This window comes from Lissotriton helveticus, chromosome 10 (assembly GCF_964261635.1).
Source record: "Lissotriton helveticus chromosome 10, aLisHel1.1, whole genome shotgun sequence".
Taxonomy (NCBI): domain Eukaryota; kingdom Metazoa; phylum Chordata; class Amphibia; order Caudata; family Salamandridae; genus Lissotriton; species Lissotriton helveticus.
This window is the reverse complement of record NC_136071.1, coordinates 1180615100-1180903457: the sequence shown is the minus strand read 5'-3', so window position 1 is coordinate 1180903457 and position 288358 is coordinate 1180615100. Positions and strand designations below refer to the sequence as shown.

Here is a 288358-nt window from a genome sequence, read left to right as displayed (position 1 = left end):
AGTCAGTGGTGCAGAAAGAGGCAAAAGATGTGCAGAAAGAAACAACAGAGGTGCCATAAGAGGCAAGAAAGTTGCAGAAACAGGCAAGAAAGGTGCTGAAGAGGGATCAGAGGTGCAGAAAGAGGTAAGAGGGATATAGAAATTAGCAAGAGAAGTACAGAAAGTAGCAAGAGCAGTGCAGAAAGAACTAACAGAGTTACAAAAAGATGCAAGGGGGTGCAGCTAGAGGTAGGAGAAGTATACAAAGAGGCACAAGAGGTACAGAAAGGGGCAGATGGGGTACAAAAAAAGGAAGAGAAGTAAGGAAAGAAGCAACAGAGGTGCTGAAAGAGGCTTGAAAGTTGCAGAAAGAAGCAAGAGAAGTGCAGAAAGAAGAAACAGATGTATAGAAAGAGGCACAGACATGAAAGGTGCAGAAAGAGGGAACAGGGGTGCATAAAGACTGGAGACAAGAAGCAAGAGGTGCAGAAAGATGCAAGAGAGGAGCAGAAACAAGCAAGAGGAGTAAAGAAAGTGGTAAGAGAATTGCTGAAACAAACAGCAGAGGTATAGAAAGAAGCAAGAGAAGTGCAGAAAGAGGCAAGTGAGGTGCAGAAAAAAGCAAGAGCAGTGCAGAATGAACCAACAGAGGTGTAAAAAGAGGCAAGAGGGGTACAGAAAGAGGTAGGAGAGGTACACTGAGAGACAAGAGAGGTACTGAAAGAGGCAGGAGGGGTGCAGAAATAAGCAAGAGGGGTACAGTAAGAGGCAAGAGAACTGCTAAAAGAAGCAACAGAAGTGTAGAAAGAAGCAAGAGAAGTGCAGAAAGAGGCAAGTGAGGTACAGAAAGAAGCAAAAGCAGTGCAGAAAGAACCAACAGAGGTGTAAAAAGAGGCAGGAGGGGTGCAGAAAAAGGTAGAAAAGGTGCACAAAGAGAGGTACAAAAAGCGGCAGCAAGGGTGCAGAAAGAAGGAATAGAAGTGCAGACTGAGGCAAGAGAATTTCTGAAAGGAGCAACAGACAAGCAAAAAGAGGCAAGAGGGGTACAGAAAAAGATAGAAGAGGTGCACAAAGAGGTGAGAGAGGTACATAAAGAGGCAGGAGGGGTGCCGAAAGAAGGAAGAAAAGTGTAAAAAGAAGCGACTGAGGTACAAAAAGAAGCGAGGGAGGTGCGGAAACAGACAGGGAAGGTGTCAAAAACAGAACAGGGGTACAGAAAGAGGCAAGAGAGGTGCAGAAAGAGAAAAGAGGGATGCAGAAAGAGGCAAGAGGGGTGCCGAAATAAGCAAGTGGGGTACAGAAAGAGGCAACAGAGGTACAGAAAGATACAAGAGAGGTGCAGAAACATGCAATAGTAGTGCTGATGGTTACACGTTACAAGTTCTTTAGTAAGGTTCGGGGATTTTTATTAGATTATATCCAAATAAACTGTAAATTTTGGAATATGATGATTGATTTTAAAATAATAACTCGATTAGATAGTGACCGCCATGCCCTATCATTAGATTTAAAACCTATGAACCCGGCCAATGTGTCCCCCACAACTTCAATTGACCCGAGGTTGTCTATCTCGAACTGTAGGAGGAAAGTTTGGTGGACCGACTTCCTTCACTCACAGGAGAGAATGAGTAGTCTCTATCATGCGCTTATTCCTGTGTTTGAAGAGATGCCTGTCATGAATGTGTATTCTAGAGATGCTGTTGACTTGGAAGTGGTGGAGACCAACTATGCTAAGCTAAGAGAAGTCGCACTGTCTTTTTTTTTTCCTAATAAAACCACAAGACCCTCTAGGCCACCTTCACACCCATGGTACAACAGTTCCTGTCGTAAGGACAAAAGGTCACTAATAGCCTCAATTAAAGCCAACAACCCCGTGCTAATCAAAAACACAAGGAAGGCTTATAAATCAGCAGTGAGAGAAGCCAAACAAAGGTGGGAAAGGGAAACCTGGGATTCGTTGAAAATAGCTCTCGGTGAGAGAGATATGAGGATGTTCTGGGGCATTGTAATTACAGGATCATCTACCCCGAAAGTGGCAGTTGAACCGAACCTGGATGAAGAAGTGTGGCGGGAGCATTTCGAATCCCTCTATGCGGAAGAAAAAAGATCTGAGCGAGACCCTTCGGTCAGTTGCCAGGTGGGAGTAGTCTCCCCTGAAAGCACTGGGATATGCACTCCCTACCATGATAATGACCCACTTATAAGTATAAGTGCAAGGGAAATCGAGACCGCACTGACAAAAATAGCACCGGGTAAAGCCCCAGGTCTGGACAAGATCCCAGGGGACCTATATAGGAGCGAGGTATCAATATGGACCCCCTACTTCTGTGTCCTCTTTAATGCTATACTGGCAGGCATGAAGATACCCTCTAGTTGGCTGGGAGCGGAGATTATTCCCATCTTCAAAAAAGGTTCCCCACTCTTTCCAACCAACTATAGACCAATTAGCTTAATAGACATACTACAAAAAATCTTTGCAAGAGTATTGCTAGCCAGGCTACAAACCTGGATGGAGGAAAACGAGGTATTATCTTGTCTTCAGGCTGGATTCAGGGAAAAGCTCTCGACCCTGGACCAAGTCTTAAGACTACAGCTACTATATTGGAAAACTGTCAGCTTAGAGTGGGGCACTTTATACCTAATATTTGTAGACCTAAGGTCGGCATTCGATCTGGTGCCGCGGGAATAACTTTGGTCAGTCCTTAGAGAAATGGGTGTCCCGGTATATCTAGTCGAACTACTTAGGGGGCTTCATCAAGATAATTTTGCCCAAATAAGACATGGCAGAGAAGGAAAACTCACCGCCCCATAGCAATTAAACGTGGTGTACGCCAGGGCTGTGTCCTGGCACCCACGCTCTTTAGCCTCTACATTAACGGGCTGATCAATGCCTTGCAAACAGCAAAAGACCTAGATGCCCCTAAATTGGCCTCCCGCCGAATATCAGCAATGATGTTTGCCAATGACACTCTGCTAATTTCAAAATCACCCATGGGGATCCAAAGGGTTTTAGATAGATTTGAACTTTTCTGTAAGAACAGTGGCCTAGAAATAAACTTACAGAAAACCAAATTTATGGCGTTCAACAGTCCCAAAAGTACACGCCTAAACCCTGTTCTAAATGGTAAACCCTTGGAGAGAGTTACATCATTTGTCTACTTAGGCATCACCATAACTGACAATATGGATTGGGGGGCCATATTAATAATTCAACACTTAAACTAGCCCAATCCACAGGGGGAATCATGAAGGTATTTAGCAGGTCTGATAAGAGAGCAGTTAGCCCGGCATTAGAAATATATAAGATACAAGCACGATGTGGAGCCATATATGGTGCCGAGTTATGGGGCCATTCTAAATCTGACACCTTGGTAAAGGTGGAAAACCAATACCTTAGACAACTTTTCAGGCTACCTATAAGAACCCCATTGGTCCCGCTGCGTCTGGATGTGGGAGTGGTGGCAATCTCAGACGTGTGAGGTCTGAAACCGCTAATGTATTGGCGGCGTCTGTGGACCACCCCTGAACTCATAGCGTACAGAGTGGAACTAAGGGAAGGTATGTTTCTCCCGGTCACCGCAAAAATCCCCTGGTTTGTTTATATTAAACTTACCTTAACCAATATGGGGTTGGGTGACTGGTGGTCCGAACTTGCCTGAGCCTGCCACGAAATGGCAAGGAAAGAGCTGAAGTTTCGATATCAGGAACTTAGAATGGCTCAACTCAGCTCCAGCCCCAAAACTGGCAATCTAACTTTAGCTTTCTTAGAAATAAAAGAGAAACCTTGTTTTGAGGCAGTTTTAGACCTTATTATACCTGTGGAGGCTAGGAAGCTCTTTCTACAATTTAGGTATGGGGTCTTACCGCTCCACTGTTTTACAGCTCAATGGAGAAATCCAACCATGATTCACTGCTCCGCATGTGATTTTCCTGAGGAAACGGTGTTACATGTTTTCTTTACTTGTCCTGGCTACTGAAAAGCCAGGAAACGGTGGCTAGCCTAGATTTGTAGGAATATAGGTAGCAGATATTATCTGGATGCCTTTCGGATACTGATGTCAGATCTCAGTATTCCGATCGTCTTCTCGGTAGCAGGATTTTTGTTCTCTATGTGGAACACTAGAAGGGCTCTTTTGAAACTCGCCAGGGAGGTAGATGATCCCCTAGGGAATAATGTTATCTTATAAACTGTATATGCAGCCGTGATTAAGGGTTGTGTCATTGGCCCATGGAATGGTGCTGTTTTAAGAGTTTTTTAAACTAGAACATTTATTTATGTATTTATTTATTGCACTATGCACTAAGCACTTTTTGAAATATATTGTGCAATCACCTTTTGATAAAAAATGTAAGATACTTCATCATGCTTCGATGTAGCAGGGGGGACAATTTTTATTCTTAGTATTCTGTGCCTGTTCCTATGAAATGTTTTTATAATTTTGCTCTATTTCTGTATATTTTACTTTATGTTTTATGAATGTGTGCTTTCAAGTCTGTTCTGGCCGAAATAAAGTTTTTTCTGAACTGAATAGTAGTGCAGAAAGAGGCAAGAGAATTGCTGAAAGAAGCAACAGAGGTGTGGAAAGAAGCAAGAGAAGTGCAGAAAGAGGCAGGTAAGGTGCAGAAAGAAGCAACAGAGGTACAGACAGAGGCAACAGAGGTACGGTACAGAAAGACATGAGAGGTACAGAAATAAGCTAAAGAGGTACAGACAGAGGCAACAGAGGTACAGAAAGACACAAGAGGTACAGAGACAAGCACGAGAAGTGAAGAAAGAGGCAAGTAAAGTGTAGAAAGAAGCAAGGGCAATGCAGAAAGAGCTAACACAGGTGCAAAAAAAGGCAAGAAGGGTGTAGAAAAAGGTGGGAGGGGTGCACAAAGAGGCAAGAGAGGTACAGAAAGATGCAAGAGAGGTGTAGAAACAAGCAAGAGTAGTGCGGAATAAGATAAGAAAATTGCTGAAACAAGCAACAGAGGTGTAGAAAGAAGCAATAGAAGTACAGAAAGAGGCTAGTAAAGTGCAGAAAGAAGTAACATAGGTACAGTAAGAGACAACAGAGGTGCAGAAAGACTCAGGAGAGGTGCAGAATCAAGCAAGAGAAGTTCAGAAAGAGGCAAGAGGATTGCTGTAAAAAGCAATAGAGGTGTGGAAAGAAGCAAGAGAAGTGCAGAAAGAGGCAAGTAAGGTGCAGAGAAAAGCAACAGAGGTACAGAAAGAGGCAACGCAGGTGCAGAAAGATGTAAAAGAGATACAGAAACAAGCAAGAGAAGTACAGAACGAGGCAAGTAAGGTACAGAAAGAAGCAAAAGAGGTACAGAAAGAGGCAACGAGGGGCAGAAAGACGCAAGAGAGGTGCAGAAACAAGCAAGAAGAGTGCAGCAAGAGGCAAGTGAGGTACAGAAACAAGCAAGAGCAGTGTAGAAAGAACCAATAGAGGTGCAAAAAAAGGGAAGAGGGGTGCAGAAAAAGGTAGGAGGTGTGCACAAAGAGGCAAAAAAGGTACAGAAAGAGGAAATAGAAGTACAGAAAGAAGCAACCGAGGTGCAGAAAGAAGCAACAGAGGTATAGAAAGGAGCAAGAGAGGTGCAAAAAGAAACAATAGAAGTGCAGAAACAAGGAATAGATGTGCAGAAAGAGGCTAGATGAGTGCAGAAAGAAAGAAGAGGGGAGCAAAAAGAGCCATAAGGGGTGCAGAAGCAAGAGAGGTGCAGAAAGAGGGGTGAAGAAAGGCAAGAGGGGTACACACAGAAGCAAGCTGGGTACAGAAAGTGGCAACATAGGTGTAGAAAGAAGCAAGGGAAGTGCAGAAAGAAGCAACAGAGGTGCAGAAAGAGGTAAGAGGGAAACAGAAAGAGGCAAGAAAATTACAGAAAGAAGCAAAAGAGGTGCAGAAAGAGGCAAGAGAACTGTTGAAAAAGGCTAGAGAGGTGCAGGAAGAAGCAAGACAGGTACACAAAGAGGCAAAAGGGTAAAAAAAGGGCAAGAGGGGTGCAGAAAGAAGCAAGAGAAGTGCAGAAAGAAGCAATGGAGGTGCTAAAAGAGGCAAGAGGAGTACAAAAATAAGACACAGGGGTGCAGAAAGAAGCTAGAGAAGTGCCAAAAGAAGCAACAGGGGTGCTGAAAGAAGCAACAGGAGTGCAAAAAGAAGCAGCAGTGGTGCAGAAAGAAGCAAGAGAAGTACATAAAGAAGTAATAGAGATGCAGAAAGGGGGAAATGGGGTGGAGAAAGAGGCATGAGGGAAACAGAAAGAAATAAGATTGGTGCAGAAAGAAGGAACAGAGGTGCAGAAAGAGGAAACAGGGGTGCAGAAAGAGGGAACACGTGTGCAGAAAGAGGCAAGAGGGGTGGAGAAAGAAACAAGAGAGGTACAGAAAGAAGCAACAGATGTGGAGAAATAGGAAAGTGGGATGGAGAAAGAAGAAAGAGGGGTGCAGAAAGAAGCAATAGCAGTGCAGAAAGAGGCAAGAGAAGTTCAGAAAAAGAAACAAAGGTAGAGAAAGAAGCAACGGAAATACAGAAAGAGGCAAAAGAGGTGCAGAAAGAAGCAAGAGTGGCTTGCACACCATTAGTACCAATTTAACACCCACATTTAGCAATAAGTAATAGGTGACCATTCTAGGTTTACAAAGTAACACGTGTCGCTGCATCTTTGGCAACGTTTGATCCATTTGAGCTAGAAATAAGGCTTTTCTTTGTTCAAATCTGCAGATTAAGCACCAGATGATGAATTATGTGGCTAATGCGGAAAATGTATAATTGTGCAAATGTTGATGTCGCCAAACAGTTGCATAATTCCAGTGGCCCTGCTCATACTTCCGACTAGGTCCAGAAGTGCTCCTCAGAGATTCCTTCTTTTTTGTTTGATTGAGTTCATAGTTAAGCTTCTATGGAAATGAGGAAGACTAATCCTGAGGTTATAACTCCACAACACAGACTACAATACCACATAATTACTCTCCATAACGAATGAATGAATGAATGAAATATTTTTGTAAAGTGCGCAATACCCGAAGGTGTCTTAGAACTAGGCAGATCAAGGATGGAAAGGGACGGAGGCCAAAATAAGTCTGCAAACACTTGCTCTAAGCCAGAGAAAACAGCCAGGTCTTTAGCTGCTTTCTGAACAGCTGCAGGCTGTGTTGGAAATGGAGGGCCAGAGGGAGGGAATTCCATAACTTTCCCCCCTGGAATGTCTATGTTCTACTGCCCCATTTTGCTCAATTGATTCCGGGAATCTGAACCTTGTGCTCTGTGCTAGATCTAAGCATTCTACTGGGCATGTACCATGTAAATAACTCCTGAAAATAGAAGGCGCCTGATCACAGGAAAAATGTTTATCGACAGAGGAGGCAAGATGGCGCCCGCAGCAGCGGACGTGTGAGTCGTGCGCTATTGCCTGCAAGCGACTCTGCTGGCTAGCTGCTACAATGTTGCAAGATTAAGGAACTCAGAGCTACAAAGTATTGCCGCTTGTTGTGAAGATTCTTGAAACATTTTACCGTCTTCTGCGAGGCCGCGAGGCTGATTTTCTCGGCTGGATTCGGCAGGCTCTCTGGTCTCTCCATTGTAGCTGTGCTTGTGGGCGCACCCTGAGTCGGGTGCTTGAACGCCGAAGGAACGCCAAGGAGGTGCCGAAGGAGTGCCTAGGAGGACGGGGCCGATTCGTGCTGAAGGGTTCCTGCTGGAAATTACTGGGGAGCTTAGCATTGGGATTGAAAACAAGAGAGCGAAATCATGCCCCCCAAGTGTGGACAATACGCGGGATACCGCTCAGGAAGCGGGAAGCGCTGGTATCGGATTAACTGCTGGTCCGACTACTGAAGTGAACGCAGGAGCCGTGCCCGATGGCTTAGAGGTGAGAGCTGGCAGCGCTTTGAATGATAAAACTCCAGACTGTGCAGCTATTAAGGGAAAGGAGGGAGTAGACGCAAAGAAAATACCGGCAATATTTTCGGTCACTAAGGAAAATTGGTGTGGGAAACAACAGCTCCTCCCACTCCCCCTTTACGGTTAAATGTTTCAAATGATGTATCGGCTGTTTCGGCTGGACTAGCGTGAGCAGGAGCAAGGAGGCAGAGGTAGCGGCAACAATACAAAATGAAGTATTCATTCAAGGAATCACTGGAGATTTGACAGAGCCTGGTGAAAAGGGGTTGGATGTGCAAGCCAGTGATAGCAATGCCTCAAAATTTTGTGGGAATCAGGGGATGGAGCGAGCAGAATGGGGGTATAATATTTTTGGCAATATTTTTGGCAAATGTAGAGGGTGTAGAGGCCAATACAACTGGTGAAGATGGTGCAACTGGTGGCCAGATACAGGATGCCGAGTCTGGGGACTATTATTCTCTATCTGAACAATCAATGTCGTCTTGTGAGGATCTTATACGTCATAATGCGGCACAAATGAGTGTTAATGAAGGTAGTGACCATAGTAGTCTACTATTGGAGGAAACAGGAGAAGAAAGTGAAGGAAAAATGGCCACAGTTTGCAAGAAGCTAGAGTTGACATTGGTGGATGGGGGCGGCAAACCAGATGTTGCTGGCCAAACACAATCACAGCAACTCGCTGAGAAGGAGATCTCTCTTTCACTAATTTTTCAGTCTATAATGTCTCTTCACACTGAAACGAAGGAATAGAGTCAGAGAATGCAAAACATCTGCAGAAAGTTACAGAATTCAGTCTGAAGGATGTCGAAGTCTCATGCGGACTTTATCTCCCGATTTAACGAGGCTGAAACTCGAATTTCTAATTTGGAGGATGATTTAGCCCAGCAAAAAACTGTGACTGCCTCTTCTCAAGCAGTTAGGGATGATACAGCTTGGAAAATGGCGGATATTGAGAACCTGGCACGGAGGAACAATTTCCGCATATTCCAGAGGGGAAGGAAGGGCAGGATCCTCAACGCTACATGGTGGAATTATTTAAAAAGGCTTTTCTAGAACTTTCCAAATGGGTTCTGGAAAAGTGAAATTGAAAGAGCGCATCAATTCCCCTTTACTAGACGTACTCCCGCTGGTAGTGAGTCATCAAATGAAAAGCCTAGGGCCTTCCTTATCTCACTTAATAGGTTTTTGGCACGCAAAGAGGTGTTTCAGCTAGCCCGTCCCTATAAAGAAAGATCTGGGGGTTATTTTGAATTTTTTGTACAACCTGATTTCTGCAGATTTACAGTTGAACTTTGGTGGCAACTGCGTGATATGATTACTCAATTTCAGGCTAAAGGTGTTCAGTCTTATTTGTTGAACCCTGCCAAATTGAAAGTGTCTATAAAGATCGCACACACTTTTTCACCAATGAGGGCTCTGCTATAGAGTTCCTGAACTCTATTTAAGTGTAGATTCAAGTAAAGCTCATGGATGTAACAGAGGATTATGTTGTGTAACACAGGGGAATGGGGATGTGTGTATATTGGTATAGAAGAACTTAGTTTCTTTTTCTTTCTTTTTGAAATGACACACATGAGTATGAATAGCTGCTGAGTCGCGGGGGGTAGCAAGGGTGTTTACGCTTGGCTGCATCTACAGGACCATAAGTCCTAAAGCCTCGTTTCAGGGTGAGGTGAGGGGGTTGGGATGGGAGGGAGGGTGAAGGGCCAGTGTCACAAGGGTAGGGAAAAAAAGGATAAAAATTCCACCGTTGTTCAAGAAACCAATAAAGAGGATTTTTTGCAAGTACAGGAATATTGGGAAATGTATGGTTTAAGTTGGTACTATAAGATATTATTGATAGGAAGGCTAACTGACTACCATCATGGCAGCTAAGGGGGTATAAATATGCACTTGGAATGTCTCTGGATTAAATAATTGGAGTAAAAGAAATCGTGTTACAGCAGAATTATGCAATACTCAGCCTGATGTTGTGTGTCTCCAAGAGACGCACATACCCTGGATGCAAAGGGCAGTTTTAGAAACTTTAGGATATACACTTTTAGTGGCTTCACAACAATCATCTATGATTAGAGGAGTGGTAATATTAGTCAAAGATAATAAGAATACAATGGGTCGTTGTCTAGCGAATAAAGATGGTAGATGGGCTATTGCAGAATGTAGCTTTGGGGGGACTAAGTATACCCTATGTGTTATATATGGATCCAGTCTGGATGATGCTTCCATCTTTGAAGAGTTAAATGTTGAATTAGCATTATGGGAGGCACCGCTGATTTTATGTGGGGATATAAATATCAATCTAACAAATTTAGATCTACAGAAAGGACCCCGGGGATACCATGGGCGCAAACCACGAGTGTTTAAAGCCCTGTATAATCTTGTAAATGATCATGGATTGATTGACGCATTGAGTGATTTAAATTCGATAGACCCGGGGTTTACTTATTACTCTTATACTCACAAAACATTTGCACGCTTAGATTATTTTTTTATATCTGCCTCTTTAAGGGGGGATGTCGCAATTCAGATTTTCCCGAGGATCACTCCCCAATTATATTGACACTAAGTGTTACTACTCAGCATTCGCCAATAAAGACATTTTCATTTGATCGGAAACTCTGTCTAAATGAGAATTTGAAAGACCATATGTCTCGGTGGATTAGTGAGTTCATCATTAATAATAGAGATTCGGTTCATTATGCATCATTTGGGACTCATTTAAGGCATGCTTCAGAGGTGAAGTGTTAAACTTTGTATTTCAACATAATCGAAAGAAAAAGACAGAGATACAGGATCTGTATGTAAAACTTAAGAATGCTGAGGTTAAGCTAATTCTAGGGGTTAGAGCTAGGGCAGCTAACATGCAAGAGCTAGAAGAAGCTACTGACCTGGTAAAGGTTAAAATACAAGGGATCTGGAATACTGAAAATGCCCGTAGATATTTGGAAAATAAAAAACAAATGCTTGAATATAGGGAAGCTGTGGGCCGCTGTCTGGCTTGACGATTACGAAGGAAGGCAGCTATGGGGTGGATTAAAGCTTTGAATGACAGGGATGGGGTATTTTGTCAGGAACCTAAAGGGATTTTATCTATTTTGCCTCAATTTTATTCAAAGTTATATACCTGACAGGAACAAGATTACAGTTGTTTCACCAATCTACTTGAAGGGGTTTCGACACATCTAGATCCCAGTGATAAGGTACTATTGAACGAGCCTATCTCAATGGAAGAAATAGAAGCTGCCATGAACAGTTTGGCTATGAGAAAGGCTGCCGGGCCTGATAGTTTACCCAAAGAGATTTATAAACTTTTTAAAAATTTGATTAAAAGTGATATGTTGAAAACATTTAGGGCCACACAGGAGGGGCACGCCCCTAAATCCGGGCCAGAGGCCACTATAGTAGTGTTCAATAAAAAAGGGTAAAGGTCCGGAATTGGTCGGCTCATACCAGCCAATATCATTATTAAACTGTGATAGTAAAATTTACTCCAAGATATTAGCCATTCGCATGCCTAGAGTAGTCAGCTCTTCGGTCTCACAGACCCAACATGGTTTTATTACAGGACGGAATACAACATCGCATATTAATAAGGTAGTGACATTGTTTGACATTGCGCATGTCGAAAAGCGCGATCTGGGTCTAATTTTATTAGACGCAGAAAAAGCGTTTGACCATGTAGAGTGGGCACACCTGTGGGAGCTAATGCGACATTTGCGGTTTGGTCAACGCTTCCTCACAGCCCTTCAGGTTTTGTACACTTCACCAGTCGCTAATGTTTCTGCCATGGGAATATCATCAGAGACAGTGAATATCACATGGGGTACTCGACAAGGGTGCCCCTGTTCACCATTGTTGTTTGTATTGTACATCAATCCATTCATTGAACAATTGGCTACTAATGCTTTGATTAAACCTTTTATGCTATATAATATCCCATATTCGGTATTCACATATGCAGATGATGTATCAATTGCTACCTTGGATCCTTACTTGGCACTTCAAGATATGGAACGGTTGGCTAGAATATTCGGTCAATCATCAGGATATAAATTAAACGCAGCTAAAACGCAAGTGCTAATTTCAGAAACAGTCATTATGGATGACGTCCGAATTGAAAAAGAAGTGACATATTTAGGCATTAAAATCCAATCATCTATGCAGGAAATAGCAGATGTCAATTGGGCTACGTTAGTACACAACACTCAGGATTCATTAGATAAATGGTCACGACTTCCTCTCACAGTAATTGGCAGAAGCAATCTCATTAAGATGAACGTGTTAGCTAAAGTACTATATTTGCTTAGAGCGGTACCATTAGAATTTACTACGCTTTTACTGCAACATTTACAGTCTAAATGTTATAAATGTGTATGGGCACCGGACAAACCAAGAAGGGCTATGCGTTTCTTGACCATACCAATTGAACATGGGGGATTAACAATTCCTTGCTTTGCTTTGTATTTTTATACATGTTTTTTGTTAAGAATGCGGATACTCTTGACTGGAGAAGATACAGATAATAATGCGGAGGCCCCCTCAATTTTTCAAATGCTGTTAGGACCAGTGGTACGACAATGTCTATTTAAAGAAATAGATGGACGTTACTTTAAGTGGACAAGGTTTAAGGTGCTAATAGTCGCTTTCAATATTTGGAGAAAATACGAAAATTAAGTCAAATGGGAACATTATCCTGGGATACCCCTACTAATGCTTCATAACTTTTACCTTCCATTTTTTGGGATGGTGTAGCTATTGGGTGGCGGGCCAGAGGCATTGTTCAATTGGCAGATTTTGTAGGTACAGATGGCTCTTTACTATCCTTTGCGGATATGTCTCGATTGTCTAATTTGCCTAAGTCACAATTCTTTAAATATTTGCAAATTCAAGACTTTATGTTACGGAAAAGGACTACTTTGTCTCCCAATCTAGTGGTAAAGGCCGCTCAATGACAAGCTTAAATAGGGGAGGTGTATCAGTTACTACTATTATACAGGAAAGATGATTTAGAGATACAGGCAGGTAAATGGTCTGAATCTCTGGGGGTTGACAATTTATCAGTGAAAGACTCTATTTTAATGTCATGGGAATCATTAATTTCTGCCACTTTGCGAGTACAATGTTATAAAAACGTTTTTTAATTTCTATTATACTCCGGCACGTATGTCTAAATGGGGAATGGGACAAGATGGAAAATGTTTTCGATGTGGGGGTGATCATTCTGATATGTTACATATTTTTTTTAGTTGTGGGCATCTCGCACATTTTATTGGTAATATAGAAAAGTTTCTAAGTAGAATTATTGGAACGCCAATTGTTATTACTTCCACAATTATGCTTTCGGGCTTGGGCCCACAATTAGAGAAGGGTGCCCCACTGTTCAAACATTGATATTTGATTTTCATTGCTATGACTGTAGCAAGGTTGTGCATTGCCACAGACTGGCTTCAGCCTGTAGCTCCCTCTTTTGTGTGCTGGAGGACAAAGAAGTAAAATTTGTTCAATTTGGAATTTTGTTTGTATTCTGTTAAAGGGGTGAAGAAACGAAAAATTGGCATTGGAATATGGGGATTATTTGCCGAACATATGTGAGTTTAAAGTGATTCTTTGGATGTTTTATTGGTTTGTTGTTAATATACTGTGGAATAATAAAAATAAATTAAAAAAAGGAAATAGAGGGGGCCAATACCGTGATGCGCCTTGAGCATTAGGCACAATGTTTTAAAAGAAATTCTCCACTCTACTGCTAGCCAGATGCGACATCGGTTTAAACTTGGGGATGTTCAGGAGGGTTCTGGCCACTGCATTTTGAAGAGACTGAAATTTTTGTTATCAGGTATTTCGAGGTACCGAGATACAGCACATTGCAGTAGTCTAGCTTCAACCCAATGAGGGCCAACATTACAGCCTTCTGGAAATCTGTTGGAATAAAAGGGAGGATTTCTTTTAGAATCCATAACAAAAATTAGCCCCCAGACGTCACTGCATTAATCTGACCATTGAAGCATAGCTTGGTAACAAAGATGACTCCCAGATTTTTGTCCTTCAGATCTAGCTTAGGTAGTTCCCCCAACTCCTGGGGCCACCAAGATGCTTTGCAGAAGGAGGTTTAATTCCCAAAAAGCAGTACCTCCATCTTCCCAGAGTTTAATTTAAGACAGTTCTTCATCCTACCTGCGGCTGTGGTCATACAGCTGCTGAAGTTGTTGGCATCATTTTCAAAATGAGATGATACAGACACCACAATCTGCGTGTCATCAGCGTAAGATAGCACGGTCAAACCAAAACTCATGATAAGCTTTACCAGAGGGTAACATACATATTGAAAAGCGTGGGTCTGAGCGCTGAGCCCTGTGGCACCCCACTGTTGCCTGCTTTCAAGAAAAGAGCTCAGCAGCGATAGTGCAGTGTTCCTAAAGTCCAAAGAGTGGAGGTGTTCCCTAAGAAGCACACGGTAGACCGTGCCAAAAGCGACAGAGAGATCGAGTAAGATTAATGCCGCTCTGCCCCGTTTGTCCACCCTCACTCTAATTTTCTCCGATGCGGCCACCAGTATGGACTCAGTGCAGTGGTTGGCTCTGAAACCATGCTGTGCTGGATCCAACAATTGATGGGCATCCAAAAAGGTCAACATTTATGCGTTCATGGCCTTCTCTAACACCTTAGCCAGGAACGGGAGTCGCCGGATAGGTCTATAGCTGTCCACCGACTTAGGGTCCAGAGAGTGGTTCATCACTAGCAGAAGAATAGAGGCCTTTTTCTAAATGTCAGGCTATAGCCCAGAGCTCAGTACTTTGTTCAGAAGATCTTTAAGTGGTCCTGCCACCTGATTAGCCAATTTGTTGATGATCAATGGGGGACAGGGGCCAGAGGGACCCCCAGACTTAATATAGCTCATAACTCTGATAGTTTTATCCAGCGTGAGGAGAAAAAACTCATCAAAAGAGGGAGAGACTTCCTGAACAATAACTTAGCTTGAGACCGAAGCCTCTTCCGAATTGCAAATGAAGTCAGTGCTGGGAGGCTGCTGAGAAAATGCCTGAACGATGGGATTGACCTTCTAAGAATTCCGCAAGATTACAGCAGAAGGCTTAGTCTCTCTCAAAGGAGTTGTTATCGCTCCAGTTTGACAGATCTTTAACCGTTATAAAAAGTTCCCTGGAGGAGTTTCCTGCTATTCTAATTTTCCCTGAGAACATTTTTGTCTTTTCTGCTTTAATAAACTCTTTGCACTCTACAAGGATCTTTTTATACCTAGCTTTTTTTCCGGGGGAGCAATCTACTCTCGAGAGATGCTCTTCCTGCCTGCTTTCAATGTTGGAGAACTAAGGAGAGGAAGGATTTTTCCTTTGGCTTTTTAATGTTCTCACAGGAACTATTTTGCCAACGTCATCAGGAAGCGCTGGACACCTGGAAACCATTTGTTTTCAGGCGTCCAGGCAAGGAGGTGGTGAGTTTTGGGCTCCGGTGGGGCCGGGTGGCAGATAAGGTCACATGGAGGCATCGGGGAGAGGAAAGAGTGTTTCCTCTCCCCTAATGTCTCAATGTAGGGCATTCCTGCTGCACAATCGTGCACCACGTCGCGATCATACACCAGGAATGCCCCCACTAGACAAGGGATTTTTTGTATGAAAAGGAAGCAACCCTTTGGGCAAGGTTCGCTTACTTAAGGGGCAATAATGTTTTTAGACTTTTGTGCCCCTCCCCCTGGAGACAGGTCGCCCCAAAGTTTTAGGCGTTTCTGGCCTCAGGGGGGGGAGAGGGGGACAGAAAAACCCACTAGAGCCAGGGATATATAAAATAATAAAACGGAAGTGACCCCTTGGGCAAGGATTGCTTCCAGGGGCCATATTTGTTTTTTATGTGTATTCTGCCCCTCCAGGGGCAGATCAGCTGGTTTGTTTGACCTTTCTGAATACCCCACTAGACACCAGGGAGGTCTTTATTTATTTAAAAGCAGAGACCCCTTGAGAAAGGGTCCCTTACTTAGGGGGCACATTTTTAAGATTTTTCTGCCCCTCCTGGGATCAGATCGCCTGCGTTTCTGGCTTGGGGGGGGCAGAAAAGCCCACTAGAGCCAGGGATATTTAAAAAAGAAAATGGAAGTGGCCAGGAGGCATATTTTTTTAAATGGGTATTCTCCACCACTGGAGGCAGATCGGCCCGTTTATTTGGACATTCGGCACCCGGGGGGGGGGGCGGGAGAATACCCCACTAGACAACAGGGTTGTTCTTTAAAATGTAAATGGAATCGACTCCTTGGGCAAGATTTGCTACCAAGGGGGCATTTTTTTTCTATATGTGTATTCTGCCCCCCAGATTGCCTCATTTTAAACCCCACTAGACACTAGGAACTAATTTTAAAATTAAAATGGAAGTGATCCCCTTGGGCAAGGGGCACATTTTTTATATGTGTATTCTGCCCCCCCTGGGGGAAGATCTGACTGTTTGTTTGGCCTTCTGTCCCGGGGGGGCAGAAAACCACACTAGGCACCAGGGATTTTGTTTTGTGTGTCATGGAGGTTGCTTCCAAGGGGGCAAAATTTGCTTCATCTTTGTTCTACCCCTCCTATGGACATATCAGCCCCTTTTTTTGCCTTTCTGCCCTAGGCAGGAGGGGGGAGGCAGAAAACCCTACTAGGCACTAGGGATGTCTTTATTTTGCTGTTTTTTGCGCCACCTGGAGGACAGATCAGCCTGCCGACAACCTCAGCCAATCCCTTGGGCAAGATCACCCACCATTTTCTCAGCTCTATTTGAAGGCCCATCTGGCAGATTGACTATTTGGGTAGTGACTTAGCATGTTATAATGTTCGTTGGTTTTTTGTGAATTTGCATTAGTAATGCTTTATTTCTCCCTTTTTGTTCTAGGTCAATGCTTTTGCTCTTTAGACTGTTCCAGGTTGCGGTTTGTTACTGGTGGTTCTGCTGTTTGTGTAGTTGCATATGTTTGGTAAGAGACTTTTTTTTGTACAGTGTAAATGAGTTTCATTTCTTTTTTTTATTTTTTATTTTTTATCATGAGGTCATTATAATAAACCAATAGGTTATAAGTAATAAGTAATTATACAACAACTTAATGTCCAAAAAAGGGATAAAATATGAATGCCATCCTTTAACATAATTGCAAAAACAACAAGTGATGGACTGAATGTGGATCAATGTCACACACTCCCCCAGTCAAAAGATCTGGGCCCAAATCCATCGTTTTTTTGCACTCCACACCACCCTGGGTTAGACAATGGCGATATGCAAATCAGCTCTGACCCTGTTGCCCCATGGGAACAGTCCAGTCCGAACTACAAAAGCCATGTCCTTCCCAGAACGGAATCAAGCATCCGAGGACCGGACCGGTTTCGAGGTAACACCTCTCTTCAGCCCGGCTAGCTTGACTCCAAGTGGTGTGGAGTGCCTGGGACCCACGTCTGGGCATCCCCAGCGCACTTAGGGCGTCAATTGCAAAAACAACAAGTGATGGACTGAATGTGGATCAATGTCACACACTCCCCCAGTCAAAAGATCTGGGCCCAAATCCATCGTTTTTTTACAATCCTTTAACATAATAACATTATAATACAAAATAAGACAAATCTTTACATAAATGTTTCCTAGATTTTTTCCATTTTGCGAAGTGATTGAATCACCCTAGTTTTAGCAAGTGCAAACTCCATATTATATATTTCTTTAACCAGACCCCACCATTCCATCACTGCCAGTAGGCTTCGTGAGATCCAAGCCGGGGATATAGTTAATCTAGTGCAAGCCCGTAAAATAATTATTAAGTCCTTCTGGTTAAAGTCTCTGCTCTGTCCACCCAGTAGTACATCTAATACTGTGAGAAAAATAAGTCTACCCAATTTTTGGGACATCATTTTAGCCACCCCCTGCCAGAACTCTCCCAATATTGGGCAAGAAAAAAGCATATGCTGCAGATCAGCGGCAACCAGATCTCTTTTCGGACATCTGGTCAGATCACTAGTAAACTTATTAATGTCCATTTGGATATTCGTTCAGGAGTGTAATATAAGAAGCAGTAGTCTCAAATTATGAGAGTGCACCACTTTGCAGATACCACTAAGTGCAGACGAGATAGTGTTAGCAGATATGTTAGTCCCCATTTTCTGACTCCATCGTGCTGCTATTCTCCCACAATCACTTTCCTTATAAGAATTAAAACTTTTGTATCCAATGCTAATCAAGGTGTGACGGGGCGGGTGCTCACCCTGACGGCCCCCGGGAGGAACACGATAACTGTGACTGGTGGTCGGCCGTCCCGTTGACCCCCCTTTCTGTTTCTGCTGCACAGCCAATCACATCCGACCAGGAGAAGTGGCCCCGTGCAAAGCCGATGGAATGGTGGAGGGCCGATGTGGATAGTGAACGCGGCCCCTTTAATATCCCCGGCGTGGAAGATGAGACTCCGCCCCCCTGGGATGTCAGCGAGCCAAAAGGAGGAGGACCCCGGAAGACGACGGACGGCATTTCCCGAGGAGGTGAAGGAGAGAGGTACGGGAACGCGAAAGCCGAATCCGAGCTCGGAGAAAAGGAGACGTGGCAGAGCCCAGCGGAGGACGACAAGCCAGGAGGCCACCGGTTGGGTGCTTCGCCCCGCCACGCTCCCGCGGGAGGGGCGTGGCTTACAAAAGTACGGGGCAAGGTGGCGGGCTGGGTTTCTCGTAGTCAGCAACCCTCTGAGTGATGTAAAAAGTGTATAGTCTCTTGCTCCCTTTCCCTCACGAGCACTGCAGGCACTTGCCCAAGAGAGAAGCGCACTGGTAACACTTGGTGTCCCTCACTTACCCGGTCCCTAACAAACTCCGGTGAGGAACGTCAGACTGACTCCCTGCTTTCTTCTTTCCTTTTTTTGGAGTACACAAATGACCTGAGGGGCGGACCTCGGCCCAGACGACATCGTGGGAACCCCCAGCCTGGAGGACCCTCGTCCACAGCGTGGTAGAAGCACCCTGGAACTCCCCACCTTCCCTAAGGGCGTCAGGACGGAGCCCGACGAGTTTGCATGGATTAGACTGTCCAATAGACGGAGAAAAGCTCATTTAAAAATAAAGCCTTCCTTGAAATCACTTTTATCTGGGTCAGAGTCGCTCCCTTCCCCACCTCCTGTGCCCGATCCCGTACAACTGGTGTCAGAAGTGGGATTGCCATCACAGCCCATCTGTGCAACCGAGATGGACGCCCTCATCCAACACTTGGTAAAGGGACAGGAGAAATTAGAATGGGCAGTGGAACGACAGATCACCACAGCCCAAGCCGACCGCGACCTCTTTATGAACACTATTTCCGCCCAGTTGGACAGTCTGCAGAAAAACCTGGTGCCTCCTCCAAGCACCGTACCAGTAGAGAGCAGGGTACATGTCCCCAACCCGTCAGGAATCGCATTGCAGAAGTATATTCAAGGGGAAGACCCCGATGCCTTCCTCATGAACTTCGAGAGGGCCGCCAGGGCGTTGGGATGGCCTGAGGAGAAGTGGCAGTTCTTTCTGGCCCCGTTGTTGACCGGCGAAGCGCAATTCGCCTACCAGGTGGCCAACCCTGTAGGGAACGCCCCCTACCCGCTGATCAAAAACGTGATTCTGGACCATTTAGGGCTGGACTCTGAAGAATATAGGGTCCATTTTAGGAAGGAGAAAGGGACCCCGGGAGAAAATCCAAAGACCCTTTTCTTCCGATTGAAAATGATGGCAGATAAGTGGTTGAAACCCGAGGCCTGTACAAAAGACGATATCCTGGCAAAGATATATCTGGAGCAGTTCATGGAGGCCCTTCCCTATGGGTTTCATAGATGGTTGAGACAACACTCCGGTATCACCGTGGAACAAGCCATCCAGATGGCTGCGGATTATGCGAGGGCTCAACCCCGCGGGTGGGAGCCAGAGAAGTTCGCCAAGGGCCAACCCCCTATCAAAATGGAGAAAAAGACAAAGCCGCAAATGGAACCCGTAAGAACCAGACCGATGAGGATGGAACCACCTATGTCTAGGGGGCCTCAATGCTTCGAATGCGGGGAATGGGGTCACATAGCCCGTTTGTGTCCCCGCAAGCGCCCTCCCGAGGAACCCATGGAGATTGGCTATCTGCCTAAGACCATTTTTTACTCAGCAGAAACCGGAACTTCATTTTACGTGAGTATGAGGATAAATGAACATAAGGTGAAAGCTCTTCTGGATTCAGGCTGCAGACAGTCTGTAGTCCAGAAACGCCTAGTGCTCCCATCTCAGTATGTCCCTGATTAGGGAACAGGTACTTTTCTTTGCCCATGCCCACCTAAGGGCTGGCCACGCCGGCAAGGAGAAAACGACGGAGAGCATACTGCGTCACTTCTATTGGCCGGGGGTGTATAAAGATGTGCAGGACTATTGCCGGACATGTGAAATCTGCCAGCGCAAGAACACCCATAGACCCCCAGCTGCCCCTCTCCAACCGATGCCTATCGTAGGTACCCCCTTTGAGAGAGTGGGTATGGATTTAATAGGACCTCTGCCTAAGACCTCGAAAGGACACCAGTACGCTCTCGTAATAGTCGACTATGCCACCAGGTTCATAGAGGCTTTTCCCCTAAGAGCCCCTACCACCGCAAACGTGGCCGAAAAGTTCGTCGAATTATTCACGCGGGTTGGATTTCCCAAAGAGGTCCTGACAGACCAAGGTACGCCTTTCACCTCCCGTATGATGAAAGAGGTCTGTAAAACACTGAACATCCACCACTTGAAGACGTCCGTCTATCACCCTCAAACCGACGGACTGGTTGAGCGGTATAACCAGACCCTAAAGTTAACCCTTAAAAAGATGTTAGCCACCGAGGGACAGGCATGGGACCGCCTGCTGCCCCTCGCGTTATATGTCCTTAGGGCTCAAAAACAGAGCAGCCTGGGATGTTCTTCGTTTGAACTCCTCTACGGAAGAGTCCCCCGGTCTCTGTTAGAAATCACCAAGGAGACCTGGGAGACACAAGAAGCCCAAGAGCAGAAATCCCTCCTGGAATACACTCTACACTTACGCTCCAAGCTGGGAAAACTAAGAGGCCTGGAACACACGAATCTAGAACATCAACGACACAGGCAGAAGAGGTATTACGACAGAGGGACGAGAATGAGACGCCTCAGAGTCGGGGACTGGGCCTTGCTTCTGCTACCATCGGTTACCTACAAGAACGAATGGGTCGGTCCTTACGAGGTCATGGAGACAATCGGGAACACCACATACCGACTTCGAATCTCGGCCAACAAAACACAATCGTATCACATCAATCTGCTAAAGAAATGGATTGGCCCCGTTCCGAGGAGCACCCACCTGGTGCTCCCCACCAGGACGGAGGAAGCCTCCACCTTAGATCGGCTGGTCATCAACCCTGAACTATCTGGTAAGATGCAAAAGGAGCTACAGAGCGTCCTGCAACCCCTGTCACGAATCTTTTCGGATGTCCCCGGGAAAACGTCTCTGGTAGAACACTGCATCGAAACCCCAGCAGGAAGAATTGTGAAACAACGGCCCTTTCGGATACCAGCCGCCAGAAGAGAGGCAGTAAAGAGAGAGGTGAGGGACATGTTGCAACTAGGTGTAATACGCCCGTCCAAGAGTAACTGGGCTTCGCCTATTGTGATGATCCCGAAGCCGGACGGCTCGAAGAGGTTTTGTATGGATTTTAGAGCCCTGAACGCCATCTCCACATTCGATGCCTATCCTATACCCAGGGTTGACGAACTGGTGGAAAAACTAGGGGACGCGGTTTTCATCACCACCCTGGATTTGACGAAAGGATACTGGCAGGTGCCCCTCCGTGAAGAAGACCGAAAGAAAACCGCCTTCATCACCGACGAGGGGTTGTACGAGTTTAATGTCCTTCCGTTCGGTTTACACGGGGCCCCTGCCACCTTTCAACGTCTGATGAATCAGGTGTTACAACCCTTTCCATCATTCAGTTCGGCCTACTTGGACGACATCGTCATTTACAGCAAGACGTGGGCAGACCATATACAGCACCTAAGGATCATCCTAACGGCGCTACAAAAAGCTGGGCTGCACATAAACTCCAAGAAATCCTGTGTCGCCTTCAATACGGTCCGGTACTTGGGTTATGTCCTAGGAGGAGGCACAATAGCCCCACAAGCCGAGAAGGTGAAGGCCATTCAGGACACGGGCTTTCCAACAAACAAACGCGAGTTGCGTGCCTTCTTGGGTCTGATAGGCTATTATCGCAGATTCCTGCCCAACTTCGCCGAGGTTGCCTCACCCCTTACCGACCTCCTCCGAAAAGATATCAGACAGAAGGAAATACTGCACCCCTCTAAGGAAGCCCGGGAAGCCTTCACTACCCTGAAAACAGCCATAACTACGGCTCCTGTGCTAGAATCCCCCGACTTCACTAAAAAGTTCATACTAGCCACTGACGCCTCGGACGTAGGGTTAGGGGCTGTACTTTCACAGGTGGGCAAAGACGGGGTAGAGCACCCCATCCTATTTACCAGCCGTAAACTGTACCCCCGGGAGTGCCGGTATTCCACCGTAGAACGCGAGTGCCTAGCGCTCAAGTGGGCTATTGACAAACTGCACTACTATCTGGAAGGGAGGACCTTCATACTTCAGACTGATCACGCCCCTTTGAAATGGATGTACAGAAACAGAACACTCAATGCTAGAGTACTCAGGTGGTTCCTCTCCCTGCAGCCCTATTCCTTTGTGGTGCAACATAAAAAGGGCTCTGACAATGGGAGCGCGGACTACCTGTCCAGGGTCTTCCTTCTCCCCGATCGGGAGAGTCCAGGTGGGGAGGGGTGTGACGGGGCGGGTGCTCACCCTGACGGCCCCCGGGAGGAACACGATAACTGTGACTGGTGGTCGGCCGTCCCGTTGACCCCCCTTTCTGTTTCTGCTGCACAGCCAATCACATCCGACCAGGAGAAGTGGCCCCGTGCAACCCCGATGGAATGGTGGAGGGCCGATGTGGATACTGAACGCAGCCCCTTTAAGATCCCCGGTGTGGAAGACGAGACTCCGCCCCCCTGGGACGTCAGCGAGCCAAAAGGAGGAGGACCCCGGAAGACGACGGACGGCGTTTCCCGAGGAGGTGAAGGAGAGAGGTACGAGAACGCGAAAGCCGAATCCGAGCGCGGAGAAAAGAAGACGTGGCAGAGCCCAGCGGAGGACGACAAGCCAGGAGGCCACCGGTTGGGTGCTTTGCCCCACCACGCTCCCGTGGGAGGGGCATGGCTTACAAAGGTACGGGGCAAGGTGGCGGGCTGGGTTTCTCGTAGTCAGCAACCCTCTGAGTGATGTAAAAAGTGTATAGTCTCTTGCTCCCTTTCCCTCACGAGCACTGCAGGCACTTGCCCAAGAGAGAAGCGCACTGGTAACACTTGGTGTCCCTCACTTACCCGGTCCCTAACAAACTCCGGTGAGGAACGTCAGACTGACTCCCTGCTTTCTTCTTTCCTTTTTTTGGAGTACACAAACGACCTGAGGGGCGGACCTCGGCCCAGACGACATCGTGGGAACCTCCAGCCTGGAGGACCCTCGTCCACAGCGTGGTAGAAGCACCCTGGAACTCCCCACCTTCCCTAAGGGCGTCAGGACGGAGCCCGACGAGTTTGCACAGCTTAGACTGTCCAATAGATGGAGAAAAGCTTATTTAAAAATAAAGCCTTCCTTGAAATCACTTTTATCTGAGTCGCTCCCTTCCCCACCTCCTGTGCCCGATCCCGTACACAAGGATTTATTCTCAGTCTAATAAATGCAATCCCATATGTTAGAGTCTAGTACTGCTGTGAGCGTCATACTTTGTATAAAATAGTCACGAATCTTGCAATACTTCAATCGCATGTTCTCTGATAAATTATAAATGAGCTTCAGTCTGTCAAATGTTAAAAACCCATTGGAGAGAGGAGCCACGTGCCCATACAAGATGGCCGCGTGAGCCTGTAGCTCCGTGAGACCTGCGCCTTGCCTACAATATCCTGCAGATATCCTGAGGCGCCGAAGTTGGAAACGTTCGGCGGAAGGGTAGTGGACCGTGCCGGACCAACTCCGGGCTCTGGAGGTAGGAAGGAGCCTGAGTTGTTGATTTGGGCGATTTGGGCCTTGGTCCGCTGTGAAACCAGGGGACATGAGTGGGCGCAGTGGCCTGCCTGAAGTTGAACAACACCGGGCGGGCGGGCGGGCCGGAAGTTGCCGGTCGAGGCGTGACATTGGAGTGTGGACTGATCTGTGTGGCTACCTTGCCTGCCGCGGACCTGAGGCCAGTGCCTCTGAGTGACGGAGAGTAGTATCCGGCTGTCGTGGTCGTCGGGGGGGAGGAGTCCCGTGCTGATTGCAGGCCTAAGATGGCGGCCCGGTCTGAGGGCGAGAGACAGCCTGCCAGAACGACCAAGGGTTCCCGGGCGGTGCAATCCAACAAGCTGGACCGATACATGCTGCCTAAAGGCTCGCCCACTGGATCGGCCTGAGCGCTGGAGGGGGGCAGAGAGTCATCGGACCCTGTATCGGAGCCTACTCTACAAGACGTAATGTCCGCCATTGATGGCCTTAAGACTTCCTTGGGGCAGCAAATGATGGCCCTGGATCATAAGTTAGATACAGTGAACATTGAAGTCAACTTGATCCGGGCCGATCTCACTAAGACTAGTGAGAAGGTCAAATCGCTGGACATAAAGACCACAAGTTTGACGGACGATGTGTCACATTTGCAACCGGAAGCCCGGGACCTTAAGACATCCTGTGCCCTGTGGCACCGTAAGTTGGATGACTATGAAGGACAGGCCCGGAGGAATAATGTACGCATTATTGGAGTTCTGGAGCAGGCGGAAGGATTAACCCCTGATCTCTTTGTGGAGGACATTATTCTGAAACACCTGAAACCGAAAGGGTTGGGGAAGTTCTTCGCCGTGGAACGCGCTCACAGGATTCTGGGAGGAAGGCCGAGGCCGGGGGCCACGCCGCGCCTAATGATAGCGAGAGTGCTCAGCTTCAGAGATAGGGATGCTATCCTGCAGGCCTCCAGGACTGAGGGTCCGCTGCGGTATGAGAATTCCACCCTGAACTTTTCCCCGGACTTCACTCAGGCAGTTCAGCGGCAGAGACAGAGCTTTCTTGGGGTCAAGCAGCGGCTCAGAGAATGAGGACTGAAATATGCTATGCTGTACTCGGCCAAGTTGCGGATTGAGACCGAGGAGAAGGTCTGATTTTTTGATGACCCGGCGATTGCTTCGGACTGGCTGGACAGTTGCTGCCCTTTGGGGGGCTCCCCAGGGAGAAGGAGGAGACGATGGCCAGGATACTCAGCAGCAAGAATGTTAACTGTTTGACTATGTTGCCCTGGTGGATCGGCTGATGAGGAACACTGTATGTGCGGCGGAACTGTCCCTTCGGACTTAGTGTCGCACTAGGTGCAAGAAATGACTGGGATGGGCGAGGGCGAGTTCAGGGGCTCTGTATTCCTCCTATAATCTTTATTTAGATAGTAGGTTAGTTAGACCATGGGGCGACAGGCACACTGCGAGTTGGGGGTTGGCGGATGCCGAGTGCAGGGGTGCAGGGTGGGGGTGGAGGGAAGGGGTTATTTAGTGAATGTAGTCTTGTTTTTGTGTTGTTCATTTTCATGTCAGGTAATCACGATGTGGTAAGGTGTGTGGGATCCAGATCGGATGGCCCAGGGTTGTATAGGATCGGGGATGAAAGTGCTGAGTTGGAATGTGAATGGTTTAGGCAATAACATCAAGAGAGGGATGGTCAGCCAGCTCATCAGGAGGCACTCCCCGGATGTGGTGTTGCTACAAGAGACGTGCCTGGTGGGTAATAAATGTATGGTCCTCCATAAGGGGAGATATAAATTGGTGGCGCATGTTGGATTCACCTCAGGTTCCAGGGGGGTTGGGATCTTGATCAAAAACTCCTTCCCTTTCACTGTTCAGGCTACGTGGTTGGATCAGAGGGGCAGATATGCGGGAGTCTCGGGGCTGGTGGAGGGTAATACTGTCACTTTCTTGTCAATTTCTGTCCCTCCCACCCTTCAGTCGTACACATTTCGAGATCTGGGAACTATCTTCCTTACTTTACCCCTGGGCAGCTTAGTCTTGGGGGGGATTTTCACGCATGTGTCGGCTGCTCACAGTAGCCTGTCGCGGTTGGATTATCTCCTGCTGCCGGTGGACATGGCTCCTATGGTTCGGGAGGTGAAGTACCTTGCTAGGGGGATTTCCGATCACTCCTTGTTATGGATATAGCTTGCTCCCTGCGGGCCCGCTGCAGGTACTGTTGCCCCGCTTAGTGCTTGGCAGTTTAAGGATCCTGCCATCAGGAAGGAAGTGCTCCGAATGTCTGATCGCTACTTCCTGGGGAATGTAGGTTCCGTTGACTCGGCCCAGTCTCTCTGGGAAGCGTATAATACGGTGGCGAGGGGGGAAGTTCTTTCCTTGGTGGCTGGGAAAGAGAAGCGTAATCAGGCCGAGGTGACGCGGAAAGAGGCGGAGGTCTTACGCCTAGAGGAAAGACTGGCGGTGTCACACACGGCTGAAGAGATCCACCACTTGAGACTCCGGCAGGAGGAATACAAAGGCCTGGTGCGAGATCGAGCTATTGCGCACAACAACGCTGTCCAGGGTCGTATATATGAGCATAGCGACAAGGCAGGTAAACTTATTGCGTGGCTTGAGCAAGGAGAAAGAGCCTCCAGGGTGGTGCCGGAGGTGGAAGGGTCGGGTCGCAAACGATTACTGATCCGCAGGCGGTGGCAGATGAGTTTTCCCCGTACTATGACAAGGTTTATGCTGTTGGAAGTGAATATTCTGAGGCTGAAAACAGCGATATGATCAGAGACATTATCATGCCGAGTCTGTCGGAGGAGGACAGGAAGCATCTTGACTCCCCCGTTTCGGATGATGAAGTGGTGCAGGCTATAAGGCAACTAAAATCGGGCAAGGCGTCGGGCCCCAACGGGATACCGGTCGAACTCTATAAATTGAATGCCAACCGTATTGCCCCGTATATTCAAGCTATGTTTTTGGAGAGTAAGGAGGAGGGCTGACTTCCCTATGACCAGCGAGTGGCGACCATAGTTGTGATTCATAAAGAGGGTAAACCTAGGACAAAATGCTCATCTTATAGGCCTATTTCACTGCTCAATGCGGAGCCTCAGATTCTGGCGAAACTACTTGCCACCCTACTGGTCAAGGTGATCACGTCATTGATTCACCCGGATCAATCCGGTTTTATGCCGCGTCGTAATATGGCGCTGAACCTGCGACCGCTTCACAGAGTCCTTGGGGGCTCTTCAAAGATACATGAGCCAACAGTGGTGGTGTCACTGGATGCCACAAAGGCGTTTGATAGGGTAGAATGGCTATATTTATTTAAGTGTTGGCAAAATTGGGCTTCGGACAAGAGTTTATCAGCTGGGTACGATTGCTGTATGCTGCTCCTCTGGCTAGAGTAGTGGGTAATAGCCGTAGATCCAGTGATTTTTCCCTGAAAAGGGGTACGAGGCAGGGATGCCCGTTGTCCCTGCTGCTTTTTGCGATTGCCATGGAACCCCTGGCGGCCTGGGTCCGATGATATAGGACAATAAGAGGGTTAAGATGGACGCCTGAGTGGGAAGATAAGATCTCACTCTATGCGGATGATGTTTTGCTCTATCTTACCAATCCCAAGGACTCCCTGCGTAATTTTTTGAATGTGCTTGATATTTTTAGTAGGTACTCGGGTCTGGCCATAAAATGGGCTAAGTCTGTCCTCTTTGTCCTGGTCGGTGATCCGCCAGTGGTCCCGCGAACATGTCCAATTCAGATAGAGACGGTGGGCTTTAAAAACCTGGGTATTTACATCACTCTGGATCCGCGGCTGCACTTTATGAAAAATCTCGCTTTCCCATTGAACAGATGCAGGAAATACGTGGAACGTTGGAAGGCCCTTCCGCGTCCATGCTCGGTCGAGCCACTCTATTCAAAATGATGGCCCTTCCCCGGTTCTTATATGCTCTTCAGAATACAATGGACCCTGTGCTGGCCTCCTATTTTAAAGAGATAGAGACTCTTCAGAGGCGCCTCCTGTGGGACGCGTTTGTGAAGCTAACTCTCCCGTGGTACGACGGCGGGATTGGTCTCCCAGATCTGCGGAGATATTATTGGGCTTCGCAGTTGGCTGCCATCAACCATATTATCTATGGGCCCCCCGGCGACCCAGTATTCGCCATGGAGCAGGGTCAAGCACTGGGTTCAATGTTGGACAGAGCTCTATATCCCAAGCTGGGGATGTTTGCGTTAACTGGCCCGACGGCGCATGCGCTCCAAGTCTGGCATGAGGCTAATAGATGTTTAGGGTGGGATGGTAGGCTTACGTTGGCTACCCCCTTTTGGAACTCAGAGAAATTGGGTAATCTATGGAAAACTAAGGGGTTCGACAAATGGGACACTATTGGTATCACTTACATAAAAGATGTCTGGGGGAAGGGGGGGCTACTTCCATTCGAGTCTCTGCAAAAGACATACAGTTTGCATAATAATGAGCGTTTCGGGTATTTACAAGTGAGGCACGCTCTTGCTACCCATGTGAACAACGATTTGGCTCTTCCTCAGTCCTCTCTCCTTGAAGATCGAGTGCTTGACGGCTACCTCCCCGAGAAAACTGTTTCCCTGATCTACAAGAAGTTGGTTAATAATATGGAGAATCCACTGGGGCGCATCAGAGCCCAGTGGTGTATGGACGGATTGGAACTGGATGATGAGGACTGGATGGAGGCGGTCTCTTCTCCTAAGGTTGTCGCTATTCAGATGAGGCGTTGACTTCTACAATTAAAGATTCTGCACAGGTCATACATCACAGGGCCTCGATTGGTGTTGATGGGTCGGGGAGAGAGTGGGGATTGCAGAGTGTGGGGAATCCGGTACTCTGATCCATATAATATGGCATTGTGTGATGATACAAACATACTGGAACAAGATCCATGAGGTGTTGAAAGATGTTTTGGGAGCTGAGATATTACCGGAAGCCCGGCGGTGCCTGCTGAATGTTTGGGAGCCTACAGACCTGAATGTGTAAAAAAAAAAACAATGGAATTGCATAAGTCCCCTAAACTTTCAATACCCAAATTAGCCCATTGTTTCCCACCCCCATCGTGAAAACTTCCTGGAAGAGTTGGATTATCCCATAAGGGAAATTTGGGGTGATAGATCGAAATTTTATATTTATTGAGAATAGACCGCCAACTAAACACAATATCTCGTGCAGTCTTAAATTTGACTCGTTTGTAGTAATTGGGGTCATTCTTTCTATATAGAAAAATCTTAGATTCTTCTCCTAACATAAATACATAATAAAAGAGATTATTGCCAAAGCCAAGGAATGCTGACCAAAAATATAATTTAAAATCTGGGAAATCAAGACCTGCTTGAATAAATGGAAGTTTCAGTAATTCAATTGTACGACACGCTTTCTTATATCCCCTAGTAAAACTACTAAATATACCATCTAGGCGTTTGAAAAATGAGTTATTAATATGCATAAGAATGGGCCGAACCAGATAAAGAAATTTAGGAAGGATCTCTCTTTCAATAGTATTTAATAATTTAATTTAGCTATCTCTTCTGGTTTGACAGAAATTTTAACCCCCAAGTATGTAGCAGTATTACAGACTCCTTGTATCAAGATCAATGGTTTATAGTTCACCACTACATGGGTTTTATTCGTGTTCAATCTATAGCCCCAAATCTTCTTGCTTCTAAGATTATCCCTTTCATAGCTTCTCCTGCATCCACTGAATAGACAGCAATATCATCTGCATATACCGTTATTTTAAGAGAGTTTAAACCTGAAACAAAAGGGATTATGCATGATTAATCTTGTACAGAAACTAAAAATGGCTCCATAGAGAAAGCAAATAATAAAGGTGACAGGGGGCATCCTTGGTGAGTGCCCCTTAATATAGAAAATATCGTCGATTGCAGCCCTGCGTAACTGATTTTTGTACTGGGATGGTCATACAAACATTGTATCCACTGTAAAATCTGTCCTTAGATCCCAAATATTTGTAATGTAGTCCAGCGATAGTTCCACCCCACCGGGTCGAATGTTTTCTCGACATCTAACAGTAGCATACCAAGTGGGGTTGATTTAATCCTGGCCACATGAAACGCTACCATAGCAGTATTTACGTGGCTCGCAGTGTCCCTCCCTAAAATAAATCCATGCTGTTGGGGAGACACCAGGTCAGGCATTATCGGTGCAAGGCGAGTTGCAAGTATTTTGGCAAATATTTTTGCATCGGTGTTAAGAGATATGGGTCTATAAGACACGCACTCATCCGCTGGTTTATTAAAAAAAAAAATTTAATTCAATCTGCGTGATGTTCCATGACCTAGGAGCTTTCCCCCCAGACCCAATATGTCCACCTACCATGCTAAATAAAGGGCCTAGTTCATCAATCCATTCTTTATACAATTCCGGGGGGATTGAATCCTCTCCGGCTGCCTTCCCCGATGCTAAGGCAGACACTGCTAGTTCAATTTCAGCCAGTGTAATATCACCAACTAGCTTATCTGATTGTTCAGCCTAAATATGATTCAGAAGGGTGGACTGCAGGTATGTGTGAATATCGTCAGATGACGGTTGATTCTCTGGAGTATATAAATCCCTATAATATTTAGCAAATTGTTCAAGTATCTGCGGGAATTTTTGTAGATCGCATTATTAGGTCCTTTAATGACCTTGATTAAAGGTTTTGCCTTTTCGTCTGCCTCTTTGTGTGCTAGTAGTTTCCCTATTTTCTCACCTCCCTCATACTGAGATAGGTTATATTTGTTCAATTTAGTAATACCTTTTTCTCTAAGTGTATTTTTTAAAGCGTATTTTAGATCAAGTAAAGAGTACCCCAGAACTTCTGCGTTCGTTGAGCGGTGTAAGAGTGCTTCAGCCAACTGTTTTTCTACTAAAAGTAGGTTAGCAATAGTTTTATCTGTCTCTTTTTTCCGTTCAAAATTCTGTCTCACTATAAACTGTTGTGTTAAGCCCCTAATACGTGCTTTACAAGCGTCCCAAACCACAGTATGTGAAGCTGACCCAATATTAATTTCCAAAAATTCCTTTAAGTGTGTCTTAAGTTTTACCATAACATCCAAATTTGAAAATACATTTCTAGGGAATGAAAACGGCCAAGGTCTCTGCTTACCTGTCTTAATTTTAAAAGTAAGGAGGATTGGGTTATGGTCGGATGTGACCCTTGGGGAGATCTCCATATAACTTGACTCCAAAATGCTGTCTAATACCCAGGCCATATGCGAATGTGAGCAGAGTGTATGCACAGCTGAGTAAAAAGTATAGCCAGTTACATCCAGATATAACACCCACCAAGCATCTTTTATATCATGTATTTGTCCTAATTCTCTAACTGCAGCTCGCGTTTTGCGCATCCTCTGAAATGCCCCTCGTCTGGTGGTATCAATATCATAGCTCATGATGCAATTAAAATCCCCCATTACTAACCGCTATCCCTCCCAACCCAACAATTCCATATTAACCCTATTAAAGACAGTAGGATGATCCATAATAGATCCATACAAGATGCAAAGTGTATATTTGATACGTTGAACCTTTATCTGAGCTATAGCCCATCTACCATTTTTATCTGAATATGTCTTACTAATCTCAGCTTTAAATTGTTTATGTTTCAAAATTACAACCCCTCGAGTTGAAGTATTTAAGTCTGAACAAATGACTACGTCATAGCCTAACTGACCTAGCAGACTCCGGTCATTATAAAAGATATGAGTTTCCGAAAGTAAGCAAAATGCAGATTGTACATCCTTAATTCTTCAAAGACCAACCTTCGTTTATTTCTACTGTTTAGTCCTGCAACATTCCAAGCTAAACATCTCATTCGATCCATTCTAATAGTCTCATATTTCCCCCTTCTGCCTTATTCATTAACAAAAAAGTAGTTTTGCCATTGATATTCTCGAAATACAATTCTCTCATGATATTTTTTTTCTAATTTACCCCCTCCCATACCTTGCCCCATCCTCAACCATCTCCCCCCCCACCCTTCCCACCCTCTTTTTCCATAGAGGAGGACTCCTCTGTCTACCCAGCTGCCGTTAGTCTGGGCAGCCATAAAGAGCCACAGCCATGGTGATCACCCCCCACACAATTCCAAAAGTCTTAACTACATTAGATAGCACTGCATTCGACCCTTGATCCCATTCCTAGGAGAGAAGAAAAAGGAAGAGGAGATTCAGCCAAAATAAAGAAAAAAATGAAAAACAAAAGAAGAGAAGAGAGACAAGGAAATTAATATCCAAAGAGGTTCACCATCCTCCCTCAATACATCTATAGACACTCAACAATGTTATAATATTTGATCATTGTCCAATTACTAATGAGAGTCATTTATTTTGCTACTTCTCCAGTAGTTTCTCCGTGCCACTTAATCAGCATCTTCTCAGCTTCCTTCTCACCATAAAGAAATATGTATGGTCCTTCTTAAGTACATTAAGCCGTGCTGGTTCCTGTAAGAAAGCTTGTCCTCCAAGGGCCTTAATTCGGTGTATATATTGACACAGTTTCCAGCATTTTCCAAAGTAGTTTTACTTAAATCCGACCTAACAAAAAAAGTTACAGATTCCGTTGAAACTGGAGCTTTCAGTGACACCGCTTGTCTCAGCAAAAAGTTTTCCAAGTAAATCAGGAAGGGGCAAGGATATTGGTTTCCCTTATTTCTCTGCACAAGCAGTAGTCTATGGGCCCTTTGTACCAGTGAGTCCCAATCCCAATCAGATAGATCAGGAAATGCCTTTTGTAATAATTGAACCATGTACGCTTTTGGATCTCCCCCTCCGCCCCTTCTGGGATACCAAAACAGTTGACGATTTTGTTGCAGCTGCTGATTTTCCATATCTTCTAGCTTAGCTTACATGGTTGTAATCTGGTTTTCATGTCTTTTTGCAAGATCCTCCGTGCGAGCAGACAGTTCTTCAGTACCCAGAACCCTTTGTTCCAATTCTGACATCTCCTGCGTCAACCCACCTAGTTTGCCTGCAATCTCCAGTAGTGAGTGTTGTACTCTGCCATTATCTTCCCGCATCTGTACATAATGCTGTTGCGCCTCAAGTCTTTGCTCATTAAGCATCTGCAATATTAGACCGAATGACACATCCTCCTTACTGGGCCCAATCTCCTGAGAAGCCAATAGTATCTTATCCAGGCTTTCTACTGTATAAGCTGAGTGAAGAGCGGGAGAAGAAGCTGATGATGTAAGTGTTGAGCCATACCCACTTTGAGATATCGAGTATTGGTGTTGTAGATGAATGGCCTTTCATAAGATCCCCCTCAGTGGGGCTAGCACCTGAGAGCCGTAGTGCCATCGTCTTGACACCTCCCTTTGCCTGCATCCACTTCCATAATGGGCTATTATCAGCAATAGATTTCCCTCTAGTGATTACAGTGCTTTGCCCCCAGGCCGCTTTTTTGTTTTATTCTTAGGCTTCACTCTTCCTTTCTTGTTCCCAGAGCCTTTATCTGTACTTTTGACTGTGCTCTTGGGAGTTCTGGTTGCTGTCTCCTCTAAGTCCTCAAACTCCTCATCGGAGCCCAAGTCTTCCCCCAAAGCTGTATCAGTAGCCATGTAGCCATGTTATCTATGGCAGCACACATCTTTGACCCTAGTTCTGCCACTGCATCAGCGTTGACATTGCTTGAATGTGTCCAGAGAGCTGACACGTCCAAATTATCTGGAAGGCCGGAATGATTCAGTATAGTAGTGATATTATTCGTATCAATCGTGACAGTCGGCTCTTTATCTCCTACTGCAGTTAGTAATGGTATCTCGTTATCATTCATTACCACCAAACTTCCATCCAGAGTCTCCGCTGCCTCTTCCGTGTCTGTTTCTGTATCTGCCACCGCCGTATTACTAATAATGCTAAGGCCCCCTGGAATAACTATGTTACAATGCGTAGGTATTGTAGTTGTTACAGATGACGCCACCGTTACTTTGTTGCAATTGTTTTACCTCTCCTTCTCTTGCCGCATTTTGTTGCTCAAACACTCAGTCTGAGACGCTTTCGATAATTGTGGCACTTGGGTTGTCGATTTACTAATAGTCTGGCCTGCTTTCTCTGATGCTATAGGCATGTCACTGACAGCTTTGCTCGCTTCAACACTCACCACATTCTTACCCTTGCGAGTGGATCTCAGCGAGTTTCATTCCTGAGCATGAATGTGTTTTTTGCAAATGGTGCAATCATAGCAGTATGTTTGGCTTCTGTTGTTTGAGTGTCATAAACGTTCTGCATTTGTGCTCGATGTGTATTTTGTTGTCGTGTGAGTAATTTGTTTTTTTTCTTTCTAGTGGGATATCGTTGTTTCTGCAGAGTAGGTGCTGGTGAGTGTAGCTGTCTCTTGCAAGGGAATTGTATAGTTTTGAGTATATAGATATTTGTGATAAAGGCACACATTTTGTTTTTACCTACTTATTTTGCACAGTGTTGGTTGTTGTTGACTTGTTTGTGCAGTCTATTTTCTTAGTAAGGATAATGTCAATCCGCAGGATTACTGCTCAGCAGGTAGTTGGTATGCTATTTGAGTCTTCCTCTGACCTTGGTTTGGAGACTGACTCTGCATCTGAGGCAGAGGAGGGAGGGAAAAATTCAGACAGTGAGTTTTCTCTCCAAATGAAGCTACTTTCAGTGCAGATGAAGCTACTCTTGGTGCGGATAAAGTAGCTGTTTAAGAGGGGAACATTGATGTGCCGATAGTGCAGCAAGAGGCATCTGAGCTACAGCCTGAGGCTGCAAGGCTTCCAGTTGGAAGTGATGACCTCTGGGTTGCGAGATTAGAGTACACGCGAGACAGAAAAAATACATCTGTTTTGAAAAACTGCCCTCACTGACAACCAGAAGTGTGTGACATGCTTCATCATCGGGTCTGCTTACAAAATGCCCTGGTGTAGCCACACTCAGGGCGGAGCATAAGGGAAGGGGTAAAAAATAAAAAAGAGAGATCACAAGACACAACACAAATACAAATATAACAAACACAGCGATAGAACAGTGAATATCACCCTGTGACTGGGAATGGTGATACGACAAAGTGCAGTTGATGGGAAAGTGCTCTAAAACTGGTTAGAGTCTATTGGCGAAAAGGTATGCTGAAGGAGACTCGTACGTACTGCCCCAAGTGTCCTTCTGAACCCTGGGCTGTGTGTGCCTGCTTGTTTTAGAATGTACCACACGCAAAATAATTTTTGGAAGCATCCTTGAGTGGTAAAGTGAACTGCCTAGTCTCTATTGTTTTATATATTTCGTTCAGTTTCAAGGTTGGCATTTGTGCAATGTATTTAGTTTCATATTTTGTGTTAGTAGATTTGTATCTATTTGCAATTTGTTTGTGTAATAAAATCCTAAATGTGATGGCGGTGTGTGTAGGCTGGCACTTTGCTGGTGGTGTGCCTGGACTGGCGCTTGGCTGGCAGTTTGTGTGGGCTGGCTTTGGCTGGCGGTGCGTGTAGACTGGTGATTGGCTGGCGGTGTGGGTGGACTTGCACTTGGCTGGCGGTGTGTGTGGACTGGCGCTTGGCTGGCGGGGTGCGAAGACTGGTGCTTGGATGGCGGTGTGTGAGTAGTGACTTGCAGTTGGTCACTGAACACACTGCTAGCCAAACGCCACTCAACACAATCCCTGAGCTGGTGTGGTTGCTGTGTGAGGAGTGTGGGGGTGTGAAAGTGATGTGCCTTTGAATGGCATTGTCTGTTGGTGTGTGTGTTGTAATGTGCTGGGCCCCCAGCTGGCGGTGTGAATGAGTTTGTAAATGTCACACGTATGAAATGTTTATGAACAGCCTGTAAAGAGGTTGGTGCCTTGTCATGGCTTTACAGCTCACAAACTGTGAGTCAATGGTTCAGTTTCTCCTCCATTCAATTAGTAACAGTTCATTTCATTTTTGTGAAATCTCTTGTTAATACAACTGTATATACTGAACCATCACTCACCCTCGTGCCAAATCCTACCAGTATGTATGTGTGCTTGAGGAATAGGTGGTTGTGCAGAAATATTTGTATTTTCTGTCTTTTCTGTCTTACTCTCATTTTTATCGGGAGACCTGGAGGAACCTTGGGTGGTAGGAAATTTGTGGATCCATGCAGATTCCAGAACTTTCCCACACCAAACTTTTAGTAAAAACGTATTTTTTCAGCTAAATTTGAGGTTTGCAGGGGATTCTGGGTAGGTAAACTTCGGGGGACACATGCAAGTCGTACCTCGCTGGAATGACCCGGGTGTCTAGTTTTCAGAAAAGTGTGGGTTTGGTAGGTTTCCCTAGATGGCCGACTAGCCTGGGGCCAAAAACTCATGAGACCCCTTGCAAAACCAGGTTGTTTTGAGATAGGTAATTTTGATGTTGCCTCAATAGGTTTTGAGCCCTTGCCTGTTGCGGGTACTTGACCCACCCACACAAGTGAGCTACCATTTTTCTTGTAACACTTTGGGGAATGTGGGGTGCATTGAATTTTGTGTATCCACGCAGACACACCACAGAAATGTGAGGAAAATATGTTTTTGGACACTTTTTTCAGTTTGCAAGGAATTTCGGGTAACAGAACCTGGTGAGAGCCAGTCAAGTCACCCCATCTTAAATTTCCCTGGGTGTCTAGTTTTTAGAAATGTATAGGTTTGCTAGGTTTCCCTAGGTGTCAACAGAGCTGGGGTTCAAAACCTACAGCTAGGCACTTTGCAAATAAAGGGTAATTTTTCACTGTGAAAATGTGGTGTGCCTACGTTGCACCGTTTCCTGTTGCGGGCACCAGGCCTACCCACACAAGTGAGGTACCATTTTTCTTGGAAGATTTTAGGGAACCCAAGGTAGTTGGAATTTTGTGGATCCATGCAGATTCCAGAACTTTCCACCACAGAAATGTGATGAAAATGTGTTTTTTTGTAAATTTTTTATGTTTGCAAGGGATTTTGGGTAACAGAACCTGGTGCGAGCCAGTCAAGTCACTCCATCCTGGATTTCCCTGGGTGTCTAGGTTTAAAACATGTATAGTTCTGCTAGGTTTCCCTAGTTGCCAGCAGAGCTAGGGTTAAAAAATCTACAGCTAGGCACTTTGCAAAAAAAGGGTCATTTTTCACTGTGACAATGTGGTGTGTCCACATTGCGTTTTGCGCTGTTTCCTGTTGCGGTCACTAGGCCTCCTCACACAAGTGAGGTACCATTTTTTTCAGAACAATTTGGGGAATGTGGTGTGGGTAGACTTTTGTAGATCCACTCAGATTCCAGACCTTTCCACCACTGAAATGTGAGGAAAATGTGTTGTTTAGTAAATTGTTTAGGTTTGCAAGGGATTCTGGGTAACAGAACCTGGTGGGAGCCAGTCAAGTCACCCCATCCTGGATTTCTCTGGGTATCTAATTTTCAAAAATGTATAGGTTTGCTAGGTTTCTGTATGTGCCGACAGAGCTAGGGTTCAAAACTCATAGCTAGGTACTTTGCAAAAAAAGGGTAATTTGGTGTGTCCACGTTGCATTTTTGTGCCATTTCCTGTCACGGGCACCAGGCCTACCCACACAAGTGAGGTACCATTTGTCTCAGAAACTAGTATACTAGTAATTATCAATAAGCAAGCAATGTGACTTACCACCACCCATCTCTGTGCCGCTGGGAGTCCCTCTTCAACCGCCACCTTGTCTGCCCCACCAGCGCTGCTGCTGGCCCTGGCACTGGTAGCATGTGTGGCTATAAAAACAATTACACGTTTTAAATGCCAGATACTCCTCCCCTTATTATTATTTTTTAAATAAAATACAACTACAATATTTCACTACAGTTCATTTGCAGTATCTTCTATCAGAAATATCACATTGGGCATTTTGATGGTTGGCAATATTTGAAAAATCAAGCAATAAATCCAACCAAAAACTTTTCGTTATGGAGCAGCAGATGTTAGACCTGGCATCCTTGGCGTGGTTCCCCCTATCTTTTTGCCACTACCTCCTGTATTTTTGATGCTGTGCTGGATTTCATTTTTGCTGGTTTAAATGCTTTCAACACTCTGCCACTGCTGATCAGTGTCAGAGTGTAAGTGCTCCCTGGGTAAATTGATATTGTAATTGAATATACTGGATTGGCATATTTCTATCACCAAGAAGTCCCTAGTAAAGTGCACTGAGTGTGCCAGGGCTGGTGATGTCAAATGCTACTAGTGGGCCTGCAGCACTGATTGTGCCACCCACATGAGTAGCCCTAAAATGGTGTCTCAGGCCTGTCACCGCAGTGCCTGTCTGCAGTCTGTGAACTGCCATGTCCTCCTGGTCAGTGTCCCCACTGACCGGGCCTAACCCTTCCCTTTCTGTGCACATTGGTCACCCCTATGGAAGGCCCAAGGTACCCCCTTGGGCAGGATGCAGTGTATGTGAAAGGTAGAGCATGTACTGGTGCAGTTGCTCTGGTAGTGAATTACAGCCATTTTCGTGTTTCACTGCTGCAAGGCTATCTTGCTCCATAGGCTATCATGGGGGATGCTGGCTACAGTGGCTACCAGCATATCTTCCCATAGGAACAAGATAGGACATAAAAATCTGGTAACCCTGAACTCAGAATTTAATAACACATCTTTTAGGAAATGTTGTTTTTAAATCCTGTGTTTGAGAAGAGCACTTTTAGAAAGTGGCTGTTCTCTTGTCTGACCTTTCTGTGTGCCTTGGCCTGTTTGTGAATTGACTGTCTGGTTGTAGAGTGACAGGGGCTGGGGATTCCCCAGGAGGCTGGCTGGGTCATCCCTAGGCTGAATGACTGCATTTGCAACTTGAGTGGTGGGAGGAGATAGCACTTGGGCCTGAATAGGGCTGTGCCTGCCTTCCACAATGCTGGTTCCACCTCCGGCTGGGCAGCTGACAACCCTGCCCCTCACTCTGAAAGGAAAGGAGAAGCCTGGAAAACAAAGTGCTCAAGGAATACCCAGAACTGGTTCAGACTGGGCTCAGGGCCCACTTGCACAAAGAGAACAAATACTTTTAGGGGTATATGTACAGGACCCCTGACAACAGAAAATTAGATCATCCTGGAATCAAGAAGGAACCTCTGCCAAGGAGAAAGCTGAAACTGAAGAAGGAAGACTGTCCTGCTGTTGCTCTGCTGGACTGACCTGCTGTTGCTTTGCTGTCAAGGAGAGGGGAAGGACTTTGCTTGGTGCTGTGTCCCCTTGCTTGAAGGAATCTCCAAGGGCCTGAGAGAGAACTGGCTCCCTGTTATGAAGTCCCAGGAACAAAAGGACTTCACCCCCAGCTTCCCTGAACTCTACTGAGAGAGTTCTGTTCTTCCTGGAGTGTGTGGCCCATGTGTGGTGCCTCTGGAAGTTGTATCTGTGTTGGGGAGACGGAAATCAAGCTTTTAAAGACTTTGCTACAGAAAATGTATCGCAATCCCGGCCAAACAAGAAAATTCCCGGCGCTACGAAGACCGAGATCGTCGCAGCGCCTGTCGCCGCTGCCCAAAGATGTTGCACCCTTCGTTAGCGGGAAGATTTCCGCCACTGCGAACATCATCGCAGAGCCTGCTGCTGCTGGGTGAGATCACCGCATCACGTCACTGCGAGAATCGTCACAGAGCCAAAGCATCGAGGAGCTGCCTAAGGAAAATCGCCGCTGGACCTCGCATCATCGCCCCGGAGATCGTCGCAACACCCGAGAATCATCGCATCGTGCATTTGCGGGAGAAAACTTCCTACAGAACCTACGCACCGGAATCCATACAAGCGGTCTTCCTCCCCATACAGACCATCAGTGGGGCTGTCGCTAACGCCTCCCCAGGTCTCAGGAACAACGCATCCTTGTTTTTCACCGCTACAGCGTCTGTGCTTGGAACTTTTTATGGATAACAAAGGTACTGTGACTAAAACATGATACAAATTAGGATAATTTTATCGCTAACCTTAAGAACATTAAGAACTCATTTGCAACCATATTCTTAAACTGTGTGTGTTGGATTTTTGTTGTTTTGGTCTTGTGTAGTTTAGATTAAATACCTTTATTTTTCTAAACTGTTGTGGGGTCAGTTTGTGGTTTTTTCACTGTGTTACTGTGAGTGTTGGTACAAATACTTTCCACATTACTTTTGAATAAGCCTGACTGCTTGTGCCAAGCTACCAAGGGGGTGAGCAGAGGTTATCTAAAGAGTGTTTCCTCCTTACCCTGACTAGAAGCAAGGGTCCCTATTTGGACAGTGGTACCTACCTCTGCCAACTAGAGACCCCCAGTTCTAACAGCAGAGCTATGATGACTCTGAGTCATTGAAGCGCAAAGCAGTGGTAGAATAATTTGTCAATAAAATACATTTGGTCTTGGTTGGCAAATGCAATGGGACCTTCCTCATTTTAGTTTCCAACCATGCTGCACTTTCATCAAAACTGTTGATATACTACTACATTATAAATGAATGATAAAACATACACAACATTGTGGGGGTCAACCCATGACCTTGTTCATGCTCTTGTTTTCCTGTTTAGCATAAGTAAGAAAGAGAAAGCCTCTTCAACAAACATGCATGAGATAGTTTACTTAGGCATGCAATCTTCACAGCAAAGTAGCTGTCCTAAAATCAGTTCTCTTAGTCTTACAGTACCAGTCTACAAGATATAAGGGAAGAGGCAAATCTTACTGACAAAAGATGATTCTAAATGTTGAGCGGTAAAAAGGGAAATGATAATAATATTGACAGGAGGATTTACTGGGGCCAGCAGATCTGCTGGTAGTAGTGGTGGCAGTGGAACTTCTACCTGCTGTGGCACTGGTGTTGGCACCAGAGCTCCCTGACCCTCCTTAATGCAGCTAGCCCTCTTCTTACCCCTGGATGCATTTGTAAGAAATAAAGAAGATAATATAAAAAAGATTAGTGGTATAGTTAATAATCTCCCCAAACATATTTTCTAAGGCAAAGGCAAACATTGTACTTTTCTAAATCAGATTGCCTATAGTACTAGTATCGAGTTGGCCTAGTCCTAATTTCCTCAACCTCAGCCCTAGTCCAAATTTCCTAAACCTAGACTTCATTTTGGAACTACTAATGCACTACAACAAATGATCTTTGCTTCTCATTCATTTTTCAATGCATAGATGCATACTACACATTACTGGAATATTGCTTGAAACTGTACAAAATACATAAAGATAGGCACTGAGAATGTAAACTCGCTAATATTGCTATTACTACCACTATCTTAGTGACAGGACAGAGGAGTCTGCATTACTGCTTTAATAATGAGCCCAAGCAAGCATCAACAAGCACAATTAGGTAGCACTTAGCACCTGGCTGGATCACATAATGCTTGTAACATAAACTTAACCTACCTATGAGTGTGAGTAGCATGCTATTAAGAAGAAATATTAGCATTAAATATTAGCAAGAACACCACAAATAAATAATTATTCATGAGCCCTGCAACTTCGATGCCTAGCAGGTCGTGCAGGTCTTGCTTCCTGTCCAGGATATCGGTCCATCAGTGCGCCAACTCCTCTTGGTTGCGCTGGACCCCAGAGCTCCGGTGCACCCCCTCTCCCATAGCAGTGAACGCTCTCACAAGCCGTACCTAGTGCCAGGATGCAGCCTTCTGTCAGCATGGAGCAGAGATGGCATCACACGTAAAAAGCAAATGCTGCCACCTCCGCCTATCAAAAAACGATACCTCTTAGCAGCACCGATGACTCCAAGGTGTGCTGCTAGCACTGACGCCATTGCTCCCTCTTTCACCCTGCTCTGCCTTAGTGCTGGGTGGTCAAAATGAAAGACTTAAAGGGAAAACCAGGAAAAGTACAAAAAAACATAAAATGACTAAAACGTAAAATACACAAACACAAAAACACACTGATAACATGAAGGAAAATGAGGATTGGATTTGTCAGATAGGGGGAGGATTTAAAAGATTACGGGTGGATTAAAATGCATCATGCATGGAACAGAAAACAAAATGGCCACACCCATGCAAACCGTGTGGTGCCGTTCATGTGCAGTTTCCCTGGGAAGAATGTGTGACATGCTACTGACTGTCAAAAAAGGAGCACAAAAGGGCACATCCAGCAGCTCTGCTCCTCCGCGGAATATCTCAGAGTATTTCAGACGCTCCACAGAATTACATGTAGCTGAACATCATCAGAAGTCAAAATACATCTGTTAATAGTTTTTTTTTGTTGTTTGGCATCAACCACCCTTAATTGAACCTCCCTGAGTGAACAGTCTTGTTTCTGGTTACCCGGGAATGAAAAACAAATGTAACATGATTCCTCCTGCATCGTGGTACCTGCTGTGTTGGAGAGGTGACTTCAGTGGACATTGGAATTGAATATATATATGTGACCAAGAGCCCGTGAGCTCGAAACGCGTCGTTTGTTTATGCCCAAATAAACAACTTTCAAAGTACCTGATGGTGTGGCTTGTCATCCTTGTTTGGAACGAGAGGATTCTGTGGATATATATATATATATATATATATATATATATATATATATTGCAGTATTTCATCCAAGAAAACAATCCAGCAAGATGAATTGCGGACCCAAAGTTCTTTGCGCCAAATGCATTTATTTTAGAGCACCCTGCATCGCCGCTATATATATATATATATATATATATATATATATATATATGTATATATATATATATATATATATATATATATATTCACTGAAAAAAACATAGGTTTCACACTCGTTATAGTTAGGAATTAGCATTTTAAAAACCTTTGAAATTCACTGAAAAAACCATAGGTTTCACACCAGTAATAGTCAGCTGAACATTTTACTCATACAAAACCATTGAAATTCCCACGTTATAGTTAGTTGGACTCACTATAACTCGCGCGCCCGCAATCCACTGCTGATGATGTCACATATTACATCATTCATGACATGGTCAGTAACATCACTGATGACATCACTGATGACATCTCAAATGACATTTTTTACGCTGTTTTTCCCCGTGGTGCGCTCAGGGTGCGCGTACCGGAGCGCGCACCTGGGAGCGCATCCAGCGCTTACCCCACGAAAATTAAAAACAAAAAAGTTTTTTTGCCCTTCAGGGTCCATCTAGGCCCCCTCAGTAAACCTAGGGGGTCAGGGGGTGTCTACTCTGCCCCCTTTTAATTATATCCCCCTTTCTTTTTTCACCTCTTGTGTCTCAATTCTACCGAGACACAAGATGGCGGACTCTCCGGACTGTTTAGAATGTTGACAGACACCCGACAGCCAATCAGCTTTCCGCTCGCGCACTCCCGTAGAGCGCCGGGTGTGTTCCCCGGTACGCGAACCGGTGAGCGGACGGAGCGCGCCTATAGTTATATATGTATTTTTGAAGTTAATTTTTTAAAAAAACACACTGTAGCAATTTTCAGCAAATATAGCAAAGGCACATCTGCGTACCAGTCCCTACAATTTTGCCAAGTTTGGCGCAATTCCGTTCAGCGGTTCGGGCTGTAGACTTGTCAGACCGTCCTATGGAAATTAACATGGGGAAAACACCTTTTTTCTCAGCCCCACTTCACGGATCCCCCCGAAACTTTCAGGGAAGGAGCGCAGCGGAGCTGGCCAAAATTGTGGAAAATTACACACAAATTCCTCTACCGGCACCAGAGTTATTCCCAATAAAATGTTGCGGATTTCCTATGGTAGCCAATCCTAACTATAACTACCTACTGGCGACCGCCAGTAGGTAATATACATATATATATATATATATATATATTCACTGAAAAAAACATAGGTTATAGACCATATATCGTTAGGAATTAGCATTTAAAAAACCTTATTTTACTCACACAAAACCATTGAAATTCCATATATAGTTAGTTGCACTAACTATATATCGCGCACCCGCAATCCACTGCTGATGATGTCACATATTACATCATTCATGACATGGTCAGTGACATCACTGATGACATCACTGATGACATCTCAAATGACATCACTGATGACATCACTGATGACATCTCATTTGACATCAATGACCACATCACTGATGATATCATTCATGTGACAATACAATGCATCTCCTCACATTTTAATATAACCTCTGTTTCACCCAGTGTTAAATACAGAATATAATTTTTGAAACCATTGACACACCAATACTAGTTACTACATACGCACTCACTGATTCCTACGTCTACACACACCTTCACTCATTCACCCATACAATCATTCATACATACAATCACTCATCTTTACAACACTATCATATGCACTCATACACCTATACAGACACTCACAGTCTGCCACTCATCCATGGAGTTACTCACACACCTAGTCAGTCCTGTAAAGAATCAATGACACTTCCATTTTCTTGTCTATACAGTTAAACATAGAGCACCTTACATTTTCAAACATATACTAACACATACTTACCTTGTTATACAATCATTGATACAAGTACACATTGATCTGCACAGAGTCACACACCTCCCAGCCAGCCACACACACACTCAGTCTCCCATACAAATACTTGGACAATCAATCAGTAACCCATATAGTTAATCATATAGCTACTGATCAACACATGCAGCAGTTTACAGAACAACAGACATAATGATGCACAAATTAAGACACTTTAGTCACTAACCCATGCACTCAGTGAGACACATTTAATCACTCACTCATACATTCAGTCATGCACCTACTAAATCCTTTGTCCAGACACTTATACTTCCACTCATTCTTCAATATGTAAGACACATTTTAACTTTACAGAAACATACAGTCACTGGATGTTGTCATCAGTGATGTCATCAGTGATGTCATTTGAGATGTCATCAGTGATGTCATCAGTGATGTCACTGACCATGTCATGAATGATGTAATATGTGACATCATCAGCAGTGGATTGCGGGTGCGCGATATATAGTTAGTGCAACTAACTATATATGGAATTTCAATGGTTTTGTGTGAGTAAAATAAGGTTTTTTAAATGCTAATTCCTAACGATATATGGTCTATAACCTATGGTTTTTTCAGTGAATTTTCAAGGTTTTGTAAATGCTAATTCCTAACTATATATGGTCTATAACCTATGGTTTTTTCAGTGAATTTTCAAGGTTTTGTAAATGCTAATTCCTAACTATATATGGTCTATAACCTATGGTTTTTTCAGTGAATTTCAATGGTTTTTTAATAGCAAATATCATAAGCTGTCGAATGTCAAGTACGTGGTAAGTAAAAACATTTTCGTGTTTATGCACACTGATCTGCTTTGAATGCTGCCCCCCACCCCTCATTTCTATTAGGAGTACTCTCTCTTTGCAGATAGTGAAGGGTAGTTAACGCAGGCCTTTGCCCCCGTTGTAATCCGTCGTGCCTGCTTCTCTCTCCATTTGATTGATTGTTCTCTTTGGTTCATTCTCTATTTACAAACAAGCACAGAGTCGCAATACTCTGTTTAGTCTTTGCAGATAGCGAAAAATCGTGTAAAAAAACAAAAGGAATCGAGCAAAATCAGTAGGCCACTAATGGGATCTCTTTTTGACCTCGCTAAAATAGAAACATAAGGAACAACCTGTTGAAAATAGCAATGTGTATGTACATAAGCGGCGTTCATTTGTGTTCACAGTACCCCTTGTTGATTGTTTGAATCGAGCATTGAATTGTTCGAAGTTGGTTCTCTTAAGGATCTTCTCTGCCTGCAAACGAGGAAGAATAGGAATATTCTCTCTCCCTTTGCAGATAGTGAAGGGTAGGTAATGCAAGCCTTTAACACGTCGTACCTATTTCATTCCTCATTGATTGATTGATTGTCCGAACATTGACTGTTTGGGAATTAGTTCTTTTTGGAGGTATTCCCTGTTTGCAAATAAACGTAGGAAAATCTTTGCAAGTAGTGAAAGGGTACGTAATGCGGACCTTTCTCCCCCGTTGTAATCTGTCATGCCTATCTACTCCCCACTGATTGATGCACCTGTTTCACCCGGACCATTTACTAGAGATAGGTCATCTGGCCCGACCAGAGAGCACCCCTAGTGAAAAGGACATATGCAATAATAACGAAGTGATCACTGTATCCTGTTAACAGAAACTTTAGCATGAAACAACCTGGAAAGAAAAGAATAGGAAAACGAAAATCAGTAGGCCACTGATGAACTTTTTATTAAATAACAAACAAAGAAACGATAACAATACGTAATGATGAAACCTATTATAGTCCTAGAAACAAGAAACGTTAGAAGTAAGCCCGTAATAAGAAACCTGAAAACATCGCCCCTCACTGCCCCAAAACGTGTCTGTCCCACCGCCTGCCATGGCCAAATAACGGCAAACTGGGAAAGATAGAAGTCAGCAGACATCCGCCCCATTCTAGAAACTTCCAAAGGGCAACAGGTTTTCGGCTACGCCCAGCCGGAAGCAACACATATAAGGCGGGTCCTGCTGCCACGCCTCGGCCAGGAGATCATCACGTAGGGTGTAGCCGGAGGAGAGGCCGAGGCCAGCGGGACCCGGCCAGGGGGATTGACAACACTGGAGAGTTTCAGGGGGGGGAATGTCCGTGTCCTCGACCCTCCCCTCTCTCTCCCAGTCTGGCCGCGGTGGCCCTTGAGAGTTGCAGGTTGTCCCTCCACACTCTCTCCCGGTCCGGCCACCAACGGCCGGGGGCTGGGGCCGACGGGATCCGGCTGCAGCCGATGAGCCAAGGAACCCGTTCATGGGGCCAGAGCAAAGGGCGTCCGGCCGCCATCCACCGGAGGTCCGGCCCAAAGACGGACGGGACATTTCTTCTTTCTTGAATAATTGCTGCAACAACCCTGGGGGGGGGATGTCTTGCACATGCCTCCGACCCCCCCCCCTCTCGTCCTCATCGCCTGGTCCGGCCATAACAAATCTCAAGCGAGACGCCGTGGGGTGCACTGGGAGGGAGAGACGGTGCGAACAGGCCTCTCCCGCCTCCCCAGGTGGAGGCTTCCCAGCTGCACCCTCAGCGCTCCAGGCGCCCGGAAAAGGGTTCTTCCACTGTGGCGATGCTGCAACGTCTCGCCCGGCAGGGTGGAGCCCGTCCGCTCATTTGACCCCGCGATCGCCAGTAGCTACCGAACTCTCAAAATGGCGGTCGACCTGGCAAGAGCGGGCCCAGCATAAAGAAATGGCCCGGTCACTGGTTGACTCCACCACCGTAGTCCTCCACGACCTTGAAGATTCTAGAGGAGCTGCGGGAGTCCCCGACCCCCGCAGACACCCCCGATGGGGAATGACTGCCATGATCGCCCGTGGAGTGACGAAACTGTAGCCGCGGGACGTCGGCGCTCCCATGCTGGCGCCAGCCTCAGTTTGAATGACTAGAATCCTGCAGACCTCAGTTCCGGTGAAAGCACAGTGTGACCCGGTAGGAAAAATTGTTGCACCCCCTCCCCTTTTTGACTGATGGTTCAAACCACCGATCCTTTCCTTTGCCCTTTTAACGGAACTTTGGACTGCCTCCCCCCCCCCGCGGCGCCCCACGCCGTTATTTGCTGGGCGGCAACTTACTAGACATCACCTTCGTGACATCCAGATTTCAGCGCGTTCTGCTGCCTTGGAACTATTCGCACAACAGACCGCTACTGACAACCCACCCCCCGGGACGCCCCACGCCGGATACCCAAATCAGTGCGGCACCCAGGCAACATCTTCTGAATTTTCATAATTTGAAAGAACTAGTAACATGTCCTCATCAGGAATTTCCTCTTCAATCATCTCATCAGGAATTTCCTCATGAAAAGTCTACAATGATGATTCTTGTAACTCTATGGTCTCCAAACATTCGATAAATTCGCCATCAAGACATTGATCAAAAAAATCATTCAAGTCATCTCCTCCTTGTGAGAATATTTCATTATTGGTGCTGTCAATTTCAATAAATGTAGTGGATAATTCAAAAGAAATTGCCACGGTCTCTTCGTTGTTTAAATGTTTTTACTGTTTTTGTTTTGTTGTATATATTTATAAGTTATTAAAGTTTTATATTCCTACTACTTTGTTGGAGTGCTAAATATTTTTAATGTGACACATAATTGTAAAAACTTTGATGTACAAAGAGTCATCCCTGGAATCTTCCGCTTCAGGCTCGGTCCCCTCCCCAATCACAATACAGGATGGTTTTCAGATAGTATGAACACGTGTGGTGTGACGGATCTCATCGGGTGTGGGCCTTGATCTACTATAACTCCTTTGAAGAGGGGTGATTCTTTACAGCTGGGGCCATAAACTACATCTGCAGGGCTAGCTGATAGCCTAGGACCGGCCTGGACAATCGGACACAGAGGAAGAGGAGTGTCAGAGGGTGCGGTAGTGAATAGGGCCAAAGGGAGGTGTCGGGCGGGCACAGAGTGTGATTCTCAGGGAAGAGCAGCGCAGATGGGGGGAGGTTTATTGCCCATGCATAAGACAGAGAGCGGGGGTGAGCAGTGCCTGGGGAAGATGCTTGCGAGGGTGGGGAGCTATGCTACGAATCGACAGCGTGCAGAGAGTGGGTCTGGTCAAGGCATCTAAAATGGCTGCCGTGCACAACAAAAGTGTGGCATTTCAAAAAAGGCAAGATGGCGCAGACAATGTTTTTCAACACTTCCTCATTTCCTTCGAATCGAACGTTAACAGACGTTGGTGCATATTGCCAAAGTTAAGCGATATTTATCGCTAACGATGCTTAGCAACGAATTTTTTACCGCTAAGCATCGTCAGAAATTATCGAAGATAAACCTTGCTATTATCAAGGTTTATCGCAAATGCGATAAAAAACTGCCGCAATGCATGAATTTCGCTAAAAAGTCAGCGATATTCATGCATTACCGAGCTAATGCTCTTAGCCATGTTATCCACCTCCCATTGGATAACACGGCTAAGAACTGCTCAGGGCAGGTGTTAGTTTTTGGAGATATTCACGCTTAGCGCGAATATCTCCAAAAGTTGGTAATAGGAGATAGATATCTTGCATGTTGTAATGCAAGTTATTGTGGTATATGGAACTCATACCATAATCTCTCAGGAAAGCAGAAACTGATCCTTTTGGGACCTCCTGAGAAGGCCCAGGGGGTGAGGGGTACTCTACTTTGCCCCCTTTTCACGTTCCAAACTATTTTATTTTACTCTCTTCTGTAATAACACAAAATGGCAGCGATAAGATGCATCAGAGACAGACAGTGAGAGAAAGGAGGCCGGAGATGAAGAAGAGATGTCAAATACACATTGGAGATAATATAGTGGGAGAAGGGAAGTAAATATGAGTAAACTTACCATGTAACATAAAAATGTTGCACTCTATACTATAAGTCTCATTTTATACTACAATCACTTCGCTACAACCTCATAAATTAAAAATAAAAATGAATAATGTCTCAAACAATTTTTGTATTTCTAAATATAAATTTATTCTTCTGAATTTTTAAAATTTGAAAGAACTAGTAACATGTCCTCATCAGGAATTTCCTCTTCAATCATCTCATCTGGAATCTCCTCATGAAAAGTCTGCAATGATGATTCTTGTAACTCTATGGTCTCCAAACATTCGATAAATTCGCCATCAAGAGATTGATCAAAAAAATCATTCAAGTCATCTCCTCCATGTGAGAATATTTCATTATTGGTGCTGTCAATTTCAATAAATGTAGTGGATAATTCAAAAGAAATTGCCACGGTCTCTTCATTGTGAGCCATTTTATTTTGAAATTGCTTGCTGTAAATTGCAGAAAAAAATAATCACTTTCATTTATCGTTTTTAGTAATACATAATATAAAACTAACTTTATCAAGTATTTAGTATAACAGAAGGACTGTAAATAAATAACAGAAAACATTTTTCAAATTATCTTAAAGTGTACAACATAGTTCCCCTTACAAATTAACAACTGACCTTTTTAAAAGTAGGAGAAGTGTTAGTACTGTGTAAACCAAACACCAGAAATTGAGCACCAAAAATTCCTCACAAATGTACCTCAGACAGTAGTATCACAAAATGGCTGTGGTTTCCTCTCATTTTAGATATATACATAACCAATTAACTTTCATCACACACAAATACAAAACCAAAGTAACATTTTAATTGGTTCTAAATTTCAACACTTTCAAATGTGTTTTCCCCATGCAATTTTCCATAGGACATTTAGATACGTCTACAGCCTGAATGGCTGAACGGAATTACACCAAACTTGGCAAAATGGTACATCAAACCTAAGAGGTCAGGGAGGATCTACTATGCCCCCTTATGGTCATTTGCCCCTTCGCTTTGGCCTCCTCTTGTCTCTCGATCCTACCGAGAGACAAGATGGCGGCCGCTACGGACTGTTTGGAATGTTTACAGACGCCGGAGAACCAATCACCTTCGCAAAGCTCCGTAACGCGAAAAGTACGCGAAGCGGAGCGCTGTTACAGATATATATCTTTTTTTGAACGTTAATTTCTCAAAATCCACTGGAGCACATATATTGAAACCTAGCAAAGGCACATCGGGCTACCAGTCCCTAATATTTTGCCAAGTTTCGTGCAAATCCATTCAGCCGTTCGATTATTATTATTATTTATTTTTTTTGCCCCGCGGGGCCCTTTTAAAACCTCCACATCAAACCTAGGGGGTCAGCGAGGATCTACTATGCCCCCTTATGGTCATTTGCCCCTTCGCTTTGGCCTCCTCTTGTCTCTCGATCCTACCGAGAGACAAGATGGCGGCCGCTACGGACTGTTTGGAATGTTTACAGACGCCGGAGAACCAATCAGCTTCGCTTCACAAAGCTCCGTACCGCGAAAAGTACGCGAACTGGAACGCTGCCCGGTCCGCTGTTACAGATATATATCTTTTTTTGAACGTTAATTTCTCAAAATCCACTGGAGCACATATATTGAGACCTAGCAAAGGCACATCGGGCTACCAGTCCCTACAATTTTGCCAAGTTTCGTGCAAATCCATTCAGCCGTTCGGGCTAAAAGTGAGGCCAACCGCCCTATGGAAAACTCAATGTTAAAAACACGTTTTGGGACCCCCCTTTTTTCTCGGCCCCCCCTTGACGAACCTCCCCAAATTTCCAGGGGCTGCTCAGAAACAAAATGTTCCATTTTCCTGAAAATTTCAGCCAATTCCGTCCACAAACGCCAAAGTTATTAGACATAGAATTTTCAAAAATCCCATAGAGAAAAAATCCTAACTATATATACCTACTGGCGACCGCCAGTAGGTAATATATATATATATATATATATATATATATCAGTCATGTCAAATGAGATGTCATCAGTGATGTCATTTGAGATGTCATCAGTGATGTCATCAGTGATGTCACTGACCATGTCATGAATGATGTAATATGTGACATCATCAGCAGTGGATTGCGGGACCACCAAGTGCAAAACATTTTTTTTTTAAATCGCGGGGTACGCGCACGGTACGCGTACCCTATGCGTAAGGTGCGCGTACTCCGCGATTTTTTTTCTTTTTTTTGCCCTTGCGGGTCCTTTTGGGTGCCAAAAGAGGCAACAGATCTGCAGAAAGAGTTTAAGAGAAGTACATAAAAAGAATGAAATGTGCAGAAAAAAGCAACAGAAATGCAGAAAGAGGCCAGAGAAGCAGAGGGAAGCAAGAGTGGCTTGCACTCCATTAGTACCAATTTAACACCCACATTTACCAATAAGTAACAGGTGACCATTCTAGCTTTGCAAAGGGCCTTCCACCATGCTGTAACACTTGCTGCAGCATTTGGGGTAAGGGTTGAGCCCTTTGAGCTGGAAACAAGGCTTGTTTTGTTCAAATCTGCAGATTAGGGTGCAGATGATGAATTATGTGGCTAATGCAGAAAATGTATAATTGTGCAAAATTCGGTGCAGCCAAACAGTCACATAATTCCAGTGGCCCTGCTCATTCCTCTGACAAGGTCCACAAGTGCTCCTCAGTGATTCCATCTTTTTTTTGTCTCACTGAGTTCATAGTTAAGCTTCAATGGAAACGAGGAAGACTAAACAAGAGGTTACCACTCCACAACACAGACCTCCATACCACATCATTACTCTCCATAACACATAATCCTACTCTACACAATTCTTATACACTAAATACCAAATACTTTCTATCTACATATTTCACTGCTCAGCATACCACATAATTCCACAACACACAACGTAAATCCACTCCACTCCAAAAAACATTAGTTAAAAACTTTTGCATTTACAATGCCAATAACTCTAATTCTCGCAAATGTGAAACCTATTACATTGCAAACACTTCTTTAACGAGTAGTCTCATTTGCAGAGTGGTGGAGAAAGGGTGCTGGGCCACCGACCAGCTCTCAGGAATTCCACTGCGTAAGACTTACAGGAGGTACTAGAAGGGCTTATTGGCCCCCAAAGTCCCCCAGGAGTAAATTGAACTTCATCACCCATCCTGTAGTCTGCCAAGAGGTGCGTTTGCAGAGTGGCGGAGAATGGGCGGTATGGCCTCCGAAGACATTATAGCAATCCTACTGTGTGGGATTTACTGGAGGTAGCAAGAGGGGTAGTTGGCCCTCAAGAACATCTTGGGGGCCAACCACCCCTCCTATTACCTACAGTAAGTCCCACACAGCAGGATTGCTAAATTCTCAGAGCAGGCCACGCCCCCTTTGCCCACCACTTTACAAACGTGCTCCCTGGTGTGCTCTCGGATGGGGATTGAAGTCCCCTTTGCGACTGGGGTCCTTTAGGGGCTAATGAGCCTACCTCCTACAACTAGTACACCCCACACAGTGGGATAACTGAGAGTTAGACAAAGGCCATTCCCCTTTTATCCACCATTCAGCAAATTTGCCCCCTGGTGCGTTGTAAGATGGGGCATTAAGTCGCCTTGAAAACGGAGGTTCCCTGGGGGCCAACTAGCCCAACAGGGAGCTCCAGTAAGCGTCACACAGCTGGATTGCAGAGAGGTGGTCCGAGGCCATGCCCCCTTCGTACACCACTATGCAAACGCTCCTCTTGGCGCACTGCTGCTCGGGGGACAAAGTCCACTTGTGTCCTGTGGTCCTCATGACACAAGTGGACTGTGGTGTGAAAAGGGGAGTGGCCTCGGCCAAATCAGTGTTTTCTATGGCAGGGCAGGAGGTGTGCTCCCGCCCTGCCATAGCAACAGGCACCCCAGGACATTTCAGGAGCTGGCTCCTGGGGGGATGGTCCATAGGGCAATCAAGGGCTCCAGGAGGGGGGCCACGCTGTTCCCCTCCTTCCATTTACATAGCACTGGGGAGGTGGTATTCCCTGGGCCAGGGGTCCGTAACGGTGGTCCCTAGGGCAGTGTTGGGGGGCTTGAGTCCCCCCACACTAATTATTTACAAAGCCCCAGGGAGGTGGTGGACTCCAGGGCTTGGGGGGCCCGCAGGGCCCACCACTCTAATTTTAAGAAAGCCCCAGGGAGGTGGCAGTCCCTGGGTCTTGGGGTGCACGCGAGGCCCCCAACCCTTATTTCATTATGCCCCAGGGAAGTTGCGGTCCCCTGGGCTGCGGGTGCCACATGTCCCACATACATCATAAATGAAGCCCACAGGAAGTGGTGGTCCCCAGTGCTGCGGGGGCACCCACGGGCCCCCGCAACATAAATTGGCATGCCCCCGGACCAGGCCCACCCGGGGGTTTAAATTCAATGAATCGCAGGAGCCCGCACTTTGTTTTTTTATTTTAATTTGTCCTCGCACCGAACGGTAATTTGGCCGATTTGAAAAAAAAGTTTGTTTTGGCCCTGGGTGTCATTGTGGGACCCCATAACCAGGCCTAGTTTGTACCATGTCCCCTTTTCTTGTTTTTCACCTTTTTTCACTCTTTTCTTGTGATTTGGTTACTGAGTCACAAGATGGCAGCAGTTCGGGCTGTAGCTTTGTCTAAATTTCCTATGAAAATGAACATGGAGAAAACGTGCTTTGAGGCCCCCATTTTTTCTCAGGCCTTGCTTGACAAATCGTCCCAAAACTTTCAAGACTGGAGCTGACCGGAGTGCCCCGTTAGTTTTGAAAATTATGCAAAGATTTGTCCAACGGCGCAAACATTATTGGCAAATCAAAAAACGCTTTTCCTATGGAAACTAGGTCCTAACTATAACTACCTACTGGTGACCGCCAGTACGTTGTATAATGGGGGGTCCAAAAATGTGAGTTTCCCATGCAATTTCCCATAGAGATTTTTGAAAATGACTACAGCCTGAACTGTTGGACAAATTGATGCCAACATTGGCAGAGAGGGGGCTGTTGGTCCAGAAAGAGCCCTTTAAAGGTCTCGCCTATGCAGCACGTATGTGTTGGTAGGAGACCTTTGGCCATTGTTCAGCTCTTTTTCGAGGCACACACTCGTGCTTGTGGCAGTATCCACCTTGTGGGAGCGAGCAGGTATGCGCCACAAGCACGAGTTTGTGCTTCGAAAAAGGGCAGACTGCTCTCCCCAGTACAAGCGCGCGCACCACTCGTGGTCTCACCTCCTGCTCCCCCTCTCTCTCACAATGAACTTTCACGGCGGCGCGGGGCCACACTTGTATTTCAGTGCTTGTTCTTGCTTTCTGTCTCCCCTTCTCGCTTTTACTTTCCAGCACCCTACTTCTTTCTTTCTTTCTTTCTTACTCGTTGCCTTTTCTTTCTTATACTCTGTAATGCTCTCTTTCCCCTCCAGCCAATGCCTTACTACAATTGTGAAAGCTTTCCAGGAAACAGTAGCCAGATGGATCGTTGTCGGTGCTAATGTGACCCTATGATTTATTTCTGAGGTTTCTTGGAACAGTTTAGTTTCAACAGTATATTTAAAGCCTTGCCGCTTTTGTCTGTTTGCTTAGATGATTTATATATGACTACTGTGCCACCAGACCACTTTAAAAAAAGCCCTGCAGCACTGAAAATATATATAAATTAAGCCTGGGCGTAGTTCGTGAAGTAGCTCTATGCTTAGTGCGCTGTTCATGATGATTGCACAGTACCGGATGCTTGTCCGCACTGTGCAATCATTGACAACAGCATCTTGCACAGTGCGAGCTGTCTTTTACTGTAGAGCGGCAGATTTCTCAACGCGGACTGGTGGTTTCTCATCGTGAGCGGTCGCGAGCATACGCGACCACTCGCTATGGGAAACCTGACTCCCCCGCGTTGTGAATCTCGCCGGGAGGTTTATTTTCCACGCTCGCGATCGGCAACTTGATGTTGCTGATCGCGAACGAGGAAAAAGTCTCGCCGGGATGTCATTTTGCTTGATTGCAGTCGCCAACTTGACGTTGAGGAACATGAGCAAGCAAAAAATTACCGCTGCACTACGCTATGTGTGTTTGCACTGTGCTACGTGCAGTTTGCGTAGTACGAAGTAGCGAAAACTTCGCAAACTACGCGAGCATGGTGTAGTGCTTTGCCCAGGGTTAATATAAATACGAAAATGTTTAGTGAAATTCAGAAGGTATAGACAGTCACAATGAACACAGCAGACAGTGTGCCTCGTTGGGTGCATGAGAAGGTTACGCTTTCTGGGATAAGATCCTCTTTCAGAGATTCTTATCAGGTGAAAGCAGAGAAACATCACAAGGCCCTTCCGCTTCTGGTTGGCACTCATATTCCAGAGCTAACGGCTGCATTGCATGGGCCCCGACACTACTCAGACCTATGCTGAACTCACGCTGTGCTCTTGGACTGATGCTTGTAAGACAGCTCGGTAATTAGAACGCTCGCCACTGACATCAGCGGTCAACCGAATGGCATGATTTGGAATCCCGGTGAGTCCAACTCAGCCTGCATCCTTCTCTGAGAGACAAACGGAGTGCCTTAACACTGGATAATAATAAGAAGTTTGGTTTATGATTTGAAATATTTGTTTTAAGGGTTGAGCCAACTGCCATAATAGGACAAATATTTACTTATGGTTAGGTATGTAGATGTTAGTACAGCACATTGCGAATGAAGGCCACTTCTGAGCGTGGGGTTGAGTCCCACATGCTCTTAGGTGACCCCAAAGTTCAAAATCCTCATTGTTCATGAGCTCGTCATGAACAATGGGAATTTAGGTCATGCAGCGCAGAGGAGGAATTGCCTTAGCACTAATGTGATTAAGCCATTGACCAGTTCCTCAATCTTATGATAATACCCTTCACATCAGTCTCATCCCTGACTCTCTCACCAGCCCTCCCCATTATATATCCCTCTTCTTTTGACCACTCATACCCTACTAATGATTCCACATACTTTTAGCATCCACAACCCACCTTCCGAAGTGAAAACCTCCTTGGTTTACTCTTGATTACATAAATCGAATTTGTGACTAAATGGTGTAACATTTGGATCACTGACTAAATATCGACAACAACAATATAGAATGAACAGAATATCAACACTAAAATGTCGAAGGTCAGACTATCAACTCCCTATCTACAAAGGTAAGTCCAAAAATATTGAAGACAAAATATCGTTGTTTAAAATGTAAGTTGTAAAAAATATCAATTTTTTAAAATATATTAAACATAATATTAACTTAATTAAATAATCAATATAATTCAATAAAACATACTTAAAATGAATTTTAAAAAAACTAAAATTAATAAATAATGTATGTAATCTCTAAAAATTAATTTACATCAGCGTTGGATAGCGGTAGGGTAAAATTTACAATTCCCACTCCAGTGAGTGCAACAGTAGGGAAAGTTTTGGATAGCGGGAGAGTAAAAATTACTAATCCCACTCCAGAGAGTGCAACAGTAGGGAAAGCGTTGGATAGCGTAGGGGTAAAAATTACTATTCCCACTTCAGAGAGTGCAACAGTAGGGAAAGCGTTGGATAGCGTAGGGGTAAATATTACTATTCCCACTCCAGTGAGTGTAACAGTAGGGAAAGCGTTGGATAGCGTAGGGGTAAATATTACTATTCCCACTCCAGTGAGTGAAACAGTAGGGAAAGCGTTGGATAGCGTAGGGGTAAAAATTACTATTCCCACTTCAGAGAGTGCAACAGTAGGGAAAGTGCTGGATAGAGTAGGGGTAGAAATTACTATTCCCACTCCTGTGAGTGCAACAGTAGGGAAAGCATTGGATAGCGTAGGGGTAAAACTTACCATTCCCACTCCAGAGAGTGCAACAGTAGGGAAATTGTTGGATAGCGTAGGCGTAAACATTACTATTCCCACTCCAGTGAGTGCAACAGTAGGGAAAGAAATGATTTAATTTTTAAATAAAAATAAATTAATTAGCAATACCAATAAAAAATGTTATTAAAAGTAATTACCAATTACATAATATTTAATAATTAATTATTTATAAATACCAGTACATAATATTTATTAAAAATTAATTACCTATTAAGAATTAATTAACAACCAATTAATTTTCAATACCAAAAATGTAATAAGTAATAACAAAATTACCAATTAATTAACAAAAAATTAACTATCAACACACAAAAATAATTTCAATACCTACTTAATTAGAATTAAATTACTTCGGACCCTATTCCCCTATAAACCCACAACCTGCTCCGAATAATAAAAATAGAATTAACATAATTATCAATTAATCAATTAATAAATATTAATGACCAATTAATAAAACTGAATTACCAATTAATAATTAATTAACAATACATTAATTATCAATACCATTAAATAAAAATAAATATTTACTTAATTACAATTAAATTACTTCCCACCCTATTCCCCTATAAACCCACAACCCGCTACATAACTAAAAGGCTAAATTAATTTAAAATTATTAATAATTCCTAAAAACGAATATCTAATTTACTATAATTAAATTAATTCCCACCCTATTCCCCTTTAAACCCATAACCCGCTACAGAATTAAACTACGCAAAAATTAAATAACATAAAACTCATTCCTTAAAAAAAATAAACATACATTACAAAAATAATATACACTTTTAACACATACTAACATACAAACACTTAAAAAATGTATATTATTAAAAATTAAATATATTTTAATGTCTATATTATGTACTTCGTTATTTTGACAGTCGAAATTACTTACCTGCATTTTGATATTATTAACCAATATATTAAGTCCATTCGATATTATGTCCATTCTATATTTTGAATTCGATATCCTGTCTATTCTATATTGTTTACGATATTGTTCCTAGTTACCGCAACATTTTGACAGTACTTCTTTTTATTGTTGCAACAGTGCTATGAGTCTGCTTTGAATTCCCACTAGCCTATCCTCACCTTTACTTTCTCCCCCTTGCTCAGGACTTTGGATCACACTGGCTATTCATGCCCTCCAGGCATTAATACATTTGAAATGGATAGCGGAAATCTTACACCATGAGATACCTTTCATTAAGCTGACCTTTGCTTCCCCCTCAGTGAAACCTTGATTTACCTTAATCTCCTCCCCCAAATCACACCACAAGAAAAAACAAGCATTGGCATAACCAATAGGTCTCGCCTTTGGGACTGTATAAGTGTTTAGCCATGCAACAGTTGATATGGTTGCTCCAAGGATATTATGCTGCACAACTAAATACTTATAAGGTCCCAAAGGTGAGACGTATTGGCTATGTCAATGCGTGTTTTGAGTTGATGAAAAACTTTTCAGTAGTTGCGGAGCTATAAAAGAAACAAGAAATATAAATATCTAGGGATGTGGACCCTCCACGGATCTCCCAGGGTGGATCGGCGAAGTCACACGCTACAATGACTGGCTGACCTCATCAACTTGACTGGAAGGATGTGATCACCATTTTAAGGATCAGGAAACCATCCCCGGGACCCACAAGGTTTTACAAAGCAATTAAATGAGTCAGGGTTGAGGTACCCTGATCCCATGGGTGCATTAGAGAGTGTGAGAGGAACCTATGTTGGGTGTGAAATTGAGTTACAATTATTTGTTTTTACTTCAGGAATCTGCCGATCCCTTCGAGGCTTAGAATAGCCCTCCGAGTAAACTTGCGATGGATTTGTGAATCTTAACATACTTTCTGACCCACTCAGACACCGATATGTGTTCTCTCACACCCATATACTGACCCAGCCAGGCAGTCATGCACTCACTCACAGACCTACACAGGCATTTACTCACCCACTCACAGACCCATGCTGTCTCTCTCAGTCCAACTCACAGACCCACATAGGTGCTCACACACCCACTGACAGGCCCACACAGACACTCACAACCTACTAACAGACCTACTCAGACACTTTAACACCCGCTCTCAGCCCCCTCTCAGGTACTCACAGACCCACTCAGATAGTTTCACATCCTCTCACAGACCCGTTCAGACACTGAGGCATCCAGTCACAGGCCCACTCAGACACTTACACACCCACTCACAGAACTATTTAGACACTGACTCACACACCCACACAGATACTCACAAGCCCACTGCCATACCCATTCAGAGACTCTGGCACCCACTCACAGAGCCATTGAGACACCCCTGCACCCACTCACAAACCCACTCAGACACCCTCACACCCACTCATAGATCCACTCAGACACTCACACACCGACTGTAAGACCCACTCAGATATTTTCACACCTACTCACAGCCCCACACAAACACTCACAGACCGATTCTCACAGTCACACAATGACTCACAGATCCATGTACTCACTCACACACTCCCACAGTCTGACATTGACACTCACACACCCACTAACAGACACATAGTGCCACTCACACACCCACCCACAGACCTACAGTACCACTCACTACCCACTTACAAACCCATACAACCACTCACACAGCAACTCATATATCCATGTTACCACTAACACAACCATTGACACACCCAGTTACACACTCACACAACCGCTCACCAACCTATCTAGTCTGGCAAACCTACTCACATACCCTCACAGCCAGCCAAACACCTAGGGCCGGATGTAGGTCGGTCGGTAACGGCCGAAAATCGGTATTTTCGGCCGTTACCGACCGAGATTCACAAAATGGTATGTAGGTCCAGGTATTTTACAGATTCGGAAAATTTACCGAATCTGTAAAATACCGAATCGGTATTTTTTACCGATTCGGTAACAATGAGATGTAGGTGGGACTCTTCTGAGTCCCACAAGCCTTACAGAATCGGTATTTTACCATGAAATCCAACTTCATGGTAAAAAAACGATTCCGGTGTGCATGCACATGTGTGCATGCACACCTGTGCCATATGACAGGAAGGGCAGGTATGCCTGCCACATGGCCCCCGAATCTTTTTTGGGGGTGCTAGAGGGTGTCAAAGTGACACCCCCTGCACCCTTGTCAAAATCGGTATTTACCGATTCTGTAAATACCGACCGGTAATGCCCCATTCATTCCTATGGGCTTCAAAGCCCATAGGAATGAATGGGACATTACCGGTCGGTATTTACAGAATCGGTAAATACCGATTTTTACCGATTCGGTAGCAGGAACATCTGGATGTTCCTACATCTCAACCCCTTAGATTTACCGATTTTTAATTACCGAATCGGTATGATTCGGTAATTTAAAATCGGTAAATCTATTTTACCTACATCGGGGCCCTACTTCCTTACCCTGTTACCCTGTTACACACTCACAAACTGACTCAGTGACCTATAGTATGACTCACACGACCAGTTAGAGATCCATACACCCTCTTAAACGCCCACTCCCACAACATCAAAACCACTGACTCATGGACCTATGGAGGCACTCCAACACTCACTTACCTACCCATGTAGTCAGTTATATGCCTACTGTATTCAATGTGTTATTGTTTTACATAAGTAGGTTTGGTTAAGGAAACCTGGTTTTTGTTATGTGTTGAATGTGTTCTGGTTTGGGATCTGTGTTGCTCAAAACGCTTAATTATGACCCATAATACACACTATGACCATTTTGGAGGGTAGTAGGAGTAGCACAGAATGGAAGGATGCAGTAGAATGAGGCTGTTTTGAGGATGAGTTAGTAGGATATATAAGAACATATTTGATTGAATGGCAAAGATGTGCATGGAACTAAAATTAGGTGGTAATTTGGAGAAAAAAGTAACTAGATCTGTGATTGGTTTTGAAAAAAATATTTAAATATGTTGTTAGGGATATGCTTGAAATTGCAACCAGTCAAACACACCTGCTATAGTTTAATTTGAAGCTAGTATGCTGCTTACAGAAAGTAATGTGCTCTTTTGACCTATTGGTAGGTAGAGAGTGCTGGTAATATGGTCACAAAGCTAAAAGAATATGGGGAGGGGTAGAAAAATGAGTGCACTTTGAAACTCAAAAAGGGGAGGGGTGAAAGCATTGGTAATTATGGAGTATTTGGCTTTAAATTGAGTAGTTTTTAAAAAGAAAAATTAAATACAAAAGCGTAAATAGTAGATTGCGAAAAGCTTTTATGGGCTTCCGCATGGATCCGGAGGTCCACCCTGAATTACACGAGGGACCGCATTGAGCGGTGCGGTGGATCAGCGGATTTGTGGAAAAAATATCTAATTAGGCTTCTTCCCAGGAAGCATGGAAAAGGTTAAACAATACTGACCATTTAGGAATGATATAAGTAAAAAAGGAAGCATGTGATTTGTTAACTGAGGAGTATATGTAAGAGCACATGTGAAAGGTAGCCATTTTAGCTGCTTTTGACTTGAGAGTGGAGGATCTTTGTCATATCAATGACTACAGATTTCAAAAGAAAACAAATGTTAACAGAAATAACGTTTGAGACCCCCAAAAAACTTGTATAGGTATGTTAATTAGTTTGTACTATAAATAAAAAGGCTTTTCAGATCAAATATTGTGGTATAAGTAAGAAGAAAGAAAATGTGTAGCTTCTAGACACTATACTTGAAAGCAAAACAGAAGTTACCTTAGATGAGAGCATTAACTAAAAAATAGGGGAAGTAGGGAAGGACAAAGAGGAATTTATATGCTGAAAATATAGTAATATAATTAAGCCAGTATGAATTAATGTGTTTGCAACCAGATGTGGGTGTTTGCCTACAGTAAGTAATTTAATAGAAAGTAATGTTCACCCTCATACACAGCCAGGCAGGCACTTACACACCCAGTTACAATCTCATGAAAGCAATAATGTACCCACCACTTATAAAGCTAGACAGTGACTGCCACACTCAGTCATACATCCATAAACTCATTCACACACTCATTTACTCACCTATACTTTCACTCATCTAATTATTGACATACTCATACAGGTACTGGCACACCCACTCACACACCTGTACATGCATACATGTGCCCAGCTCTCAATCAGTTATACATGCACTTACACACCCATACAACAAGTCATCTACTAATACACCTACTCGCATAGCTATTTACACAACCATAGAGCTACTCACACACCCAGTGAGAGAGCAACAGAGGCACTTACACATACATTCAGATACCTACACAGCACTTATATATCGAGCAGTAACCAAGATAGTTGCACACACAATTGCATACCCTAAAATTCACTAATACAGCTAGTAAGCAATCCATACAGCCACTTACATACACATTTACAGATCCATACTGTTACTAAGAGAGACAGTCATATAGCAACATAGTTACATACACATCCAGTGACACAGCCACAGAGGGTCTAATGGAGTAATTAGGATATGTACTCAAGTACTGATACCCCTGGTCACCCATTCAAACAAGTAACTCTTTAAACATGTCTGAGGTGTGCTACTGTTGAACTTATGTGTGCAGTATACAGGTCATATTGACTTAGCATTGAAAACCCTTTGCCAAGCCATAAACTTCCCTTCTAGTACATCTAAGTCACCATAAGGTAGACAGAATATGGAATTAGATTTATACTCAATGAGATCTGAGCAAGTTAGTTATATGCACATTAGTATGTGTATGCTATTATTAAGCTGAATGCATACTACATAACCAATAAAATGTATATAAATGTGATTTGTGAGGCAAGCTAGGCAGGCCTGTGGTGTGAACCTCGAAATTGAGTGGTCTGCTTTCTTCACATTTGTGTTTGTTCTGTGGAAAACAACACAAATGCAATTTTTAAAATGATTAGTGTACGGTGGTACTTTGTACTAACGTTTCAGATAATCATCAGGAGTTGTACTGGACCTATCTGCAGGACATCTTTCCAGGGCCAGACTGGGAACGCAAATTAGCCTTGGCAATGGAGTCAGACTGGCTGTGCCTGAGCTGGTGGGAGACACTGCTGCTGCTTTATGTATAGGGGGCTGATATTGAAACACTGCTGCAAAACCATCCCCCATACCAAAACCGACCCCCCACCCTTCCGGCCCAGCAGGAAAACGCCTGGTGCCCGCTATGGCCAATCAAACCCTGAATTCTGTGCACCTGTGCCCCACACAAATCAATTCAGCAAAGCAAGGAGAAGATTAAGAACAGTAAACATGAGCTTAATTAATTTTTTTGTTACTAAAAACTATAGAAAAGAACAATAAGCCCATGCCTGTCTTCCATGACAGGCAAGCTACGCTCCTTCTAAAAATAGAAATAACCAGATATCCGCAACAAAACTATAATTGACACTCATAACACCGCATCATAATTCTGGAGTGACAGACTCAACCAGTGTAACAGATTCATATGCAAAGGTTTGCCCACTGAATATCGTTTCAACATTATCAATGGAACAGATTATCTAAAATAAAATACAGACAGTCAAGAGTTTCTATGCAGAGGTCTGTATCTATGTACCTGTGCGGTAACTATCTTTAAAGTGCATAGATGTGGAATAAGGAATAGTAAATCTGTACTTCTGTCTGTGCACTTACCTTTTCATGTTTCTCCTTCAATGTTTTGTCCTTGAAAATATTTTACCGCAATATTGTTGGAGTAGATATTCAGTAGTACAATCACATGTATAGAGCGATATTGCAACTCTTGGAGCCAGAATACTCACCATTGTTTGACACAGCATCCTCGCTGTGTCAGTTTGCATCCTCGTTGTGTCAGTTTGCATCCTCTCTGTGTCAGTTTGCATCCTCGCTGTGTCAGTTTGCATCCTCGCTGTGTCAGTTTGCATCCTCACTGTGTCAGTTTGCATCCTCGCTGTGTCAGTTTGCATCCTCGCTGTGTCAGTTTGCATCCTCTCTGTGTCAGTTTGCATCCTCGCTGTGTCAGTTTGCATCCTCGTTGTGTCAGTTTGCATCCTCGTTGTGTCAGTTTGCATCCTCGCTGTGTCAGTTTGCATCCTCCCTGTGTCAGTTTGCATCCTCACTGTGTCAGTTTGCATCCTCACTGGGTCAGTTTGCATCCTCGCTGTGTCAGTTTGCATCCTCGCTGTGTCAGTTTGCATCCTCGCTGTGTCAGTTTGCATCCTCGCTGTGTCAGTTTGCATCCTCGCTGTGTCAGTTTGCATCCTCGCTGTGTCAATTTGCATCCTCGCTGTGTCAGTTTGCATCCTCGCTGTGTCAGTTTGCATCCTCGCTGTGTCAGAGTTTGCATCCTCGCTGTGTCAGTTTGCATCCTCACTGTGTCACTTTGCATCCTCGCTGTGTCAGTTTGCATCCTCGTTGTGTCAGTTTGCATCCTCTCTGTGTCAGTTTGCATCCTCGCTGTGTCAGTTTGCATCCTCGCTGTGTCAGTTTGCATCCTCACTGTGTCAGTTTGCATCCTCACTGTGTCAGTTTGCATCCTCGCTGGGTCAGTTTGCATCCTCGCTGTGTCAGTTTGCATCCTCGCTGTGTCAGTTTGCATCCTCACTGGGTCAGTTTGCATCCTCGCTGTGTCAGTTTGCATCCTCGCTGTGTCAGTTTGCATCCTCGCTGTGTCAGTTTGCATCCTCGCTGTGTCAGTTTGCATCCTCGCTGTGTCAGTTTGCATCCTCGCTGTGTCAGTTTGCATCCTCACTGTGTCAGTTTGCATCCTCGCTGTGTCAGTTTGCATCCTCACTCGCTCTGTCAGTTTGCATCCTCGCTGTGTCTTTTTGCATCCCCAGTCTGTGAGTTTTCACTTCCAGTATGAGAGAATGCAACTCCTCTCTATTGTGCCAACTGCATCATCAAACTGCAAGATTTTACCCAGTAGGTTGAAGTGTGCTAAACTCCACCCCAGCAGGTGAAATTGCAGTCTCGGTCGGCGAGAATGAATGCTAGTGTGTGCACGTTCACATCCAGCATGGAACTGTACCCGAGTGTTTGTGGTTTTATCCCTTGAAATGATACTGCAACCTTGGTGTGTGAAAGTGCACTGTCAGTGAGTCAAACTGCACCTGAGTGTGAGACTGCACCTCAGAGTGTGAAACAAAAACACTCTCAGAGAGTGAGAGGGAGTTCCAATGTTGCAGACTTATACTCTGAGTGAGACTGTACCCTGGGGTGTCAGTTTGCACCTCTCTGCATGGGACTGAACCACATTTAAGATTACAACACCCTTAGTGAGTGAGACTGAACACTTAGGGCCTGAATTACAAACTGCACTCTTGGGTAAGTTTTTACTTTTGTGTATGTTTGATACTTCGCGCCCTCCACCCATCGAACAAAGCGAGGCCCGAAGTACAAACAGCTCAGGGTAACCCTTTTATATTACACGCCAGCACCTTCTGTACAGAGGAGACCATTTTTTTAACATTATTTTTATTGGGATTTTTACAGACATTTAATACATTCCAGATACGTGTATCTCGTTGTGTGTACAGGGTATGGTATTGATTGCCTGGGTTACATAGGCTCGGCTTATCTGCCGCACCAATGTTGCTTGTTTTCCTAATAAAAGCATCCCACGATATTCACCCATCTGAACCCCTGCGAGTCACTGGCAAGTGGAAGTCAGTGAGCACATTAGACAAGCGACTGCCACACTGACAAAAAACAACCAACAACTGGAAAGTACCACCTGTGCTCCTGGAAGTAATCCCAGGCAGACAGGGAGGAAGTGGCCGAGGCCAGGAAGGTTTGGAGGGCGGGGCCGGCGACAATGTGAAAATAACGAAAACAAGAAGATAAAGGCAACCTCCCACCTATACTCATACAAAGGTAACAGCCCCCAAATAACATATCATTGAATACGCTCTGTATTGCATAAAGAACATAATACATATCAATCATATCAATCATAAAATTAATTAAAAAAATTAGATAATTATTAATTATTACCTAATTAACTGCCCACCCTATCCCACTACAAATGCAAGAACTCGACTCTATGAACTACTATTAATTATTAGATCAAACATTCTAAATCACTCAAAATTACAAGCTACATTTTAAAAACAAATGATAACATTTATATAAACAACTCAGAAAATTATTATATCATTAAAAGATGATATTTTAACTACAATATTAGTGAAAACCATATTAAAAACATTGATAATAGTTAAAAGTGTATTACTTACCTCAAAAACAATATTATTAACTCAATATGTTGTCCAAACACTAATAGGTTTATAGATAGATAGATAGATAGATAGATAGATAGATAGATAGATAGATAGATAGATAGACAGACAGACAGACAGATAGATAGATAGATAGATAGACAGACAGACAGACAGACATACAGACAGACAGACAGACAGACAGACAGACAGACAGACAGACAGACAGATAGATAGATAGATAGACAGACAGACAGACAGACAGACAGACAGACAGACAGACAGACAGACAGACAGACAGACAGATAGACAGACAGACAGACAGACAGACAGATAGACAGACAGACAGACAGATAGATAGACAGACAGACAGACAGACAGACAGATAGATAGATAGATAGATAGATAGATAGACAGATAGATAGATAGATAGATAGATAGATAGATAGATAGATCTCTCAATCATTAGCATTCTGCATGTGCGTCAAAGTACCATGATGTGTTGTTTGCTCAACACATTGAAAAACATGCATTGTAAAGGCATGCATGCTAATTTCTGAAAGTCAGGACAGAGTTGCGAGAATGGCTGTATGATAACTTTTATGGAAAGAGAGTGTTGAATTCTTACCTGGCATTATATTACAGTTGTCTGCAATAGAGCACACATATGGTAGGTCAGAGCACAGAGATGAGAGGACAGGCTGGTTCCCATGCTACCATTTTGTAAATGTTCCCCTACGGTGCATGGCTCCTCTCCCAATCCATTACCAGTCCCTGACCTCCTGGCACAAGGCTTCCTTCCACACTTCAGAGTGAAAGGATTAAGACTCTGAAGCTGTGAGTAGTGTTCACACCAAACGTTCCTCTGCAGTGGGTGTCTCCTTCTCAATACAGTTCTTTTTACTCTTCAGTGTTGGCTGCACACTTGAGGTTGGTGGTGGTTCCTGATGGCTGCAGGGGCATGCAATCTAAAGGGTAAAAAGAGGGCCTTGGGAGTGAGCTGTGCGTATGCGGTTTGAAGTGAACTAGGGAGAGGTGTGTGTGGTTTAGGTCATGTGTACAGTATTTGCCTGTTCTCTTCCATTCAAGGTCCTTCCTACCAAGATGGCTGAGGTCTCTGCCTAAAAGACTGCACATAAAAGATGATCATGGAGTTTGTTTTCATTCGATTTCAGTGCAAAATACTATTTGAGTAGGCTCCACCCACTCATTCAGCAGCTGCTCTTCTGCTAATGTGGGGGAGAATTCTCCCACTGCATTTTGAGCAGTGGATACAAGAAAAAGAAAATGATAATAACATTAATATCATTTTATTTTTCCGGTTTACGGGGCTGGCAAGACTTGGCTGTGTCACAGTCAGCAAGGGGAGGAGTGGTGGGCACTTAAGTGGGCATGACTGCTTGGCCAGCCATTTGGCCCGGCCAAATAGCTATGCTCAATTTGCGTGTTCCCCACCTGGCTGTAATGCAGAAACTGGGGAGGTACATGGACACTGCCTGTTCCACTGCCTGTTTGAGTGCTGAACGACGGCACTCAGACCAATCACAACTCTGCATTGCTGGAGAGCCTGTTTGTGCTTCCTGCTTCAAGCAAAATCAGAAGAGGACGACGCGAGGCAGCGATCTGGGAACAAGTCTAGTCATTTTTTTAAATTTATTTTTCTGTACACCTGTGCTACTTGGTGGAAGCCGCCAATTCACTCATTCCAAGGGCTGGAGAATGAAAGTCTACAGCTAAGTGAAAATCTGCACTTGAACATCCTGAATAGAAATAATAGGATTGTTACACCTAGGTGCAGGAGTGAATAAGCACATGAGTGATACACATGCATTGTTACCTTGTGAATTAGGCCCATTCTGTAATATTTACATGAAGCTTTGACTTGGCACCCTTTTGGGGCTCTGTCCGCCAACGTGCATTGGAGAACATGCCAGTGATGTTAACCACCAGGAAGATGGAATGAACTGGAATGGCCTCTCACTGGAACAGGTCATCTCACCTTTACATTGCTGCTTGATCCTGAATCATAGTTGGTAGCTTCCAGAGCACCTCATGCAAAAGATCTTTTGATTTGGCTGGTAGATATATCTTTGCTTTACAATTTTATTATTCAAAGAAAGGACTGCCTGATTGACATTACGCTTACAGGTAACTGCACCTCTTCTTCAGGCATATAATGCTTTTGCATGCAGAAAGCACTGCAGGGTCCCAGACAGAAAATGCGCCCTTCTCCCAGTGGCATATGATTCATATTCTTCCTTTGGTCCTAATGCACATGGTGCAGACTTTACTCATGAGGGACAAAGAGCTTCTGTCTGGTTTATTCCTGGAACTTGTTCAGGAATTGGTGAACGCTCCAACTGCCCGAAGGAGGGAGTGATTAACCATCCGCAGGCTCTTAATGTTTATTGTCAAGCAGGGGATCCTTTCTTCAACAACTAATAAAGGTTCTTGCTCCACCTAAGCTAAAAACCTCTACACTTGCCCTTCTCCTTGCCAAGCCTGGCTCTGGAAACAGAAACCTGGCTGGTGTCCCTCAGATCTCCATGCTAGCTTCAAGGTAGGCTTCTTTAAACAGCATGCCTTATGTCTCCATCCAATAAATATAACTACAAATTTCCAGTCCTCAAACAAATCCTCTATTTTCCATCCAAGCTAAGATCGTGTTTAAAATCACTTACAACTCTGCTCTCATGATCAGTCAAGGTTTTTTTTAACATATGTGGACTGTATACGTCGCCACTGCTGATATTAAGATCTCTCAGGAGCTGAGCCTAAACTGTGTGGTTGCTGCTGCGTCCCTCTGGATACACTCCCACTGCAAACTATTACCTGTACCAAGTCCGCAAACACTAAGGAAATAAGAATGATTGAATCTCACCTTGTCTGGTTGGACCTGAACAACCGCGCCAACCAATAAAACTGGTTGATTTCCCAGAACACGATTGTGCTAACTTTCCCTTGTTGCTCTGTTTCCCTGTCAGGAATGTTCACTAAGGTTTTACTTTCTCACAGGTAATAAAAAGTACAGTATTTCCTCATGGTACATTAGCATTATATAGAACTGTTAAATGCATATACAATGAATGCATACATGTCTTCAGAAATAGGTGAGGTAAGGAGAAGAGAGGGCAGTGAGTAATTGAGGGAGGTCAGAGGATAATAGGACTTTAAAGTTGAAGGAAGGAGAGTAAGTGATAAAGAGAGCCAGAGGATATAATGATCAAAATAGTGTAGAGGGGAGTGTGTGAGTGTCTAGTAATGAAGTCCAACAGGCAAGCTGTAGTTTAAGTAGATTTATTGAACTAAGTTACATGTAGAAGAGTTTTAGTGTAGCATCCCCACCAGGAGCAGCCTACCTGCTGCTCAGCCCATTCTCCAACTATCACACTTCACCTTACAGGCACCCTACATTCCAATACGCATGATCACTCCAACATTCAATGCAGCACACAACACATTCACACTGGCTGAGCAAGTAGAGAGATAATGGCAGGACATTCACAAGAACAGGACACTATATATCCCCCTGTCATATATAACAGAAGTATAAATGTGAGGAACACAAATGCCGCTGAAAACCAGAAAGAAAATATAACAATGAGAACCAAGAAAAGGAATAAATGAGAGGAACACAAATGCAGCTGAAAAGATGCAATGAGGTGAACAAAAAGGATAGAGCGGAAAGATAGGTGGAAGTAAATGAAGAGGAAGCAATAGTGGGTTTGTATCCCATCCTCTTCACTAAAATATGTAGTAATGAATCCAACAGGCAAGATGAAGTTTAAGTAGATTTATTGAAGCAAGTTACATGTAGAAGAGTTCTAGTGTAGCGGCCCCACCAGGAGCAGCCTGCCTGCTGCTCAGCCCATTCTCCAACTGTCACACTTCACCTTAGAGGGACCCAACATTCCAATACGCACCATCACTCCAACATTCCATGCAGCACACAACACAGTCACACCATCTGAGCCGTTAGAGAGATAATGGCAGGACATTCACAAGAACAGGATACTACAGAGTGTTTGCTTTGTAAGAGCTTTCTGGCAGAACTTGGAATGTGGGATTAGTTTGCGTTCTTGGTTCTGGTTTACTTGTAAACATTCTTGTGAAGTCAGTTATGCTTCAACTGGCTGAGGGAGAGCTGCATTCCTGTTGTAAGGACTACTACTTGTAAAATAAACAGTTCTACTTACTTCATCATTGTGGTGCTGTTATTACAGGCTACAAGAGTGAGATGGGGAGGCGAGAATAACATATGATAATAGGTGTGGAGAGTGAGTGAAAGAGGGAGTGGAGGGTAACATGAGATGAGAGTGTAGCGGGTAAAGTGAGCGTTACAAGAAGGGGATGCAAACATGAGCTAAAAGATGGTGGAAGAGAGTGAGTGACAGAGGGAGCAGAGGATAACACAAACTAAAAGGTGTAGGGAGTAGAGTGAGTGATAGAGGGATGAAATGATAACAATAGCTAAATGATCTGGAGTTGAGAGTGAGTGATAGAGGGAGCAGAGGGTAACATGATCTAAGAGTGTAGAGGGGAGAGTGAGTGATAACAGGAGGGAAGGCAAATATGAGCTGAAAGATGGTGGAGGAGAGTGAGTGAGGAGGTGAGAGGATAATATAAGTTAAGTGATGTAGAGGTGAGAATGAGTGATAGAGGTGATGAGAAGATAACATGAACTAAAATGTGTAGGGACAAGAGTGAGTGATAAGGTGAGTGAGAAGATTACACAAGCTATAAGGTGTAGAGGAGAGTGAGTGATAATGTGAGTAAGAAGATACCATGAGCTAAATGGTATAAATGAGAGTGAGTGACAGAGGGGGTAAGAAGATACCACAAGCTAAACGGTGTAGAGGGGGGTGATTGATATGGGGATAAGAGGTTAGCAGGAATTAAAAGGCGTAGGGAGAAGAGTGAGTGATAAAGTGAGCAAGAAGAAAGTGTGTGGCAGAGATGGTGGGAGGGTAACATGAACTAAGATATGTAGGGACAAGAGTGGGTGATAAGGTGAGCGAGAAGATAACACAAGCAAAAAGGTGTAGAGAAGAGGGTGGGTGATTGAGGGAGCAGAGGGTAACGTGCTAAAAGATGTAGAGAGGAAAGTGAGTGATCTGGTAAGCGTAAAGATAACTCAAGCAATAATGTGTAGGGACAAGAGTGAGTGATAAGGTGAGTGAGAAGAGAGTGTGTGGCGGAGATGGTGGGAGGATAACATGAACTAAAATGTGTAGGGACAAGAGTGAGTGATAAGGTGAGTGAGACGATAACACAAGCTATCGGGTGTACAGAGGAGAGTGATGATGTGAGTGAGAAGATAACAATAGCTAAAAGGTGTAGAGAGGAGAGTGGGCGATAGAGATGGTAAGAGGACAGCATAAACTAAAGTGTGTAGGGAGGAAAGTGAGTGATAAGGTGAGCAAGAAGATAACACAAGCTATAAGGTGTGGAGGAGAGTGAGTGATAGAGTAGGTGCGAGCATAACAGAGGCAAGTAAAAAGAGTAATTTAAAAAGACAGGTTCCAAGGGGGCATTTTCAATCACAGGGAGGTGGGTGTCTATGTGTCTATCTGGTGGTACGTACACCCATCCTTTATAAAAACAGATTTGATCGTTTTCTGGATTGTTCATGAAAACTTTTAATATATTGCCCCACTTCACTGATCCCTCAGAAGAATGTAGTTTTTGTAACTTATTATTCATCTGGAATTCAAACACACAAAGCCTCTTTCAGAGCGATGCTCTGGGCACAGAGACCCGTATAAGCAATAAGAACACATCAGTCTGAGATACAATACATACGTGAATGAGTCAAGGAAGACAGGTTTGTGGTGAAAGTTAGGAATTGGACCGTTACTCTCATCTCCAAACTGCATGATTGCCCCCAGGATCAGGGTCCCATCTCTTCTTGATGTCCTTTCTTCTGTTATTTCTAAGACACAGCTGTGGTTTAGTGTTTTCCCTGCTTCACCTGGATCAATAAACGTTATAAGCAGCACTGGAGTCAGTGAGATCAAATATAACTCACTGAGCACCAACAGGATCCGACTGGACATTGTTGTTCAACAGGTCTTCTAAAAAATAAACTGTAGTCTGACTAAAAAATCACCTTATCGTTCAGCCAGTAATCAAACAACTACCTGAGGGCAGGAAGCACCAATTCACAGTGGCAAAGTTATATTAAAAGTCTCAAAACTTGAAAATGCTGTTTCACTCTGATTTGTTCCTTCTTGGTTGTGTCTTGTGGCTTGGTCTGAAATTAATATTAGAATTTGCAGACTGTGACTCTGGTGCCTGTTTATAAAGGGGTTCAGTGCTATCTTACCCCCACCCCCAATCCACTCACTCTAAATGCACATGAACTCTTATGGACTTTTGTGTTTTGATTTAATAGGTACTTGTTTGGTTGTTCAGTCTCTTAGCGGTAACAAATTACAGGAGAAGAATAACAAGACATTGCATGTTTATTACTAAATGACGGGTCATCATTCCCTCCTCCTCATCATGTCCTGAAGGGCTCTTGTGGACGCAGGTGGAGCTCGAGTGGCTACAAGGATGATCATTCTAAATGTGGAAGTCTCAGGAGGATCCAGGCAAGAACACAGATTCACAACACCTACAAGGGTTGTTGTTTGCAAGACAGAGATACTGAAGTAAGATAAAACGTGGAATATAACTATATACATATGAAATTCACTGAAAAAAACAGAGGTTTTAGGGAAAGTTATAGTTAGTTGGACATTTCACTCATACAAAACCAGAGAAATTCCCCCGTTATAGTTAGTTCAGCTAACTATAACTCGCGCCCCCGCAATGCACTACTGATGACGTCACATATTACATCACTCATGACATGGTCAGTGACTTCACTGATGACACCACTGATGACATCTCAAATGACATCACTGATGACATCATCCAGTGACTGTGTGTTTCTGTAAAGTTTAAATATGTTTAATATATAGAGGGAAAGGCACATTGAAGAATGATTGGGTGTATAAATGTCTGAATGGATGATTTAGTAGGTGCGTGACTGACTCTATAAGTGAGTGATTAAACGTATCTTACTGAATGCATGGGTTAACGACTAAACTTTGTGAATGTCTGTATCAGTCTGTCTGTTGGTATGTATGCAGCTGCTTTTGTTTGTGAATAGCTACATGAGTGACCATATACGTTATTGATTGTCTGAGTATCTGTATGGGTGCCTGAGTGTTTGCGTGGGAGGGGTGTGTGTGACTCTGTGTATAGATGTGTGAGTGGGTGATTCATTGGGTGCATGGTTTCAAGAGTGCATCTGTGATGGACTGTATGGGTGGGTGAGTGTGTGTATGGGTGTGTTAGTGAGTGAATGTATATCTCAGTGGTACATGTGTGAGTAACTACATATGTGAAAGGCAGTATATATGTGTGTTGGAGTATATGAATGGCTATAAGTGAGAGTGTGTGATTGTGAGAGTGGCTGTTTGGATGAGTGTGTGCATGTGTCAGTGATTGTACAAGAGTGCAAGAATGTGCCAGTATTTGAGCTGGTGTGTGTATAACTGTATAGGTGAGTAAATGGGAGTGTGATTAATTATATGCATGACTGACTAGGTGTGTGAGTACCTCTATCGAAGAGTGGCGGTGTGTGAGTGTCTATTTAGGTGTATGAGTGCCTATGATAGTTCTGTACTGAGTGACCATAAGTATGAGTGACTGTGCGGGTGAGTGAGTGGATGTGTGTGTAAACCTTAGAATCAGTGAGTGGGTATGTAGTTATTGGTGTTGGAGTGTCTATGGTTTTGAGAATGGCAGTCTGTAATTTAGAGTGGGTGTATCAAAGGTTATATTAGGTTGTGAGAAGATGCATCAAATTATCACATGGATGATGTCATCAGTGATGTCATTTGAGATGTCATCAGTGATGTCATTAGTGATGTCATTGACCATGTCATGAGTGATGTAATATGTGACATCATCAGCAGTGCATTGTGGGGGCACGAGTTATAGTTAGCTGAACTAACTATAACTGGGAATTTCTCTGGTTTTGTATGAATGAAATGGCCAACTAACTATAACTTTCCTTAAAACCTATGTTTTTTTAGGTGAATTTCTAAGGTTTTTCAAATGCTAATTTCTAATTATAACGTGCCTGAAACCTATGGTGCTTTCAGTGAATTTCAAAGGTGTGTTAAATGCTAATTGATGACTATAACATGCCTGAAACCTATTTTTTTAAAGTGAATTTCAAAGGTTATTTAAATGTTAGTTTCTAACTATGCCTACAGAGGTAGGACATGTGAAGAAAGAAGAAAAAATGCACAGAAAGAACCAAAAGAAATTCTGAGAGAAGAAACAGAAGTCCACAAAGATGAAGAAAAGTGCAGAAAGAAGCACGACATGTGCAGAAAGAACCTACAGAAGAGCAGAAAGAGGCCTTGTTGCAAAATCATCCGGTGCCCACAACTTTTTCAGACGGGTACTGGTGGTAACTGACTCTGACTAACTAGGCCTAGAGCCACTGCTATGCTAAAAGACACTTAGAATACAGTGAAAATACCTACATACACTAGGGAATACTATACGTTGGGGTACCCTTGTGATTAGCATGACCTCCTCTGTAAGGCCCTAGTAGATAATAGGGCAGGGGGATACATGTCACCTCAGGCCCCACCCACTCCCTTCACCACTGTGCAAACGCGCCCGTGGCGCGTTTTAAGTTGGGAGATAAAGTGCCCTTGAATCCTGAGAGTCCCTCGGGGCCAACTAGTCCACGAGGTACCACCAGTAAGCGCCACAGAGCTACGTTGCAGAGAGGTGTAAAAAGGTGCGTGCCTGGACCACCTCTGCAAAACATCCCTGTGGTGCTTACTGGAAGTACCCCCTGTATTGAAGTGGAATTAATTCCCCAACTTAAAGCACACCACAGGGCGCATTTTCAGACTGCTGCTCGGAGGGGGCTGGGCCTCTGGCATGTTCCTGAGATTTTTAAAATTATCTTTTTTTGAAAGGGGGGCTGTGTGTCCCCCTTCTTTTTACTTTTTTGGGCCTTGGGGACCCCATCCCCCAGGGCCTGAACCCCATTAAAAAAAAATATATATATAAATATATATTAACAGGAAGGAGGCAGCGTGGGCCACCCCCCGAGGCCAATTACAGGCCCTGGGGACCCCATCCCTAGGGGCATGGGCACATTGTTTATATTATTATGGAGGGGGCTGCATGGCCCACCTACTCAGGCCATTTACGGCCCCGTGGACCCCATCCCCTAGGGCCGGCCTTTGTGTGATCATTTTTTTTAAAATTATTATTGGGGAGGGGGCTGCATGGCCCCCCTCCCTGGCCACTTCTGGCCCCAGGGGCCTAGCCACCTCGCTGGGGACCGTGGGGGGAGCGCCAATTCCCCCACGGTCCCTGCCAGCTTCCCGCATCCTGTGGGAGCCGGCATTGCATTTCCACATGGGGAGCTGCAGACATGCAGCTCCCCGTGTGGAAAAGCAATGTGGTTTGGATTTTTGAAGCGAACGCAGGTTTCCTGCTCTCTCTTCCAAAACCCAAACCACTGTTTGCTATGGCAGGGAGGGAGCCGCAAGGGTCCCGCCCTGCCATAGTAAACTGCAGTGTCCCGGGGGTGGCCACCCCGCGACACTGCAGGGGCCGGACCTGGGGGGTGGCGGTCCCCAAGGCCATCACTGGCTCCTGGAGGGGGACCGCACAGCCCCCTTCCCATCACATGCAGAGCCCCTGGGAGGGGGTGGTCCCCAGTGCCGGGGCTCCATCACAGACCCCCAAATTAGCATATTAGTGCCCTGGGGAAGTGGCGGTCCCGGGGCATGTGGGGGGCTTGAGCCCCCACACAGGTTTAATTATTTATTTTAAAAACCCCAGGGGTGCCTAGGGCAGCGGGGGGCCTTGTGCCCCCCTGCAAATCATTAACAAAAGCCCAGAGTGGCGGTCCCTGGGGCTGGGTGCTGCGTGCCCCCCAATACTATGTAATCAAGCGGTCCCTGGGGCAGTGTGAGGGGATTGGGGGCCCCCACGCTTTTATTTCACTGCCCCAAGGACCTGGCCCTAGCAGGGGCTAAATAGTAACGAAGCACAGGGAAGTGGCAGTCCCCAGGGCGTGTGGGGGGGCTTGATCCCCCCACACCAGTTTAATTATTTATTTTAAAAGCCCTGGGGTGGCGGTTCCTGGAGCAGTGGGGGGCCATGTGCTCCCTGCAAATCATTACCAAAAGCCCCGGGGGTGGTGGTCCCTTAGGCTTGGGGGGCAATTGAGGCACCCCACACATTTTAAAATTAGCCCCGGTGGTGGCTGTCCCCGGGGCTGGGGGCTGCGTGCCCGCCCGCTACTATGTAATCAAGCGGTCGCCAGGGCAGTGTGGGGGATTGGAGGCCCCCACACTTCTTTTTTACTGCCCCCGGGACCTGGCCCACCCAGGGGCTAAATAGTAACAAAGCGCGGGAGTCCGCAGTTCGTTTTTTTTATATTCGTGGCAGGATCCAAAGATACTCTGTGGATTTTGCCAATTTAAAAAAAAATGCTTTTTTTGGACCTGGAGGTCCTTGTGGGACCCCCTGAGCAGGCCTAGCGGGTCAGGGTGTTTCTACCCTGCCCCCTTTTCTTGTTTTACGCCTTTGTTTCCCTGTTTTCTTGTGCCTCGGTTACCGAGGCACAAGATGGCTGCCAACACTTCCTGGTTTGGAGTGTTGACAGCCAATTAGAATATAGGTCGTGGTCTGGAGGGTTCGCGGATCCTCTGGGCCTCTAAATATTGAAACTTTTATTTTTTGATTTTCTCAGCAACTACTGAATGGATTTACACCATTTAAGAAATTCTTTCTTTAGACAAGGGCTACCTTAATGCCAAATTTGGTGTAATTCCGATCAACAGTTCGAGCTGTAGCTGTGTCTAAAGTTTCCTATGGGAAATGCATTTTTCAACCTCTATTTTTTGAATTTCTCATGTACTACTGAACGTATTTACACCATTTAACAAAAAGAGTTCTTTCTGAAACAAGGGCTACCTTTTAGCCAAATTTGGTGTAAGTTCGCTCAGCAGTTCAGGCTGTAGCCGTGTCTAAAGTTTCCTATGGGAATTAACATGGAGGAAACACGTTTTATGACCCCCAATTTTTTTTTCTCTGCCCCAGTTTGCCGAATCACCCCGAAACTTCCAAGATAGGAACGGACCGGAGTGGTCCATAAGTTTTGAAAAGTTCATGTAGATTCGCCAACCGGTGCCAAAGTTATTGGGAAAAGAAAAAATGCTTTTTGAATAGAAACAAGGTCCTAACTATAACTACCTACTGGCGACCGCCAGTTGATAACGTGATCTCCATTTGGCAGGACAATAGTATCTGGGTCCATCGGGTACTGACCATCCCTGCGTCAGATTCATAGCTTCACTCAGCATACAATAGCCAAACAATGCCAATGGAGGAAGAGGTCAGTAGATGCAGTGACTGACATCTTATCAAAGGTGTTCCTTTCACTGTTGTAGTCAATGAAGCACTTAGGGTTTCATTTATGGGAAATCAATCACAATACTTTATTTAGTGTTTTGTCCGGCTGAATGTCCCATAGCAAAGTCCACAACTGGATCCCTGATAATACTAGGGTTATCCCACACTTCAACATCATTCCAACTTGCAATGTTAAGGACTCCCTAATCATACAGGGTGAACCCACTTGGATTACTAACTGGGGTTGGTGCTGCGTCAAGTCACTCTGTGCACTACAGCTCCAAACAGCAGGTTCCCCCACAGGACCAGTGTAATAACTGCATGTTGCATGTACCCCACCCTGATCCAATGACTGTGTCTATGTTCTGCAAGGTCTATACAACTGTGCGTAGTATTGTGTCATTGTGCTGCACAAACCATGTGACAAACAACAAATGGCATAGCAACGTCTTCCCTTAGTATATTTTCCAGGCGCAGTGGGAGTTGTTGGCTGTGCAGAAGTGGCATGACATCTCCCTGGCAGACTCCACATCTGTGTCCCAATCACAGCCGCAGGCATTCCCTGAATGTGCCAGCTGTATAGACTGGCAGGGTTTATTCCAAAAATGTGTAAGTGATCAGCATAATAGCGTCATCTTTCTTTCCTCTGCAATTACAGTACAGCCTACCTAGGAAATTGGGCAGTGGCTCTGGAATAATTTCCAGAGCTGGGGGGCGAGCAGGAAAAGGGGGTCTCCCGTCAATGTTACATCAATAAAGTAATAGGGATTGTGAAACATCAAATCGTCCCACAATGGCCAAGTGAAGAAAAAGAGCCACGCCCATTCAGCAGGAGAAATGGCAACAGATGTGTAGTTTACTGAGACAACCACAGCGCACAACAATAATGTGTGGAAATCAATTTTCAGCAGATGTTTATTATTTGCACATCACTATGTAAAGTCTCTTGATATGTTTTTATCCTATCTTGATGTCCATCAAACTACAGAATTAGAAACAAATGTGCTTCATTTGTGCTTTCCTAACTACTGGCATGTTTCAGTCAGTCAGTCAAATCCACTTTATTTGGTTAATAAAAACCATAAAAGTACACCACATAAACAACATACAACCCCATTGCATAAGAATCATAATTTAAATAATCTTAGGCACCATAAAATTAAAATTCAATTGATATACGTCTACGCAAAGGTATCTTTATAAGTTCTCTAAAACAAAGAGAACAATCATGCCTAACAGTAATTTTCCTTCATTCATGTCCTAAAATTATACACCACATTTAATAAGGGCAAACATTAAAAACATCATTTAACCTAATGCGAAAAAAACTGCAGCATTTCTAAGCATGGCGGGTCTTCTTTTCCTCTCCCTGACAGCAGCTACTAAAAAGCTAGCAATGTAAAAAATCTCCCAGGTATCACTTAGCATCTGAAAGTACATCAATGCTGGCCGTACCTGTGTAAAACCTTTTCCCTTTAGTATTGGCAATAAAAACTTTCTACGAATGTCATAAAAATGATCACAGAACCTAATAAAGTGCATACCCCCAGATTCATCATTGTCATGTTTTGCGAGTCCTTAATAACGATTTTTAAGTAATTGCTAATAAAGACTCGCAAAACGTGATTCATGTAGAAATTGCAATATTTTTTGCGATTTCTACTGCTTCCTCATTAGTGATTCGCTAATTGCTAATCGCAAATAAGGAATGGCTTTCCCATTCATTCCTATGGGCCTAAAGGCCCATAGGAATGAATGGGGAGTCATTCCATATTTGCGATTAGCAATTAGCGAATCACTAATAAGGAAGCAATTTCAAGGGTGCCTGTAGCACCCCTGAAATGGTAATGTACACTGGTGTTGCGCACACAAAGGACATGTGTGTGCTATTTGCTATTTACCACCTAGTTAGACTTCACCGTAAATAGCGGCCCCAGATTGCGAATTCGCAATCTTAAAATGGTTCATGAATTGCATTTAAGGAATCGCAAATTGAGATTCCTTAAATGCAATTAATCGCTGTAAGAACTGGGACCACCCGTTCTCCGGGGGGTAGCATGGCTCGAGCAGGAAGGCAGCCAGGGGCTTACGTGTAAAGCAGCCACTTAACACACTCATCCAATGAAACACACTGTGGCGCAATAATGGAGACCACACCAGTAGTTGTATTTGAAAAATCAAGATCTTTTATATAGGCTTTCAATTAGAGCAATGCATTGGTAATTTCATTAGCTTTTCAGGTGAGCATTTCATTAAACAGTTGCAGTAGACTTTTCATAAAAATAATAACCAGCTCATCTAAGCAATGAAGCATTAACTAACCCCGCCTGTCGCATCAGTCTCTTTGACAGGCAAAGGGGTAATTGTATAAACCTGGAGGATCCTACAAGAAGCGACTATATTATTGCGTGTAAGTAACACATCAGACCTCTCATGGACGCTCTTCCTAGAAAGTAATAAAACATATCAGCAAGTATTTATCAGTCTAACAAGGAACTTCAAAGAACACAGCCTTTAGTCAGCAACTGCAAGCCTTTCTTCCTGTGAATACAGATTGGTTTGTGACCCAGATCAGATCATCAGAATATTGTGGAAGTCCACCTCGGCAAGAAAATTCAGTACAGTGAAGTGACTCTCCCTCTCATTAACAGGCTTGTCAATATGGTACACATTGAACATATCAGGCTTGTAAATATGGTGCACGTTGAACATATCAGACTTGTAAATATGGTGCACTACGATCTAATGAGGAAAGTGTCTGACCCTCCAGCCTCCAAATACTTGAGGCACATTCAAAAGGGGGCCAAAAGGGCACAGTCACAGTTAACCCCGGGGGAGGGGCGACCTCGGGCCTCACTCGGCCTACCACCCTCCTCCCCAGGGGGTTACCTCTCTGCTTCGGCCCTCCGGGGCCCTTGCGTAGGCTGGAGTCGGCCGGAGAAGCTTCCGCCGGTTGGGGGACCTCTCGCGTCCTGACGCGGTGCCAAACGCTGCAACAGCGCACCGGCGCCAGGGGCGAGAAACACACACTGCGGCACCAAGCGGAGGGACGTTTCCAGCTTCGGGCCCCCTCCGCGATGAATCGCGGCCTGTTCCGGGTGCTGGCCTTGAAAGAAGGGCTGGATCGTGGCAGCCAATGGCTGCGCGGTGTGGCGGGCGGCGTGGCCGATGACGAGGCCGGAGTTCCCCCGTCACGTGCTGCAGGTAGGGGAAGGCCTCAGGCCTAGCGGCCTGGTGATTACGTTGCGGCGGCCCTCTCCTGACACCGGGGGCCGCCGAGGGGAGATCAATGGCGCGCCCCTTCACCGGAGCGCCGGGGCAGACGAAGGAGGATACTTCCCGGCCCAGCGCGGCCTCTCAGGGTTTCGGGCGGCCCTCTCCTGGCATACGGGGGCCGCCGAGGGGGGATACACACTCCCTCTGAGGAGATTCCACGACGCCCCGGGAGGGCACGGACAGCTCCGGGCCGTGGCGGTGAGTTGGCCTGGCAATTAGCGCTTCTTGGCACAGCGCTCGGGGACAGCAGGTGAGCGCTTGGGGCCAACGCAGCGCCTCGCAGGCAGGATGTTCCCTTAGGGGAAAAACGCCTTGGAATTCCAGTGCCTCACAGGGGACTTCAGCGCTAGAGTCACGAGGGCACAGTTAGCTCAGGGCAGGCAAGATGGGAGCAAATAACAGCGCTTGTCATACAGTTCAGTCAGGGGGAGACAGGTAGGCCCAGTTGTAGGCAGGGGATGCGCAGGGCAGCACAGTCCAGTACCTGGTCTCAGGAAATAGTTTTCTTGGCGCTTGGATGGTTCTGCGCCCTTAGTTGCTTGTTTCTTGAAGTGGAAGAGGGGGGGGGGGGTGATGAGTTGAAGGCTTGAAGAATTTCTCCTCATTCACTGCAGATGGGCCCTGGGGTTCCCTACCACTGGGCCAGATCAGGGGGCTAGCTTTGGACACCTCACCCAGCTTAAGAGGCAGCACCTAGATCCTGTCACTCCCAGTAGCATAGGTTCCTCACTAGGCCCTCCCGCCTAAAATTCCTGCGTGGGTTCCCCAGGTCCGTGATGCCCCAACTGACTAGAAAAAGTTCCCTCCCTTGCTTATATATGCCCAAGTCAGGTGACCACTCTCTAAGGCGGGAAAAGTCAGGTACGCCTTTCTTCTGGAAGGTTCCAGGAGCTTCCCCACTCTAACTATGGACAGGGGCTGGGTGGCTGGTGTTGCAACATTGTATGGGGACCCAGCCTGCTCCTGGCAACTAGGGTGCTACACTAAAAAGACCACGCTGCAGTAGCAGGGGCCGGTGGCAACCATGTTGGAAGTAGAGAGCACCTGCACCCTAACACAGATTAGCTATGAAAAGGTGCCCGAAGACCTAAGGGCCAACAAAAAGTAGGTGGAAAAAAATAAGGCAAGGGCAAAAAATCACGGGGAAAGACCACCCTAGGGCTGACAGGTCTAACATGCGTCCCCCCCAGCTGAAAGTGGGGAGAGCTACCCAACCTCTAGGGAGTTCTCGTCACTAAGGCGGAAAAACTGGGAGAGACCGTCAGCATTGGCGTGGTCAGCTCCGGGCCGATGTTCCACCCTAAAGTCCATCCCCTTAGCAACCTGGGATTTTCGCCTCTCATCTGCATGAGCCAGCGAAGGGGTCAGTAGTCGGTTTGAACCAGGAAGTGAGAGCCAAAGAGGTATGGCCTCAACTTCTTCAAAGCCCAGACCACAGCAAAGGCTTCTCGCTCGATGGTACTCCATCGCTGTTCCCGAGGGAGGAGTCTTCGGGAGATGAAGGCCACAGGTTGGTCTTGGCCATCATCATTGAGTTGCGACAGCACGGCGCCTACGCCATGCTCTGAGGCATCTGTCTGCATGATGAATCCTTTTTGGAAGACCGGAGTGGCCAGCACCGGAGCGGTGCACATCGCGCGCTTCAGTGTTTCAAATGCCTCCTGGCAAGCAGCCGACCAGATCACCTAGCGTGGCTGCTTTTTGGACGTCAACTCGGTCAAGGGGGCCACGATGGTGCCATATCCCTTGACGAATCTGCGGTAATAGCCAGTGAGGCCGAGGAAAGCTCGGACCTCAGTCTGAGTTTTGGGGGGCTCCCAGGCCATGATGGTCTCAATTTTGGCCTGGAGGGGTTGCACCTTACCTCCGCCCACCAAATATCCCGGGTACACGACAGAGCCCTGTCCAATCTGGCATTTGCTAGCTTTGATGGTCAAGCCAGCACGTTGTAACGCCCGCAGCACCTCCTAGAGAGGCTGCAGATGGTCCTCCCAGGTGCTACTGAAGACAGCTATGTCATCCAGGTACGCCGCTGAGAAGGACTCCAGACCAGATAATACCTGGTTTACCAACCGCTGGAAGGTGGCCGGAGCATTCTTGAGCCCGAAGGGCATCACTCGAAATTGGAAGTGGCCCTCGGGGGTGGAGAACGCTGTCTTCTCCTTCGCTCCATCGGCCATGGCAATTTGCCAGTATCCTGATGTCAAATCGATGGTGCTGAGGTACTTGGCTGCTCCCAGCCGGTCAATCAGCTCGTCTGCCCGTGGTATCGGGTGTTGTGACCCTAAGGAGGTAGGTCCTTATCAGTGGTTGAGACTAGACCTTATAGTTAATCAAAAACACCAAAATGTCCCAACCACAATTACTTCAAATCAACTTAAAGGAATGGAAAAATATTCATTCAATCCAAACCAGGCAAATTCTTTTATTGCCAGTTACTTTATAATTTATCGACAATTTTTTAAAATTGTAATAGCAGAAAACAAACACTGTACATGAAATATTTGGACACTTTTTGTACAAAAATCACAAACAAGTATTAATCAAATGAACTAACATCAAAACATTCCACAGAAAATACAAAAAATTATACCAAAAAAACACAAATGCATATATAGACAACAATAAATTAATATTCTGATGTGGGTGGAACTTTGCCAAATAAATGACGAAAAAATACAAATCACTGGACTACTGAGTCCTAGTTGTTATTTCATAATCAGATTGTGTTCCACCAAACACAAATGCCGACGCGTTTTGAGGCCAGGACTATTGTCCCTGGTCTCTCATCAGGGCTTTAAATCTTTATATCTGTAGGATGTAAAGAAAAAAGCTAATTACTGAACTTGCACTATATGATTGCCTCTCCTGGTGTCTCAAATAAATGTTTATTTACCATCTATACATACCAGGTGTGGTTTATATGGCGGGGGCGTCGTGTTCCTAAAGAATCTGAGACACGAGGGGTTTATTTTAAAGGGGGTACCTAATGAAAACAAACGAAAGCGCGTGTAACTATGGCGCAGCCTATCAAGGTCTAAATTATTCAAACAAACTGTAAACGAGGAGACTGACCTTCACTCTGCCGTCTCGAGGCTGAACTTTAAGAGGATTGTGACCATGTGCCGGTTATTCTGTTAAGAAAACATGTTTGGATTATAAATCAGTGGTGCTGCAAGAAACACTTGTCGTATTTGAAAAGAGGACGCACAAGGGCGCCTACCTTTTTTTTAAACTTCAATGGCCCGTAAATTGTCGAAAATCTCTCAGCTCACCCGGACCTAACGGGGTGAAAAGACGGCAAAATCTAATCAACTTCTTGCCGACTTAGAACGTGGTTGCACAAGCAACAAACGGGAGGAATAAAACACGAAGCCTCTTACCATTTGTCTCCGTGCCGTCTGAGAACCCGATTACTCTCCCAATGATTCAAAGATGGCCGGCAGGCGGCTCGTCATTGATTATAATGACTATAGAACCAGTGCATTATGGACTTCGAAGTTTTGTGGACATTGGCGGGCCATTTGTTATTCAGTGCAAATTTTTAAGTGTCGTGTGGCTCAACATTTGAAGCACTACATGTCACATACAGAATAAAAATGTTGAATAATTATTTTAAGACAAACAACAAAAATTGTTTAGAAATTTCTTGTCTACCCACAAACCCTCAAGGTGTCTTAAAGAATGTGAGGAACAAGGCACTTAGACCACCCACGGAAGCAACGTGAATCACCAAATCCCTCACTAAAAATGTAGTCTTACAGGCGTGCTATCTCAGACAGGTTATTTAATCCCGTCTGGGCCCTATTGAATTTTAAAATTAAGTATGCTTCTTTCCGAAGCAAAACATGATCCACGTCTTGAAGATTCTTTTTGGAATTTACTACATGCAGCACAGACCATCTAAAGTCCTGCTCAGTGTGGCCCCTTTTTAGGAAGTGTTCCGCCATGGGAGCCACTGTCACTTTCTTTTTAATTCTAGAACGATGTTGACTGATTCGGTGGTTGACCTGTTGGTTCGTCTTCCCAACATAGATCTTTGGACAGGGGCACTGTATCACATATACTACATTTTTTGTACGACAATTAGAAAATTTGTTGTGCTACCATTTGGTCCCCTGGTGAATAAATTCTTTACCCTCAATTGTGTTGGGACAAGCGACACAATTTCCACACTTGTGGTGACCCTCGATAGGTTTGAGTTTCCACTAAGCCACCAAATCACTTCTTGGTTTCTGTATGGCAACATCAGCTCGAACCAACTGTTGGCCAATACTTCGGTTCTTTCTGTATGCAAAAATGGGCCTGGGAAAAGGACAATCAAGCCCTTCCAAAAGGTGCCAGTTTTTGAGTACAGCTTGCCTAAGTTTGTGTGTGTCAGGGCAAAATGTCGTGACACACACAAGTCTGTCCAGTGTGGTGCGTTTCTTGACTTGCAATAAGCATTCTCGAGGTGTATATTTTGCTCTCTTAAAGGAATACTTAAGTGCTTTTTACTATACCCCCTTTGGCGCATGTCAGAACAGAAATGCTGACCGTGTTTTTCATAATCATTCATTTCAGAACAATTACGTCGAATGCGAAGTAATTGGCCAAAAGGCAAATTTGCTTTAAGGTTTCTCGGGTGGGCACTATTGTGGAGTAGAATAGTGTTCCTATCAGTTGCTTTTTTGAAAAGGGATACTTTAAGTTGTCCTTGAGCACACATGAGCTCTACATCCAAAAATGTCATGCGGTTAGTGCTATGTTCGATGGAAAACTGTATGTCGCTATGTCTGGAATTAAGCCAGGTATGGAACATCAATAATTTGGTCTGGCTCCCCTGCCACAGGAGCCAGACGTCATCAATGTACCTATACCACTGTTTGATGTGGTCCTTAAAAGGGTTGTTCACCTCCACGAATTTTTCTTCGTACTGTGCCATAAAGAGGACTGCCATTTCTGGGGCGTAAGGACACCCCATGGCAGTCCCCTTGATCTGCATGAAGAACTCACCATTGAAGGTGAAGTAGTTCTTCTTCAACGCTATTGTCGCCAATTCTAGAATGAACGACGTAGGTACCCGGTGCGGTCTTGGTCTTTGTCGAGGTAAATCTCCATGACCTCCAGAGCCTCTTCCTGAGGAATCTGGGTGTAAAGGGACGTAACGTCCATGGTGACCATTATTTGACATTGTGCATCAAATGGAGTACCTTCAACTTTAAGAAGGAAGTCTGTCGTATCCCTAAGGTATGATCTTTTTTTTTTTTTATCCTCATATTGGGAAAATTTTGTATGTATGGAAAATCAGGTCTCTGCCTCTGTACTTTTGTACCGTCACTGCCCCTAGGTCTATCTTGGTTGGGGAGTTTCCCTTGTTTTGCTGTATCAGAGGAGCCCTTTTAAGCCATTTACATTTTGACATTTCTGTTGTTTGGAGGGGAGGAGCTAGCCACCTTGGCTACTCTATGAGTATTGTGCTCATCAACCAGAAAATGTTTTCGCTTTAATTATGGGACCGTATGTTCTATCCTTGCATTAGAGGTCAGGTAGTTTTCCATGATTTCCCAGTATTTAAATCTCTTATTAACTTTCCCTCTTCTATCTAGTCTGTTTATCTTAATGGCTGAATTTATCCATTCTGCATGTGTTGGAGGTGTAAACCCAATCCACTTAATACATACCTCCCTCCTTGCTATCACCATTAATACAAAAAGTAAATTCGCTTCACTTACTGTTAGTTCATGCCCTTCCCCTGAACTGTCAATCCCAAAAAGAATAAGACTTGTACTTACATTTAGTTGCCTTTGAAAGATCGAGCTTAGAGTCTTACCAACTTCTTCCCAAAACGTTTCCAGGAGTGGGCAACTCCAAAACATGTGGACATTGTCTGCTCTCTCTTCTCCACACTTTGGGCATTTTTTTACTCCTGCATTTTTAAATTTGGAGAGTTTTTTTGATGTCCAATATGCCCTGTGAAGCGTGTAAAGATGATTTCTTTTCAAGGCTGCTGATTTTAGTGTTGACCAACATTTCTTTAAAGACTGTTCCCATATTCTGGTTAGGTTTATCATAGGCAGGTCTCTTCCCCAAATTTGTTCTTCAGTCTGAGTGTTTTCATCTCCTGCCATTATAAAGGTCCAGTACCACTTTGCAATTTCCTTGTTTATGGGTAAGATTTTTATCATTTCTTTTTCAAGATTTTTACTGTCTTTATCGTATACCGGGATTGTTTTTGCCCAGCTGTTTAGTTGGTAATACTTGAATTTTGAAATTGTCCCGTTGGAAATTGTGTGTGATTTTTCAGCTTGTTTCAGAGGGTTAGCCATTGCGTATTTTAAGCAATCCGGGGTTCCAGGTGAGTCCCATATCGGTGCCATTGAGCTATAATAGGGCACGTTTAGAATTTTTCTAATTTGAAGCCATAATTTAGCTGCCTCCTTTAGTATCTTTAGTTAGATTTTTTTTAAAGTATTTTTGGTGTCCAAATTTGAACAGAAAATGATCCCCAGTTTCTGTCATTGCCTGTAAATATTCTGGGTAGTATTGATGAATTTTTAAAAGTGTTCGCATGTTTTTGAAGTGGAATGCCCTATGATATTCCGTAAGATCTGATAAGTGGGCTGGTAAGTGAATTAAGTTTGTTACACTTTCAACTAAACTTCTATCTACCAAGAAGTACTCTATTCTTGACCTATGTCCCAATTTTTTGTTGTGTAATGTGTAGGGCTGACTTTTGTCTCCTTTATCCTTCCATATATCTGTCAGATCTAAGTCTGTTTTATATATCCCAATCCATTCCCTCATTTTCGGTAGGTTGTATTGCCTTCCTGGGGGGGACCTGTCTACTTTAGGATCTATTATGAGATTGAAATCTCCTCCTAGGATTATCGGGGTGGTGGTAGATAACAGGTGTGTGTATAAGTTTTGGAGGGGCTCAGGGTCGTCATGGTTAGGGCCGTAGTAACCTGCTATTGTGTATGAGTTGTTTTCCGTTTTTACTTTAGCTATTGCCCACCTACCCTTACTGTCGACTTCCGAGGATTCCATAGTTGCTTTTAGTGATTTTTTGATGATAATGGCTACTCCTTTGATGTTACACCTTTGATTTGTACAAACATACAAATCTATCCATCTTAGATTTTCCATTGCCTGATCCCATTCTTCTTTTAGAAGATGCGTCTCTTGTAATATAATGATTTCACTTTCCGTTGTCCTAATGTATTCTAGGATTTTATTCATTCTGCTTTTTGTCCTCATGCCATTTACATTCCAGCATAGTATTTTGATTTTTTTACTAATTTCTCCCATTTATCCTGTTTGTTGTTAGTGTATTTTGAATACAAATACTCAATGTTTCAGTAGGGGCTTCGACTTTCCGTTCATTCCATTTTTTCCAATGTTTGAGGATTGTTTTTTTTGTTTTTTTCCCCATTTTGCTCCCCACCCATTTTTTATTTCTTGACTTTTTTTTGTTTTTTTGTTTTTGTGCTCTACCCTTACCCTCCCTGGGGAAGCCTCCTTTTTCTTTTCTTGGGGTTTTCATCTTAACCCCTTTATAGCTCATAGACTCTTGGCTTGAGTGTGATGTGTGTTTTTTTTAACTTATTGCGCTCTACACCGTTTGGTTTGATTCTGTGGTTTCTTGTACATGTTTTTCTCTTATTGAAAATTCCATTTTGAGAATTTTATTAACTAGCGGGATCTTCCATCCGAATTTTATCTCTCATAAGCTCAAGTAGAGTTTTCACTTCTTCAGGATCTCTGATATTCCTCATTTTATTGCGCCACATAATTCTTAAAGAGGGTGGAAATTGGGGAGGAGCCAAGCTCGCGTCCGAGATGGCCGCGTTTTAGCTCGGCTCCATTCGCCTGCCTGTTTTTATCGTCTATGCTGCTGTTATCCTGCCCCGGGAAGTCCTCTTTGCTATGCTGTAGTGCTAAGACACCTTGCAGGCACTCACCTTTTGCTCTGGTTGTCCTTGGGTGCCGTGGATCCTGCACGTCGCTCCCGCTCGCTTCGGGGCCTCCGGAGCGGGCTGGCCTGGATCTTCTCGGCGGCGCCCGGCCGGGGCGGAGCGCGCTGGTTGGCCCTTGATGGCGCTGTGGACGCGGTCGTAGAGGCCGTTGTGCGTAAAGGCCGGCTGTGACTTGCTGGCCGGCTCCGGTGGGCCGGCGGCCTTGGGTGGAGGCGCTGCCTTCCGTTGACGGGGCTGACCGTACATTCGGCTTGCTCCCCCTTTGTTCTCCGGTCCGGCCATTTTGATTTCCTCCGCCCGGACTCGGAGAACGGGACCGGCGGCACTGGGGAGCCGGCGATCCCCCCTCTTCTGGTGGCCCCCCTTCCTGCTCGGGAGCGCCCTGCTGCTGGTCGGCTGGTCTTCATTTGCCTCGCTGCTGCCCGGACAGGGGTTGACGGACGCCGCGGCCCCGCCGGGCTTCCAAGATGGCGGCCGACCCTGAATGTCTCAGCCGGGCCTGGACGAGCGCTGGAGGCCCGCCGCATGGCCGGGTGCCGGATACTGTAAAGGTTTTCCTACACTTAAGGATATCCTGGACGCCCTACACTCCTGGCGAGCTTCGGTGGCCGCACCCATTGTCACTCTGGAGGTGGATCCTCTCTTCGGGCCGTTCGGGCCCCCTGAACTGGGTGCGGCTTCGTCGCCGTTGCAGGGTGCTGCTGGAACTATCCTGGGAAGCATGGGCCCGGCGACGGCTGCGTCTGTGGGTGTGCTGAGTTCCGTTGCCCTTCATCGTCCTGTGCCATCTTCGGCGCCACTGGTCCGGGGGCCGGATCCCTTCTGGACTGGACTCGATGGTTCTTTCTGCCTCTCTTCGAATCGAAGGGCCGACCCTGGCTCCTGTGCCGGCCCCGCTGAGTCGGCTCTTCTCGAACTGTCCCTGAAACTGTGCCTGCATTGCGTGAGATGTTCTTTGACTTTTCCGGATCATCCGGGTTTTACTCCACGTATCTTATTGGGACTGCCGTTTGTTCTCCCTGTTCTTTGCCTTCTGTTCTTCGTGGTCTGGTTCTTAGTGAATCAGACGTCTACAACTTTGGACAAACAAGGACAGGGCTGAGACGAACTTGCCTCTGTGTGCGGTAGTCTTGTACTGGTTGGATGATCGGCATGTAACGGTATGACTATGTGTGAATTTGTGATGCTCCTGGAGTGTATCCTGATACTTTTTTGACTTCCCGAGGGCTCTGCCTTTTTCTCAGGCGGGTGGGTGCTGATAATTCTGTTCCTTGGCCCTCTCCCGTGCGTTTTCTTCCCTTTTCCCTTTCCCTTCCCCCCCCTTTTTTTGTCTTAGGTTTCCGTCTTGCCTTTGCTCTTCTATATTTCGGGTTCTAATTAGGGCGACAGGCACGCTGCTGGGGGGTAGGCCATAGCCTTCTGCAGGGGTGCAGGGTGGGCTTGCGGGGTGGGTGGGGGGGTCTGTCACTTTGGGGGGTCTTTTTCCCCCCCTTTTTTCTCCCCTTTTTTTGTTCTATGGCTCTTAAGTATTCTCTTTTTCGGGGCTCCGTCTCGTCATGTGTCCCCCTGGGGTGTTTCTGACGCACTGGCCTGCCAGTCTTATTATGATCATGGCTCACTGCGTGTTCTGTCACTGATCTTCAATTTATGCCGTGTACCGGTTTATGTTTTCCTGCTTCGTCGCCGGGGGCGCATGTTTGAGGAGGAGTCCCTTTCTTTTTCTTTTTTCTTCCTTCCCCTCCCTCTTTCGTGGGGGTTTCCTTCCTTTTATTGGGGTGTGTACCGTATTGATTGACACGACATGCTCTTTTTTCACATCTGTTTGTTAAGTCTGGTTGTAGCTGTGGTGGGTGGGCGCTGGACGGCGAGCGCCATTGCCTCTCCTTGTGGTACTTCCGTTGGGATTGTATTTACCGATACGTTTAGTTCTTGTTGGATTTATCCTGTACTTTCTATGATCACCTGTTCGCGGCTCGCCACGGCCCCTCCCCTTTTGCTTGACTCACTGCCCGTCATGATCCTGTACTCCCCGTTCCCATAATAGAAAATCAACCTTCACATATCCTGTCCATGCTGGTTGCTCTACGGCTTTTGGCCTATATCTCCTGTGTTCTTGTTGTCATATCCTGTGGCTACTTTTATACTGCTGATTATGCTCCTGCTATGTGGTGGCCAGCCCGCTGGGTTGTAGGCCCGTATTTGTGAGCACTTTCTGTACAATAAAGGTTTAAAAAAAAAAAAAAAAAAAAAAGAGGGTGGAAATTTCATTTGCACTGTGGCACCCAATGATTGTAGTTCCGGCATGAATTTCCCCAGTTCCCATTGCCTGTCTTGTGAAGCTTTTGACATGTCGGACCTGATTCTGAAGGACCACGAGCCTTTATTAAAGCTACCTTTTTTCAGGGCCTCACCAAGAATTTTCTCCTTTAACGTATAGGTTTTGAAGTTAACAAGTATTTTCCTAGGGGTTTTTCTTTCCTTGTTTTTTTCCGAAAGGATCTCTATGAACTCTTTGCATGTCTTCCTTTAATTGCTCTATGTCAATCCAGGGAAAATGTTCCACTAAAAGTTCTGCAATAAACTTCTTGATATCAGATCCTTCTTCGTTCTCTGGTTCATTTAGGATTAGGATATTGTTTTTCCTGACTTGATTTTCAAGCGATTCCAACTTCTCGCTCAAATTTTTCCCCTCCTGTTTTAATGCACTTAGCTCTTTCCGATTGCTTTCCACTTTTTTGTTCAGGATAGTTACTTCCCCTTCCACAGCTGCCACTCTTGGTCCTAGAGCCTTTAGTTTACCGTCCAACTTCTCGCATACCTCTTGAATTTTGTCTTGCTTGGTCTCTGATATGGTAAATTTATCTCTCATCTCGGTCCAAATTCTCTCCAGGAACTCATTCGTCTGATTTTTAGGACTTGTTTTTTCAACCTCTTGTGTCTTCTGTATAGTTTCTTCGCTCCTCTCCATACCTTCATTATTTTCATTATTTTCATCCTGAAGGTCCATTGTTGCGGCTGCTTCTGCCATTTCTTGAGGTATAGGAAAATTTGCTAGTTCCTCTGTAAGTTGCGTGTGCATATGTCTTTTGTCTCTTATATATTTTGGTGCTTCTCTGTTGATATTTAGCTTCTCATGAAGCTTTTTAGGGCTGTCAGATTGGAACGAGAGCGTAGTTACTAATGTGGGGAGCTGATTGTTTTGTATTAATGCAAATTCAGAGGTTTCTGATAGGGGGTCAAGTTGACTCGTCTTGTTTGCTACCGTGTGTGACTGCTGTTGTTTTTGGACTTTAAAAAAGGTTCTTAAAGAAGGGGTAAATTTGAGTTTACTTTTCAATGCTAGGCCGTTTTTTTCTTCAGTGGTTTGCTTCCCACTTTCAGTGCTATTTTTGGTGGTCTCTTGGGGCGTCTTTCTGGTCTTTTTTGTTTTTCTTTTCTTTACTTCTCTTGGAGTGATGTTTTTTGGGTACTGCTCCTGTTTAAGGAAGCTTCTGTTTCTGGGACTGTAGCAAGATACTACGTCTAGAGACCTCCCATCTCTTTCTCTTTCTCTTTCTCTTTCTGCACCCTTTTTATTACCTGTTCCTGGAACCCCCAAGCCCTTGTGTATGATGATCAAATCCTTATTTTGTACAGCTTCTTTCCTTTCGTCAGGCCCTTCTTCCCCACCCTTCTCACCCTCCTCCTCCTCTCCTTTTCCCAGTGTCACGCTCATGTGTTTCAGTGCGAGGTAATTCTCCTCCTTATCTGCGCTGTGGGTGGTAGAAAAGTCTGCAATATACTTCCTCGCATTAAAGGGAATATCATACTTTGGAGCTGAGGCTTTCCAGCTTGCGTTGCCTCCTCTGTATACCTCGCATACAGGCGAACCCGGTTTCGGCTTTTCCCTGCTGCTTATGCCCCGGAACTGGAAGCCGAGCCTCCCGGAAACCTTCCTGCAGGACGCGCTTGCTTTTCTCACCGCCGTCCAAACTCCTGTGTGATCCGTGTTACCGTGCGTCAAGCTCTGCATTTGGGGAATTCCAGACTCCCTCCGTGGCGGGGGTGCATCGGAGACCAGGTAAACAGTCATTCCCTTAGCCGCTCGGAGACGTTTCTTGTGTCGTTTTACACCGTTACTATCTGTTGTTCTACGCTCCCTGGCGAGAATACCGAAGACGATTCCGATGCTGCCACTGTCACTTTGTCGGTGTTACTTACTCCCCCATAGGCGCTAAAGGGTCTCTAGGCTTACCACTTCTTACTGTCTCTCATTCCGATAATTTTCCGGTGTAGATTGGCGCGTTTTCCTGTGTCCTCAAGCGGAGTCTCGGAGCTCTCCGACCGGGTGTCCTACCCGGCCGCCATCTTCCCCCCCGACTCGCAAACCATTCTCTCCCCCCCGACTCGCAAACCATTCTCCCTAAGGTATGATCTTATTTCTCTTATGAAGGGTTTTAAGAAGAAATCCACGTACTGTGCAATTGGTTCTAAACAAGAGTCGCAACCCGAAACTATCGGGCGTCCCGGTGGTTCATGCAGGCTCTTGTGAATCTTCGGAAGAAGATAAAGGACCGGAGTCCTGGGGAATTTTTTTATCAAATAGTCATGTTCTTTTTACCCAAAAAACCAATTTGTTTGCCAAGTTCCAAAACTTGGGAAATTAATCCCTTGATCTGCTTAACCGGATCTTCTGGAAGTGCACGGTACCAAGTGGTATTTCTGATGTGTTTCTCACCTTCTGATAAATACATAGGTCGAGGCCAGATAACTACCGCCCGCCTTTATCTGCTTGTTTTATTACAATAGACGGGTCGTCTTTCAGGGATCTTATTGCCTCATGTTGTTGTTGGCTAATATTTTGATGGGTATAGCTTTTACACTTTTCTAGTTTACTGATACAGGATAGCAGAACTTGCTCAAACGCTATGACCTGTTTTGGAATGTTGTTATATGGTATAAAGTTGGACTTATTTCGTAGGCCTGTCGGCTCATTATTTTCGATTGTTGGTGTATTCGAAAAAAGGCTTTAAGCCTTACTTTCCGACAGAACTCCATAGCTTCCATTTTGAGCTTAGAATAGTCTGTTCTCAAACTAGGAACAAATTTGAGACCTAGATCTAGAACTGCCTTTTCATCAGCAGAAAGTTGTCTAGATGACAAATTGACAACTGTACTAGGGCCGCCTATGATTTGTAGTGACTGCTTCGTGTTCTCATTTCCCATGGTACCTTGTATCTGGGTTTGGATTGTTTGCCCTGTTCTAAAAAAGACACACCCTTCTTTTTATTTCTATTGTCAGCGCCTGATGAATCCGACGACGACGTACTTGAAAAGGTTGTGAACCTAGTTCTGGATCTCCCTTGGAAATTGGACAGAGCCTGTCGTGAATCTGACTGCAAGTAGTATTCGTCTCGCAAAAAGGGATAGACTTGATCTATTTTAAAAGCCTTAATATCCCTTTCGTATTTGTTGGTTTTATCATTAATCGTGTAATCTTTAAATGCTTGTATCTCTTTTTCGATCTTTTCTAAGAGTGACTTGGCGTCCGTGACCACCTGGCTGGTCTCTAAGGCCTTGATTAATTCCTCAATTTCTTCTTCCTCTTTTTTACATAACCTCTGTGCAGTTTCTATGGTGTGGACCATAAGGTCCCGACTGCACTTAGTATTAATGAAACCTAAGCCTTTCCTATATTCTTGATCTTCAGTAAAAATAACGGGAATATTCTTAACCTGGAGGCCCCAAGGGATTGTGCCTCTCTTCAGGTGCTTCAGGAGAAAATATCCGTGTAATTCAGTTCTCACGTGCTTCTTGCGTAGTCGGATTAATTTGTCAGACTCGTTTTGTTGCTTGGCACTAGTGCTAAGCGAAACTGTTGAGAAAGGAGAAGAGGCAATCAAGTTCTGTATATGACTTTCAGTGAAAGACAAAGGGTCCGATTCCGATCCGGTAAAATGCGCTCCGAATCGTCGTACGGAGCGTTTTTTCCCCCGTACGAATCGTACCCGTAAACGTCCCGTACGTACGACGAAGTACGATCCGTACCAGGAGCCGAACTCCGTACGAGTCGTACAGGACTCCGTACGAATCAAATCTCCGTACGAGTCTCACTCGGAACCCGCTGTACGCGACATCACTACGGTTCGCGGCTGGTTTTTACGACCCAGCAAGTACGATTTGTGTCGGGTACGCACCGTACGACCCTTTTCCTACGGGAGCTGAAAACAGTCGTAAACGCAGAGTTCGCGCCGAAAAAGGTACGGAACGCCCTCCCCCGTGTACGGCACGTACCCCCCATGATCGCAGGGGTACGCGCCGTACCCCTGTGATCATGCGGGGTATGTGCCGTACACCCAGCGTACATGGGGTACGCATCGTACCCCATGTACGGTGGGTGTACGGCACGTACCCCATGTACGCTGGGTGTACGGCACGTACCCCGCATGATCGCAGGGGTACGGCGTAGGGTGTGTAGGTGATCGTGCGCTTTTCCATACGAATCGACGTGTACCGTACGAATCGCGTCCTGGTCGGCCGATCGGGATCGGAATCGTCCGGTCGTACGGTGTCCGTACGAGTCGTACGGAAACGGCTCCGGATACGATTCGTACGGACGGGGATTTTACCAGATCGGAATCGACCCCAAAGTGTCTTTTTCTGCCATAACTGAGAGAGACCCTGAAAGATCTCTCTACCTCTTAATTGTATGTATACTGAAAGGACTTCTTCTAATGTCCTATTCCTCTCGCGGGTGAAAACCCGCTATAACGTTGTGACCCTAAGGAGGTAGGTCCTTATCAGTGGTTGAGACTAGACCTTATAGTTAATCAAAAACACCAAAATTATTCCCAACCACAATTACTTCAAATCAGCTTAAAGTAATGGAAAAATATTCATTCAATCCAAACCAGGCAAATTCTTTTATTGCCAGTTACTTTATAATTTATCGACAATTTTTTAAAATTGTAATAGCAGAAAACAAACACTGTACATGAAATATTTGGACACTTTTTGTACAAAAATCACAAACAAGTATTAATCAAATGAACCAACATCAAAACATTCCACAGAAAATACAAAAAATTATACCAAAAAAACACAAATGCATATATAGACAACAATAAATGAATATTCTGATGTGCGTGGAACTTTGCCAGATAAATGACGAGAAAATACAAATCACTGGACTACTGAGTCCTAGTTGTTATTTCATAATCAGATTGTGTTCCACCAAACACAAATGCCGACGCGTTTCGAGGCCAGGACTATTGTCCTTGGTCTCTCATCAGGGCTTTAATTCTTTATATCTGTAGGAAGTAAAGTAAAAAACTTATTACTGAACTTGCACTATATGATTGCCTTTCCTGGTCTCTCAAATAAATGTTTATTTACCATCTATACATACCAGGTGTGGTTATGTGGCAGGGGCGTCGTGTTCCTAAAGAATCTGAGACACCGAGGGGTTTGTTTTAAAGGGGGTACCTAATGAAAACAAACGAGTGAGCATCTGTCTTGGTGGCAGAGTTCAACCCCTGATAATCCACACAGAACTGAAGTTCTGGGGTGGCGCCCGGTGGAGCCGCTTTCGGCACCAGAACAACCAGACTAGCCCACGGGCTGCTGGAGGGTTCGATTACTCCCAGCTCCAGCATCTTGGTCACCTCACCCCGGATGCTGTTCTTTACTTTGTCGGACAGCCGGTAAGACTTGGTTTTCACTGGCGGACTGTCTCCTGTGTCCACATCATGGGTACACAGATGGGTAATTCCAGGCGTGAGGGAGAACAACGAGGCGTGCTGCTCCAAAACCTGGCGGCAGTCCCTCTGTTGTTCTGGGGTCAAGGATGGGGAGAGGACAACTCCTTCCACTGAACCATTCCTTCTCCTGAGCCGCTTGAAGGTCAGGAAGAGGCTCACTTTCCTCCTCCTCGTTTCCATCCGTCACCATGAGGAGAGCAAGCTCTGATCGCTCATGATGAGGCTTCAGGCTGTTGACGTGGAGCACCCGGTGGGGTTGTCGGGGGGTCTTCAAGTCCACGACGTAGGTGGTCTGGCCTCTTCGCTCCACAATCTCGTACGGACCAGTCCACCAGTCCTGTAGGGCACTAAGCTCCCCAGGCTCCATGACCCACACCTTCTGTCCAGCGTCCAACTCTTCCGTCTGAGCGTTGCGGTCATACCATTCCTTCATGACGGCTTGGCTAGCCTCCAGATTGTCTGAGGCTTCCTTCCACAGCTTGGCCATCTGACTGCGGAATGCCAGCATGTAGCTGACAACATCAGAGGGAAGCTTCTTCGAAGTCTTCTCCCACCCCTCTTTGACCAGACTGAGGGGTCCCCTAACGGGATGGCCATAGAGCAGTTTGAAGGGGCTGAACCCGACTCCCTTCTGGGGTACCTCGCGGTAACAGCAAGCAAGGGAGGAGGATGTCCCATTTCCACCTCAGGTCTTTTGGCAGACTCCGGATCATCCCCTTCAAGGTCTTGTTGAAGCGCTCTACGAGCCCGTTAGTCTGGGGGTGGTAAGGAGTGGAGAACCGATAGGGCACTCCGCACTCCTTCCACATGGCCTGCATGTAGGCCGACATGAAATTTGTGCCCCTGTCCGACACCAAGACCTTGGGGAATCCCACTCGGGTAAATATCCCCATCAGGGCCCGCGCCACCACAGGTGCAGTAACGGTTCTCAGAGGGATGGCCTCCGGGTACCGAGTGGCGTGGTCCACCAATACCAAAATGAACCGCTGTCCCGCAGAGGTCGGAGGGTCCAATGGCCCAACGATGTCAACACCGACCCTCTCGAAAGGGGTCCCGACTACTGGGAGTGGTTCCAATGGGGCCTTCAACTTGGTCCCAGTCTTGCCACTGGCCTGACAAGTCTTGCAGGTCTTGCAATAGGTGTCAGAGGCAACTCTCATCCTAGGCCAATAAAAATGTGGGACTAGCCTCGCAAAGGTCTTGTCCTGGCCCAGGTGTCCAGCTAGAGGTATCTCATGCGCCTGTTCCATCATCAAGGCCCGGTAACACTGGGGGACCACTAAGGCCCTCGAGGACCCATGCACTGGAACCCTTGGCTCACTGTACAGGAGGCCATCCTCCCAATACACGTGATAGCCGCCGGTCTCCTTGTTCGACGCTTGGGCTTCGGCCTGTCGCCGCATGCCTTTTGCGCCCGACAGAATTCCTCCCGGGTAGGACCTCCTTCCACATGCCACCCGGCAAGGGTCGGCAAATCCCCCACGGGAACGACGTTCACCTCCACGGACTCCGGGGTTACCTCCGCGGGCTCCCCATCCATCACACGGGTTGTGTCCTCCACAACACTCTCCTCTGGACCGACAGTGGGTTGGGTCGTTGTTTCAGGCTCCAACCCGGGTTGAGCTTCTTGCCGGGCAGTCATGGACCGCGTGACTACGCACGTCCACCCTGGTAATCCCAGCATCTCAGTGTGGGCCTTAATCTCCACTTCCTTCCAGGCTGTATGTTCGAGGTCATTACCGAGCAGACAGTCTACAGGCAAGGCAGGGCTGATCGCAACTCTCAACGGGCCTGACACTCATTCAAAGGGAACTTGAGCCACGGGATAGTAGCTCATTCTGCCGTCAGCCAACACGGCCGGATGGTACACATCAGGAACAACCTGCTCAGGGGACACCAGCCGCCTCACTACAGTGGTCATGCTGGCTCCTGTGTCCCTCAGAGCGTCCACCTCCTCCCCATTGACCTTCACCCTCTGCTGGTACTTAGCAGTATTCGATGGTAAGGGCGTCACTGGGACCATCTATTTATCCCCGAGTGAAACCAGGGTCAGGCCTGTCCACTCCCCTTCCCTATTTAGGGGCAGCTCCAACCCAAGCGCTATACTAGCCACCCCAGGACTCTTGCCACCAGTGGGGGCTTGGGGTCGTTTGCAACACTGGGGGCCTCCCTTGTAGTGCCCGACCTCTCCGCACTCATAGCACCGGACCACTTTTGGCTGCTGACTTTTGTCAGGGTAAGTGGGTTTTGGGGAACGGTTCTGAGGTGGGGTACCTACTCCTTTCCCAAACTGTCTAGTTTGTGGGCCTCGTGAGAACTCTGTTCTTTTATCTCCCCCCTCCTTCTTCTGAGGGGCGCCCTGTCCACCCTTCGGGCCATCTCCCCCGGGGCCTTGGTGTGACACCCGGGTGCTAATCCAAATATCCGCCTCCTCCGCGAGCTCACGGGAATCAGTAAGCTTGCGGTCCACCAAATGTTGGCGCAACTCCGGAAAACTCTTATCCAAGAGGTGCTCTCTCAAAAAAAGGTTATACAGACCCTCAAAATCTCGCACCTCGCTGCCACGCACCCAACAATGCAGAGCCTTTCGGGCATACTCAAAAAAATCCACCAAATTCTGCGTGGACAGCTTATGGCTGCCACGAAACCTCTGGCGATACCTTTCAGGGGTGAGGCCAAAATGTTTGATAAGCGCCTCCTTCATGGGGGAATACCTAAACTGGTCCTCCTTCTCCAAATACAGGAGTGAGTCCCTGACATCAGGAGGTATATACCAGTACAAACCACCTCCCCAGTGTTTCTCAGGCACCCCATGGGCAGTCAAGACCACTTCATACGCCTCCAACCACCTGGCAATGTCATCCCCCTTGGTGTAACTCGCTATCACCTCCTTGGGTAACCAGAATCTGGGCTCCTGATGAGCTCCTGGTACGCTGCCACCATTAGGACTCCCTGGCGCACTCAACTGCAATGCTTGCAGCTCCATTTCCTTGAGCTGCAGCTCGTGCGCCAACTTCCTTTCCTCCAATGCTAATTTTTCTCTCTCCAAAGCAAACTGTTTATCTTCCCTTTCTCTCTCCTTCTCGTGCTCTAACTTGGCAAGCTCCCACTTCAATCGCCTCTCCTCCCTCCTGTCCTCGTACTCCTGCGGTGACACACTCTCCCTAGATACACTGCTCCCTGCCCCGGAACGTCTTCCTGGTAATATATTGTCTGACATGTCAATATTGAGCAGGCCTGGGTCTTCCTGAGTGTCCACCTCCCCGTGTGTGACCTGTTCCCCATCCTTTATTTCCTCTGGGTGGGCCCTTACCCATGCCCTTAAGGCGGTACGGAGCTCTTCTTTTACAGCTCTCGTCCCCACAGGCACCCCCATCCCCTGACAAAACTCCCTTAACTGCACTGTCGTGTACCTATCAAGGTCAGCCAGCTGGAACTCCATTCTGTCAGGTGAGGACCTAGATAACCTGGAAGAAAAATTCTAGGACGTAGGCAACAATACTGGTTCAACACACTTTGTTGCAGGCTAGACAGTGGTGAGCAATTGGGTTTGCTTGAAGCACGATAGGTGTCCAATTAATTGCAGCGCACTCTGTCCCAGTGGAGGGTGTTAGGTAGCTACAGGTCCTGGATCCCACCGCTCGCCACCAATGTAAGAACTGGGACCACCAGTTCCCCGGGGGGTAGCATGGCTCGAGCAGGAAGGCAGCCAGGGGCTTACGTGTAAAGCAGCCACTTAACACACTCATCCAATGAAACACACTGTGGCGCAATAATGGAGACCACACCAGTAGTTGTATTTGAAAAATCAAGATCTTTTATATAGGCTTTCAATTAGAGCAATGCATTGGTAAATTCATTATCTTTTGAGGTGAGCATTTCATTAAACAGTTGCAGTAGACTTTTCATTAAAATAATAACCAGCTCATCTAAGCAATGAAGCATTAACTAACCCCGCCTGTCGCATCAGACTCTTTGACAGGCAAAGGGGTAATTGTATAAACCTGGAGGATCCTACAAGAAGCGACTATATTATTGCGTGTAAGTAACACATCAGACCTCTCATGGACGCTCTTCCTAGAAAGTAATAAAACATATCAGCAAGTATTTATCAGTCTAACAAGGAACTTCAAAGAAGACAGCCTTTAGTCAGCAACTGCAAGCCTTTCTTCCTGTGAATACAGATTGGTTTGCGACCCAGATCAGATCATCAGAATATTGTGGAAGTCCACCTCTGCAAGAAAATTCAGTACAGTGAAGTGACTCTCCCTCTCATTAACAGGCTTGTCAATATGGTACACTTTGAACATATCAGGCTTGTAAATATGGTGCACGTTGAACATATCAGACTTGTAAATATGGTGCACTACGATCTAATGAGGAAAGTGTCTGACCCTCCAGCCTCCAAATACTTGAGGCACATTCAAAAGGGGGCCAACAGGGCCCAGTCACAGTTAACCCCGGGGGAGGGGCGACCTCGGGCCTCACTCGGCCTACCGCCCTCCTCCCCAGGGGGTTACCTCTCTGCTTCGGCCCTCCGGGGCCCTTGCGTAGGCTGGAGTCGCCGGGAGAAGCTTCTGCCGGTTGGGGGACCTCTCGCGGCCTGACGCGGTGCCAAACGCTGCTACAGCGCACCGGCGCCAGTGGCGATAAACACACACTGCGGGACCAAGCGGAGGGGCATTTCCAGCTTCGGGCCCCCTCCGCGATGAATCGCGGCCTGTTCCGGGTGCTGGCCTTGCAAGAAGGGCTGGATTGTGGCAGCCAATGGCTGCGCGGCGTGGCGGGGGCGTGGCCCATCATGAGGCCGGAGTTCCCCCGTCACGTGCTGCAGGTAGGGGAAGGCCTCAGGCCTAGCGGCCTAGTGATTACGTTGCGGTGGCCCTCTCCTGACACCGGGGGCCGCCGAGGGGAGATCAATGGCGCGCCCCTTCACCGGAGCGCCGGGGCAGACAAAGGAGATTACTTCCCGGCCCAGCGCGGCCTCTCAGGGTTTCCGGCGGCCCTGTCCTGGCATACGGGGGCCGCCGAGGGAGGATACACGCTCCCTCTGAGGAGATCCATGAGGCCCCAGGAGGGCGCGGACAGCCCCGGGTCGTGGCGGTGAGTTGGCCTGGCAATTAGCGCTTCTGGGCACAGCGCTCGGGGACAGCAGGTGAGCGCTTGAGGCCAACGCAGCGCCTCGCAGGCAGGATGTTCCCTGAGGGGAAAACGCCTTGGAATTCCAGTGCCTCACAGGGGACTTCAGCGCGGATGTATGACATCACAACGCATACTTTCACAACGCATGCCATTACGACGCAACTTTTACAACGCATACCATTACAACGCATAGTGCTTTGGGGCGCTGGATAGTGAATAGTTTAATTTACTATTCCAACTCCAGTCCGCGTGGATAGTAGGGAAGGTGTTGGATAGTAAATTAAACCTATTCCCTATCCTAGAGCGCCCCCAGCGCAATGCGCTGTAATGGTATGCGTTGTAAAAGTTGCGTCGTAATGGCACTGGGTAGTAAAAGTTGCGTTGTAAAGGTTATCTCCCCTTCAGCGCTAGAGTCACGAGGGCACAGTTAGCTCAGGGCAGGCAGGATGGGAGCAAATAATAGCGCTTGTCATACAGTTCAGTCAGGGGGAGACAGGCAGGGGATGCGCAGGGCAGCACAGTCCAGTACCTGGTCTCAGGAAATAGTTTTCTTGGCGCTTGGATGGTTCTGCGCCCTTAGTTGCTTGTTTCTTGAAGTGGAAGGGGGGGGGGGATGAGTTGAAGGCTTTGTGGTAAATAAATAAATTACCGGTACTATTTTTCTATGCATTAAAGGAAAAAGGATAGCTCAATAAATGAGAGGCAGAGTCCGTGGTATCTGAGTCATACGGGCTTTAATTAAGTGTCTCGAGCCAATGGACATCGGGTTCCATCACCTGCTAAGGTTCAGGAAGGGGCAATCTCGACATTTCATTAACATCATACAATATATATAGTAAAACCGTACAGTTGCATTGAATACAGTAGGCGTAACAAGTGAAAAAGGAAAGATAAGAACATATGGGCGTGAAAAGAAGGCGTGCACAGGGCGTGCATGGAGGTGTGTGATGTAGACGTCACAGCAGTGTCATAAGTGGGTGGACACATGGAGGGGGTTTCATGGGCAGCTGGAACCTTTAACCTACTGGTGCGCGCAAAACTAGTCATGACGTATAACTGGGGAGAGCTGGGGGGGCGCTGACTTCTAGCACTAGTAGAGGAGACTAAAGTCTGGGATGTCAGAACGACCTGTACCTATAGCGTATCTGATATCTTGTGTTTGGAGTACATGTTGCTTGATTCTAAAAGTCATCAGGGCAAAGGCTGCTTGTCACTAAAGGCTAGTGTATGCATATATTTCTTCATGTATTGCGTGAACTATGGATCTTCTATGGATACTAATTCAGTAAATCACTTGCATGGAGACAGAAAGACTAGACTGTAGATGGATATGTTTATGCTGTTTGTTAGCTAGGAATGTGAAGCCGGGGAGCTGAACAGATAACTGTAGGCATAACATATTCTTGGCAGGCAGGCCAGGCCGAACCGGGCACCCCGTTGCTTGGCAGGAAGTAAGGAAAGGGTCAAGGATGCGGGCAGGGCTGCATCTCTCGGAGTGGTTCAGGAGGCTTGAGGCCTGGATCTCGTGTCCGGGCCCTGCAGAGCCTTAGAAACGGGTGCATCTCAATGATTTAACGTGCACAATGTAAAGACGTTGGCAACATAGGCCTAAAAGCCTAATTCACGTTGCTTTCACGGAGGACTGGATAACTGACATACTAACGTTGGACGCAACTGTAAATGCGTCTTTATTATCGGCCATGGAGAGGAAAATGCATAGAAATCATGCACATATATTACATGATGGGGAACACGTAGGGACACATAGCAAGGCAAAATTAAATTTTCCTCAGCTTGAATAATTTCTCCTCAGTCACTGCAGATGGGCCCTGGGGTTCCCTACCACTGGGCCAGATCAGGGGGATAGCTTTGGACACCTCACCCAGCTTAAGAGGCAGCACCTAGATCCTGTCACTCCCAGTAGCATAGGTTCCTCACTAGGCCCTCCCGCCTAAAACTCCTGCGTGGGTTCCCCAGGTCAGTGATGCCCCAACTCACTAGAAAAAGTTCCCTCCCTTGCTTATATATGCCCAGGTCAGGTGACCACTCTCTGAGGCGGGAAAAGTCAGGTCCGCCTTTCTTCTGGAAGGTTCCAGGAGCTTCCCCACTCTAACTATGGACAGGGGCTGGGTGGCTGGTGTTGCAACATTGTATGGGGACCCAGCCTGCTCCTGGCAACTAGGGTGCTACACTACAAAGACCACGCTGCAGTAGCAGGGGCCAGTGGCAGCCATGTTGGAAGTAGAGAGCACCTGCACCCTAACACAGATTAGCTATGAAAAGGTGCCCGAAGACCTAAGGGCCAACAAAAAGTAGGTGGAAAAAATAAGGCAAGGGAAAAAAATCACGGGGAAAGACCACCCTAGGGCTGACAGGTCTAGCAATCGCAATTTAGCGATTTGTAGAATTGAGATTTTTGCATTTGGGAGGATGAATCCCAAATGCAAAAATAGCGCTCGCAAAGGGCCAGATTCCCAGAATCTGGCCCTTTGCGAGCCGATTTTGCTTTCATGAATCTGGCTGATAGTGTCTTGTGTTGAAAAATGTTTGCATGAGCAAGGGCCTAGACCTTTCACCATGCTCCAACCCTACTGTTCAGCCAATATACAGTGCAAAAGCTTAAAACGGAATCTAGTTAAAAGTAAGCAATGGTATGGCTTTGTTACAACTTTCAAGAATGGTTCTGTTGATGGTGAATTTTTTAACAAAAGGTAAGCTTGTACCGTGGGTTTCATTAACTCTTTTGCCTCTCTCTCAAGGTACATCATATTTAAAAAATGTTTCTTGACCCATGATCGATTGTCTTTCCTAACGTTGTCTGGATTATCAAAGAGATCATGAAGTCCTAATTTCTTTGTGATCTTCTTTACATACTGTAACCACAAGATGCAACTAGTTCTATCTAAGGCTAAGTGATCACAAGCGATCTCTCTGTTCATCAACCATTCAGGGCTTGTCCATATTGTTATCTAATATATAAGGGGAGCCAGACCTATCAGGTCAGATACAAAGCCGGAGCCTAATTCTTGGGGAATAATGTATGAGGGAGTGGATTGCGGGACGAACAGCATGTTCCTGAAAAATGTGTTTTCCACTATTTGTAGATCCTCTACCGGATTATAGCCCCAAATAGCAGACCCATAGTAAGCAATGGCAATGCATTATGATCTATAAATGTGAAGCATGGCTTAAATTGGCTTGGCCTGAGCCTCTGTGCAAAACCAAGGAGGGCTACTGTAGATCTTGACATTGCCTTCTTTTTTGCTTTAGTTGCAGCACCCAAGAGCCCTTTTCATCGAACAAGACCCTAAATATGTAAATGAAGTCACCCTTTTTAATTCAGATCCTTGGCAGTGAAATGTTTTAAGCCTTTTAGGTCTCTGACCAATCACCAAAGTGTTTAATTTAGAGATAATAACATTTAAGTCCAAGTATCCCAGGAAGTCTGCAAAGGAATCCAGGAGTCTCTGAAGCCCCACTGCTGTGCGGGCTAATAGGACCGCATCATCTGTGTATAATAGCGCCGGGATTAACCATGCCCCCACTCGGGGTATATCTTGACATACCATGCACAATGATGTCTCCAGCTTGTTAATATATAGGGTGAAAAGAAGGTGAGCTAAAATACAGCCCTGTCTGAAGCCCCTTCCAATACGAAAGTGCTCAGTGTAATTACCCCTCTGATCAAATATCACCCTAGCATGGAGATCCCTATGCAGGTCTGCCAGAAAGTTAACTATACAGCGGTCCATGCCCATATCTATTAATAATACCCATAGTTTTGATTTGTTAACTCGATCAAAAGCGGAGGCCAGGTCCATAAAGGCCAGATACAATGTCCCGGTCTCGGCCGCTGTATTTTTCCCAGCTATCAATTGCAGGTTTAGGCACTGGTTAGCTGTCTTCAAGCCAAACCGTTAACTTGCTGAGAATTACTCTTCCCCCCACTTTCACCGCGGAATCTATCTGGTATATTGGCCTATAACAGTGCGGGTCATCTCTCTGGCCCTTTTTCAATACCGGGATTATAGTGGATTGGGACCAAGACCATGGGAACCTGTACTGAGTGAAACCATTAAAATCATTTGTTAAAATTGTTGCCTAAAATGTTACCTTCATTTTATATAGATCACCTGGACACCGTCCAGACCTGGAGCCTTATTACTAGACATTTGCCTAATTGGCAACCCAACTTCTTCCTCATTAAAAACTAAATTATGTGAACCCTCACTTTGGGAGGAAAAAATAGTAGGAGTTCCCAAGTCTACCTGCTCATCATAGATGAGTTTAAAGTGAGTGTACCATTGATCTTTCATAATATTGCATTCCAACGGGGAATAGCAAATGCCAGAGAAAAAGGGTTTGTTCACTATCTCCCAGAACCTGGCGCCGTTCTTAAGAACATCCACCGAAAGTAAATCACTCCAGGCTACATGTTTAATTTAGTTTTTATAGGTTTCTAGAGCACCCTTATAAGTCTTTCTTAATGCAGCTATAAGGGGTTTATCTTGTGGCACTTTCTTTAGGGCAATGAGGAGATTTTGTTGGGCTTCGGTGCATTTGTGATCAAACCATTTCTCACCTACAACCCTATGTGTTATGTTATGTTATGTTAAGTGTTTTTTAAAGCGCGCAGCTGCCCCAGCAAAGAGGCGACCCGGCGCGGGCAAATCTAAATGGTACAAGATCCGATGAGAGCTAGCCAAACAAAATCCAGAAGACTATGTTGAAGGGAAAAGGAGGGTTTTAATTGCTTTCCTAAAAACTAGTACGTCCTCCATTCCACAGATATGGGCCGGCAAGGAGTTCCATAGCTTAGCTGCCATGAACCGAAAAGACCGACCCCCAATACGGCAAAGTTTAATCCGTGGTACAATCACCAGGTGTTGTCCCAGCGAGCGCAGGTTACGGTGAGGAACATATGGGGTCAGAAGGGTACATAGAAGTTCCGGGCTCCCAGATTTAAAGATCTTAAACACCAGACACAGAGCTTTGAACTGAATCCGGGCATAAATCGGAAGCCAATGTAACCCTTTGATCGTAGCTCTGACTGAACATCGGCGGGGAAGTCCCACCAAAATCCTAGCTGCCGAATTTTGGACTCGTTGGAGTCGTTGAATCTCGGATTTATTGGCCCCCAAGAATAGCACACTAGCATAGTCCAATCGAGATAAAATAGTGGATTGGACAATGAGCTGTCGTACTGTTGGTTCAAAGAACTTCAGGAGAGGATTGAGGCCTCTTAGCAAGCCCATACATGTGGCAGCCACTCGCTTAGTGTGGGTCTGAAAGCAAAGCGAGGAGTCCATCCAAACTCCCAAGTTCTTAACCAAGGTCTTAGGCCTTGGCATAGTCCCTAAGGATGCCGGCCACCAATGCTCATTCCAAAGGGCGGTGTTTTTCCCCACCAGTAGGACCCCAGTTTTGCTCGCATTAAGCTGAAGACAGTTATCTGCCATCCATTGGGCCACTGCTGCCATCCCGTCTCTGAACCTAGTGGCCGATGTAGATGGCCCTTCAGCTAGGGTGATCACAAGCTGGGTATCGTCAGCATATGATACCATCGTTAGGTCCCAGTTCTTTGCCACAGCCGACAATGGCTGGACATAAAGATTGAACAGAGACGGGCTTAATGCAGAGCCTTGAGGAACCCCTTGGCCTATAGAATGGGATTGGAATAGGAACGGCGGGGCCGATACCAGGAAAGATCTATCCCTCAGAAATGACCTGAACCATTCTAAGGCAGTTCCGGTAATCCCTATTGCCTCAAGGCGATGTAAAAGAATGTCATGCAACACCGTATCAAAGGCAGCGTTGAGATCCAGCAGGATCAGCGCTGCACTCTGACCGGCATCTAAGATCACCTGCAGATGTTCAGACGTGGCTAGCAGGGCAGATTCGGTACTATGGCCTGGTCTAAAGCCATTTTGGGATGGGTCCAGAATATTATGAAGGCTCATGTATTGAGATAGAACATTATTTTCATGGGCCTCGGCAATCTTCGCCACCCACGGGAGGAGAGAAATAGGTCTAAAATTCTCTGGTTTTAAAGGGTCCAACGTGGGTTTCTTAATGATAGGGGAGACCCAAGCCACATAGCCTAATAAGGTCTTCGCTAGACATCTCCGGGATTAAAGCTAATGTGGGGCCATCAGCCTTTTCCCCATCAGGGATAGATGAAGTTTGGGGATGCTGCGGAAACGATTGATACATTTTTTGTACTTTTTCAATGAAAAGGGTAGCAGGTTCCTCGCACTGCTGTGCAGATGTTATAATGGTAGAGGTGGCTCGCTCACTCTTAAGTTCATTTACAATATTAAAAATACATTTAGTGGGATTAGAGCTGTTTTTAATTTCCTCTGCGTAAAATGCAGCACGTGCAAAACAAATAGCTTCATGGTACAGCTTTATTTTAGTCAGGTATATTTTTTTGTCTCCGCCACTGTACTCCCTTCTCCATACACGCTCTGCCCTCTTACATTCCTTCCTCAGGGCTCTCAATGACTCGCTATACCATGGGCTTGAGTTAGACGTACGCCCCTTTGTCCATTTGGCCGGAATGAGAGTGTCCAAGCCTCCCAAAATACAGTCACAAAAGGCAGTGTAGGCCAACTCAGGATTAACCAGATTTATTATGGGAAAAGCGCCCAGGGCGGCATGTAGGTCTTCTGATTTAAGTTTATGCCAGGGCCTCTTTAGGACCAGGCTCTCCTTATTTGGCCTAAAAGGCTCAATGATGTCCAGCTTAATTTCAATTACATAATGATCTGTCCATCCCATGGGCTTAGGCGGGGTTATACTCACAGCCGGAATATTCGAAAAGACCGGATCTAGTATATGGCTGGCAATATGAGTAGCCTCTGGTATTAGTTGTTCCAGCTGTAGGGCTGCCAGATCCGCCAACAGATTATAAATGGTCGAGTCTTGGGTTTGGTCAAAATGGAGGTTCAAGTCTCCCAGAATCGAGAAATTAGCGGATCCCACCACCAAGGAACTGACTATCTCTAATAGAGCCTCGATAAACTTAGCCACCGGCCCTGGGGGACGGTAAACATACAGTCCTGATAGGGTGAAATGTGCACTTATTTCAATCCTAAAACGCGCACATTCACACCCCCAAATGTCTTCCCTAGTAAAGGAGCAGGGGTACTGAGCTTTATAAATTATGGCTATGCCACCGCCCCTGGAGTCCCTATTAATGGTGTTATTCAGGTACCAGTAGGAAGGGTAAGGCTGAGAATTCCAGATTGTTGTCCCGCAGCCATGTTTCACAAATAAAGAGAACATCTGGCAGTTCCTCAGTAAGAAGCGACTGCACCTCCATATGGTGCTTAACAAGAGACCTAACATTTAGTTGGTATACCTTGAGCAGCATTTGCTGACCTCCTCTTCTTTCATGTCCCACCCGGCAATGTGCTGGGGTAGAGAAGCCACACATCCTGCAAATCAAGCCTGTCTCACCTAGCTGTGTTAGAGGGGCCCCGCAGCTCCCAGCGCTTCGATTTAAAGCAATAGGCGTCTCTTTATCGTAGCACATGAATTCTGGTCGTGCTAGGCCAGGGATCCTGGCGAAAGGTGATGTCTTGGTGAGGACGGGCGCATATATAGGAGCAGGAAGAGGTCGGGAGTCTGCAACAACTATACCGCCACCCCACAATCCTCCTAAGATGGCGCCCGCATCAGTCGCCGGTCAGCACCTAATCGGCTGCACGGGATCGCGGTGGCACTGTGGGTGAGGAAAAGCACAGCGCGTAGTGCGGAAGGTGCTCGAGATCAATAAGTGAGTTTTAAAATCGAAACACTTTTAAAATAAAGGACACCCAATTTTCCCGGCAGAGCCTCAGGAAAGTAACATAAAATATTCACAGATTTTAGAGCAGACAGCTTAAAGATAATAGCACGCCTACCTTTCCAGGCTGAGCATCAGGAAAGTGCCAAAGAAGATCTGATGAGCGCGCGTAGTCCAGTGCTGTTTAAATGTCCCAGAGGGCGGGAGTCTGCAAAACCTATACCGCCACCCCACAATCCTCCTAAGATGGCGCCCGCGTCAGTCCCCGGTCAGCACCTAATCGGCTGCATGGGATCGCGGTGGCACTGTGGGTGAGGATAAGCACAGCGCGTAGTGCGGAAGGTGCTCGAGATCAATAAGTGAGCTTTAAAATTGAAACACTTTTAAAATAAAGCACACCCAACTTTCCCGGCAGAGCCTCAGGAAAGCAACATAAAATATTCACAGATTTTAGAGCAGACAGCTTAAAGATAATAGCACGCCTAACTTTCCCGGCTGAGCCTCAGGAAAGTGCCAAAGAAGATCTGATGAGCGCGCATAGTCCAGTGCTGTTTAAATGTCCCAGAGGGCGGGAGTCTGCAACAACTATACCGCCACACCACAATCCTCCTAAGATGGCGCCCGTGTCAGTCCCCGGTCAGCACCTATTCGGCTGCACGGGATCGTGGTGGCACTGTGGGTGAGGACAAGCACAGCGCGTAGTGCGGAAGGTGCTCGAGATCAATAAGTGAGTTTTAAAATCAAAACACTTTTAAAATAAAGCACACCCAACTTTCCCGGCAGAGCCTCAGGAAAGCAACATATAATATTCACAGATTTTAGAGCAGACAGCTTAAAGATAATAGCACGCCTAACTTTCACGGCTGAGCCTCAGGAAAGTGCCAAAGAAGATCTGATGAGCGCGCGTAGTCCAGCGCTGTTTAAATGTCCCTGAGGGCGGGAGTCTGCAACAACTATACCGCCACCCCACAATCCTCCTAAGATGGCGCCCGCGTCAGTCCCGGGTCAGCACCTAATCGTCTGCACGGGATCGCGGTGGCACTGTGGGTGAGGAAAAGCACAGCGCGTAGTGCGGAAGGTGCTCGAGATCAATAAGTGAGTTTTAAAACCAAAACACTTTTAAAATAAAGCACACCCAACTTTCCCGGCAGAACCTCAGGAAAGCAACATAAAATATTCACAGATTTTAGAGCAGACAGCTTAAAGATAATAGCACGTCTAACTTTCCCGGCTGAGCCTCAGGAAAGTGCCAAAGAATATCTGATGAAGATTCTACTCTTGAGTATAAAACCCTTTGCCATCCTTGCACAGACCTCTTGAATGCTGTGATAGTTTCTGCCCTGACTTAAAATGGTCAAGACAGACCCCAGATCCTCATTTGCATTAACACAAAGGTCTTGAAAGTAGAGGTCTGGGACTACTTTGCACCATTTCAACCTGCGGCCCTGGTCAGTAAGCTTTAAGCAATTTTCAGTCAGAGCCACCCCAGATTTATTATTTAGACTGGTGCCGCCACCCAGTGTAAGGTAGATGGGATTATGATCGCTAAGGTGAGACCAGAGAGCATTATACGAAACCACTTGAGGTAACAGGCCTGGGGAAATAAAAATATAATCAATTACAGAATCCTGACCTCTTGCCTTGAAGGTAGGGATCCTAGGCTCTCCTAACTTTATGCTGGGTTGTACAAAGTCGAGATAAACCAATAGGTCCTTAAGATATCCCCCTTGCTGCGTGTCCTCAAAATGTGAACCAGAACAGTTAACAGGGCCAATAAAATCTGTGACATGACAGTTCTTTAAACATAAGTGAGTGCTAAAATCACCTAAAGATTATTATTGATTAAAAAGTGGTTTGTTTCTCCCTATAGTCTTTTAAAAATGTTTTAAATTGCATAAATGTTCCTTAGTAAAACTGCTTTCAAATGAATTATAAAAATTAACAATAAGGAATTTGGATGTAAGGGCTGGGTTAACTTGAACCACTAAACAGCTGCAGGATCCAGAATCCACCAGGGAGTGTGTTCCCAACAGTTTAAGTGAGTTAAGAGTTAGTAATCCCCCGTTTTCTCTGCCAGCTAATGAGGGCTGTGCTGGTTACCGATATCTTTTATACCTATCCATCCAAAAATTGTTTTCCCTGTCCAAGGTCTCTAGTAGACCCACCGCATCATACTCCCTCAATAAATCTACCCACTTGGAAAAAAAATGTGGTTTCTCAAGCCAGCTATATTCCAGCCGAGAATCCTTAGATATTGGTTTCACCCTGACCCGCCCTATCTCTAGGGCTGGAGCTGTGAATAGTGGGACTAGGCTCAATGGAGCTGTGATTCTGGAGCTGGGGAGATAAGTCAAGTCAATCATTATTATCCAGTTCGCTTAATGCAAAGAATCTTTTTGTGGCCACTAAACTGTTATCCCATACCTCCTCTCTGGGTAATTCTTTAAACAATTAGGGCCATATGCATGAATACATTTTCCCGCAGACACAGAATGGGCAACACCCTTTGATGCATCTGGCCCTTAGCATGGTATTGTTGCAGGGATTCTGCTCATGCACAGAACGAAGCGCAGGAAACCAGGGCCTCGGCGTATTGTGGTGTACCAAAAAACCCACCTCAGTGCCTAGAACCTCAATCCAACTAGCATCAGTGTCTTGTTCGTTCTTTGTGCTACAGCGAAGCTACCAAAGATTAGATAACCCAGTTAAAGAGACTTAGTCAACTCTCAGGAATAGAGGGAATCAAGAACACTCTTTGATTGTAACACTTATACTAGTCCACAAGGTGAGTAATCAGAGACACAATATAGTTTAAAGTGTGTATTTTAACTACATGCTCTAAGATGCAGTACTATCGCCAATACTAACAAAGAGATGCATAAGAATAATGCGATCTGCATTGTTACACTTCCATAAAACACAAAGGGGGAAATCATAATATAAGGACAGTGGAAACAGGACTATAGCGTCTTGTGCCACCCTCGGCTAGCTAGGAGCTAGCTTTTTATGATAATAGAAGACCTCTAGGCTTGAACGGGGAACCCCATACCTCCAAGATCAGATGAAGTGAATCACATCCCAGGACAAGCACAGCTCTCTGTAGATGGAAAGGTTTTCTCCAAGTGCCCCCCTCATGCATAAAAGCATCAGAGTTTCAGTTATTTGCAGCTGCTTTTCTGTTATGTCTAAGTGCGTGGGACTGATCAACATGAATTAACAGCATACATTGTTATTAGACCTTGAACACGCTGTGCAGGCTTAGGTCACAGTCTAAGCCTAGATATGAGAAAAACAGACAGTTCTCATGAAAAGAAAAGCAAGCAGTATATTTACGAGAACTGAGCCATGTATTATCATGTGCAAAAGCGGCAAAATGGTGTCTTAAGCATATATTTTACTTATGCTAACATAGCAATGTCAGCAGGCAATATTGTATCCTCGCTACAGTATAGACGATAGGGGTAGGGTGGTACAAAAGTGGTAGGAAGAATAATACAAGAAGGATGATTGTCTCTAGATCTTGGTCTATACCTTGGGCGGTCTCTCGCTGGCTCGAATCCCTGAATTTCTGAGGCACTCAAACTAAGCCTGTGGGGCACCTCGGGCGGTGGATAAAAGAAGCCAGGTGGTAAGGCCCTAATACCCACTGGGTCCTTTTTTCGCCCTCCCTGGAACAACTTCCCTGCAATGCAAGGCTGGTCAAAGTTAATAATGATACAATCACCTTCTTCTTGTTTTGCTTTCTTAGTACCCAGCGCACCCATCTAGCCATAATATGGTGAATGGGCGCGAGGGCCACATTGTCTGACAGTTGTTTGCACCAAAACTTAGTTATGCAAATAAGCACCTGAGTTGATTCAATACACCTCTCTTTGAGAGGGGGAATCCCTATTAAGGCTGCTGCCAGGGAGTAGCTTCAGGGGGCTGATGTAACCTACAGCTATTTGGGATTCCGTTTTCACTCCTTTTTATGTTAGTCTTGCCATATCTGGCTGGGGGATGATTATCCAAAAGGGTGCATCCTCTCATGTTCTTGCAATTCATTTCAGCCTCCCGCCCCCTGGACAAACCCCCAGCGTAGCTTTACCTAGAGTTCCCGAATGCTTGTGCGGGATGGTCTCCCCCCTTGTCCGCAAAATCCCCTGCTCCATAATACTAGGGGCCACATTTGGCAGAGCAGTTACAACAGGCATATTAACCGCCACTCCCCTGTTGTTCAAAATCATCATTTGGGTCTCTATGTGCGCCATCTTACCCACCAGCTCATTGGTCATTGATTTATATATTTTAGAAATGTCATCAATAAAGGTGGAAAATAACGGTTCCAAGTGTTTTTGAAACAGGTCCTCCACTAGTTGTCTCACTGCTAGGAGAGAAGGGTGTTCAATATCTGTGTTACTTTCACTGTCTTGCCTCAAGGGGGGGTTCAATAGGGGCCTTGGCAAGTTTTGCGCACCCCTTTTTTCCTCTCTTTTTGGCTGGGACCACAGGCTGGTACAGTGGAGGTAGCGCAGCTGCGCCCAAGTTCGTACCCTTAGTTGTCGGAAGTTGTGGGGGTGGAATTAACATCACTTGGCAATGACTTCTGTGGAAGTTCCCATGTTGAGGCACTCTGGTGTAAGTGATCAGCCCTCAAACCCAGCTGTTCCTCCTCATTTTCACTTTCCTTTGTTAGCTCTCCCTCTGCTGCAGTTAAAGATGAAATGATGGAAGCTGAATTTCTGGTGAATTTAGATTCAAATTTGCTCAAGTCTGAGGTGCACAGTTGTTTGTGCTTACCCATGATGGCTCTTGAAAACTGAACAAAAGGGAGGTGGCCTAACCCAGCCTCTGCCAGTAGCAGGACTGGAGAGCAGCTTTATGTGCCTCCTGGCACGAAAAGTGATGTGCAGGCGGCTCCTGCCACAAGGCTTGCTGAGGTATGCAGCCCCCAAAGGTGCTGTAGTGCATTCACGAGCGCCCGTGCTGTGGGAGCCTGGAGCAGCTTTATGCGCCTCTTGGCGTGAAAAGGGATGTGCAGGTGGCTCCTGCTGCAAGTTTTGCTGGGGTATGCAGTCCCCAAAGGTGCTGTAGTGCTGTGATGGGCTCCCGCTGGAGCCCGGAGCAGCTTTATGCGCCTCCTGCCACAAAAAGGGATGTGCAGGTGGCTCCTGCCGCAGGGCTTGCTGGAGTTTGCAGTCCCCAAAGGTGCTGTAGTGCGGTGATGGGCATGTTTCATTTACAGGTATTTAAATGATGTGTGCTATTGCAAAGGCTGCTCCCGAAGGGGGCTCAGGAGCCGACGCCATAACCAGCGCGGCGCCCCCGTACAAACCAGGGGGTGACAGCCGTTTGGCGAGAAAACGGGACAAAGGGCGAAGGAAGCCCTCAGGCCCCCCCAGTAGCCGCCCAAGGGGCGCTACCCAGCCGGCCAATGGGAGCTAGGGCGGGATACAAACCCCCCAATGAAGAGGGGGACTTCATGAGGGCAAGGTAAGCTGGGGGCATATAAGCGCTACTCCCCCAGACAAGCTCCTATCTTCACGGAGTGGGGGAGCAATGACGGCGGTGAAGCACAGTCTTGTGGACGTATCTGCGTGGGAGCCAGTTGGGGACGGCGAAGCCGTGACCGACCTTAGAACCGGCTACCTGGGAAGAAGCGATGACCTGCAGGGACGTTCAAGCGCCAACACCGTCTCACCTTGCCTGAGAGGGAGCGGCGGACGAGATCCCCTGGCCCAGCGACGTAGGGAAGCGGTAAGCGGGAGCCCACCCTGCAGCACCAGAGAGTGGAACAGCAGTGGTGTCCGGGTGCCCACCCCGTATCGCCTGCCAAGGAAGAAGCAGCTCCCAAAATCATCCGCCCAGAGGAGTAGAAGATGGGCGAGCGGGAGCCCACCCCGCGGCACAGGAAGGAGGAACAGCAGGGGCGTCTGGGTGCTGACCCTGTATCACCTGCCAGAGAAGGAGCAGGGCTGAAATCCCACGCCTGGAGGTGTAGAGTGGGAGCCCACCCCGTGGTGCCGTCAGCATCGGCAACTCAATCCCGTGTCACCAGGAAGAGGCAGGGCAACAAGAGGAAGCCGGGCAGAGCCTCTACCACCCACGGCAACGTCTCCTCCCCGCACCGAAAAAGGACAATGGCATCCAGTTGAGCTGCTCGAGGCCGCGGGGAAGAGCTGCGGATCCGGTCATAAGACTTTCCCAACTGCGGAGCCCCAGCCGCACCGAGAACACGGTCCGCCTTTTACACCCACCGATCCCTACGGCGAGGGGTTCGATAGGCTGCTGCAACCTCCTGCGCGTCCCCCGTGGCTGCATCCTGGTTTCTAAACATGGAAAGCGGCCAGGGCACGGGCGCAAGTAAGGAATGAGGCATCCCAGACAAGAAAGAAGCACCCCCCAGCCCGGGCATACCAAGCAGCATAAAGGGGGCGTGTAAAGAAGGAACAGCAAGAGCCTAAGGACTGAGGGAACCAGTTGGCAGGAGCAGTTGCTCCCAGCAAGGGAACAAACCAAGTTTGGTGCATAAGCCTGCAGCAGCACCCTGCACAACTTAACGGGAGAGAACACTGCGAGCAGCAGGAGTCAGAGGACAGGGGGAACCAGGAGGCGGCAGCAGCTGCGCCCAGCAAGGGAACAAACCAAGTTTGGTGCATACGTTTGGTGCAGCACCCAGCATAGCATTACAGGAAAGCAGGTTTTGGTACTCTGGTAAAGAAGGACCCCCTGTTAAATGCCATGAATGGCAAAGAAGGGGAGGAAGGGGAGAAAGGGGCAAGGACAAGAAGAGCTGGATAACCTATTAAGGAGGATAGGGGCAGCCTCAGAGGTACATGGCGATGATTGACTGCAACCCCATCTGGGGCACGAAAAGGGCTCTGCTACCTGCAGCCAGCACGATGGCGGCGGGACCAGTGCAGGGGATCAGTGACACCGCAGCGAAAGGCACAGGGGCACCAGGGGCACAGGCGAGTGGATGGCAAGGGTCATTACAGAGGGACGAAGTGACTGGCGCCCGGGGGGGACGGTGAACCACAGGGTTGCCATGGCACCTGCTGGACCTGGGTTTGCCGCGCCAATGCCGACTGGCGGAGCAGGCGGCGGCAGGGATAGGGAGAGAGGCGGTGGCTTGGGGGAACCCCATCGCGGCTAGCACACCCCTCCCAGTAGTAGAAGCACCTGTAGAATACACATGGCCATCACCAGGTCCCGCGTCGCTGACAACCAGGGCAACAGGTTTAGCCAGCCTCATACCACTAGCAGTCAAAGAGAGAATCTGGAGAAAAGAATTCATCGACATGTTTTCCTTACTAGAGATACAGCTAGAAGGTGTAGATCTGACAACCTGTGACCAAAAGGAGAAAGATAGGAGGGAAAGATGGAGGGAGCACAAGGAGAGGAACTTTGACAATTGGTTGGACGAATTCCGGATAACGGCATGCATAATAGTAGAGAAGTTCCCGTGCGGCGCAGCTGACCTATGGCTCTACGAGGTCAACATCCACAGCGCGCAGAGGCAATTCCAGGGTGACGCATGGCTTGAGTACGACAAGGGGTTTAGACAAAAAATGCAGACACACCCGGAAATGGAGTGGAACATGGAGGATGTTTCTGGTTTCATTCACAAGATGATGGTAGCGAGGGAGGTTAAGACATGGGGAGGAAAGAGTGAGCATTCCTTTCGGGGGTTATTTCACAAAGGGAAAGGGAGGCCTTTCCCAAGACCCAAACAGTTCAACACAGGGAAGGGAGCACACGCTAGCAGGCCACCGGCAATATGCTGGAAATGTGAGGCCAACGAGTGCACATATGGAGCAGCATGTAAATTCCAGCACATATGTTCAACATGTGGGGGGGACATCCAGCAGCAGGATGCAGGCACAGGGAGGCCCAAAAAAGAGACAAGAGGGAGAAAAAGAAGCAGTGAACCAAGCACGGGACAGCAAAGGGACGGCAAAACAAAAAAGATTTCACGCTAGCATGGTCCCCCTTGGGCACCCAAAAAATGCGCATGCTAGCCAACAGATACCACAATAAAATAGATGCAGAGATATTGGTCCATAGCTTTGAAAAAGGCTTCCCCATCCCATTCTCAGGCCCCCTCCCCCCTGGCAGCGAGAAAAACCTGAAATCTGCACTTCAGCACCCAGGGGTGGTAACGAAGAAAATTGAGAAGGAGAAGCGGCTGGGTAGGATAGAAGGCCCCCTTCCCAGCACAAGGATCAGAGATCTGGTTATCTCCCCATTAGGGGTGGTTCCTAAAAAAGAGCAGGGCTAATTCCGGTTGATCCATCACTTATCATTCCCAGATGGTATGTCAGTGAACAATGGGATTGACTCTGAGGTTTGCTCAGTAAGCTAAGCCACAATTGACGATGCAGTAGACTTGGTGATGGCAGCTGGCCGGGGGACCCTCGTGGCAAAGGCGGACATCAAGTCTGCGTTTCACTTACTCCTAGTTCATCCTTCAAGCTTCCACCTGTTAGGTTTTCAGTCTGCCAGGTCTTGATATAATGTTAGGGCTTAGCCTCTGAACTGAAAGCGTTGAGCATCATGTGCTTTGCGCAGAATGGACCCCTTCAGCTGCAAATCGTGTATGCAGACAAGAATGTCCTCTGGGCACCCAGCCTAGTTGTTCCACTGTTCCTGCTTGTGCACCAAGAATGGGCAAGAATAGGGCCTTCACCTAGGCCTGAATTTTTTAGCCTTCCACCTTGTTTGGAGCACCTTATTTTTTGCCAGCGATTTTCAAGGTCCTCGGTTTGTGCTTTCAGCCCTCTTGTTGTTCTCTTAGTTGAATCATTTCCTGCTAGATAAGCTCAATCTTCTCATTGTGGCTAGACTTATGATGCTTGAGAATGGACATTCTATCTCCCACATCCGTCAGATCCTGTTTGACTTCCTTAAGATCTTGTCAGAGCTCCTTCATGACTGCTTGAATATCCTCACGAAGAGACGCAAAGAGTGCTTCCATGAATTATATTGTTAATGGGGCCTTCTCCTAGCTCCCCTCCACATCCGTGGCTGGTCTCAGAGCCAGGGTTCCCTCCCCAACCACGGCACTAGACAGCCTTGTAAGCATCTCTTTGAGAGAGTGTTTCTTCTTTCCCCTGGTGGCTGCCATAGTGACCGTCAGTGATGATCTTCTTGAGGAGGTTGCTGTTGAGCATCACCACCAGCCGTGCTCATTTCCATGTGCACTATACAGGTGCTGCCCTTTACGGGAGTCTTCACCTCAGGTGTCGCAGGCTAAGAATCAGACCCACTGGGCAGCGGAGGCATAGGAGTACTGCTGCTGAGAGACAAATGCCTGTGTCAGCCAGTGTGGCCCAGGAGTGGCTTCAAGTCTGTAGCAGATTAACATCTCTCAGGATATGCTAGATGCAGAACATAAATCTCTGACTGGGCAGTTACGGGTGGCATGATTTCACAGGTAAAGCTAGCCACCTGGCCTCACCATGCCTCTTAGCCTGCCACCAGGGAATAGTAATCATCTCCTCCATTACTCTCAGCCCCCGGCCCCACTCATCATCACACTTTTCTCAGTGGGCGTCAAAGTCTGGTGTGGCCCAGTTCTGCCTGGTCCCATGGAGCATAGCACTCAGGATCAATTTCCTCTCAGCCACAGTTTCTTGAGGGTGGTCCTGGACCCATTTGGCAGGCAGGTGCACTCCAGCCTCATTTTGCTTATAGCATGCAGCTCACCAGCATGTCGGCTTCTTCATGGTCCATTTCAGGTTTCCGGGCCTCCGCTTTAAAAGCTCTCTTCGGCGACGGTCAGTCAGAGGAGTGGGATAGTGTACTCTACTGCACCGCCATCTTGGCCATGCCTTCTTGGTATGTTTTTAAAGGAATGAACACTTCTAGGATGGTGCTCAGGTTGTAGTCACAATCATGTGATACTTAGATTAGGCGTCTTCCCAGTATTGCCTTTTGACATCTGGGTTACACACCAACCGACCACGCATGCAATATAAGCATCATCCTCAACAGCCAACTGACCATGAAACGGCAAGTCAACACAGTCACCTACTCCTGCTTTTACACACGTCGAATGCTCAGCAGAATCTTCAGATGGATCCCAACCAACACCAGAAAGACCATTACTCAGACATTCATCACCAGCCTCTACGACTACGGCAACGGCCTCTACGCTGGCATCTCCATCGAGCTCCTTGGAAGACTCCAGATCATTCAGAATGCTGCAGCAAGACTCATCCTGGACCTTCACAATTTCACCCACATTGCCCCCCACCTGAGAGACCTCCACTGTCTCCCCATCCAGAAAAGATGCCAGTTAAAGTTCCTCACGCGTGCCTACAAATTCCTCCATGACCTAGGACCTGTCTACCTCAAACATCGATTGAACTTACATCAAGCCGCTAGACATCTGCGCTCCTCTTCATTCACCCTCGCACAAACCCCCTGCATCCATCGGAGCCACCTCGGTGGACGCTCCTTCTCCTACATCGCTGCCAAGACCTGGAATGACCTTCCCCTCAAGCTCTGTTCAGCCCCCTCAACTGCAGACTTTAGAGAGAGACTCAAGACCTGGCTCTTCGATGGAGACTCAGCAGACTGATAGCCCTAGGGTTCACAGTGCTGCCCTCTACAAATGCTGTTAGATTGATTGACCTGACCGTGAATATCTATGAATACGGTGTGAAGATTGGTATGGTTAGTCTTTCTGAATAGCAATATGTGCAGATGAAAATCACAAAGGAAAGAGGGAGAAGCAACATCAGAGTAAGTATGATAGATGGTGCTTTATATTAAGAGCAGTAAACAAAATTGGCTAATGTGCTGCATCAAAAGCAAAGACCAGCATCATGTTACTTGAGCTAAATATGACAGTATGTGGGGAAATTTGGGTAATGCAGTGCAAACTTTCCTTAGATTACCATTTGAGCATGACGGTAGATGTGGAGTAATAATATGACCTAGAAGTTTGCATATGATTGGAGGTTTCTATCTAGGGACATGATTGATAAAAATTATTGAATGGCATGTTTCAGTACAAATATAGACATGATTAGAACTTTTCTATCCTATGGATTAAAGATATTAATTCAGAACCAGGAGATGCATTCTGAGCATTAGAAGGCATTGGAGGCCCCTATGAAGTGCTCGTTAGAATGTTTTAGTTTTCTGCTGCAGTACAAATACTTTGGTGAGTGAGGACACTAGAAATACTAAGGAGCTAATTCAAAACATTTATAGGAAAATGATATGGCAAAAGAAAGTACACTTCGAATAACATAAGAATAGAATTGGACTTCAAGTTGGAAATTAGATGTACATATTGATAAATACATTATACCTAACACAGTACATCAGTGTTATAAAGTACAAAATGTGATTGGAATCCGACTATCATGGTATTTTCATGTGTAGGATTTACTTATCTAGGACTGCTTCCTATCTGACTTCATGTATAATCGTTAAATGGATATTCCGAGCCAAGTAAGAAGGTGATGACTTGTTAAGAGAGGTATAATGGATAAATGCAAGATTGGATGTTTTAATGTATATATTTCTCACTCGGAGCACATGGGTGAGGGGCATGGTTTGTGATGATGGCATGCCTTTTACAGTACAACTTGTAACACTGAGATTTTAATGGTGACGGATTGGAACTGGTTAAAGGAGTTGAAGAGAGAGTTTTTAGGGTAGATTGGGGTTTGTAAGGACAGAGGAGTGTTTTACTGTATAATAGGTATATGAAAAATATTCATGATTTTTGTAAAAGTAATGAAATGTGTTCCTGATGACCTTTTTGTTGAAAATTGTGAAATAAGATAAAAATAATGAAAAATTAAATGTACAGAAAAATATAAGTGGATCAGTAACTATTTTGTCATGGAATTCTGGGTAGGAACAAAATAGGTTAACTGAGAATACTTGTTGATTATTCAAGTCCAGGGTAATCATATAGATATATTCCTAAAGATCAAACACCATTGACTTGCTGCTTTACAACCATCTTTTTTTAAAAAAAGTAATCTCGTATCTCGGATATGACAAAGCCCCTTCCCCTTCATGGGAATTATCTGGAGCAGTAACCTTTCCCTACAATCATGAGTTGGACTTGCTTCATTGGTTCTGTCGTCAGAAGCAAAGATGTCTGTGACATCAATATGATTGTGTATGGGATCAGGATTGGTGAAGGTTCCCTGTTGGGGCATCTTCAGCTAAGGCAGGGAATAACCTGCAGGGGAGGAGAACCACTTTTTCCATGTGGTTGTCTAGGTTGCCACCAGAAAAGCTACCTTGCAGGAAAGATGTTGCAATGAGGACTTATGTATAAGCTCAAAGGAAAGAGTTGTTAATTTGGATGGAACCAGTTTCAACCTCGATGGCTGGGGAGGCTGCCTATTTGGTGAGAATATATGTTTCCTTCCTTCTAGATAATCTTTTATCACAGGAATTGCAAAGAAAGATTTCTTGAGAAGGTCCTCTTCTGTACACTGTAATGGCAGCAAGAAGGACTTTGATGGAACAGTACTGAAGTCCTGACAAAGGTAGGTAGAGAAGATAAGGAATGATCACATTATTCTGACAGCTAATAGGGTCGTTGTTGTTGTTCAAGCACCAAAACACAAATGTCTCCTACTTAAATTCATAAGGGCCTCTTAAAGGTGGACACTTTATCTCCTTCAGAATTTTCATTGAATCTGGTTGTAAGTTTAGATGTCCCTATTGACTGACATAAGGAACCATGTTCTCAATTTCGATGATTGTACATTCAGTTGGACAATTTTGAATGTCATTCTCAATAGTAGGTCATATTTGCATGGCAGTTACTTTTGGAGTGGTGAAAAAGCTCTGGTAACCACAACTGCCTCGGGTGCTCTGGAGCTATTAAAATCATCTTTGCATTGGATAGTTCAAGTTTGAGCAACACTGACAGAATCGTGATAACTGGTGGAAAGGTGAGAGCAGCTTTTCCAACCAATTGTTCAAAGCGACATTGTCCAATGATTTCATTCCCAAACTCTGACTGCATAGTTTCTGCATTTTACGTTTTGACCTATTGTGAATGTTTTTATCAAGAAAGCTCCAGTCTTGAAAAATATCTAGCTAAACTCCATCATTCCATTCCCATTTGTGATTGTCTACTTAGCATCTGCTAGGGAGACCTGCCTGACAATTTTGAAGACCTGGTCGGTGAAATGCATCAATCGACAAGTTGTCTGCTAGCAGCCGATGCAAAGTATCTTGGAATTCCATGACAGGATCCTTGAGCTGGTGCCACTCTTCCTGTTGTACTAGTGAATTATAGTTGTATTGCCTATAACAAGATGCTATTTGACATTACAGATGGTACAAAAGCTTTCAGTGCCAGATAGACTGCTTTTAATTTGAAGGAATTTATGTGGTAAAGGTGTTATTTCAGCGGCCACAGTCCTTGCACTGTGAGATCTTCTGGGTGAGCCCTGCCTCCTTCTGGTGAAGCATCCATCACCACTGTTTGGGTTCACAGGCCTGCTTCGTGAAATGGAATTCACTTTAAAAGACTCTCTCTTGCACCACCATTTGAAGGACTGTTTGACTTGCATCCTAAGATTCGGACTGTCTTCCCAATGGACTTCACGTTGGTGCAACTGGTCCCCCAGGCACTGTTGTAGCAGCCTCATGTGAAGATGAGCTTTGGGAACTAGGAAGATATATGATGCCATCGACTGCAATTGGGATGGAATCTGACATTTGGTGGTGTTTGCAGCAACTGGTGACAGTTCTGAAAAATGGTACACAATCTATCCTTCGAAGGGCACACGTCTTCCTTTTATGTTTTAGTTTCGCTTCTAGGTTGTCGAGAATCTGCACCAGAGACAACATACTAGTTGACTACTAGCGGTTGATGAACAAGTCGAGGTGACATTGAAGTCCAACTGAGACTGTTGTGCAGAGCATTCTTTTATCAACCTGTTGCCCAGGTAGGGACAGACGTAGAACTTTTCCCCATTAAGGTGGGCAGCCACTTACAACTATGCACTTTGAGAAAGTTATTGCAGCAGAAGGGAAGGACTTTGCATTAATAATTGGACTGGTTTCCATGAATCTTAGGATCTTTCATTTAGATGGTTCAGACAGGTTCACCATCTCTGGTGGTTCTCTACAAACCCACAGCAAGAAGTCCGTCAGACTGCAGACTATGAAGTGCAAAGGGTCCCAGGAACTGAGACAACATTCCTGCATCCCTCAAGACAGCCTCAACAGTTCTCTGATTTAGGGAAGATGTGAAGAACCCTACATTACAATGCATTAACAGTCTACAAACTAGGTACCTTTAGTATCCTTCATCATTGACTTTATGTTTGTCTTTGAGCGTACAGTACCCGGCTGCCTTCTGGCTTGCCTCACTTTTTAGAATACTACATATATATATATATATATATTGTCAAACAAAGTGCCCGAAAGCTTTTGAAAGCGCACTCTTAGCAAGCTGTACCTTCCGGTCATTTTTTCAAAGCATAGGCTGGCGCTGATATAGTTCTGGTTATTTTAATAGACCTGACGCGTTTCATGGCTGCTGCCAATCATCAGAGGTCGCTTTGTAGAAGACTCGTGTAGGCAGTTCTGGTTCTTTTAATTGGTTCTTTTCATGCCACGCCCTCAGTGGGCCGTTCAATGTTCGATGTTCCAAATTGCATGCTGGTTGCGGTAGTTCCATCCAGAGACATAATCTTTCCTATAGTAGGTCCTGCATGTTTGTCTTGATTTTTTAAGCATATCTTCACCCATAGTGGGCCCAGAAAATCAGAGCGAGCATTTGCGCTGCAGTTCGCCCAACCGTATTGGTCCGGATCCGGTTCCGAACACGGCTTCCTTGGGGGTGTCAGGACGGTGCGCTTTCCGCGACAGGGCTGCCGCGTGATTAATTGTCAAACAAAGTGCCCGAAAGCTTTTGAAAGCGCACTCTTAGCAAGCTGTACCTTCCGGTCATTTTTTCAAAGCATAGGCTGGCGCTGATATAGTTCTGGTTATTTTAATAGACCTGACGCGTTTCATGGCTGCTGCCAATCATCAGAGGTCGCTTTGTAGAAGACTCGTGTAGGCAGTTCTGGTTCTTTTAATTGGTTCTTTTCATGCCACGCCCTCAGTGGGCCGTTCAATGTTCGATGTTCCAAATTGCATGCTGGTTGCGGTAGTTCCATCCAGAGACATAATCTTTCCTATAGTAGGTCCTGCATGTTTGTCTTGATTTTTTAAGCATATCTTCACCCATAGTGGGCCCAGAAAATCAGAGCGAGCATTTGCGCTGCAGTTCGCCCAACCGTATTGGTCCGGATCCGGTTCCGAACACGGCTTCCTTGGGGGTGTCAGGACGGTGCGCTTTCCGCGACAGGGCTGCCGCGTGATTAATTGTCAAACAAAGTGCCCGAAAGCTTTTGAAAGCGCACTCTTAGCAAGCTGTACCTTCCGGTCATTTTTTCAAAGCATAGGCTGGCGCTGATATAGTTCTGGTTATTTTAATAGACCTGACGCGTTTCATGGCTGCTGCCAATCATCAGAGGTCGCTTTGTAGAAGACTCGTGTAGGCAGTTCTGGTTCTTTTAATTGGTTCTTTTCATGCCACGCCCTCAGTGGGCCGTTCAATGTTCGATGTTCCAAATTGCATGCTGGTTGCGGTAGTTCCATCCAGAGACATAATCTTTCCTATAGTAGGTCCTGCATGTTTGTCTTGCTTTTTTAAGCATATCTTCACCCATAGTGGGCCCAGAAAATCAGAGCGAGCATTTGCACTGCAGTTCGCCCAACCGTATTGGTCCGGATCCGGTTCCGAACACGGCTTCCTTGGGGGTGTCAGGACGGTGCGCTTTCCGCGACAGGGCTGCCGCGTGATTAATTGTCAAACAAAGTGCCCGAAAGCTTTTGAAAGCGCACTCTTAGCAAGCTGTACCTTCCGGTCATTTTTTCAAAGCATAGGCTGGCGCTGATATAGTTCTGGTTATTTTAATAGACCTGACGCGTTTCATGGCTGCTGCCAATCAACAGAGGTCGCTTTGTAGAAGACTCGTGTAGGCAGTTCTGGTTCTTTTAATTGGTTCTTTTCATGCCACGCCCTCAGTGGGCCGTTCAATGTTCGATGTTCCAAATTGCATGCTGGTTGCGGTAGTTCCATCCAGAGACATAATCTTTCCTATAGTAGGTCCTGCATGTTTGTCTTGATTTTTTAAGCATATCTTCACCCATAGTGGGCCCAGAAAATCAGAGCGAGCATTTGCGCTGCAGTTCGCCCAACCGTATTGGTCCGGATCCGGTTCCGAACACGGCTTCCTTGGGGGTGTCAGGACGGTGCGCTTTCCGCGACAGGGCTGCCGCGTGATTAATTGTCAAACAAAGTGCCCGAAAGCTTTTGAAAGCGCACTCTTAGCAAGCTGTACCTTCCGGTCATTTTTTCAAAGCATAGGCTGGCGCTGATATAGTTCTGGTTATTTTAATAGACCTGACGCGTTTCATGGCTGCTGCCAATCATCAGAGGTCGCTTTGTAGAAGACTCGTGTAGGCAGTTCTGGTTCTTTTAATTGGTTCTTTTCATGCCACGCCCTCAGTGGGCCGTTCAATGTTCGATGTTCCAAATTGCATGCTGGTTGCGGTAGTTCCATCCAGAGACATAATCTTTCCTATAGTAGGTCCTGCATGTTTGTCTTGATTTTTTAAGCATATCTTCACCCATAGTGGGCCCAGAAAATCAGAGCGAGCATTTGCGCTGCAGTTCGCCCAACCGTATTGGTCCGGATCCGGTTCCGAACACGGCTTCCTTGGGGGTGTCAGGACGGTGCGCTTTCCGCGACAGGGCTGCCGCGTGATTAATTGTCAAACAAAGTGCCCGAAAGCTTTTGAAAGCGCACTCTTAGCAAGCTGTACCTTCCGGTCATTTTTTCAAAGCATAGGCTGGCGCTGATATAGTTCTGGTTATTTTAATAGACCTGACGCGTTTCATGGCTGCTGCCAATCATCAGAGGTCGCTTTGTAGAAGACTCGTGTAGGCAGTTCTGGTTCTTTTAATTGGTTCTTTTCATGCCACGCCCTCAGTGGGCCGTTCAATGTTCGATGTTCCAAATTGCATGCTGGTTGCGGTAGTTCCATCCAGAGACATAATCTTTCCTATAGTAGGTCCTGCATGTTTGTCTTGATTTTTTAAGCATATCTTCACCCATAGTGGGCCCAGAAAATCAGAGCGAGCATTTGCGCTGCAGTTCGCCCAACCGTATTGGTCCGGATCCGGTTCCGAACACGGCTTCCTTGGGGGTGTCAGGACGGTGCGCTTTCTGCGACAGGGCTGCCGCGTGATTAATTGTCAAACAAAGTGCCCGAAAGCTTTTGAAAGCGCACTCTTAGCAAGCTGTACCTTCCGGTCATTTTTTCAAAGCATAGGCTGGCGCTGATATAGTTCTGGTTATTTTAATAGACCTGACGCGTTTCATGGCTGCTGCCAATCATCAGAGGTCGCTTTGTAGAAGACTCGTGTAGGCAGTTCTGGTTCTTTTAATTGGTTCTTTTCATGCCACGCCCTCAGTGGGCCGTTCAATGTTCGATGTTCCAAATTGCATGCTGGTTGCGGTAGTTCCATCCAGAGACATAATCTTTCCTATAGTAGGTCCTGCATGTTTGTCTTGATTTTTTAAGCATATCTTCACCCATAGTGGGCCCAGAAAATCAGAGCGAGCATTTGCACTGCAGTTCGCCCAACCGTATTGGTCCGGATCCGGTTCCGAACACGGCTTCCTTGGGGGTGTCAGGACGGTGCGCTTTCCGCGACAGGGCTGCCGCGTGATTAATTGTCAAACAAAGTGCCCGAAAGCTTTTGAAAGCGCACTCTTAGCAAGCTGTACCTTCCGGTCATTTTTTCAAAGCATAGGCTGGCGCTGATATAGTTCTGGTTATTTTAATAGACCTGACGCGTTTCATGGCTGCTGCCAATCATCAGAGGTCGCTTTGTAGAAGACTCGTGTAGGCAGTTCTGGTTCTTTTAATTGGTTCTTTTCATGCCACGCCCTCAGTGGGCCGTTCAATGTTCGATGTTCCAAATTGCATGCTGGTTGCGGTAGTTCCATCCAGAGACATAATCTTTCCTATAGTAGGTCCTGCATGTTTGTCTTGATTTTTTAAGCATATCTTCACCCATAGTGGGCCCAGAAAATCAGAGCGAGCATTTGCGCTGCAGTTCGCCCAACCGTATTGGTCCGGATCCGGTTCCGAACACGGCTTCCTTGGGGGTGTCAGGACGGTGCGCTTTCCGCGACAGGGCTGCCGCGTGATTAATTGTCAAACAAAGTGCCCGAAAGCTTTTGAAAGCGCACTCTTAGCAAGCTGTACCTTCCGGTCATTTTTTCAAAGCATAGGCTGGCGCTGATATAGTTCTGGTTATTTTAATAGACCTGACGCGTTTCATGGCTGCTGCCAATCATCAGAGGTCGCTTTGTAGAAGACTCGTGTAGGCAGTTCTGGTTCTTTTAATTGGTTCTTTTCATGCCACGCCCTCAGTGGGCCGTTCAATGTTCGATGTTCCAAATTGCATGCTGGTTGCGGTAGTTCCATCCAGAGACATAATCTTTCCTATAGTAGGTCCTGCATGTTTGTCTTGATTTTTTAAGCATATCTTCACCCATAGTGGGCCCAGAAAATCAGAGCGAGCATTTGCGCTGCAGTTCGCCCAACCGTATTGGTCCGGATCCGGTTCCGAACACGGCTTCCTTGGGGGTGTCAGGACGGTGCGCTTTCCGCGACAGGGCTGCCGCGTGATTAATTGTCAAACAAAGTGCCCGAAAGCTTTTGAAAGCGCACTCTTAGCAAGCTGTACCTTCCGGTCATTTTTTCAAAGCATAGGCTGGCGCTGATATAGTTCTGGTTATTTTAATAGACCTGACGCGTTTCATGGCTGCTGCCAATCATCAGAGGTCGCTTTGTAGAAGACTCGTGTAGGCAGTTCTGGTTCTTTTAATTGGTTCTTTTCATGCCACGCCCTCAGTGGGCCGTTCAATGTTCGATGTTCCAAATTGCATGCTGGTTGCGGTAGTTCCATCCAGAGACATAATCTTTCCTATAGTAGGTCCTGCATGTTTGTCTTGATTTTTTAAGCATATCTTCACCCATAGTGGGCCCAGAAAATCAGAGCGAGCATTTGCGCTGCAGTTCGCCCAACCGTATTGGTCCGGATCCGGTTCCGAACACGGCTTCCTTGGGGGTGTCAGGACGGTGCGCTTTCCGCGACAGGGCTGCCGCGTGATTAATTGTCAAACAAAGTGCCCGAAAGCTTTTGAAAGCGCACTCTTAGCAAGCTGTACCTTCCGGTCATTTTTTCAAAGCATAGGCTGGCGCTGATATAGTTCTGGTTATTTTAATAGACCTGACGCGTTTCATGGCTGCTGCCAATCATCAGAGGTCGCTTTGTAGAAGACTCGTGTAGGCAGTTCTGGTTCTTTTAATTGGTTCTTTTCATGCCACGCCCTCAGTGGGCCGTTCAATGTTCGATGTTCCAAATTGCATGCTGGTTGCGGTAGTTCCATCCAGAGACATAATCTTTCCTATAGTAGGTCCTGCATGTTTGTCTTGATTTTTTAAGCATATCTTCACCCATAGTGGGCCCAGAAAATCAGAGCGAGCATTTGCGCTGCAGTTTGCCCAACCGTATTGGTCCGGATCCGGTTCCGAACACGGCTTCCTTGGGGGTGTCAGGACGGTGCGCTTTCCGCGACAGGGCTGCCGCGTGATTAATTGTCAAAGAAAGTGCCCGAAAGCTTTTGAAAGCGCACTCTTAGCAAGCTGTACCTTCCGGTCATTTTTTCAAAGCATAGGCTGGCGCTGATATAGTTCTGGTTATTTTAATAGACCTGACGCGTTTCATGGCTGCTGCCAATCATCAGAGGTCGCTTTGTAGAAGACTCGTGTAGGCAGTTCTGGTTCTTTTAATTGGTTCTTTTCAGGACCTACTATAGGAAAGATTATGTCTCTGGATGGAACTACCGCAACCAGCATGCAATTTGGAACATCGAACATTGAACGGCCCACTGAGGGCGTGGCATGAAAAGAACCAATTTCATTGGTTTTATGTCAATAAAATGTCCAGCTAACTATATATGGTCTCTAACCTATGGTTTTTGCAGTGAATTTTCAAGGTTTTGTAAATGCTAATTCCTAACTATATATGGTCTATAACCTATGGTTTTTTCAGTGAATTTTCAAGGTTTTGTAAATGCTAATTCCTAACTATATATGGTCTATAACCTATGGTTTTTTCAGTGAATTTCAATGGTTTTTTAATAGCAAATATCATAAGCTGTCGAATGTCAAGTACGTGGTAAGTAAAAACATTTTCGTGTTTATGCACACTGATCTGCTTTGAATGCTGCCCCCCACCCCTCATTTCTATTAGGAGTACTCTCTCTTTGCAGATAGTGAAGGGTAGTTAACGCAGCCCTTTGCCCCCTTTGTAATCCGTCGTGCCTGCTTCTCTCTCCATTTGATTGATTGTTCTCTTTGGTTCATTCTCTATTTACAAACAAGCACAGAGTCGCAATACTCTGTTTAGTCTTTGCAGATAGCGAAAAATCGTGTAAAAAAACAAAAGGAATCGAGCAAAATCAGTAGGCCACTAATGGGATCTCTTTTGACCTCGCTAAAATAGAAACATTAGGAACAACCTGTTGAAAATAGCAATGCGTATGTATATAAGCGGCGTTCATTTGTGTTCACAGTACCCCTTGTTGATTGTTTCAATCGAGCATTGAATTGTTCGAAGTTAATTCTCTTAAGGATCTTCTCTACCTGCAAACGAGGAAGAATAGGAATATTCTATCTCCCTTTGCAGATAGTGAAGGGTAGGTAACGCAAGCCTTTAACACGTCGTACCTATTTCATTCCTCATTGATTGATTGATTGTCCGAACATTGACTGTTTGGGAATTAGTTCTTTTTGGAGGTATTCCCTGTTTGCAAATAAACGTAGGAAAATCTTTGCAAGTAGTGAAAGGGTACGTAATGCGGACCGTTCTCCCCCGTTGTAATCTGTCATGCCTATCTACTCCCCACTGATTGATGCACCTTTTTCACCCGGACCATTTACTAGAGATACGTCATCTGGCCCGACCAGAGAGCACCCCTAGTGAAAAGGACATATGCAATAATAACGAAGTGATCACTGTATCCTGTTAACAGAAACTTTACCATGAAACAACCTGGAAAGAAAAAAAAAGGAAAACGAAAATCAGTAGGCCACTGATGAACATGAACTTTTATTAAACAACGAACAAAGAAACGATAACATAACGTAATGATAAAACCTATTAATGTCCTAGAAACAAGAAAACGTTAAAATATGCCAGTGGTGAGAGACCAGAAAAACAGTAAGAGAAACCAAATCACCCCTCGCTGTCCCACCGCCTGCCACGCCAAAAAAATCGATAGACTAGGGAAAATGCAAGTCAGTAGAACATCCACCCCCACTCTGGAAACTTCCAAGGTGGGGCAGGGTTCCGGCTACGCCCAGCCGGGAGCAGCCCATATAAGGCAGGTCCTGCTGCCACGCCTCGGCCAGGAGATCCTAACGTAGGGTGTAGCCGAAGGAGAGGCCGAGGCCAGCGGGACCCGGCCAGGGGATTGCCTTTACAACGCTGAACAGTTGCATGGGGGGGGGAATGTCTCCTCGACCCTCCCCTCTCTCTCCCAGTCCGGCCGCGGTGGCCCTTGAGAGTTGCAGGTAGTCCCGCCACATGCTCTTCCGGTCCGACCACCAACGGTCGGGGGGCCGAGGCCGACGGGATCCGGCTGCAGCCGATAAACCAAGAAACCCGTTCATGGGGCCAGAGCCAGGGGCGTCCGGCCGACATCCACCGGAAGCCCGGCCCGAAGACGGACGGGACACTTCTTTCTTTTATAATGGCTGCGACAACACTGGGGGGGGATGTCTTGCACATGCCTCCGACCCCCCCCTCGTCCTCATCGCCTGGTCCGGCCATAACAAATCTCAAGCGAGACGCCGTGGGGTGCACTGGGAGGGAGAGACGGTGCGAACAGGCCTCTCCCGCCTCCCCAGGTGGAGACTTCCCAGCTGCACCCTCAGCGCTCCAGGCGCCCGGAAAACGGTTCTTCCACTGTGGCCATGCTGCAACGTCTCGCCCGGCAGGGTGGAGCCCGTCCGCTCATGTGACCCCGCGATCGCCGGTAGCTGCCGAACTCTCAAAATGGCGGTCGACCTGGCAAGAGCGGGCCCAGCATAAAGAAATGGCCCGGTCACTGGTTGACTCCACCACCGTAGTCCTCCACGACCTTGAAGATTCTAGAGGAGCCGCGGGAGTCTCCGACCCCCGATGGGGAATGACTGCCATGATCGCCCGTGGAGTGACGAAACTGTATCCGCGGGACGTCGGCGCTCCCATGCTGGCGCCAGCCTCACTTTGAATTACTAGCATCCTGCAGACCTCACTTCCGGTGAAAGCACAGTGTGACCCGGTAGGAAAAATTATTGCACCCCCTCCCCTTTTTGACTGATAGTTCAAACCACCGATCCTTTCCTTTGCCCTTTTAACGGAACTTTGGACTGCCTCCCCCTCTTTTACATTTTCTAGAGAAAACAAAACATTAACCACTACATTAGCATAGCAGTTGACACCAGAACTGTTTTCAAATTGAAAACCAACAACATCTTCAACAGAATCCTTTTTGTTTCTGCTGTGACCCTGCTACAGCACAGGCATTGTCCCCAGCAGTAATTCTGCAATGCCGGTAAGAATAGCTGTGGTGCCTACTGGACTCACTCACCCCCGCGGCGCCCCACGCCGTTTTTTGCTGGGCGGCAACTTACTAGACATCACTTTCGTGCCATCTAGATTTCAGCGCGTTCTGCTGCCTTGGAACTATTCGCACAACAGACCGCTACTGACAAGAATATTTCATTATTGGTGCTGTCAATTTCAATAAATCTATTGGATAATTAAAAAGAAATTGCCACGGTCTCTTCGTTGTTTAAATGTTTTTACTGTTTTTGTTTTGTTGTATATATTTATATGTTATTAAAGTTTTATATTCCTACTACTTTGTTGGAGTGCTATATATTTTTAATGTGACACATAATTGTAAAAACTTTGATGTACAAAGAGTCATTCCTGGAATCTTCCGCTTCAGGCTCGGTCCCCTCCCCAATCACAATACAGGCTGGTTTTCAGATAGTAGGAACACGTGTGGTGTGACGGATCTCATCGGGTGTGGGCCTTGATCTACTATAACTCCTTTGAAGAGGGGTGATTCTTTACAGCTGGGGCCATAAACTACATCTGCAGGGCTAGCTGATAGCCTGGACAATCGGACACAGAGAAAGAGGAGTGTCAGAGGGTGCGGTAGTGAATAGGGCGAAAGGGAGGTGTCGGGCGGGCACAGAGTGTGATTCTCAGGAAAGAGCAGCGCAGATGGGGGGAGGTTTATTGCCCATGCATAAGACAGAGAGCGGTGGTGACCAGTGCCTAGGGAAGATGCTTGCGTGGGTGAGGAGCCATGCTACGAATCGACAGCGTGCAGAGAGTGGGTCTGGTCAAGACATCTAAAATGGCTGCCGTGCACGACAAAAGTGTGGCATTTCAAAAAAGGCAAGATGGCGCAGACAATGTTTTTCAACACTTCCTCATTTCCTTCGAATCGAACGTTAACAGACGTTGGGGCATATTACCAAAGTTAAGCGATATTTATCGCTAACGATGCTTACCAACCAATTTTTTACCACTAAGCATCGTCAGAAATTATCGAAGATAAACCTTACTATTATCAAGCGATAATAAACGGCCGCAATGCATGAATATCGCTAAAAACTCAGCGATATTCATGCATTACCGAGCTAATGCTCTTAGCCATGTTATCCACCTCCCATTGGATAACATGGCTAAGAACTGCTCAGGGCAGGTGTTACTTTTTGGAGATATTCGCGCTTAGCGCGAATATCTCCAAAAGTTGGTAATAGGAGATAGATATCTTGCATGTTGTAATGCAAGTTATTGTGGTATATGGAACTCATACCATAATCTCTCAGGAAAGCAGAAACTGATCCTTTTGGGACCGCCTAAAAAGGCCTAGGGGGTGAGGAGTACTCTACTTTGCCCCCTTTTCACGTTCCGAACTATTTTATTTTACTCTCTTCTGTAATTACACAAAATAGCAGCGATAAGATGCATCGGAGACACACAGTGAGAGAAAGGAGGCCGGAGATGAAGAAGACATGTCAAATACACATTGGAGATAATATAGTGGCAGAAGGGAAGTAAATATGAGTAAACTTACCATGTAACATAAAAATGTTGCACTCTATACTATAAGTCTCATTTTATACTACAATCACTTCGCTACAACCTCATAAATTAAAAATAAAAATGAATAATGTCTCAAACAATTTTTGAATTCTAAATATAAATTTATTCTTCAGAATTTTCTAAATTTGAAAGAACTAGTAACATGTCCTCATCAGCAATGTCCTCATTAAAAGTCTCCAATGATGATTCTTGTAACTCTATGGTCTCCAAACACTCGATAAATTCGCCATCAAGAGATTGATCAAAAAAATCATTCAAGTCATCTCCTCCTTGTGACAATATTTCATTATTGGTGCTGTCAATTTCAATCAATGTAGTGGAATCATTCAAGTCATCTCCTCGTGACAATATTTCATTATTGGTGCTCTCAATTTCAATCAATGTAGTGGAATCATTCAAGTCATCTCCTCCTTGTGACAATATTTCATTATTGGTGCTGTCCATTTCAATCAATCTAATGGAATCATACAAGCCATCTCCTCCTTGTGACAATATTTCATTATTGGTGCTCTCAATTTCAATCAATGTAGTGGAATCATTCAAGTCATCTCCTTGTGACAATATTTCATTCTTGGTGCTGTCCATTTCAATCAATCTAATGGAATCATACAAGTCATGTCCTCCTTGTGACAATATTTCATTATTGGTGCTCTCAATTTCAATCAATGTGTTGGACAATTCAAAAGAAATTGCCACGGTCTCTTCATTGTGAGCCATTTTATTTTGAAATTGCTTGCTGTAAATTGCAGAAAAAAATAATCACTTTCATTTATCGTTTTTAGTAATACATAATATAAAACTAACTTTATCAAGTATTTATTATAACAGAAGGACTGCAAATAAATAACAGAAAACATTTTTCAAATTATCTTCAAGTGTACAACATAGTTCCCCTTACAAATTAACAACTCACCTTTTTAAAAGTAGCAGAAGTGTTAGTACTGTGTAAATCAAACACCAGAAATTCACCACCAAAAATTCCTCACAAATGTACCTCAGACAGTAGTATCACAAAATGGCTGTGGTTTCCTCTCATTTGACATATATACATAACCAATTAACTTTCATCACACACAAATACAAAACCAAAGTAACATTTTAATTGGTTCTAAATTTCAACACTTTCAAATGTGTTTTCCCCATGCAATTTTCCATAGGACATTTACATACGTCTACAGCCTGAATGGCTGAACGGAATTACACCAAACTTGGCAAAATGGTACATCAAACCTAAGAGGTCAGGAAGGATCTACTATGCCCCCTTATGGTCATTTCCCCCTTCGCATTGGCCTCCTCTTGTCTCTCAATCCTACCGAGGGACAAGATGGCGGCCGCTACGGACTGTTTGGAATGTTGACAGACGCCGGAGAACCAATCAGCTTCGCAAAGCTCCGTAACGCGAAAAGTACGCGAAGCGGAGCGCTGTTACAGATATATATCTTTTTTTGAACGTTAATTTCTCAAAATCCACTGGAGCACATATATTGAGACCTAGCAAAGGCACATCGGGCTACCAGTCCCTAATATTTTGCCAAGTTTCGTGCAAATCCATTCAGCCGTTCGATTATTATTATTTTGTTTTTTTTTTGCCCCGCGGGGCCCTTTTAAAACCTCCACATCAAACCTAGGGGGTCAGCGAGGATCTACTATGCCCCCTTATAGTTATTTCCCCCTTTGTTTTGACCTCCTCTTGTCTCTCGATCCTACCGAGAGACAAGATGGCGGCCGCTACGGACTGTTTGGAATGTTGACAGACGCCGGAGAACCAATCAGCTTCGCTTCACAAAGCTCCGTTGCGCGAAAAGTCCGCGAACCAGAGCGCTGCCCGGTCCGCTGTTACAGATATATATCTTTTTTTAAACGTTAATTTCTCAAAATCCACTGGAGCACATATATTGAGACCTACAAAAGGCACATCGGGCTACCAGTCCCTACAATTTTGCCAAGTTTCGTGCAAATCCATTCAGCCGTTCGGGCTAAAAGTGAGGCCAACCGCCCTATGGAAAACTCAATGTTAAAAACACGTTTTGGGACCCCCCTTTTTTCTCGGCCCCCCCTTGACGAACCCCCCCCAAATTTTCAAGGGCTGCTCAGAAACAAAATGTGCCATTTTCCTGAAAATTTCAGCCAATTCCGTCCACAAACGCCAAAGTTATTAGACATAGAATTTTCAAAAAACCCATAGAGAAAAAATCCTAACTATATATACCTACTGGCGACCGCCAGTAGGTAATATATGTATACATGCATTCTGTGTTTTGCTGTCACTGGTTTGTGAAAAAAGCATCCTGTAGATGCACAGAACACATCCAATCTCCCCACAAATGCTGTGGATATCTCTGATGCAAAACTAGCATTCTGAATTTTTGTTTCCTGATCCGTTTGATGGCTTGTCTCAGATTAAGGATCAGCCTAAATGCCTCTTTGGGTTTATCTTGGGAGCCAAAAATGTCTTACTTAGATTCCTTTTCCATCTAAAGATGAATGAACTGCTTCTATTTCATGTTTATGGAGCACTGAGTTCACCTCCTTTCTTAAAAGTGACAACGGATGTCTTAGAGTTGGTTTTAGAGGGATTGATGAGAAAGACTTCCCTAAGTAGTATTAATGCTGCTGTTGCCCTCTTCCTTGACTGGTTCTGCAATGGTACTGGGCTTGCTGCTTCTGTTGCTGTCATTGAGTTTGAGGATACAAGGACCAATGAAAGGACTGAATCCTAGGTTGGTACCTATTATGTCTGTGTCTGAAATGAAAACAGTAAGATTTCTCCTTTACACCACTGCAGTAGCATTTTCTCCTCTTTCTTCGTACCCTCCATCTGTTTATCCATGTGAGGTCCAAAAAAGAATTGCCCCGGTAAAGGGGAGATTCATTTTCTTTTGTTCTGCATCTAGATTGGTGTGGTTAACCTCAGCCAGGACGACTAAAGGAGTGAGATGCTGTGACAAAACTCTGAGATAGCACGACCTGCAGAAGCAATAGTGGCACTTATTTGAAGACTATCTGGCCTTCCTGTATTACCTTCAAAATGTCCTGTCTTCTATCTTTTGGCAAGTCGTCTGCAAAGGTAGTAAGTGATTCTTAAAGAGCTCAGTCATATTGCCCCAACAAAGCTGATGCGCTAGCTGTTATGAAAGCTACAGCCACATTCACTTAGCTTCCTATAGGATCAACCCTCTGACTTTCTCCTTCTGGTGGATCTAATTTCAGGAGAAGAAGGGTCTCTTTCTTACGGTCAAGACTATCACTTAGTCTGACTGAGGCTCTAGTTTCAAATAAATTGGTCCTGCTCCGAAGGTCTGTATTTATTGAGAAGCCTTGAACTAGTAGACCTGATTGTAGCTGGAGTCAGGGACTCTTCTTAAACTTACTCTGCAAAACCTGAGACCAATGGTACGATGGGTCAAATTGTGGTTGCAAAGTATCAACTATTATGGAAACAACTATTTTCAGCTTCATGGCCCCTCTTATCAAGTCATCTTGAAATGCCATGAAATTACCCACGGAAGACATTCTTATAGAAGACGCTGATAAAGATGTTTGTGTGTAGAACGCATTGTTGAGTAAACAGGGTCTCTGGCTGACAGGTTTTTGTGGGCCAGCAGAATCCCATCAAGTACATATTTGTCGTAAATTGACAGCAAAGGGTTAGCATTTAGCTGAAGCTATCCTGTGTTTGGAAGTTATCTTATCCGCTTTGTGAAAGCCATTTTGTATTTCTGGCAGCCATTTTGTTTGCCATGTGCTCGCCATGTGCCCTGTCCTCCCTCAGTGTTAACTGCTCTTGAAATCTACTTAGAGACAAACTATGTTCAGCATCTTCCACTTCGCACATGCCCAGAAGGGCCTAGTTAGTACTATACACCTGCTTCTCTAGTATAACTCTCAGGCTATTTTTGCTGCTGTATGGAGAAGTAACTCTCCTCCCACTTTGTTGAGCAAGTGGATCTTGTATGCCCATCTTAGTCATTTTGCATGCTTACATGAGCCAGGACTGCCCCTTGCATTTATGCATACTATGGAACTCTAAGCATATATAACGCCCCAGTTTTTCTGTACTCCTTAGACTGCCTCATTCAGTTGCTAAGGCTTCTGTGCGATGTAGTCTCACTCATTTGAGGTTAATAAAAATGCTCTTTTATATTTCAGCTTCTGTGCCAATTTCTTCTTTGTTGGTTTAAAACCAGTAAGTGTCAGTGAGACCCCTGAGAAGGATTATTGATTTCTTCAGATGGCACTCCAACGTGGACCTCATCAGAGAAGTGGCTATCTGAGGGGGTGATCTTGTCAGGAGACAGAAATCTACTGAGGAGGACAGGATAGGATTCTACTAAGGAGGTACTCTGTGCACAGAGATTCTGGGGATTCTCTGTCTCTGCAGCCCAGCATATTTCTGATTTTCCTGATTTTGATCCTCCACTTGATGTCACCCCTGACTGAGAACCTTTTTGGTGTGAGTATTCTAAAAAAAAAAAAAAGACCGTTAGGTCATTCAGAACTTGGCAGTTAGAATATGGACAACCATTTGTTTGGTAAGAGTCGTTCTGCGGCTCTTGCTGTATGCCTTGGATTGGTAAGGTAGTTTAGTAACGCTTACTGTGGCTTTGGAATTTTGGAATTTGTGTTGGCCAACTGTGGATATGTATGGGTTAGATATGCAAATTGGAATTTGTGTAGGCAGGTAATGAGGAGATTTTTCTCTGTCTGATTTTTTTGAACGGTGCAACGTACGAAGGGTACTTTAAGCACTACTTTGGGTATAATATTTGCATATTCTGAAATATTTTTGGCATGCCTATTTCAAGCACACATCAAAGAATGTGTTGCTTTTTGGAGGTACCATAATGAGATGTGAATTAAATTAGCCGGCTCGCTTGAGGGAATATCTAAATAGGTTTAGGTATAAAAACATATTTCTTCCTTGGTGATTCTGTATCCCCATGGGATTCAAATATGTACAAAAATACATGCAAGGATCCTTTTTCTGCGCAATTTTATGAATGGAGAAATGCAGAGAGATTTTTTTGGTGTTCTGCCAGACAAAGCTAGTGAATTGAGTGTATTTTGGCTTCTTGGAAATAAAACAGTTTGTTGGGCTGTTTTTGCAGTCTTTTGGAATACTATTGAGAAGCGCTTCTTGTAAATATGACTTACAACTAGTATTTACAGATGGTTTGATTTCAGTACAGTCTGTGGACTGTCCTTTCTTTCTGTCTTAAGTGTTGATCTGTGGGTTAAAAGTATGTTTAAATGTCTATGTGGTTTTTGGTTTTCACATTAGTGATACTTCTGTAAGTAAATAGCGATTGCACTATTTATGAAATAATGGCTATTAAGCGCGCTGTATTGTGTGTCCTGAGTGTTTGACCCCTTTCTGTATTTGTCTGGAATAACCTCAATGTGTGTGTTTGTGTTTTTTTTTGTTATCAGTCTATTATGCAAAATGTAATTTAATTAATATTAAATAAAAATTAAATAAACATCCAGAAATGAACTGTTGGACCCGGCCTCCTGGCGTGGTCCTACCCCTCCCGCATGGCGGGTCCAGGACGACATCGGCCCTCCATCGAGCCACGGTCTCCCCCTGAGCACGACCCGACACGAACTACCGACGAGAGCAACCACCCTAGCAAACCACGGCTCTCCCCCCTGGAACATGGCGTACCCTGCACGCCCCACCACTGCCGGTCCAGCTACCCCTCCGGATCACTCCTACAAGCCCGACTTCAGCTTGGGCCCATCACGTCCCGAGCACGTGGCCTCGCCCGACTCCATCTTGGGCCCATCACGTCCCGAGCTCGTGGCCTCGGCCCCGGCCATGGCCCCAGCGAAGCTCCGACATCGAGGCACCAAGTTCCCCCCGGGTGGTAGAGTGGCCACTCAACAGATCCAAGAGGAGGGGAGTTTCGATGGCCCTCCAGCCGTCCCCAGACGCCTGGTATCGATCGCCCTCCGGCCTCCCTGGGTGCTGGCTCCACCCCCCTGCTGGGTGTCTGGACACCACCATCCCGGCCCCTCTGACCCCCAGGCGCGAGGGTCCGGACATCAAAGGGCTCCAGTCCTATATCTGGACCAACCCTGGAGTAGGACGCCAGTTGTATCCTGGAGTCAAGAGCCCTGCTGACGCTGTCGCGGCTGACCCGAGAAGAACTCATTACCCTGAAGCCTGAACCCATCCTAGGAGCCTGCTGGTGCTGCCGCGGTCCATCTTAGCTGAACCATCTTTGGAGCCTGCTGGCGCTTCCGCTGTCCATCTTAGCTGAACCATCTTTGGAGCCTGCTGGCGCTGCCGCGGTCCATCTTTGCCGAAACCACCTCGAGGCCTGCTGGCGCTGCCGTGGTCCCCTCTCCGTTAGAGACCATCTGTCGAGTCCTGCTGGCGCTGCCGCGACTTGACCTCTCGGATCCCCCCGGCTCGAGGATTGAGAGCTGTGCGCAGGGTATTCCATCCTTCACCAGTACTGAGACTGTCCCGCTACCCGGTCCCTTGTTTTCGAGACTTTTCAGATCCCTCGATCTGCCTGTACATATCGCTGAAGACCAGCAACCTTTATCCTTGATAAAGCCTAAGAACTTATCCTCTTGTGTGGTGTCTATTTGTAGTGGTGTGGTTACTCTGCTGTACGATCTTAGGAGAGGACCCTCACCCAGGAGGCCTCTCGACAACGCTCGGCTACTTCTAGACGGAGGGGTGGACCTAGGGGTGGTCAGTAAGACATCTTCTGCCTCCCCCGGGATCGCCTTTCTAACATGAACCATATGATATGCCAAAATAGCTATATGTTACTATTTAATTTATAGAGTAAGCAATTATGCACATGTACAAACTGCTAAATGCATAAAAGATAACATTAGAATTCACATTTAATAGGAATAAAAAAGGCCTCAAAAACGAAATTGTGTGTTTTGAAATAATTAAACAATTATAAAGCATTTTCCTTAGATAAATGTCTCAGTTTTAAATAGACTGCCATTGTGCTTACGTTTCAACACTGAAAAAAAAGCTTAGCAACAGCTGTCTTTTGTAGGCCACGAATAGACAGGAATGTTCACTCAGCCAGGATTTTGTCAGTTAAAACACGGGGTGAAACTCTGCATTTCAGACTACTGTTTTTAAAAGTTACAAAAATGAGGTTCATTATTTTGGATAACAGGAAAATATTTAACAGGATTTCCGTTTCTTAAAGCTTTTTTTTATAAGCACATTCTTGGTTCTGATGCTAAGAAATGACTGTCCTTTTAAAAAAGTGGCGCAAAACTTTTCATGTTTCAAGTTAGGCTTCTGTGCTTAGGCTTGTGAATGAATGCGTCTAAATATGATAGGCAAGGGATGCAGCTTGCTTTTATATGTGGAATTATAAAAAATGATTGGTTTTATTAAAAGAAAAAATAATTAATTATAAAAAATTATAAAAAAATAAGTGCTTTTAAAATTAGTTTTTTTATATTTATAAAGCTTAATACTCATACTGTGACCTCCTAGCATTAAAATGTAATTTAAGTTGTGTGGTACCGCATAATGAGGACATTTGCATATGGCATTCCACTCTGGCAGGCGTAAAAAACTCATTTTGTATAGCGGTATAAATGATTATTTTCAATTTCTAACTCCTGGGCTATGTAATGAACATTCTGATAATGAATATTAGGCAAACAAATTATAGAATATTCATTTTTAAGTGCCTCAAATATCAAAGTCGCAATTGGGTAAATTGTACTATTTAAACAGCATTTTTTCATTTAGAGTAGCCTTTAAAGTGCCTTAGGCTTCTGTAAATGCATACATTTAGGTATAATACAAATAGCTGACTTCTATATTATTAGACAAGTATATTGCACACTGCTTACAATTGAAAATAAATATAAAAACAAGCAGAAGTTGTTCTTTTAACTACAAACAGGGGGATAAGTGGTTTCCAGCTTTCTGTTTCTAGGCGAATTGGGACAGCCGCATGGACACCCTTGAATTCAGAATAGGACAGCTGGGAAGAGTTAAATGTCAGCTCTATATTTAGAAGCCTGGTAGGGCTCCCACAGTAAAGTTCTGCTTTGACATTCTGACATCTGATATTTTTTGAAAGTCAAGATGGTAGCACACGGAGGAGTGGTGCTTATTTTTTGTTGACGAAGCAAGTTTTATGCACTCATGTAATAGAAAATGATATAATGGTATATGTGAACTTTGATTAACAAATAAGCTTGGCCATATATACAGCACTGATGCTTTTAGTTTGGTGCTTACTACGGCTGAGTTAATGGGATTTAGTTTGAATTAATTCGCCCTCATGTTATATTTGATAAAAGGATTGGGATTTGGGTGTTCATATATTCTTTACCTCCTCAAAAGTGCTATATACGTCCTATAACTTTGTTTATGGCCAGTTGCTACATAGGGGTTGATAGTGTTGACAGAACTGAAACCTGTTTCAGGTTTCATACTGTCAAAATGGGGGAAGGTGGCTAGCTCCTCTACAAATTAAGGCTGGGTAATATGTATGTTGCGCTCTCCTTTTCTCAATTTCTTTTTAGCCTGTCCTAATTGTCTGTGAAATAGCAATGAGACATTTAATTGGCTATTCAGTAATACTGTTTTAAACATTGTTAGCATAATAAAATGAATACATATATAGGTTTTAATACTGCCCATCCTGTTTGATGAAATTATGACAGGCTCAGTAGTCTAGATTGTTGTTCCCTTATTTTGATCTTTAAAGGGAATTAGATGTAGGTAGTTTTGTTCTACAAGTCTTAGGTGATAACACCATTATTGTAGTTTTGCAAGGGCACTGCTAGTTTTTTTTATTAGCTAGTCTATGTAAATAAACTGACAGTCCTTATTAGAGCTGATGTCGCATAGCTTGGATCATTAAAAGTAGAACGCAGGGAAGATGCCCATGGGATCATTAGCAAAAAAATGTTTTGAAGAAAATTTTGTTTTATAGATAAGAACCCTGTTAAATGAGCAGTTTTAGATTTTCCTGCTGCTCCTATAACATGAGAGCATGGTCCTAAGTGTCCAATCTAGGTGCTTTTTATTAAGAAGAATCACTTTAGAAGTTGCTGCAGTCCTGTACAAGTAATATAAAGTTTATGAGCAAAAGTGTAGAACATTTCCTTTTTTTGAGGGTTTTCAGATTAGTACACAGGAATACACCAATGTGAGGATTTAGAGTATGTCTGTGTTGTTTTTCTCTTTTTCTTCTGAATTTAGAAAATAAATACACACTTCCTTGGCTGCTTAGGATTGGGTGATGTATTAATCTTGTCAGTTCATCAAAGAGTTCCTTTTATACTTTCCAATAGGTCCAGGCTGTTTTTTTTACTCTCATATAGATTGATGAAAGTGGTTCTTGGGTGCCTTGCTAATATATTGGGCGTCCCAAGACTAGGAAGTATTTTCTAACTATCCTCTCTGTTGATAAACTGTTTCTGTGCCTTGTCTAAAGACCTTTTGTTCTGTCCATCAATAGATATTTGCTGCTTTACAACCATTGCCAGAGGGACCCGGACATCAGATTCAGCCTGTGGAGTCAGCATCAGCACCAGTCCAGCTTGAAGCCACAGTGAAGGTAACCAGCACAGGCATTGCTGGCAACTAGGACTTCAGTGAAGGTGGAAGCCTTGTGATCAAATGTGTACCCCTGCCACTGTCTTGGGCAAAAGACGGAGACACAAATCAGAAAGGAGAAATCGTGGATCATGCCCAGCTGAGAGTCACAGACCGACCTGAATGGCGAGGAGGCTTTGCTTGAGGTGACCCCTTTTGAAACAAGGGTTGCTTCAGAGATCCTAACATCAGGCCTTTGAATTCTGGTCCCAAAGTGAATACAAGTTTGCGCCTTTGTTTGTTGGTCAAGAGGTGCCTGAGCACACAACGAATGAGCAGTGCACCAGCAGAGCAATACAGGAGTTAGGGAAGGACTTGAGATTAGGGTACAAGTGCTGTGTCTCCGATGCCTGTGAAGAAAACTGGTGCTCTGCCTGAGACACTGAACAGGATCTCTAAGAGCATTTGCCTGTTGGGTGACTGCCCTATCCTGAAAGAAGAGACTTTTCCCTTGAAACTGGACTGTGATTCTTGAGTTGCGAGTTGTGCAGCTCCACCGTGGAAACAACAAGAGCCTGCCTGTGAGGCTCGAATGGACACAGGGAGAAGACTGCCCTCTGGCTTGGTTGTACAGCAGCTTCAATTTTCCCAAGGACTTCTTCTTTTTGTCAATAATGTATCCCTTTATTCGTCCAATTTTTGAGGAGGAGCAGCCCTTTGCAGCTCTTTGTCCTAATTCCTATGGCTCTGTGTGGTCCTCCTGGTCCCAGATATGATTGATGTTCTAGCCCTCATAAAAGGAAAATGTAACAGTCAACTGGGAAATGTTTTAATAGAGATGTCCTGTTAGCTATTTTAAAATGAATAGTCACTGAAATGCATAGGAGCTCTAAAAATGTTTACTAATGATTTTAGGATTTGCTTTAGCTTAGGAATAGAAAAATTATAATTCTGTTTGTAATAGTGGTCATTACTCTCTCCTGCTATCTGTAGGTTAATTATGACCCAATACTCCGTTCTCTTTGTATTCCTGCTTATAGCTTATAAACACCCGCTTAATGAAATGTTTAGAATGGAAAATGCCCACCTAGCAATGAATTAGGAAATTGATAACATTATGAAAACAAATGTGTAAATATTTTCTATGTTCCTACTGGATCATAGGAATGTCTTCAGCTAATGCTAAAACGGTTGTTTGTCATAAATTGACAGCAATGGGTTAGCATTTAGCTGAAGCCATCCTGTATTTAGAAGTTATCTTATCCGATTTGTGAAAGCCATTTTGTATTTCTGGCAGCCATTTTGTTTGCCATGTGCTCGCCATGTGCTCTGTCCTCCCTCAGTGTTAACTGCTCTTGAAATCTGCCTCAAGACAAACTATATTCAGCATCTTCCACTTCACACATGCCCAGAAGTGGGTCTTGAGTATCATCAAGCATTGACTCTGCTTCTGTAATGCTGGCCAACTCATCCCAAAAGACATGCTGCAGCACCACGATGAGACAAGTTAGGGGAAGGGGCTTTTATTCAGTTTCGTAAACACTGTGGCTGATGGTACATCCCCTTTGACAGCCATTTCAAAGTGACCAGGCAAGAGCATCTTATTCTTTTGTAACACCATTGAGCATTTCTAGAATTACCAATAGAAGCTGCAACACATCCTCTCTCAATAATATGCAGTTAATGTAGCTATTAACAGACCGCCTATTCAAATAATAATAATAATAATTAAAGACAGTATTGACCCTATCTTATTAGATAATCTATGAGAAAGCACCTGTGCAGGATCCAGGACTTTGTTAAACTCAAGAACATATGAAGCAATGTGCCCAGATAACAGACATCAAATAAATCAGCTTAGTTGATTTAATAAGCCTTAAATCAAGAAGGAACGTGAGCCTTCTAGAAGGTTTTGAAACCATGAATGTTTATCTAATAATGAAGTGCAATACAGAAGCCACAAATAATAGTCAAAATCCACACTGAATCACTATAGGTAAATATTTGCATGAGATTCAGTCATATGCAGCAAAGACAATGACATGAAGTAAAATCTTAGAGTAAAATATTCAGTCATAATCTGGAGAAAGACTAACGTGAGTCCACTCTCTAAAGTCAGGTCAAACGAGACATGGCTCACATCCAAAAACAAGACTTTTTGTAGCAAATTTGACAATGAAAATCACATTGTCAGCATAAGGTGATTGCGACAATTGGCAAATAGCATACAACATGTAATGCAGTATGATTGAACACCATCCCACACAACCCCTAGTTGATTAATACCTAATGCAATCAGATGTCTCAGTACAAACAAAGTTAGGCTTAGATTTACAATCTCAAAAAAAGAAAGTGGACCACAGTAGTGTAGACAGTAGGAACCGTGAAATGTTCTAAAGTCTTCTTCTAGCCTTCTTCAAGAACAGCATGTCAACACAGAAAAGAAATGAAAACGCACATCCTGGTTGCTTTGGAATTCAAAATGAAGTTTATGTCTAGTTTGCACCTAGTTTTGTCAAGCACAGCAAAATACAGTTTTGCAAAGCGCAGTTTTTGTTTTAGCGCAAAAATATAATGATATACACAAATTTACATAATTCTAAATCATCTCTCTCAGCAGTAAAGCTTTTATTGCTAGAATGCTAAGCTGATAAAGTATTCCCTCAAGGATCAAATATTCAAGGCAGTAGAATTGTGATGTGTACAATACCACGCTACTGTGAAAGTACCCCAGTGCACATGACACCTACTTGCTCATTCTTCAGGGGATTTTCTTTTGTTTAAAAATATTTTTATTATAATCTTTTCACAACATTTTTACCCCCCAAATTATTACAGTCAGCATTACAGCACAGAATACTTGATTTACATATCCCAATATAATACACAAAAAATACAAATACATTTTTGCAACAGAGCCCTGTAGAAAAAAGAAACAATGAAAAGAGAAAAAAACAAGCAAAAGGATTGGCCCTTCACTTCACCCCTTTCCACATACAACTGTTTACCCAACCCCTACCCTATTTTGCCCGGTTTTCCATCTCGTAATAGGTTGCCACATCCCTGTTTTTTTACCCTTCTGCCCTTCCTATCATATATTGCTTTCTCCAGGTTATATGAGGCTAATAGTCTTGCTATCCAAGTTTGGAATGTTGGAGGTGTCTTATCTAACCATGCCCGTGCAATACTAATCCGAAATACAGCTGCCACCATAAACATAAACTCCATAGGGCCATCTTCATCCTCAATCTTCACCCCCAACAATATCAATTCATCACTTAGCTTAGTCTTAATATCCAGAGAATTCTCCAAAAAGTCTTCGATGGTCCTTTTCAAAGTGTACAGTTGTGGACATTGTGCGAACATGTGTACTATATCAGCTTCAGTTGAATTACATCTAGGGCAGGTTATACCTTCCACCCCACCCCACTGCGCTATTCTTGCCGGCGTGTGGTAGAGGCAAAATAGTGTTTTGTAATGCTGTGACTGCAGCGTCGCCGAGCACAGCACTGATCTTCCTAAGTCTAGGGACTTCTGAAATCCGTCCGGGGTGGTACCCACTTTTTCTACCCACTTTTTTGAAAATTTCTCTCTATCATCCATTTTGAAAGCATAAAGTTCTGCATGCAGCTGACGTATCGTACACTGTTTACTTGTTCTATGTAGTCCAGTAACCTACACTGTTTGAATCCTAATAATCCTCCCTTTTTATCCCTCAGATAGCTCCTCACCTGTAAATACTTAAAAAAAAGTGCTAGTGGGTATTTCAAATCTTCTTTGTAGTTCTTCAAATTGTATTATCCCCCCTTCTATATCCAAGAGGTCTCCTATTTTCCTAATGCCCCTATCGTTCCATATTCTCATGGTTCCATCCCTAAAGATATCCCCCGGGAGTGTTACATTAGATGATAGTCTAGTGTATCTGCTAAATCTGCCAACTCCCAGTTTTTTCCCTACCCCTTTCCAAATCATATATGCAGCTTTTAGGGTTTTAAACCTAGTATGCTTAAAAAGTCTATAATCTATTGTGTTCAGAAGCCCATCAACCGCATCCTCCCCCAGTACAATTCTATACACATTTGTAAAGCCTCACCCTCTACCTATTAATCCCTGGAAGTATTGCAAACCTGCAGCCCAATAATACAGTTTAAAATCCGGTGCACCCCACCCTCCTTTTTCACGTGTGAGTGTCATATGCCTGTAAGCCCTTCTAGTTTTCCCTTGTGCCCACACTAGCCTATTCAGAATTAATTCTAACTTAGAAAACCAAAGTTGTTAAAAAAATAAGAGGTATAGCCCTGAACAGGTAAAGACATTTCGGTAAAGTAACCATTTTAATTACATTTATGCATCCCATTAGCGTCAGATGTAGATTGTGTATTCTTTCTGTGTTATTTTTTACCTTAGCTAATAATGGTTCCATATTTATCTTTACTAATTCCTCCAAGTCTGATGACACCCTTACCCCCAGATACACTGCCTCCTTCACCACTATGGGATCTGAATAGGATGTATATTTATTCACAATAATCTGGGTTTTCCCCTTATTTATATCCTGACAAACCCCCAAAATCTGCTGCCTCCTGCTCTATTTCTCTTAAGGCCCTCCCTGGTTCCGTAGTTATCAATGCCACATCGTCTGCGCAGGCAAATACTTTATATTCTACATCCTGTAGCAGAGCCGGCAAGATATTATTGTTACCAATTAGCCTCCTAAGTAGCGGATCTAAATATAGGGCAAATAGTAAGGGGATTTTCTAGCACAAAGTTGAGTGCAGAATATTGGCTGCAAAAATATCAAGTCAGGAAGGGGTCTGCAACTATATTGTCAATGCAAGTACATTGGTAAGTATAGATTTATATCATATTTACTAAGATCTCACGCAGCTCAGCGCGTCACCTCTCTGTGCTGCACTGCGTGATAGGGAAAGGGCAGGAATGCGCCGTACTTAACACTATTTGGTGCATTCCTGTTATTTCCCAGTGCTGGTGCACAATCTGCTGCCTGCCGCCAATGCAGGCACCCTTGCACCGTGATGTGAGGGAGCCTGTGTTAAAAGCAGGATTGTATTTGTGCAGAAATGGACACCTTCCTGCACGAAAACATTCTCACGAGGTATTTTACCTTTTTCTATGTGTAGTGCAGAATGGAACACAGATAGAAAGAGGGAGTAACAAAGAGAAATACCGATATTTCTCCTTGTTACGCCTCATGTGGAAAGGTGAAGCATTCTGACGCATTCCCAGGTCTTCCAGTAATGATGAATATGAGAATACTTCAGAATCAATGAGTGGATGCGGGGGAACACCCACGCTCCACCCATGGAGTGCCTATCCAGGGTAGAGTAACATAATGCAGTGATGTGCACTGTTTTCTCTGGATTTATAAAGCCACTCGGTGCAACGCAAGGTGGGCTTGCGTGCCTTGATAAATCAGAGGTTTTGCATCACCCTTGGGACCCGGTGCATGGCGAAAGGGTGGCGAAAAACCTACTTGAATAACCCATTAATATTTTTACCTCTACACTGAGTGCCTTGATTATATATATGTTGTCAAGATACATAGATGTGAAGTTAAGAATAGTAAATGTAAACACACACTTATATATACCTACATTGAAGAGACCGTGCTATCCAATATTCTGCACTTGGTATTGTTGCAGGTCAATAATTGCCACTCAGTATTGTGCTACAAGTCTCAGGTGTTTACTTGTTTTCCCATTAGATAGTCCTTGGTGTTCAGCTCAGGCCTAAGGAGAATGATGTAGACTTTAGGGATGAAGATACATCCTAGCAGTCCAGAGCTGGAAGTTAGGATGGCGAAGATCTCCACGGCCACCATGTACCTGCCCTTGGTGCTCAGGTACGCTGGGATGAAGGAGACCCAGACGCTGCAGAACACCAGCATGCTGAAGGTGATAAACTGGGCCTCATTAAAAGTAGCCGGTAACTTTCTAGCTATGGAGGCGACAACAAAGCTCAGAAGAGCCAAGAATCCCACATAACCAACCACAGCAATGAATGCAGCAACAGAACCTTCATTACACTGTAAGATCATCTTCCCAGTTTCTGATTTGGTGTCAGTGTCTGGAAATGGAGCAGAGAGAAGGAGCCACACAGTGCAGATCACCACCTCCCCCAGTGAGCAGCCAAGGATCACAAAGATGGACAATCGAGGGCCCACCCACTTTCTGAGTTTACTGCCCGGCTTTGTGGCATTGAAGGCAATGATGACTGTGAGAGTTTTTGCTAAAACTGTAGAAACAGCAATAGTGAAAATGATCCCAAAGGTAGTTTGACTGAAAAGACAGGACAGCTTGGAAGGACGTCCAATAAACAAAAAAGAGCAGAGGAAGCACAGCATGAGGGAGAGGAGGAGGATGTAGCTGAGATTCCGATTATTGGCTTTAACCAGAGGTGTGTTGCTGTATTTAATAAAGATTCCCAGCACTACAGCAGTGATGATGAAGAACAAACTTGTGATGGAGGTTAAGGTAACTCCCAGCAGATCCTCATAGGACAGGAACTCTATCACCCGTTGAATGCAGGAATCTCGTTTCTGATTGGACCACTGGTCTTCAGGGCATGTTAGGCAGTTTGGCATATCTGCATGAAAAAACATTGTTCAGTATTACAGAAGATGCTTTCAAGTAGGGAAAACGTATATTAATGAATGTAATATGACACAGTGATGTTATTATGACCTGTCCTAAGGCTAGCTATGAACCTGTAGGTGGGTGTACTGTCTGTGCGACATACACACTGGGCCTTGCAACTCATTAACAAAAACACATTGACCAAGCATCTCCATAGAAGCTGCCAGTAGGACAGTCTGAGGAACAATTGACAGCTTGTGGTGGTCACTATTCAACCCTTGAGCGTGTTAGAAAATCCTTCTCAAACCTAGGCATAGGACCAGAATATTTTTTAAGTTACTGGCTGGTGGCTCCTCCGCTAAGGCTAACAAAAAAATAAAAGAGACTCATTTGATTGGAGAGCCGTCAGCAAAATCGGGTAAGTGTGTTTTATTTTTTAGTCAAAACCCCCGGCCGCCGCGCCACCCCCCTATTTTACTGACCCCCACTGCCTGTAAAATGTGTGTACATTCTTTCTGACTACATAAAAGTATGCATGAGTATGTAATGGTCTGTAATGGGGGCATGCACGCAGGTAACAGGAAGTTTCTCCTTTTCACAGAGCCATGTCCTCAAGTAATAAAATAGCACCCAGATTTGAATGTTTATAATGGAAGTTTACATCTGTCTTCAGAGAAGGGATCATGTAGATGCACCCGTAGCATCAGTCAGGCCCTTGCTTGAAAAAAGTCTCCATTTATATTTTCACTGGTACAGCTGGTTTGGAAAGGCTGTCCCTACTGCTACATTATGTGACTATCCCAGTTTTTCAATCTTATCTCCTGACCTTATGTACGCCTCTTAAACATAAATGCCCCTCCTCTGCACTATATACACAATCTTGAAATGACTCCTCTCCTTATTCTTGAACCCAGTACCTCAATGCACAGATCTCTTTTGCTTGAAATAACATTTCCACTGTAAACATTCAACCCCTTATATAGGTAAATATCTTACTATAAACCACAACAGTCTAATATGTTTGGACACTGAAGAAATGAGCACAGGCAAACTTTGGATGTTTGCCAATGTGTTACTTCTTCTCAAACACTAGTGAACGTTATCACCCTTAGCACCAGTGTCATTTCCTTTGGCCTCTATCAACGTGTAGTAGGCCCAACAAACATAGATGAGCACACATTGCATCTCATATTCACAAACTCTCCTAACCTACAGATCGAATCTCCAATGCCTAAGATCTGGACAGACCATTTCTCTATAAATTTTTATTTCCATGTGAGAGAATCCCTAGACCTCAGGAACATAGCACCTAGAAAGATCGGACCATGGAGAAAGGTGTCTCCAGTGCTTTACTTCATATTTTACTGCTTTCCTCCCTACTACTCACAGATATATTAATCTTCCTCTTAAGTATTTTGAGGAGGCGTTTACCCAGGCATTAGAAATCATCACTCCCAAAAAATTAGCTACCTCAAAACTTATAAAGCCATGTCGCCCTAGTCTCAGAGTCTTTAAAGGCAGAAAAAGCAGCCTGTAGAAAGTTGTAGCACAAGTCGCAAACCACTCAAACTTGTGCAGACAAGTCACTAAGCAGCCGTAGGCATTTACCATAGAAACATCAAAATAACTAGGAAGTCCCATAAAGTGGGCAGAATTAACAACACCGGAAACGCGACAAAGGAATTATATATATGATTGTAAATTAATTTATTAAACATTTGACATGTGCTCAATCTATCCCAGCATCTCAGTCTCTTTCTGATTACCTTGTCAATCGTTTTGAAGAACAAATTCCAAAACTTTATGACACTCTGTCAAATGGTCTCACATAGGCATGGAGGACTTCACCTGCTTCTTCATCGTCTAATAATCCCACTCTTCTGGAATATTTTGATGTAGTGTCCCCTGAGAAAATCTTGGTCCTGATTAAAATATCAAATCGTACTCGCCAGAGGATTCTTCTCCTCCTTACATAATGGCGACCTTAGCCCCAGCACTCCTTCCTACTATTATGGATCTGTTTAATCACTCCCAGAATATGGAAACCATTCCCACAAAATGGAAAGAAGCGCTGGTGAGACCTATTGTAAAGAAACTCGCAGCAAATCCTTCTGACCTTGCAAATTACAGACCAGTATCACTTTTTCTTTTTCGCTGAAAAATGATGAAGACTGTTGTTAACAAACAGATGTTATCTTTCTTGCAAACCCACTCTCTGCTAGACCCTTCCCAATCTGGTTGTCGGGCTTCCCAAAGTACAGAAACTGCATTGGTGGATGTTCTGGACACCATTAGATCCTTACTGGATGAAGGCCACCCAGCCAAGCTCGTGCTACTAGATCTATCTGCAGCATTCTATAACATCTCACATTCTATTCTAGTCCAACGACTGGTTGAGGTTGGTGTTGGAGGAAAAGCCCTGGGTTGGCCTTCGACAGAGGGGTACCTCAGGACTCATCTTTGAGCCCCATCATTTTCAATATCCGTGTGGCACCCCTGGCCTTAAGTGATACAATCTTGCGGGTTCGCAGTAATTTTATTTACGGACAGCACACAACTTATAATAACCTCCTGAATCTACTAAAATCAGTTTCAGGAAATGTATGAAGAAATTAGCCCTCTGGATGTCCTCCAATTGCCTTCAATTTTACACAGGAAAGACTGAAATTCTGCTCTTTTGATCTGAAGACTGGTGGCCGCTGGAACTGGGGCCAGGCCTTGATCCAAAAAAGGTAGTTAGAAATCTGGGCATACTGATTGATGATGTCATCTCTACAAAAGAACAAGTACATTCTATCTGTGGGACCTGCTTTGGAATTATGCGACTGTTCACGAGAGCTTTTCAATGTCTACCCCTTCAGTCTCGGGAATAAACTGCTCAGGCACTTATTGTATGTCGCCTAGACTATGGAAATGTCCTTTTAGTTGAGGCAAATCAAGCTCTCCTAGCAAGACTTCACGTGGTACAAAACACATCTGCCTGCCTGATCTGCAATTTGACCTCCCACTCCCCATCAAAGTCCACACTGACATTTTGGCATTGGCTCCTGATTAAAAAAAGTGCACCCTTTTTAAACTCCTTGGTCTCATACATAAGTCCCTTTTTGAAAACAGTCTACTCTATGTACGGAAGATCCAGTGGGCAACTCTTGCTTCAACCCAGCCATATCCGTACCATCACATGTGGGGGCAGATCTTTTTCATATTTGGCCCCATCACTGGAACTAGTTACCTTTGTCCATACAAGCCTTCCAGGACTTTGCTAATTTAAAACAATTCCTCAAAACTTGGCTCTTCTAATTCCTTTTGGTATTGATGTCATGTTTTAGAGTGCATAGGCGCTGAGCGACCTACTTAGGGGGGGTTTCTTCACACTTTATGAATGCAAATACCATCACACAACATTTCACTAGTTTTTATTATCCAATATTTTACTTTTTGTTTCTGCCACACTTCTTGAAAATGGGACTCTGTTAGAGGAATATCTTCAGTGTTACAGACTTGTGGTAATTTAGTTCTGGTGGGCTGCATTGGCCTCAAGATTCAGGAGTCCCACAACTCTCAAGGAGTCTTGCAAGGTTCTCTTCTCAAAATGATCCTGTGTACAACTGTTTGCTATGCTTTTATTAGGAGCTCCTGCCATTACTATGATTCATGTGCCCTCAAGGTGAAACAGTACCTTCTTACTGCTGAATGTGCCAAGGCATGGTAGGGGCAACAATGTGCTCATCAATTTAAACAGATGCTTATCGATCTCACCAAAGTAGACTTGTCTGGCTAAAGCATAGAAAGGGAGGTGGCAAAGAGGAAGGTAAGAGTCACAGGCATGGTCATCTGCCAGGTGATACCCCGGAGTAGAGTCAAAAATATCTCTGACCTCAGCTGAGTGAAGACCAAGGTCTTCTGGAGAAAGTAATCCTCATTTTAAAAAGAAATAAAAAAAACATGTATGTCTGATCAACTTTAGTTAATAAGTTCTATCAGGTCAAGTATTTCCAGAACAAAAAGTGCTTTTTAGATGATGTGATTTTGTTTGATTTTCCAATTAGAACCAATTTCTCCCATAGTATTTGAATATTTGAAGTTCAAAAGATGTTGGTTTGACATATAGGGCCTGATTCTGATGCGATTAGGAAAGTATTTCCACCTAGGGCCCGAATACGATGCGGTTAGGAAGGCCTCCCCACAGAATTTGCTCCTTCCGAATCAGATGGGGAACGTGTCTTTCCAACAGAGGGCCAAATTACAATGCGGTTAGGAACATATGCTCCCATTGAAGTCAATGTGTGTCCAACCAAATAGTATCTGGAAGCATCCGGATGCATCGTACTCGGTCGGTTGGACTCTCCCAATCCGAGTGGGTCTGAAATCATTTCTGAACTAATTTTTGTCAGGCAGCTTTCCAAAACGCATCAGAATCGGGCCCATAGTGTAAGCTCGGACCTGTACCTTAGTCACAAAGGTGGGATGCTCTGTTCTGACTGGTGTGCTAAAAAGGCTACCTTCAAAAGTGAGTGTTTAAGGCATTTTATGAAATTATTGTGCAAATTAATGTATGATTTTGTTTAGTAGCTTGAGCCAAGTCTCTTGTGAAAACTAAATAGGCAAGGAGTGCAGGAGTCAACACACACAATGTAATACTAATAAGAGATAAATGACTTAATGTCCGTGCAAACAATATTAAAAAAGGGATAAACATGTGTTAACAAAGTAGTATTAGAAAACTAAAAAAGTAAATATTCAAAAGAAAATAAATAATGCAATTTGGATACAAATATCCCTTACTGACTTTAATGAACAATGAAAAAAATATTCAAATAGGAAAGGTTGTCATAAAATGTGCTGCTGTTAGCTCCATCCTGCTAGTCAAACACCTTCCATCCCCTCCTCCTCTGGGAAATTCAAAGCTCCTCCTTTCTCCTAGGAGCACCAATCATTAGCAGGTTTTGGCTGAGTGGGATGAGAGACGAGGTAGGCCAGAGCAACATGAAGAGATCAAGCAGAAGGGTACTTTTAAGAAAGGTAGCACAGTTTGTGTTGCTTGTGTGCAGAAATGTACATATTTGCAAGTGTATTTGTGTGGACCCGGGTGTGTGTGCACATGTATGTATGCATGAGTGCCCCTGTGCTTGTCTGTTTATGCTTCCCTGGCCCCTCAGTCAACTCTAAGTTCTGATTACAGGCTGCACGAAAAATTACTGTATGAAGGTAACTGCAGTTACTCCATGTACAGGGAGTTCATGTTTTGAGGCTAACACTGCACCCCACATGTTTTGCTCCATTTTGCAGGTGATATGAATCACAGCTTTGTCATGTGGCCCATAGGGACATTGTCGTTTCTCACTAAGTTAGCATGAGCTCACCGCATGTGGACTGCTGCTTTTGCACACGTTACTACACTTCTTTTTTGTGCAATATTTCAATAACTACTTTCACATGGGAACTCATCGCTGTGTTCACTCTCTGCAGGTTCCTGAGATTGTGACTGACCATTAGGTGCAAGGACGAACAACAATGCCCCTTGTTATTTTGTTCTGGCCAGACCTTAGCCCTTAGACAAAACATACTGATGCAGCTGTTGATTGGACAGCGTACTGGGGTATTTTAGTAGGCTAAAGGAATAGGTGAGACACACTTGGAGAGGGACAATTCCACGGAGAAGAGCGAGACAGCACCTATGATTTTGACTTACCATCTATAGGCTGAGATCTTTTTATTATATAATAATACTTCTTCTTAGCAAGGAGAGGGAGGTTAGGCAGTAGCCACGGTGCTCGGGTGCTTATGACGAGCTGAGCTCGTCATGACCGTTGGAATGCTCACACGCTGGGCTAATTCCCCTGCTGTGCTGAGCAATCCATGGAAACGGGTGTGGTCATGACGACCTGAGCTTGTCATGAGCCACGGTGGTCGTGTGCTCATGACGAGCTGAGCTCGTCATGAGTACCGGGGCACTGTGCGCGCCCCCCGCCCCAAAGCACTGCAGGGGAATTTGCCCCGCAGCCAAGGGGTTAATGATGACATCTGCCTTCATGATGTATGGACTAGCTGCTATGCTGACTATATTTGTACTATGCATTTTCCTGCTCGTTGTGGCACGTATACTGCATGTTAGAGCATGTTAGTTGAAATAAATATTTTAAACAGTTTCATGTCTCGGTCAAATCTTATTGTGGACAAGTACACGACAGTGGGCAAAAGGGTGTATCTTGTTACCGCGATTCCAGAGAGATCTTCGAGTGTTGTGATCTGGGGTGTCTAATCATGTGTTTCTCTTGGAGTGAGTAGGGGAGCAAGAGAGTCCGTGGGTACTAAGGTGGTGGGAAGAATCAGCCCCTATACACCAAGGTCCCATATTCCTGCGCAGAGTTCTGTGTTTGTGCAGAATCCCTGCAACAGCTGTTGAAGTCATTGCCAGTGGTCTTAGATTTGAGCACTACCAGGATGACACAAGGGCTCTCATTATGAGTTGTATGGTAGTTATTAACCCTGGGTGTAAAACTCCACTCTGCTCGCTAAGTTTGTGGATTTTGGCAACTCAGCGTTGAACGCCGAGTTGTCTGAAAAGCTGCACTCGACAATGGAGCAGAGGGTTATTTTGTGTTTGATTGCCCAAAATGCATTTTCACGTGAGTGGCAGTGACTTACTGGGTGCATTCGATCACCAATGAGATTTGCCATCAGTTTGTGAGTGTCACGAGATTTGGTAGCCAGCCGCATGGTCCCGCGAGAGTGTGCGATCGCAAACACATCATTCGAGCACGCCATCGGACTTCCGACGGAAGTTTTGTGAATAACGCAATCCTGAACCCGCAGAATCTGCAACCTGGTTCTCCCGAGCAGCATCAAAACCTTCTTGAAATGACAATTTGGATTAAAAAAACTCCTCAGATTGACATTTGGCTCTTCTTTTTAACTTTTTTTAAGAGGAAGGAAGTACCACAGAGTCTCCAGTTTCCTGTTCCTGTCCAGCAGACTCCTCCCAATGCTTTGTCCATCTCCTGTTCACTTTTCATTTGGATTTGGAGCTGGAAGGATCACTCTTTGTGTCCGTGGCATCATATATAATTGGATTTGAGGACTTTTGGATTTGAAATTTCACTAGTAAGTTGGAAAATTGGTGTTGTTTGTTTGATTGGGGCATTGCACCTACATGTTTTTGTACTTTTCATAGTTTTTCAAAAATGTATTGTGGTTGGTGGCCTGTCGTTTCAGTAGGAGCCAAGTTGTTTCATTGTAAGTAATTTCTCTTCTTTTATAAAGGAAACATGTTGCACAGTTCACTATAGTTTCTCCAACTTTTTAAATAAAAAAGGAGAGGATGTAGCCTTATGACTAGAGCTGTCCACCTCGGACCTGGGGAACTGGGTTCGAGTCTGGGCAACGGCGCTCAACGTCCTGTGATTCTGAGCAAATCACATAATCTCCCAGTGCTAACAAAATTGAATTTGTTCATCTGTAACGAAACTGGTGTTCATGTAAAGCGCTCTGATACCTGATGCCTCGGGTCTAGTTCACGCTATCTAAAGTTCTGAAAAAAGAATCTTAAAAATAATTTGCAATATTTATTTCATTTCCCTAGCCCAGTAGTCTGCCAATAGGCCTTCCAGCCTGTTGGCCCACAGCTTCTCATGGGTGCATGAAGCAACTGTTACTGTGGTGTCTGTTGAATTTAAACATCATTTAGCGCATGGATGGTGTTAGAACTGAATGAATGAATGAATTTGGACTTGTATTGCGCATGGCTACCCCGAGGTCTCCCAACCCTGCGGACTAACGCATAAGGACTGGGGGTCTCTAGTTGGCAATGGTATATACCGTTGACCAAATTGGGACCCTTGCTTCTAAGTCAGGGAAAGGGGATTACACTACTGGATAACCCCTGCTCACCCCCTTGGTAGCTTGGCATGAGCAGACAGGCTTATCTCAGAGGTAGTGTATTAAGCATTTGTGAACACATACAGTAATACAGTGAAAACACTACAGATGGACACCACACAGGTTTTATAAAAATAAGTATTCTTTATATAGACTTATCACAAGACCATAAACGACAAAAAATCCTCAATATTGTACTTAAAATAGACTTAAAGATGGTAGATGTTACTGAATTCAAGTTGATGATGAATGCGACAAAGTTCTCACAAAAGTATCTCGATGCACAATGCAAAACAAATAAAAGAGTTGGAAGGAATGGAGATGCGTTGGTTCCCTGCTTCGGGGGAGATGATGGATGGCTTTTTAATGCTTGCGCGGAGTAGGATATGCCTCTCGGTCCTTACCAGAGAGGAGGTGATGCGTAGATTCTTGTGATGCATTCCGGTTGCGATGCGACAAGATGGCTCTTCAATGCAAGCGACGATCCGGTCTGATGCGATAAGATGGTGCCCTTGATGCGACGATGTGAAGACGATGCGTGCACGCCCGACGGCCGTGCGGCGAACTCCGTACTTTGGAGCCACGACAGGCTCTGCGACACGCTTCTACGGTGATGCGACGGCGACCCTTGAGGTGGTGGCACGCTTCTCCGGTGATGCGATTGCAAACAGCTGCGACGAAGACACGCTTCTCTAGGGATGCAGCGGCAGCACACTTCTCCGGCAATGCGACGACAACAGCTGCGGCGGCCATACGCTTCTTCTCGTTGAGTCGCGCTTTCAGCTCCCAGCGATACGCAGGCTACTGCAGATAGAATTCCCAGCAAGGAAATTCATAGGGGAGCTGGTGGTAAAGGCTTGTAGCCCCGAGACTTCAGCAGGAGGCAAGCACAAGTTCAAGCCCTTGGAGAAATATTCTGCAAGATGATGAAAGTTCTTTAAAAGTTCCTTCTCCTTACCTTGGCAATGAAGAGACCACTGTAGGCCAACCCACCAAACAGCACACTGGCAGAGGGGCAGTCCAAACTCCTGCAGCTTCCTTGGTTCTTCTCCTTGGCAGAAAGGTTTCTTGTTCCAGAAGTGATCTAAAGTCTGTGGGACTGCGTCCCAATATTTATACCCCAAAATCCTTTGTTCCCTGAAAGCAGAGAGGCCTCTGCCTAGTTCAAACCAGTTCCTGAGCACTATGTTTACATGACTCTTCTCTTCCTTTCACTGTGCAGGGCAGAAACATCAGATGCCCCACAGGAGGTGGAGCCAGCATTGTGGAGGGAAGGCCCAGCCCTATTCAGGTCCCAGGTGCACACCTCCCTCTCATCTAGATGCTAACCTCCCTATTCACCACTGGGCTGCCTCAGCCTGTCTCCTGGAATCCCCCAGCCCTGTCACACACACAAACCCAGCCAAGGAATACACAAGTCAGCAGAGGCGGGCTCAAATGGTTAGGCAAGCAAATACCTACTTTCTAAAAGTGGTATTTGCAAACACAGGATATTAAAATAAACTTTACTAAAAGATGTATTTTATTATTCTGAGTTCAGGCATACTAAATTCGAATTTCCACCATGTTCCCTGAGTCAGTTAGGATTTTAAGAAGGTAATATTCTTAACTGCTCACTCTGGCCTATGAGAACAGGTAGCCTTCAATAGTGAAACACGAAAATGGCTGTAATTCACTATTAGAACATGCTACACACATTAGAGCATGTCCTACCTTATACTTACAATGCACCCTGCCATTGGGCCTACCATAGGGGTGTCTAATATGAAACAAAGGGAAGGTTTAGGGACTGGCAAGAGGGTGCAGTTGCCAAGTCGACATGGTAGTCACAGACTACACACAGGCCTTGCAATGGCAGGCCTGAGACATACTTTACAAGCTGCTTCTGTGGGTGGCACAACCAGTGCTGCAAGCCCACCAGCAGCATTTGATTTACAAACCCTGGGCACACATGGTGCACTGTACTAGGGTCTGACAAGTAAATCAAATAACCCAATCATGAAGTCACTAATTAGTACATCAATTTAACATAGGGAGCACTTGCACTGTGACACTGAATAGCAGTGGCACAGTGCCGAAAGCATCTAAAACCAGCAAACAGATCAAAATCAGGGAAGACAATCAGAAAAAAATGGAAGGGAGACTCACACCAATGATACCAGGTCTAACAGATGGCAATTGAATGAATTCACTTTGTATTCATGTGTGGTTGTTGTGCAACTTGCAAACCTTTTTTAGCCCTGTGGATTTTCGTTTTGTCGTTGTTGCGTTAAAGCTGTGTTGTTTAGAATGCCTCTTTTGTCTGGCTAGAATGTGAGTGAGTTTGTAATAGTGGTCCAGTATTTACCTTGGCTGAGCCTCTCCGTGTGTCCAGGGGCCATTTTGTAATAGGCCTGCTTGAGTTTATTATTTTCCAGGCCTCCTGCTTGTGGTGACTGTGATTGACCATGTGGTTGGTGGCCATTATGTGGTGGTAGTTAGTGTGCTTTTGCCATAGGCCCACGCATCTTTCCTTTGTTCCTCTTGGCTTACTGCTTCTTGTTGTGGTAGAAGGGCCTTGTGGCTGTTGGCCATTTTGAGAAGGCAGCCAGTGTACTTTTGCCATAGTCCTGCATTGTCTGTCTTCCCTTTCTTTCTGTTTTGGTGTGGCCTGGCCATGTGGCTGGTAGGCATTTTGTGAAGGCAGCCAGTATGCTACTGTGTTAAGCCTGCAAGTCTTCTTTGTAGTTGCCATGCCTTGTTGTTGTTTTGCATGTATTTTTTTCTTCTTTTATCCTGCAAAAAATGCAGCACAGTTCACTGCATTTTCTAATAAATTTTCAATGTTATTGATTTGAATTGATTCACTATGTGGCATTGTCTGCCAATGGGTTTTCCAACCAACAGAACCAGAGCTACTCATGGGTGCATGAAGAAACTGTTTATGTGGTGTCAGTTGAGTTTAAACATCATTTAGGGCATAAATATCATTGGATTGAAATGCAAAATGTGTTTTTTTGGTATTTTACTTCGTTTCATGTGTGGTTGTTGTGTAACTTGCAAACATTTTTTAGCCCTGTGCATTTTCGTGTTGGTATTGTGGCATTTAACTGTGTTGTTTAGCATGCCTCTTTTGTCTGGCCAGTATGTGAGTGTATTTGTAATAGTGGGCCAGCATTTCCCTTGGCTGAGCCTCCCCGTGTCCATATAGGCCTGCTTGAGTTCATTGTTTTCCAGGCCTCCTGCTTGTTGTGACTGTGAGTGACCATGTGGCTGGTGGCCATTTTGTGGTGGTAGTTAGTGTGCCTTTGACATATGCCTGCATGTCTTTCCTTTGTTCCTCTTGGCTTACTCCTTCCATCCATTGTCAGCTGCAGCTCCCTGAATGCTGCATCCCATGTGATGTACAATACCAAACCGGTTGCATTATATTTGTATTTCTGCTGTTCTTCTTCTTCTTGCCTATCCTTCCTGACTGTACAGTACATAATGAAAGCCCTTGTTGGCAAAGTCTCACAAATAGCTTCACTGTATTGTCATGTTTTTTTAATAACTGAGGTAATACATTTAATAATATTAATAAAACTAACAAGTGTGACAACTCACTAAGTTATATATTATATTTGTTTGTTTGTTTGTACTAGTAGTAATTGAACCACAACACTGAATGCCACGTTTCACTGAAGTTCTTCTTGCTTCTTTGCTTTCAGGTGCACGAAAGAGGAGACGACAACATCACCCATTGTACTGCCAGACAGACGTTCTGCTGTGCACGACCTCAAGTGACGTGTGACCCCAGACATCTCTTCAGCTTGTGCCATTGTGTTCTCTGAGATGGCACCAAAGAAAGGTACCAGGTCCAGTACCAAGAAAGTTGACAGTGAGAAGAAGGCACTGCCACTTACCAAGACCAGTATGTCCGCCAAGACCTTTTTTGGGAAACCAAAAATTGTACCTGCTGCAGTAGCGTCTGGGGAGAAAGCTGGGAGCAGAACCCCCGCTTCAGAGGACCCACCCCACCAACCTAGGCCCAAGTGCATGTCTGTCGCAGAGGCAGCTAGTCTAATCATGAGTCCAACGCAGAACGAGCAGTGATGTTAAAATTTACTTATCGCAAAGTAGTAACTAATCAATGCAGGAAACTCAGATAAGTGGGCAGCAACAGCGCAACCCCCGCCCCCAATAGTAGTTTTTCCTCCAGAAGTAGGGGCAATTCAAGAGATAGACCTTCCTGCAGAGGAACAAGAAGAGCAACCCACTCTTTCAGAAGATCTATTGTCTCAGATCCCCAGCAATGAAAAGGAGGATTAGTCCATCAACGTCTTCTGCAAGCCCCCCTTTTGATGATCTAGTCACCACTTGGAAGCCACCTCAGTCTGAGAGTGAGACACGCCACAATACAAGGCCAGGGAAAAGTAAGGTTCTAGAAAGCCTTAGAGTTGTGGATATAGATGTAGAAGAGGAGGGTTATGAGGAGCCAGTCATCATGGACATAAACCCCCTGCCCCAGTGGAGACCGACATTGCCCCATCCCAAATTGCAGTGAGGGATGTGGTACGGATACCTCCAACACAGATGATACCACCAACACCATCTCCACCTTCTGCCACAGCAGAATTAAAACTTTTTAGAACTGGACTTATCAACGCGCGCTCCTTAGTTAAACATAATTCCGAAACAGCAGACATCATAGATGCTCAAAAACTAGATCTACATTTCCTGACCGAGACCTGGGCAGATGAAGCATCAGATACGGATCTATTACTATCAATCCCAGAAGAATACGCAATTATCAGAGCAGACAGGAAAATGAAATGGGGGGGTTTAGCTATCATTGCCAGAAACGAGCTAAAGATGAAGGGTTGCAGCTCTGGTAGTAACCCAGATTGTGAGACCTTGTCGTTTAATGTCAAACTAACTCAGAACTACACCTTTAATGGCCTTTTGGTTTAGAGACCGCCAAAAGCCAAAACCCCCCTAACACTGTCTTTAAATTTCTTTTTAGAATCCAGTGTGAGATACCCGGATTTTACTATCCTGGGGGATTTTAACCTCCACCTTGAAAATAAAGACAGTTCAGGAACAGCACTACTGGCCGATACGCTTACCAATTTGGCCCTGGAACAGCTAGTGCATAATGACAACCACAAAGCAGGGCACACTCTGGACGGAATTTTCACCTCCAACAAAAACATTAAGGTCACCGAGTGTCTCCCTGTCCCCTGGTCAGACCATGAAGCCATAATTTTTACACTACAATTAGAGAACTCAGAAGTGATACTGTCCTCTTCTATATCAGATACACCTACCTCATACCTGGATTGGTCCAGGATAGATATATACAAATTAAAAGAACATCTGGCATCTACTACACCTATTCTAGCTCTGGAAAGCAACATGGCTACTGATCAAATCTCTAAATGGATAACAGCGGCCATAAAAATAGCAGTTCCTTCAGAAAAAGCCACCTTTAGAAAAAAACAGCCATCTCAACCGTGGTTTTCTGAACTTCTCACGGCTCAGAAACGAAAATGCAGAAATCTGGAAAGGCTTTGGAGAGTCTGTTATGACTTAGACAGTAACATGGAATATAAAGCCTCCCTGAACACTTATAAAAAATTGATTTTCTCAGCCAAAAGCTGTTACTTTATTCAGAAAAAAGAGGAGGCAAAAAACTCTAGTCGAGAACTCTTTACCACCGGTATAAAACTATCTAAAGTAAAATCGGACAACAATACGCCCATTAATACGGATTTCTGTAAAACGCTGGATAAATTTTTTATTGACAAAGTGAAATCTGTTTGTGAATCCTTTAAATCGACCATACCGCAATCCCCCACGTCCGAAAATACGGACCAGAGGAAAGAATCGTGCCTTGGCACAGATGGCATACTACCTTTCAAGTTCCACCCCCCAGGGTTTGTTCGGGCACATCAGGTAATTATGTCAACAAAATCAGGAGCACTTGTGGACCCTTGCTTTTCAAAAATTGTTCGCCTTTTTCCGGAGCTTCTCAGTGAGCAACCGGTCAGGCTCAAGGGTCACATAGTGAATTCAGGCATTTACCCAGCACTTTGGAAATCAACATCGGTGCTACCCCTTCTTAGAAAACCCAACTTAGACCCAGTGGAACCTGGAAACTACAGACCAATAGCCAGAATTCCTTTTGGTGCCAAGGTCTTTGAAAAATTACTAAACAAACAACTGGTTCAATTCATTGACAAAGCGGATATCCTTGATCCTTCACAGTACGGATTATGCGAGGGGCACGGCACCAAAACAGCCTTACTGATGGCAGTGGAAGAACTCAGGAGGGTACTGGATGCCGGGGGGAAGGCCGCCTTGTTTTTATTAGATCTCTCGGCGGCCTTCGACACGGTAAACCATGCTACACTACTGGTTCGACTGGCAACAGCGGGTGTTCATCAAGATGTAAGAAAACTACTGCCATCATTTCTGAATAAGAAGACTTTCACAGTGGAGCTGGGAGAGGTTAAATCTAAACCTTTCAGCTTCCCGTGTGGGGTCCCACAGGGGTCGTCGCTGAGCTCGACACTTTTTAATCTTTATGTAGCGCCGCTAGCGGGGATCATTAGAGCGTGTGGCTTCCTTCCAGTGTCCTACGCAGATGACACACAAATTGTGGTCTCAATTACAGATGACACTTCAGACACTGAAGATAAGTTTAAGAACTGTATGAAGCAGGTAAGTCTGTTGATGGAGAGAAACTGCTTAAAACTTAATGGGGATGAAAGCAAAGTCAGGCTACTGGGTACAAAGACTGAAATCTGGTCCCCAGATTGGTGGCCGGCTAACCTCAGTAATTGTCCATCGCCTGTTGAGAAAGCCAAAAATCTAGGCGTCATGCTAGATAACAGACTTACCTTTGATGCCCAAGTCAATAAACTAGCAGCCACTATGTGGTTTATTCTAAAAATGATTAGGAAGCCAGTGCCCTACATCCCTATGGACTCCCGTAAAATGATAGTCACCACATTAGCTTTGTCAAGACTCGACTATGGAAATACGCTATATGCTGGACTCCAGACCCAACATCTGTCCAAATTACAACATCTGCAAAACTCGGCAGCAAGGTTAATACTAAATATCCCTAGATCAGAACACATTTCCCATCACTTGGACACTCTCAACTGGCTCCCCTTGGCAAAACAAATTAAATTTAAGTCTTTATATCTTGCATACAAAGCGCTCCAGGGTTCGGGTTCACTATTTCTTAGAACCCACCTCAAGCCATATGTCCCCAAAACAGAATTACGATCCAGCCAAGCAAAACTAATACAAGTTCCCCGGTTCAAACAAGCTAAGTGGGGAGGCAGAAGTTTCCTACTGCATGCTGCCAAGGACTGAAACCGACTCCCTCTCGCTATTAAAAACAGCACCTCACTGTTTTTATTCAGGAAATCAGTAAAAACTTGGCTGTTTAAATCCAGATAGTCTTGCTTTGCAAGCGGCACTTGGCCACACGTCCTTTCTTTCAGCGCCAAGAGGCCCATGGGCAAACAAGCACTTTATAAAACCACAAATCAAATCAAATCAAAATCAAATTAAATCATATTTTACCAGCAGCGACCTACATCCACCACAACCACCTCAATAGAAGTAGGTACTGCAGGGAGTCAAATCTCATGCCCACCTACCAGTTCATCTGACATTGCAAGTGGCACCAGCAGCACCAGTAAATTGACCTCCAAGTTTAGGACTTTTTTTGGTTAGCAAGAAGTAGGTGAACATTGCTATCTATATGCTCCTTTGTGGACAAAGTGTTAGTTGGGGTAAGCTTGGCACAAGCTATGGTACCAGAGTCCAAACAATGCACCTGAGAAAACACCACTTGATCCAATGGAGGTGCAGCTTAGCAGCCCAAAAAACAGCACCCTTTGTTGTTGGAGGGGATAAAGAAGTAGAAGATCCAATCACTGTGGAAGGTGAACAAGAGGGAGACATTTTCTCTGATAAACATAGCAGCCTTGTCCCCAGCAGTGCAGTGGTACTGCCCACATCCTGATCAACATCGCCATGGTACAAGAGTCAGGCTGAGACACCAAGAGGTCCAAGGCAGGAGAGAACTGCAATGAAAAAACGTGCATTGAGCATAACATCTGGCGTCAAGAAGTCTTCTGCATCAGTGGCACAAGAAATGAAAAAAATTCAGGCTACCATTATCAGCATGTTTAGGTCAGAGGGGCAGTACGAACGCAGCCACCCAATGGCATGTTTGTACATCGCAAAGCTGGCTAAAATGTTAGCACTGGACCTCCTCCCTTTTCTTTTGTGGAAGGGGTGGGTTTTCTTTAATTTGCGCCAGCCATCGGCCCGAAATGGAAGATTCCCAACTGGTCCTATTTTGCCAGAGTTGCTGTTCCAGCACTACATCACGACGCACTTGAATTGCCGGGACAAGCTTTGCAGCAGAGTGCTGTTCACACTATCCACTTGACAACAGAAATGTGGACCAGCTGCCAAGCCACTGATTACATGTGAATCACTGCAGACTGGACATTTTTTGTAAGGGTTTGGAGAAAAGATATCCGCAGCAGGAGTTGTTGACACTGCTGAGATTCATAATGCCGCTCAGAAACATGCAACTGTAGCCATGTTTGCCATGGAGAAATCTCATACTTTTGCAAAGATTTTGGAATACTTTGACAGCACGGTCAAGAGGTCTTAACATTGGTTTTGTTGCCACAGACAAGGGCAGTAATATAGTTAAGGCCATGGCAGATGGTGGCTATTTCAGGGCCCTGTGTTTGGCACACTGTATTAACATCGTTGTCCACGACGTTCTGAAAAAAGAAGAACTAGTCAGCAACTTACGGAGCACTTGCAGAGGAATCTGCACACATTTCAGCCCTTCTTTTAAAGCCCGGAAGCAGCTGAGGATCATTCAACGTGATAACAGAATGACAGTTTAAGCACTCATCCGGGAGGTGCAAAAACATTGGAACTCAACTTATTACATGCCTCAACGTCTGAGCAGTACAGACCAATCAGTGAATATATCATGCAAAGGGGGATTCTAAGGTGAAATTCATGATCATTGAGATGGACCAATGGGGCCTAGTTAAATGCCTGACAAAGATGCTACTTCCTTTCGAGGTATTCACTCGAGAAGTCAGCAAGGAGGACTACACTATGGGCCAAGCTATCCCATTGTTGCACATGCTACAGGAACAGCTGAAGGGAGTGTCTGCATTGTATGCAGGCGTGGAGGAAACATAAGAAGCATATAAGTTGGTGGAGAGCTTAACCCTTGGCTTATCTGAAAATGCAAGGGTGCAAAGAGACATTGCGTCATCCAAGCATTACATTTGTGCCACAATTCTGGATCCATGGTACAAACCTTTACTACACACCTTCATTCTATTTTCAGCCAGGGATGTTGCCAAATACAAAACCTGGATAGGTGTAGAAGCCAGTCACTTAGAAAAAGAACAGCCAGGAATGGGAGGCCCACTACTCCAGGCAACAACAAGTACTACAGGGCAGCCGGCTTCAAGTTCATCTTCAGAGCCTGAGGGCAGTGCACTAGGCTCACAGCAGCCAAAACCACCAACAACACCATGAACAACATCAACAACAACAATAATAAGAACAGGAGCATCAGCCCCAAAATTGGCACAGGAATGGTTTCTACAGCAAGGGCTTATGCCCAGTGCTGTGGCGAAGGCAAAAGAGGTCAAGCAAAGCAAAGCACCCATGAGCATTGAGCGGATGGCCCAGGCCTATCTGGATGACCCAACAGAGGTCTGCTTTGACCAAATACCATTGCTGTATTGGTATGGGAAAAGGCGCCAATGGCTAGTATCATCAGGCTGGCAATAAACTATCTGGCTTGCCATGTCGTAATTGTCTCTTCTGAGTGTGTTTTCAGTGCTGCTAGTACCGTTCTGACAGTGGAAAGGACCAGTCTCTTGCCCAAAAATGTGGAGAGGTTAACCATGATCAAATTGAATCAGCACTTTATACCACCGGATTACACCATACCTGAAGTAGAACAGCAGGAAGATGATGACAGCGTCCCAGGTCATGGAAGTAATGCGTTAGATGACCTACTTCTGGGTGAACCACCAGAGTTTGAGGACGAGCTCTACTTCCCTGACAACTAGGCTTTTGAGTTACTTTCTTTCTTGCGTTGTCGCTTCAAACAAAGCACCCCAAAAAGATAAAGCTAAGGAATATTATTTACTTTTATTATTTGTGTGTGTCATTGTTTTTCTGGTTCAAATCACAACACATCCATCACCACCATGTTACTCATGTATTGCTGTATTGGAGTTGCAACTGTGTGCAGTCAGTGAAGAAGTAAGTCCACTCCTCCCAGTCCTGCTCCTGACTCACCCTAAATCCATTTCCCTCAATTCAGACATTGGATGGATAATAGTACAACAAATGTGAAATGTGTATCTGCCTCGTCAGGTCCCTTCAAAGAACCTGACTATATCTATCCTCCTTTCCGAGCCTAATGGAAAGCACTGGAAGAACAGATAAATGATGGTATGCATTGCACGCTGACTCTGAGTGATTGGTGTTTGTGTTGTTGTGCATTATGTCTACTAGTATTTAATCTACACACAAAAACAATGACTCAAGTAAATGTTTCCCTTCTTGTTCTTCAATAACAAAATTGTACTGCTACATGCCGACCCATTGCACTAATGATTTTGGACTCACTTGGGACACTACAGAGTTGGACACCATGATAACCATACCAGACTAGCAGTCAGTCAGTAGGATCAGAGATGATTAATGGAATAAAAAACTCGGGCGTTTGCCTGCAGTGGCCAAAAATGTAAATAACAACACTAGACCTAAATGGCTGTGTAGTGGTTGAGGTGAGTGTGGTGGTATGACTGACAGTGCATTGACTTTGTTACTTAATTTGGAAAATGCTATGTTGTTGTGTGTGTTTATGTGTGCTCAGTGCTGTCTGGCCTAAAATCTAAGCTAAGTGGAGGTTGGGTGGGCAGGCCTTCTCCTGTTGTTAGAGGTAACTGCTGGAAACAGAGAAGACATGATTTAGCCATGCCACCTCTGAATATTTTCTTGTTACACTCCTCCATAATTTATGCAGTATACCTTTACTTTTATCCTTGATTTTTCAATATCCTTTCTATTTTTCCATCTACACTTACAGGTCAGACTTCACCCTATGCTATACTAGGAAAAACGACTCACACTTACCTTACTTAACTGCATCTGCCAGGCAGGCAACCAAGATTGATGGGCAGCCAATCCAAGGAAGGACAAAGAGGAATGCCGAAATGCAACTCCCAGTTTGACCGTAAATATGGTATAATTTTATTTGATTCATTTTTTTCTGTTCAATCATTATGACTGTGTGTGTTGTTGATGTATTTTATGTTTGCATGTATTTGACTCAAAAATATATTTTTCTTTGCTAGCTTTAAAAGGAATCCCATTACAACAGAATATAAAATGAATTTAACTTGGGTATCTCTGGGGGCAGACAGCAAAGCAATTGCATAATAATATTACTTAATAACATACTACTGCCCTGTACTACTAGTCTAGTACTACTCATCAATTCAAGTCATCATCATCATCATCATGCATGCATTTCCTTTTACTCCCTTAACAGATTCATGATGGTCATATGCCAAGATTGTTTGTTGTCCAAGTGTAGTGTTTGTCTTTGTCAAACCTTTCCCTCAAACCCCCCTTCCCAACTATTCATCAAATCCTAACCCTCTTCCCCCGGGCTCTGTGATTTACATTGCAGTGTGACTAAATTACACAAATATATGGGCGCTAGAGGGTGCACTGCGGGATGGCTGGCTGAGGTGAGAGCTCCGCCGGACGGATCCATGCTTTGCAGGAAAATAACATATAATGAGCGAATTTAATATATTCCACATTGGATTCGGCAATCGGAAAGCACAGTGCATCTAAGCCGCATTACTAGAGGTTTGAATCGGGGCCACAGACGATGGAAATTCGCTCGACTATGCTGACGGCTCTCACCAGAGACAGGTAAAATGGCGGCCGCCATACAGAGACCCTGTCAATGCCTATATCGATGAATTTGTAGCGTGCATAACGAGAGGAAGCACGCTTGATTTAGACACAGCTGCAGAGGACATAGAGGGGACATCGGGAGATTACAACAGCTTTGAGGCGATCCCCGCAACTTTAACCTTTTTTTTTTTTTTTTAAACGAACGGCAGCGAGAGGCGCGAAAACAAAATGGCGGCGCCCAGTAAACAGTAGATGTACAAGACAAGACTGCAGAGTGATATATGGATGCACCACTCCTTACATAAACTAGCTAACGCTGGATGTGGAAGCCCGTGATGGCATAAATGCCCTGAATCAGTTACGCACCTTCCTTGACCACCTGACAAATGCACGACCAATCTCCTCCACAGCACAGGACACGCGACCCTAGTAATCCACTGCCACTATCAGCGCACAAAGCCCCCACTACCTACAAAAGTGTGCAGAATAGCAAATAATGGAAGCGGGGGGCATATGACATCAGAAATGGGATGAGGAAATACTAGGGGCGGCATTGCTGCACACATGATGATCGAGTTGTTGTGAGGCACTGGGAGCGGCCATTTTTTAAATAATCTATTTGCGCGCCAACAGAGGAGACTATAGTGGGGAAAGGATCGTGGAGTTCAGCTGACTCTCAGAAAGAACAGACCACCAGGTCCAGGGCGCGCGCAGAAAAGGCACCGAGGAACAAATTGCGTGCATGATCTGTGCTATGGCGAGCCAACTTGCCAAAGTCGCACCACACGGATGCAGCTAGCTGGACTCTTTGCAAACACGACGTGGTGGTCATCAACATAAGTACTGTATGCCCAAATTGATTCTCGCATGTGTATCTCCACCTATATGACGCAGCTGAAGTGACCTGTTGCCATGCTGTGAACCACCTGGCACTAAGTACAGCGCATTCTTGCGAGGCGGTGAGCACACGCCACGACCTATTCACACCAGATCTAAGACCGTGACTGTTGAGGCACTGCCTTGTAAATACCACCGCATGAGATGGGGAAGCCAGATAGACAGCAACCGAAGCTGTTATTTGAGCCGAGAAGAACCCGCCGTGGCCAAACAAATCAATCAGATAACGAAACAGACGCCGAGAATACCCCAGAAAAGGGATTGGAATCCATTTTAAAAGCGATCCAAACCAGCCTGCAAGATATAAACGGCAAGCTTGACCACCTAACATGCTGTGTGGATAACATGGCGATGAAATTAGACACCCAAGGTGAACGACTAGATGAGGCTGAGAATAGATTGTTGACGGTCGAAGATGAAACGCGAGTGATTACCTCTAAATGCAGTGGAATGGAAAAGGTGCTGGAAGTTCTAAGATATAAGGCAGAGGACTTGGAAGCGCGATCGCGCCACAACAATATCCGGATAGCGGGCGTTCCTGAATCAACCAACACAGGCCGCATGGGAGCGTATGTAGAGACACTCTGTCGAGAAATCTTTGGAGAAGATCAACTCTCCCCACTTTTCATAGTAGAACGCGCCCACAGATCGCTTGCACCGAAACTGCCACCGGGTATGCCACCCAGACCAATAGTGGCCCGTGTACTAAATTATCGAGATCGGGATAACATTCTACGCATGGCGAGGGAAAAGAAACAGGTGATCTACCAGAATATTAAACTGGAATTCTATCCGGATTATACTATGGCTGTACAACAGGCACGTAAGGAATACGTAGATGTCAAGGCGAAACTGAGAGACATGCAGGTGGAATACGCAATGCTGTATCCAGCTAAATTGAAAGTCACATTGGATGGCAAACAAACAATTCTTTCCAGCCCAAAGGCAGCACAAGACTTTGTCAAGAGAATTGCTACACGGCAGAAGGAAAGGAAGCAAGCAGAACAAACGCAAGATACGGAATGAAAGATACAGGACACAGGAATACTTATGGCATGGCTACTAGTGAACCTGCAAGATCCATTGCACACCTGGTTGGTCTATGACTCTTCTGACATGACTGATCGAATACAACTGGTCCGTGAGTGGTAAGCTGCGCTGGGGTGACACACAATGAGTTGTGCATTGGAATGTACCGGGGATGGATATGTGGTGAACAATAATGAACATGCTACCCAAGCGAATGCCATAATCTCCTATTCCACTCTCATAGTTCCACATTGGTATACTGACTTTACATTATCGTACTGTAACGCAACAGTGTGATATAATTTACATTTGCAATGACTACAGTACAGATCCTAAGGGAGTGTTTGTGGCTACTAGGACACTCAACGCAAGCGCTCACTTGCTCCCAAAAGACTGGCTCAGTATTGAGAACTGTATAGGCTTGCAAATCCTCCGACATACTCAGTCCTAACTGGCGGTTACATACGAGATTCAAGGAAGATTGTAACCTGTCATGATATTTCTGCCGGCAATATATATGGCGACATGGTCCACATGATGTCGGTAGACTACTGTACTGCCGGTTTGAGGTCTGGTAATTCAGGCAAGCTATCGAACAATACTTTTCTGTGGCCCTGTTACAAATCAAATAATCAATTACATGAGAACATTGAACATATCTCAAATATAAGACAGTGAAAACCACTGTAAAAATGCGTTATATTCAAATTTTGCTACAAATGCGGCTAGACATGGGTCAGTGATAATGTTAGCATCCTAAAATGCGGATTGTGCTAGTTTTTGGTTAGGAAATGTAATATTTGCCTATAACCTAACAATGATCTGTCCACATCCAAACACTGGATGGTGATGTGCACCCTAGGCGGACCCCTACATGGCTACTCCCCACACGGTTTATGCGGTTTCTGAAGTTTAAGGGGGGATCATGTCTTCGGCAGAATTGGGCTGCCGATGTGGGAGGAGGGTGGTGGGATGGGGGAAATGTTGTTGTTTCTAGGCCATGGCACTTGAGAGGCATTGCTGAGACCCAGAATGTGCTGTTTCTATATGATTTGTGTTTCATGAGTACACATAATTGGACCTGCGAACGACGATGACTGCAGCTACACTATATTCACACTCATACGCTTTCTTATCTAGATGCATCATGACACACGAAGTGCCAGGTAGATTCACTTTAAATATGCTCACATGGAACATAAGAGGTTTTGCCAATCCGAAAAAGATAAGACAATTGTGTGCTTGCATGGACAGGTGGCATATAGACGTTGCATTGCTGCAGGAAACCCATATAGCTCTGACCACAAATACCTGTATAGGCCAGAAATGGGCAGAAGCCGCTCATCACTCCACATACTCCTCATATGTGTCAGAACCCCTACACAGGGTCTAATAATGTGTGGTGCTGAATTGCCTCGTACCTGCCAAGATTCTCTAGGTTATGGCACTTGGACCGAATGGGTTTGGCTTTGGAGGACTAAGATGGCCACCAAACTTGAAGAACAGGTAGGTGGTCTAGTCTCCGCGCCGCAGCAGCAGAGAAATCCAGGTGCAGCGCAAGCGCGTTTCGAAACGCGCACTTCACCGAAGATTTCTGCCGGTAAAGAAGTATGAAGTAGCACTCCTAGTTATGCGTTAACCTTGTCACTAGAACTTAATAATCAAACCCCCATAATTACCCTGAAGGCAGTAGAACAGTTTTGGAGAGGAAAACTCGGCGCCCGAGTCAAGAGCGAGTTCGAGGCTTTCACAGCGTCTGTCACCAGAACAGTGTCGAGGGTTTCCTGAGGAGAGCATCAACGTTTTTCGAGTGGCGAGGAAGCGCAAGGACATATTCAGCTAAGTGAAAAGATTACAAATATAGAATGAGCAGTTAGAGTAAATTGCTCCTGAAGTTCTGAAAGAACAGTTGGTCTGCAGTGAAATTCAGAAATATAGAGCTATTCTCACCTGAAATTCTGAATAACAGTTGGTCAGCAATAAAACTCTGAAACAAAGAGAGAGAGAGAGCATACAATGATCGATGAGAAGATAATGGAATGTAAATAAAGGTTCTGCACAATGTATATATATTCACCAGAGTCTGCTAGAATTGTGAAATACTTCAAGACCTAGAAAGAGATAAATAACAGAGGTTAAAAAGTTTAGTCGAACAACAAGATAGCAGAAGAAAAGAAGAAGAAAAAGACAGTGAATACAATTTAAAAAGAAACTCGTTTAATTAGTGAAGTAAGTGTCCATAAGTATATCTAAAATAAAAAGAAAAACAAAGATCCAGGCAGACTGACAGGGAAAAAAGTAATAATATTTTCTTTCTATGTAGTAACAACTAACGGAGCGAGATTATAACCAATCACAGAGTAAAGACAGAAGAGAAGCTTAAGTCCAGAACAGTGAGGGTAGGTAATATATAGAAATAGAGTAAGACAAGGATAAGGGAAGAGAAAGTCAGGATTGTAACGGTGTATTACTTCCTAAGTTCCATAGAAGACAGAAGAGGTCAGCAAGTTAGCCGACAGAAGGAGCCAGCTCTGGACCAGTCTCTTCTTTGTTTGTTATTTTATCCAATTCCCCCGTCCCCCGAAGTAATGACTTGGAGGTTCTTTTAAAGACCTACGAGCAATGCTGGGAGGAATTTGGGACCAAGCATCTCTGTTCCCGTGCAAGAATCGATAAGCCAATTGAGCTTGATAGAATTGAAGCCTGACAATATGCTAGAGGTGTTTTAATTCTGGTAAAGAAGGGTAAGAACTTTAAAATTGAAAACGTCATAAACGACAGACAAGGGAGATACGTGATAGTAACGGGTGTGCTGAGGAGACATCGGGTCACACTTGTTAACACATATGGACCGAACGTCGATGCTCCTGAATTCTATCACGAAATATGGCAGCATCTACATGATAGAGTAGACAGTGTCCTGCTGTGGGGGGGAGATCTAAACCTGGCGCTTAATGATCGAGTAGATAGATTGGGGACGACGACTGAACCACATAGAAAAGCGCGAACCAAAGTGCTAGACATGATAGCAGATGTACAATTACATGATATCTGGAGAACGAGACATCCAGAAGCTAGCGAAGCAACACACACATCCATTGCTCATTACAGATGGTCCCGTATTGATTACTGGTTGGGTTCCAAAAACGCTTTGTTATGGACAACGGTCATTAAGCACATGCCCAAATCCCTCTCCGATCACAATCCAATAGTGTTGACCCTCAAAATACCACACTACACACCACCTCCATACAGCTGGAGATTCAATGCCACCGCACTTACAGATTCATTGTACGACAACACTATAGCCATAGCGATCAAAGACTACTTTCAGCTAAATGAAGGATCGACAAAGGACTCGAGTCTACTGTGGGAGGCTTTCAATGCCACGTTACGAGGGGTGTGCATCAGTACCACGGTAGGGATACTGCGCGACATTAGAGCACAGTTAGTGCGTTGCGAGACGAAGCTAAAGTCACTAGAACACCAATACGAATTAACCCAAAACAAAGCACTTTTGGGAGAAATAAGGACGGAACTTACTGAATATCAAACATTTGCAGAAGATGAGGTCAAATATACACACAAACGTCCCAGCGCTCGTGATTTTGGGGAGGGTGGCAGACCAGGCAGGGTATTAGCCGCCAGAATATGTGAGGGACGGAGATCACAAGCGATTTTACAAATACGTGGTGAAAGGGGAGCCATAAGCACAGACCCCCATGATATCCTTAGCGAATTTGTTAAAACATACTGTGCGCTTTATAAAACCCAGGTCAATACATCACCTGAGGAAATATTTAAGTATCTTGAGGACATAGCCATTGCCTGGCTCTCGGACGCACAGAGGGCATATTTATCGCTCCCGGTTACTGTGGAGGAAGTCACCGAAGTAATTAAGTCTGTGCCAAATGGCAAAGCTCCCGGACCCGACGGATTCACGTGAGAGTTTTACAAACACTATGCTGACTTATTAGCTCCCCATCTAGTAGCGATGTTCGGGATGCATTTGACAAAGGCATACTCCCACCGACCCTACGGGAAGCGATGGTGATCGCGCGGTTAAAGCCGTCCAAAGATCCGGAGCTTTGGGACTCATACCGCCCTCTATTCCTCATAAATGTGGACTCAAAAATCCTGGCTAAAATAATTGCCACGCGTCTACAACCTCTTATGACTAACCTGGTCCTCCCAGACCAATCTGGCTTTATACCATCAAGAGCAACCACACATAACACCCGCACCTTGTTCGCCTTATCCCACTACCTGATCCCGAGTACTAAAGCTGTGGCGGTCATGTTAGACGCTGCTAAGGCATTTGACTCCATTGAATGGACCTATCTTATAACAGTGCTAAATAGGATGGGCTTCCCACCGATGTTCCTTCAGTGGGTCAAGCTATTATACACACAGCCAGTGGCTCGAATACGAATCAATGGTTATACCTCTGACTCAATAGCGATAGAACGTGGAACACAACAGGGCTGTCGACTATCTCCCCTATTATTCGCCCTGGCCCTGGAACCGCTGGCATGCAAGGTACGACAAAATCATCACCCATCTGCGCTACAATTCCCAGGCAGACCGCTGCACATATCATTATATGCGGATCACATGTTGCTGTATGTTCGAGACCCTGAAATACATTTAGCACCCTTGTTGCAGGAGTACATTAAATTTGGTGGACAATCCGGACTTCAAATAAATTGGGGCAAGTCATCCATTATCTCACTCACTGACACTCCACTACCACATGCCACTGACTTTCCACTGGAGTGGCAGTAAGATCCCATCAAATACCTAGGAGTATGGTACCACAGAGACCCAGATATTGTCATTAGAACCAACTATGGTAGAGCATTGCTCTCAATAGAAGATAAGGTAAATCGTTGGATGCAGCTACCACTGTCAATGGCCGACCGTATAGCGATTATGAAAATGGTCATCCTCCCCAAACTTCTTTACATTTTCAATAATATTCCAATTCCCCCACCAAGGGAGGTTTTTCGGCGTGTAACTTCGGTAGTGACCAGGCTGATCTGGGCAGGCAAACAGGCCTGTTTTGGAATCCGTACATTAACGCTCCCATACTCCAAAGGAGGGCTATGTGTTCCAGATTTTTTGTTATACTACCTATGTGCACAAGCACAATATGCCACATACTGGTATCACCAAATCCCATACCTGATGCATACAGCTGTAGAGGAAGGTGATGCACTGCCCATACCACTGACAGCAATCATTACGCACAAATGCCAGCCCTTACACGCTAAAGATATTATTAATATTGATGCTACAAATAATGCATGGTACAGACTTGGAAAGATGGCAAACAAACTACCACTATACGCGCCGGCTCAACCACTCCACTTTCACCCTGAAATATCGGTCACCAATGAGAAGGTAGGCATGGGACTACTACAGCAGACAGGGTTGGACACACTAGGAGATCTATATAAAAACAGGAAATTCATAAACACGCAGGATCTGTCATATGTGCAGAATCAGACCCTAATGTTTCGTTTCACCCACTTTAGGTTGCAGGAGGCGTTCAAACAATTATATCCCACATATCCCGATGAACCACCACAACTTGACACACTACAACTGATACCTGCATCTAAGAATACTGCACATTTAGTGTCCCTTCTCTATACCGTAGCGCAAAATGAAATGAATGGTAACACACATAATGCCAGAGACAGATGGAGCTCAGTACTAGACACACCTCTATCAGAAGAAGACTGGCACACATCTTGTGATTTAATTAGAATGTTAACGCCAAATGGTAATCTGCGGCTAGTACATTTCAAGTATCTGCACCAAATGTACCACACACCTGTAAAACTGTATAAGTATGGACTTCGTACAGAAGCGTGCTGTAAAAGATGTGGCCACAATGAGGCTGACTTCATTCACTTGGCATGGTCCTGCTTAAAGATACACGATTATTGGGAACAAGTCACATCGACGCTGACAGAATTGGTGGGTATAGCAATAGAATGCAATGTTCAGGTGTGCCTACTGGGATTGCTGAGGGATGTCAGAGCTATGAAGCGTAAATTTTGTGCTGTGGCGTTACTCCTTGCCAAAAGACGTATATCTATATGCTGGGATAGTAAAGTTACCCCGACTATTAAACAATGGCTGGGTGATCTGTCCCATTGCCAGGACACTCTAAGGACATATCAAGAGGAGCTTCCTGCCTGAACCAGACCGAAAGACTATTGGCAATATTTCACACAGTACCTAAACACTAACCCGAACACCTCATGATGTAAAGGATTTGTGAGCTCTTTCAACTTCATTGTAACTGATATATATCTGCAATGCATGTGTACTTTCATTTTGATACAGATTTTGATGGGTTGACGAATGCTGTAGTGAAATGGCCTGAGTTGTTCTTAGCTTGTTTTCTTGATTTTGAGATGTATTATACCTGAAACCAATAAAAATATTTTTTTTAAAAATACACAAATATTGATCACACACTTGCTGGGGTGGATGGGGTGAAAGCAACACTAACTCAAGGCAGGGCAAATATCTTCTTTTGCTCTAAGTATATATACTTTACTTTAGCCCACACTGGCAATATTAGAGCGCCCACAAACGCAGAGTATTCAGACTGCATAGACTAGGAGTAGAGACTGACAGTACTAGTAGGACAAGTCGCAAGTGAGGGTACCACATCTATCTGTTGGTGTGTTACACTATCAGCAGATTATTTCAAAAACTGGCTGCAGCCCTGCTTCAGCAAAGGAAACCATTTAAGGTATAATAGTAATCCCATCACAAAACATGTACATCATATGTAAACTGTAAATAATGTATTCCCCTAACAAAGAAACTAATGAAAAAGAAAAAACACCTGAATTACCCCTCTCCCTAACCCAACCAATGTCATTAAGTGTCCAATGTCCATAAACCCCAACATTTCACCAATGCCCAATTCCCACCCAACAAAAAAAGATTAAAAAAGGGGCAAGGTGACAGTGTTCTAGTGGTGGGCTCGCCGGATCTTGTTACTCTTCAGAGCCTTTATCCACTCCTCTAGGTGCGCCATCTGGAGGTGCATGTGGCGCTTAAATGCCTTACAGTTGCATGCACAAGAGTGGCAGCAGTGTTCAAAGAAGTGTGGCGGGCAGCTGCCAGACCGAGGTGCTGTACCACTGGAGGCACTGGGGGGCCTGGGAAGGCCCTGAGGCATTGGAGGAAGCTGCAGCTGCTGCCACTTCCTCCTCCTCCTCCTACTTCTCCGCCAGAACCACCAGCTGCTGATATTTAGTACGGACGGCCTTCAGCTTCCGTTGCTGGGCCATGGCTGCTAACTCCTTCCTGTTTAGTTGTTTCAATTGGGAAGTAGTAGCTATAGCAAGAAATAAAAAATACAATTGTAACCAATACTCTTAGCAAAACAGTAACACAAAATTAATTATATACATAAAATTATAGTGGCACTGTAGCAGTAGCAAGTACAGTACATAACATTTGTGGTATCCTCCCATTTCCTCAGTCTCAGATTTTTAGGCATTACTAGGCACTATGGAGTAGACAAGTCTTCTTCCTCTCTCTTGTTTAACTAAATTAACCTTGTAGCCACGCCAGCTCCATCAGCTTCCACTCTAGACAAACATACTTGTGTCGCAGACTCACGTTATTATTATTTACTACTGTCTGCAGGTGGGGCAGCTTTTTTTTCTATTATGGCCAAACTCTGTTACATCAATGGCAACTGCTCAATTTCACTTTCACTCTGACTACTGCAACAAGGCAGGTGATATCTGATCTGAATGATTATATAGGGACGACGTGAGGTACAATTCATTGTGTAATCATGGAGTCAATGTGCCTGCCATGGTAGGCTGACACGGTTGAAAAAGACATAGGTAGGGAGTGGGCCTCGGAGTCGGAGGGAGGCGATTGATAATGGCTGTGTATGGGTACATACATACACAATATATATGCTGTACTTGCAAACTACTGTGAGTCAAGGGAATATTCTGAAATACAACCTTGAACCAAAAACCTTGAAAAAAACAGTACTTCTTTCTTTTCACAGCAAATATTCCATTTATCTTTGCATTGCTCTTCCAGCATTATATTTTTAGGTGGAGCATTTGAGACCTATAGTATATACTTTAGTATATACTTATATGTGTATGTGCTTTGTGGGGTCTGGAGATTATCCCTTAAGTATGGGCGAATTTTGAGAATCAGCGTACCGCAAATTCATGCGAAATCGCAAAAAAATCCGCGAATTCGCGGATTTATTTGCGATTTCCACCATACTTAACTGGAGTACTTTCTACTGGCTAATCAGTAAGTGCTAACTCGTTGGGTAAATGTATTGTGCTGTTCCTACACTACAGCTACGTAAAGACCCAGAAGAGTTGTCTCCAGTGACCCCGTGTGTCTGTAACTTTGCCACCGCGCCCATAGGCGACGAGGTCCCTCGAGTGAGCTGTCCATCACAGTGGGGGAAAGGGCGGGAAGAGGTTGCATAGCCTAGTGTGTGTGGGCTGGGGCCAGGCTTCTATGCGAGTTCACATGCCTCTCATTTATAAGGGGTCAGAGGCCGATAAGCGCAGCAAATGAGGAGAAAGCAGTAAGTGCTACCTCATTGGGTAAATGTATCGTGCTTTTCCTGCACTACAGCTGTGTAAAGGCCCAGAAGAGTTGTCTCCAGTGACCCCGTGTATAGTGTAGTTCCTATTATCCCAATAGGCTCTGCGCATTGGAATAATATCTTCAATAGTATAGACCTAGGGCAGAGGTTAACTAGGTCATCTACTGACGATATTAGACTTAAAGTTTTGTGTTTGCCAGCAAGCTCAGAGTTCACTAGAAACGTTCTCGAATAGGCCAGGAGGATTTTAACCTCCCTGGATAGACAAGAAGGGATTTAGTTTCTGACAACCATAGAACATGACAACTTTGCTCTCTCCTAATCAAGAGTGTATCTCTAGAGTCGTGTGAAAACAAAAGACAACTTATTAGGGTCAGGGATGCGGGCGAGGCTGCATCTCTCGGAGTGGTTCAGGAGACTTGAGGCCTGGATCTCGTGTCCGGGCCCTGTAGGGCCTAGAAACGGGTGCATCTCGATGATTTAACATGCACCATGTAAATACGTTGGCAACATAGGCCTAAAAGCCTAATTCACGTTGCTTTCACGGAGGACTGGATAACTGACATGTTAACGTTGGACGCAACTGCAAATGCGTCTTTATTATCGGCCATAGAGGGAAAATGCATAGCGATCATGCATATATATATTACAAGTTAGGGAACACGTAGGGACACATGACAGGGCAAAATTCAATTTTCCTCATTCCCTCCTTGTTCCCTACGTTCCCTTCAGGAAACATCAATATTCATAAGACCATCTATCTGTTCATACAGCATCATTTGCTCGTCTTTTTTTATTTGGGAATGGGATCGTGGACGTGGAATACAAGATGTAGCGCACAAGCCGCAAATCGCTGGGCCACATTGTAAACAGAGACAACAACTGAATATGATCATTACTACTACTCCTAGGAATGACAGTACTTTCCATCCCCATGCAGATATTACACTCCAGAGCCAGCCGGACCAAGTCCAGGTGCCTGGATTCTGGTGTAGCGGATGAGCTATTTTATGAAGTCTAGTTATTGCTGAATACACAGACGGTGCGTTATTAGGAATGAAAACGCAACAACTAGATCCGATGACTCTACAAGCTCCGCCCCTATCGGCCAGGATGACCTCAAGGACAAGGCGGTTCTGAAGAACAACAAATCTCATAGCAGACTGTTCTTCTGATAAGTTACCTAGGGCGGAAGTAGTCTCATTCACTACTGCTTCGAGGGTTCTGGTTAACCTGCGTATTAATTTACTATTCTGGACAGGACCTATGAAGAAAAAGAAACCTTTATTGAAATCCGTATACTGTTCTAATGCAGTTTCAGTCTGATCGACAATTGGGGACTCGATCTCCCTTCTATGTCTGACGTGTACTAGATGGGTATTTCGGTGATAATCGGATGGGGCTAGGAAAACTGGTGGCAGTAGGAATGCAATGTAACAGGTTCCATCCCAATCTCGGGGCAAACGTACATAAGCGGTCTGACCACATATAAAATAGGAATGACGTGAAGCTTTGAAAGTAGACTTCCCTTGGTCACTGTATTCGACCACAGTAGTACAATCACTGTGTCCTAGATGTACTGAACCATTCTTTCTAACACATAATTCGCCTTTCACTGGTAGAACTGTTATAGAAGGCAAGTCTGAATTGGTCTCGGACTGAACATTCAAAACCATGAGGTTAGAGGAAAAATTGCCTAGATCATATACTTCATTTTCTAGATCTATCCCTGTCCTATGGGAAAGACCTTCCTTGTCTGGGAAACAGGATTCATTCATAACTGTATTCAGAAGGGACTTATCGTCTAAAGATGACGCCAATGTAAACCATGCTCCACACGAACCATTGTGTGAAAACGGATAGGGAAAGAGTGGCAGAGCTCCCTTCACTGTCTGGAAAGGGGGGAGTCGACCACATACCCAGCAATTAGTGGCATTGCTGGTTTGATGCGAATAGTGTAACATACGAATAAAAGTATTGTTGCGCATTGCAAGTCGATAGGATAACTCGTGAGGGGGTAGTTCACTAAATGTGTGCTCTACAGTATCATTAGAGGAAAAGTGTGAATGTGAACCAAGAGGAGGAAAAAATACATGTAGCATATAACTTATACATGTGATCGTAAGACTCAGAATAAACATAAACAAGAATGTAACAATACATCTGCTTCGGAGACTTTTACAATATTTCGTTTTCTTGAAGTTTCGTCTATCTCTCTCACTATGTGGGTCTATCTCATACATGTCAGAAACCTGTCTAACCGCTTCACCCGAGGGGGACTTAAACAATTAAACGCTGTCTGACTTACTAGACCTTAATTTCATTTTATACTCCTGCTGCGGAGTTTTCTCTAACAGGGGAAGTTTAGAGTCAGTATCGGGGCAGTCCTTGAAAAAAGTCTTTGGACACAGTCCATGGAAACGCTTGATGTGGCTGGAATGGAGCCAGCCTTTTCTTCCTTCTAGCTTTACGGCGGTCCTTGTGGTCATCAGAACGAGTTTTGGCTCCTTCCAGCGGGGCTCCAGAGGGCTTGAGCGATCAAAATTTCTAACCAGAACAAGATCACCGGGAACGACCTCGTGCGGTTTCACCTGGGTGTTGTCTGGAAAAGCAGCCGCGACCTGTGAACGACAAGAGAGTAGTGCAGACATCAAGGAAGCTAGGTAATCTGTCAGCATGTTACTGTCAACATCGGTGATTTTACGAGGCATAGGTGTACCCCACATGTTCTGGGGACGACCAAAAACTACTTCATAGGGTGACAAACCAGATCTAGAGTGAGCGACCATTCTCATATAGAAGAGGGCAACCGGCAGGGCTACCATCCAATCTACACCTTTTTCTGCACAGACCTTCGCTATTCGTATTTTCAGAGTTTGATTGTGTCGCTCGACGAGGCCAGCTGCCTCTGGGTGTCGTACGCAGTGGAATTTCCACTGGTACCCTAACAGAAGTGATACCTGTTTCATGAGTTCGGACGAGAATGGCTGTCCATTATCTGAATACACGACACGGGGTAAACCGTATCGAGGGAAAAACTCACGTACCAGCTGCTTGGCAGTGGTCGCGGCAGTATAATCTGGGACTGGATATGCTTCTGTCCATCTGGACAAAGCGCATACAACTACGAGGACATACTTGAATCCTCGACATCGATCCATCTGGATATAATCCATCTGGAGGACTTCAAAAAGGTGGTCAGGAGGATGAAATCCACCTTGTTCCACGGGAACACCTTTACCTGGATTGAACTGACAACAGATCATGCAGGTACGCACTTTCTGCTTCGCTGCTGCTCGTAAATGCTTATTAAACCAAAGGTTCTGGATGCTGTCTAACATGGCTTTTTCTCCTAAGTGTGCTGGACTGTGTGCTGTATTAATAATGACTTGAACCATAGAGTCGGGGAGAAACCATGTGGCTTTTCCCTTCGTCAACCATCCCTGATCTGTTTGGACCCCTCCTTGTTCAGACCATTTCTTGATTTCATCTGGAGTAGCATGTGTCTGTATGTCTAGTACATCTTGTGTAGGATCCTTGACTGTCATGCAAGTCGTCTGGACTGAAACGTCTGTCTTTGTCGTGTCAGCTGGAATGTCTGGAGTCTGAGCTGTAAGCTTGGCTGTTCGATCTGCCAGGTCGTTACCCTGGGAAATGGTGTCAGTGACTCTTGTATGTGCCTTGCACTTCATAATCGCTATAGCTGTAGGTAAATGTATTGCTTCTAACAGAGCTTGAATGAGGGGGCCATGCTGAATCTTGGCTCCATGAGAGGTCATAAAACCTCTTTCTTGCCAGAGGACTCCAAAGTCGTGAACGACTCCGAATGCATAACGTGAATCTGTATATATGTTTACTTTCAGGTTCTTGGCTCGTATGCAGGCTTGGGTCAGAGCGATGAGCTCTGCTGCTTGAGCAGACAAGGTGTCAATACGATGTGTTTCTATAACTTCAGTTTCAGTAGTCACTGCATATGCTGCCACTAACTCTCCTGTACTTGTTCTCATACATGAACCGTCCACATAAAGTGTCAGGTCTGGGTCTGGTAATGCAATGCCCGTCAGGTCTTGTCTTGGCTTCGTCATGGTGTTAATAACTTCCACACAGTCATGTGTTGCAGGGTTTGATGTAATCGAAGGTAACAGTGTAGCAGGATTTAATATGTTACAGCGTCTGATCTCTATGTGTGGCTGAAACAGTGTCAGTTCATATCCTGTCAATCGTGCAATTGTCAAGTGCTGAGTCTGTGTTCGGTTTAAAAGAACTTCCACGGAGTGTGGAACCTGTACTGTCAGGGAGTGTCCTAACACTATGGAATCACTTTGTCTGATAGCTAAAGCTGTGGCGGCAACTGATTTGAGGCACGCAGGCAAAGCCTGGGCTACTGGATCTAATGTGCTAGAAAAATAAGCACAAGGCTTGTGTTGTCCTGCTTGGTCTTGTGTGAGAACAGATAATGCTGTACCATCGCGTTCAGTGACAAAAAGTGTAAAAGGCTTGCTGTAGTTTGGTGTCGCTAAAACAGGTGCTTGACATAAAGCTTTCTTTAATTCTTCGAAAACAAGTGTATGTTCCTGGGTCCAAGGGAGGACAGTCAATGTCGCTGCCTCCTGTGTTGTCAACTGTATCAGTGGTTTGGCTAGATATGCTTACTGAGGGATCCATTGTCTGCAGTAAGAAGTGAGGCCGATAAAAGCTCGTACCTCCTTCTGTGTCTTGGGCTGTGGAAGATGTGCAATTAACTGGATACGGTCAGGTGTCAACTGTCTACCCCTCTTGGACAGCAAGTGTCCAAGGTATACCACTTGCTGGACACAGAATTGCAGTTTCGAAGGGGACACCTTGTACCCCATTTCTGCCAGAAAATACAAGACTGTCAGTGACGCACGTTCGCAGTCACGTTCTGTACGGGCAGTAATTAATAGATCATTAACATACTGGAGCAGGGCAGTGTCAGTTGGCATGTGAATACTATCTAGTTGTCGTTTCAGTGCTTGACTGTAAATACTAGGACTTTCTGTGAAACCTTGAGGTGCACGTGTGAATTTATAGCTTCTTCCATTTAAACAGAATCCAAAAAGGAACTGGCTGTCTGGATGGATGGGTACACTAAAGAAGGCGTTCTTGAGATCGATAACAGTAAAGAACGCTGCTTCGGAATCAATGGCAGTCAATAGGGAAGAGATGTCTGGAACTACTGGGTACTGGGTTATGATACATTTATTAAGTTCTCGAAGGTCAATCACTAGTCGATAAACTGGAGGTGCATTTGGGTCAGTACGTTTAAGAATCGGAATGATCGGAGAATTACATACATTGGAGTCAGTCTCTACAACCACTCCTTGAGCAATGAGTTCGTCAATGATTTTTGATAAGGCTGCTACAGCCTCAGGTGGCAGCTTGTATTGTCGGATTCGTGGTAGTACAATTCCTTGTTTTAGAGTGACACGGTATGGTGTAATGTGCATACAACCTACATCGGTTGGACCTTGCGCCCATAAATGCTGTGGTACATTCAGTAATCTTGGATCAAAATCTCTTAACACATAATGTCCTTTAAAATCACGTAAAAACAATCTCACTCCTTCCGGAGAACAACAAATCACGGCACCTAGTTCTTTCAATGTTTTAATACCAAGTACGTTTTCTGGACATGATTTCGTAAGTAACAAGTCTGTAGTTCGGGACAATGGACCAACTTCTAGGGAAACTGGTTTCGATATTTCATTAACAATAGGCTTTCCTGAAAATCCCAGGGAAACATTTCTTGAGCCTGAGAGAGGAGCCCCTGGAACCTCGTCATGACTGATGGTAGTCCTACTTGCCCCTGTATCAATCAGAAACTTTCTGTCTTTCCCTAATACTTGACTGTGTACATAGGGACCTTCTTGATCTACAGGAACCTCGATGAGAGGCAAGCCAACCTCCCTCTCTAGGCTGTTTCATGAATACTGCTGATATTCTGGATAATCTGACTGTGCGTACTGGTACATCTGCTGTGTAACGTGTTGTGTGGCAGCTATAGGCTGCGGTACAGTTACTGTCTGTTGTGCGTTCTGCGGTGGTTGCGTATTCTGCGGAACATGTTCCTGTCTAGGAGGACGCGGTCTTTCTTTCGTCTTACCAGTAGCTATGTTGTGTTTCAGAACTGCACATTCGTTTATATAGTGACCTGGCTGTTTACAGTAATTGCATGTCCCTTTAACGGGAGCTGCAGAATGACTGGTCTGAGTCGTACCCCTCTTCTGACTATCCACTGGAACAGACTGTGCCACTAGTACTTTCATTTTCGTGTCTTTCATACGTCTCCTTTCGTGTTCTTGTTCTTCTCTGATTCGGTTCTGATGGTACTGTAACATTTGTAACATTTGGGACGGGGTATTAGCTTGCCAGGTACTCTCAACTTTTAGTACTCGATTTTTAACTTGTGGTAAAGAATTCTCTACTAATTTGGTAACAAAAAGATGTGGATACAACTCACTACTTGTTTTCAAGCCGCTATTAATAATGAAACATTTCTCAAATCTAGAATAAAAATCACTAGTGTCTTCGTCTTGTTTCTGTTTACAGGCTGAGATGGCATCCCAGTCTTCCTTTTTCGTGGTTAGTAATCTTGGCAAGACTTGTATTAACAACTCGGGCAATGCTTTGGCTTTTTCCCCGAGACCAGTACCAGGAACTCGTGTGTTATCTTCGTTCTCTAATTCTGCCCAGTCTATATTTTTCTCTCCCACCTCCCATTCTTTTTCTTTAAGTTTTTCATATATGCCCGCAGGCAACAGGACCTTTAACATTTTAATGATATCGGGATACGTGTATTCTCCCATACGGAGCATGTCCTTTAATTCACGATGGAACCCTGCTGGATCTTTATCGTGACAGGGCACTAACTTTTTCATTTCCAGTAGTTCTATTTTCGTTAAAGGAGTGTAAACAAATACTCGTTCGAGCGTACCTCCCGTTCCCTTAACAGGATGGACTTCTCGCAAGGGATTCTGTCTGTCTATGTAAAATGTCTTCCTTACTGGGGGTGGAACAGGAACGAAATGTGGAATCAGGAACGTTCTGTATTTGTGGCGTTGTTCTAAAATGACATTAATCAAATCGGTGCCTAGGCCTTTCCATCTGTTTAGGAGTAACTCGTCCAATACATTATATAGGGGACCTGGATCAGAATGCTGATTTTCGTACAGTGTAATGAGGTGTTGGATCATGTACATACCCACCAGTCGCTGTTCGTCTGGGGAAAGTTTCAGAAATGTCTGGGCCACTACTTCGTCTGAAAATGTACTAGAATCACTAGTCCATTGAACTGCTGATCGGGCTAGTTCTTGTTCATGCATGGTACTAAGCTCACTGTAGCCTATTCGTAGTTTCAGAACTCTATCGGTAGCTTGGAATAAATGCTCAAGAGAACACTGTTCTGGTACGGGAGGAAGAAAGGTTTTCTTGCATTCTAGGCGTGTGTGTCTGTCAAAAGGTTTCGTCCTACCTACATACGCTATTCTGTCTGGGTTCTCTGTGTCTACATCTTCGTCTGAAGTATCATTCTCTTTCTCGGTTCCTCTTGCTGCTTTCTCCCTTTCGTGTATGCCTAGAATTTCTTTACGAATCTTTCTATACATGGTTTCTATACTACCTTGTTTACTGTGTTTTCCGTCTGCTATATTGTCACTCCATTTTATCAGGGCCTTCATCTCGTCTTTATTTTTACCAGGCTGGTCTTGTTCTCTTATTAAACAATTTATCAAAAACTGCAAGATCATATTTTGAGTCTCGACTTTCCTGTGTGCCGTAGCCTCGTGAATACTTTCTGGTCCTTCTCCTGTTCTGATGAAATGATATATTCTGTCTAAATGTTCCCTCATTTCTGGCATGATAGCCAAATAACTTGCGACTCGTCGTAGACGTACGGAATATAATATCATGTGATCTTCGCCTGGCACTGGATCATATCTACAATCAGTAAGGTATTGTTTGAGGGCTGCGTGTGTAGCCATTTTTGGCGTACGTTGTAATGCTGCGTCTCTCAGCGTCATTCGTTTTACTTGAGGCGGGGTGATAGGGATACCTCCCCCTGCTCCTCCTGAACTAGAATCGGCAACTAATACTGGGTGTGCCGTTGCTGGTAATGTGACTGGTAAAGTAGGCATATGTAATGTGGGTTGGTCCTGGGTTGCTGGCGGATTAAAAGGATTCCCGGGACCAGTGGCTGGAGGAACAGTAATCGCGTTATCAACAGGGTTGTGAGGTTGAACAGACGGGGTAGGATTCGGATTTGCATATTCTGGGACAGTGTCGTCTAAATAGGAAGAAAGGAAAATTTCAGCTGCGGTCGGTTTATGACGTAGCTTAGTCGGGACCAATGGTGGCGGTAAATTACAGGGTGTTTCCGGGGTCACCTTAGGCAGGCCCTCGGCGAGAAGGGGATACATGCCTTTAATAAGGGCATTTCTTTGTCTGCCTGACTGTTCTGCTCTAACTCGTTCACCTTCTTCTAGTAATTCCCTTTCTTGGGCTTTTTCTGATGATTCCCTACTTAGTTCTGCTTTCCTGAATTCTTTTTCTGTTCTTTTATGCGATTCTTTACGCCACAATTCTATGGCATCTTTCTGGGATTGTCTGGCTTTCTTTTTCCATAATGCTTCCTCTACTCTCATGATGCACTCGGCATCCCAGGTTCCTGAAACAGGCCATCTATATTTCTCTTCTAGATGTTTTGTATAATCTACCCATAAGTCTAAGTACAGTATGGCATCTAAGCCATGTTTATGATACATGAAATGTCCAGGACTGTCCCTAGGTGGGACAGGAACTGATTCTTCGAGTATCCCTTTTCTGGTTCTTATCTGACGTAACTTTGAAAACAGAGGCATATTTGAACGTACTTGAACTTGAACACAATGAACACAGTAATGAAATAGCAAACAAATCATTCATACCACGACATCAAAACTTATTAAAAACAGTTCGAACAGATACTACCTAGTGCATTGAAAACATAATACATCGAAAACATAATACTGGAAATCTCGAGAAACTATACTAGAAAAACAGAATTACTGGATGCACTGCTAAAACAGTACAGAACATACCGGTCTCATAAAGAGACACGTCATACCGTATCCACCTAGGTGAACACGTCGAACCGGATCTGTGTACCCAAACCCGTCTGGACCGGGCACAAATTAATGAACCCGTCTAGATGCGTTCCCAGCAATGGTACTCACCGGGAAGCAACACTGAAGGCCTCGGACTGGACTGGACTGGACTGCTACGACGTCTGGTTACTGCTACGCACTACGCATGCGCTTCGGGCTTCGGAAACAGGTGGGCCTCAGGATACCTCGGACCTTGCTCTCTCGGCTTGGGCTCTGGTCGGGACTCGCCGCATTCCTCACCGCCTCGTCTGGATGCCGGACTGCAGTCTCCGTCTCCTCCGTGGGCCTGAGGGAGTTTAAGCAGGAAAACCTGCGAGTGCACAGTAGGGGTCCGTCACGGCTGTAGAAGGGTCAGGGGGCCTGCGTTACATCGCCGGCGTGTGGGGAAGGGGCTCGTCCCTATTCGGGCCCCATTATGTGGTAAATAAATAAATTACCGGTACTATTTTTCTATGCATTAAATGAAAAGGATAGCTCAATAAATAAGAGGCAGAGTCCGTGGTATCTGAGTCATACGGGCTTTAATTAAGTGGCTCGAGCCAATGGATATCGGGTTCCATCACCTACTAAGGTTCAGGAAGGGACATTCAACATTTCATTGACATCATACAATATATATAGTAAAACCATACAGTTGCATTGAATACAGTAGGCGTAACAAGTGACAAACGAAAGATAAGAACATATGGGCGTGAAAAGAAGGCGTGCACAGGGCGTGCACGGAGGCATGTGATGTAGACGTCACAGAAGTGTCATAAGTGGGTGGACACATGGAGGGGGCTACATGGGCAGCTGGAACCTTTAACCTACTGGTGCGCGCAAAACGAGTCATGACGTGTAACTGGGGAGAGCTGGGGGGCGCTGACTCCTAGCACTAGTAGAGGAGACTAAAGTCTGGGATGTCAGAACGACCTGTACCTATAGCGTATCTGATATCTTGTGTTTGGAGTACATGTTGCTTGATTCTAAAAGTCATCAGGGCAAGGGCTACTTGTCACTAAAGGCAAGTGCATGCATATATTTCTTCATGTATTGCGTGAGCTATGGATCTTCTATGGATACTAATTCAGTAAATTACTTGCATGGAGACAGAAAGACTAGACTGTAGATGGATATGTTTATGCTGTTCGTTAGCTAGGAATGTGAAGCCGGGGAGCTGAACAGATAACTGTAGGCATAACATATTCTTGGCAGGCAGGCCAGGCCGAGCCGGGCACCGCGTTGCTTGGCAGGAAGTAAGTGAAGGGTCAGGGATGCGGGCGGGGCTGCATCTCTCGGAGTGGTTCAGGAGACTTGAGGCCTGGATCTCGTGTCCGGGCCCTGTAGGGCCTAGAAACGGGTGCATCTCGATGATTTAACATGCACCATGTAAATACGTTGGCAACATAGGCCTAAAAGCCTAATTCACGTTGCTTTCACGGAGGACTGGATAACTGACATGTTAACGTTGGACGCAACTGCAAATGCGTCTTTATTATCGGCCATAGAGGGAAAATGCATAGCGATCATGCATATATATATTACAAGTTAGGGAACACGTAGGGACACATGACAGGGCAAAATTCAATTTTCCTCAATGTTTTAGGGCGCCATTAAACAAGAGCAGGTGCTCTTGGTATTTGAGTGTTATTTCCACCTCCTCGAAAGGAGTGTACTCATTCGGAGGTTCCTCTATTTTGTAATAGTGGAAGTCCTTTGTTACAGCGTTTGCTGCTGGAAAGTTTATCCATGAATAGAATACCTCTGTCTGCCGATATTCGTGTGCCTCAATTACGAATATGACTGTACCACCTCTCGGTGTCAGCCCATTTTCTATAAGTTTTAAAGTTATAGTTTTTCTTATGTTGACCGGGATTAGTATTGCGTCCGGGTCTTGCAGTTGGAGACTATTGTCAGCTGCTAGGAGTTCAGCTGCTACTCTAGCTGTCTCCCTTCCTTCTTCACTGTCTGACATTTTACTGACAGGAAGGTTATTTTGTTTATTTGTAGATCAGGTTTCTATGGAAACAAAGATTAGATGCACAATATTTTGGAACAGTGTTATCCTTCAACGTTGAATAAACAAGAACTATACATAGGAGTCTCCTCCTACGAAATTTGGCAGATATAACCTTTCACCCACTCCAGACGTCTTTGGAGTATTATGGGAAAAAGGGTCTGAGTGAAAAAGCACGACTGAGTTACTCTAATGTCTTACGTTAGATTTATCGCCTATCCAAAATCGTTGGGCGCCATGTAGTGTAGTTCCTATTATCCCAATAGGCTCTGCGCATTGGAATAATATCTTCAATAGTATAGACCTAGGGCAGAGGTTAACTAGGTCTTCTTCTGACGATATTAGACTTAAAGTTTTGTGTTTGCCAGCTAGCTCAGAGTTCACTAGAAACTTTCTCGAATAGGCCAGGAGGATTTTAACCTCCCTGGATAGACAAGAAGGGATTTAGTTTCTGACAACCATAGAACATGACAACTTTGCTCTCTCCTAATCAAGAGTGTATCTCTAGAGTCGTGTGAAAACAAAAGACAACTTATTTTACTCAGTCAGTTCAGTGCATTCTTAGTTTCACCAGATTGTAGATAAAAGGAAGAGACGGGCGTGTTCAATAAAAGATGGTATTTATTGATCAGTCTCTTTTCTCGTACAAGAGAAATGAATCGCTACTATTGTAATACTTGTAGTTAAGTAAAGTGCATACAGTAGAGACAGAATTATAAAATAATACTGTAAAAGCATTGATATGGTTTCTGAGCCATATGATACTTTAAAATGGATAAAATATATACATACATATATACATTTGACTAATCGTACTCAACTGGTGCTTCTAATCACGCCTACCCCAGTGTACCTGACCTAAGCCTAATACGTGGGCGGGAGTAGATAAGTAGCAGTTTAAGTTAAGTTTGTTTTGCCAAGGGACTGACTCAAGAATTATCTGCAAGGGGTTATTCAGTTCTGTACCTGGGATCTAGAAGGTTTGAGGGCTGGTATCTCTTATCCCAGGTCTTGATATTCCAGCTGCCTGTGAGGGCTGCGTGGAAGCGCCGGAGCTGGATTTCTCGGCAGGAGAAAGGCAGCGTCTCGTTCTCAGCGCGTCAGGAAGGCGGGGCAGCGTCTGGGGGCTTCGCTCTCAGCTGGGCTCCTCGGCAAGTCTCGCTGCTCCAATCTCGTCACCACCGCGTGTGTTTGCTTAAGGCAATGCCGGTAATATTTATACCTGAAAGGTGCCGAGATTGACGTAAGGATGGACATATATACGTCAATAAGGATGTCATACGAACGGGTTCGTTCGCACATTCTTTTACTGAAGTTCTCGGTGAAATCCAAACAATGGCTACGGGAATTTCCCAGGTCGCTGTAGGTTTGATTTGTTTTGAGAACTCCGTATGCCTTATCAGGGGCTGGAGGAATATCGCTTGCCTAATTAGATGGCATGCGTTATGACCTAATCAGATAACGCGCTTCTGTGCCGTGGTGTGGCTTAATCAGATAACAGTTTTTGCACCGTTAGATGGCTGCTAGTTAATTATTAACCAAACCAGGGTCAGGAATAGGGGGATCGATACAGTACCTATAGAAATACATCACACGTGTGTCTGTAACTTTGCCACCGCGCCCATAGGCGCCGAGGTCCCTCGAGTGAGCTGTCCATCACAGTGGAGGAAAGGGCGGGTAGAGGTTGCATAGCCTAGTGTGTGTGGGCTGGGCCGGGCTTCTGTGCGAGTTCACATGCCTCTCGTTTATAAAGGGTCAGAGGCTGATCAGCGCACCAAATGAGGAGAAAGCAGTAAGTGCTACCTCGTTGGGTAAATGTATTGTGCTTTTCCAGCACTTATTATCCCTAGGATTTGTCTGCTTTTACATAGAGACTTTTTTTCTGTTCAGCTGACTCAATTCAACTGTCTTGATAGAAAACCGCCAGTAGAGGACAGTAAAATACCAGAATTGCTTTCTGCTGAGGGACTTTCTTTTTTTTTCTGGCAACTGCCTCACTTTAACTTTCTTGATAGAAAATGACTAAACAGAGGTCAGTAAAATACCAGAATCACTTTAGCATTCTCTAGATTCCAGTCCATAGAAATAGTCTTCCATGAGCACCCAGAGACAATAATATTTTTTTCAAATTTTGTATTTTCAGTGATATAACGACCGAAGGCCTTGATTTTATATTAAAAGCAGAGCTTTGGACTATACCATTTCCAGCTGAAAGGAAATATGTCTCTCCATGTTTATCATTTATCAATACTTAGTGTGTCACGCAGTTTGGTGCTTACTTTCCCTCCATGTTAAATAACAGTCGCTGTTTCAGCACCTAGGCTAATGTGCTGAGTAGCTGAATACATATAAGGTCCCAAAGGTGATATCGATTGCTTTGCAAAGGCTTGTTTTTCTTCTGATCTTATTCTATTCTTCACCCTTGGCTTTGCTACTCTGGCACGTTTTTTTTCTTTTACATTCTCTTCATACAGTGACAGTCTCCACTTATGCTATGATTGAATCATATCAAGGCATCCATCTATTCAAATTAAAAATGGCTATCATTCTTCTTAATCTCCCAACCAACCTTTCACTAACAACATACATATGTAATTTTTAAACCACCACCAACGCGTCCTTCCATGCTTGTCTTTGCGTTTGACCCATCAAGCTCCCCGGAGGCTTCCTATCACCCATACAGTTACACACACCCAGGCAGGCTCTTTTCATTTACCTTTCACCCATCCTTCAACCACCCACGCATCTGATTCCTATCACCCACCTATGCATTCCACGCATTCTTCTTGTCCAGTCATATAGACAATATTACATGTCGACCGTCCTTCCATCTTCCATCCTTCTTTCCCTTTTTTGTTTAACTCATCCATCAAGGTCGTCTGACTCTTAGTCTTCTTCATAAAACTTTCCCAGCTGAGTTGGAGTCAGATAGAAGAGGCCATTAGTTACTCAACTCCCGAAGCTAAGGGTGTCTTTTTCAACCATTTTTCACGACAACTCAACAGTAGAGTGTGCAGTCTTGCAGCGAGTTTGTATTGTTAATAAGTAAGGAATATAGCTTACCACCGCCCGCCAGTGCTGCTGGCTCACAAACCTCTGCAGCTGCCTCATCTGCTCCCTTCTGGCTGGTGTCACCTGCCCCACCGTTGACCATGGTGGTCGATATGCCTAGAAAAAACATGACACTTTTTTAGATGCCTTATGCCCCTCCCCCTATTTATTTTTTTCAGTACCAAGATTGAAAATACAATACATACATACACCACACACATCAATAGTACAAATCGAGTACTAGAGTAGATTAGATAGCAGTGGTATTTCCTATCCTATTATGAATAGTAAATATCTGGTTAGGCATTTTGTTGGTCGAAATGTTAAAAAGCCTCTCAGGAAGAGGACAGCCCAAAGGACTGGACTCAGTTGCTAGAGCTATTTGTGAATCTGAGTTTTAAAACCTTTTAAAAAGAAAAAGAGTGGCCAACTAGGCAAGCAACAGACAGGCTAATAGTAGTACAGAGCAGAGGCAGTTAGACTGATGTAAAAAAAATCAGACACTAGAATTATATTAACTATTAAAATAGTTAGGTAATGCAGGGATAAGAAGAATGTAGAAACAGATAGATCCATGACGATTTGGTAAAAAATAGAATTAGGAAATAGAAGTAATAGTTAAAAAAAAATAAGGTGCAGAAAAAGTTAGGGAAACATAATTATTAATATTAACAACAGGAAGACTTACTGAGGCCAGTAGCAGACCCCTCTGCAGAGGAGCGATTCTGGTCCTGGGAGGCATCTCCAGCCCCCCCCTCTGGCCCCGTTGTCTTCTTTTGACCCCGACTGCTGAGCATGTAAGACATATTAAAGAGACAAAAATTTATTGGTGTGAAACAAATATTAAATATTTAAAAAAACGCTTTAAGAAGATTTTTGGACAGGTAATGAGAACTGCAATAAAAATTGACCTATCTAATCTAATCGACTAGTAGTATCGCGGACTGCCTAGTTATTTTATTTATTGATTCAGTGTTCCATTCTAATTCCAGAATCCAAAACTAAGTACCATCTAGCATGCCTATTCCAAAGACATTGGAATGAATTTCCCAAAATGATATTTGCTTCTATTAACTGCCGATCTCATTTGCAATCATCAATGAACCAACCCCTTCACTAAGTCTCCATTTCCATTTATTTTAGTCTTCAGAAATGCATAGATGGACGCATGCATATTGCATACACCAATTTGTTTGTTGGTTGCTGCTGATGTCCTGATGAGTTGCTATAATATTCACTCACTAACAAACTACAAAAGGTTCTACTAAGGACTGGAGTCAGCAGCATGTGACGAAGGACTCGTCGCAAAGTTAAGAATAGTAGAGCTGAGCACCTGTCTAGTAGAATAACAATCACATAATATAAGAATTTTAAAAGTAACTTACCTGCGTTAAAGCAGCAGCAGCATTGTTGCTATTTGGGAAAACAATAATATGCGCAATAACACAGAACAGAATCCACAACTGTAATATAAATATAATTAGCTACTCACCAAGACCCACAACCTCAACACCTAGCAGGTCCAGCAGATCCTGCTCCCGGTCCAGGATGTCGGACCACTGGTGAGTCAGCTGGTTGTGGGTGTGCCGGACCTCAGAGCAGTGAAAATTATTCAGTGCATTTAACTGTTGCAAAATGATAATGTTGTGATCAATGGGGAAACACACTAGTGACACTCGGTCACTTGCAGGTCAAGTCCAGTGGAAACCACTAGGGCATAAGATCATGGGGCAGGACTAAGTATGGGTCGAAAATCCGTTCTGCTCGTGGTATTTGCGTATTTTCGGCAATTTGCAATCCGCGAATCCTGCAAAATTGTCGAAGAATCCACAAATCCGCTCGCAGGCGGATTTTTTTTTGTTTTTTGCACTATACATTTACCCAACGAGGTAGCACTTACTGATACTCCAGTTGAGTAGAGGTATGGCACAACACGGTGGCATCTTCGTGGATAAATATGCAGGCAGGATACATTATGGCACGATGCTCCTGTAACAAAAATTAAACCTCAACAGGAAGCACTTACAGATATAAATAATGCACGTGCTCGAGTTGAAGCTCAAATTCAGTAACGCATTACAATCAGCACAAAAAACTAGTGAGCACTGTCAAGGCTAGGCAGGTGTGCTTTCTCCCCAGATCTACCGTCTACAATTAGCTGTCATCCTTGAGGAGGTCTTTGCATCCACGAGTTTCTTGAGAGCAATCCCCTGTACTTCCTGTGACCAGGAGGCTGCTTTCTCCTCATCTGCTGCTCCGATCGGTCTCTGACCCTTTATAAACAAGAAGCATGTGAACTGACATACATGCCCCGCCCGTTTGGCCCCGCCACACACACACACACTAGGGTATGCAACGTCTTCCCACCCTTTTCCCCACTATGATGGACAGCTCACTTGAGGGATCTCAGCGCCTATCGGCGCGGTGGCAAAGTTACAGACACACGTGGTCACTGGAGATAACTCTTCTGGCCCTTTATGCAGCTGTAGTCAGTGTAGGAAAAGCACAAAACATTTACCCAATGAGTAAACACTTACTGATTTGCCACTAGACAGTGGCAAACAGACTATTTGTGCGAATCCGCGAGTTCCCAAATTTTTTCGCGAACTCGCTGATTTTTTTTCGATTTTGCGCAAATTTGGGGAACGCAAATCCGCAAAATTCGACCATACTAAGGCAGGTCCAGCTTCAAACAGTCAGACAGTTGTGACATATACCAGATCCCGTGCCCAGTCTCCATTTTAGTTTCAAGTTTTATCTTGACTTCATTTTCTATTGAAGACTTTTTACATATTTTGTGCTTCTAAGATAATGTACTGAGAAATTATTATACACGCTGTTTATTTCTTAGCATGCATTATTATCATCTTATTTGTACACTCTGTCCAAGGCTAAGCGCAGAGAACACAATATCCTTGTATTAGATTGTCCGGCTGGAGACAGCTTTACGGCTCCAGACCAACCATTGCATCCATGCTGCGCCCTTGACACAGTGAAATTAGAACAGTGGTTTTATTACATAAATCGCCTCTACATCATGTTTGGCGAAGAAACACTTTTACTGGGATTTTCCTGGAATGAAATGCACTGTGACTGAGTTGCAGTCCTTCTGACTTTGACATCTGTCCTGCAAAGGCTGATAGCCGGTTCTGCTCAGGCTGGCTTCCTACTACATCATACTCTGGTATGGGGGGTAGGCTATCCCAATGGATCTGGGATAGGGTACTCCCACTAAACACTGGATAGTGTAGGTAGGTATAGGTAGGAGTGTAATCATAGTAATGTCATAATGGCTGAACTGTTTATACTTTTCACCACATGTGTAATGCTGGTTAACAATGTTTTGATTCTTATGCCTAATAATAATCACCTGGATACCCTATCAGGTGATAACCCGCACTTTAGAAATCCTGATTGACTGATTGAATAATTGCAGCACACTCTTTCTATGACATATTGTGATTGTTTTAATAAATGTTTAAAAATCCAATACATATCTTTCTTGTGTTTACTTTGGGTATGCAAAAGTAAAACAACAGAAGGGTTGATCTGTTTCCATGATTTCCTTGGAAATAAAGAGTGGTCATGTTTTAGGTTGCTGATACCATCTGCTACCCGGGTAAGGTTAGGGGTTCACATCGGGCACTGTGAGCTTTCTAGGATCCAGGCCAACATTCTCTGATAGTATGTGTCAACTGAGTTCACATATTTTTAAGTCTATGTTACCCAGATACACAGTCCTACTTAATTTGCAGGAAAAGTATAACATGATGATACCAAGGTTCTAGGTCAGGAACTTATTTAATGGATCTCATGAGTAGCTCTTGTGTGTGCCTAAGGTCTCCCTTTTACCTCATACAGAGATATCTGTGGTGTTAGGGATTTAATCCTCCTTAGCTTAATAGGACATTTTAGTCTGTAGATTGTTCAAGCTTGAACCTTTAAAAGGCGTATCCCACTATAGTATTTCCTTTCTTTGAATTACATTCATTAAATATGGCACTAACAGCTATCATTCCTGTTAACTGCCAACATGCTGTTATAGCATTATTAATACAACAAGGGCTCCCTGTTGGGGGTGGAGATGTCACCTTCGTGGTTGAGGCCCAGAAAGCACATAAAGCCGAGGTATCTACTCTTGGTCTAAATTCCTGCAGTCAATGGCACTTCACACACATTTCACACATACTCTACAGCTGCTTTACCAACTCAATACAGCGCTTATGAAGGTTTAGAACTAGCATTAACATATCAGAAACATTGCAATTAGTTCCAAGGCGCCCTTCCACTAGACAATGTGAGAATGGGTTCTCTCAACAATGAGGGGGTGACCTGGCCTGTCCTAGGTGGCTATACACCATATCCAAACATAGCACCTTTAAATGTTGCAGACCTTCGTACCCTGTATACTGGTCTAATTAGACTATATACACAACTAACACAGTTTGTAATGCTTACAATAACAACTACCCCAGCATGGGCTGTTCAAGCTGTACAGCCATAGTAATCTGTGCCTGCAATTAGTTCAGTCACAGCCAGACGGGAGGAAATTCTGTTCCGGATTGCACAAAAAGCAAATCTGCTTGAAGCAATGTTTCCCCACACGGGACTCAAAGACAAATATAGAATTCTTACAATGTGCCTACCACTTGGTATAGTTTCCCCAGTGGGGGATTCTTCAAAAAATATTAAAGCTGATCCGGATGTGTTGATGGTGGCAAAAATACTGTTCAAACACACTACTGAAAAAGCTTATGGGGTTCTTCTGAAAATTAGTGCTAGGTATTATCGTGGAAGGAATAGAGCTGTTTCTTTATTTGCTAATTATCTGAAGTGCAAAAGGGAGATGTCAGATGTGAAATCTATTGTAAATGAATTGGACGAGCAAATGGTCAGAGATTCTGATATTGAAGCTTTTTTTGAGAATACTCTCCTGAGACTAGTCCTTCTGAGGTGCTTATTAATTCCAACTTCTCTAGGCTTAAGAAAAGGAACACAGTTAATAGAGATTTGTCCCCTCTAGAAAACCAACTTATAATTGAAGGGTTATACTTTCCTGTTAAAGTTCTCCCAATAGAGAAAGCAACGGATCAAGATGGATTCACAATAGAATTTTAAAGGAAATGTTCATAAATTATTTTTCCTATGCTATATAAACTGATTACTCACTTCTCTATTTTTAATGGATGTGTAGGATTTTTTTCTGAGGCTCTGATTTGTATCACACCTAAAAACGACTGGATTTCTCTTAATGCAAGTAATAAAGAACCTATTTATCTCATCAATACTGATTATAAAATATTTTCCAAAGCACTGGCCTTTAGATTTGTTGGCTTTTACAGGACTTAATTGACCTGGAACATTTAGGTATTGTAAAAAATAGAAACATAGCCAATAATTCACAGACTTTAAAAAAATATTATTAACAAAGCTTCTAAAATTGACCTTCCTACTGCCGTACCTATTCTCAATGCAGAGAAAGCTTTTGTCAGAGTTAACTGGCAGTTTCGAATGGAACCATTGAAGTGGCATGGTTTTGGTCCTAACTCTTTAGAGCTTATTTCACTACTGCATTCTTATCCCAAGTTGTCAGTAGTAGTAAAATATGTCCAATGCCCTAATTTTCCCCTTAATAGGGGGACTGGACTGTGATGTCCTCTGTCTCCTTTACTCTTTATTCTGGTATTAAAATGAATTCTCTTTCAAAGAAAAAAGTTTAAGAGTTATTTAGATCATATTCTTTTGTTTGTGTCAAAACTAGATTTATCACTACCAACTTTCTTCACAGAGCTAAAACTCAGAGGTTTCTGGTTATAAACTTAATGGAGAAAAATCAAAGGTAATGCCTCTTAATAAACATTAAATGAAAGAGCCATTTGTTACAGCAGGTTCATCCTTGAATATTATTAAGATCTAATGCTTGTAGATATGGTATAGTAATTCAACTATCAATACTCCTAAAAGAAATGCATATGAAATAGTAAAGTCTGTAAACTTGCACAAAAATGGTCTCCCTTATTTGTTATCTTGGTGGGGTCGCGCTAACATAATCAAGATGATGGTTCTCTCACTTGTAAACTATTTTCCTGTGGTAATGCTGATTAAAAAGGTTTAAATATTCCTGCTCCCTTTGATAGAATAATATCTAAGTTTATTTGGACTGGTACAAAGCCTAGAATTTCCCTAGATATATGAAATGGTCCTCACAAGTGTGGAACTGTTTCTCCACTTATCACATGGCATTTGAAATTAAACAAATTCAAGTTTGTTTAGTGGATCCAGTCTGCAACATTGTCAAGTTATACCTCTATCTAGAGTGGGCCATGGTTTTCTGTTTTTCTCACACAAATGTTATTTTTAAGTCTAATCCACCAAGATTTTGGTTGCTGTCTGCTGTATCACACTCTTGTTCTCTATAGAATCCAATTATGATTTCAAATTTATCAAAATTTCATCTGTTTGCCTGCAGTATCATCTAATATATATTAAGTTGAATAAGAAAAATGGTAAAAACATATTGTGCAAAAAGTGGGCGTATAAGGGCATTTTCACCAGTTCACCAATTACTAAAGGATGTAAATGTAAATGTAGTTGAGCTTATATAGCGCACAGCTACCCGCAGTGGGTTTCCCAGCGCTTGCTTAGGGAACCCTTCCTGGTATTCCCCTGTGAGATAGCAGGGTATCCACAAGGTGAAAGTCAGGCATCCCGCCGCGAGGGGCTGTTGTGGAGATTAAACAAGCTATTGCCCAGAGTCGCAGAGTGTGAACCCTTGAGTCAAGGAGGCACCGGGGCGAGAATTATCGAGTCCGTGGAATTTTGAGCCCAAGACCCGCCGAGGCGGGGAATTGAACCCTGGTCCAGGACCGATCTCAGCTTCCGGGTCTGCCGCCTCTAACCCCTGAGCCACACTTCTCCACTCTAACCCCTGAGCCACACTTCTCCAAATCTATTGTATCTTTTTCAGAACTATCCAGCACATACAATCTCTCAAATAAAATGCTTACACAATATAATGAGCTTAAAGGTCTCCTCCACATTGCAATTGAGTCACTCACCTCTTCTAGCCTTGAGTCTCCTCATGTGTAGAATAGCCCTACTTCTAGGAATTTACTCTCAAAAATTGATGTCGTATACAAATTGCTCTGACCACCCAATATGGACATATCTGTTTCCTAATAAAGCTTTGTGGATTGGAGTTACATTGTATTTGGCTAGGTTTCCACTTGCGATAAAATCTGTGCCACAGTGCATTTTACAGCTCTCGCCACTATTTTAATACAAACTCTGTTTTCTTTCTGTAATCAATTACTTACACTCATGTTTTTCTGTTTAAAACTAAACTCATTCAACAAGATATTTGCTGGGGCTGTGATGCACATGGTGTTTCATACTAGCAGATGTGTTTCTATGCGCTGTTTTTCAAACTTTTGAACTCATATTTGGCAAAAAGCTGAAGTTCCTACCAATGTCTCCTTAGCTTTTTAATTAGAGATATTTTTTTGGGAGGGGTACTCTCTGTTTGGTAGTATAGCCTATTGCTAGGGACACTTGTAGACCTCTTAATAGCAATCGCTTTACCGGTCATTACCTCTAACTCGAAATCCAAAGAAAAAATTTCTGTTAACTGTTGGTGGAATTTAGTATGTCACAACCACAGACTGCACATATGTAATGTTATGTTATGTTATTTGTGACTTTTATAGCGCACGGCTACTCAATGAGTGTCCCGGCGCTTTATTGACATCCTAAAAGTAAACATAACACATGAAGAATAAAGAGGGAAGCACAAAAGAACAAACTTTAATTGTTTTGTAAAATCTAAGAGGCAAACAGCCAGGTTTTGAGGGCCTTTCTAAAAGATAGCAAATTAGAGTTGCTTCGTAACAGAAAAGGCAGAGAGTTCCAGAGCTGAGGAGCCCGAAGCATAAAGGAACGACCTCCCAGCCGAGCCTTCCTCACACGGGGCACAACGGCAAGAAGCTGTGATCCTGATCTCAGAGATCGCGACGGGCAATATTGCTTAAGCCTCCTCTGCAGGTATTTAGCCCCAGTTAAGTAAAAGGCCTTGTGAGCAAGAGTCAAAGTTTTAAAAACTATCCGCTGTCGGATAGGCAGCCAATGAAGTGCCTGTAACAGGCCAGAAACATGCGCTCGCCTGTGCAAGCCAAGAATGGCGCGAGCCGACGCATTTTGGACCACCTGCATCCGCTGCAGGAGGTATTCGGGCAGGCCAAGATATAAGATGTTAGCATAGTCCAATCTTGAACCGATCAAGGCCTGCACCGCAATCCTCCTGTGATCTTCTGAGAGCAGCGGAAAGAACTTCCGCAACATGCGGAGAAGTCCAAAACACGAGCCTGTAAGAGTGATGATCTGAGATCTGAGGGTCAGACCGTTGTCAATTTGTAATCTGAACTCTTAACAGTTAGAATTTAAATGTGACAAACTGAAGTAACCAGTTACCAATTATTCATCTCATAGTGTCATTGTTAATGCTACTATGTCTTCACAAGACTAAACACCTTCTTTGATTAATTTCATCTATGCTATGAGTTATTATTCATGTTATATTTCACTCAGATTTTAATAGGACATTTTGTTATCACTTACTGTGTTAGAATTCTGTCTCAACATGTACCTGATACATTTTTTTAGGTCTCGGATCTAAGACGGCGTGCACGTGCTGTCTCGAACCGAGACATGATGCATCTATATCGTGGGTTTCTGCCCGCCCATAGGCTTTCCATTGCCTGCAACCATAGTCTCTACAAGGGGTTGCATGTGTGGTTCTGAAAATTCTGGACTCGTGTAAAACAACTTTGTCGTAGCATGACGATTTTTATATCAAAAGACCGAGAATGGCTAGTACACTATGTACAAGCATTTTCGTCATATTCGAGTGACGATTTCACCTCGAAATCGTCATTTTCGTCCTGAACCCTTGGCTCCGATTTTGTTTATGGCAGCCATTTTGTGAGTTGCCCTCACATAGGCTTATAATACAGCTGAATTCGATTCCAAAGGACACGTACACCTTAATTGACTTCCCTGTGACCTGGGCAAGCTGAAACCATTGCCCCAGGCCGATCCTGCCCGGCCAGTTCCTTTCCCAGTGGCCGAGCAAGATAGCATCAAGGCACAACATGCCATAAACCCTTTTCATCGCACACACACCCTGCCTAATCTTGCTCACACCTGTCCCTGTTTCTTCACATATGTCTTGCTTTACGAGGAGGAGGTGCCCGTTTTTATTGGGGGTCCACCGATATCTGATGAGAATGTTGGGCCTTGCCGAGTAATTTCTTGTGGGCTGGACGAACTGAAATGTGGGCTTGTCATCATGACTCTGCTTTTCCTTTGTAGTGAAAACATGTGAATGGTATACTAAAATGTGAAGAATGTTTGCCTAAAGCACAATATTTCGTATAAAAGGAGAAGCCTGACTTTGTAAGATTGAGCAGTCTCCTGAGAATATACACACCGTGTTGTTGTACTTATAGGACGCCTGTTACTTGGTTGCAGCCAATAAATTCGATCCTTGACTTCACCTAGAAGACTCTGAGTTTCTGTGGTCTAAATCAGGAAAGTACTCGAGGTCTTTGGGTGTGTACCCTGACACCACTGGGTTACCGGTTCGGTACCGGTTCTGAAAAACCCAGTACCTCAGATGCGCCATGCCTCTTCTGTGATTAAACTTCCCCGGGAGCACTGGCCTATTACTGTAAGCCTACCGGCAGCCACTTTTTAGCTATTGTTTTGGAACTACTTTTTAAAAATGTTATTGATGGTTGACCGTCCTGCCACACACTCGGTGTGCTGCAATTCTCTCCGCAGACTCATTTTGTTTCATTTTTGGTCAATAATTTTATATAGCACAAACTCAACACAAAGGTGTTGCAGTGCTTTTGAACGTCCCGCCACACATTAAGAGCTCTGCAGCTCACTCTGCAGGCTCTTTTTGTTTAATTTTTTAAAACTATTTTTTATGTACCCGAAGGTATTGCAGCACTTTTGACTGTCCCACCACACATCAGTAGCACTGCAGCTCTCTCTAAAGGCTCTTGTTGTTTTTATTTTTTTAAGGTTTTATATAGCAGAAACTCAACCAGAAGTTATTGCAGCACTTTACATGAGCACCAGTTACGTTACACAATGACACATTCATATTTTTTGGAGACACAGGGAGATTAAGTGAATTGCCCACAATCACAGGATGTTGAGCCCACACCGAGCCTTGAGTTCAACCCCTCCATCTGAGTGGTTGTGTTTATGGGCTTGGCTATAGAGCAAAAACAATGGCTTGGCGGGTGCTTGTCGTTATCTGGAATCACTGAGAAGTCTGGAGCTGCAATCCGAGCTAGCACCTTAACTCCTCCACTGCTGTATCCTCAAGAGCTATTCTGGTCTTCATTGCCAAAAGTGAACTGGGTGAAAGTAAGCAGGGAGTGTAGGCAGTGACATTTTGGGACATATTAACAGGGATAAGCGATAATTAGCACGTTTTTCATTATCGCCGTCTATCGCTGGAATACATCGCCATGTTAGCAGCATATCAGCAACGCTTAGGTCACAGGCGATGTAAAATCCTGCGATAGACGGAGATAACTGGCAATAACGTTGGAAATGCAGCGCTAATTGTACATCGCTACTGAACAGCTTGCTAATAGGCAAGTGTGCACTTAAACATTCAATCCACCTCCCATGCAAATGATAGTTAAGTCAAGAATAAAGCAGGTGTTAAAATCCTTCGATAACCCCGCTTAGCTTGACTTTTTTTAATGCATCGCGGGTCCGGAGTCAAATTGTCACTAGGGAGTAGTTGTATCTGCAACTGTTCCCATGTAGGTTTAGGGACGAATGCCCACTTTGCATGTCATTAGTGATATATATTGCTGACATGCAAAGTGGAGAAAAGACGGCTGCTAAATGAAGGAAACACGCGTTAGCGTGTCCTTGACAGTAGAGGGATAAATAAATTGACGCTTTTTGGCTGAAAATGGCCACTAAAGCAGCGAAATTGGGCTTGATAATATGCCCCTTAGTCTTTTGTGGCTTGCACCCTAACTGCAGTGACCATCTGTGGGTGAGGGAGGGTTTTGTCCACTCCATTCTCTACTGCACGGCTTAATGGGCCATGTCACGAGGTTTAGCGCCTTTTCTGTGCTCTGCCCTGAATACAAAAGTGATCTCATATGGGAGTGACAGGCCTCACATGTTTAAGTGCTGCTTTGCTGGTTCTCCCCCATTACCCTAATCACCTAATCAGTGCCACTTCCTTGCTGTCTGCAAAATGGCCAATCCTGCTCTGCCCCCTAAATTAGAAACACGGACATTGGGAATTAATTCCAGAGAGTTTGGCAGCCGGTTGTTTGGAAGAGCCATCAAGGCTGGGGCAGGGTCCGTCTCTGTTCTGAGACACAGCCCCACTTTACTGACTGAGCACGTTTTATTGTACACACTGCACAGCACCCAGAGGCTGTTGTTGCCCGCTTTGCTGTCACATGCTGGGCACCCCAAACCCACACTGCTGCACATTCACAGTCGCCTCTTGTCACACACTCTTGTGCATGACCTTTCACAGACAGCAAGGTGAAAGTCGTGTGGAACGGACATTTCCCTTAAAAGCACCAACCACGGGGCATATCATCAAGGGCTGGCAATATAATTATCGCCGTTTTAGCGTCCGTTTTTGGGCGAAAAGGGGCAATAATTATATTGGATTATTTACAAGGACACGCTAGCGCGTGTTTCCTTGATTCAGCTCCCGTTTTGTTCACGCCTCGCATCTCTAATGAGAAGCAAAGTCGGCGTTCCCTGCGAAAACAGATTGAAAATGACCGCTAACTGTCCTTCTCCATATATTTACAATACGGCCGAGGACAGCCATAGCGATATTTAAAGCCAAGCTAATGGCGGTTATCGCTGTTATTGTACGTCTGCATTTTTCTTGACTAACCTATCTTTGACATGTCAGGTGGATTGAGTGGCTAAATCCACATCTCCCTATCAGTAAGGATTCCCCTATCGCTGCAGGGTTATCACTGGATTCCCAGCGATAATCCTGCATTTCGCAGCTATCGCCGGATTTCACATCGCTGTGGAGATAAGCATTGTAAATAACACGATATCTCGGCGATCTGATCCAGCGATAGCCGGCGGCGTTGAGCTAAATTGCACTTAGCGCGCCCTGCGACCTTTATTGCAGTTCGTTGCTAATATGCCCCCACATCTTTTCGCCTTCCAAGTGCGAACAGTTTCTATTTCTGTGTTGAGATGTTCTCAGAAAGAGTACCTGAATGCATGTGAAGCGGTCCAATTCCTTCAGGTCGAGTTTGTGCTTTACAAAAATGCAGAGAGGGAGAGGATGTGGCCTTACGGCCAGAGCTGCCGATTGTGGAGCTGGCAAACCAGGATTGTGCCTCCGCGTTGGCTCAGCATCCTGTGATTCTGGGCAAATCACTTAATCTCCTGGTGCGTAACAAAAATGAATGTGACCTTGTGCAACGTAACTGGTGCTCATGTAAAGCGCTCTGTGCTATATAAATCTGCAACAAGAAAAACACTTTCTTTTAAGGGTACTGAGTTTTAAATGTTCAACTTTGTACAACAGGTCTGTGACGTGTGGGTGGTGTCTGGGTGTAAAGTAAGGGACAAGGTTTTATTGTATGCTATGAACATTTGTATAGCGCCTACTATGCTTGCCGAGGCGCTGGATCACTCTGCCCCTGTAGCTGGTTTGATGGGTCTGCCAAACAGTGGAGGCCCTTTGGTGCCCAATCATTTGTTTAATTATGGCCTATAATTAGATTTGAAATCTGCACAAATATTAGCCCCAGCTCTCCTGGTTGGCTTCAAGCTTCCATTTTTTCTTAATACTGGGTGAGAGGTGGCGAGTGTTAGGGTGGGGTGATTGTTACTAGCTCACAGCCACTGGCTGGTCAGTCCAGCCCTGGTTGATTAATTGTTGGCTTTCGGTGGCTCAGAAGTGTCATAGTTTGCAATCCCCTTTTTTTTGCCTTAAGGCTTACAGCATGGCACTGATTCATTTTCTGCTCAGACAACCTACAGGGCTAAACGAAGGCATGGAAGAGGGCTTCAGCATCAGTCACTCTGAATTCTGTCCGGATCTACCTTTACCAGAGAAGTCCGGATGTAGGTGCACCTAAGACATTCTAATTCCTTTTACTAAGTAACTGAGGCAAGGAGAGCTAAAAACTAATATACCCAGGATACATTTATGTATGCAGGATAACAAAATGAGGCCTCCTTCGAAACCAAGATACGAGATGAGGTCAGCTGTTGTCCTAATGTCTTCTTTAAGTGTCTATTTTATGTTCAGATTTCTTCATCTGTTGCATGGATTTGAGGAGGCCTAAGCAAAACAGCATGCTGTCATTCGGGTGCTCTACAGCCCCATTATTTTAGGCTGTTTGGGGTCATCTGGTATTTGTTCAGGATTGCTGTGGCATATGTCTGCCATGTTTGTTTTGTCTTACCACAAACTTCAGTTGTTGCTTATGAATGTGTTGACTTTGGAGTATACATGTGCATTAAGTGGAGTGGTGTGGCTCACTGGTTAGAGGCGGCAGACCCGGAAGCAGAAGTCGGCCCGGGACCAGGGTTCGATTCCCGACGCGGCAGGGTCGTGGACCAGGGTCAGTGGACTCGATAATTCTCGCCTCGGTGCCTACTCTAACCAGGGGTCCCACTCGGCAACTCTGGGCATTAGCTTGCCTAATCTCCACAACGGCCCCATCAACGCCGGGGATGCCTGGCTTCACCTTTGGGATTCCCAGCAGGGACCATCCCACAGAGAAAGCCAGGATGGGTTCCCAGCGGTCTACAGCGCCAGGACGCCGACTGGCAACAGTGCGCTTTACAAGTATACACATTACATTACATTACATTACATTAAAAAACAATAAGGGAAATCCTGCGTTTGTAATAAAATGCCAGCTGATGACAATAGGCACTATGAAGATGTAGTCGGGACAATCGCGTATCCCTGAATCACACTACATGGCCCACTGTGTAGTAATTGTACAGCTATTCAATCCCTGGTGGCACATCACCCAGGGTAATATACTGCATCCCTAAACACCTACAGGGTCCCAAAGGACACTGCACTCCAAACTGCTACACACACGTAAACGACATTGGGCCTGATACACAAAGGGCCTCCACACTCGTGGTGGAGGCCCCGCAATGGTGGGAGACTCACCGCACTCAAGGCGGAATCTCGGCAATGAGAATTCTCCTTGTGAAGGTTCCACCGCGGGTGTGGAGACTCCCCTACGACTGCGGGCTTCCACCATGAGTACGGAGGCCCTCTGTCATTCGTCCGTTAGATTAGCAGACATCTTTAAGATGGGCGGAGTAAAGGCAGAAAAGTCCTCCGCTACTCTGTCTGCCTTTGCTCCATGTGCTAAATCCTAAATCAAAACCTCTGTCTAGATATGCACAGTGGGTGAAAAGCAATGGTTTGAAATGCTACCCCAGGGATTTCTAGTAGTTAGTGTGTTTGCATGCATTTGTCCAGTCTCTTTTTGGGTGTTTGATTGCCTGGATACCTTAAACTGGCATAATGCTTCCAATGTTTATGAATTCTAAAAAGTAGTAAAGGTCATTCATTTAGGGAGTATGTCTATGGGTGAAGATTTTCTACTTCTTGATAAAATGGGGACAACGGGGCCTATTTAAACAAGCATTTGCAATGCAATAGGTCTCGCATTTACAGGAGTTTCACCTATTGTATTCCAAATGATTGTTTGTAAAAATGCTCATGCACCGCTCTAACTTTAACTTTAATGTCGGTCATTCCCTTTTCTTTAGACGAGCCATGTCTATAGAAAGGGGCGTTACCACCATTAAAGTGAAACCACAGTATAGGGTGCTTTTACCCCCCCAAAAATTTTGTTGAGTTGACAAACAAATGCTTCTTTTTGTAAAATCTCCCCATCCGGTGCTTTCACTTTAATGGCACCCGTGCCCCTTTCCTTAGACTCGGCTCATTTAAGGAAAGGGGCGCGGCCGCCATTAAAGTGTAAAACAAGCAAACATAGAAAATATTGCGCTGCCCCCAGAGGCTTGGCGGTCAGAGCTACCGGCTCAGGAGCTGGGGACCAGTGTTTGAGTCTCGGCATCAGCTCAACATCAAATCAAATAATCTATCTACTAATGTAAATTTAAAAAAATGCATAGTCAAGTGGGAGGAAGAGAAATTAAAAGAAAAAAACAGACCTCGAACAGGTGGTTGGGGCAGTGAGGGGGGAAGAGGTGGAGCTGTAGCCAAGGAGCGAGATAGCGGCTATTGTTGCAGGAAAGCATGTCATTCCTGCAGTAGGAGAAACCCATTAAAAAAGAGTGCTTACAGACTAAATACTACATACCATGTAACCACAGAAGTAAAAGGGCCAGTCCTCTTGGGTGGTTACAAATGAAGACAAGACTGTACTTAGGAGGGGCTACCAAGCCCATTAATGAATCAGAAGCCAGCGTTTACGAAGGACAATGAAACAAGCCAATGAAAAATATGGGTGGGGAGTGGGTGGGGCTTCACGTCCATACTCAAATACAGCAGGCCTCACAGGGCAGCACATGCCCCGCCCAGGCTGGACCTAAAAAGCATCGACGCAACGCAGTGCAGTGCAGCAAGCAAAGTTGATGCCCTGCATCACCTGAAGAGGGCAGAACTGCACCATCATTTCCAAGGCATATTTCATTAACATTTAATAGATGCGGTACAATAGCATTCAATACCAATATCTTGCAACACATACTCTTATTTCAACAGCTGAGATGACTGATAGCAAAATGGTGTACATGAGGGAGCGACTTGAGATATATGATAAAAGGTCGACTCACTTTCAGTCAAATGGAATCATAGTGCTAGCTCACACAGACAAGCTATGAATCAGTGGCCCACATGCATCAAGCATTTTTGTAGTCGCAAACGGTGCGATTCCTTAAAATCGTCCGTTTGCGAATGCAAAAGTGCTTTTTGGGATGCATGAAGCAATTTTAGAATTCGTAATATTTTTGCGAGTTCTAAAATTGCGGGTGCTTTTAAGAAGTCGCAGATGTGCGACTTCTTAAAAGCAATGCATCATTACTGTGACAAGTTGAAATTCGCAATTAGGGTGCCAAATTTACCGAGTGGTTGAACCACTCGGTAAATTTGGAAAAAGTGTTTAAAATGGTGAAAAAGTATTTTTTTCAACATTCATGTTTAACACACACGTCCTTAGGACATGTGTGTGTGAAACATGATGCGAAAAATACATTTCAGGGGTGCATGGGGGGGTCCTTTGGACCCCCCCCTGCACCCATGAAATTTTCTAAGTGCCACTCGCAATTCCCATTGACTCCTATGGGCCTTTTGGCCCATAGGAATCAATGGGAATTGCGAAAATTAACTTAAGAATTCGGTATTCATTTGGGATTCGGTAAAAATTGCGATTTTTACCGAATCACAAATGAATACCGAAAATAATGATGCATAGCATTTTGCACTTCTTAATTTGCGATTCCTTATTTTTCGCAAATTAGGAAGTGCAAAATGTCACATTGATGCATGTGGGCCTAAGTCTTAACCGCTACCGCGCTACCGCGTTTTCCCGCTGTGCGCTGGAATTTCAAAAATGCGCGGTTTGTGACAAAGCCAGCTCGTCATCCGCGTAGCGCAGGTAACGCCCATGACGAGCTGGATTTGTCATCCGCATCGAAGGGGTTAAAGTATGATAGTTACTAATGTGTGAAAAGGGATAAAATTAAGAACAAATAAACCAAAAAGGGAATGTTATATATTAAGAAATATTGGGCTTTTATATGAGTACCTTGCACCATTGGATCGTGACTTTTTGTGACACTCCTGCGGTGCAGATGGCAAACTCAAGTCAAGTCAAGTCCAAAAACCTTTATCCGGCCAAAGGCCATAAAAGCATAGTACAAGATAAAAACAAACAAAGCACTCTTTTGTACGAAAAAGTAATCCAACAACAGATAACTTTTAAAATGCCTGACACAAGATACATGAAAATTGAAAGCCTGTATCACGAACAAGACATTAAATTGCATATCTATTCCTAATAAAAAGTGCAGATTTAATAAAAATGTAATACTGCAGAGCACAGCTCCTGGGAGTCTAAAGATTGCCAGCATATTAGCGAATCGGAAGGGGCATCAAAGTAATAAAAGAAAAGTTTAAACCTTTTAGTTAAATAAGGATGACAAGAAAAGCCTGACACATACATAGCAGACCCACTCAGGGATCCCCAGGCCCAACTTCCAAGCCAAGAAAGTATTTATTTTGGGAGGGGGGCGCTACCATACACCAATCATCTCCCACTCCCCCCAAAGCTATGCACCTGCAAATTGGTTATCTGTGCCCTGAGTATGCATGGTTCGGTGCTGCAGAAATGGAGGTTTGTGCTCTGACTGTGCAAGGTGCTGTACTGTGCTGCAGAAACTGTAATCTGTGCCTTGAGTGTGCACAATACCGTACATTACTGCAGAAACTTGAGATCTGTGGCCCTAGTGTGCCCTGTACTGGACTGCAGATGAGGTTTGTGTGCTGAGTGTGATTGGTTCTGTAGTGTGTAACAGAAACTGAGTGCTACACTTGACACTCTGGAGACAAAACATTTGTGAAGGTTATACTCTCCCTCCTTCTGCTTCCTTCAGGTATGGTGCCGCCTTTTTATATTCCGTGCTTCGCACAAAAGGGCCCTACACCAGGGGTGTTTAGGGAGGGGAAAGGAGGGGTTTAGGAACAGGTAAGGAAATGTTTATGAAGGGACGAGCTAATACATAACATACCCACAAAAGATTAGGAGCCTTATTACGAGTCTAGTGATCCATGGACTGCCAGACTTGCGTGGTGTGACAACTGCGGGGGTGCGACAACTGCGATCTTCCAACCGCCCTATTACACTTAGTGCAGTTGGGTCAACTTGAGACCACTGCAACCGCCAGGGATCCCTGATGGTGCAGTGGGCTTGAGGCTGCAATATGTTTGTGGGACGTCGCCGTTCCGGCAAGCATATTACGAGTTTCCTCTCCTCCACAGTTTTAATGGCGATTTTACTTCCATGAAAACCGTGGCGGAGAGGATACAAAAGTGCCTCTGGGCCAGGGGACGCATGCAGAGGGGGCACTAGTACATTTTTTGACATTCCCATTGTGGTGCCTATGAAATAGGCACCACTGTGGAAACACCAAAGAAACACCCCCCAGACCAGGAGAAAACTCCTAATCTGGGGGGTCCCGCTCCAGCACCGCCAAACTTGTTCACAGGCCCTAGGACCATTGTTATTCACAAATGAAATTTCTGAAGTTGCTACCTTATTAAGGATGACGAAGCAGCAGCAAATGTATAACACTGGGGGTTAAAATCTGCTCCACTCGCGGAATTTGTGTATTTTTGGCAATTCAGTGTTTCGCAGAGAACGCAGAATTACCAAAAATTCCCTGATTCGCTGCGCAGCAGAATTATTTCCTTGTTTGCGCTTAAAATATCTGTTTTCGCGTGTGCAGTAGCCACTTACCGGGATCCCTGCATTCGCCGACGAGTTTTCCTGTGTGCAAAACAAGATTTGGGTAGCCGGCTGCGCAATCTTGCGAGAGTGTGAGATTCCAAACACGTAAATCGCAGCCCCAACGGACACCGCAAGAGTGTGCGATCGCGAACACGTCATTAGGACACGCCATCGGTCATGTGGCGGCAGTTTGGTGAAGCTCGCGAAGCCGTACACAAAAAATTTGCAATCTGGAGTAGAATAATATCTTGTGCAGCATAAAACCTTCTCAAAAATTATGATTTGGATGAAAAAACTCCTCAGATTGACATTTGGCTGTATTTTTTTTGCAAGGAGTACTTTTTAAAAAAACTTTTTTTTGGGAGAGGAAGGAAGTGCCACAGATTCTCTAACGTCCTGTTCCTGCCCAGCAGGCTCCTCCCAGTGTTTTCTCCATCTCCTGTTCATTTTTCATTTGGATTTCGAGCAGGAAGGATCACTCTTTGTGTCTGCTGCATCATATATCATTGGATTTGAGGACTTTTGGATTTGAGATTTTACAAGTAAGTTGGTGTTGTTGTTTGGTTGATTGAGGCATTGCAGTTGCTACAACTACAATTTTGGTACTTGTCATCATTTTTTAAAAACATTTATTGTGTGTAGCCAGTAGGCCCAGGGCTAATCATGGTGGGTGCATGATGAAACAACTGTTCCTTTGGTGTGTGTTGAATTTATTTTAAACATCATTTAGGGCATGGATAGCATTGTATTGAATTGCAAAATTAGTTTTTTGGGGGTATTTCACTTCTTTGGTATGTAGTAAATAAATGCCTTTGTTGTGTGTGGTGTGCTGTGTTGTGTACCTTGCACACCTTATTTAGCTCCATGAATTTTTGTTTTTGCATTTTTTCATTAAAGCTGTACTGTTTAGCATGCCTCCTTTGCCAGCCTTTTACAGGCCTGTTTCAGTTCATTGTTTTCCAGACCTCTTGCTTGTTGCTTGTGACACTGAGTGTCCATTTGGTGGTGGTAGGTATTATAGGTGTGCAGCTTTTGCCATATAGTGCCTAGGCCTGCATGTGTTTCCTTTGTTCCTTTTTGTCCTAGGCTTCTTGTTGTTGTGGGACTGGCCATGTGGCTGGCGGCCGTTTTGAAGCCAGGCAGTGTGCTTTTGCCCTAGGCCTGCATTGTCTGCCTTCGCTTTCTTGTTGTTGTGGGCCTGGCCATGTGGCTGTTGACCATTTTTAAGCCAGGCAGTGTGCTTTTGCCTAGGCCTGGAAGCTTCTTGCCTAGTCTGCCAACAGGCCTTTCATCCAGTAGGCTCAGAGGAAGTCATGGGTGCGGGTGCATGGAACTGTTTCTTTGTGTTCTGTTGAATTTAAACATCATTTAGGGCATGGATGGCTTTGGATTGGATTGCAAAATGTGTTTTTTGGGGCATTTCACTTTTTTGATGTGTGTTCATTCATTTCATTTCAAAACTTTATTCATTAAAAACAGGTAACCATAAAAGTACACATAATTTTCATAATAAAAGAGCAAATTGCATTATAATAGGGGACAGTCATAAGGGAATTAAATAAAATATAACATTCTCCAATACGAATAGATTTACGAAGTCTAAACAAATTGTTGAAAAATTCAGAGATAGTTGCTACAGTCAGTACGACATCCAATTTCTGTAGTACTAAAAAAGCTGGGCGTCAACGGTTAGCCTCCATCTCCTTCAGTATAGGAACAATCAGTCTTTTTCAGGGTAAAGAGTAAAACTTACAAAAAATAAAATATGAATGTCCGATTGTTCGGATAAATCATCACACGGGCATTTCATTAGATCACGCGACCAGGTATTTATGACAGGGAAACTAAAAACTCTAAAAACAATATTTAGCCTAAAGCGTGTTAGAACGAACTGCTCCTGATCGCTCATGCGAAGAGTTAGGTATGGTTGTATTTTACCCTGTGGCGAAATCATTTGGTGAGCTAAAACAGTCTTTTTCTTAATTTCCTCACTTGCTCTTTTCTCTTCTAGGTATCTCATACAATGATTTTTCAAAGATTTCCTAGAAATATTACACATTGAAAGTGGGTCATCAAAATAAGTCTGGTAGCCCATTTTCACTAAGAAATCTTTTACATAAGCAAACCATTTTATCCTACTCACGTGTGCAGAACTTAACACATCCTTTATAATGGCACGGTTTAATACACCATCCTCATTAGTCCAGACCCTATGCCATAATAGTATTGGCTGGGCACTAATTGTGTCTTCGATATACGGTTGGCCGAGTTCCATGTGACATGTTCTCAGCACACTGGATTGATTTTACATTGTCATACCCCATAAACCAGCGCCATAGACAACAGTGGAAATACATGTAGCATTAAAAATTCTTACAAGTTCAACAGTAGGTTTTTTCCCCATCTTTTTTGCGAAATTTTTTAAAGCCATAATTCATTCTTGCTTTAATGGCACATGCCCATGTGCCGGCTTCGTGGAACAAAATGCCTAGGTATGGGAAAGTGGGGGTGGAATCTAAACGACTAGCATTAATATACATGATCTTTTTCCTTTTGTTGATGCCTAAACCACAATTAATGGAAAACGTGTTGGTACAATTAATCTTCAGATCTAAATTTGACATAAAGGTTTTAAAAGATGTTATCAGACGTTGAAGGGGAAGGGGCGTTCGAGCCATAATGACCGCATTGTCTGCGTAAAGAAGCGCAGGGATCGGTCTTTTAGCTACCATAGGTATGTCCCTGGACGCTTGCAATAGACTTTTTTCAAGGTCATTTATATAAAGTAGGAATAAAAAAGGGGCAAGGACGCACCCCTGACGTACCCCGTGCCCTATGTCAAGCGATCTTGTGCATTCTCCATTTCTACCATATCGTACAGTTGCAGTGGCACCTAAATATACTTCTCTAGGGAAATAAATAATGTTTTCTTCCACCCCCAGATTTTCTAAAATCACCCATAGTTTACAGTGTCAAACACAGTCGAATGCTGACGTTAAGTCAACGAATACTAAGTAAATACTCTCCCTCCTGGCCCTAGTGTATTTTTGTTGCAGGATGAATACATTTAGCCCTTGATCTATTGTTCCAACCCCTTTATGGAACCCATACTGGAGATTGTTGATAACGGTGTTATCTTCCGCCCAACTTTGTAGTGTAGTTAAAATAATTCTCCCGAGGATTTTCATGGAAGAATCCAGTAAGGAGATTGGTCGGTAGCGCGTACATTGTTGCCTATCTCCCTTTTTAAATATGGGCACGATAACAGAAGTGAACCACGAGGGAATCAAACCCATCTCGGTGGAGGCATTAAATAGTTGGACTAGAATAGGGCCCCACAGCTAGATGTTACTTTTAAACAGATCAGGTGGTATTCTGTCTGGGCCCGGAGCTTTGCCTCCCCGTGTTGCTTTAATGCTCGCAGTTACCTCTTCCAAGGTGACGTCCAGTTTCATACCCTTAGCCCTCAATTCCCCCATACTTAAAGGTGGAGATTGTTGCACCATATTTAGGGTGCTATACAGTTGGGCGAAATGGTTTACCCATTCCTCCTCTGAGATCGCGATTTCAATGCATGCTTTAGTATCATCAGAGAAGAATGGGGCATTTACTGCTTTCCAGAAAGCAGTTATATCACTACTCTCTGAGGCCTCACATAGTGACTCCCACACACCCCTTTTAATGGCTGCTTTCCTTTTTTTCAGTGCCTCGTAATAGATTTTCCTCGACTCCTTAACCAATAGGGAATCACGAGGGCCCATGTGCAGAGCGTGTTTAGGTTTCGTGTGGACCTTTGTACATGCGGAATCAAACCAACTTCTAGTCACCTCCTTACGATTTTTTGATTCCGCCCATAAAATATCCCTGATATAAGATGCAATAATGTCGAAGTGTTTGAGAATTCCCTTACTGTCAGCATTCTCATCCAAACAAGTCAGAAAACTTGTCAAACACCTGGACATTAAGTTGGACACAAAATCATCAGGGACCACCCTACACCATTTAAGGGAATAACTGTTCTGTCTTCTCAGGGTTACGTCCGAGACAATCTGCCTGCAAATTTGGCCACCACCTACTTCCCGAAATGGGTTTAAGATCTCCATAATTAGTGGATAATGATCACTTAATGCACTATTAATAGTCTGACAAGTTATGATCTTACGTCCATACTTCACAGGAATAGAATAAAATCAATTATAGTGGACGCACCCCTACCATTAAATGTCGGATTGAAGGGAGACTCTCTTTGGCCGATTTCATTTGTGAACCCCAGATCGCCAGAAAACAATATCATTTAACAAATCCCCGCACAAAGTGTGCTCAAAATGTGTTATGTTGGTATCCTGATCTAACATAATACCGCAAACTCCTTGTCGTCCCATTTTGCAAATTGTACAATTAAAATCACCCCCCAGATGACAGATACTTCTGTAGAATTTGTATCAATTACCCTTTTTATATTGGTACCCATATTTTTTAGGGTTACTTCGATTTCACCTGTGGGGATTTTATTATAAAAATTAATAATTATGACAGACGCCACTTTGTTAATAGCTATCTTCACCAGTTGATAGTAGCTATTATGCACAGGTTGTTTAACTTCCTAATATTCAACTGGTTCGATAGGTATGTGCACAGAACCCCTTTAGCCCTACCATGTGCCACACCCACTGCCGGTGTAAACAAAGTGTAATATCCACAGAGATGGAGTGGCTCTGTACTCCATGTCTCCTGGAAACACAGGATATCATACCCATTTACAATATTTTGCCAAATAGGATTAGTTTTTTTAGCTCTAAGGCCTGTCATGTTCCAGAACATTATACGACATGGTTCCCCAATGTCTGTAGCAGTAGTTGGATTACCTGAATCTTTCATTACTAGGGGCTCCCCCAATGAATCTCCCCGTGGAATTAAGTTCCTGGATGCGTCAATTTTGCCAGGAATATGAGTACCTATTGCAGTGAGAGAATTAAAGAGTCCATCCTTATATGTAATGTCCCTGTGTCCGCTTCTAACCATAGCGCAATTCTCTGGAAGATCGTGCACATCCCGCTGCGTCTCCGCAGACCCCTCCCTGCGCCCCCTCTCTGTCGTCAGGACACAAGTCCCTGGTCTTTCTAGTATAGTTAGATTTTCACCGTGGCTGGATATCTCTTTCGTAAGTCAATCAACCGCCTCTAAGCCTGATAACAGGGAAAATTGATTCGAGGTTGGGATATTAAAACCATTAAAGTAGGGATCAACTAGTCTGGCTGTATGGTAGTTTCCTGGGTGAAATCTTGGCACTAACGTGTCTTGTAATCTAGGGTAAAAGTAGCCAAGGTCCCGCGGGACTATGCCACCCTCCCCTCCCTGGGCGCACCAGCCTTGGATGTAAGCAGTAACGCCCCTATTCTTACAGGTAACTATGACCAGGTCCCCTGCTGAGTTTTTTGGCCTATGTCCCAACCACCCAACTCTCCTTACATGGAGAATTTCCCCATCTATACATGGTGGTAGTGGTCTATTCTTGCTTAGCCAATGGACTACTTTGTTTTTCAGCTCATAGTATCCCTCTAGTTCCCAGTTGCTAATTCAGGGACCCCCGCAAGGACAGCTACATATGGAGCTGCCTCAGGTGGTAGGTCAATGCGGGGTAAGGATCTGTTTCTTTTTCCATCATTACTATTTTTCATTTCTCTATTAGAGGCTTCCTTAGCCAGTCCCACAGTACCTTCCTCTCTCTGCACTAAAACACCATTAGCGTTATTCAATGGTGTCGCAGTGTTAAGTAGGGGCGGTGATGTCCGGGCCACCCCACTCGGGTCATTTCTTTTCTCCAGCCCAGATGTTATGATTTGCTTAGCCTAATTCAAAATCCGGTTATGTGGGGGGTTAACCACTTTATTTATAAGTACGCTATTAGACTTTACCACTTCCTCTATTGAATCCAACTTCTCCCCTATTCTCTTTATTCTTTCAACCAATGGTATTATCAATGATTTCAAAAGTTTTTCTGTTTTATCAAATACATCTTGGGAGTGGGAAGACAATAAGGCAGACAAATTTACCACTGTTTTCCTAGGAGCTAGGCTACTTTCCTTAGGTGGACTTGTATATATTTTGGGGGTTTTTGCCAATCTTCCCTTATGATTACCCCCCCCCCGCTTTCGTTTAGGTGTAGGCCTTTGGCCTTGCGAGATAGGTTTCAAGCTATCTTTAGTTATTGTATTTAGGATGAGGGATAAAACACTCTCCTCAGATATAATTTCTAGCCTAGGCTCCATACTTAAGTTTTCTTAGGAAGATTCCCTGCTCACTGCTCTAGAGACAGCCTGGGAAGGAGAATGATGCAGATCGCTATCTGCGATGTTTAAATCCTTATCCATACCAAAGACTGAAGGAAAACTTGGCGGAGTAGTGGCTAGCTGAATTAGGCCCAAGTAGGACCGTTTATTAAGTAGAGGTTCTAACGATAGTTGTGTGTTAAATAAATGCCTTTGTTGTTTGTGGTGTGTTGTGTTGTAACTTGCACATCTTGTTTAGCTCTGTGGATTTTCATTTTTGCATTAACGCTGTGTTGTTTAGCATGCCTCCTTTGCCAGTCTATTGCAGGCCTGTTTCAGTTCATTGTTTTATAGGCCTCATGCTTGTTTCTTGTGACTGTGAGTGTCCATGTGGTTGGTGACCATTTGGTGGTGGTAGATATTATACGTGGGCTGCTTTTGCCGTACAGGGCCTAGGCCTGCATATGTTTCCTTTGTTCCTTTTGGCCTAGGCTTCTTGTTGTTGTGGGTCTGGCCATGTTGCCATTTTGAAGCCAGGCAGTGTGCTTTTGCCATAGGCACACAAGCTTGTGGCCTAGTCTGCCAACAGGCCTTTCATCCAGTAGGCTCAGAGGTAGTCACTGGTGCATGAAACAACTTTTCCTCAGTGTTCTGTTGAATTTAAATATCATTTAGGGCATGGAAGGCTTGGAATTGAATTGCAAAATGTGTTTTTTTGGGGTATTTCACATTTTTGGTGTATGTTAAATAAATGCCTTTGTTGTGTGTGGTGTGTTTGTTGTGTAACTTGCACACTTTGTTTAGCCCTGTGGATTTTCGTTTTTTTATTTTACTGCATTAAAGCTGTCTTGTTTAGCGTGCCTCTTTTGCCTGGCTATTTAGGCCTGTTTCAGTTCATTGTTTTCCAGGCCTCCTGCTTGTCACTTGAGAATGTAAGTGTCCATGTTCCTAGTGGCCATTTTGTGGTGGTACTTTAGTAGTGTGCTGCTTTTGCTTTATATGGCTGCATGTCTTTCCTATGTTCCTCTTGCTTACTGCTTCCATCCATTCCTTTGCCAGCTGCAGCTCCCTCAATGACGTGATGAGCAAATAATTTAATGCCAAACAAACAGGTTCTACTTCCATTACTTTTGTATTTTGGTTTTTGTTCTTCTTCTTTCCTATCCTTCCTGAGAGTACACAGTAAGTATACCATGAAAGGCCTTGTTGTCAATGTCTCACAAATGGCTACACTGTTATGTTTTTTTTTAACTTAAACAGAGTTAAAAAACATGTAATAATATAACAATAACAAGTGTGACATCCACACACTAAGTTATATATTACGTTTGTTTGTTTGTACTAGTAGTAACTGAACCACAACAACAAATGCAACATTTCACTGATGTGCTTCTCCTGGCTTCTTTGCTTTTAGGTGCACAAAAAGACAGAGGAGGAGGTGTCATCATCACCCGTTGTACTGCCAGACACAAGTCCTGCTGCGCACAAAGTCACATGACGTATCGCCACAGACATCTCTGCAACTTCTGCAACAGCGTCCTGCTGACATCTGAAGAAGATGGCCCCAAAGAAAATTACCAGGTCCTCCAGTACCAAGAAAGTTGCCAGTGAGAAGAAGGAACAGAAGACGGAAGTGGCACTTAACAAGACTGGTGTGCCGCCCACAATGTTTTTTGGGAAACAAGAAATTACGCCTGCATTAGCGGTGTCCGGGGACCAAGCTGGGAGCAAAACCTCTACATCAGCGGGCTCACCCCACAAACCTAGGCCCAAGCCCATGAGTGTTGCAGAGGTAGCCAGTCTCCCAACAAGCAGTGTTGTTGAAATGTCATTATCACAAAGTAGTACCCAATCAACACAGGCGAAAACTCTGCAGATAAGTGGGCAACAACAGCCGCCATAACAGCCACCAAAACAGCCGTCACAACAACCGCAACAACAGCCGCCACAACAGCCGCCACAACAGCCTCCAGAACAGCTACCACAACAGCCACAACAACAGCCCACAATAGTAGTTGATCCTTCTGAAGTAGGAGCAGTTCAGGAAATCGAGCTTCCTGCAGATGAAGAGGAGCAAGCCACTTTTTCAGAAGATCCATTGTCTTCCAGATCCCCAGCAAGGAAAAGAAGGGTTAGTCCATCAACTTCTTCTTCAAGCCCCGCTTCTGATGATCTAGATGCCACTTGGAATGCACCAACTCAGTCTGAGAGTGATGCAAGCCACAAGACAAGGCTAGTAAAAAGGAAGGTTCCAGAAAGCCTTAGAGTTATGGAGATAGATGTAGAAGAGGGGGATGATGATGATGACTAGCCTGTCATTACGAACATCACTCCCGGCTTGGAGGAGATGGAGATCAACATTACCACCCTATCAAAAATTGCTGCGAGGGATGTAGCACAGTTACAACCAAGACAGGTAACACCAGCTTCCATATTTGCATTTGCTAAGGCCCAACAGGGACCTACATCAAGGTCAACCACCACCTCAGTAGGTAGTGGTACTGTAAGTGCAGAGTCAAATTCCACACCCCCCTCCAATTCATCTGGCATTGAAAGTGGCATCTCCAGCAGCACCAGAAAGTACAGCTGCCCAGTTTGGGTCTTCTTTTCGGTTAGCAGTACGGAGAAGAACATTGCTAAATGCTCAATTTGTCGACACGCTGTTAGGCAGGGTAAGCTTGGTACAAACAATGGTACCGGAGGCCAAACAAGTCATCTAAAAAAACACCACATCATCCAGTGGGAGGCTCACCTACTTCGCTTACAAAAAAGTAAAACTGCATCCATTGCTGTTGGTGGGGATGAAGTAGAAGAAGATATGATTGCAGTGGAAGGTGAACAAGAGGGAGACATTTCTATCCCTGTCCCCAGCAGTGTAGTGGTACTGCCCACATCCTCAGTAACATGGCACCATAGTAAGAGTCAGGCTGAGATACCAAGGCAACAGAGTACTGCAATGAAAAAAAGTGTGTCGTTGAGCCTAACTGGGTTCAAGAAGACAGCTGCACCACAGAGGAAAATATTCCAGCCTACAATTGACAGCATGCTTCAGTCACCTGCATCGGTGACACAAGAAAAGAAAAAAATACAGGCTACCATTATCAGCATGTTTAGGTCAGACTTGCAGTATGAACGCAACCACACAATGGCACATTTGCTCAATTTGAAGCTGGCTAAAATGTTAGCGCTGAACCTTCCCCCTTTTTCTTTTGTGGAAGGGGTGGGTTTCCTTGAATTTGTGTCAGCCATCTGCCCTAAATGGAAAGTTCCCACTTGGTCCTATTTCGCCAGAGTTGCTGTTCCAGCACTACATCACGATGTGCTGGAATTGCTCGGACAAGCTTTGCAGCAGAGTGTTGTTCACAATATCCACCTGACAACATACATGTAGACCAGTTGCCAAGCTACTGATTACATATGCATCACTGCACACTGGATCTCTTTTGTGGGAGTTAGAGAAAAGATATCTGAAGCAAGTCTTGTTGACACTGCTGTGATTTGTAATGCTACTCGGAAACACGCTGTTTGCCATGGAGAAATCTTATACTGCTGCAAACATTTTGGAAGAGTTTAACAGCAAGGTCTTTGAATGGCTGTGCCCAAGAGGGATTAACATTGGTTTTGTTGGCACAGATAATGGCAGTAATGTACTTTAGGCCATGGAGGATGATGCCTATTTCAGGGTCCCGTGTTTGGCGCAATGCATTAACATTATTGTTCAAGACTTTCTGAAAAAAGAAGCCATAGTCAACAACTTACTGACCACCTGCCGAAGAATATGCACACATTTCAGCCTTTCTTTTAAAGCCCGGAAATGTAAATATAGAATGCCAGTCAAAGCACTCATCCAGGAGGAGGCAACACGTTGGAACTCAACTTATTACATGCTTGACTGTCTGTTTGAGCAGTACAGACCAATCAATGAATATGTCATGCAAAGAGGGGATGCTACTGTGAAAGGCATGACCCTTCAGATGGACCAATGGTGCCTAGGTAAATGCCTGACAGAGATGCTTCTTCCTGTCGAGGTCTTCACATGTGAAGTCAGCAAGGATGACTGTACTATGGGCCAAACTATCCCATTGTTGTACATGCTACAGCAACAACTGAAGGAGGTGACTATAGCGTACATAGGTGTGGAGGAAAAAAAGAAGCATATGATTTGGTGGAGATCTTACCCTGTAGTTTAGCTGAAAATACAAGGGTGCAAACTAAGATTGTGTCAAAACAATATTACACTTGTGCCACAATTCTGCATCCACGGTACAAATCGGCACTGAACAGTAAGACATTAATTCCTTTTTCAGAAGTGGATGTTGCCCAGTAAAAAAGTTGGATAGCTGAGGTAGCCAGTCACTTTGAAAATGAACGGCTGGCAATTAAAGGCCCGCTACTCAAACCCACAACAAGTGCTGCAGCAGGGCATCCGGTGTCAAGTTCCACTTTAGAGCCTGAGGGCAGTGCGTTTTGGTTCAGAGCGGTCACCAACACTATTGACAACAACAGCAAGACCCGGATCATCAGCCCCAGTAAAAACTGCACAGGATTGGTATTTACAGCAAGGGCTTGCTAGGTCTAGTGCTGATGTAAAGGAAAAAGAGGCCAAACAAACTGTATCACCCCATAACATTGAGTGGATGGCCCAGTCCTATCTGGATGATCCACAGAGGTCTACATTGATCAAAACCCACTGCGGTATTGGTATGGGAAAAGGAACCAATGGCCAGTGCTGAGCAGGCTGGCGATAAACTATCTGGCTTGCCCTGTCGCAAGTGTCTCTTCTGAACGTGTTTTCAGTGCTGCTGGTGCCATTGTAACAGTGAAAAGGACCAGTCTCTCACCCAAAAACGTGGAGAGATTAACCATGATCAAAATGAATCAGCACTTTATAACACCGAATTATACAATACATGAATCAATGCAGAAAGAGGAGGATAGCAACTTAGGTGATGGGAGGAGTGTGTTAGATGAAGATGACCTACTTCTGGTTGAACCCCCAGAGTTTGAAGATGAGCTATACTTCCCTGACAACTAGGCTTGAACTTCTTACTTTCTTCCTCCCTTAATGACTTTTATTTGTGTGTCAGTCTTTCTGGTTAGAAACTTCGAATCACAACAAAGCCATCTCCACCGTCTTCTAGTCTTTTTATTGCCATATTGCAGTTGCAGCTGTCTGCATTTCTCTGAAGTCCACTCCTCCGAATCCTGCTCCTCCATCCTCCTGACTTGCCCTAAATCAATTTCCCTCAAGACAGATGATGATTGGATGTGGAATAGAAGAAAAAAGAAAATGTTGCCTCATTGAGTCCCTCCAAAATAACTAATTGGACATGATGACTACTATAGCTATCCTCCTTTCCGAGCTGAGAGAGACTAACCCTTAACTTAAGATGAGAAGGAACAGGTAATGAATGATGGCATGCCTTGGATGCTGACTGAGTGATTTGTGTTGTTGTTATTTCTTGTGCATGAAGGAATTCATTGTGTACTATTATTTAATCTACACACTAAAATTAACTCAAGTCAATGTTTTCCTTCTTGTTTTTTAAGAACAAAATTGTACTCGTACTGCAGTCCGAGCAATTTCATTTTGAATATGGAATGTAGACTCACTTTGTACACTACACACTGAATTGGATAATAAGATGATGATGACCACAGTGACATATATCTTCGCAGTCGCTCAGTAGGATTGGAGATGATTGATGGAATAAGTCAGGGTATTTCATGATTGGCATATAAGGTAAACAAGTCAACAACAACCACACCAGACCTACATGTCTGTGTAGTGGTGGAGTCGAGTCGGGTGTAGTGTTATGACTGACAGCAGTGCATTGATTTAGTTACTTAATTTGTAAAATCCTATGTTGCTGTAAATGGGCTTTGTCTGCCTCTGTCAAATAATTTAAGCTAAATGGAGGATGGGTCACGGGTGCCGTGGGCCTGCTCTGTCCTGTTGTTGTTGTTGTAGGTTAATGCTGGAAACTGAGTAGACATGATGTATCCTACCCATACCACCACTGAAAGTGTTCTTGTTGCACTCCACCGTAATTTATGCATTTTTTATCTCCTTGAGTTTTCAATGTCCCTTTTGCTTTTCCATCTACAATTACAAGCCAGACCTTACCCTGTGCTATACTGGGAAAAACAACTCACACTTACCTTACCAATCCACATCCGCCAGGCAGGCAGTGGCGTCACCCAAGATTGATGGACGGAGCGTCCATGGAAGGGAGGACCAAGAGGAATGCTGAGATGCAACTCCCCAATTTAGCCAGGATAACAACATACAGTAACAGTATCAACATTCAGCATCTTTTAAATAATTTGATTCATTTTTTATCTTCAATCACTATGACTGTGTGTTGCTGTTATTATGTTTGCTCTCTGCTTATAATTCATAGCTATAGCCTTTTTAAATTTTCTTTGCTATCTTTAAAAGTAAGCCGGGTACAACAGAACAGAAACTGTATGTAATTTGGGTCTCTCTGAGGGCAGACAGGCATGGTTCATTGCATAATATACTGCAGCCCTGTACTGTGTAATTGTCTAGTAGTAATTAGTAACTACTACTTTATCTCTTATTAACTATCAAGTTATCAATATCATCATCATGCATGCATTTCCTTTTTCTCCCTTAACAGATTTATGGATATGGTTGTCTGCCAAGATTGTGATTTGTTGTTTGTCCATGCGTAGTGTTTTTCTTTGTCAAACCTTTCCCCTTAAACCCCCCTACCCAACCATTCATCAAACACTAACCCTCTTCCCCAGGGCTGTGTGATTTATTGAGGTGTGACTAAATTAAATGTACACCAATAATTTATTACGCGCTTGCTGGGGCGGATGTGGCGAAAGCAACACTAATTCAATTTCAAGGCAGGGCGAGGATCTTCTTCTGCTTGCCCAGCCATGCTCAGTATTTTTAAATTGCAATTCAATTTTTTTCCAAAGGAACCTAATCCATCATAATTAATTTCCGGCATTGATTGGATTCATCAACAGCACTAAAGGTTATGCTTGTGTCGAGTTCCAGGATATCGGACCACCTGTGCATCAGCTGGGTATCGGTACTCCGGACATCAGAGCAGCAAAATACTGCCTGGCTCACCTTTCCCCACCACTGACAATGCTCCCAGAGCCCGTACCTGGTCCCAGGCCTGCAGCCTCCACCTAGGGTTAAGGGGAGGTAGTGCTGCACAAAAAGAAAGAGTGTGGCCTCCTCCGCCTCACCAAATAAGGCCCGTGCCTGCACCCCTTGTGGGCGCCACCTTCCGCAGGGAGGGCGGTCGCGGATGCGGGCAGCTTTGCTCTTTCCCTTGTTGCCCTTGCTCTCTCCCTTGGGCATGGTTCTGGGACTCGTGGTGGAAAATAAAAGGAAGGAATTAGAAAAGTAAGTAAAGAAATGACAAAATCAAGTTATAGAAAAAGGGTGAAAAAGTAGTGGAAAAAGTCACAAAATAGTAAAAAAACCCTCAAAATATAGATCCAGGAAATTAGGATAAGGTGCCGTTGTTCTGTCCTCTAGTGCTGTTGTACCTTAGAATGCATACTAAAAGTGTACCCTTCCTGCACAAAATTCAATGTTTGACAAAGTTTAACATTTTACTACTTTGTATGTGCAGCACACCTGCAAATTTGGAAATATTTTCTCCAACTTTACACCTGCCTTGAGCATGCATAATTTTTTCATGCTTATCCCTTTCTGTTAAAGCTAGTAGATAAGCATTTGTGCTGACATTCAAGGGTGAGTACATGCGGACATCCGTATACCACACATGGTACGCCTCCATGGCATAAACTAGCTCATTAGGGCTACTGTCCAACTCAATTCAGGATCCGCACTGAAAGTAAGCCTCAATACAATACTTTGCACCAGGTTTGCACCACTTTTCTGATGCAAACCAGGAACAAACTCTTATAACATGAGCTCCATAAGCGTAACACAGTGATTACAACCTTAGAATAATGGTAGATTGAGGGGAATAAACATTAAGGTTCTGAACCTATGCCTTTGTATTTGCATGCAGCACTTTGTTGCCATTTCATTGCTTAATTTTCTATATTAGAAGAATTGTTAGTTATAAACTCAAAATAAGATGATGATCTCTGTGACAAAAGCAATAACTCACTTAGCTATATCCAGAAAATACTAATGTGTGTACAGCACATCCCACATTGTGCTTTGCAGCAGAAGTAATAACACTCTAAGCTAATATGTCATGAGTCAAAACTGTGACTAGACAAATAGCAGATCTCTCCCTACAGTGCTTTGAGCTGTAGAGATATCAAGCCACTGAAATTATACCCTGAAAAATCCTGTGCATACAAAGATCTCTGCAGGCTGCTCCTTTATCGATTCAGCCTGCCATGCAGGGGGTGCACCCTTGATCTTGGCTTATGGCGCAATGACGCTGGTCACATTACCCTAAGGCCAGCACTGGTTGGGAGAGAGACCAAAAGAGAAAGGGAGAGAAAGAGATTGAGGATTGGTTTCCTGATTTTGGCAGATCCTAAAATAATGGTATAATTCTGTTCAAATGTATGTAAACTAAATAAATACAGTCTAAGGAGACAATTCACAAAGGTAACTCACACGTGTGTAATTTACATGTGTACGGTTTCTCATTTGGGTCTTTGGAAAGGACTATTGGTTGGCATGCAGTGTATCACCTACCATTCTTGTTGGTAATCTCTCCTTCTGAGCAAGGGCCACAGTTGTAGCAGCAGACAGGCTGGCCCTCCAGGGGGACCTTCCTGTACCCAGGAGGACAGCTGTTACTGCACACAGAGCGAGGGACCTGGAGAGGAAGGGCATATGTGAGAAATTAACCAGGAGATGTGGGGCACATGTGAAAGCATCCATGCAAGGGATCCATTGAGGGGGTGATGGTGTAGTGTAGTTCCTATATCCCTAATAGGCTCTGCGCATTGGAATAATATACACTATAGATTTGACATAGGACTGAGCTCAGTATGTCTCTATCGAGTACATTAAACTTAATTACTTGTGTGTGCCAACTAACTCAGAGGTCACTAGAAACTTTCTCGAATTAACAAGAAGCGATAAGTCTCTGACAACCGGATAAACATGACAAGTTTGTTTCCCTTAGAGTCGGAACAATATCTTCAGAGTTGTGGAAACAATAGATAACTATTTCACTCAGTCAATCATGCATCCTTCGATTCTACAGAGTTGCATAGAAATAGAGAGACGGGCGTTTCAATAAAAGGGTTTATTGAACAGTCTTATTTCTCATGCAAGAGATATGAACTGCTACAATCGTAAGACAGAATGCGAAGTATAAAACGTATAGCGTTAGCAGTAATATAAAATAATACTGTAATAGGATGATCTGTAACTATGACATATGTAAAAATACATACATAAATAACACTGGTTAGAATAGTCAACCGGTGCTTCTAAAATAATTTTACCCCAGTGTACCTAACCTAAGTCTAGTACCAGGGAAAAAGTAGGTGCTGTTTTAGCTATAGTTTTGTTTAGTTTGGTTGTGCCATGACACTTACTTTTCTGCATTCCTGCATTTCTGAACGGAGGACACAGACCCAGAGAGACGAACCCTTCAAGCGCACCAGGGCACTTGGTACACGAGGTTTCCCGCCCACTCCTCGCCGCACCCGCTTCGCGGGTGCCGCATCGCTGCTCTGTTACAGCGCCAGCAGCCTTCCAGGAGGACACGCAAGGACCCATAGCGGCAAGGCGGTAAGGGGCGCGAGGCACCAGCAGGGCTGCGAGCGTGCGGGGACTTCATTTCCCAGAAGTCCCTGCGAGACCAAGGAAGAGCTTCCGGTCCGCTCTCCCTGCTGGCCCCGCCCCCCGCCCATCAAAGTTGCTCATAAAGCGCCCCAGCTCTCGCCATCAGCGGGACACTTACTTTTCTGCATTCCTGCATTTCTGAACGGAGGACACAGACCCAGAGAGACGAACCCTTCAAGCGCACCAGGGCACTTGGTACACGAGGTTTCCCGCCCACTCCTCGCCGCACCCGCTTCGCGGGTGCCGCATCGCTGCTCTGTTACAGCGCCAGCAGCCTTCCAGGTGGACACGCAAGGACCCATAGCGGCAAGGCGGTAAGGGGCGCGAGGGTGTACAGTCATAATATCGAGTCAATTATTTCGACTGGACAGAATATCGAGTAAAAAATATAGAATGGACATAATATCGACTAGACATAATATAGACAACAAAAATATCGACTAGAGAAAATTAATATCGAATAGAATGGACATAATATCGAATCAAAAATATAGAATGGACATAATATCGACTAGACATAATATAGACAACAAAAATATCGAATTTAAGGTAAGTTAATAATAATTTTTATTTTTTGTGTAATATAAGTCTGTAGCGGGTTGTGGGTTTATAGGGGAATAGGGTGGGAAGTAATTTAATTCTAATTAATTAAATATGTTAATTTATTTATTGATATATATTTAGAATTAATTGTTAATTAATTATTAATTGGTAATTAATTAAAATATAATTGGTAATTAATTATAATTGATTAATTGATAAATATTTTAATTTTAGTAATTTATTTTCTGTAGCGGGTTGTGGGTTTATAGGGGAATAGGGTGGGAAGTAATTTAATTATAATTAATTAAATATGTTAATTTATTTATTGATAATAATTTAGAATTAATTGTTAATTAATTATTAATTGGTAATTAATTAAAATATAATTGGTAATTAATTATAATTGATTAATTGATAAATATTTTAATTTTAGTAATTTATTTTCTGTAGCGGGTTGTGGGTTTATAGGGGAATAGGGTGGGAAGTAATTTAATTATAATTAATTAAATATGTTAATTTATTTATTGATATTTTTTTAAAATTAATTGTTAATTAATTATTAATTGGTAATTAATTAAAATATAATTGGTAATTAATTATAATTGATTAATTGATAAATATTTTAATTTTAGGGTTCAGGGTCAGTTTTCAGTTTTTGGGTAAAGGGGTATTTTTAGGGTTCAGGGTCAGTTTTCAGTTTTTGGGTAAAGGGGTATTTTTAGGGTTCAGGGTCAGTTTTCAGTTTTTGGGGTAAAGGGGTATTTTTAGGGTTCAGGGTCAGTTTTCAGTTTGTAGGTAAAGGGGTATTTTTAGGGTTCAGGGTCAGTTTTCAGTTTTTGGGTAAAGGGGTATTTTTAGGGTTCAGGGTCAGTTTTCAGTTTTTGGGTAAAGGGGTATTTTTAGGGTTCAGGGTCAGTTTTCAGTTTTTGGGTAAAGGGGTATTTTTAGGGTTCAGGGTCAGTTTTCAGTTTTTGGGGTAAAGGGGTATTTTTAGGGTTCAGGGTCAGTTTTCAGTTTGTAGGTAAAGGGGTATTTTTAGGGTTCAGGGTCAGTTTTCAGTTTTTGGGTAAAGGGGTATTTTTAGGGTTCAGGGTCAGTTTTCAGTTTTTGGGGTAAAGGGGTATTTTTAGGGTTCAGGGTCAGTTTTCAGTTTGTAGGTAAAGGGGTATTTTTAGGGTTCAGGGTCAGTTTTCAGTTTTTGGGTAAAGGGGTATTTTTAGGGTTCAGGGTCAGTTTTCAGTTTTCGGGTAAAGGGGTATTTTTAGGGTTCAGGGTCAGTTTTCAGTTTATGGGTAAAGGGGTATTTTTAGGGTTCAGGGTCAGTTTTGGGTTTTTGGGGTACAGGGGTACTTTGTAAAAATAAAGTAAAATTACATTTAAATTACATTTATTTAATAAAATTAAATTATATTAAATTATATTATAATATTTTTTATTAATTTATATTCAAAAAATTATTATATACTTACCAATACTTATGTTGTAATGGTATGCGTTGTAAAGGTATATGCGTTGTAAAATCTTGCGTTGTAAATGTATGCGTTGTAAAAGTTTTTGCGTTGTAAAAGTTTTGTTGTAATGGTAGGCGTTGTAAAAGTATGCGTTGTAACGTCATACATCCCTGGAGTGGGAATAGTAATTTTAACCTCTACGCTATCCAGCGCTTTCCCTACTGTTGCACCCACTGGAGTGGGAGTAGTAAATTTTACCTCTACGCTATCCAACACTTTTGCTAATGTTGAACTCACTATAGTTGTAACAATAAATTTTAAACATTTTCTAAAATGTTATATATGTTTATTTAATAATATGTTTAAATATATATATATATATATTACCTACTGGCGGTCGCCAGTAGGTATATATAGTTAGGATTTTTTCTCTATGGGTTTTTTGAAAATTCTATGTCTAATAACTTTGGCGTTTGTGGACGGAATTGGCTGAAATTTTCAGGAAAATGGCACATTTTGTTTCTGAGCAGCCCCTGAAAATTTTGGGGGGGTTCGTCAAGGGGGGGCCGAGAAAAAAGGGGGGTCCCAAAACGCGTTTTTCCCATGTTAATTTCCATAGGGCGGTTGGCCTCACTTTTAGCCCGAACGGCTGAATGGATTTGCACGAAACTTGGCAAAATTGTAGGGACTGGTAGCCCGATGTGCCTTTTGTAGGTCTCAATATATGTGCTCCAGTGGATTTTGAGAAATTAACGTTTAAAAAAAGATATATATCTGTAACAGCGGACTGGGCAGCGCTCTGGTTCGCGGACTTTTCGCGCAACGGAGCTTTGTGAAGCGAAGCTGATTGGTTCTCCGGCGTCTGTCAACATTCCAAACAGTCCGTAGCGGCCGCCATCTTGTCTCTCGGTAGGATCGAGAGACAAGAGGAGGTCAAAACAAAGGGGGAAATAACTATAAGGGGGCATAGTAGATCCTCGCTGACCCCCTAGGTTTGATGTGGAGGTTTTAAAAGGGCCCCGCGGGGCAAAAAAAAAGAATAATAATAATAATCGAACGGCTGAATGGATTTGCACGAAACTTGGCAAAATATTAGGGACTGGTAGCCCGATGTGCCTTTGCTAGGTCTCAATATATGTGCTCCAGTGGATTTTGAGAAATTAACGTTCAAAAAAAGATATATATCTGTAACAGCGCTCCGCTTCGCGTAACGGAGGTTTGCGAAGCTGATTGGTCATTCTGTCACTGGGCTATAGTTGGGCTACATCTGGCTGATATTTGGGCTACATTTGTTTTTTTGTGTGTCTGGCGGCCATCTTTGGGCTACATTGGGCTACATTGGGCTTCATTGGGCTACATTCGGCTAATTAGCAAATAGCTCATCGCAAACTAGGAATGGTAAAGAATCGCTATTTATTCCTTAAAGTTCGCTATTTAGGAAATGCAAAAAACTTTGATGATATATATGGCGGTTCATCTCTAACAAGATAAGTAGCATAGGGATACATTTATGATGACTGGCGCATCACCAGGGATGTGTTAGTCATTCTGTGCCGCTGTTCCGTCACCTATGGTGTGCTGCATTTACAATGCGGCGCATCATGGGGCAAAAACAGCACAGATGCGTGATGTATCTGTGCCGTAAAGGTGGCGCATTGCTGGAGTTGTATCGCAAGTGTGATGAAGCTCCAGCAAGGGTCGGGGGTGCCCCTGTCGCAGGGTTTCTGTTCTCACACAGAACTGTGGACAGAGGATTGGAACCTCGGCGAATGCATTGCTAGAGTTGTATCGCAAGTGTGATGAAGCTCCAGCAAGGGTCGGGGGTGCCCCTGTCGCAGGGTTTCTGTTCTCACACAGAACTGTGGACAGAGGATTGGAACCTCGGCGAATTAGGGTGTCCCAAAACTCACGTTAGTAATCAAAAACTCCTTAGCAAGCTAGGTACAGTGTCACATTGGATATAACAAACTCTCAATGTTTAGACAATCCAGAATATGAACTTATAGTACCTCAGGATACGTGGAACTCATGAACAGTCGGTCGTTATAGATTTCTTAGAAACCAGAAAATGGAGTTAAGAAGAACAGATGTGTATTTGAAATGTTTATTTACTAATGCCGTCTTCTCAGGCGTAGTACCTTAGATAATAAAAGTACACATATTATCAGTAGCAAAATTACCAGCATAGTTACTAGTACATAAAAAGTGAATGGTGATAGTATGTTAACATGCTGTAAATGAATAAGAGTTAGCAACACTTATAAGCAGCCGCGGGCCGTGGAGGGAGTTACGGTGAGGCAGGGAGGCGGGGAGGGGGAGAAGCAGGGTGGAGAATACAAGTACACATATTATCAGTAGCAAAATTACCAGCATAGTTACTAGTACATAAAAAGCGAATGGTGACAGTATGTTAACATGCTGTAAATGAATAAGAGTTAGCAACACTTATAAGCAGCCGCGGGCCGTGGAGGGAGTTACGGTGGGGCAGGGAGGCGGGGAGGGGGAGGGGCAAGGTAGAGAGGGCTCCACCCTGCTTCTCCCCCTCCCCGCCTCCCTGCCTCACCGTAACTCCCTCCACGGCCCGCGGCTGCTTATATCTCACCCTCCCTAATACACATATTATATTATTTGCTAAGAAGGTCTCTTTGTGTTGGTTTAGGGCGTGCCCATACTTTAGTGTCTTAGATTTGAAGGAATCACATCAGCATACACCAGCTCTCTCTTCATGTGAACCGCATCAACTGTTGTGTATGTGTGTTCGGCAAAGCAATATAAAACCCGCCTCATGCCCAGAATTGGCAGAAGTTGCACTTATGTTATGAGTATGAAGTCGTGGAGATCAGACCTCATAACAATTCTGTATCGTGTTGTTCTTGAAACTTTAGCACTCGCTGTACAGATATAGTTTAACAAGTAAAGCAGATAGTAGACCAATAACATATTATTCTCATGTAAACCACGATGAACTACTAGGTGGAAAGCTAAAGCAACAACTAAGTGTCGTGTGCAGAAGTTGCAAAAAAGGAAAAATGGCGTTTAAACCGGTAATGAGCCCATGCTAACTTAACACGGTGTAAAGATATCCAGGACCTAGATGACACCTCCTCATGATCCGGAAACGAACTGAATAAGATAATAGAAGTGCCATCTCATGAGAGCAGATTGCAAGTTTATATGTGGACGGTCCGCAAGGTAAAGCATTAAAAACTAGGAAAATTTAATGCTAAAGAAAAATAAAACAGCCAAGTACTTTATCGAGTCTTAAGCCAATAGGCAAGGTAAATAATAAAAACTTGACAAATAAGTTAATGAATTGTCAATGAAATGCTAGTACTGAGCATATCAAACATGAAAAAGGTCTATGACATAACTGTGTATGCAAAATAAGCTGCAACAGCCTCCAATAGGAAGTCACCGTCTTCATCCGAAAACAGTTCAGCCATCCAATTTAAAAGCGGAAAAGAACATACGTGCTCTCCCAGCACCGGATCCTCTATCACCATCAGAGGACAGCTCGGTGGGTTTTCAAGAAAGCTCTGTTCCAAGAAAGACTGTGCTGCCGCCAGTAAATTCCAGGGACCAAGTAGTCCATGCATCAATGCCACAGCCATAATCCTTTCGCCAGGACAAACCAACTCGTGAGTAATGATAGGAGTCATCAGCTGATTAAAGTCGACGTCAGGAGAAACCGGTCCGCAGAGACACAAATCAATGGCCCAATCGAAATCACAGGTCGGGCAGTGAAATACAGGCTGGATACAGGTGAAGTAGGAGAACCGAAAAGATAATCCATATGCCGTGCTTAATATCGCCAACGGCATTGTGCCATAATATTCTAGCATGCGATTGCGGAACAGTGTCAGCAGCTGCAGGGTCGGAGGTTGCATAGGAGGGACATCCATATTTAAAAATGTAAAAAAGCACAAGAGCGTCCGCTGGTAATGCAAGTAAAAATGCCAATCCACGAACCAGAGTGCAGAAAATACAATGAAAGGAAGCAGGGATGACTCCAAAGATTTTCTCAAATGAAGTCACGAGGCTACTGGTAACAACTTTAAAAAAGTGTGTCAGGGACTTTGTGGAGGATGCGTTAAAGATAGTCGGAAACATGTTGCTGAAATTGAAAGGCAAATCTTAATTGAAAAGGGTGTGCACCTCTGTACGGGTGTTCGCTATGTGAAGTACGAAAGTTTCACGGGCCGAACTCAAGGCCACCTCTCTCTGAGACAAAAGAGCTCTTATTCTTGCCATGCCGTTGAAACGTGTCCCAAGGTTGGTATTTGTGGCCAGATTGAAAACTCCCTATGTTCATGTGTGGGAGGAAATAGAACATTTCTGCAGCAAATAACCCGTTCACTTACTGTTACGATAAAAGGAATACTTTTAATTAACTCAGAACAATCTTCATTATTGAGCATCAAATAACTACCATTTTCCAACAACTTGAACGTGGGGATGATAGCAGGAACTGGCGTGCCTTGCAACACGCAAGCCATATTTGGTCGGTGTTTGTTGCATGAACCGTGTAACTGTATGTGCCTACACATTAGTGAATGATCTGGCGTCTCAGTGCATTCCTCTCCATTCAGATAAACTTCTTGATCATCTTTGAAACATCTGTATGTGTATGGAAGCGACCAGACCTCATGAAGAAAAGCACTACCTAAAGGTTCATAACGACCTATTGGTATATATTTCATACAATTTGAAAACTTATATAAAGCAAAAGGCAGCGTTATTAAACCGTGGATAAGGCATGTTGTCAAAAAACCCGCAATCCTCTGCTGATGATGTCACTGAGCATGTCATGAATGATGTAATATGTGACATCATCAGCAGTGGATTACGGGTAATAGTATCTCTAGTTTACTCCCCTATAGCTGTCTTTATTTTAACATAAGTGTGTGTTTCCCTCCCTTATACTTACTGTTTTTGGTTCGCTTCCAGTTCGCGTACCGGCGAGCGAACTAGGAAGCGAACTAAGAGAAATAGAGGTTGGCACAGTTCCAAATATTGTACCAATTTTTTAATAACGGGGAGGTAGTTCTGAAAAGAACTTTTTTTTTTATTTTTCTGAACATTTTTTTACTGTTTTTGAATTTTTCGGAACAGTTTTATATTTTTTTGGGGTTTTCTTGGAGGGGGCAATGAAAACGATTCATTGTAAAGGGCTCAACAGGAGCAACAAAACAAAAAAAAGAAGTATTTATTATTTTGGGCGTTTCGGACAAACTTGCATATGATAGTCAATAGCTCTGTTGATCAGAGTGATGCTTCTTTCTCCGTAGGAAATGAATCCATCGCAAAATACGCAGGTGTGTTTTACTTCACCAAATCTCATTTGTATATTTGGCACCATCTCCCTGCCCTCTGGTCCCGTTACTTCCGGTACAACAGATCTTCTGGCCATAATAGGGAGATTATCTAGGTCGTTCCGAAACTGTGCAGCACTGTAGTTGTTAGGATGCCACCTAGTCATATGGCGATGCATTGTGTAGTTTCCGAAACTGTATTTTTTGTCGGTCCCTCTGGACAGTCTATCTTGACATATAAGGCAAGTTACGTATCTTGCATTTACTTTTTTCTGACCTTTGGGAATTTTAAAAAATTGCCAAATGAAGTTTTCTTTCCGGTGAGACGTCCTGGGCTGCTCAGGCAAAAACTGCCTCTCTTCGTGCTCGTCCTCCTGTTCCTCTTCTTCTTCTTCTTGTTGAATTATAACTTGAGCAGGTGGTCCACTCTTCCTTGGATGTGGTGGAGGTGGTGGGGAAGCACCAGCTGAAGCTACTAAAGAAGCCATTGCTCAGTGATCACAAAGGGTCTTTCTCTCACAATGATGAAAGTCAGAGTGAGGAAAGAAGGAGGGATTTTCATCATTTGGGAAAAACAAGAGTTCTCAACCAATCAAAAGTGTTCATTTTAGATTATATGACCTAGTCTTACATCATTAGGAAACCAAAAGTGAAATGAACCAATGAAAAGTGTTATTACCAAGTCACATGACTTGCTGTGTTTACGTTAAGCGCTTTGCAGGGCCTCCCGGTTTGCTTCCAGAAACCTGCGCTTTGCGACTCGCTTCGCGTACCAGTTCGCTAACGTAGTACGTCATATGACGTATCACGCGACAACGTGAAACGTCATGCGGACGGGAGGCGTCACGATGTTGTTTTGTAACGCGGCACTTGCGGTAAAGAAACGTTTACCGGCTCGCGGTCTATTTCGCGGCATCAAGGTCAGCTAACGGGAAGCTTCCCGATTTGCGAAGCGGGAACGAAGAAAAAAAAATATTTAAAAAAAAAATTATTCATAAACATATAAAATATATTTTTGGATTTAAAGAAGAATACATTTTACAGCTACAGATATTAGCTGTTAAAAAACCAATGAAATTCACAGAAAAAACCATAGGTTATGGACCATATATAGTTAGGAATTAGCATTTACAAAACCTTGAAAATTCACTGAAAAAACCATAGGTTATAGACCATATATAGTTAGGAATTAGCATTTAAAAAACCTTATTTTACTCACACAAAACCATTGAAATTCCATATATAGTTAGTTGCACTAACTATATATCGTGCACCCGCAATCCACTGCTGATCATGTCACATATTACATCATTCATGACATGGTCAGTGACATCACTGATGACATCACTGATGACATCGGCGACCACGAACAGACTTAGCCTACCCAACAACGTCGATTTGTCAGCATCCCAATTATCTGTAACCCTCTCAGAATCTGATCTTGAGAATACCCCTGACATCTTCCCCGATCCAACACCTGAAGAAACCAGACAAATGAGAGGCAAGCGGGAGGGGGCTGTAAAAAAAAGGAAAGCAAAGAGTAAATCAGACCATACCACAAACTCTTTTATATCTAAACATCCGATATCGGTCACCAACAAAAATGATTTGGTGATTCCTGATTACTCTGCTCCCCCAACTAATAACGTGGTAACTATTCACCACGTACCGCGTGACCTCTGTGACACTTTAATGCCAGATTCGATAACCTCACTAGACACAGGCAGACAAAGAGAATCAGCAAGACTAATCACAGAGATAGCTTTTCTTCTAAATTCTCATATTCGTCCACTAGAAACAAGACTTACTAACATAGAGAGGCAGTTAACAAAAATCATTGGTTCCTTACAATCCATCCCCCTACAATCCTTACCTTCACAACCCCATCCCAAGCTTCCGTCAAAACCTGAGTCTACTCACCCCGCATCTAAGAAAACCGTAACTATACCCTCGCCAAAGTCCAAAAAGCAAACCACACTAATCCTCCCGGCAAATACTCCCATTCCACAAAACTTAGCTCCCACGCCCTTGGTTATCCCCCCACAAGCCAGTTCCCAACCAATACCAACTGCAAACCTTACTTCCTCAAAAACGTCTGCTCCTAAAACACCTGTGCCTAAAACACCCGTTATAACAACTACTAAGCCACCCCAAACAATAAATGTTCCGAGGGGGACAACCGAACAACCATCTACCCTAAATTTACCACCTGAGGCTACTCCATATGTGGTAGTCATGACGGGGGTTCCCGAACTTACAGGTGAGGGAACCGAACCCAACTGGTCGTTAAAGAACAAGGTTCAGTTCTGGCTGAACACAAACCGTCCCGTCCCGCCACCCTGGAAAAGTAAAAGTAAAATAGCTTCAGTATCCCGGACTCCGTGGGTAGGATATAGAAAAAAAACAATACGAGGAGACTGCATAGTCATTACGTTCGAGGATCCCAGCATAGCTGACTATATATGCTCCTGGGAATGCAACAACTCTCCCGGGGGTATTGTAACAAGACCCTTGTCTTATTTTTACCCGAAAAGGCATAATAATACTAACCATCAACGTAAATTTGACAACATGTGGAGGAAGCCAATTCCGCAACCATGGGAACTAGAAACCGCTGCCACCAATACTGTAATGCGACCCACTGAACCCATCAACTCTCGGTACCCACTTAATCAGAGCTACCACCAGAGAGAAGTCCCTTGGCAGTTCGTGGGCCTCCAAAACAGATTCGGAAACTGGGAGCGTTGGGAGAGACCACCTTACCAAATGCTTGGTCCTAACTATGAAGACACTATCAATGGGCAACACTGGCTAGGCTTTCCGACCACGAACAGGTTCAGCGGCCTGGAAATGGTCGATTGACAAACAACTAAACCCCCAGAGCCCTCGCCAACTACAGTAGTATCTTCACACTCAATCTTAACGCCTACTCCACCTATACCACACAAGTATAAGGCTGCACAAGATTGTGAACCCACTCAGCTCTCCATGGTCTTCTGGAACGTCGCCGGCCTCCGTAATAAGATTGAGGATGGATCGGCAGCGGTTTTCCTGAAGGACTATCAAATTATTTTCATCCAAGAAACATGGTCAACGGCAGCCCTCCATTTGGTGGGATACAGAACATTCACCTCTCCTGCCCTTCCCAGTACCTCGGGTAGACCGAAGGGGGGTCTGGTGATTTACATGGCTAATACAATTGTAGGCATGAAGATCATCAAGACAGACCTCCTTCCGAATTTTCAGATTCTCACATTCTCTGTAGGGAAAAAAACCCGTATTTCAACAGTAAATACATACAACAACTTGGATCCTGATAATTTTGTGAATGTTCTCGACCAAATCCAAGGCAAAATAACGGAACACACTTACTTTGAACAGAAAGGGGATACTGCTCACGTAATTTGGGGCGGTGATTTCAATTTGCACCCCTGCCCCATTATTGATACCTGTGGGATAGTAGACGACTCTGACAGTCCTTTAACGCACTTTATCCACTCAGAAGCAGGATCCGCCATGAACAAAGCACTTGCAGACTTGGACTTGCAAATTTTGAATCCCATACATCAAACAATCGATAAACTAGAGCCTACTTATTGAGGAAGGGGCCACGAAACCACAGTGGACTATATACTAGTTACAGAAGCTCTAAAACCGCAAATCGGAACATTCAAAATCTTAGAAAACTGCCTTAGCGACCACTCAGCTTTAACTCTAAGTCTCCAAATACATCACTCGAACTCTCCGATGGTAACCATAGCCAACACCTTATCACAGAACAGGCTCGAGTTGAACAAGACTAATGGCCTCACTATCAAATGGGAAAAAGTGGATCCCAAAATCCTTACGAAGAAACTAGTTACTCTTGCTTATAAAAACATTTCGATTTGTCTTGATCCCCAAGCAGCGGCCAATCAAATACTGGAAAACTTCAATGCCATTATAGTACATGTCAAAAGCCTCTTAACCAGAACTCTCAAACAAAATAATAGAAAGACCACAGGCTGGTTTAGTCGAGATTGCACGAAAGCACAGTCTAACCTGAGGAAAGCTCTTGGGGAACCCAACAGAGACGTAACAAAGATCCAAGGTCTCAGAAGAGAATACACTATTGCCAGAAAGACGAGGAAAAAAGAACTAAAAACATCCCTGTGGAAGGCCTTGCACGAGAGCGCACTCTCGAAGGACTCTCAGGCTTTTTGGAAAATAGTCAAATCTCCTTTTTTATCCAACTCCACTGGACCAAAAATAGATGTGGCTATAGACGAGGCTACATGGATCAGTCATTTTTCGAAAATCTTTCAATCTACACCTAATAGCGGTCTGCATCAGACTAGTTACAACCCAGACACCTTCCCAATCCGTTTGGAACTTGACCTTCAAGATTTCGAAAAAGCGTTATCCTTAAGTAGACCCGGAAAAGCCCCCGGCCCTGATGGGGTCCCCGTCGATTTATTTAAATTCCTTCCCGACCTGTGGACCCCAATAATCACGAGAGTCTGTATCGCAACCACGGAACTTGGACTGCTGGACTCATGTTCATCTTCAATATTGGTCCCCATTTTCAAGAAGGGGGACAGGCAAGATGTCAAGTGCTACCGCCCAATCTCCCTTCTTGATTCCCTGGGCAAAGTAGTCGGCAGAGTCCTCCTTGGCAAGTTACAACAGTGGGTGGCTGACGAAAACATCCTCTCAGACCTACAGTTCGGCTTCAGGGAGGGCTTTGGAACTACCGAGCAAGCTTTAAATCTTTCCTTGCTTATATCCAAGTATACCCTGGCAAAACCAAGTACTATTTACATGACATATGTGGATTTGTCCTCCGCATTTGACTGTGTCTCACACACCAAGCTCTGGTCATTACTAAGCAAGATGGGAGTAGACCCTCCTCTCCTTGACTTTCTAAGAGAACTTTACAGCGGGGCCACAGCGAGAGTGAGGTTCGGGACAAAAGGAGAACTGACAGCACCATTTGGGGTAGAGCGGGGAGTGAGGCAAGGCTGCGTCCTCGCCCCCTTTCTTTTTTCTTTATACACCAACGGTCTCGAAGAGTGTATGTTGAAGGGGGGAAGAGACCTCCCAAAAGTAAAAGATCGCCTGATCCCCGCCCTGCTCTACGCGGACGATGCTGTCATTTTAGCCCGAACTCCAATTGAACTACAGAAATCCTTAACAAAATATGCTGACTTTATGGCAGCCCTGGACCTGCATATAAACGTTAAAAAAACCTTCACTATGGCAGCCGGTGGCTCAAAAAAACCAGCAAAGACCATCTTTCTGAAAGAGCAAAAAATTGAAAGAACCTCGCAATACCCCTACTTGGGTATCATGATAGACGATGCCCAAAATTGGAAAGCGGCGGTAGAAGCCAGGAGGCATCTTTTTAAAAGAGCGATCATGGCCCTAATGAAATTCTCTAACAGATTAGGGAAAAAACCGCCAGTGGAACTGTTGCAAATATATGCTGCGAAGTGCCAATCCACAGCATTATATGGCGCCGGGATTTGGGGACACATAAACACTGCCCCAATCCAAAAAGAGGAAAACATCTTCACGAGATTCCTTCTGTCAACACCACGAGGCACTTCCATCTATGCCTCGCACATAGAATTGGGAATCCCATTCATTGAAGATTTGATTAAAATCCAACCTCTAATGCTCTGGAGAAGAGTCTGGTTATCTGAGGAAAACAACCTGACTAAAAACATTATACGAGACATTATGGAGTTGGACCATGCTAAAAAAATACCTTGGATCTCTTACATCAGAAATTTCTTCCAGGATCTGGGACTTGAGAAATACTACTTTAATCCAGAACTAATGAAAGAAATCTCTAAAAAAGATCTAAAACAAACAGCATTGAGCCACCTGGATTCCCTGAGACTATCAACGCTGGCCAGGAAAAAATCCGTCACGCATGCAATTATTATTCAGCAGACCATGAAAATCCAGCCATATCTTACCTTAGGGATTTCCACCTACGAGAAAATGCTCCTAACAAGGTTTAGGATGAACCTATTTTTCAGACTGGTGACCTTTCCTGTAAAGAATAATTGGAGTACCGATATGGTTCTGTGCCCTTGTGACGAACATTCCCAACAGTCCTCCATCCATACAGTACTTTTTTGTAAGTTCTATCATCCACACCGAAAGACATGGCTTATTCCCTTATTAAAAAAATGGGGCCATAGACAATGCCGCCCAGCGATGTTATCACTCCAATTTTTGGACTCAGAATGCACGGTATATCATGTATTAAACTTTTTAAAATGTATCATGAGACACAGAAACAATCTGTAAATCGTAACTTTTCATCTTTCGCTATTTTTATTCTAAACTGACTAAAATTACCTTTCCGAGTTAAAAAATCAAATGTAAATTTTCCTTTTAATTAACTCAATGTTTTTAAAAATTGTGTTATCTTTTATGGCTTTTCGAACTGTAAAAACCGAATAAAGATTATTATTATTATTATTATTATTGTGCCATGAATTGCCAAAGGTTTCTCTAGGTTCTAATCAGCTCCATACCATAGAATGAGAGAGGTTGGTATCTCTTTCCCGGGACTCAATCTCTAACACCCTGCAAAGGGAGCCAGAAACACTGGAGCTGGATTATTGGCAAGGAGGATGGCAGCGTCTGGTCAGTGCATTAGTTGGGGACTTCCTTCGGGACTTGCTGTAGCGAGCCGTGTCGTGCAAGTCGGTAGTCGAACCGCACCGTGGTTTACCATAGCAAATGAAGGTATATTTAAACCTTGAAGGTGTTTAGGAATGCCAGTATTTACGTACAAGTCGGGCATAAGAACGTCATGAATGAACCCCTAAGGAATAGATGTTCATGCATAGTAAATGAGTTCTTTGAGAAATCAATATCCAGGCAATGGGAAGCCCCAAAAACTTAAGAGTCTGTTTTTCCAAGAACTTGTTGTGACGAAGAGGATCGGATGGAGTTGACCATGCCTGTATTTGGTTAGAATGAGCAATGCCTAAATAAGGGTTGGATTTCTATGCCTAAATAAGGGCAATGTGGATTGTACCTATATAAGGGCATGAGCCGGGAAATCTATATACGGTATCTAAATCGACACACAACACACAATCCTTTTTCGTATGAACAACATTACTAAATCCTAAACATGTTAAACATATCTAAAATATATCTACACACGAAGTGCTACACATATGTCTAAAATACATTTCTAAAAAATGCATTAGACTGTTGAGATGCATAAATGCAATGGTGCTGTACATATTTAAAGCAATGTTTCATTCAAAGCATATATTTGACATTTGAATGCTAACTGAATGAATCACGAAAATAGACATTTATGAAATGGCTCGTAAATACAGAAGGAAAATGTGATAGCTTTAATGAGGGAGCTCTATGGAGAAGGAGATGTAGGGCACATGTATGACATCAGAGTGAGGGATCCATGAAGGGGGGGAATGTGGGGCACATGTAATAGCATCAGTGTGAGGGATCCAGGGAGTGAAAGATGTGGGGCACATGTCAAAGCATCAGTGCAAGGGATCCATGGAGGAGGAGAAGCCGGCACATGTGATAGCATCGGATGAGGGATCCGTGGAGAAGGAGATGCGGCCACATGTGAGTCCATCAGCGCCAGGGAACTAGGGAGTGAGAGATGCGGGGCAAATGTGATAACATCAGTGTGAGCGATACTTCGATGGTCCCTCCATCAGGAGGTGCCTTGAGGCCATTTTTCTATGGTTTCAAGAAAACCAGTTAAAATGCAATTCGGACAAGTCAGAGATCATTTTCTTTGGCTGTCCTCCTGATGTCCATTGGAAATCCTGGTGGCCGGCCAACATGCATCCTCCAGCGTTACCTACTCTTGTGGCAAGAAACTTAGGTATAAAGATCGACACAGGCTTAACTTTCAACCCCCAGATTCTCAGCATAGTTGGCCAGTGTTTCGCCATGTTGCGTACCCTTAGGAAATGTCTTCCTCTCCTTTCTCACATTCACAGGAGAATTACAGTTCAGGCATTGATTGGTTCCAGACTCGATTATTCCAACATTCTATATTTGGGTCTTCCGGAGTACCTTCTTGCACGCCTCCAGACAGTTCAGAATTCAGCAGCGAGGGCCATTTTGGCCTTAGCCGTAGGGCTCACACTTCAGCTCTCCTCGATTCACTGCACTGGCTGCCGGTGCGGAAGCGTATCCATTTTAAAGCTCTGACCATGGCCTTTAAATCATTGCATGGCATTGGTGCTGTATATTTAAGGAAAAGAGTTAAATTCTATCTCCCTTCCAGATCTCTCCGCTCGGCCTCACAAGCTTTGGCCATTATTCCAACCATCAAACGTGCTTGCATTGGTGGACGTTCCTACAGACTGCTGGCCCCAAAACTCTGGAATAAACTTCCCTTGTCTCTTAGAAAGTTAGACAATCTGCTGGCCTTCCGGAAGGAACTTAAGACCTGGCTCTATGGCCTATAGTTTCTTATTCCCTGGTCTCTTCACTACAGATCGGCTAGCGCCGGGACACTCTGCCCGAGTAGCCGTGCGCTCTATAAGACACCCATTTAACATAACATAACATAACATAACTTGGAGTAAGAAATTTGGCGGAAGTTTGATTGCCTCAGAGAGAGGGACCCAGGGAGTGAGAGATGAGGGGTACAAGTGATTACATCAGTGTGAGCGATACTTGGAGTAAGACATGGAGTGCACATGTCATAGCATCAGTGCGAAGGATCCAGGGAGTGAGAGTTGTGGAAAACATTTCATAGCATCAGTGCCAGCAATCTAGGGAGAGAGAAATGTGGGGCACATATGAGTGCATTAGTATGAGCGATACTTGGAGGAAGACATGGAGTGCACATGTCATAGCATCAGTGCGAAGGATCCAGGGAGTGAGAGTTGTGGAAAACATTTCATAGCATCAGTGCCAGCAATCTGGGGAGAGAGAAATGTGGGGCACATATGAGTGCATTAGTATGAGCGATACTTGGAGGTAGAGATGCGGGGCACATGTGATTGCATCAGTGTGAGGGATCCAGGGAGTGAGAGATGTGGAGCACATGTGAGTGCATCAGTATGAGGGACATAAGAGGAATAAATGTAGGAGACATGTGATTGCATCTGTGCAAGGTATCCAGGGAGTAAGAGATGCTAGGTACATGCAATGGCATCAGTGTGAGCGATACTTTGAGGAAGAGATTTGGCGCATGTTTGATTGCCTGAGACAGAGTGATCCAGGGAGTGAGAGATTTGGGACACATGTGATTGCATTAGAGAGAGGGATCCAGGGAGGAGGAGATGCAGGGCACATGTGAGCGTATCAGTGTGAGCGATCCACAAATGAGAATTGTGGGGCACATAGATTGCATCAAAGTGAGGAATGAAGGGAGTGAGAGATGCAGGGCACATGTGATTGCATTAGTGCAAAGGATCCAGGAAGAAGAGATGCAGGGCATATGTCATAGCATCAGTGCGAGGTATCCATGGAGGGGAGGGGCAGGGCACATGTCATAGCATCAATGTGAGGGATCCAGGGAGTGAGAGATGCAGGGCACATGTGAGTGCATCAGTGTGAGGGATCTAGGGAGAAGAGATGTGGGGCACATGTGAATGCATCAGTGTGAGGGATTCATAAAGGAGGAGATGCGGGCACATGTGATTGCATCAGTGCAAGGGATCCTGGGACTGAGAGATGTGGGACACATGTGAGTGTATCAGTGTGAGGGATGCAGGGCACATGTGATTGTATCAGAGCAAAGGATAAAGGGAGTGAAAGATGCGGGGCACATGTCATAGCATCAGTGCGAGGAATCTAGGTAGTGAGAGATACGGGCACAAGTCAAAGCATCAATTCAATGCAATTCAGTTCAATTGAAGGAGAAGAGACAAAGATGATCTGCCAAATATTTGATAATAGGTATATGCAGTTACATTCATTTTCTATTTATTTTGTTTCAACAGAGATCCGCATAAAGAATACAGCAATTAATCCTCATCTTCATTGCAACAATATTAAAGCAAAAAAAGAAAAATACCACTACTGTTGAAAGCTAAATTGTTTCATCCATACTAAGTTAACATACGTGGAACCATGAGGTATCCCTCAGATTGCCTAAAACTGTGTAAATGGCAAATCTAACACAAAAACTCATCCGCTAAGAATATATGCAACCTTATTGAGTGGACACACGCAATAACAGTACAGGATACAATGCTCTACTATGAGTGCCAAGATTTGATATAGCGCAAATATGCAAAGAAATCAATTTAGACAATACAGTATAATGCTCTTGACAGTAAAAAAAAAAAAGCAGTAAACTCTGTTAAAAGGCATGGAGTAAAAAGTGCAAATGAGCAAATAAAGTGCTAGAGGGGCAAAGGATAGGCAGAAAATACAGTGCCTAAGCCTCATTACATCTGTCGAGCATCCAGCTAAAAAAGTACTAATTAAGCTTATGATGAGAATATGAACATGTACTGTCCTCAGCAATTCGAATAAATGAAAAAGAATAATGTCTCATATGATTACAACAGGTAAAACAATTCTAAATAATTGTAAAAAATGTGTGCAAACCATTTCAGTTGGGGGGTGCGAATAGACACTAGCGAGTCTCAACTGGTGAAGTTATATTATGCTTCAAAAAGAATGGTCTCAGAAAGTATTTCTTCCCATGTTCCAGTGACAACTCATGGCGGGAAGCAGATTTAATGGTAATAACAGATTTATTCTTTTTGGGAGATTCCATAAAATATAGGGTACACAGAACAAATGGTATGGACGTTTTCAATAAGCATTTATTGAACAGTCGTCATTCTAGTGTAAAATAGTTGTGCTGTAACAGTCATCAGACAATAACAGATATAAATGACTAGAAGCACTAGAAAAGAGAAAGGATGGTAAATCTCTTCCATTTTGAATACATGAATGTATATAAAATACATGCCAATAAAATAAGAACTCCTACAATGCGATCCTAAGTAGATGTACCTTAGTTTACCTAGCATTTGTGTAGGTGTCAAAGCCAAGAATCCCTCTAGGATAAAGTTCACCCCATTACCCGAAGTGAGATACTGTGGGACCATGTCTTGGTCACGAGTTAGACACCCCCAAGGGCAGTTCAGACCGCTGCGAGTTGGAGTGTCTGCATGCAGGAATCTCAGTGCCCTAACAACAGATGTATTCCATGTGGGAGATTCCATAAAATATAGGGTAGGGGTTTTTACAGATGCTACTCTCTATTATAATTTCATTCCTTATATGCTGTGAGCTCTTTTTAAAAAAAAAACGTTTTGGAAGTGGGATCACCCCATTCAGACTAATCTCAAACATTTATAGAGCTTTTATATAATTAGAATAAAGTGTGCTTCTTCCCTTCAAGGTATGAAAGATTTCAAGCTGTGGTGCAGCTCGGATAGTACCCGCTTCACTACCCAGTGGACTGTTCCCCCATCTCCGGACGGCTGCCATATGCAGCACGATTGTTCCATGCCGTCAATGTGTCGGCATGGAAGTTGTGATCTCCTCTTTCTATCTCAGCAAGGTGTGATGTTTATATACCCGAAGGTATCCCCAGGGGTTCTACCTTGCTATCCCACTATAGGACTACGGATGACGTAGGGAATAAACCTTGTACATAGTTATTATGCAGGAGATGATAGTCCTGCTGATTTTCTGAGAATCCTGAATCCTCATGCATAATGTATGAGCCTATTGTTCAGGGAAAACCCCACATTCTGTAAGGATTACTGTAACTAGGTAAAGGGTCAGTCCTAGCGTCTGTTATGTATGTAATGCAGTAATGAATATAGGTGAAAGGTTGTGATGTTATCTGGGCCTATATTGGGGTGCCTATATGGAATATAACACAGGGATGCACATAACTCATCCATTTTGGTGTTACCAAAGGTCATTCAGGCAGAATTTGAAACTTTCGTTTTGAAGTCTCCTACAATAATAACCAAAGGGCATTGCTCCAAAACTAAGGGTGGGCGTAGTTGGCAGAGTACCACTATGCGGAGTTCTGCGAAACTGAACAAAAACTCCATGAATTCCACACCGCAACTCCATTCCATCTCATCCCAATCAATAAAACAGAAACATCACATACCCTTGATAAAATAACAAGTAATTCTATCTTTACATGCAAAAATGCATATAGTCATCTCACAAAAGTGAAAATGAAAATACAGCAAGCATTGAGAGAGGTGATGATTTTGGTATACTCCTTAATCTAGGGAGAGAACCAAGCAGATGCCTTGAACACAAAGACCACCCCAAGCACAGTTATGGGCAAAAATACAATCCCAACCAAAGGCCCTGCAAAGCATTATGGGACTAGACTCTAGAGTGCAGTGAATATTATAGTATCCAATATCAAAACATTCCTCAAGGGGCAGGCTCTCCAGCCTCAGCTGATAGCTAATACTATAATATTCACTGCTCTCTAGAATCTCGCCCTATAATGCTTTGCTGGGCCTTTGGTTGGCAATGTATTTTTGCCCATAAATTTGCTTGAGGTGGTCCTAGGATGATGGGACCACCACAATCGTTGAGCATGATGTGCTCTTTGTGTTCATGGCATCTTCTTGGTACTCCCCCTAGGTTAGGAGGGACCCCAAAATCATCACCTCTCTCATTGCCTGATATTTTTGGAAGCTCACTTTTGTTAACTGGTTAGATGCTTTTTAGCATGTAAAAGTAAAGTTGTTTTATCAAAGGGTTGTGGGTGTAGTAGCTTACTTGAGAGTATTTGCATGAGTGGTATGCATATTAATAAAACAGAAAGCTTGTGTTTTCAATGTAATGTGGATTAATAAAACAGAAATCTCACAGGCCTTTAGTAAAACAAGAAATAATTATCTTTACATGCTAAAATACATCTCGTCATCTCACAAAAGTGAAAATGAAACTATAAAAAACAGTACCTTTACTTAAACAATAAATCATTCTATCTTTACATGCTAAAATGCATAGAGTATTCTTACAAAAGTGAAAATGAAAATATAGCAAGCAGTGAGAGAGGTGATGATTTTGGGGTCCACCCTAACCTAGGGAGAGAACCAAGCAGATGCTTTGAACACAAAGGGCACATAATGCTGAGCTATGCGGCGGTGGTCCAATCCTCCTAGGACCACCCCAAGCACAGTTATGGACAAAAATACAATCCCAACCAAAGGCCCTGCAAAGCATTATGGGACAATATAGTGCAGTCAATATTATAGTATCCAATATCAAAACATTCCTCAAGGTGCAGGCTCTCTGGCTCAGTTGAGAGCTAATACTATCAAATTCACTGCACTCTAGAATCTTGACCCATAATGCTTTGCTGGGCCTTTGGTTGGCATGGTATTTTTGCCCATAACGTTGCATGGGGTGGTCCTAGGAGGATGGCACCACCACCGAATCGTTCAGCATGATATGCTCTTTGTGTTCAAGGCATCTGCTTGCCCTCCCCTTAGGTTGGGGTGACCCCAAAATCATCACCTCTCTCATTGCCTGGTATTTTTCAAAGTTCAATTTTGTGAATTGGTTATGTGCTTTTTTGCATGTAAAGGTAAAGTTGTTTTATCAAAGTGTTGTGGGTGCAGTAGCTAACAAGTGGCACAGTCAGAATTATTGCATGAATTCCGTGTTTTCAACGTAATGCGTATTTATTTATTTATTTATAAAGTCTTATATAGCGCGAACGTGACCCACGAGGGTATCAGAGCGCTTTACAATAGAAGAATAAGCCATGGAAAAGGTAGTCAATACAAACAACATGTCAAATTGTCATAGTAGAGCAATAGCATCTGCAGAACAAATTACATTAGACATTGTGCTATCAGCCGCACAGATCTATATCCCACGAAAAACATTAATTAGCAAACAATTGTGGAGCAACATGAGATGTGATAAAAGACATGCAGCCATATAAGTCCCATACTTGGATTTAGGACATTAGTTTGTTCATTAATATACTTTTTACTTCCTTTTTGAATACAGTAAGGGATGTGATTCCACGCACTCTGGGTGGAAGAGAGTTCCAGATCTTTGGAGCAATCCCTGAAAAAGCTCTACCGCCTGTTCTCTTCTTTCTGAAGGATTGGGGTTTCAGAAGTAGAGTGGTCGCACTTCGTAGTTGTCTGCAGCCACCTGATTTTTCTAACTTTAGCGCCAAGTAGCTGGGTGTATTGTTGTGAATTGCTTTGTGCGTCATGCACGCCACTTTAAGGTGTATTCTTGCTTCATAAGGCAACCAGTTCAGTGCTTTCAAGGTTGGTGAGATGTGATTGTTTCTTTTGGTTCCTGATACCAGTCTAGCCGCAGCATTCAGAGCTGCTCTCAACGGTGCAAGCCTGTATTTCGGGAGACCAGCGAGGGTGGTACTTCCGTAGTCTAGTCTAGGTAGTACCAGAGCTTGTACAGCAACTTTTAGGTCAGCCTGGGTGAGGAAGGGTTTAAGTTTTCTTAATATATTCATTTTGTGATTAGCTCCCTTGGTGGCAGTAGAGATGTGCGCCTGCATATTCAAATGTTTGTCAATGGTGACACCTAGGGATTTAGCCGAGTCTATGATGAGGGGGACACAGTCAAAGGAGGTTAGGTGTTTTAACCAGAGGTCTATCTTTGGGGTGTAGTTTGGTGGTGAGATGAGGATGAATTCCGTTTTTTTGGTGTTTAGCATGAGATGGTTGTTGGTGAGCCAGCTTTGCGTGTTCAGAAGCGTAGTGTTAAGAGCAACGAAGTCATCTGGCGAGGAGATTTTAAGGTATAGCTGCGTGTCATCCGCATAAAGGTGATATAAAATGTTCGCAGAATTCAGAGCATTCGCCAGGGGCTCCATTAACAAATTGAAGAGAATGGGTGAAAGGGCAGATCCCTGAGGTACACCAAGAGTGACCATGGATGGTTGCGAGAGTGAGTTCTTCATCTTGAATCTTTGAGATCTGTTATTCAGGAAGGAGGAGAACCACTGTAGCACAACGCCCGAGAGGCCCATCCTTCTTTCCAATAGGGCTAGGAGCTTATCGTGCTTGACCGTATCGAAGGCGGAAGACAGATCAAAGAGTATTAAAAGGCCTGATTCATTTCGATCAAGCATGATTAGTATATCATCCATAATGTGCGTGAGTGCAGATTCTGTGCTGTGCCCACTACGGAAGCCCGATTGGTGACTGTCTAAGAGGTTGAAGCTCTCAATGTGATTGCATAATTGGATTTGAACACATTTCTCCAATAGTTTAGCCAAGGTGGGGATATTGGTTATAGGACGGTAGTTGTTAGGATCAGCTGGAGAAGCATCAGCCTTCAGCGTAGTTAACAATTCTCCGCAGCTTCTGCTAACGGAGCAGAATTCATTGCTGACAGTTATCCAAAACACTAATGCTATGAATGAATGAAAGCATGGAATCGACTAAAATATCATGTAACGTCCCACGGGGGATATATACGTTTGCGAGCAAAAGAGATGATGACAGCTTTCCAGTCTCATTAGACAAATCCAACTTTCAGCACAGGCAAAGATTAGAGGGGTGAACAAATACCTTTGGATTCCAATTAATATCATGGCTAAAAGGTTGAAACCAGCATTTGATGTCTTATTCATTGTCGGCTGCATATTCAGTATTAAATCCTTCTACTCAAACAAATAATCCCTTGAAAACAAGTAGCTTCTGACCATCTGTAAATGCCAGCCTGCTCGGCACCCTGAGTGTTATTGTATTCTGCTATTCAAGAATGTGGGATCCTCTCTGCAGATGGTGTCATAAACCTCATGTAGCTGCTGCGGTGGAAGTGACTGCACTATGGCCCAGATTTGCTATCATTTGTGTTGTGGGTGCGCCACTTTTTTGATGCAGCGGTGATGCAAAATGTTAGTTGGTATTTACTAAGCCATTCAATAACCAATTGCCTTGGTAAACTAAATTACCACAGTGCAGCCCCTTGTGCTGCGTTGCGTTACACTGCCTCCGGGAGGCATTCCATGCGTGCAGTATAGGCATTCCCAAGCATCCACCTATCGACTTTGGCGCATTCCCAGATTTACTACAGATAAAAATGCAACGCCTTCCTCATTCAGGTATAATAAGAAAAAATACATTAATCTCTCTTCTTTACTTTCTCTTCCTATGCGTTATTATTCTCCGTCACAAATAGGAAGTTGAAATTGCATCACATGATTGATTTGTGCAGGAAGGTATACCTTCCGGCATAAAAACTGTTTTGCCCCTAACTCATGCTTTCTTGCAGCATGGTACAAGGATGCCCGCATTGGTGCTAGGCAGTACAGGGTGCACCTGCACTTTGATGGAGCTTAAAAGCACCATGTATTAGTGGATCTGGTGATGGGTGGTTTCTCCATTAGGGCTCAGGGGCTGCACCCCTCTGAAATTCCTTCACATTTATGTAAAAACATATTCAATAGATCGATATATTTAGAGATACATTTGTATCTCTAAATAAATCTACGTATTTAATTCTGGGATGTCTGCTTCAGGCTGCCTGCCCTGCCTCGCTCTGAAGCAGGAGACAGAAGCCGGGCAGAAAATCAACTTTCTTTACTGTGATGCATGACGCAGGGCTTTCTGTTTTAAAGCCCTTCATTGCCATTGCGATCGACGGTTGTATGCACTCTGTAGGCCAGTGACACAATCAGTGTCACGGTTTCGGGCATCGGAGACTTCATCCCAGCGTGATTTCAGACGTCCATCATTCAAAGACATAGATCCCACCCTTTCGTCCTACTTGGGAGTATATTTAAGGACATCTGATTTGGTGCCATGTTCTCGGTGATCGTAAGTCTTTGCAAGCTAAGTATTATGTATAATGTGCTGAGACACCTCATCACGGTAACCTTTCCCACTGTGACAACCCAGGCCCTCGCTGCACATCGCTCGCTCCTTTAGAAGTGGACCTGCAGCATTTGTTCCCCTGCAAAATGGATTCAAGTAATGAGCCTGGTTCTTATTTTCTTGCAAAGTTGCTACAAATATCCTAGTAAAGTCCAAAACATGAGGCATATGCTTACTGTCGAACATGTGCTTACAGTGGCCAGTTCTCTGATGTATGACATTAAAACTGTCTCTGTCTTCATGTCCCTAAATTAACCCTGATGCCAAAAACATGGATTGACTTGCAAACAATGAATTTTAAAAATATCAAGGGAATGCAATTCACCAATTTGGTTCCTCGATTATTTCACATGTTTTTCCTAATCCTGCATTCCACATTACTTTTTTATAATGTTTTTTTCTGTGCATGCTTTAAGGCTTGAGCCATGTCAGGTGTTTATGAGGGGCTTTGATTGAGCGTGCAGGACCTAAGGCTGAAGCCAAACAAAATTCCTGTTAATGGGTTGGCCTCTCTGCCGAGCACACAGAACAATGTTTATGTGTTCCATTTTCAACTGAAATTCTTCGGATATGTGTGTGAAGGGGGTACACAGATGTCAAAATATTTGCAAGGCAAAAGTAAGAGAAATTAAAGTGCTTAATTTTGAAGGCGTGCAGTGCATGTTGGGGATGGTGAAGTGACAGAGATGTGAGAAAGTGCATTCGGGGAAGAGTGACGAGAGGATGCTGAAGAGGAAATAGAGGAGGTTGGAGATGTGCAGATGGACAAGATATGCAGAGAAAAAGAGGATACAATTCTAAGAAGAAGCACGCATACCTGAAGACCAAAACTCCTCCCACTGGCCGCAATGCTATTTAATTCACAGATTCACTATTTCAGAATTTAAACATTTCCACTGTTAATTATTTATAAGAAACCATTGCTGTTACTCATTTAACTAAAACAGCTAACAGCCAGTGACAAAACCAATCATACTGACAGGCTTTAGCTGTATGTCAGTTGTTGTGTCATTTACCGAGTAGGTGTATGTCAGTTGTTGTGTCATTTATCGAGATCAAATGACATCTCAGAGAGAAACCAAAATTCCGGTCTGGTGGCACACTATGGGAATCACAGAAATGCATTTGACATGATCCTTTATAGAGAGCCCCCACTTTTATCATCTTGCTTAAAGACCTGTCTGCACATATTTCTATATGACTGGTTACAGCCAGCATCTGTGGGTGCTTCTCGAAGTCTGGTTAGAGCATATTTTTCCAAAGTTAATGCTGCATGCAATGCAAGACAATGGGCAAGCATACATTTTAAAGGGCTAAAGTTGTCATGCTCTACAATTTACACATTACAGTAACCGTTGAACATATTAATGCAGGAAGATAATGGGCAGTTTTTAATGTGTTTAATATTTCAAGACTATACGTTCCCACTGCTTAATAAGCCTTGCTTTATCGCTGCATTCATTTGCTGCTTTAAAATGCACCATTTGCCAATTTTTTTAAAATTTCTTTCTCGGGAGAGGGACTCACCCTGGACACCAGGTTTGTCCATTTAACTTGTTCACATCACTCGCTATATAAAAGTCATGCCCAACATTTACGGCTCACCACTTTCAAATGTCACCAGCCACCACTCTCTGGTGATGTATGGAGGCATATAAAATTCTCTGCACTGACACAGTATACTGATGGTTTCTTCAATTACCAGCTTTCTAATGTAAGCTTGGATCTGGCGTGGTAAGTGTTTACAAGCAGCAGCTGTTTAGAAAATGTGCCGGCCACACAAACAAGAGAGCGTCGTGTTAATGGGAGTAAACCTACTCATGGTTATAATGTTCTTTTATCTTGTAACCATTTTGTGATTAAAGGAATGTGAGATTGTGTGTCCCAAGTAGGTAGTCTGATAAAGCACTTTATACAGATTTGCACATCTTGAAACTGGGGCTAAAGTAACCCATAGATACAAGCCCAGACCATGTTTGCAAGAAAGCCATATGGCAGTATTAAGATTGCTACTTTTGGCTCTTGTGATCACAATTTTAACTCAATATTGTGTAACCATATGTAGAACTATGCTCGGCACCAATTCCTTCTCCCTTTATTTTGATTATTCCTTTATATATAATGAGGATGGAGCCTTACAGCTAGAGCCGTCAACCTCGAAACTGTGGAACTGGGTTTGAGTCTCTGCAACAACGCTCAACATCCTGTGATTCTGGGCAAATCACTAGGGGCCAGATGTAGGTAATCTTGATTTACCGCTTCTAAAATACCGAATTTTACCAATTCGGTATTTTAGAGTCGGTAAATGTAATGTAGGTAAATATTCCGTAAGTATTACCGAATCGGTACGATTTGGTATTTACCAAATCAGTATTTACCGTTTTGGTAATTCCCATTCATTCCTATGGGACTCCAGGCCCATAGAAATGAATTGGAATTACCGAATCGGTGAATACCGATTCTGTAAAATGGGGAACTCATTCAAGGGTGGCAGGGTGTCACATTAACACCCTGTTGCACCCCTGAATAGTGCATGGGTGCACATGTGGCAGAAATACATGCCCTAAGGCCATGTATGTCTGCCACATCGCACTGTTGTAAAAGCAAAATAATTGCTTTTGCAAAGGTATTCAATATTTACCACCAACTTGTAGTTGGTAGTAAATACTGAATCCTTACCCTTGCAATGCACTCATTTGAGTGCTCCCTGCATTGCAAATTTGGTAATTTACCGATTCGGTATTTTAAGGAATCGGTAATTTACCGATTCCTTAAAATACCGAATCGGTAAATTACTGAATTTGTAATTTAGGCCACCTACATCTCAGTAGCCTAATAACGGTCGGTAACGGCCGAAATTCAGAAATTTTGGCCATTACCGACTGGTATTGGGCTACCTACATCTGGCCCCTTAATCTCCCCGTGCTTCATAAAAATTACTGTGTCCATCTATAACGAAACTAGTGCTCATGTAAAGCGCTCCGATACCTGATATCTTTGGGTCTATTTCGCGCTGTATAAAACTCTAAAAAATGTAATACAAAAAGAATGTTTTTAATGAGCACTTGAACTCTCTATGGTCCAAAATTTCTGTTTATACATGTGTCAAGCTTGCAGTCAACATGTGTTTAATTTCACAGTGTCATGTATATTTAGATTTCAACTTCTATGAAATTGAACTTTACATTAATTTATAAATGTTTCTGATCTCTGATGACAGTCATTACAATTTTGTAAGGATTTTTTTAATTTTATGTTATACTTTTATGATCCTGGAGATTAAAATAAAGTTATTATGATTGATGATGAGGGTTTCTACTTGAGAAATAAAAAGTAAATTGTCCTAGAATTTAAGGAATTTTGTCTGTTGGACATTGGCCCTCTTCAGGGAAATTACCCCACATCTTATTTGCTTTTTCCTACTAGCTTTTTCTCTGTCTTTCTGCCTGACATTAGGACTCTGGGCACCTTCCCGCTGTACTACAGAGGGAAGGATTGCACCAGCCCATCCTGCGCGCACCAGGAAGGGGTGTGTGGTTGATTATTTTCAGTGCCATACCTACACATACCACGTAAACAGGTACCTCACATACCCACAGCAGGTATAACACTGGCTAGTAGTGGGACATAGCACTGAGTGTGCCCCTACTGGATAGCCTGTCAACCATATATTGGACCTGCCATCACAGGCCTGTGTGGCGCCATTGCGCCCCTGCTCTTAATGGCATCACTCACGCATCAGCTAATTCCGAGTGGGCCTTCTAATACTATGAGTACACCTCCCAGGGAAGCCCTGATGGCTGTAGGGGTGGTCGGCTGAAGAAAGGGTGGGGACAGATGTCCTCTGTCTAGGTAATGAGGAGCACACACACAGGTTTTCCGCTGCCTTGGAGTTTGACAATGCTAGTCTGTGGTCTTAGGGCCCGGGGCACTTTCTCAACGTACAGACAATGTGAAAGTGCGAGCACCTTCCTACACATGTGTTGTATTCTCTTGATTACATTGCTTCAGTGCTATATTCTATGATCTAGCTTAGGCTTCACCTTATGGTATGTTGATGGGTTGCCTGGCTGCACTGATGCTGGGTTCTGTGTATTCAAACTGTACTGAGAGCTGTTGGGACTGGATGTGTCTTCACTACGGTCTCTTGCCTGCTGTGTAGTTTATCCACAATAAATCTCAGTTTAACTCATCTGTGACTACGAGTGATCTACTACAATTTATGGCGACGATCCTGTGCTACACAGCAACATGCTGGACCATGCGCGCAACCCAACTCACCTTTTGTGCTAATCGTTTTGAAGACTTCCTCATCCGGTGGTAAGACTGTTCCTTGGTATTCTTTCACACCACCAAAGTTTTCGTCTTCCGTCTTCTTCCCTCCAAACACTCATTCTTTTCTCTATTGCGAACATAGAACACTCCTCCCTCGAGCAGTCAGACTCAAAACGGAGGGGCATCACAGGAGAATAGGAGCGTTGTTCTGGAGTCCGTTTACTTGACACTCGCTCCTTTCCTTTATTTACTGTGGGGGTGCTTTGTAGATTTTAGCTATGTTTTCGAGCACATCTCCGTGAATTTGGATCTCACGCTGACAGAGACGTTTATACTGTCTCATGCATGCACAACAAGAGGTTTGAGACACTGTCTTTCTTTCTGGGCAGCAGTAGGCCGTAACCTGCCTGGCCTGCCTGACAACACACGTCACAATGACGTGTGTACCTAGCAACCGCTTAGCAACGCATCCTGTTTCCAGTCGGCTGATTTCGACGATGGGCAAGTCTTCTCTACTTTGCGTTGCAGATCTCTCGGCTTCAAGTTATGGAGCGGCTCACACAGCTGTGATCCTCAAACTAAGATATTACGGTGATTCGCACACCAGTTCCAAAAATATTTTCCTGTGTGCGATTTATCTAACGGTGATTCGCACCCCAGTACTTTTCAAGTCATTATCTTTAATATACAAGTGGATAACCACACAGTGATTCACACACCATGGTCCACATTTCATTGTGTCTACGTACATTTTATTGCCTTTCATGTACAAATAACATCACATTTTATCTTGTGTTTAGTTTATGAAACATAATCTGTGTTTGATTCCAGTTTACTGCATTGCAAATTTTTTTTTTTATCTTTTCTCTTCCTCTTCTTTTCTTTCCACTTTTTCTTCTTTTGTTTAATCTTTTCTGCTAGATGATGCAATTTTTTACTCCTCCTCCCTCATTCCTGGAATCCCCAGGAAAACACGATGGGAAATATGGTTTGATGCATTCCAGACGTATCTGGGAGCCATTGGTGCATCAAGGTTTAGCAGTGAACGCAAGAAATGCCTACTTCTTCATTCCCTTGGATTTGAAGGTCATTCTATCTACAATCACCTTCCTGAAATTGTTCATCTACCAGAGGATGATGTTGATGATTATCAGGATACTATTTTAAAACTTAAAACAAGGTTCGACAAACAACCCAGTTTGATGGTTCTTCAGCACAAAATTTTTAAAAGACAACAATGTGAAAAAGAAGATGTAGACTCCTACATTTCTACATTATGCAGACTTGCTGCTGTTTGTCAGCTCGATATCTTCACAGACCAATTCATCCATGACCAATTTGTGTGTAATTGTAGTGATAAACAGATTCGCCAGAAACATCTCTCTCTTGCCAATCCTTCTCTTGATGAAATGTCAAAACTGCCAAGAGTATTGAAACTTCACAAGTATCTCTAAAGGAGTTGGAAGAGAAGTCTACGGATCCAGTCAGTGTAGTTTTCACTAATACTAAGGGAAAGGCTAATGACTCTAAATCTTTTTCTTCTTCTATCAAAGGCAATGCACTCAAACATTCTAACTCCTCACCTTAAAGGAGCAAAGTATCCCGGAGCTAATGTGACTTGTAATTATTGCAAAAAGATAGGGCATTTTGCAAAGGTCTGTATGAAACGAAAAAATCCAAGAAGGTCTGTTGCTTGTGTTTTGGAATCAGATCAAGAATATGATTCTGAAGTGGTTTCTGTTGTTTCTCTCTCACATGAATCTGTGTCCAGTATAGATGAGTTGTGCGGATGTGTGGATCCCATTTTTGAAATTATTGCTGGAAGAAAGCCACTTAATCTTCTTGTTGATTCAGGCACAAGGATTACAATGGTGATGAATCAATTATTCTATAAAACATGGGGAGAAAGACCACTTTAACCCCCGATCAATCTCTAGTCTCGTATGAGGGATGGAAAATTCATCTCCATAAGTATTTTGAAGATGATCTTATTTTTAAAAACAGAAAAATAGTGGCAGAGTGTATGTTGCAGTGAAGGGTATGAATATTCTAGGATGGTATCATCAGGGTTTGTTCAAGATGAACCTTAAATCCGGGACATCTGAAGTAGTTTACTGTTCTATCTGATGATCAACATTTGTGAAAGTGGACTAAACGCTTTCCATCTGTCTTTGGAGGAGAGTTAGGAACCATAAAGGGTTTCAAGTATAGAATTGTCATTAAAGATGGGGCCCTTCCAATTAAGCATAAGTTGAGAGGTGTACCTTTTAGTGTGAGTGATGATCTAGAAAGAGAACTCAAGTCCTTGTGCGACCAAGGGATTATCGAGCTCACTGAATCGTCACTGTGGCTTTCACCCTAGGTCGCCACGCTCAAGAAATATGGGAAACTGCATGTCTGTGTGGACTTGAGATCTCTCAATAAGAAGATCAGGGTCAACTCTCACCCACTACCAAAAATATACGATCTGTTAGCAAGTGTTAGGGGGTCCAGATACTTTTCCAAGCTGGATCTAGCAAGCTCTTATCATCAGATTGACCTGTAACCTGCATCACGCCCACTCACAGCCTTTGTGTCACCTTTCAATACAGACGGATGCCGTACGGGCTTTCCTCTGTGGCATCCATTTTTCAAAGTGTCATGCAGAGTATGTTAGGTGAGATTAGTGGTGTTCTTGTGTTCCATGACGATGTGTTGATTAACTCCAAAGACATCCCGCTACATAGTTCCTCGCTCAAAAGAGTTCTGGGAATCTTCAAGGATCATGGGGTGGTTGTCAAGCCAGAAAAATGCATATTTATCACTGAAGAGTTAGAGTATCTTGGTCACCTAATCTCTGGTGAGGGAATCAAACCCAGGCAAGGGTTGCTGGATGCAGTCACCCAGGCTCTGGCTCCCTCTGATAAGAGTGGCGTCAAGTCTCTACTTGGTCTCCTGGAGTTTTATTCAAAGTTTGTGCCCAATTATGCCACTCTTGTACAGTCCATCAGTTCTCTTTTTTGCAAGGGTTTGGTGTTTGTATGGTCCGATGAATGTGAGTCTGCCCTGCAGTGTGTTAAGAGTTCCCTTTCTAACAGTAGTGCACTCAACCTTTTGACCCAGAGTTATCTTTTTGCATAACTGTTGATGTGAGTCAAGTGTGGCTGTGGGCTGTTCTGACACAAAATACTTCAAGAGGAGAGAACACAGTCGCATTTGCCTCCTGGATTTTGAGAAATGGGGTACTTCAGTACTTAGTCTTCGAAAAACAGCTTTTGTCTTGCTTGTGGGCCATCAAAAAGTTTCAACCCTATATTTGGGGTAAGCGCATCTTATTGAGAACTGATCATAAACCTCTCATTTCCATTCTTGGCGCGGGTACCAGCAAATGCTGCTCGCCGAGGATTCTACGTATGATATCTCGCCTTATGCAGTACCAGTTTGATGTTGTTCATGTTTCTGGAGCAGGAATCTCAGAGCATATTATCTGTCTTGTTTTCCCATTGATAATAACAAGGAAGGAGCAACTCCTTCTTATGTTGGGGAGGAAGATTCTGACGATTGCCTGGTAGCCTCACTCGACTTACCGGAGCAGGGGCTTGATTCTGCAGACAGTTGGATTTAAGCTCCTACCGATGATGAGATTTTACGAGTATGTGGGTTTGTTAAGTCAAGTTGGCCCAGAGAGCGTGCCCTTCCTCATTGCATACAGCCTTTCTGGAAGGTGGAATCTGAGATTTCTTTGGAAGATGGTGTATTATTACAAGGTGATAAGCTGATTGTCCCTCAGAGTCTTAGGAAGAACATTATTGTCAAAGCCCACAAGGGTCATTTGGGATCCACGCTCACAAGCGATGGGTCCGCAAGTTTTTTTGGTGGCCCTCGATGGACAGCGATATTAATGATCTTTTTGATTCATGTTGTATCTGTAGTTCTGCTGACAAAGGTTTAAAGGTTTCCTGTCCACCTCACTTTCCTATTGAGTGTCACTCTGGACCATGGTCCAGAGTAGGATGTGGATGTCACAGGACCTTTGGAAATTTTACCTGGAGGGTGTCGTTTTGTTTTAGTGTTAATTGATTATGCTTCAAAATGACCTGACATGAAACTTGTTAAGGAGGCCTCTACCAGTAACATCATTCTTCTTCTTAAAAATGTAATTGAGGGAGGGGTTTCCTGACACTATGGTGACGGATAATGGCACTCAATTCACGAGGTCTGAATTTGAATCCTTTTTGAAACTATGCAACATTCAGCATGTTAAGAGTTCCCTTTATCACCCCAGTCTTATGGGCTGGTTGAGCGAATGAACAGGGTTGTGGGGGACAGTATTAAGTGGTCCCGATCTTGCAACTGTCATATTCCTAATTCTTTCAACAGTATGCTTTGGTTCTACAGGACCACCCCTCACTCTACAACTGAAGTTTCTCCCTTTGATTTGTTGAGGGGAAGAAAGCCCAACACTAGCTTTAAGTCTGCATGGATGAACAAATGGATCAAGTCTGTGCCTGATATTGACAGTCTCATGCATCTGGTTAGAGAAAATGTCTCTAACATCCAGTCCGAACAGAAGTCTTGGTTTGACAGTAAAAAAAGAGGTCAAGACTGTTCCTGTGGTCGTTGGAGATCTTGTTCGTATTAAGTCCCCAGTACATGTGAAGAAGGGTGAGAGCAAATTTGGTTCTTCCATTTCTGTCACCAGTGTTGGCAGAAATTCTGTGCAAGTTGAAGGGGGAAAATGGTGGAATGTTGGTCCGATTGTAAAAGTTAAGAATGTTCCTTCATATCCTGCTTCTGCGCCTCTTGGTCAGGAGGTTGGTGTACCTTCAAATTTGTCCCTCTGAAGGAGTTTAAGATCTAGGATTGTTCCTAAGAGATACCACATGTAAAAAGTTTTAGTTTCTGCTTTGTATTTACTTACAAATTATTGAAAAATGTTTTAGAGTATCTGTTTCTGCTCACTTACAAAGTATTCAATAATTATAGTTTTTAGTGTTTTTTTATTTATTTTTTTGTTTCTGTTTACATTGTTTCTTACTTTTGTTTATTGAGAAAGGGGGATATGTTGTATTCTCTTGATTATATTGCCTCAGTGCTATATTCTATGATCTAGCTCAGGCTTCACCTTATGGAATGTTGATGGGTTGCCCGGCTGCACTGTTGCTGGGTTCTGTGTCTTCAAACTGTACTGAGAGTGGTTGGGGTTGGATGTGTCTTCACTACGCTCTCTTCTCTGCTGTGTAGTTTATCTACAATACATCTCTGGTGAACTCATCTGTGACTACGAGTGATCTACTACAACATGTTAGGAAGTTGCGCCCAGATGATGTTCTGAGACATTGACCGGTCTGCCATACCAGACCTGTGTGTATACAATTGTCATTGCATGCCTGGGAGTGCACACAGGCCCCTGTGCTGGTTTGAATACATGTTCAGTCTGCCACTGCAGGTTTATAGGAGTGCACTTACATATGTGTCTGAACCGCATGAAAATGTGTGCATACCTATGACAACAATGTTCCAAGACCCTGGTCAGGCCTGCAGGTGCTGGCTTGAGTGTGTGCCCTTGCACCCTTTGTGTTAGTGACTATGTGTCCCGCCTGCCATCGCAGTCATGTGTGAGCACACTTGCCCCATAGTAGGTAAGCCCATGTGCAGCCTGCCATTGCATACTTGTGCTTGTGCACGGACACCTATAGTGCTAGGGGCTATGTGTCCAGCCTGCTCTTGCGGACTTGAGTGTCGCCAGGGACTACATGTCCCACCTGTCTTGCAGGCTTGTGTGTATGCACTTGCACTGATGGTGCTAGGGCCTATGGGGCATATGTACAAGGAAGTGGCAGAGTGAAGCTTTAGCTGTCATGGCTTAACGCCTCACTCTGCCACTTCTAAAATGCAAGGCTGCCACATCTTTACAAGGAGAGGGTGCAGCCTTGCATTTCCCCCTGCGCTGGCACTACACTTAGCAGTGCAGCGCCAATGCTGCACACATGAAAGTCACAAAATGGCATTTTTTTACAGATTCTTTATGTACAGGAAGGTGGGCCTGTAAAATACCCAAGTGTGTTCCACTCACTATGAGACTTGTTATTACCAAAGGCTAACATGGGGAAGCACTTGACATTACTTCAGGCTGAAACATTGGTTTGCAGTGGAGCAATAGGAAACATTGATGGCGTGACTCGTACCAACGGGCACCAGACCTTATGCTCAGACTGCCTGGGTACGTCACAGATCAACGTGTAACTGAGGGCGTGCCTTCTGCATCTGAGAGGCTCACATGTGTTATTCCCCATTCATTGTTGCCTTCTTCCTGACCCTCATCTCAGTGGACCAACCGGCCTCACCCACAGACATTGTGGTGCCAGGTAGTAGTGAGAGAGATTGAATGGGCTGGAGCAATGCTTACAAGACAGTTCAGAAGCGGGTCAAGAGACTGTGTGACTCCTTTGTATTTTGAGACCTGTGGGTGACTTCATGAATAGCGGACAAACCCCAATTGTTTATGTCAAACTCTTATTTAAACTTGTTATTTTCTTCACTTGTTCCCGAGAACCCATACTAAGTGGGACCTGGGGATCTTCCATTCAAGGTTGTGGGACAGTCAGGGTGAACTGGAGGGAGGTTTGGGCCACAGGGTCTGCAGAGTAGTATCAGTTGACCTGCTGAGTACCAGTGCACCTTATTAGAGTACGTATGAGTGTAAGAACGTTCAATACGGACTGGCTGGTATCAGTGGCACTGCATGGCGGTGCAGAGTGAATGCGTGTGGGAGTGACAGTGTGAGTACTGCTAGTGTTTCCCTCATTGGCTTTCAGTGCTGTTTTATGTGTGTATTTCATACCAAAATCACTTTACATTTAACACTGGTTGAACCGCGTGGCCCCTGGCTGAGGTGCTGCTAAAAAGTGGTCTCATTTCCTAATTTACATGTTGCTGATTTCGTTGTGACCTAGGGTGCCCCCTATAACTGTGCAGGATTGAATTATAAGGATTACTGGGTCAGGCCTAAGGTGTATAGTGTGTTTCACATAAGGGTGCTGTGTACAGTGTGGAGAATTTGATTAGGAATCGTCCCCAGTGTGCATATTCTTCATTTTATCACAACACAAGTAGGCCCGGTACTGCTAGTAATAATTCCAAGTTTTGTTTATGCCCAAAAGTACATGATGTTTATTTTGCATTGATTGCATATGTGTGTTAAATGCAAACAATTTTTACATACTTCCTGTGTGATATCTATTTTGTACCGCGTGGGGTATTTATTGCGAGTTACTGCTTTGACTTTGCTTTACACATTGCCTCTGTGATAAGCCTGACTGCTCAGTGCCAAGCTACCCAAGGGTGAGCACTGGTAATACAACAAGTGTAATCACCTGCCCTTGATGCATGTGGTGGATTCTGCCTGGATGGATCTTAATCTCAGACAACCAGAAAACACTACTCCCAACATTGTCCTTGAGTAAGGGTGTCATTAAACAATTCCCCTGCCATAGGTCGCCAAGCTTGACATTGTATCCCAAAGATCTGTGGTGACCTTTGTTTGCCCTGTACGGCATCTGCATCTGTTACTGTAAGATGGTGGTCAAGTGGAAGTCAAGGCGGCAGGCAAATGTTTCTACTATCTGAGCCAACTTAGGCTCTGGGGTGGAAACCCAACATTGTTCCGCCTCTAAATAGAGCAGTCACACTTTTTTGATGCAGCTGTGGCACAGAGTGCTGACCCATATCTACGAGGCCACGCAAAGCCATGTGGCTTTTCATTGCCTTGTAGATATGGATAAGGCAAAGTCGCTGTGTTGCCTTACTCTTAATTAAAGAGGCATTCTATGGGCAACTCGTGGGTGTTCCCACGCAACACCCATAGATTTTGACGCAGCCCCAGATTGAGAAGGACTTGTAATGCTGGGATTGCGTGAGGAAAAATAACTTTATTTCCCCTCATTGTTTCCTCTTTCTTTGTGTGCTGCAATGTGCAGCACACATCGAAGGAGGAAAACGCCTCCATTGATTGTGTTTGTGCAGGAAGGTGTCCTTTCCTGCCTGCACAAAAACAATAATTCCTACAACACAGGCAGTCTTGCGCCATTGTGCAAGGGTGTCTGCATTAGAGCTAGGCAGCCGATTATGCACCAGTGCAGTGAGAAAGCACAGGAATGTGCCATATCTCATCCTGCCCTTTTCTCTGGATGCAGGGCAGAGCAGCAAAGTGACTTGTTGATCTGCCCTGAGCCAAGAATGAGTACATAAGCCCCTCAGAGTATAGTTGGGCAGCTGAACTGAGATTTATTGTGGTTCACCTGCTGATACAGACAGTCAATGAAGCAACAATTACTTTTCCATTTGATCATTATTGTTCTTTCACATCCACATTTTTTTCACATGTTTATCCCCTTTTTTTAAGTTTGTTCCCAAATCAGATAGGAGCATTACCTGTTTAAAGTCGGGGTGCCAACGAATGGCTCGGTCATCAATGATGAACTGTTCTTCCCCGGAAGGGTTTAGATGGAAGCTTCCCACTTTGGTCCTTGTGGCATAGCTGTAGTTGTAGAAAATCCAACTGAAAATGTCAAAGCGCGTGGGAGGGTCCCCTCCATCATCAAAGTAGATTTCATCACCAGAGGAAGTTTTAAAATGAAGATTCTGCATGTAATGATGTAACTGGAAGAAGACAGAGAAACTGAAAGAGGACACAGCGAATAAATAACCCTATGCTGCAATAATACCTAGAGCAGTGGGCAGGGCATGACTGAGCTGCTACATATAGACATACCATTTTTGCAGAAGTTGTGAATAAAGCACGTTTGGGGGGTCGGATATCATAAAGTGGCCAACCCAATGCAGCTCATAACAACTGCAGTTGTCCAGATGTAGTCCTGCAGACAGAAGATGCAGTGAAGAGCTGCTGCCATGCTAGGTTGAGGGAGTAGTTGTGCTGTAGAAATAACAAGATGGCTTCAGTGATAGAGACCACACTGTACCTGTCGAAGGAGCATTGGACACTTTCACAATTAAAGTGATAGGTGTGGCAGGCATAGTTCATGCCATGATGGCAGTAACTGGAGTCATTCAGTGTGCAGTGCCAGGATAGGTGTGGCAGGAGCTGGTCATAAAGGGTGTGATTTACACAGGGCTTGTGTTCCTCTTGTGTCATGCTAGGTGACGCAAAGCAACGCGAGCCTTAGGAGGGGATTTACTAAGCCACACAAAGCCAACCTGCGTGGCTTTAAATGGCTTAGTAAATCCTGAGTAATGCACAGAAGCCCAACTCGCTGCCTTGCTGTATCCTGCATTGAGAACGCATTTCATAGGTGGAGCATGGGCGATCCCTTGCATCCGCCTATGGATACTGGTGCAATCCCACATTATTGAACCTTGGATCGAGTCAAAATGATATGTCTTTCCAAGTGAGACATAACGAGGAGCAATATCTTTATTTCTCTTCATTATTTCCTTTTTCTGTATTCTGCAGCACACGTATAAAGAGGATATTAACCCAAAGGATTAGTTTTCTGTAGGAAGCTGTTCATTCTGGCACATAAACAATCCTGCTCTTAACACAGGCCCCCTGGCAGCATGGTGCACGGGTGCCCGGATTGGTGCGAGTGCAGGGAGTGAGCAGAAATGCAGCACATGTTAGTAGATATGGCACATTTTTGCTCTCTTACACCAAACAGAAAAGAGAGTGGGGATACAACTGCTTGTCCTTCTCCCCTAGATTCCTGTAGTAAACAATAAGAACAATCTGAATTCCGTATCATTTCACTAGCATCCCATGTACATTTAGTAGCCTCTCAGGAAAAAAAACATTAGGATTTTATAAAGAACCCTCATCCACCAACCTAGTGGTGGCATGCTTCATCATTGGGTTCCTATGTAGGGGGCCGAATCTCTCCTAGGTGTGCTACGACGCCTGATTACAGTGGAGTGGGATTTTTCGTAGTGAACCAGTAAAATTAGTGAGCATGATTCTAAAAACGGCCTCCAGGATACTTTTCCTAATCAGGATGAACTTAATAGTAAGATCCTGGGGTAGGATTAAAAACAAAGGTCGATGTTAAAAGAGAAAAAAATATTTCACACATCCGTAAATAATTTACATGTTTCAGCCAATCAAATGTATGTAAGACAGAATTCTTCAGGGCCATAGCTGTCAGGGCCAGATGAAACCCTAGTCAAGTAAAGGGAAAGCACACATCCTAAGGTGTGCATAAGTGGTGTGAATTTGTAACTTACGATTTGCACCCGAAGTAGTATATCTGAAAGAAAATCATAAGAGACATGCATCATAGTTTTAAACCAAAATCAATTGTTAGGGTGGATGCAGAGTTTGGTGCAGCGTGCGTTTTCAATGCACCATAAACTTCATGCAACTTGCTGTAAGTCTGTACTGAGACCATGCACTCGTGCTGAGTTTTTAGCCGCATGCAACCTTTACCTTCACAGCCACAGAACTGTGTGTGAAAAAAAGTTGGTGTGCCTGTAATACTGTAGTGCAATCCACTCCTATTCATCAGGCATGATCATGATCAACAAGGTAGATACTCATGCACATCAGGTGGCATTCTTGGTGACTGCAAGCATACTTTTACACAATTGAATCACACATTCATACAACAAAGTCTCACAGTTAGGCAAAGAACATGAACCGTGGTAACAATAAACACAGTGCACAAAGGGGCTTATATGGTTTGATTTGACTGTTTGCCGCTTTATAAAAAAAAATGCATTCCACCTACTATTGTTGTGATAATTCAAGCAACATGGATCCCGGCGGGAGGCGGTGCCTATTGTCACACTCTGTCAGGATAAATTTAAAGGTTATCAACAAACCATTAGTGCCAAAGCATTATGCATTAAACGTCAGCCATGGCCGTATTCAAAAAAGGTTGCGCATAATCGGCAGTCCTCACCCATACCCACTTACTTCATCAAGGTCTTCCGCCTGCTTAGTTACCTACTGTGGCACAGTGCGGGATGCTGGAGATGTTGCTGTCCCAGCCGCAAGAGGCTAAGTAGCAGTGCTGGCATTGCTGTGACGCCACGTAAAATCGCTTGGTGATGTTACGACATTCGGGCGCCTGGGTCAATTGCCCAGGGTTGGCGGTGCCCCCTATATTAACCCATTGGGTACTTGGAAAGGAAGCAAATCTGCCATGCAATGTCGGTTGTGCCGGTTCATATCAAATCATTCCTTTCATGCCAGTGGCGTAACGAAACTTGAGGGGGCCCCCTGCAAAGTACATGGAGGGGGCCCCCCCATTCTCCGTGCCAGTCTAGAGCTCTTAGGCCAGCGACCCGCCATACTGCATGGGATGCGCGGCTATTGTTACACCGCTCTCACCAATACAGCCCTTATAAGTAACACTGGATGGTGGAGTTAAAGGTTGGGCTTAGTCTGCCAGCAGGCTATCATAGGTGGCGGTCCATTCATTACAGGGTCCCTGCCATCAGTAGGCCGGGGAAGTTTGCCCAATTTTAGGTGGGTTTCCTGATGCAGACTCCTGTCATGATATACAACATCGGGCCCACTCCTCGTTCGGTTTTGACAAAAGTGCATCCACTGCTCCTTCTCGTTTCCATTTTAAAACATTAGACAATGCGACAATGCAGTATTTCAAAAGCAGATGTAACTACAAAGAGCAAATTGTGATAATACATTTTAATTAGTAAAGAATAGCAATCTTAAGAGGCATTGCATAGCTTCATACACACTCTGACCCCAATTCCATCACAGTCTCTTTCTCAGTCAGTCTCTCCCTTTCTGTCCATCAGTCTCTCAGACAGTTTCTCTCTGTCAGTTTCTCTTAGTCAGTCAGTCTCTCTCTCTCAGTCAGTCTATCTCTCTCTCTCTCTCTCTCTCTGTCAGTCGGTCTCTCTCTCTCTCTCTCTCTCTGTCAGTCTCTCTCTCTCTGTCAGTCAGTCTCTCTCTCTCTCTCTCTCTCTGTCAGTCAGTCTCTCTCTCTCTTTCTCTTATTCTCTCTCTCTCTCTCAGTCAGTCTCTCTCTCTCTGTCAGAGTCTCAGTCTCTATCTCTCTCTGCCAGCCTCTCTCTGTCAGTCTCTCTCTCTCTCTCTCTTTTTCAGTCTCTCTCTCTGTCGGTCAGTCTCTCTCTCTCTGTCAGTGTCTTAGTCTCTCTCTCTCAGGCAGTCTCTCTCAGTCAGTCTCTCTCAGTCAGTCAGTCTCTCTCTTAGTCAGTCAGTCTCTCTCTGTCAGTCCCTCTCTCTGTCACTCTCTCTCAGAGTCTCTCTCTCTCAGTCAGTCAATCTTCCAGACAGTCTCTCTCTCTCCCTCTGTCAGTCTCTCTCTCTCTCAGTCAGTCTCTCTCTCTGTCAGTCAATCTCTCTCTGTCAGTCAGTCTCTCTATCTTATTCTCTCTCTCTCTCAGTCAGTCTCTCTCTCTGTCAGTCTCACTCTCTGTCAGTCACTCTCTCTCTCTGTCAGTCTCTCTCTCTCTCTCTCTTATTCGCTCTCTCTCTCTGTCAGTCAGTCTCTCTATCTGTCAGAGTCACAGTCTCTCTCTCTCTCTCTGTCAGTCTCTCTCTCTCTCTCTCTCTCTCTTATTCGCTCTCTCTCTCTGTCAGTCAGTCTCTCTATCTGTCAGAGTCACAGTCTCTCTCTCTCTCTCTCTCTCTCTCTCAGTCAGTCTCCCTCTCAGTCAGTCTCTCTCTCTGTCGGTTAGTCTCTCACTCTCTCTCTCTGTCGGTCAGTCTCTCTCTCTCTGTCAGTGTCTCAGTCTCTTTCTCTCAGTCAGTCAGTCTCTCTATCTGTCAGAGTCACAGTCTCTCTCTCTCTCTCTCTCTCTCTCTCAGTCAGTCTCCCTCTCAGTCAGTCTCTCTCTCTGTCGGTTAGTCTCTCACTCTCTCTCTCTTAGTCAGTCAGTCTCTCTCTGCCAGTCCCTCTCTCTGTCAGTCTCTCTGTCAGTCTCTCTCTCTGTCAGTCTCTCTCTTTCTCAGTCAGTCAGTCTTCCAGACAGTCTCTCTCTCTCTCCCTCTGTCATTCTCTCTCTGTCAGTCAGTCAGTCGCTCTCTCAATCAGTCTCTCTCTCTCAGTTTTTCAGTCTCTCTCTTTCTCTCGGTCAGTCAGTCTCTTAGTCAGTCCCTCTCTCTCAGTTAGTCTCTCTCTTTCTGTCAGTCAGTCTCTCCCTTTCAGTCAGTCAGTCTCTCAGACAGTCTCTCTTTGTCAGTTTCTCTCAGTCAGTCAGTCTCTCTCTCTCAGTCAGCCAGTGTCTCTCTCTCAGTCAGTCAGTCTCTCTCTCTGTCTCTGTCAGTCACTCTCTCTGTCAGTCTCTCTCTCTGTCAGTCAGTCTCTCTCTGTCAGTCTCTCTCTATGTCAGTCAGTCCCTCTCTCTTATTCTCTCTCTCTCTGTTAGTCTCTCTCTCAGTCAGTCTTCTTCTCTGTCAGTCAGCATCTCTCTCTGTCAGAGTCTCAGTCTCTCTCTCTCTCTCTGTCAGTCTCTCTCTCTTATTATATCTCTCTCTCAGTCAGTCTCCCTGTCAGTCAGTCTCTCTCTATCAGAGTCTCAGTCTCTCTCGCTCTCTCTCTCTCAGTCTCTCTCTCTCTCTTAGTCCCTCTCTCACTCAGTCTCTCTCTCTGTCAGTCAGCCTCCCTCTCTCTGTCAGTGTCTAAGTCTCTCTCTCAGTCAGTCTCTCTCTCAGTCAGTCTCTCTCAGTCAGTCTCTCTCAGTCAGTCAGTCTCTCCCTCAGTCAGTCAGTCTATCTCTATGTCATTCCCTCTCTGTGTCAGTCTCTCCCTGTCTCTATTAGTCTCTCGCTCTCAGTCAATCAGTCTCTCTCGCAGTCAATCAGTCTCTCTCGCAGTCAATCAGTCTCGCTTTCTCAGTCAGTCAGTCTCTCTCTCTCTGTCAGTCTCTCTCTCTCTCTCAGTCAGTCTCTCTCTCTCAGTCAGTCAGTATCTCTCAGTCAGTCTCTCTCTATGTCAGTCAGTCTCTGTCAGTCAGTCAGCCTCTCTCAGTCAGTCTCTCTTTTTATGTCAGTCAGTCTCTGTCAGTCAGTCAGTCAGTCTCTCTCTCTGTCAGTCTCTCTCTCTCTCAGTCAGTCTCTCTCTCTCAGTCAGTCAGTATCTCTCAGTCAGTCTCTCTCTCTATGTCAGTCAGTCTCTGTCAGTCAGTCAGTATCTCTCAGTCAGTCTCTCTCTCTATGTCAGTCAGTCTCTGTCAGTCAGTCAGCCTCTCTCAGTCAGTCAGTTTCTCTCTCTCTCTCCATGTCAGTCTCTCTCTCAGTCAGTCTCTCTCAGTCATTCAGTCTCTGCCTCTCTCTCTCAGTCTCTCTCTCTTAGTCAGTCAGTCTCTCTCTACCTCAGTAAGTCAGTCAGTCTCTGTCAGTCTCTCTCTCTGTCAGTCAGTCATTCTCTCTCTCAGTCAGCCAGTCTCTCCACTCTCTCTCTCTCTACTCTCTCTCCACTCTCTCTGTCAGTCTCTCTCTCTCTCTCTCTTAGTCTCTCTCTCTCTCAGTCAGTCTCTCTCTCTCTCTGTCGGTCACTCTCTCTCTCTCTCTGTTAGTGTCTCAGTCTCTCTCTCTCTCAGTCAGTCTCTATCTCAGTCAGTCGCTCCTAGTCTGTCAGTCTCTCTCGCTCTGTCAGTCTCTCTTGCTCTGTCAGTCTCTCCCTCAGTCAGTCAGTCTCTCTCTCTGTCAGTCCCTCTCTCTGTCAGTCTCTCTCTGTCTCTATTAGTCTCTCGCTCTCAGTCAGTCAGTCTCTCTCGCAGTCAATCAGTCTCTCTTTCTCAGTCAGTCAGTCTCTCTCTCTCTGTCAGTCTCTCTCTCTCTCAGTCAGTCTCTCTCTCTCAGTCAGTCAGTATCTCTCCACATCACTCAGTCAGTCAGTCTCTCTCTCTGTCAGTCAATCTCACCCTCTCGCTCTCTCAGTCAGTCAGTCTCTCAGCCAGTCAGTCACTCAGTCAGTCAGTATTCAGTCTGAGTCAGTCAGGCAGTATCTCTACTCTCTCTCCTCTCTCTCTCTCTCTCTCCGCTCTCTCTCTTTTTCTCTCCACTCTCTCTCTCTTTCCACTCTATCTCTCTCTCTACTCTGTCTACTCTATCTCCACTGTCTCTCTCTCCACTCTCTCTCCACTCTCTCTCCACTCTCTACACTCTCTAGCCTCTCTCTCTCCACTGTCTCTCTCCAACCTCTCCACTCTCTCTCTCTCCACTCTCTCTCCACTCTCTCTCTACTCTCTCTCTCTTTCAACTCTCTCTCTCTACTCTCTCTCTCTACTGTCTCTCTCTCTACTGTCTCTCTCTCTCTCTCTACTGTCTCTCTCTCCTCTCTTGCTCCACTCTCTCTCCACTCACTCTCCACTCTCTCTCTAATCTCTCTCCACTGTCCCCTCCACTCTTTTTCTCTCTACTCTCTCTCCACTATCTCTCTCTCCACTGTCTCTCTCCACTTTCTCTCCACTCTCTCCACTGTCTCTGTCTCCAGTTTCTCTCTCTCTACTCTCCACTCTCTCTCCACTCTCTCTCTCCACTCTCTCGCTACTCTCTCTCCACTCTCTCTCTCCACTCTCTCTCCACTCTGTCTCCACTTTCTCTCTCTCAACTCTCGCTCTCTCAACTCTCTCTCTCTCTCCACTCTCTCTCCACTCTGTCCTCTCTCTCTCCTCTCTCTCTCCTCTCTCTCCACTCTCTCTCTCCACTCTCGCTCTCTCCACTCTCTCCTCTCTCTCTCCACTGTCTCTCTCTCCACTATCTCTCTCCACTCTCTCTCCACTGTCTCCCTCCACTCTCTCTCTCTGCTCTCTCTCCACTCTCTCTCTCTATTCTCTCTCCACTCTCTCTCTACTCTCTCTCTCTCCACTGTCTTTCTCTCCACTCTCTCTCTCTCTACTCTCTCTATACTCTCTCTCCATTCTCTCTCTCCAGTCTCTCTCTCCAATCTCTCCACTCTCTCCTCTCTCTCTCTCCACTGTCTCTCTCCACTCTCTCTCTCTACCCTCTCCAACTCTCTCCCACAAAGTAGTGTGCGTTCTAACAAGAGTGCTTACCTGAGGGCACCATTTTGCAGCCTTGTCCCTTCTCATATGAGCATTGCCCTGGTGAATGCTCTCTCTGGGGCCCCCACACCCATCCTTGTCCTCTCCCCTCTCAGAGGCTGTGCCCTGTGGGGAATGCTGTCTCTAGGGCCCCCACCCCCATCCTTGTCCTCTCTGGTCTCAGAGGCTGTGCCCTGTGGGGAATGGTGTCTCTGAGGGCCCTCACTCCCACCCTTGTCAGGGTCCTGAGCAGTGCTCTGTGCTGCCTTTTTCTCTCTGGGGCCCACTCCCCCATCCTCTTTCCGGGCTCCTGGTTCTCAAGGGAGGGGCTCAGAGCAGGCTGCATGTGCAGCTGCTGCTGTAGAGCCTGTCTCTGTCACAGCTCACTGCAGATGAGCTGAGGGGGCCCCCTTCATGTACTGGACACTGGGGGCCCCCTGCACCGCGGGGGCTGCGGGGGTGTTTGTTACGCCCCTGTTTCATGCCAGTAGAGGAATTTCTCTGCAAAGAAACAGACAATAGGGTAACAAAGGTGATGGGATTCCATGGAATGTTATCGTTTACCTTTGACGACCAGTAACTGATTACAGCTTAGCAACATCAGATTTGTTTTCACAGGTATTTTGCTTATAATTCGCATTTCGTTGCGTGAATATGAGTCATTTTAACTCTTACCTGCCAACATGATCCCCATATCATTAAACTTCCGTTTTTGTCTGGGACTGCATCTCTCCTACATTTAGAGGTTTATTTCCTCTGAATTGCTTTTATACCTAGCAGTCTTTCAATTTTTTGTGCATTCATGTGACATCGTGTGCTCATTGGACTCTATAAAAATTTCTGGTTTACGATTAGAAAGATTTACTATGACATTTTTGTCTCTATTGCCCAGGAACATCTATTGCCTGTTTTGTTTTTTTATCTTGAATGAAGATATCATCTGCTTGTCATCAGTATCCAAATGTAAGTCATTACCAATATATGCATTCATTCTGGAGTATTCACTGTATTATGGTAACGACAATCTTTATGTCATCAGTGCAATTTTCACTCACTTGTTATATGTTGTCCTGCACATTAGAATTTCTTGATAGTTGAGTACGATACAATCTAGTGAAAAGACATGTCCATCTTGTGACATGTGGGAAACAAATTAGCAAGTCTGAACCGATTAGCATAAAGGATATTCCTGTTAGAGATGTAGAATGTTATGCTCTGGTGACTTACGTTTTATTAGATAATGTATTTTTGACTTGTGTGTTTACAATATATAAGAATTGTACCTTATATACGTTTTTTATATATACTTCCAGATAACCAACTGTGACTCCTGAGGAAGGCGTTTTCCGCCGAAACGCGCGTCGAGTTCTTATTCGCCATTGCACTCTAGGCACCACTTATGATTTAGGGTGTCTTTTTATTAAATTGTTAAAAATCTTTTTTAAATGTTATGTATTAATTGGATATGTTTTGATTATTGTATGATTTCATCATATAGTCTGATATTTGTTCAGGTTCCTATATGATTTTTACTATGTCAATTAAAAGTATGCTTGTTTTATAAATCTATTTCTTGAATGTTCCTTTTGCTATTGGGTCAGATTAATTGTTTGCCTACTGGTTTGACTGCCTAGGAATTTTTTCACAAATGTTATCGTTTAATCCATGTTTGTGGGTTGATAAATCCATCTCTGCTCCTTTTCAAAAAGGGGATTCTGTATAAGTATGGGCGCAAAATCCGTTCCGCTCATGGAATTTGCGCTTTTTCAGCAATTTCGCGATCTGCGATTCTCGTGAAATTGCCGAAAAATTAGCAAAATCGCCCACGGGCAGATTTTTCCACATGCCCGAGTTGAAGCTCAAATAATCAGCCCAAACAACTAGTGAGCACGGTCTAGGCTAGGCAGGTGTGCTTCCTCCCTATATCTACCGCCTACAATTAGATGTAATCCTTGATGGAGGTCTTTGCATCCACGAGTTTCTCGAGCGCAATCCCCGTGTACTTCCTGTGACCAGGAGGCTGCTTTCTTCTCATCTGCTGCTCTGACCCTTTATAAACAAGAGGCATGTGAACTCGCATAGCAGCCCCACCCGTTTGGCCCCGCCACATACACACTATGGTATGCAATGTCTTCCTGCCCTTTCCTCACTATGATGGACAGCTCACTCGAGGGACTTCAGCGCCTTTCGGCGCGGTGGCAAACTTACAGACACACGTGTCACATTATTTGTGCAAATGGCAAAAAAATTGGCGAGAACTCGCAGATTTTTTTGCCATTTCGCGTGAATTTGAGGAATACGAAAAATTCACCCATACTTAATTCTGTAGGTCATTTTGATTAGGCTCAAGCTGTTCAATTATGACACAGCGTAAGGTATTAGTTGTATGGCCTTTCTTAAGGAAATGGTCCGTCATTTTTGTAGTATTACGTTTATATCTTACATTGCTGCGATGTTCGCAGATCCTGATCTTGATTTTTCTGCTGTCATGCCTGTGTAGCGCAACTGGCAGGGGCACCTTATCATATATATTACAATGGCAGAGTTGCAGTTAGTATGTGTTTTTTAAAAACTCAAGTCTTAGTTTGTTTGAGGTTCAGGGTCTTGGTAGTGCTGGTAAGATGACAGACACTGCAGTTACCACAAGCATAGTGCCAAGTCGCATTGGGCAGGCCGCAGTTGTTCAACACTGTATTCATTTGTTGTTCAGGGTTTATTTTTTCATCGGGTTGAGACAAGATGGTCTTTTAAGCTTTTAGCCCTGTTAAATGAGAACAAAGGTTTTTCCCATTTGAGGTTACCTGATTGTAAAATGCGCCAATGTTTATTGATTATTTTGGTCACTTGGTTTGATATAGTGCCGTAAGTTGTGACACATGTTAAAGGCAACGCCGTGTCCCTCCTAAGGGAACCTTCCAAGAATCTCTGTTTCTTTGATGTGCTCTGTTCCTGGTGGACCTGATGATTTTTTCTGGATAATCGCTGTCCCTTACTTTTTCTGAGTGCCTTCACCTGGACATGGTAGTCTTCCACTCTGCAGCAATTTCTTCTGAGTCTTAAAAACTGGACATACAGTAAATTCTCTCCCAGAGCCCTGGGGGAAAGCTGTTATACATCAATAAAGTGATTTTAGCTGTGGGTTTGTAGGAAGTCTTTGTTGTAGTTTACCATTTTCAGCAAAAATTGTGACATCCAAGAAGGTAATATGTCTAGTACCCATGGAATCTGTAAATTTTAAGTTTGCGTCACATCCATTAAGTCATTTCAAAAACTGTTTAAGGGAGTCTTCCTGACCTTCCCAAATCATGAAAACGTCATTGATGCATCATCATTTCCAAAATTAGGCTTATCAGGAGATTGGCTTCTGGTTCAAAGCCGAAGTCTTTCAATAGGATTAGTAGGTCTTTTGTATCCTTTAAATAGGTGAAGGTATTTTGCACCAGGGGTTTTAAGAAGAAGTTGCAAAAGCGCAACAACAGTTTAAAGGAGGGAGCCTATCCTTGAAACAATTGGGCGTCCTGGTGGTGGGGTCCAGTTCTTGTGGGTCTTGGGAAGTGTATAGAAATAAGGGATCCTACTGTTTTAGTGCAATGGAAATTTGCTTCTTGTTTAGAGATGTAACCATTAGACTCTGCCTCTTCCACCAAATAAATGATCCTGGTCTTAAGTTAGAAGGCAAAATCAAAGTCAGATATTAGCAGAAAGAGGCAAAATAAAGGGCAAAACGAGCAGAAAGAGGCAAAATAGAGGTGCTATTTTGTTCCTTTAGGATTTGATTTCAGCGTTTGATACAGTTTCTTATGAAATCCTATTACAATGCCTCTCCGAGATTGGGATCTTTGATCAGGCCTTGCTCCCTCTTTTTAAAGAGGGAGCAATCCGTCAGGATGGCCCCTTTCGATTCTTCTGCAAAGAAATTGAGGTTTGGCATCATCACTACACCCCAGTCTATTTAACATGTACTTAGCTCCATTGACATATCTTATTGAACCATTTGGCCTAAACAACATCTCTTATGTAGATGACACTATGCCTCTCCTCACAGTTGCTACTTCCACCCCTTCCCCTAGCCTCACTGCTGCTGAAGGCTACCCATCTGCTTTGCAATGGGGCTAAAACGGGGATACTTCTGTTTGGCCATATAAAAGATGAATGGATGTTAGATCGCTGGCCCTCAGACTGCCGCCACCTATGAATTCTGCCTCTTTAGTAAATTAACATTGAGGTAAAACTCTTAGAGGCTTCTTGCTTTTCCCTTCTGAGATTCCTATGCAAACTATTGTTTTTCTTTTCTGATGTCTGCATGCAAATTATTGTTGCATACACTAATCACATCCATATTGGACTTTGTCAATGTACTTTATCTTGGTTTATTAGATAGTTTGCTAAAAATGAATTTTTGTGCAAAAACATTTGATCTTGGGTATTTCCTGAAAAGATCATATTTCTCAACATTTGCAAAAAGATACAGGATTCCTTTAAAGAAGAGAATTATTTTCTTTTCAAAACTCTTAAGAGCACCTATCATGCTTTTCTTATTCAAGGCGTAAAATATCTTGCATCACAGTTCCACCATTATGTCCCCTTGAGAGACCTGCGCTCTACGTTTCTCACTGTCCCTTTATTCAGTTGGTCAAGAAGTGGAGGCTGGTCCTTCTCTGTTCTAGCCGGTGCTACTTGGAATCAACTTCCTCTAGCGCTGCTCAAGATGCCACATGAATCAGCCTTTCAAAAAGCTTTAAATACCCACAAATTCACATCTTCACTCAGTGGCTATTTCTGTCTCCGAAAGCTTTCTGACCTCCAGTATTGGGAGACTCCTCGGAGTAGCTCTGCAATTTATAAATCTCATCATTCATTCAGTCCTATTCTTAGCCATGTTTAGATGATTTAAGTGTGTGTACACATATTGCACACTCTCACAACCCCAGTGAATGTGTTACCTTGCTAGTATTACACAATGAGACTTGCTCAATGCATTTACATCTCTGCAGAATGTGAGCCGTAAACTACCTAAAAAGTATGTCCTAGCCACTTAAGTGAGCAAGCTTTACTAAGAGTTTGCTGGTTGTTAATTCCTGAGGGACAGAGGATGTAAAGAAGTATTGCCTATGTTTAATAGAGCATAATCTGGAGCAAGCAGACTCCCCATTGATTGTGAAAGGAAAGAGAGAATAAATGCTATAACCTCCCTTTTTCAGTAAAGTGCAAGGGGCTCTAAATAATTCAACCACCCAGAACACCAAGGCGGTAAGCAAAACCACAGGTACTTTGGCGAGGCGAGGGGGAAACAAAAGAAATATCATTATCGGGGAGGAAGGCCCCAGGGCATAAGGGTAGTAGATAGCCACTGCCCTTTGGCCTCTTTAGTGTGTTTCTGGAAGGAGGTGGTGTTGCAATCCAGGATTAGTAGCCTAAGGATCATTACTGAAGGAGCAGAAGAGCAAAACAAAGGAGCAGACCCAAGTTCAGGTAGCAATGCAAATAGTGAAAGTCATTGAGTGGGGAAATTAGCAACAAGAAGTGACACTGTGCCCACCCACAGCAAAATGCCTTCAATTACAGTGTCAATAGTAAGCCACAAAGAGAAACAAAAGCATCTTGCTAGGGCTTTCCCCTGCATCCAATGGTCATGGAATGTGGCCACTAGGATGCATTTAATACTGTGAGCAGGGCTGACACCCACCTGTCTTACAGCTGTCTGAAGCAACTGGGACAAGGAAGCAGCAACAGTGAAAAAGATGAATAGTTGCCTAGAGTAGTATGATGCATCTTGTTTTGCCAGTGGTACCTCTCCCATTGATCGGAACAGTGGTGGATGCCAGAGATTCATAACATACATCCATGAGGGAGAGAGCTAGAAGCCAGATATATTATCTTCATGGAGCAATTCAGTCGATGTTCTTTATTTAGTTTTCTTTGTTGAAGAATAAACTAAAAGCCATCCACCTACCCTCTCTAAAAATAAGGTAGATGGTCAGATGGCTTATCTGCTTCAGGACAACTGAAGATAGTTTAATGGAGTAAATTGTACTCTGTCGTTGTAAACTTGGCAGTTAGTCCACCTCTATATCAGATGAGCAAAACAAGGGATTGGCTGGAAGGGTACTCTGTTGCTACTGTGATGGAGTATCCTCTCTGCCAAACTCTAAATAATCCCCTTCTTTTATGGAGCTCAAACTCATCCAGTGGGGCATGCCTGAAGTTGTATCTGATGAAGTTCCATTGAAAGTGGACACCTTTGCTGTGAGGTCCCACTGACGCCCAAAGTTCTTGGAAAACCATAAGGACACCACTTAGGCACAGGACCCACTTGAGCAGAGGCCAAGAGCAGGTTCCAGTCCAGGTCCAGTTGCTACTAGTCAGCTGGGCACTTCAGGAAAATGGCCTTTTGCAGCTCCTTGTGTCCCTGTAGCCACAGAGGGGGTCAGCCAACAACCTTGGAGTCAAGGTGTTTAGTATTGAAAGCCAAATGTCCATCTTTTCAGACTGATAGTGGAGTGCTTCGACGGCCAGTTGTATAGTGTTTAAAAGAGAGGCCCAGGCGCTGTCAGACTGTTCTTTAGCTTGTTCTTTGGGGGTCACGCCCTCTTGGGCTCATTTTTAGTCATATCCCTTAGAGGTTGGTTGATGCTTCGCAGGATCCGTTGAAGCTCCTGGGGCTGATGCGCTCTCGGTTGCAGATCTGGCGAGTAGGTGGTGAACATGTCCTCCATTCTTGTGTATTCAAGTAGGAGAGGATTGCCTTCCCCTCCTCTTGCTGGATTGGGTCGGAGACCCTTCGAAGAGCCCACCTGGGAGGAATGGTGGCCATGATTGTGCTGGCAGTGATGCTGGCATTGATAACATTGTGTTTTTCAGCCGCATTGAGGATGCTGGGATACTATTCATTCTGTTCGCTCTGATCGGAGTTAGACTGAAAGTGGTGTCTGATGCTTGATCTGCCTGCGATTCACTTTCCGTGTCTCCTGTGGCAGTGCTCTCATATTTTATCAAGGCCCAGCTGGCCTCTGCACTGAGCTCCGGCAGTAGGGTCTGCGAGTTCCTTTTGCGGTTTAGTTCCTCTTGTAAGGGGACTTGTTGTAAGTGATCCCGTGGGCTAGTTGTTTTTGGGGCACGCGCCTGGCACACAGGCCCCCGTCTATGTCCGATGGTTGGACAAATGCTGATACTGGGTCCGAAGCTGAATTTGTTGGAGCTCCAGGCTTGGTCACAACACTATACTTCTCGGGTCAAGATTCAAGATTCAAAATTACTTTATTCGGTTAAAAAAGCAAGATAACCTTGAAAGTAGCATGACAAATACAGTTTACAAGAGGTGAAGTAAGCTTATTTTAAAAACACAAAAGGAAAAGAAAGCATCAAAGTATAATTCATATATACAATAAAAAACGATCAGTCCGTTTGAATTAATTTACGGCACTTAAAAACCAGTTTTAAAAATTCTGCAATTGAGGCAACCATAAAAACAGTTTCCATTTTCTGGCACTCTGTAAACACTAGGCGGCATCTATATACATTTCTCGGGTCTATCTTAGAAGGTGTGTCTCTCAAAAAAGCTCCTTTGGGAAGCGATCCCTTTCAGGGCGAATGCCTTCACCCACAATAGGTGGCATGCTTCATCATACAGGCTTCTCCTCCCAGTGGAAAATCCTAGTTCCACTGAAGGCTACAACTCCCTCACTGTGAGGTAGGAGCTCTGGGATGTTTTTAATATGTATCCTGAGATGTACAAGGATTCTAAAATCCCATATGTGAGTACGTGGTGTCGTGAGGGTGCAGCGCTAGATGTGATAGAACAGATAGGAGTGATGTCTAAAACTACCTAACTTGGTACAAAAAACGTTTTAATGGCTTGTCTAAATTGGTAGGGTTAAAAAGCAGTGTGAATTAGAATGCTAAGTTGGCAAGGTCGGTCGACATGTTTCAGCCTAAATGATCATACAGTATCAGGCTTTCATCAGGACCATAAAAACAATGCTGCCGCAAGTGTGATCAAAATATAGGAAAATTTAAAAGACCCATAAGTTTGTTAATACAAAACCAGTGATCCAATGTATATTTGCTTGGTACTACTGGAACATATCCAAAGCGATGGATAAGTAGACTCACCTCTACCTGGCAACAACTCAGGTAAAGGGGCCCACTCTCTCCGTTGGTACCCTGTTGTGGTACATGAGCTGCAACCAGAGGCCTGGCTTGGTGCCATACTTGTTGTTGGTGCTGTTTGGCCTGCATAGGGACTCCTGGGCGCCCTGGGAGCTGGGCTGGGAACAGAATTTTTTTCGTAATAATAGGCATGTCACCTGGGGTCCCCAGCTGTTTGGTGCAAGTCGGGTAGGGGAATTCCCTGGAGCTTCCAGCCTCTTGGACGGTGAGGCAAAGATTTGGAGTAGACAGGTTTGCCATTTCCTTACTAAGTGCTGGTGGGCTCTTCCGGTCCTTATTGCACTGGCGATTCTCCTCTCGTGGCAGTGTGGTTGGAGAAGGCAGCTGCGGCTGTTTGGGTAACAGGGGGGACTGCAGTCCTTTGAGGTTGGCGTTGCTTGAGCAAAGAACAGGTCCAGCATCCTTTTGAATGCTGAATTTTGTATACATTTTCGGTTGAATTGAATGAGTTCAGCCACTTGGTGATACTGTGTCTTTTAACTCCAGGTCAGTTGCTATTAGTGGTGATTTGGCGCTTTGCTGAGCACTGGGGCGTGAGTTCTGTTTTCTTCCTCCCCCCCCCCCTGGCATAGGTGGAGTAGCCACCCTGGTTCTCCCTGACCTCATCTGCGGCCAACCAACGTGGGCTCCTGGTGCTGGAGGTTGCTACCTCAGAGGCTCGGACCTCAGTGCTTAGGGCTCAGCAGGCCTTTTGTGTTTGAGTGGGGTATTTTTTTTTTTATTGAGGTGAAGTCCTACCCATCTCTGGAAGGTTGGCTCTGTGGGACTGCTTTGGCTGTGGGGTTGCTGCTGTTGTCCTGCTGGTGTGCTTATGTCCTGCTGGTGATCTATACTCCGCCCCAGACTCCTGCCAAACTGATCCTGCTCTGATTTCTGGCTCCACGATCTGGGTATCCAGGCTGACCAAGAGGCTGCCCAGGGGGCTAAGGATGTGGGCCGTGATCCTGGCTGGTAGACTTGTTGTGCTTGTTAGGCTTAGAGGCTGGAGTTAGGGGGCTGTGCTGCTGGAGTTATGTGGAGTTGGTGTGCTGGTACTGGGGGTGAAGCTGAGGCTGGGGCCTTAGTTCATGGGGTTAGGCTTTGGCTCCTTGTTAGGGTGAGAGGCCAGAGCCCCCCTGCACCCCCCCTGCATTTCCACTCCCCCCTCCCTCACTGTAGTGACCCAGAGTCACATTCAGCAGTCTAGTGTTTTGTATGCCAGCACACTGAACACCCACCCACCACTGATGTCACTGGTCAGGTGACACAGTTCTAATAAAAGAGGCCGAGCCCACGTGCTCTGGGCCAGTTCTACCATGTAGCCCACTGTGTCTGCGTCAGTCCTTTCCAGCATGAGGGCCCAGGGCCCCCAACATTACACTCACCTGCTTGCTCCAGCCGTCCCCCTCCTTAACTCTACTGGGGGCTGGTGGCTGGTGTCTGACGTGTTTTCTCTCTTTTTTTTCCCCGAGCATCTAACCCCGCGTGGTTGGGCTGCTCATCGTAGAGGAGGGGAGTGGGGGCGGGGCGAGAGCACTCGCCGTTGCCCCAAGCTGCGGCCAGCCTTGTAATGTAGTCAGAGATGTGTGCACTAGGACCTGCACGTCCGCCGCTAGCCGGTGGGATCAGTGAGGGGGAAGAGGAGGAGCCGGGGCAGGAAGAGGGCAGAATAAGTGTGGGTAGAATAAGAGTAGACACGAAATAAAGAGCTCCTTACCTGAGACAGTGTCTGTGTGGTCTGTGGCCCCCTTTGGACACTACAAGCCTGGCTGGGCTGCTTCCACGGGAGACCCAGGCTGGCCCTCTGCAGTGGAATAGTCAGCTGCGCTCGGCCACCTTACCTCAGTTACCTTGATGCCGCCTCCCATCTGTCCTCTGTTTTAGTTTACAGCGTTTTCGGCGCTTTGGCATTTCCTGTCTCGACACCGCTCTGCTCCTGTGGCTCTAACTGCCCCAGCTATGTTCAGAGTCTCCGCCAGGGGCGGCTCTAGGCTCATGGCGGCCCTGGGCAGGGAGCTTAGGTAGGGGGCCCTGGAAGAGGGGGTCCGGGTGGGGCGGAGCGCGAGGCCAGTGAAGAGGGGGGGGGTCAGGGTGTTTGGAAGTGGAACAGAGCCGGAGGCCGCCAAATCCCTGCCAGGGGCCGCCATGCAAATATGTATCCATCCTCAGAGGATTATTATATTAAGGAATATATATTGGCGTGGTGGCCCCTGGGGTTTGGTGGCCCTGTGCAGGTGCACAGCTTGCATATGCCTAAGGCCGCCCCTGTCTCCGCTCTGACTGGAAAACCATAGGATAGATCCTTCAGTACCAAGCTGACAATAAAAAAGCCTTGAAAACCTACCACTGGCAGGATCAAATATCAATTTTACAATATAGTGCATTTAGTCTCGTTTGACTAGAACAAAGAACTGGGATAGCTGCTACAGTCAGTATCTTACTGCTTGCAACAGCGCACAACAAGCGAGAGCGACACAAACTTTAAGTTAGATTTATAAATCCATGCAAGCCACTTTGGGTTGCCCTGAGTGGCTCCATAAATCTGCTGCGTTGGGAAGTAGTTCCATAGGCTTTGCGTGGGTGTCCCCACACACCTCCCATGGTTTTTGACGGATTTGTATATTTGCTGGAACTAGTGAACTTAGTAATGCACCAAAAAGATACGCCTCCCCAGGAGAGGTGTAGCAATGAGAAGTATCTGGATTTCTCCTTGTTACTTCCTCTTTCTATGTGTTCTGTATTCTGCAACACACATAAATAGAGGTATGTGCCACTCAGGATTATTTTTGCAAAAAAGCAATAATGCATGCGAAACATGCACCCTTGCAGCATGGTGCAATGGTGCCTGCTTCGGTCCTAGGCTGCCAAAAGAGCACCAGCACAGGGGAAAAAGTAAGAATGTCCGTATTGCCTTAAATATGACACAATCCTGCGCTTTTCCTGTCAAGCCTTGCTTGACTTGCTTTGCTGCACTGCATGCCTTTCCATAAATTGACCCCTAAATGACCAACATAAAAACACATTTTAAAATGTAAAGATTCCCAAAATATTCAGTAGTAGAATGTAATAGGAGTAAGAACAAGCAACCGACTGGACCCAAAGGAGTAGATCCACTATGTTTTCATGCATCCAGTCCAGCAACTAAATTTGCTGCATGTCATTGTGTTGACCTCAGGGAGCAGAACTGCACCAAATGTACTAAGGCATGGTGCTGCTCCTCGCTCGCCATGTGGTACTTCAATTAAGGATGCCTTGTGCCAATGTGAACACTCTGGCTCTCTTTAGGGTGTGTGCTTATTGTCAAGCATAGTTCTTACTGGAAGGAGACTCTTCCTGTACAACATGCAGCGCTTTTGCCAACTGGAATACTTTGAAGATTGTATGTGCATTGTACAGTGCAGCACACATGCAAAGTTGAACATGTTTTGAGTGCAAAGTTCTGTTTATGGCAAAATCCATGGATTGTTTCCTGGGAATGCCCATGTACCACCTTGCAAGGCCACCTTCATTTAAAGTGCTACTATCACTTACTTTAGGACAACTTTCTAACTCATGTCCAGGTTTGCACTGGACATGAATCCCTCCTAAAGCCTCTGCTCTGGTTGTCATCACTTGCTGTTGTATATGCTTGATGAAAAGATGAAAAATAAAGGTCAGAAAAGAGCAGAAAGAGGCAAAATCATGGGCAGAAGGAGCAGAGAGAGGCACAATTAGAGGGCAGAAAACCAAGCAGAAAAGAAGGCAGAAAACGAGATGATAATGAGCAGAGGAGGCACTAACCTAAGGCAGCAGAGGGTAACGTACTGCGGGCAAGCTGGACAGCTGACCCGTCGCAGGAGGAGATGGCACGAGGACCTGAAGTGACTTCAGCATGACAGGCAGCAGTGTACCAAATGCCAATTAGATAAAGTAGTTTATCTCTTGAGGAATTGCATAAAAAGAGCACTATTTTGGTCCAACTATATTTGGTTGATATATATTTATATATTTAGAAATAAAAAAGTGCCTCTCCTACCTGCCATGGTTGGAAGTCCTTCCTCAGACTTTCACTAACTGAGGAATGTCCTGAGTAGGCTTTGGATGAGATCATGTTGTGTAAAGCATGAGCAGCCGCGTAGACTGCAGTGTAAACACTGTACGTATTGTAGAAATTGTAGGCATCATATTGAGAGAGGGGCAGCGTTTGCATCGTCTCGTTCTCTTTACACCGGGGAAAGAAGGATTCATATGCAAAAGTCCCATCCGGCAAAGCAGGAGCGCAGCTGAATGTTAGCACCCACAAGTCCACAAACATGTAATTGTCTGAGAAGTTTAAAGGTTTCACACTGTACAAGAAATCTGTCAGTCCAGGAATCTGTCCCTTAGGAATGGAAAATTCAAGAGAGCCATTGAAAGCATTCCCTCCAGGGTGATAACTAAACTCTTTCAAATGTGATGAGATTGCGGAAGCGATCCAAACTTTGGCAGGCAGGTCTTTCAAGTACCAAATGAGGACTGGATCCATATAAACTTTTGAACAGTGAACTATCACCACATTGACAGAGTGAACACGGATTGTTTTAACAATTTGCCTCATCTCGCTCCACCTGGTGTAAGGGGGCTTGCGGAGTCTTTGTAAGAAGGCCACACAGCCCCCATCTCCGGTGATCTCTCTCTCCAGCTCCTCGCCGGCCCTCCTGCCGGTGTCATCATCTGATGCCAGGATCCCAACCCAGGTCCAGCCAAAGTGCTGGAGCAGCCGGACGATGGCGCGTGTCTCGTAGATCTCATTGGGGACAGTGCGGTAAAAGGATGGAAACTGATGTCTGTTATTCAAGACTGGATCCATGGCACCATAGCTGACCTGAGGGAGACATAGACATGAGCTATGAGACATATTGTACGACACTCAACTAAAGCGCATCACTGGCCGATGGTGCGTGGCTTGTGCATCTCATTGGGCGCAGTACGGTAAAGGATGGCAACTGATGCCCATTATTGAATGATTGGATCCATGGCACCATAGCTGATGTGAAGAAGACAAAGACATGAGCTATTAGACATATAGAACCACTCTCCACTAACACACATCACTGGCGTGTGGATTGTGGATCCCATTGAAAAGAGTGCGGTAGAATGATGGGAACCAATGTCTGCCATTGAAGATTTGATCCATGGTGCCATAGCTGACCTAAGGAAGACATAGACATGAGCTATTCAAAATATTCCACCACACACCACTAAAGCACATCACTGGCCAATGGCGCATGGCTTGACGATCTCGTTGGGGACAGTGCCTCAATTTTCATTAGAAATTAAGCCTCAAAACAGGTTAAAAGGGCCTTCTCTTATACTGCCCTCCTGGACTCAAGAGTACATTCATGAGTAATATTCACTCTTAATTAGAATCCGAACTATGCTTGAATGAATTCATCATTCTGGGTGATCTCAATTTCTATTTAAAAGATGAGTCACACAAAGACACTGCAGCCCTCTCAGATATTGTAGGGACTTTAGGTCATTCACAAATGGTTAAAAATGCAACTCACATAGCAGGACATACTCTGGATGGAATCTTTACATCGGACCCAACCATTATGGTTAGAGAGGTGCTACCAATATACTGGACTGACCATTCAGCCATCTTGTTTGAATTAGGGTGCCCAGATGGCTCCTCAGATGAACACTCTTTTCCGCACCCGACAATCTACATAGATTGTAATAAAAATAGACCATGACAAACTACCATTACGCTTTAATGAATATGTATAGAAAATGAAACACAAATGTGCTCTGCATTGGTTATCAGCGGAAAGAATGTTATAGCATGTCATATAAATAAACTTCCTCTTACCTGTAGGTACATGTAGAGCCCAGTGATGGTTGCCATAGCAACAGATGTGGGTGGTAACATGTCACCGATGACAGCAGCCAGAACCCCTCTGGATCGACAGCTGTAGTTAGGGACAGGGACCGGATCCTCTCTCCCTGATAATAAGGCCATGGTGCTCAGCGTCGCTTTGGCTTCGTTGATATATGAATCAAAGACCTCAAGACCCAGGGTGATGTTGGGTAACAGGTTAGGGTTCTTGTTAATCTCCTCAATGGCGTAAACAAGGGCAAAGTAATGTCGAAAGTAACGGGGGGTAATGCTGCAAGAAAAATAAATTTCTTTGAGTTACTTATTATGCAGGTGTCTTTTGAAGAGAATATTTCCTTTTTTACAGAGTTACCAGTTTTCATTTATTCACCACAGGAGAGACAGTAACAATCAACCTCACTTCTGGTTATCCCTTTCCTCCCCATGCGGTAGGTCTCAGGAGCATGGGTGAGCAGCTTAGGACTCCCCCTTGAAATTCTGCAAAACATTACCTGGAAAACACATCCCTCAAACATTCAACAGCTTTTTTAGAAGATGGATCTGATGCAAAGTACACTTCAGGCCATCTACTGCTGTGGCAAAAATTAAAAGGTCCTTCCAGATCTATGCCAATCTTCTTCCCAGGACCACCAGGTAGTTAAATAGGAACCAAAGGGTGAAAGCACGTTTTTTTCTTTTCTCCAGATTCTGCATGCCACACATCTTTGACCTCTCCATCAATACCATCATCCATTAAAGGCCACCAATACACAGATCAAACCCTTCTCCTGGTCATAGGAGTGCCCAAATGAGCATTAGGAGAAGTCTTTACCAGATTCATTTGAATGTTGGCAGGTGGTATTAACTTATCTATTCTTAACACAGTATCATTCTTCTGTGGTTAAATCATCAGCAATTTTAGAGAATTGTTGTAATCCAGCAGAGAT

The 288358-nt window shown here is 44.4% G+C and overlaps 1 protein-coding gene across 2 annotated transcripts; it reads right to left on the bottom strand.

The window, feature by feature from the left end:
* Positions 1 to 145728: 145728 nt before the first annotated feature.
* LOC144784917 (vomeronasal type-2 receptor 26-like) lies at positions 145729 to 257830 on the bottom strand. 2 transcript variants are annotated; one of them, XM_078664030.1, is made up of 3 exons: positions 257462 to 257830; positions 227948 to 228071; positions 145729 to 149858 (listed from the first exon to the last, which is right to left on the bottom strand). In XM_078664030.1, the coding sequence occupies exons 1-3, from the start codon at positions 257492 to 257494 to the stop codon at positions 148951 to 148953; spliced, it is 1065 nt and encodes a 354-aa protein (XP_078520156.1). In that variant the 5' UTR covers positions 257495 to 257830; the 3' UTR covers positions 145729 to 148950. The 2 variants fall into 2 exon arrangements, with proteins under 2 accessions (XP_078520156.1, XP_078520157.1); XM_078664031.1 differs by lacking the exon at positions 227948 to 228071.
* Between the last annotated feature and the right edge of the window lie 30528 nt (positions 257831 to 288358).

What these genes read in the sequence shown, in the direction of transcription:
- LOC144784917 (XM_078664030.1), bottom strand. Translation starts at nt 257,494, where the DNA reads ATGAGGAAGTCTTCAAAACGATTAGCACAAAAG. An exon ending in CAAAACGATTAGCACAAAAG is followed by an intron (nt 228,072 to 257,461) that starts GTGAGTTGGGTT and finishes CTTCCTCTCCAG; the next exon opens with GTCCCTCGCTCTGTGTGCAG. An exon ending in AGAGATTACCAACAAGAATG is followed by an intron (nt 149,859 to 227,947) that starts GTAGGTGATACA and finishes TTTTTCATGCAG; the next exon opens with ATATGCCAAACTGCCTAACA.